A 243,793-nucleotide genomic window follows, 5' to 3' on the forward strand; every position below is an offset into this window, starting at 1 on the left:
TCCTGTAAAAAATAACATCAGTTAGCTCTAGTATTTCTTTGTTTAGTGTTTGTCTGGATGACTGTCCATTGGCAAGAGTTGGGTAGTAAAGTCTCCCACTATCACTGTGTGAGGGTCAATATGTGATTTAAGATGCAATAGTGTAGGGGCTGGAGAGATGGCTCAGCCATTAAGAGCATTGCGTGTTCTTCCAAAGGCCCCGAGTTCGATTCCAGCAACCACATGGTGGCTCACAACCAAATGTAATGAGGTCTGGTGTCGTCTTCTAGCCTGCAGGCATATACGTAAACAGAATATTGTATATATAATAAATAAATATCTCAAAAAAAAGATGCAATAGTGTTTCTTTTACAAACGTGGTGCCTTTTTGTTTGAGGTATAGTAGAGATGTTAAGAATTGCAATGTCATGTTGTTAGATTTTTCTTTTGATGAGAATGTAGTGTCCTTCCCAGTCTCTTCTAATTAATTTTGTACTGAAGTTGATTTTGTCAGATTTTAGAATGATTACTCCAGTTTTTTTCCTAGGTTCATTTGCTTGGTATATCTTTTTCCAACCTTTTACTCTGAGGTAATGTCTATTCTTGATTTTGAGGTGTGTTTCTTGGATACAACAGAAGGATGGATCCTGTTTCCACATCCATTCTGTTAGTCTGTGTCTTTTGTGGTGGGGGGGAATTGGATGTTTTGCAGGGTAAAGTAGTCTGTGGTCTCTTAGAGTCTGCAGCACATCTGTCCAGGCCCTCCTGGCTTTTGGATTCTCCATTGAGAAGTTGGATGTAATTCTAATAGGTCTGCTGTTATATGTGTCTTGCTCTTTTCCCTTTGCCATTTGCAATAATCTTTATTTGTTCTGAATGTTTTGTGTTTCAGTTATTATGTGGCAAGGGGACTTTCTTTTCTGATCCAATCTATTTTGTGTTATTTAGGTTTCTTGTAGATTTTATAGGCATCTCCTTCTTTAGGTTAGGAAAAACTTCTTGTATGGTTTTGTTGAAAATATTTTCTGGGCCTTTGAGCTGGGATTCTTCTCCTTCCTCTGTTTCTGTTATTCTTAGATTTTGTCTTTTCATAGTGTCCCAGATTTCCTGGATGTTTTGTGTCAGGAAGTTTTTAGATATAACACTTTCTTTGACTGATGTATTCATTTCTTCTATCTTATCTTCAATGCCTGAGATTCTCTCTTCTATCTCTTGTATTCTGTTGGTGGAGCTTACCCTTGCAGTTCCTGCTCGGATGCTTATGTATTTCATTTCCAGGATTTCATCAGTTTGTGTTTTCTTTATTGCTTCTGCTCCTATTTTCAAGTTTTGAACAGTTTTATTCGTTTCCTTCAACTGTTTGCTCTTCTTTTTTCTCTTTTCCTCCAATTACTTGTTTGTGTTTTCCTAGATTTCTTTAAAGGATTTATTTAGTTCTTCTTTAAGGACCTCTAACATCTTCACACAGTTGGTTTTATATCTTTTACTGTGCTTCAACTATGCTGGCCTATTCAAGACCTGCTGGGGTAGGATAGCTGAGCTCTGGTGGAGACAAAATTCCCCCGGCTGTTGTTAACTGTGTTCTTATGCTGACATCTGTGTTTGGGGTGATTATAGGTCTAGGTGCTGATTTCTGGGTTAGTTTCTGTTGGGTGGTGCTTTGTTTCCTGGCTTCTGTTTCCTCTCTGGATTTTCAGAGTGTGGTGGTCGTGTGTTCCCTGTTTTATTGGCCGGCTCACTGCTGTTCACAGGGAATACCTGCTTTTGTTGGAGACGGGGATACAGTGAAAGGCGTGTGGGGGACGATCTGTGGGTTCCACGGGAGGAGTGCTGGGGAGGCTGAAGCTGCTGATCTGTGACAGTGCTGAGGACAAGGCTGAGGGATTGGGTCTAGGGAAAGAGAGGGAGGGGAGAAGGTCTAGGGCAGCCTAAGGCTTGACCTGTGCTAATAACTTTTTTTAAAAAAAAAAAGAATTATTGATCTATCAGATGGGTTTCATGGGTAAACATGCTTTCCTCCAAGGCTGATAACCTGTGCTAAGCCTGATAACCTGTGCTAAGTCCCTAGGTCCCCACATGGTGGAAGGAGAGAAGAGACTTCTGTAAGTTGTCCTTTGACCTACAAACACACACACACATACCAAATAAATAAACAAATATAATACAGTGTGTAATAAAAAACTTAGCAAGAATTCTTATGACCTAAGGGGCAAATACAGTCAGTCTTTCCAAAGACTGCCATGGTGTGCACATCCTGTGGGTTTTCTACAAGAAGACCTTGTCCTGTCATAACCCAGACATGGAGTGTAATTCTCTATCTGAGTCTTTGTCTCCTTTGGCCAGTAAGAATCAAGGCTGTAACTTCTCAGTTTATGTAACAAGGACAATGTAACTTCTGCCTTGACAGCCAGAACTCACACTTGGAGCTCTGAGCGGCTGCACAAGAAGTCTGAGTACTTTGAGGCGACCATACTGGAGGACCCACACATGCTGCTGGTGACTTCCACTCAAGCAAGTATGGTGTCTGTAGTTGTTTCTAGTCCGGACTCTCCCTCGACCTAATGTCTTCCAAGCAGAGGCTTCAGCCTAGTTCAGCAGTTCTCAACCTTCCTAACGCTGCCCCCCTTTAATACCGTTCCTCAAGATATGCTGATCCCAACAATAAAATTCTCTCACTGCTACTTCATAAACTGTAATTTTGCTACTGTTTTGAATTGTTACATACACACCTGATAGGCAACCCCAAAGGGATTGGGACCCACAGGTTGAGAACTGCAGTTCTAGAGCAAGGGGCAGCCAGCCTCACCATGCTCTGTTTGAACCCACCTCCTGCAGCCCTGCCCCTACTGAACAGCTGCCATTCTAAGTCACTACCTCTCAGGGAGTCGCTATGCACCCCCTGGAAGTGGGCCGGGAGCTGGGAGGAGGGGCAGGGAGATAGACAAGCCCCTGTGTGGTGAAACCCTTGCGGCTGTTTTGCTTGCATGGCTGGGTGGGAGTTTGCTCCATGCTCCCTTCAGCTTTTCTGCACACTTGAGCGTGTCTACGGTGAGAGAAAGACGGGAACACTAGCTAGTACCAGTTAGTATTTACTGTGTATTGCAGCCCTCTGGGATCTATGTCAAGCACCCTTTGTAGCTAATCCTCCGAAGACCTGCACAGGTTGCTGGTGTATTCGTCTCAGGTTTACAGGTGAGGCAAACCAAGACCAAAGAGAGGTCCAGTCAGTGCAGTAACAATCCTAATGCAGAGTAGGGGGACGGTTCCCAGTCAGCTCTGGGGACCCTGGAACAGATGCTGCCTGAGCCTAGCACTCAGGCTTCCAGGGCACCTCTCTCCATTGCTGTGATAAAAAAGGTCAAAACAACGAAGGGTTTGTGACGACTTCTTTGTCTCTATAGTTCTTTAATACTGGGTTATACTTTCCTGGAGTGAGTCCCAAAGTTCTTGTTTTTCCTCCTAGGATGGCATTCTTGCCTTCTCAGTGTTGCTGGTCACTTTCTATTATCAGGTGGTAAGAAAATCTCCTTTGAGGGTGGGAACATGGCTCAGTGGTAGAGCCTCAACCTAGAATCCCCCAGTGAGGGACTGGGGGTGTGGCTCAGTGGTGGAGCCTCTGCCTAGAATCCCCCAGTGAGGGGCTGGGGTGTGGCTCAGTGGTGGAGCCTCCACCTAGAATCCCCCAGTGAGGGACTGGGGTGTGGCTCAGTGGTAGAGCCCCTGCCTAGAATCCCCCAGTGAGGGACTGGGGTGTGACCCAGTGGTACAGCCCCTGCCTAGAATCCCCCAGTGAGGGGTTGGGGTGTGACTCAGTGGTAGAACCCCTGCCTAGAATCCCCCAGGGAGGGGCTGGGACACGGCTCAGTGGTGGATCGTTTGTCTAAAATCTCTCAGTGAGTCTGTAAAAAAAAAAAAGTGAGACCTTCTTTTGCTATTCTGAAAATAGGGCAACCTCTTTTTATACGTGAGAATAATGTGAGGACATTGTATTACTTTATATAAGTTGTCCAAGTCCAAACAGTATCAAGGAAAAGGGCATAGTCCCCACATAGGTCACCCGGGTCTTCTGAGGCCATGTCCGGTATATCTTATAACGTTTCTATTAACTGGTCCCTAGACTTGAGATGGAGGAGCACGTGCTCACGGGTGCCTGTGACTTTCACAGGGTATTCCCACCAGAGCTTTCAGGAAGAGAGTAACCTGGGCTTCTTCCTGGAGAGGGGATGTTTTCTTTCCCGGTTTTAGCTATCACCACTGGGCTGTGAGACACAGGCCAGATTCCTGGCAGCTCACCGGGGTGTTCAGCGTTCGTCTTCCCCAACAGCAGTGGCTTACAACTTTGTGCCCTGGATCTGGTGCCTGCTATAGGTTGGCAGAGCTGCAAGCAGCCTGGCCTAGTCTGTCTTCTAAGTGCCTGGTTTTCTCCAGGAGGTGGCTGCCTAGCCGGCCCAGCCACTAACCTCTGATGCTGGAACTGGTTATTACAACTGGCAGACACACATTCCAGAGCTGGCTGACCCCTAACTTGACCTGATCGACTTCGTCTGAGACCCGACACCATCCAGCACTAGGATCTCATTCCAAGTTCCCTTCGGATGGCCGTCACGTGTGAAGAAGCTTGGGCGGGGGTGGGGGGTTGCCCAGCTGCACAGCCATCTCGATTCTGATCTGGGACTCAAGCTGGAGAATCACCCGTCCGCCTTGCCTGAGGTCTAGCAGCCCAAGGAGCTCGTCGCCTGAGGTCTCCCGAGCACTCTGGTTCCAGAAGGTTTGGCTGGGCAAGCTAGAGGCTGCGGGGAGGCAGCTGTGAGCAGGCTGCTTCTGGCTGCTTGAGGCCAGAGCCCAAGGCCTGGGTCGTGTTGCTTAGCAACGGGACCTCGTCTGGGCTCGGTCCTCCGGGTTCCTGTCCCCTTCCCCCACTGAGGCTCAGTCCAGCCTGAGCACCAGAGCCAAGGGAGTGTCCCAGGGGAAACTGGAGCCGCTCAGGTGTAGAAGCGCTGACCAAGAGCTGCCTTATCTGCACGTGACTTAGGGAACAGGAGAGCCCCAGGCGGAGAAGACAAGTCGGCTTCCGCCCTGGCTCTGCCAGCTCCAGTTCAAACGAGTCTTTCCGGTGGGGCTGCCCAGCCAGAGCTGCCCCGCCCCAGCCTCTCGGACCGGCCGGGAGACGTGCTGCACCCCGCCCAGGCCGAAGGCGAGCTCTGAGGTCAGGCACGAAGCTGGACTCGCGGGGCGGGTAATGGGGTGGGACGTGCTTTTCCCGCTCCTCTCTCCTCCCCATTCCCGTCCTGTAGCTCCGTAGGGTCACCCTACCTAGAAAAGCTTCCCCAGTGATGTGAGAAAAAGACCTCAAGTCCAATTTCATGATTTCATAGTTGGGGAAACTGAGTCACCACGACCTGTCCCAAAGTCATTCCTTGAGCTAGTAAACAACAAAGCCCTCAAGGAGAGCCCTAACAGAGGTGTTCTGGAGTCGACCACAGGGGTCAAGGACATAGAAAAGTCTGGCTGTTTCTCCATCTTCTCGAAAATTAATAAGGAAGACAAGGTCCCTTTCTTTCCTCAACTGAGCCGATTCCGCCTAAGTTCAGAGGTCTGCAGGGCAGGGCCTCCCTCCCCCCAGCCTGGCTCTCACGTGGCCCAGAAAGCATAGTAAAGGAAGCCGGGATTGGGAGCCCGGTTTTTCTATTCTCAGCAGGAAGGTCTCTGATCACCCAAGCCTGCTCTTTCAAAATCACAGGGAACAAAGGCCCCAAAGGAAGGTACCCCGGAGCCTGCCTAACCTTGACTCCAGCTCGCGGTGGACGTTTGATCAAGAAAGTTGGTCAGTTTCTCGAAATGCAAAATCGATGGTGTTTCTTTGGGGTATTCTCTTTGCTGGGAACGAGAGGGGATGAGCCAGTTTCTTAAATTCTGTCTTGATAGCATCCCTCCTTCCACTCACGATTTCCCTGCAGCCAGAAAGACCTCAGCAGCTTCGGTTTTATGACTTTTAGAAAATATAATTTTGATGAATTTTATCTATGCCTCAAATTAGACGATTCCTTGATTACAGGAGAAGACATTCACAAAGAGAAAGTCCAGACTTTCTGAGTAAGCCCTGGGGCAAGGCCTCCTTCAGCAAATCTCAGGGCAGGCTGGCCGTTCTCCTCACTGGGGGCCAAAAATGAAGCTAAAAGGTCTTCTTCTAGCAGCTCCAGGCCCAGCCCTGACAGTTAATTTGTGGTTAGAAAAGAAGAGCTCAACCCAGTAACCCAGGCCTGTAGCACTAGTACTTGAGAGACTGAGACAGGAGAGTGGAGAGTTTGAGGCTAGCCTGAACTGTGTAGCAAGTTCAAGTCCAGCCTGGGCTACATAGTGAGACTTGGTCTCAAAAAAGAAAGAAAGAAAATTGAAAAAAAAAGAAAGCATACATGAAGGTCTGCTGAAAGTGGCCCATCTTTCAAGAAGATTCTAACTGGAGAGGAAGCAACTGCCTTGGATAAGTTCTTTTTAAACTGTACTTCAGTGGTCAAATGATATCCAGGGTGAGTTCTCCTAAAAGAATTCTAGTTGTTATATGTGGAAGGCACAACAGGCAGAGTAGCACTGTCTGGCATGCCTAATGCGTCAATGGGTCCAGGAGTGATCTGTAACTGATCAGTCGCTAGAGAGAGCTAGCTTCTCTCTCTCTCTCTCTCTCTCTCTCTCTCTCTCTCTCTCTCTCTCTGTGTGTGTGTGTGTGTGTGTGTGTGTGTGTGTGTGTGTGTGTGTACATACTGGAGAAGCCAGAGGAGGATATAGGGTGCCCTGCTGTATCACTCTGTCTTATTCTCAAACTCTTTTTTTTTTTTTGTTGGTCGTGGTTCTTATTTATTATTTCAAAGCTTTACTTAAATTTTTTCACAGATTTATTTATGTTATGTGCATGACTATTTTGCTTGCATGTATTTCTATGTACCATGTGTGTGCCTGGTCCCCCTGGAACTGTAGTTATGATGGTTGTGAGCCACCTTGTGGGTTCTGGGAACTGAACCTGGGTTCTCTGAAAGAACAAGTGCTCTTAACCACTAAGCCATCTCTCCAGACTGTATTGTCTCTTGAAACAGGGTCTCTCACTGATTCAGGAGCAGGCTGACAGCCAGGAAGCCTCGGGGATCTTCCTGTTGGTGTCTCTCACAGTGCTGGGGTGACATGCAGGCACATCAACCTGTGGCAGGTTTGTTTTTTCCACGTGTGTGTTGGGATTTGAACTCAGGGCCTCACGCTTTCATAGCAGGTGTCTTTACCTGTTCTGTTTCCCCAGCCCTCTCTGCCATTATCACCGTCTTTTCCTCCTTCATCATTTAATTGTTTTGTTTTTTCAAGACAAGATTTCTTTGTGTAGTTCTGGCTGTCCTGGAACTCACTGTGTAGACCAGGTTGGCCTTGAACTCGCAGAGATCTTCCTGTCTTTGCCTCCTGAGTGCTGGAATTAAAGGTGTGCGCCACTGCTGTCAGGATAGCACTATGCCTTCTAATACAAAAGTAAACACAAACTTTGATACCCATCCTTCCCTTCTGAACCCCAGATAATCTCAATCTCCCTCTCCCCTCTCCTCTTCTTTCTCTCTCTCTGAACCCAGATGTTCTACCACTAACCTGCATCTTAAACCTGATTCTGACCTAGGTTTATCTAAATCCATTATCACACTTACAGGAAATGCAAACTAAGCAGAACATGTTAAATGCCACATAGATCAAAGCAATTCATTGCTTAAATGACTTTCTCAACAATGGTTTACAAGAAAAATCATCAAGATCGAATACGTGGTAAAAAGATAGGGGTGACATTTTTAGGTCACATGTAAATTTGAATATTGATGAGATATCCAACGTTAAAAGATACATTGTTAGGTTTTTGTTTTGTTTTGTTTTTTAAATAGCAGAAGTATTATGGTTATATTTTCCAGTCATCATTCATGCTAAAATGTTTACAGACAAAATGAGTCAAAAGTATAGCAGAAATGAGGCTGGAGCTTGGATATTAGTGATCAGTATATGATGATTTGTCCTGTTAGCTTCCATATTATTATGTTTTTGTTTCTTTCTCAAGATACTTTGGGTAGTTGATTGGGTTTTTTAAAGATTTATTTTATTTTTAATTACATGTACGTGTGCGTGTGCACACAGGTATGTGCATATGTGAGTGCAGGTGCCCTTGGAAGCCAGTAGAGGGCATCAGATTCCCCTGGAGCAAGAGCTAGAGGCTATGAGCCATGTGATGTGGGTGTAGAAACTGAACTCCTGTCCTCTTCTGTAAGCACAGTGTGTGCTCTTAACCTCTGGGCTATCTCTCCAGCCCTGCTTGGTTGCTTCTGAGACAAGGGTTTCACTGTGTTGCCCATGCTGGCCTCAAACTCTCAAGCCTTTTGTCCCCACCCCAACTCCAGGGCTGGGATTATAGATTTGTAGTATCACTCCTAGGCTTTTCAGGTTTCAATCTGTAAACCCGTGTTGGAGCCCATACCTGGGTCCTGAGACACCTGGGCCTCTCCGCCATCTGGACACATTCCACATCACCTGTAAACCCGTGTTGGTGCCCATACCTGGGTCCTGAGACACCTGGGCCTCTCCACCATCTGGACACATTCCACATCACCTGTAAACCCGTGTTGGCTCCCATACCTGGGTCCTGAGACACCTGGGCCTCTCCGCCATCTGGACACATTCCACATCACCTGTAAACCCGTGTTGGCGCCCATACCTGGGTCCTGAGACACCTGGGCCTCTGCACCATCTGGACACATTCCACATCACTTGTCTGTTCATCAGATGCCACTGGGACTCTCTTGCTTGACCACCTGACATCATGGACCTCATTAGGAAATCAGATCAGAAAATGACAGAGGAGGAAGCATTGCCCGTGCTGCAGAACCATTGTTTGCCATGAGCGTTGACATGTAGAAAGATCACCTGCACAGTTCCAACTCATGTTCTGTGAGATGAGGTGGTTAGGCTCATCTACAGGAAGGACATACCCAGTCCTAATACTCTTTGACAACAGCCTGCTGGAGAGCAACCTCTCCACGGACTTGCAAGACTCCTAGATGTCCTGCTATCAACCCTTCCTTTGTTAGAGAAATCACCCTGGCTTGAGCTGTTAATCTGAATCTCTTGGTTACAGTTGGAGACCAAGACATTATCATGCATGCCACTGCAGCCTTCATGGGAAGTGATGTCTTTGGGTTCAGTTTTTTTTTTTCTTTCTGTCCACGCAGTTTCCCCAGCTACTTTGCTAAGTGACTTTAGCTGTACTGGTCATCGTGCCCAGCCTCGGTAATTGACCATACTTGTGTCTCAGAGTGTGCGTGCCTGCAGTCAATGCCCTCAACTATCCTCGTCTTTGTTCCCTTTTGCTAATGCACACAAGGTCACATGTGTAACCAGGCCTTCAGGCTCACCAGATGACTTGGAAAGTTTTGCCATAACAGGCCCAACTCTGCTCTGATGGCCCTTTTGCTCTTATGCGTGACACACCTGTCAAGGAAGAGGCTGAAACAGAGGCAGGTGTTGAGTGAGTTGCTGGCTGTCTCACTTCTCCACTCGGTTGAGCAAACACTTTTGTGTATTCTACTTATTCTTCACATCTTTTCCATTTCTACGGATGCTCGCACTTTAGAGATTTATATGCTTTTATTTTCTGTAGATGAGTGTTCTGCATGTGTGTGTGTCCCACGAGCATGAAGTACCTTTGTAGGACAAAAGAGGGCATCAAAGCCCTTTGAACTGGAGTCCCAGAGCCCCCACGTGAATGCTGACAACTTAACCCTGGTCCTCTGCAAGCAAGAGCAGCAAACATGTTTAGTGACCGAGCCATCTCTCCAGCCCTGGATGCTGGCATTTTAAAGAATGATTTATGAGACTTTTAAAATGAATGTGTTAGTCAGACTTTGTGTTGCTATGACAACGTACCCGACAGACACAAATCGTGAAAGGAAATGTTTGTTTTGGCCCAGAGTGGCAGAGGATTTAGTCCATGGTCACTTGGTCAGATGTGGAGGAGAGGGGAGAACATATGGCCACAGGATCATATGAAGGGAGACTGTTTACCTTATGGTGGACAGGAAACAGGAAAGGGGAGGAGGAGGAGGGAGAGGAGCAGAGAAACATGATACAGCCCTCTTGGCCTGCTGTGGTGGCACTTGCCTTTCATCTGAGTACTCTGGAGGCAGGGGCAGGTGGATCTCTGTGAGTTCAAGGCCAACCTGGGTTACATAGATAATTCTAGGTCAGTGACATAGTGGGAATAGGGGGACTCATTTCAAAAAAAAAAAAAAAAGAAGGAAGGAAGGAAAGAGAGAGAGAGAGAGGAGGAGGAGGAGCAAGGGAAAAGAAAGGAAGAAAAAAAGAAAAAGTGAGCCTCACAGACATGCCTCCAGTAACCCACTTCCTCCAACTAGGTTCTAGCCTCTAAAGTTCCAGAACTTTCCAACATAGTGCAACTAACTGGTAACCAAACATTAAATACACGAGCCTGTGGAGGGCATTTCAGATTCCAACCATAACAATAAATAAAATGGAAATCTCTAATGCTGGTTTCTGTGTGTTTGCTGATAGATTTTCCAAGTGCTGTGTGGCTCAGCCAAATACTTTGTCTTCTCAGGAGCCTGGCAAGTGTTTGTTCTGCAAGTGATTCAGAGCCTGGCGGAGAGCTGGGAGAGCCCGTTGTTCTTGTTGTTATGAACCGAAGACGTATTTTTACTGTGGGAAAAGGTACTAGAAAGCTCTCTCTGTTGTAGTGTGTGTTTCCAAGGCCTGCTCAAAAGTTCCTTATGCTAATTTAATTAGAATAATTTACTCGAACAGAAAACTATAATTTTGTACTTTTTCCAACCAGTGTAACCAACTTAGATTCTTTTTGACCTACCCAGATGGAATTTATTACTCCAAAGCCAATAGTCTAAACTTTAATTTGTGCGCTAACCATCATTATAGGTGAAGAATTATGCTAAAGAAATATTTGGGAAATCTGCTCTTGTCTCTGGAACACCAGCCTGGATCAAACAAAGCCTCCCACCTCGAGCAGTGAGGATGGCTAGATAATTTTTAAAACAATTCTAGGGGGCTGGAGAGATGGCTCAGTGGTTAAGAGCATTGCCTGCTCTTCCAAAGGTCCTGAGTTCAATTCCCAGCAACCACATGGTGGCTCACAACCATCTGTAAAGATGTCTGGCGCCCTCAACTGGCCTTCAGGCATACAGACAGAATATTGTATACATAATAAATAAATAAATATTTAAAAAATAAATAAATAAAACAATTCTAAAATACCAGAGAGCTTCTCAGACAATAAGAACATGAGGGGGCAAATTCCTGGAGAGAAGACAATCGAGGAAGATGAACCTTCTGTTTAGCTGCATTCTCTCCCTCCCAGTGTTTGGCCCTAGGAACGAGGCTTCAAGGCTAAGAAGCTGAGCCCAGCTTTGACTGTCTCAGAATGACCCTGACAATGTCCTGGGCTCTTGGATAGGGTCTCTGAAAAGATATAAGGGTAAAACCAACCAATCAGCCTCTGTGTTAGTTACTTTTCGATTGCCATGATCAAAGTATGTGACAGAGCAGCTTAAGGGGTGGAGGACTTATTTTGGCTCATAGTTTCAAAGGGTTTCATTCTCTCACAATGCAGAAGGCACAGCAACAGAGTGGTTCTGTTGGCGGCAATGAAGCACAAGGCAGCCGTTCTCATTATGGTAGACCAGGCAAAAAGCATGGGGACAGAGACTGAGGGGGTCTGTAACCTTTGAAGACCCATGCTTAGTGTCCTACATCTGCCAGGCATGTACCATCTCCTAAGGCTGTACAGCTTTACAAACAACTCTACAGTCTGGATTGAGTATTCTGAATAGGAGCCTGTGAGAGGCATTTTAGATTGAAACCATAACAAAGACCAGCTCTCATGAAGATGGAGTTTAGATGTAAAGCAGATTAAGAAAGTCTAGCTCCCAGGCTAGAGAGATGGCTCAGCGGTTAAGAGCACTGACAGCTCTTCCAGAGGTCCTGAGTTCAATTCCCAGCAACCACATGGTGGCTCACAACCATCTGTAATGAGATCTGGTGCCCTCTACTGGTATGCAGGCATACATGTAGGCAGAACACTGTATACATAATACATAAATAAATCTTAAAAAAGAAAAAACCAGTCTAGCTCCACAGCAACTGACAAAGGCAGAAAAAAAATCTAGGAGAAAAGTTATTTTACACCATCACATTGATTCTATGAATCTCCATGTAAAAACAGCATTTACTAAACATACTAAGTGACAAGACTGAAAAACAAGAGAAGAAACAGGCAAAAGAAACAGACCCGCGGAGCCCCAGTGGCCAGAGTTATCGGATGCAAAGCACAGACTTCATAACAACAGATGACTGATATGTTTAAGGAAAGAAAGGGGAACATGGAGAATTTCAATAAAATTCTGCTCAGGTTGGTAAAATAAAACACCACACTCTTAAAAGTAGAGGTGGGGACGGGAGAGGTGGCTCTGTGGTTAAGAGCACAGACTCTTCCAGAAGACCCAGGCTCAATTCCCAGCACCATATGGTGGCTCACAACTGTCTGCAACTCCAGTTTGAGGGGATCAGACTGCCTCTTCTTGTCCCCTCAGACTCCAGTCATGCACGTGGTGCACAGACACACATGTAGGAGAAACATTCATACACATAAAATAAAAATGAAAAGCTTAAAAACAGAGGTATTTGCTGGGCATGGGACATACACCTTTAATACCAGCATTTAGGAGGCAGAGGCAGAGGCAGGTAGATCTCTTTGTGAGTTCAATTCCAGCCTGTTTTATGTAACAAGTTTTGGGACAGGCAAGGCTACACAATGAGATTCTGTCTTACAAAATAAATAATAATAAATAAATAAATAAATAATAAAAATCAAAATAAATAGTGACATTAGGGTCTGATAATGGCTGTATTTTGACTTAAAGACAGCCATCTTCTTGCTTTGTCTTTACATCACAGGGGAGAGAAGGAGGCAGGAAGACTGAGCTCCTCTCTCTCACTCTCTTTCTCTCTCAATATATATATGGCGAGTCACTGGGTCACTGGGTATCAAATCCTAAGTGCTACAGCCCTGAGATACAGCACCAGCTCTTGTTTACTTTTAATTTTAGGACAGGGTCTAAGTTGCCCAGACTAGCCTTAAACTTGTGGTCCCCCTGATTTTGTCTCCTGACTAGTGACATTTCTGACAAATGCATTCGCTGATCCTATAGGATCAAGACCCTACCCTTATGACCTTCATTAGCCTGTCTTAATTCTATGATAAGCTCCCTATTTCAAATGCAGTCACACTTTGGATTGGAATTTCAACCTTTGCATTTTGAGGACCATGGTTCAGTCTGTAACATGATCTCTAGAGCATAAATACTAAAAGAATGGTATACATACACACATGTGAAGAAGTAGACTAAGATTTTCTTCCAACGGAAGGTCAAGGAGAAGCAAAGGAACATAAAACAAGTGACACGGGACGGTTCACAACCACCTGTAACCTAAATCCAGAGGACACAACTCCCCATCTGGCCCCTACAAACATGGAGCATGTAAACTCATACAGGTGCACACACATACACTAAAATAGCAAAGTGTATAAATCCTGAGACTGGAGAGATGGCTCAGAGGTTCAGAGCACTGGCTGCTCTTCCAGAAGACCAGGGTTTGGTTCCCAGCACCCACATGGCAGCTCACAACTCATTGTAACTCCAGTTCTTGGAGATCTGACACCCTCTCCTGGCCTCTGAGGAGACTAAACACACACAGTACACACACGTGTATTCAAGCAAAGCATATGTTTTAAATAAATAAATCTCTAAAAATGAAATAAATGACACAAAAATATAGATTTGACCTCAAATATAGAAGTAATTATACTAAATATAAATTGATTAAATATTACAATCAAACTACAAAGATATTTCAGAGAAGGCGAATCATTAAACCCAACTACACATTGAGATGCACCTTAGAGATAAAGTAGAGACCAGAGGTGGTGATGCATACTTGCCATCTCAGAACTCAGAAGATAGAGGCAGGAGGATTGCGTATTTGAAGGAAGCCTGAATATAATGTGAGATCATGTCTCAAGGAAAGAAGAGGAGAAGGACGCGGTGGGGAGGGCCTTAGTCCCCAGCCATCCATCTTCACTGCTCCTCAGAGGGACAGATGTGCAGAAATGAACTGAAAGTCATTGAGCGTGCAATACTACAAAGGCACAGTATTCTGACAAGGGAGACACCTGTTCTTCCTGTAGACTACGTTTGTCCCTCCCTTGAGCATTGCTAACACACCTACTGAACACCCAATTTAGGCTGGCTACAGTGGTGTCCGTGCCAAAGAAGAAGTCATGGGTTTCTGGTGCTAAAGAAGGCACCTCAGAGGATATGCCATTTCAGCCAACCTTAACCAGATGGAGAGGTACATAGAAGAGCCAGGTATTCTGGCAGAGGCCACAGCTAGGCATGCAGGGTGAGTGTGAGCATCACTAGTCAGTGGGGCTGGGAGTTGGTACTTAGGCATGGACAGGTGTCAGGGCTAACAATCTCTGTGATAGGAGAATCTGTTAAGGGAAGGAGCAGGGTCTCCTCCTCTCTCACTGTCTCCTCAGTAGCTCTCCTCACCTTTATGACTGCCAAGGATTCCCATACGAGACCCTGAGTGTCATGGCCCAGTCCCAGTCTCCTGTTTCTGAGATGTACCTAGAAAAATCACCTGTGGTACTTGAACAGTGTCCAAACACAGTTCCACAGCCCATCTGCCTTAAATCACGGAACAAAGGATGCTTGGGGATTGAAATCTCTTTGCATGGCCCTTCGTGCCCAGTTTTGGTTTGCTCATCTCTTTTGAGACAATCTCTGGGCTACTTTCAAACTTGAGATCCTCCTCCCTCAGCCTCCCTAGTGCTAGGATGTAGGCATGAACCACCACACCTGTCTCTGTCAGTACTCTTGAATCCTGGCTCGCTCTTCTTGAGGCAAGAGTCTTAGGGAAGGGTCTGTCTTATTTTCTTCTCCATGGGAAAACTATCAGAAACTCGGCGAGGATCTGAGAGGAAAGCCAGTATAGTACCTTATAGTAGTCAGACAGGAACTTCTTGTCCAGAGCAATGTTTTTGGTTTTGAAGTTCTGCTTACAATGGGGAATATTCTTATTCTTGTTAATGGAGTAAGCACCCTGAGAAAGCACACTGAGAAACAGGTGATCCTGCTAAAATTGTGCAATAGGTGTCTTCCTACTTAAAGTTCCCAAGATGGCAAATTTCTTGTTCCCAGATGAAAAACATGGTTCTTGCCGAATTGTAAGGCAGTTGTTTATCACTCTGTAACTGCAGAATGGAAACTTCTTAGTAAAAGAACTGCTTAATTGTTGAAAACAATGAAATCTCGTAAGTGACCAAGTGTGACATTCACTGGTGTAATAGTGGTATGACTGTTACCGCAGTAACCAACCATTGAGACAGAATTTCACCACGTAACAGAAATCCTGCCTGATTTGAGCTCTCTATGGAGACCAGGCTGGCCTTGAACTCACTCCCAAGCCCTGGAACTAAAATTGTGAGCCACCATACCTGGCTCCCAACTACTCTCTGATTAGATCTGAGGCCTGCTCCACAGGAGGGGAATCGCTGCTTGGCACTGGAGACCTGGTAAAGAGCCCATGCCTAGGGAAGCCATAGGCCCTAAGGGGAACCTACTACTGTTGTTTTGCTAAATGGACATGTTGTCGAACAGCTATCTTTAGAACATATGGACGTATGTTTATGTCCATAGATCAGTGGTGCTCTCAACTTTGGTCAGAGAAGTTTCTTTTTGCATTGGATGGTGATAAATGCACCTGGTCAGAGTATTGAGAATAAATGCCTATTGAGTGTTCAACCCGAAAGGAGACATCTATACCACTCCTCAAAGCTCAGGAAATATCGTGGAAGAGCAGGTTGAAGACTAATAAGAGTTGGAGGAAGGGGAGGGGTGCTTCTAAAGAATGTCTTCTGAGATAATATGAACTTTGTGCTCATGAACTCGGCAGCTGCAATTGTCTATGCAAGGCATGCAGAAGACTGGGTTTATCAAGATTCCATCAGGGATGGAGGAAAGTCTCAGGAGGCTCTACCTCTCCCTGAGGGATTATTGGCAATCAGTGGTTGCTGTGGGGGAGGAGTGACCTGGTGTCATTTTCTTCAGTGGTGTAGCCAGTGCTAAGTCACCGGAGCTAACAATCTCACTTCATGTTCATGCAAACAATTCTAAACTTGGTGGGTTTCTCTTGCTCTTTGTCTCTCTCTTTCATACACACACACACACACACACACACACACACACACATGCACTCCACACACACACACACACTCAGAACACACAAACATGTGCAAACTGGTAGCATCCAAGTAGGAGGGGGTTTGTTGAGAAGAGGGACTTTGATGGGAGGAGGAAGAAGATAATGGGGAGAATGTGAAAATGACCAAAGTTCATTATAGACATGTTTAAAACTGTCAAAAAATTACATATAAATACATACGGTTAGAACGGTCTGGCTGTTCAATGGTAGAGTACTTTCTAGAATCTCCCAGTGGGCTGGGGATGTGGCCGGTAGAGCTCTTGCCAACTGTGAATGAGGGCCTAGGTTCCATTCCCCAGAACCAGGGGGAAAGAAGGGAGAAAGGTACTTAGCATCATCGCTCTGTGTTCTCAGAGGATCACAAGGAGGCTTCACTGCCTCGCGAGTCAGGCAGGGATGAAAGCTGAGGAGCGGGCTGGTGACTGTAAGAGCCTCTGCAGTGGCTGGAATGCCCACCTGTGTTTGTTTTCTCCCTCTGACTTAGGACATATCGGACAGCTGCATGGGTCGATTCTTCTTCCTCCCTCACCTAAGACCCACATAAAAATACTGTGCTAGCTTAAAAAAAAAAAAAGTGAGTTGGACAGATTTTCATCAGTGCATGGGAAAAGCATACAAAATTAAGAGCCAAACCGCAGATACTGATACCCGATCAGTCCCTGTTATCTGCTCAGTCCCCTTAATAACCCAGTGGGGGAGGCATTGGCATACTCCAGGAGTAGGAATCAAGGTACAGAGGCCAGGCCTGGTGAACAGAGCCATTTCCTGGCCCTCTAGAGCTACCATCACCCCTTCCTCACATCCCCCTGACTTTGTGCACACATCTCCCTTAACACCCTGGAGCAACTATCCTGGGCCTTTCTAGAACCTACTTTTTATCCCGCTGCCCTGTGGAGGTGTCTCCCTGATCACACCCGCCAGGGGGCTTATGAGGTTAGCAGCCATGCCTGGACAGAACGCCTCAGCAGAGCAGCACTGCTCACAGAATTGCTCGGTTTCGCATAAAAGCTAAACTTTTGGACAGCTGCTCTATATAATGCATGTGGGCCCCAGGCCCCCACAGCAGGCTTGGGGGTCAGGGATGGGCTCAATCTGAGATGAAGCGCTCACATACAGGAAGCCGGTACTTCAGGGTGGGTACAGTGGCACCCAGGTAGCTAAGTCAAACTTGTAATCACGCCAAGAGAAGCATGCTGCTCTCTTTCTGAAAGTCGAGAGTTCCAGGGGTTGGAGCTCTCCGGCTGGCCTGTGTCACCTCTGCTGTCCTCATATATGTTGTGTGCAGGCTCAAATGGTGGGCAGAGGGGTGACACACACACGTGTGTGTGTGTGTGTGTGTGTGTGTACCAGTATAACTATATATATCATGTATACATACATACACACATATCACATACTAGGCAAATACTCTATCACTGAACTTCATCCCATCTCTTGACCTGTTTTTGTTTGTGTTTTTTGACAGGATCTTGTTACCTAGTCCAGGCTGACCTTGAACTCCAGCTCCCCCCAGCTCCAGCCTTCCAAGTGCCAGGATTACTGGTCTGCACTCCAACTCCAGTGCCATGTAGTGACAATGGAAACAGATCATGTCTTATCTTCTTTGAAATAAGCTGTCACTCAGTAGCTCTGCCAGTGTGACAGTTGTCAAATGCAGAATGCACAGGACAAGGAGCCCTGGAGGGCTGAGGAGCTAACAAAGCTGAGTAGCTGTGGCGCTCACCATGCCTGGGTGCCCACAGCTGGGGGGCGATGGCTCTCACTGGGCCTGGGTGCCCACAGCTGGGGGGCAGTGGCTCTCACCAGGCCTGGGTGCTCACAGCTGGGGGTGATGGCTCTCACTGGGCCTGGATGCCCACAGCTGGGGGGTGATGGCTCTCACTGGGCCTGGGTGCCCACAGCTGCGGGGAGATGGCTCTCACTGGGCCTGGGTGCCCACAGCTGGGGGGTGATGGCTCTCACTGGGCCTGGGTGCCCACAGCTGGGGGGCAGTGGCTCTCACTGGGCCTGGGTGCTCACAGCTGGGGGTGATGGCTCTCACTGGGCCTGGGTGCCCACAGCTGGGGGGTGATGGTTCTCACCGGGCCTGGGCGCCCACAGCTGGGGGGCAGTGGCTCTCTCACCAGGCCTGGGTGCTCACAGCTGGGGGGCAGTGGCTCTCACCGGGCCTGGGTGCTCACAGCTGGGGGGTGATGGCTCTCACTGGGCCTGGGTGCCCACAGCTGGGGGGCGATGGCTCTCACTGGGCCTGGGTGCCCACAGTTGGGGGGCAGTGGCTCTCACTGGGCCTGGGTGCTCACAGTTGGGGGTGATGGCTCTCACCGGGCCTGGGTGCCCACAGCTGGGGGGCAGTGGCTCTCACCAGGCCTGGGTGCTCACAGCTGGGGGGTGATGGCTCTCACTGGGCCTGGGTGCCCACAGCTGGGGGGCGATGGCTCTCACTGGGCCTGGGTGCCCACAGTTGGGGGGCAGTGGCTCTCACTGGGCCTGGGTGCTCACAGCTGGGGGTGATGGCTCTCACCGGGCCTGGGTGCCCACAGCTGGGGGGCAGTGGCTCTCACCAGGCCTGGGTGCTCACAGCTGGGGGGTGATGGCTCTCACTGGGCCTGGGTGCCCACAGCTGCGGGGAGATGGTTCTCACCGGGCCTGGGTGCCCACAGCTGGGGGGCAGTGGCTCTCACCAGGCCTGAATTCTGACAGCTGCCTGTTTTCCCCTCCCCTCCACCATGGAGATTCCACTTCATGCCCATAATAGCCTCTTGTACAGACCTAGAGAGCTGGAGAGTAACCCTTCATACCTGATAAAATAATCATGCCAAGGAACACACTTGCTCCAAGCATCATCGGCGAAGGCCCAGGGCCTCCTGCTGAAGCGGAAACCCCTGGTTTCAGAATACTCCAAAACCCTGGTGGGTAAGGTGTGGTACACACCTGTGCTTCTAGTGCTCTGGAGACAGAGACAGGAGGAGCATGGATTTAAGGCCAGCCTGGACTACACAGTGAAACCTAGTTTCAAAAATAAACACAGCTGGGGATGGTGGTGCCCAGCACTTGGGAGGTAGAGGCAGGCGGATCTCTGTGAATTCAAGGCCAGCCTGGTCTACAGAGCAGAGTGTGTTCAAAGACAGCCAGGGCTACACAGAGAAACCCTGCCTCAGGAAAACCAACCCAACCCAAACAAACAAACAAAAAGAAATCTCCACCCTCCATTTCTGACCCCAATGACGCCCCTTTGTATGGCTACACAATGCCCTAAACCTTGGGTCTTCTGCTTGCTGGCCGCACATCTAGCCAGTCTCTCTAGTTTCCTGCCTGCTCTGGCTCCAGGCCAGAGGCCAGGTTGTCTGACAGAGGCCAGCCTGTTAAGGCCATAGGGCCAGAGATAGTGGCCACAGTTGATTGAAGCCCCTGTCTCCCTCACGCGGAAGCAGCGTAATTAATCAGGAAGTAATTAATTCAGACGCCAGCGGCACATCACCCCGAGAGACAGGCTATCTCATAGGACTGGGCCGGCAGCACGTCACCTCGACCCAGGCTGTCTTACAGGGCTGGGATTCAGAGGAAAGAATCGGGTCACCAGCATTTTCAGTATCAGATTGAATGTTACATGAAAGTTATGAACATTTGCCCCAAATCACATCTGCTGACTCTCGGGACCCTCAGTCCTCTTAGTGCTCCTTGAGCTTTCAGCTAGTGGTGCCTTGATGCTCAGGGATGATGTGCGTATGGGTCAGTTACCCATCATCCTCTGAGGTTCGAGGGGCTGGGGACCATGGGCAAAGTGTGGGTAGCTGTGCCTGCCGAGTCTTCTGAGGCCTGGTCCACAGGAAACTGCCCTTGATTTGGGCAAGACATTTGCTGAAAGCCTCCAGCAGAGCAAGCCCACCCCCTCACACCTACAGACCGCCTACGCATCAGGAACCCTCAACTGCAGGCTCACTGTGTGGATCCTATGGCAGCCTCAGGACTCAACACCCCCACACGCAGGTGGGGGAGAGCTGAGCAGGAGGTGCCTGATGTGAAGGCTAATTACACCAAGGCTCCCTGGTGCGGGGACCTTGGGCTCCAGTTAACCTCACGTTCTATCCTTTACCTGTGGCCAGCATGTGTGACTTTTGCAACCTTAGATTTGGTTCCTGTGTTCCTGGAGCCAGTACAGAATGACACACCTGACAGAGCCCTCAGCTCCATGTGTGGGGCTTGGAAAGTCTCAGGGATGGTGGTAATAACATATCCTCCAGTGCCCAGTTTGGTTTCACACTCGCTACTTGGCCAGGGATGAAGACCTTGAACTCCTGACCTTCCTGCCTCCACTTCCCAAGTGCCAGGATTGCAGGCATGTGCCACCATGCCCAGCTCCTCCAGCTCTTTCAAGGTCTTAACAGAACAGCAAACTATTGCACAATGCAAATGTGGTGTCTGAGTGTGATTAAACAGAATGATTTGCCTTTTGTGTAATGAGCAAGGAAAGTTCTTCTTTAGTTCGGTGACTCTCTCAGCTGATTTATTTGTTTGTTTGTTCTTTTTTGAAACAGGGTCTGGCTACATTGCCCAGGATGGCCTCACACACGCCACCCTTGTGCTTAGCCTATGTGAATGTCACAGGTGTGCGCCACCACACCCAGCTTTCCCCGGGCATCTGAAAGCTGGAACTTTACTATCAATGATTTCAGAAATCCAAGTGAGAGGATGGAGTTTAAGGAGGGAACAATGATCTTGGCTTAAAACAGGTCAGCAAAGCGTTCTCATCCACTCCTCTGATAGAGTCTGCAGTGGGCCCCCCCATGAGTCTGCAGGCTCATCCCGGCTGGACTTGAGCCCTAGCATACAACCCTACAGCAAGAGCAGGACCAGGGAGAAGTGAGAGAAATACTGGTTGGGGGAGCAGCCTTTAAAGAAGTGCCCTCAAACCAGCAATCAACTAAATCATTTTTAATGTGACATTAAAAAAATAACTGGGCAGTGGTGGCACACGTCTTTAATCCCAGCACTTGGGAGGGAGTGGCAGGCGGATCTCTGCGACTTTGAGGCCAGCCTGGTCTTACAGAGAGAGCTCCAGTACCAGAGACACCCTAAAAAGAGTCTAAATAAATAAATAAATAAATAAAACAAAAGATTACATACACACCCAAATCTAAGATATGCAAAGCATCACCAGCAACACCTCATGCTTGCGACGAGTGCCCACCTGTCTGAGGTTTTCTACCTCCTGATATTCTCCTTCCATAGGTCTAGGCGAAGCAAGGAGGCCCTGTGGACCTGCTTTCGACCAGCATGCGAGGATCAAGAAAGCCTTTCTGCACACCACTGTGTGTGTGTGTGTGTGTGTGTGTGTATGTGTGTGTGTGTGTAAGAAGAGGGGGACAGGCAGAGACACAGAATGCTGGCCTCTGTGTGTGTGTGTGTTTGTGTGTGTGTGTTTGTGTATGTGTGTATTTGTGTGTGCATGTGTAAGGAGAGGGAGACAGGCAGAGACACAGAATGCTGGCCTCTGTGTGTGTGTTTGTGTGTGTGCGTGTGTGTGTGTGTTTGCTCTCTGTCGCTGTGATGAGCACCATACCCAAAAGCAACTTGGGGACGAGGGGTTTATTCCAGCATACATTCCATAATCCGTCACTAAGGAAAGTCAGGGCAAGAACTCAAGGCAGGAACCTGGAGGCAGGAATTGAAGCAAAGGCCATGGAGGAACACTGCTTACTGGTCTGCTCCCCCTGGCCAGAGCAGCTTAATTTTTTATACCATCCAAGACTATTTGCCCAGGGGTGGCACCACTCGGGTGAGCTGGACCCTCCCACATAAATCATTAATCAAGAAAATGTTCACAGACTTCCCTACTGGCAATTTGATGGAGGTATTTTCCCAGCTGAAGCTCCTCTTCCCAGATGTTCTCGCCTGTGTCAAGTTGGAAGGAAACACACAGTGAGGACGGTGTGTGTGTTTATTTGTGTGCTTTAGTAGTTTTTACTCCTTGATAGCTCCGTTGAGGTGATGTGAGATTTGAACCCACTTTAAAACCATGGAAGCCAGAGGAAGGAATGGGAACAGAAGAGTGAGTGGATCTGCAAGGCATTCTGGGAGCGCCTTCTCTCTATGGCGAGGTCAATCTGAAGGTCCCCCGGGGTCTGCATTTTCACTTGAAGCACCCTTAGTCTCCTGCATAGTCTACACAGCTGCTGCTTAGATGCCAGCTCGTCCACACAGTGCCTCCCCAGAAGCCGAGTGACTCAGGAACTCGGCTTGGAAGCTTAGTTGATTAGGGCTTGGGCACCAAGTGTTCAGACATATGAGACCATGGGGGATGTTCCACATCCAAACCATAACAATATTTAAATCCAACACGGTGAATGATGATGTAGTTATAGACATTTATCCAACCGTTTGTCTCATCAGCACTTTTTTTTTCTATAGAGATCTTACCACATAGCTCAGACTGTCATTAAATTTGCAGTCCTCCTGTCTCAACCTTCTCAAGCTGGGATTACAGGTGTGCCTCACCATAACCAGCTCTTAGTATGAGTGTGTGTGCACGTGTGTGCACATGCGCGTGCGTAGGCATATGGAGGCCAAAGGACAACCTCAGCTCTCAATCCTTGGGAGTCCACCTTATTGATACAGGATCTGTCATTGGCCTGGCACTGACCAATTAGGCTAAGCGAGTGGCCAGGGAGCCCCAGCAGTCGGCCTGTCCCAGCCCTCCACCAATTACATTACAAGCGCAAGCTTTCATACCTGCCATTTTTTACATGGGAGTCAAATTGAGGTCCTTACGTTTGTGTGGCAAGCACTTGACTGGCTGAGACCCCTCACCAGCCCCTCTTCTTCAGATAAAAAAAAATAAAACTGAACATAGTTAGAACTATGATAAGCAACTGTAGCCAGCCATTGTGCTGTGTGTGAACACACTACTGTGGGTCCTGGTTCTACCAGGAAAGATAGTGGGGGGTGGGGCTGGGGACAAACAGAGGACAGAGCCCCATTTCCAAATGAAATCACATTGGGGACCGGAAGTCAAGTTTTGTGTCAAGTTTTCATACAAAGGACACTTTGAAAAATGGATTATGTAATTTATTATCTTTAATAACATTCTTTATTACTAAAAATGCCACCCAGCTGCACAATAGCATAGAAATCCTTTCTACCCCTGGACTTATTTTAGAAGGCTTGTTTTTCAGCACCTTGGTTTCTGTTGTTTTTGCCCAAAATAGTAACTTTTCTGCTCAATGGTATATTAATGCAGAATAGAAATAAAGATGCTTGAAAAAAATTCTTCCAAGCACAAAGGGAGATGGTTTTCAACAGATAATTTTCCGTATTTACATATTTTACCTTAAGCATTTTGTGGTCTGTGCCTACTGGTGAATGGCTCACATTCTCTTTTTGCACGCCTTCAAAATGAACCAGTTTGGCTTCTAAGCCGTTGCAAGAACGGAAATGAATTCGAACTTTTTTTTTTCCACTTCATTTTCGCATCTTCACGTTTCCTTATTTCACATGGTTTAAAATAAAATGCCCCCGGCATTATTTTTCCTTTCTCAAGAGCAAAGTGAACGTGACTTTTCGGAAGGGTCACGGGATGCCCGGGGGCTGCGGGTGTTACTGGACCGCGGCTGCTTTCAGCTTGACTGAAGGGCTTGTCAGAGTTTTCATCTCCCAAGGAGCCCCTGGCGCTGGCCAGAAGCGGGAGAAGGCTGCAGAGGGAGTCCCATGCTGCCGCTTTCCTACTGACATCAAATCCTGGGGGTTGAAAATTAATCCCACACAAAGACAGCCCTCCATTGTGGAGCCTGTTTGAAATGAGACAGCGGTAATAACCTTTCCGAGATGTCTCCGTGTTGCTGTAGCTCCCCTGCAGCAACTCAAAGGTTGCCAGAGGAGGTACCCCTCCCCCAGCGACTCCTCAAGGTGACTGCCTGGCCTGGCTGGAGAATGCTAGTGGACAGTGCCACGTGGCCTCCAGCATCAAGGGCTGCAGTCTCTCTGTTCACCACCCCTGTGGATTCCTGGTTCGGAGCCACTGACTGTTGCTGGCTCAGAAAGGCTCTTCCCCACTCTGCTTGAGGATTTTATTTTATATAATTTTGTAATTTTATGTGTGTTAGGTCTCAGGACATGGGGTTAGCTAAGGTGCTTATTAACATACCGAAGCTGACACTGACCTAACCATGTGTCTGAGTGTTTGTCTGCATGGATGTGTGTGCACCATGTGCCAGCAGAATCCAGAAGGGGTACTTGGATCTCCTGGAGCCGAAGTTAGAGACAGGTGAACAGCCAGCCTCTCATGGTTGCGGGGAATTTAGGTCCTCTGCAAATGTGTGTACCCTTAACCTCTGAGCCACCTACTCCAGCCCCATGCCCTCCTAGTACTTACCAGTATTGCTTTCCGAGAAACTGGAGCCTCGTCCTGAGAGTTAACAAAGAAAACAGAAACAGTGCCCCTTCTACAGAGGCTGGGAAGCCCTGAGACACCATATGGGAACCAGAAACCAGGAGAGCCACCTTCTGCAGCCACCCACTCCAGTTCTGTGGCCTCGATAGCAAACTTCCCGCCCTGGACCATGTCTGGAAGCTGGTGCAATAAAGTGGGCTAGCCTAGGTTCTGAAACCTGACCATTCTTTCCCGTGGGGAAACGTGGTAGCTTCCCCACCAGGCAATGGATACCCATCTGTGGTCTCTGACATCAAAGGATGGCCCGTAGTGACCAAGGAATATTATAAGTTTAATAGTTCGAATGTGACTTTACTAGACTAGACTAGAATAACAATTTAGTTATTTTCAATGCTTCCAAGTTAGCAGATAAGGCCATCGTCTCCGATGGCTCTATCTGAAGTTCCAATACCGTGACAGTGACCACTGAACCTCAGAAACAAAAACGTGCAAGTTGGGTGGGGGTAGAGCATGTGTTTGGAGGGGAGGGTGTTGTTCACACTTATAATTCCAGCACTTAGGAGCCAGTGGCAGGAGGATGGAGAATTCTAGACCAGTCTGGAGTTCAAGGGCAGCCTGGGCTACAGCAGATTTTTTTTTTTATCTTGATAAGGAGAAAGAAGCCTTTGGTCCCAGCATTGGGAGGTAGAAGCAGGGGAAACTTTGTGAGTTTCGAGGCCAATCTGGCCTTCATAGCGAATTCTAGGACAGCCAGAGTTCTGTAGTGAGATCCTATCTCAAAAAAAATTAATAAATTTAAAAGAGAGAGAGAGAGAGGAGGGAAGGAGGGAGGGGGAAGGAGGGAGGGGGGAAGGAGGGAGGGGGGAAGGAGGGAGGGGGGAAGGAGGGAGAGAGAGAGGAGGGAAAAGGGGGAGAGAGAGAGAGAGAGAGAGAGAGGAGGTAAGGAGGGAGAGAGGAGGGAAGGAAGGAGAGAGAGAGAGAGGAGGGAAGGAGGGAGAGAGAGAGGAGGTAAGGAGGGAGAGAGGAGGGAAGGAGGGAGAGAGAGGAGGGAAGGAGGGAGAGAGACTGAAAACTGCTGCGGCATTTCCTCGTGTTCTTTTTTGGGGAGGATTTTGTGGGTTAGGGTTTTGAGATTCCAAGGCTAGAATCCTCCACAACTGTTTTTATTTCATTTAACTTGCTTCTTTTAATCCTTAGCAATGGTTTTGAAGAGAGGAGGCCGGAGAAGACGTCGAGGATTTTGTCAACAGAGCGTCTTTTAACAGCCCGACGACCTCTGTCGAGCACCTTTCTCTCTTCTGGGGGTTTTGGAGAATGTGCGAGGTCTGGTCCTTGCATCTGGAAACTTACAACGATGCCTCCTTCCCTGTTTTAATGTCTTTCACCTCGCCGAGGCAGACGGATCAGAAGCTCACAAGGAAAACCGATGCCCTTTCCCGCAGCTAAATTAACCGGCATCACGTGGAAAACAATCCGAGCCTTGTAGGAACGGGGAGCCATTAAAATGTGCCCTGAGCTATGGACTGCACCCAATCTTGCATCCTGGCTCTCTCTCGCTCGGCAGCAGCAGACAAGAGGCTGCTGCTCCCTGGGATGGAGAGAGAGCCTTGTTGGAGTGCCACAATTAAAATCAGCTCCTCTGCCAAAAAATAAAAGGGAGGAGGGAGAAGGAGAACATCAAAGACAGATTGAAATGTGTAGTTAGTATTAAGAGTGGTCTCCTCTTGAACCACAGCCTGCAGCGATTCACGGCCCCCTTGTTAATGAGAAATGTTGACCTCTGGTTTGCGAGTTAAACTTGTAATCCCAGCTAATGAAGTAAATCACTTCCAACTTGGGTCTGTTGTTCCTGTCTTTTCTGCACACTGGGTCTGTGAGTGAGTGCCCAGGTCCACATGCAAATTGGGGGAAAAAAAGAAGGATTCTGGGACTACGTGGCTTTTTGCATGCAGTGGGCACGCTGTGGGCAGTTCTTTCTTCTTTACCTTCTTTTTCTGGTACTGGAGCTTGAGCCCAGGCCTTACAGATGCCAGGCAAGCATTCTACTGCTGAGCTGCAATCCCTCCTAGCCCTGTTCTATTTTTATTTTAAGACATGGTCTCAGTATGTGGCCCAAACTGGCTTTACACTCCAGATAGTCCTGTCTCAGCCTCCCGAGAAGCTGGAATCACAGGCATGGGCCACCACCTCTGGGCTTGCTCTTGGTCATACTGTGGGCTTAAAAAAATCACTTTTGTAACTCGAATATTGATAAAGGAGAGGAAGGGAAGAAGGGAGACAGAGAGTAAGAGGGAGAGAGGGAGAGCCCCTATTAGATGCTGTGATGAATGACATTCTATAGGGGCATAAGCAGGGGGCCCTAGGTGCTATACTTCTTATTTCATTTATTTTATTTTATTTTATTTGTGTGAGCCCAGATAGCTCATAGTCGAACATGAGACTGTGTGTGTCTGTGTCTGTGTGTGTGGTCCATATGTGCACACAGCAGACAGAAAAAAACCACTGACCATCCTGCTCTATAACTCTGTGCGTGTGTGTGTATGTGTGTGTGTGTGTATGTGTGTGTGTGTGTGTGATCCATATGTGCACACAGCAGACAGAAGAAGCCACTGACTGGCCTGCTCTATAACTCTGTGTGTGTGTGTGCGCGCGCGCGTGTGTGCGTGCGTGTGTGTGTGCATGCGTGTATATGCACATGTGTGTGTGCGTGTGCGTGTGATCCATATGTGCACACAGCAGAGAGAAGAAGCCACTGACTGGCCTGCTCTATAACTCTGTGTGTGTGTGCACCTGTGTGTGCGTGCATGCGTGTGTGTGTGGGTGCGTGTGTATGCACGTGATGATGGCGTGTGAGCCATATGTGCACACAGCAGACAGAAAAAAAACACTGACTGGCCTGCTCTATAACTCTGTGTGTGTGTGTGTGTGTGTGTGTGTGTGTGCGTGTGTGTGTGTGTGTGTGGTCCATATGTGCACACAACAGACAGAAGAAGCCACTGACCGTCCTGCTCCATAACTCTCTACCTTCAGACAGGGTTTTTCATTGAACTTGGAATCTGCTGGGTTGTTCTTTTGTTTGTTTTTCAGCTGGGCTCATGGCCCCAGCCATCTTCCCTCAGCACTGGGACTACAAAGGACTTCCTGCTGTGCCCAGCTTTTAGGTGGGGGCTGGGGATGCAAACCCGGGTCCCTAGGCTTGCATAGCTGGTGCTCTTACCCCGTAATTTATCTCCCCAGTCTTCCTTCATTTCTTTAGCAAACAGAAGTACATCTTGTCGGCTCCATGTGAACAATGAATTATCTAGTCCAGAGCTGGCATGCGCTGGGAGTCAGTGGGTACTGGTCTAACAAGTGGTGCCAGTAGGAGGCTGGAGAGATGGCTCAGCGGCTGAGAGTGTTTACTGTGCTAGGCTTGGTGACACCGCCTTTAATCCCAGCACTGAGGAGGTACAGGCAGGAGGATCTCTGTGAGTTTGAGGCCAGGCTGTTCTATAGAGCGAGTTCCAGGACAGCCAGGGCTATGTAGAGAAACCTACCTAAAACACACACACACATACACAATTATCCCCATCTGTGATCTTCTGGATCTTAAAGGGGCTGGTCTTGCAGACCCAAAGCTGCAGGATTTCCACAACACAGGCTACCTGCAGGATTTCCAAGAGGAGCCCCAGTGAGGGCCCAGTATCGATAGCGTGGCAGAAACCAGAGGCCTTGAGCCAGACCAATGACTCTGCAATGAACACTTACAAGTAAAGATATATGGATAAAAAGATTTACTGTATGACTCCCTATGTCACACTGCAGCTTCCATGATGAGATTTTTCTTTTTCTTTTTTTTTCTTTTCTCTTAAATTATATTTTATTTTATTAGGGGTGGCGTTAAGGGCAGAGGGCAGAAACGAAGGGACAGGGAGATGAATGCGATGGAGAAACAAGATGTGAACGACACAAAGAATAAATAAAAAGAAAGTTAAAAAAACAATGCTCCCTGCTCTGACAGAGGACTGGGGTTTGGTTGCCAGCACCCACTATAGGTGATTCAACCCTGCTAGAACTCCAGGCCCAAGGGATCTGACACCCTTTTCTGGCCCCCTCAGGAGGCACCCGCAAGCACACACACATACACAGACCCACATATAAAAAAATAATAGCTCTAAGAAAGAAAGAGAGATGCTACAGAGTGAAGAAAAGAGCACTAAGAGGTGTGGGCCTTGTTGGGAAGATGACAGCGAAAAACAGCAAACAAGCCAACAAAACAACTCAAGTCCAGGTTTGGAGCTCATGGTCTCTGCACTTGGTCAGCCTGCACAATACAACCAAACCCTGTCCTAAGAAGAAAAAGGAAATGAGAGAGAAAGAGAGAGACGAAGGGAGGAAGAATTTGGGTCTAAGAATTTGGGTCTGAGGGATCTGTAGGCTGACAGTCTCCTGCCTTTATTGAGAATTAAGAAGGAAAAAGAAAATCTGTAGTAAGAAACTAGATACAGCTGGGATGCCTCGGGCTTTCTTCTTGCTGTGACAGACTGTAGCTTCGAGACACGGTCTTAAAAAAAAAGATCCCATCTTTCAGTCATGTGAGGGCAGGAGGAAGGTATCCAGCTATTGTTTTGTCTAAAAGAATTTCATCCAGAGAGCCATGGATGGCCTGTTTAACGCTTACGGAGACCTAGTTTTTTTGGCTCAATGACAGGTCATATTGTCTTTCTTCTGGCTCGTCTAAATACTCTCAATATTTTCTAGATTACAGTGTGATTTTCTTCACTTCTGCCTGGGCAACAACATGACTTCAATTGTAGGGGGCCATGCAGTGTGGCCTTTGAGAGGCATTGCCTTTCCCCACCCTGGGAGATTATTATTATTATTATTATTATTATTATTATTATTATTATTATTATTTTGAGGTCAAGGAACCACTCTGCACCTATGCTGGCTTTCCAGGTGGGCGCTCATCAAACCTGGGGGCATTATATGGATTTAGTGGGGGGAAGGGTGGAGCTGCCCACCTCACCTGTAATGTAAGTCTCTGGGACACTCTTCTCCACCACGGCAAATGACTTACTCTGAAAGCAGGTCAGACCAGATGATGCAGGCATCTTGGGGAGGCTGAGGCAGGAAAAGTCACAAGTTCCAGGCTCAGCTGCAGAGTGAATTCAAAGCTAACATGATCAATTTAGTGAGACCCTGCTGTAAAAAAAGTAAAGCTAGGAAAAGATGGGGGTTAGATCAAGGGTAGCGTCGCTTGCCTAGCATATCAGAATTCAATCTCCAATACAGAAAGTATGACAGTGAAGGGAGATTGCTCTCCCCCCAATATCTGACGTCTTTATTTCTCTCATAATCTTGCTGAGAAAGCCTTAAAAGGCTTTTGAAACTTTCTTCAAGCTCTCTGGACAGAAGAGATGGGTTTGGTGGCAGGGCTGTTTTTAAATCATTGGTCCTTGTTATTTTTGTGTAAGGGCACCCAGCATAGCCTCCTTGTGTCTCTCTGATTTTTCGTTAGACAAAGCGAAGCGATCCGGCATTTGTGTGACCCTGAAGAGAGCTCTGGGGTGGCACCCCCAGGGGCTGGAAAAGTCACTGACCAATGTCTGAAATCGGAGGATGAGGACGTCTGGGGCCCGAGGCCAGCGACTCACATCTACTATAGACAAGAGGGCACGTTACATATAAAGTGATCTGAACCGGCTCATTTTTTTCTCCATAAAAACTCAAGCATGAGTAAAATGTAAATTTCTCTAACAAGTGGAGTACATGGCCCCAGCAAATGAGCTTTGGTATGTCAGTACCTGGTACCCGGACTCCACCATCCGAACGCGGTCCGGGCTTACTAGCTGCGCGGCTTTTCCCCCCTTTGTTTTTATTCATTTAATTCAAAGTGAAACACAGCTCAGCATGCAAAACTACAATTAGCCAGGGAGGGGAGAAAGGTGTATGTGAATAAATAGGCCGATCCATTAGAGTCGAGGGTTATCGGGTCCCTTGCCACTCCTTGGACAGGGCTTATTAAAACTGGTAATGTCCGCCACCAGCCATGCCCCCAGCAAAGAAAGAAGGCCGAGGCAGGCCTATTTCACATGCATCAGACACAAGAATTAAATAGCCCGATATTCCCTAAAAGACTGAAGTACATCTCTTTCTGACATTCATCTCGGGCAAAAATCCATTGATCTCCGCATGTCCCTTGGCAATTATAAAATATTAAAGACAAGTCACACTTTCCTCGTTGGCTTAATTTTTTTTCTCTTTTCAGGGCTTTCTATTTGATCAGTTTTAACAAGTTAGGAATAGCATATAGTGATAGTACTAGCGATAACAACAACAACAATAATAATACAGGTTTTAAAGCTTGTTCTTCTGGCTTCTTTTTTATTCTGTTGTGGGCTTGTGTTCCATAAAAAGACTCAAGGTCTGTCTATTTCAACACATCGGAAGAAAGCAAGAAGCCAGGGATTCTTTTTCGAGAATGATATTCATTAGCAGAGATCAGCCTAATTTTCAGGGTTTTCCTGTTTAGCACTAGCCAGGCTGTCTCGGAGCCGCTGCATGTTTTAATCCAGGCATGTGTGGTATGGCTGGAGGTCTGTGTGGGCTCCATTGAGAGTCTAAAAAAACATGTGCATCCCTCTTTCTGTTTTTATGCATTTATAATTTTTTTAGCATTTGATGTTTGCACATTCAGAATAAAACATAAATGCGAACATAGACCTACATAATAAAAATGCAGAATTTTGGGGAGCCTGTTTTTCTTGGAATAGCAATTTGGGAGTCTTCAGGGGAAGACACCACCCAATGCTAGCTTTTCTCTCTGCTCTCCTTGACATAAATTATCACAACACTACCCCCCAACTTTAGAATTCCGTTTTGTTTTATCCTTTTGATAATTTTATTCGATTTTTAATTATATATACATGTATGTGTCTGTGTGCATGGGTGCAGTGCCCATAGAGGCCAGAAGGGGGCATTAGATTCCTTGGAACTGGAACCATAAGTAGATGGGTGCCTCCTCAGTATGGGTGCTGGGAACCAAACTCCTCCTTCACAAGATTAGCAAGTACCCTTAGGCACCAGCCATCATTCCAGCCCCCCTAGAAAGCCATTTTATAACTGAAAATCATTTTATATGAAATAATGTATCTTTTTGTACTTGCGGTAGTGGGGATTAACCCTAGGGCCCTGGGTCTATTAGGCACAAGTTCTCCTAAATCACTCCCTCAACCCACGAAATAAATGTTTCTGAAGAACAATAAAGTCTGCATTATTTTTTCCTCCTTACATTTAGATTTTCCTATGAAAAATAATATTTAATTAATTATTTGATTAAATGCTTTATTTATATTCCTTTGAATGCTTCCCACAGACCCATAGGATCATAACTTTGTCTTGGGTCTCCAGATTAAGAATACCAGGGACCCCAAAGCATCAGCAACTGCTCTTCCTGGCATGGCCAGATCAGAAAAGAAAGGGGAGGGACACAGAGTTGAGAGGGAGGGAGGGAGCTGGGCGTGGTATTGTTGGCCTGGTTCTCGGGAGCTAAGGAAGTAAACTGACGCAGGTTAATGAGTTTGAAACCAGCCTCAGTTGTACCAGCAAGGTCCATGTCAGCCCAGGTTACATAGTGAGACTTTCTCAATACTACACAATGAAGGCGGGGCCCAGAGAAGAGTCCTGTCAATCACGGGAAAGACCAGGTCCCTATAACATCCAGACAAGGACCTGGTCAGCCAGGGCAGGGTTAAGGAGCAATGTTTTCATCTCTGTCTCTCCTGCATGCTCCAAGATGTTAGGGTTGGGAGTTATTTTCAGACCGACGAGCCATGTTCATCCGTGATCCGCCCTGAGACAGGACCCTGTGTGTGATGACTTTATAAGCACCATGGTTATTCTGAGTGGCCAATTATAAACACTTCAAAGAGAATTCAGAATACAGTTTGGAAGACTCTAAGCCCAGTGGCTTCTGGGCTCCTAATAGGGCTTACCTGGGTTTGCATAGGAGCCTCGGGTACAGCATTTTCTCTCTGGCTGCCATTGTCACTCTTTTCTTGTTCTGATTCTTTGAGGTCCATGTGTCCTCTTGGGTCACACCTCACAACGATCATGAGTTGCACACTCCCTTCTGAGAGGGAAGAAAGTGACCTCTTAAGGAGATAGGTGGTGATTTGGGGACCCAAACTGCCTTCAGTCATGTATCCCAGGCTTCTGGAACCCCAAGGTCAAGGCCAGGAGCTGGGTGGTAATTCACCTGCGGTGGACTCAGCCATCTCTGGGCCTCCCACACTGGTGTTCCTTTTCAGAGCCACCAGCCTGCGGGGGTATTGTCGCTTTGGCACCTGGAATGGGACTGCGGGAAAGATCTGCTGACAGGGCGAGTGTGTGTGTGTATGTGTGTGTGTATGTGTGTGTGTGTTAGACTTTTGGAAAGAAAGAAGTGTAGGTGGGTGGAGAGACGGGAAGAAAGAAGGATGGATAGAAATTGAGGTAGACGGACAGAGGGGTCAGCTGGTGGGTTGATAGAAGGAAGGATGGGTGGGTAGGTGAATGAGCAGAGAGACAGACAGTCTGAAAGACAGATAGGTGGGTGGCAGCCAACTCTCATAGCCCATATGAGTGCAGCCCCCTAAGGAGCACAGCATTTCTGGAAGACCTAATAAGGAAGCTTTACACAAAGAAATATAACCCCAAATTAGGATCGTCAAGGTGTGCTCTTCCGTCTACCCGGTTTGAGAATCACCCCAATGTCCCATTCATTTGAGCCTTGGGTTCCACCCAGGCACACGGTCTGAAATGGACTCTTTTTGAGAGGCAGCCCTGGAAGCTTCACGTGCATCTGAGTGTTTGAGTGTGCAGCTCTCTGAAGAGCCGGGCAGGCTGGTCTGCTGTAGGTAAGGCACCCTTAGCGAGTCGTAGTGACTGTTTCTGCTCTCCGCAGCAGCCACGGCGGCCCTCACAACTAGCTGAGCTCTCGACAGGAGGAGACCACCTGGCACAAGCACATGGATGCACACACACTCACACACATGCACGCGCGCGTACACACACACACACACACACACACACAGCTCTCAGCAGAAGGCTAACTCTTTGTCTTGGAAGTGGGGCATACCTTTGGGCTTTGTTTTGGCCCTATGCTGCCCAAATCCAGCTGTATAGTCCCTAGGGACCCTTGAGAATAAAGGTCCAGTTCTCCTCCTCTCCCCTCCCCCTGGCCTGCAGCTTAGGCATGAGATTTAAGTCAAAACATCCAGTTCTTTCACGGAGGCCTTTGTCCCCACAGTTCTTCCTGGAAACAGCTCCTGCGCCATAAGGGTTTACAATGTTGTTTCTTCTTGGAAGCCTCGCTTGTTCCATCTCTAAAGTGGGGGTGAGATGGATACATGGCTGGTTCGTCTCTCTGTGTAGATGCCTTGTGATGGAGAGAGATCTCTACAAGTCCTCAAAGTGCAAGCCTGACGCTTCTACGTCCGTTAGCTTTGGTGCTAGGGGTTAAATTTAGGGCCCTGAGCTTGCTAGGCAAGTTCTCTCTCACTGAGCTAATGAACTCCATCCCCAGCCTATTTTATCTGGAAGTAGTATCTCAGTTGCCAGTTAACCTTGACTTCACTTTTCCATCCTCTTGCCTCAACCCCCTAAGTAACTGGAATGACAAACCTACACAGCCAGGCCGGGCTCACCCGTGCTCATTTTAATCTTGAGCCCCAAACTCTCCACTTCTGGCCATTTCCTTCATTTGTTGGGAGGGAACCAGTGATGCTCATTTTCCAAAAGCTGAACCAGTATCAAATCTGGAAGACAAAAGGGATGGGGGTGGGACCTCTTGGCGTTTAGGGCACCCGTGAAATTTGAAAGATCTGAAAGTTGGAGTCTCCACTTTTTCGTTGCCAAGTTTCATTTATTTATTTATTTTTAATTTCGCATATGTATGTTTGTGGAGGGGAATGTGCACATGTGTGTAGGAGGGGTGTGTACACATGAGTACATGTGTTCGTGGATGCCAGGGGTGTCAGATTCCTGAAGATGGAGTTACAGGCATTGTGAGCCATCTGACATGGGTGCTGGGAATCGAACTCACGTCTTCTGGAAGAGCAAGCAGTGCATGCTCTTAACCACTGAGCCACCTCTTCAGCCCTCACTGCCAAGTTTCAAATGTTCAATTTTCTTATTAGGAATTTGTTTAGCTTTGTGATCATTGAACCCAGAGGTCTGTAAAATCCAATAGTTACTAATGTCTATGAGTGTGTGTGTGTGTGTGTGTGTGTGTGTGTGTGAGAGAGAGAGAGAGAGAGAGAGAGAGAGAGAGAGAGAGATATGGGGGGGGGAGGTGAATATTCAAGGCAGCCAAAACCAGTTCACATATCCCCAGCCCATGTCAAACATGCTGTTCTTTCCTGAACTTAACATGTTCTTGGAAATCCCCAATTCCCTCACTCTGGAATGCAATGGTATTGTATTTTAAATGGTACTGTGTAAAAACAAAGACAAAAACGGGAAAACTTTGGTGACCCTTATTTCCACATACGGACATCCTCCTTTGAAAGGTCCTGGTGTGGGACTTTATGGGTGATGACCTAAGACTCACCCTTCTCTGCTTACCGTATTTCTGATCCGAGGTGTGCGCGCTCCAAAATGCTCTCTCCCTGAGTTTCGGCAGCTAAATAAGTTGCAGGCCCTTCAGCTATACTCATAAAAATTTGCTTCCAGACAACATGGTCTGTTTATTGTGTAATAATCGAAATGGCACTAAATCGCCGTGATTGCCGAACACTTAGGAATCGTATTAACCTCTTCAGTGCTAAGTGGTTTTCTGTCATCCCTGGCTCTTCAAACACGTTTCTGTCCCCGGTCCTCCCTCAGCCAGTGTCACAGGGGAAATGAAACCCTCGGGCCTGAGGCTGCAGCAGGAGGATTATAACTCTAAGGTCAATCTGGAATACATAGGGAATTGGAGGCTAGCCTGGTCAGCTTAGCAAGACCCTGTCTCCAAAAATTGGAGATTTACCCAATGGTAGAGAACCTGCCTACAATCGCCCAGTGAGGGGTTGAGGGTCTGGCTCAGTCATTGAGCGTAGGTGTAGAATCCTCCCCCACCCAGAGAGGGACTGGGGATGTGGTGTGGTCGAAGAGCAACTGTCTAGTATGACCAAGGCCCAGGTTCAATCCTCAAGACTCCCCAGACAAATACACAAAAGCAAAAGCTTCCTGCTTGAGATGTGTCCCGGTAGCAGGCTAGACCCTCCTTGCTTGTTGCTATGATCCAGAAGAGTTTCACCTGAATGCGAGAAAGAACAGAGACAACAGCTGCCCTCTGTTGAATGCCCCACCCCCCCCGAAATCGGATTGCTCATCCTTAGCCCCCAAATTTCCACTTCTGTCCCCTGACTTCAACGCGTGTGTGTTTTGATGACAGTGGCTTTGGAGAATAGATTCTCTGAGAGAGAATTCTGCCTGTTCTGCTGAAGCTGCCAGCATTGAGAAGTTGCTGGGTCCTAGGAGCGGTAGCCCCTGCCGCCCCGCAGGAGGCCTGGCTGCAGTGGCCTTGGTATCCCTGGGCCTTGTTCCTGTAAGCGCCAGGCAGGCCTGGGAAGGAAGAGTTAACCAGAAATGGAGCGGCGCTGCTCGGGGGCAGGCAGGCTCGCTGCAGAACAGAGCAGCATTCGTGCGAAGGCAAGTCATTTCCCGAAACACTGCAGACACACGGCCTCGGGCAGCCTAAAACCTTTGGAGACCAAAATGGCTCGCAGGGGTTGGAAGTAATAAGGTGTTTTTCCCTTCTTTCTCCTTCACTGAGATTCTGTGAGGTTGCTTTGCATGGCTGGGGAACAATGGTGCAGTGTTTTCTTGTATTTTCAACGGGTATTAAGATCCATTACGTTGTGACATTTTTAAGATTGGTTATCCTGTAGTTTGGTGTTAAATTGAAGTTGTTTGTTTTGAATTTAATTCTTTCATTTTTCAAATAGCAAATGTGGAGTTGCTGTGGCCCGGCGTGGGGTTGCCTTACTGAAGTATGTTTGGGTAAGGCGCTCAGGCCATCCCCAGACCTTGGCAGAATTTGCCAGGGTGGAACTTAACCTACTTCCCCGTGGGATAGTCCGTGAGGCTCCTGGGAGGCGCTTTCAAAACCAGGAGGTAGTTTTAATAGAATGTTCTACAGCCAATCTGTTATGGCTAATACAGCCTGCATATAATTATTTTCTACTCTGTGTCTACGACAGCAGTCGAATCGGCTTCCATCCAACAAATGACCCAGCAGCAGCAGGCCAGCCGCCACTGAAAATGACATCTGTTAACTCTTTGTCACATGCCCCATCCTTCCCTCTGTCTCCTCCAACGGCTCCGCAGTTAATTGGGCACTGAGCATCTGACACAGGCTCTCGAGTGGAAAGACTTGCTTAGGGGCAGGGAAAAGTCTAGCTCCAAGTAAATTCTCCCCTTTCTCTCCCTTAAAAATAAAATACAATAAAGAACCATAGCAAATTGCTATAAAATAAACATTCATTCGGAGCGCCAGAATAGGTTGTAGGACCATGTTTTGATTAAGCCCCAAGATTACAGGGTTACTGTACAACGTGGTGTCTTGAGACCCAGGATTTTGTGAGAGGAAGGGGGAAAAAAGTCACATCAAATTCTTGTTAAACCCTAAGAAATTTTCCATCAGAGGAAAAGAGGCACACATCTGTCCGGCCATTACCAACCTGGTTAATGGTGGGCAGTCTCATCGTAATTGGTTGCTGGAACTTGAGGTGACCAATCTGATAAACCCAGATTTAGGACCAGCCCCAACGGAGGACACACTGCTTTTGCATTGGACCAGACTTCCTTGCTGGAATCTGTGTGTAGCAGCTAATATCCACCACTGGCCTGGCTGCCACATTGATGGGGGAGGGGGGTGATACTTCCTTCTCCCTGCCTCCCATCCCTGCCTCAGCTGCAGAGTTCCAATCATGCTGGAATCCATAGGTCAGGGCTGAACATCTGTGATCTGGTGTTTCAGGACTCACTCGGTTCTCAGGCTGTTTGCTCAGCCTGGGTTCAAACCAAGTGTCTCAGCTATGTGATTGCCTGCTGCGATTCCCCAAAGCTTTGGCAATGTAGCTAACTTATTCCCACAGAACTAGAGCCCCACCCTCACCCCACCCCCAAAACCCACCTGGATGCTTGACCTTGCAAGAGCAAGCACGGCTTCCCTACCTTGGCCCATCTGGAGGGAGAGGACCTAGAGAGACATGTGACATGCCCCAGGAGAGCCTTCCAGGCCATTGCTAGCCTGGAGGAAAATCCAGGTAGCTACATCCTGGCTATAAAGTTGAGCCAGCATAGTTCCTGGCCTCCTGGGAGACTCCAAAGCCTTCCTTTGCCCTTGATGGAGCAAGCTGAAGGATGCTGCCATATCACAGATGTGCGCGAGGAGAGCTTTTTGATTCTGGCAGCAAATGGAGACCTATTGCACTCCAGCATTCTCTACAGTGTTTTCATTTCCTTCACCAGTCTTTCCTTCTTTCCTTCTTCCTCTCTCCCTCCCCTCCTCCCTCTCTCCCTCCCTTCCGCCTCTCTCCCTCCCCCCTCCCTCTCTTCCTCCCTTCCTTCCTCTTTCTCTCCCTCCTTCCCTCCCTTCCTCCTTCCCTCCCTTCCTCCCTCCCTCCCTTCCTTCCTTCCTTCTCAGTGCAAGGGAGCAAGCCCTGGACCTTGTACGTCCTAGGCAAGTTCTGTAGCACTAACATTCACAGTTCTCCTTTGCCAGGTTGGATAGAATTCTGTTTTAGTACCATTTCAAACCCCTATCATCTGGGCCAGCTGAGATGGCCCAGGGGTTAAAGAGACTGGTGCTGCTGCTGCAGAGAACTGGACTTCAGTTCCCAGTACCCACGTCAGGCACCAGAAACCCCAGCACCCAGGGGAGCTGACGCCCTCTTCTGCCTCTTCAGGTACTGCATGCATATAGCATACACACACACACACAGACACACAGAGACACACATGCACACAGACACGCACACATGCACACACAAAAGCACACAGACACATGTGTGCGCCCAGACACACACACAGAGACGCACACTCACAGAGACACACACTCACAAAACACACACAGAGACACACGTACTCACAGAACACACACACACAGACACACATACACACAGACACACATGCACACAGACACACACACATACGCACACAAAAGCACACAGACACATGCGTGTACACACAGACACACACTCACAGAGACACACACTCACAGAGACACACACAGACACACACACACAAACACATGCAAAGACACACGCACTCACTTCAAAAATAAAATCTTAAAAAACAAACTGAAAAACCTGGTTCTGGAGAGCTGACTCAGTGGTTAGGAACACACATTCCAAAGGCTCCGAGTTCGATACTCAGCAGGCAGAGCAGATGGCTCACAAGCACCTGTCGCTTCAGCTCCAGGGGATCCGGTGCCTCTGGCCTCCTTAGGCACCCGCACACATGTGATACATGCTACACAGATACAATATACTTTTTAGTTTTATAAGTCTTTTTAATTTTTTTATAAAATATATGTTGACCATGTTTCCCCTTCCCCAGCTCCTCCTGACCCCTCCCCACCTCCCTCCCCACCCAACTTTATGATCTCTCTTTATCTGTCTCTTTGTCTCTCTCCACTCACGATATTTTTAAAAACAAACAAACAAGCCCAAACCCCTAAAATCTGCTAGGCACAGTGGTGAGCATGGAGACTCCCACCTGTAACCCCAGCATTCGGGAGCTACAGACAAGAGGAACTGAAACTTAAGGTCATCCTTGGCTTCATAGCAAGCTGGAGGTTATCCTGGGCTACAAAAGACCTTGTCTCAAAAACAGCAACATAAAAATGAACTTCACAATTGCCCCAAATTTTACCCCTAAAGCATCCTTTGAACCCACCTATGCCGGGTCTGATAGCCATTCTCTGGTCCTCACTAGCTGAAAGATGTGTGGGCTCAACTCCTGGATGCCACGAGGGACAACGGGTCCTGGAGGGTCCTGGGTGTAAGCTACAGGTGTGAGCCCTCCTAGGGCCCAGATATCAATCGCTCAATTTACTGGAAGTTTAATATGTGTTTGCGTGAGAATGTAGTCCAGGCCAGGTGGACGGTAACTCTAGGTGTGACAAACCTGAGGATGGAGGATGGTTTCTGTGTGGGCTCCCTTGCCAGGATTAGGGTTCTAACCCATTAAAAGGGTCTTGGATCTTGAATCAAAAATACACTCTTTGGGGCTGGAGAGATGGCTCAGAGGTTAAGAGCATTGCCTGCTCTTCCAAAGGTCCTGAGTTCAATTCCCAGCAATCACATTGTGGCTCACATCCATCTGTAATGGGGTCTGGTGCCCTCTTCTGGCCTGCAGGCATACACACAGACAAAATATTGTATACATAATAAATAAATATTTAAAAAAAATACACTCTTTGATTCTGTCAGTCAGGGTTTGTCCTGAATAACCAATACACCAATGAGGTGGGCCTTTGCAGTTTTTTCACACACCAAACAATTTATTCCTATAATACAGTTTTATTCAAAATAAATTATTACAGAGGCAAAAATTGAAACCAATCTATTTCATTCTTTTTCATTTTATGAATATGGGTGTTTTGCCTGCATGTGTGTTTGTGCACCACACGTGTGCAGTGCTCACAGGGGCCAGAAGGGGGCGTCGGATCCCCTGGAACTGGAATTACAGATGGATTTGAGCAGCCCTGTGTAAGCTGGGAAGCAAACTTGGGTCCTCTGAAAAAGAAGCCGATGCTCCTAGCTGCTGAGCCATCTTTCCAGCCCTTGTTTTTTTATTTTCAACTGGGTACATTTGTGTGTGGGTGTGTGCATGTGGGTATAGATGTCTTCAGAGGCAAGAAGAGGGTATTGTATCCTCTGGAGCTGGTGTTACAGGCGATTGTGAGCAACCTAACACTAGGAACTGAACTTGGGTCCTCTGGAAGAGCAGCATGTGCTCTTAACTGCTGGGTCATCTCTCCAGCCCTAAAAACAATCTTGGGACAAGCACACTGTCGTTCTATGTCACGTTTGGATCAGTGGGATGTGGTCACAGTTCCCTAACCTCATTCCATGCATGGCCAAGCGTCAGGGTGAGATTGGATGGGACCTGATATTGGGTCACCTGCGCCTCAGCTGTGTAGACAGAAGCACCCACCCCCACGCAAGACTCAGAGTGGAGACTTTGAGCAATAGAATAAACTGAGCTGATTAGAAGATGAGCCACAGGGAGGACTCCGCCCCATATCCTCCTTTATTCCTGTCCTGGCAGTGAGCAGGTGTTGGGGATTGTCCACAGATGCCAATAGGCATATCCACTTTGCGGTCTACATGCCCTAACCCAAAGCCAGGGCACTGATTCCAAGAAAGGGCCTTGAAAGGTGTTCGGGTCACCCCTGAGGCCAGAGTCCTTTTCTGTCCACCAGTCCCAGACCCTAGAGTCTGGAGCTCAGGTCCTGACATTTCCGTTTAGACTCTGTCCAGGGCATGCGCATCTGGCTTACATTAGAGCAATATGTTTTTCTAACAGCATCTTGGCTGAAAAGCCAAGCAGATAAATGAAAACAAACCCAGCTTTATGTGAATGAAAGGTGGCTGGTGGGAGGGCAGCTTCTGCCTAAAGGGCTGCTCTGGTGAGGCTTCTCTCCGGCTCTCCCCACCCCCTCTCCCTCCACCTGCCTCTCACGGCTTCTCCTGATAGGCCTCCTGTGCCTCCTAGCTGGTTGTGGCACATAGTACCATACATGTGCCCAGGCCTGGTGAAGAACACGTATCCTAGAGTCACAACACGCCTATCACTCCGCTATTTCCACCCCCAACTCATCACCCATTGAGTAGGGACGCCATTGGGAGGCTACCTCGGGGGACTCAGCCCAGCACTGTGTATGACCTGTCACAGACATAGGATGCTTCTAGACTGACTTGTACCTTCTCCTTATCGTTGTTATTATTATCCCTTATGACCCCTCCAAGTTCCACCTGGCCTGGGGGCTCCATGCTGTCACGTCTCATCCAAGACTCTATGCTCCTCCCACCTAGCCTGTAAGGGTGCAGTGACGGCGTCCACGGAGTCAGAACCAGCAGGTGGTTGGCGGATGATTGCCAGCAGACTGGCAGAGATGCCGCTCTGTCGGGGTATGTCAGTTCATTTGGAGGAAGGGGCTGGGTACGTAGGCCAGGCTGGCTTCAAACTCAGCACCCACTGTCTCTGCTGTCTGAAAGCTGAGTTCACAGCTGTGCACTAGAATGCCTGAAACTGTTGCTGTTTTAATAGAAGCAAGGCAAGCCCTCTCCCCCCCCAACAATGGCAGCCTGTGTTCATCACTCCTGAGCTGCAAGACCAAATGGCACTGCTAAGAAAATGCTGGAAGTGGGCTCCTGGGGTCATAGAACACTATCCATGTTGACCCCCTAGAAGTAATTCCCAGATGTATCAAGATATCATTGACAGATTAAAATTGTATATAGTTGTGTTATAATGTAGCGCAATACTTGTTCTATACTTATGCGCTACCAAGGTTTGCTAGTCAGGCAAGGGCCTGGAGATTGAAACAAACAGAGAGAGGGGGGCGAGGAGAGGCAAGGGTAACCCCAAGAATGCCCTCTTTATTATGTTCCAGGGCAGCTTATATAGGGTCTCCTTGACTAATAGCCATGCCCTAACTCAGCTGCAATCCCACCAGAAACCACTCCCCTGCCATCAGGAACTCCTGAGGGTCTCTTGTTTGCTCAGAGAAGCTGCAAGCATAGGAAAACAAGTTGTTTACTCCGGCAGGCAGGGAGTCACAGGAAATTCAGGGTCTGGGGGTCCACAGTCCCCAACAATATAAGAGAAAAATCCTGGGTTTGAAAGATGGTTCAGCTGCTCTTCCAAAGGTCTTGAGTTTAGTTCCCTGCACCCACATCAGGTAGCTCACAGCTGACTGTGTAACACCAGCTCCCAGGGATTAGACATGCTTTCCTGGCCTCCATGGGCACTTGCATTCACACACACACACACACACACACACACACACACACACACACACACAGAGAGAGAGAGAGAGAGAGAGAGAGAGAGAGAGAGAGATCTTAAAAAGATAATAATCTTTTTTAAAAAAGGAAAAGAAAAATCACTTTTTAAAAGATGAAAAGCACTGCTTGGGCTACTCTCTGTGTTGACCTGCTCCCACGGTCCCCTGGGAAAATAAAGACAGCTGTTCTGGGGCTCCCATAGCTGAGAACTTCCTAGTACTTACTGCGCATTCTTGGTCAGAAACCAATTAGTCATTAGATGGCTCAAGATTATACCACTTTGTTTTGCAAATACTTTTCTGGACTCTGTTAAATGTGTGAGAAGAGTCTCACTGGAATCCATCTCTTCCAGAACCTTCCCTCATTTGCCAGCGTGCAGTGGTTGCTTCCTCCCTGCAAAACCCTTCAACAGCTTGACCACAACCTCCTCCAAGAGATTAGACACTCTGAAGGGAGGAGGCCTTGTCCCAGAACATGTGCTGGCCTCAACCTCCAGTGCATAATCTGGACCTCGTGCGAACAGGTGCTCTCTTTGGGGTGTCTTGTCTTATTAGGGAAGGCAGATTTGTTCTCCACTTTTCATCCCTTCTTCTCTTTGTGCAGAGGAAGCCCGAGCGGCCACCTTTCAAATGCTCCAGTGTCTGAAGCTGTCCTCTCGCAGCCGTGGACTTGAAGATCCCCTCAAAGGCAGAGTCTCTTTCCTCACCCACCTGGACCCAGAGCACAGCAGCCTGCTGCATAGGCAGATGCTGGGAATGAATCCGTAAAGCAAGCAAGAAGCTGGAGATTGCTAAGAAAATGGCAACATGGGTTCGTTTTCCTTGTAGGCTATTGTCATAGGAAACTGGTCATGTGAGCACAAAGGAAAGAAGGGCAAACCGGCTGGGGTGGCAGACACTTTTAATCCCAGAACTTGGGAGGCAGAGAGGTAGGTGGATCTCTGTGAGTTCAAGGCCAGTGTGGTCTACGGAGTGAGTTCCAGGACACCCAGGGCTACACAGAGAATCCCTGTCTTGAAAAACAAAACCAACCAAACAAACAAAAAAACAGCTCACTACTGCTTCGATGAAACACTAGAACCAAAAGCAAGTTGGGGAGGAAAGGGTTTGTTTGGCTTATACTTCCACATCACTGAAGGCAGTCAGGACAGGAACTCAAACAGGGCAGGATCCTGGAAGCCCGAGCTGATACAGAGGCCAGGGAGGATGCTGCTTACTGGCTTGCTCAACCTGATTTCTTATAGAACCCAGAACCTCCAGCTGAGGGATGGCACCACCCACGATGGGCTGGGCCCTCCTCTCTTTATCACTAATTAAGAAAATGCCTTACAAATTGATCTTACAGAGGTGTTTTCTCGGCAGAGGCTCCTCCTTTCAGATAACTCCAGTTTGTGTCAAATTGACATAACTGAACTAGCACAGGGATCTTACTTTATCTGTTCTTCCTTAGTCCTGGTTACTGGGTATCTGAGTGTACCTTAAAGGACTCCCCCACCCAATCCTAGGAGTCTGCTAACTGTGCTTTCTCTTTATCATTTTACTTTTTCATATTAATATCTTTTAAAAAGTATTATTTTACATTAGTTTATATATTTGCAGGGGGTATTCGTGCACATATTTATATATTTGTGGGGGTATCCATGCATGTATTTATATATTGGGGGGGGTATCTCTGCATGTACACGTGTGCATGCCACAGCACATGTGTGCAGATCAGAAAACAACTTACAGGAGCTGGCTCTCTCCTTCCACCACCTTCTCCAGCTTCCTTTATCCACTGAGGCTTCTCCCCTCCCTTCTTGTTATTTTTAATTCGTAAACAAAGTAGCAGTCATCAGGGCTCAGTGGTTAAGTGTAGACAAACTTTCTCTTCAGGGCCATCAGTTCCCTAATAATAACATGGAGATTTACTATTAATTATGAATGCTTGGTCTTAGTCTAGGCTTAACTAGTTTCTTATAAGAACTAGTTGTTCCTAACTAGTTCTTATAGCTTAAATTAACCCATATTTCTTTTTTAAAAATATTTATTTATTATGTATAATTTATTTATTTATTATGTATACAATATTCTGTCTGTATGCCTGAAGGCCAGAAGAGGGTGCCAGACCTCTTTACAGATGGTTGTGAGCCACCATGTGGTTGCTGGGAATTGAACTCAGGACCTTTGGAAGAGCAGGCAATGCTCTTAACCACTGAGCCATCTCTCCAGCCCCCTAACCCATATTTCTTCATCTATGTTGTGGCGCATGGCTTGTTACCTCATCTCCATTCTGCCCATCCCGCTTCCTCTATGTCTGACTTGCAACTCTCCCTTTCTTCTTCCCGGAGCTCTCTCTGTCTACAAGTCCAATCTATACCTCCTGCCTAGCTATTGTTTAGCTTTTTTACTAAACTAATCACAGTAACATCTTTGCACAGTGTAATCAAATATCTTACAACATTTGTCCAAATAAAAATGAAAGTTTTTTTTTTAACTCTAACATGATATACAATAAGAACAATTATCAGGTAAGACTTACATTTATAATGTCAAGTCCATTTGTATTTAGCACTTTTTTTTTTTTGATTTTTCGAGACAGGGTTTCTCCATAGCTTTTAGGTTCCTGTCCTGGAACTAGCTCTTGTAGACCAGGCTGGCCTCGAACTCACAGAGATCTGCCTGCCTCTGCCTCCCGAGTGCTGGGATTAAAGGTGTGTGCCACCACCGCCTGGCTATATTTAGCACTTTCAGAGAAAATGTTTCCTATCTTGATGAGTCCAAAGTTTTATATCTAAACCATTTTTATCATAACTTGTATCATTACCAACCCAAAACTATCTTTTTAGACCTCAAAACATTTTCTAAGCTAAACAATTTAAGCTTTTATGTCTCTCAACCTTATACACTTTGTATCGCTTTTGTGAATTTCTTTTCTGAATTTGGTAACAAGGAAAACTATAACTATAACTATCTCATCTTCAACTCAATCATATACCAGAGAAGGATATAAATTTATCTGAATAAATAGGAAGCATAGAATGAACAACTTCTAAAACTATAGAAAAGATAGAAACATCTGGCTGCCTGGACAATTAACCAAGGGTCCTCTGCAATGTTGGAGCATCCATGTTTAACCTACAGGCCTAGAATATCTGACAGACTTTTCTATAAAGCAGCAATTTTGAAGGACTATCCTACTTTGTCTTGGCAAAGTTCAGCAATCATTTTCTTTTGCGTCCTGCTTATCCAATTTAGACAGCATACTGTCAGTAGTCATGGCAAGGGCAGTTTCTTAACCCAAATGACTAACTTTGTCACAATAAAAACAAACCCCATATGGAAGTTCTTCGATACTCCTTGTCCTTTTTTTAAAAAAATGTTTATTTATTTATTATGTATACAATATTGTGTCTGTGTGTGTGTGTGTGTGTGCAGGCCAGAAGAGGGCACCAGACCTCATTACAGATGGTTGTGAGCCACCATGTGGTTGCCGGGAATTGAACTCAGGACCTTTGGAAGAGCAGGCAATGCTCTTAACCACTGAGCCATCTCTCCAGCCCCCTCATTGTCCTTTTTTGAAGTAAATTGGTACTGCCAGAAGCAGATGTGTCTCACTGTCATAAAAAACCTATGTTACTAACATTTTAAATGTCATATTCTGTAGGTCTTTGAAGTGTTTGAAGACCATCTATTTAGTTAGAATATATCTTTTTGACCTTGAAAATATAGCTTACATGACTATAAGTTTAATTGTTATAAATGACTAACTACTAATCTGTCTTTCTTTATTATCCTAAATAGCTTTCAAGAACTAACACTTTATATTACATTTTAAAATTAACTACATAGGTACAATATCTCAAACAAAATTAGAAACATATATACAGTATAACAAAATAACCTTAAATTTGTATCAATATATAAAAATCCATACCAATGTAAAATATTTGAGACTAGTAGTTGTTTTTTTGTTTGAAAGTAGATTCAATAATCTACCTTGTATCTTATCATTTCTATAGCCCCCATTTTCTTTTCAGAATGCGATTCCTGAATCTAATCTCCTTTGCTCAGCTTTTTTTCTGACTATGACCAGTAACAACTTGTAACCAAATCCCTAAACTATGACAAACATGCATTATCCACAGAATCACCAAAGACCACTTATCCCACCTCTTGGGAATGTTGATGTTGTGTTTTCTAGACTGTTTCCTGTTGTCTGGCAGTAATGGCAACTCCAGGGGGCCCTGAGAAAATTTAGATAATGGTCAAGTCCCGAAAGAGCTACTCTAACATTTGTTGTCCTGTCCTCTGAGCAATGGGAAAGTGTAGGGTTTATCTGAAGTCCTAGCTGGAGTAGTCTGTGAGGCTGGACCATTTCAGCTAGCAGCTTTGAAGTTGTTTTGACTGTAGAATTTTGAAGAAACTGTACAGAGGCATTCTGAGAAGCTGGATCACCTGGGCCTTGTTGTCTTCGTTGATGTCTGATCCTTTTTTTCTGAAAACATACAAACTTTTAAAGGTAACATAGATATCTGCACTAGCTCAAGTATGGAATGTCAGGTGTGCACAGGTCAGCTAAAGATGATTATTTGTTTATGTCTGAGCAGGTAAAATGTATCTGTCAACTTTATAAGTTTGTTTGGAGTGCATAACCAAACCTCTATCCATGTCATATGAAAGGATGACATGTAATCATATGTCATGACTCATCCAGTCTCAGAGCTGTTCACAAAGGATCAGCTTAGACATCCCATGTTCTGTAGTTTTTCTTTTGTTCCTTTGTTTTATGTTTATAGTCCAGATCCTCAGGATGTCTCTTCTGGTCAAATCTGATCTTTATTAACTTTGAGGAATCTGTAGCTTTTTGTTTCCTCTCTCCTAAGGCAACACATTTTTTGAATTCCATTCTGAAACCACGACACCTTTAAACCACCCAGGCTGGTTTAATTCAGCAGTCCTTTCCATAATCCAATGTCGCTCAGCAGCTGTCATTTCCTCACCAACATTCAAAAAATTCCAAGTTAATAAAAAGCCAAACAGGATCCAGATACACTGTGTATTTCCCATCTTTGTGTGGCTTGTTTTTTTAATAGTACTTTACTTCTCTCTTTAAAGACTTGACTTTATCATTTTTAAACTAATTATTCATTTTTCTATGACTGTCTATAGCCATTCTTTTTCTTTTTTCAGCATTTAAGCACATTTTCAAACATACTGTACCTTTTTAGAGGGTCTCTATGTCTGGACATGGCTTTACTAAGCGCCTGTGGGAGACAAATCTTAAACTATTGTGTCAGTCACTGTGCCTGAGAGACTGCAGCACTAGGAAGCCATGGTCAGCTCCTCATCCAGAACCTTTAATAGCTTTCTCAGGCCCTAGGTTTGGATATTTGAGCCTCCACATTGGATGCCATATGTAGTCAAATTTTCTTTGGGCCACCAGCTCCCAAATAATGACATGGAGAATTTTTATTATTTATGAATGCTTGGCCTTAGCTTAGGCTTGTTCCTAAGTAGTTCTTATAACTTAAATTAACCCATATTTTTAAATCTACATTCCGGCATGTGGGTCATTACCTCATCTCCAAACTGCCCCTCCTGCTTCCTCCACATCTGAATGGTAACTCCCCCTTTCTTCTTCCCATAGCTCTCTCTGTCTCAAAGTCTTGCCTATATCTCCTGCTTAGCTATTGGCTGTTTAGCTTTTTATTAAACCATTCACAGAGACATCTATACACAGTGTAATCAAATATCTCACAACAGTAGAGTGCACTTGTTTCTCTTGCTGAGGACCAGGATTTGCTTCCCAGCACCTACATGGTTGCTCCCAACCATCTCTAACTCAAGTTCCAGGGGGTCTTCTGAGTGCTGAACCACCAGTGTACACCTCCACAACTCATCTCAACTGAGGCTTTTCAACTTCCGCTCAGGAGACGAGCAAAGGCCACCAAGAGGTGACTGGTCAGTGGCCACCTTCAAATCTGCATGTCTCTATCCTACAACCCAGTCTGAGAGGGGCATCAGAAGGCAGGAGTGTAACGCCACAGTTGGTCGCATCCCTGACCTGGTCTGTAATGACAGGTTAGATAGACTGCGCAGAAATGGAGAAGCCGGCTTCATTTTTCTCAGGAAGAAAAAGTGTCCGTCTATAAACCACCTGCACAAGTGGAGAGCTAGACAGTCGGATTATTTGGTTGGGATTATTTGTTTATATTGGGATTTGCTGCTGCTGTTTTGTATTTTAAAATGTGACATTGACTAACCTCTAAGGCAGTACGTGGAGCCCAAGTAAGCAAGATGGCTGGCAGGAAGAAAACTGCAGGAGGTCCCGGAGGCTCCTTCATTCTGCCTTCCACAATTCTCAGGTGTGTCCGAGTGTAGGGCTTCTTCCTAGTTTATTTCCACAGGTGAAGCACTGACCGCCTGCAACCCATACAGTCCAAAGAGCTGTCTGACTGATGGAGAGCTGGAGAGGGGGTGTCTGTGGGGACGCCCTAGGGCTGAGAAACCTCGTCTCCGCAGGGAGTTCTTAGCAGACCCCCTTCTCCAGTGCTGCACGCTTGAGCTTCCAGGATCTGCAGTGGGCGAAACCTCTCCTTGGGTACTGTGCCACGCTTTCCTTTTTGAACCTTAAATACACATTTTAGAACTCCCTTCCCCTTCTCTCCATCCCAGTACCTCCTCCTCTCTTCCCTTCATCCTTCCCTCTCCTCTCCCTCCTCCTCTTTCTTCCCGCCCACATACAAGTAGTAGTCTTACAGTATCTACAGGGGATTGGTTCCAGAACCCCTGTGGATGCTGAAATCTGAGGATGCGCAAGTCTTTCATATGCAATGGCATAATATTTGCATGTAAAGCATCCATGCGTTCCCAGATGCTTTGAACCATCTCTAAATAATTTGTGTCTCTAACACTATGCCTTGCTCATAACTGGTCCGTTGGACTGATTAGGGGAAAAAGATAAAAGTAAGTATAGTGCTTTACAAATACTTTCAGTAAGGAGTAGGTTGAAGGAATGTATACGTAGTGAATACGGAAAATCAACTGTGTATGTATTACATATGCGTGTAAACGTATGCAGGAATGAGTATGAATGGAATCTCGCATTATCCCTCACAAGTTCTTGTTTGGAACTCCTGGTCTCCAGCTAGTTTGTGCTGGTTTTGAAGGTTGAGGAGTCTTTGTAAGGGATGGGAGTGGGAGCTGGCTGGCGAAAGTAGGTCACTGGGAGTGGGCCTTTGAATGCTCCCTGAGGCCCTGGTTCCTGCTTCTCCCTCTACTTCCTGGTTTGTCTCCGTGCAACCCTATGGCCAGGGAGCACTACTGTGCGAGATCTTGCCTGTCACAGGAAGCTGAGGCAGGGCGACCGAGTTTCTTTGATAGAAACTACACAGGAGAAAGGAATCCATGCTGTAGGCTGTCATGGACTCGCCTTGATCCCTCTACCGTGTCTTTCTTTCTTGTTTCTTTTTCCACCATTTCTCAAGGTGAAGAACACCCCATAGTTCTATACCCAGCAACGGTAACCTTGTTTTCCTTTGGACAGAGCTTAAACATTGTGTTTTTCTTCTTGTTAATTTTTTTTAGTGTGTGCACACGTGTGTGTACGTGTGTGTGTGTGTGTTTGCACATGTACTGGGGAGTTGGAGGATGGTAGATCCCCTGGAGTTGGAGTTACAGCTGGCTGTGAGCCACCCAATGGGGTGTTGACTCTCAAACGTGGGTTTCCCACCAGAGCTACACTCTCAACTACTGAATGCTCTCTCCAGCCCCCACTCTTCTTGATTACATTATCCATGGCAAGTCGGCATTAACTCTTGTCCCTATAATCCCTGTTACACAATGTGCCTTTAAAATACGGTTGGTTATAGTGTTTAGGTGGTGACATGCTATAAGTCCTTTTCTGAGGACTTACCTGTTCAGTGATTTAGAAAAGATGGACTGATTTGTTGGGGACACATGTTAGTGGCAGAGCACTTGCCTAGCAAGTAAGAGGTCCTGGGTTCCATCTTTAGTGGGATATAAATAAAAACAATAACCAGAATAGTTTAAAGATTTGTTTTATTTTAGTTATGTATATGTGCATATGTGTGTGTGTACATGACTGAAGGTCCTGGCATTGACCAGAAGACAGCACCAGATCCCCTGAAGCTGGAGTTACAGGTGGTTGTGAGCCAACCAATGTGGGTGCTGAGAATCAAACTTAGGTCCTCCATCAGGGCAGCTATGTTCTTAACCACTGAGCCGTCACCCTAACCTCATCAACTGGTTATATTAAGATGCATATGAAAATTAAAATGGGACTGGAGATGATGGCTCAGTGGTTAAGAGCCCTGCCAGCTTTTCCAGAGGACTTGGGTTCAATTCCCAGCACTCACATAGCAGCTCATAATTGTCTATAACTCTGGTTCCAGGGGATATGACACCTCATGCAGACATACATGCAGGTAAAACACCAATGCACAGAAAATAAAAATAAATAAATAATTTGAAAAGGAAAAGGAAGCCAGGCATGATGGCACATACCTTTTTTGTTTGTTTGTTTTTGTTTTTGTTTTTTTGAGACAGGGTTTCTCTGTAGCTTTGGAGCCTGACCTGGAACTAGCTCTTTTAGACCAGGCTGGTCTCAAATTTACAGAGATTTGCCTGCCTCTGCCTCCTGAGGGCTGGGATTAGATGCGTGTGCCACCATTGCCTGGCAGTGGCACCATACCTTTAATCCCAGCATTCAAGAGGCAGAAGCAGGTGGATCTATGAGTTCAAGCTCAGCCTGGTCTACATAGTGAGTTCCAGGATGACCAGGGCTATAAGGGCTACACAGAGAAACCTTGTCTGGAAAAATAAAGTAAAATGATAAAAGATTTGAGACACATTAGGTTATGTTATTTAGACAATAAACTCACTTGCATATTAACCTCAATTTTAACATATTAGAATCTTCCAGCCATCTATCTCATCAAAGACTCTTGGTGTTTCTTGTTTTTTGTTGTTGTTGTTGTTTGGTTGGTTGGTTTTGACTCTTGATGTTTGTTCTGCTCTCAGATTGCTAAGAGTCTTTGGACTGTGAGTGGAAATTTGCCATCAGCTCAGGGAAGATCTGAATTGATATTTCTTGAGAAAAATATCCCTCCCTTGCTTTTTTTCTGTATCCCCTGGACTCAAGCTATTCTCCTGCCTCAGTCTCCCAATACCTGGGACAACAGGCATATGCTACCATCTCTGTCTTCTTGTGAAAGCCCCTGGAAGCATGGGGGTGGCCAGAAAGCTGCCCTCCTGGGGATAGTGTCCTCCTCGTGGCACTGCAGTGATGCTAAGGACTCTGAACAGCCCTTGCCTCCCAGGACCGCCTGCCTGACCTCACCCTTCCCCATCAAACTCGCTGTGCATTTGTTTCAGCCTCACCTGACCTCCACATTGCTAGTACTGTAGCTCTCTGATCCTAAGCCCTCCCTCCACGTACTGGAGGTGTGGGGGTGTTGTTGGTAGTGGTAGTGCTGGGGCTCGAACCCAGCACTGTATACATCTTAGGCAGAAGCTGTACTGCTGAGCCAACTCTTTTCCCTCACTAGGGGATTCTAGGCAGGGGCTCTACCACTGAGCCACACCCCAGCCCCTCACTGGGGGATTCTAGGCAGGGGCTCTACCACTGAGTCACACCCCCACTCCCTTACTGAGGGATTTGAGGCAGGGGCTCTAGTGGTAACCTATATTACTGGCCTTCTTTATGCTTTTGATTTTGAGATAAGGACTCACTCTGTTGCTCAGGCTGCTCTTGAATTAACTCTGTAGTCCAGGCAGTCCAGGACTTGAGTTCCTCCTACTTCAGTGTCCCAAGTAGATGGATGATAAGCCAGGTCCAACTTATGCTTGCTGTCTTCTCAGGGTTCTTACTCTCCCTCCTGAACATGTCAGGGCAGGCTTGGTTATGGTGCTGAGGGTGGAGCAGCACAGGGTTGGTTCAGAGTAGAGCTTGCACTCTAAGAAGATGGAGCACAGGGTAGGGGAGACTAGACCAGGGTGGCAAAGGAGGGAGGGGGAGCTAGTACCCAGGGTGCTGACTGAGTCTGTATCAGAGCCCAGAGGGTGAGGGAGGTGCCTAAGGCTCTTAGAGAAGGGGGCTGCGCAGCTATTTTGAGGACTCAGGAGTTGTGTTTCTCACAGGCTGCAGAGACACAACTAGGAAGGAAGGACAGTGGACTGGGCCGCAAGATGTCAGATTAGAATCGGAAGCACCATTAGAGTTCTGTCATTTTCTGTAAAGGTCAAAATGCAGCATGATGTTAATCCCAGCCCTCGGGAGGCAGAGGCAGGCAGATCTCTGAGTTCTAGGCCAGCCTGGTCTACAGAGCGAGGTCCAGGTCAGTCAGGGCTACACAAAGAAACCCTGTCTTAAAAAGTCAAAAACAAAAACAAAACCTACCAAAACCAACATCAACAAAACCAGCAAAAAATCCGTTCAAAATCACAGCATATGTGTGAGACTGGTCAAGACAATATAAACTGAGATACAAATGGTGCATGCCAGGAAGCAGGGAGGTGGTCACAATGGGGAACGGGGCTGGAGAGGAGGCTCTGTCCACAGTTTAAGGGCACATGCTGCTACAGATGACCCAAGTTTGGTTCCCAGCCCACACATCAGGTAGCTCACAACCATCTCTAACTCCAGCTCCAGGGAATTCAGTACCCTCTCTGACAATGGTAGGGATGAGCATATGCATTTACAGACATACAAATAAAAAAATTAAATTAAATCCTTTTTAAAAAACAGAGTGGAGGCATGCCCAAAGGATGCCAGGTGTGATAACTACAGGGTTGGGGGATGCAGGATCAGACGCTTAAAGTCATCTTCATCTACGGAGTGAGTTCAAGGCTAGCCTAAGGTGCTTAAGACCTCTTCTTTAAAAAATGTTTTTAATCAAAAGAGGCAATAATGGGGCAAGAGAAGCCTCAAAATAAACCATGAAAGAAGCAGATTATCCCCTATTGGAGTGAATGGACATTAATGAGTAGTAAAAGAAAATAACTGAATGGAAGAACAGAATATCAACAATAAATGAACAGATGGGAAATTTGAGGAGTGGGGTCTTGATTTAGTTCCTGCGTAGCCACCTACCGTGTTCTTAGGACTCACAGAGAGGAAGGGAGTCGCTTCTCGGAGGACTAGCCCAGCACACAGCATCTCGGTCTTGTCATCAAATCAGACACAGTGACTGCGTTAGTCGGCTCTCTGTGACAGAAGACCTGGCACGGGCCACTCCTGAAGACAACAGGGTTTGCTTAGATTGTCTCTCGGAATGCACCAGATGGCGCAGTGTGTGCTGTGTCATCTTGTGGCACAGGTAATGTTCCTTTTGTCGCCGCCCTCTCCTGACTCCAGGATCTCATGATCGGTACCTAAACCCCTCCCAGAACACGTCATCAGTGATCCCAGGGTCACTCACTAGTGACCGTGTCTCTTTTTCTCCATCTTTGTGTGCATTGGTGTTTTGGTGTTCTGCCTGCATATATGTCTGTGTGAGGGAGTTGGATCCCCTGGAAACGGAGTTATAGACAGGTGTGAGCTGCCATGTGAACTCAGGACCTCTGGAAGAGCAGCCAGTACTCTTAACTGCTGAGCCATCTCCCTAAACCCCTAGTCACCATCTCTTAAAGAGTCCATCCACCTCAGGACTGCAGCCCAGTGAGCCCTTGGGAGGGATCACAGTTAGACAACATCCAGCAGGAGACATCAGTTACAAGACACAGCTGGATATGGTGGCTTATACGAGAAATACTAGAAAGCTGAGGCAGGAGAATAGACACACGTTCAAGGCCGGTCTTGGTTGTGTAGTGAGTGCTCAGTCTGCTTTTGACTACAGAGTGAGATCTGGTTGTTTCAAAACACCACCACCAACAACAACAACAGAAGGGCAGCCTGGGGTACATAGCAGGGGCCTATCCTGGGGTACATAGCAGGGGCCTAGCTCCAAGCCAAACAAAACAAACAAAAACCCAAACAAAAAAATAACCCAAACCAGCTGGGCAGTGGCATACACCTTTAATCCCAGCACTTGGGAGGCAGAGGCAAGCAGATCTCTGAGTTCAAGGCCAACCTACTCTACAGAGTGAGCTCCAGGACAGCCAGGGACACACAGAGAAACCCTGTCTCAAAAAACCAGAAAACCCAAGCCAGGGCCTGGAGAGATGACTCAGTGGGTAAAGCACTCATGACTGAATTCAGTTCCCAGAACCCAGCTGAAAACCCAGATGCAGCGGCTGCCTCTGAAACCCAGCCCTCCCATGGAGAGACAGGACAGTCAGTTGGAAGTCTGTGGGCCAGCCTACAGCATGTAGAACAACAGAAACATCAACTATCTCAAAACAAAACGAGGGGGAAGGGTCGTCCCCTGACCTCCGCAGCTGTACCGCGGTTCATGCCCACCTGCCTTCACACACACACGAAACATACGAACAAAAATGAGTTCAAAATCACTCCTCACTAATTTGTATAACTTTTTTATGTTTTATGTTCCTATTAAAATGAAAATTAAAAATTTGTTAGAATAGTTCATCAGATTATTTGCCGTCAATGTGGGCCATGTTTGTTTCCAGTCCTTTCCTGTCCTGTCTACTTGTTCCCCGCCTCACTGATGGTTCCTTCAGGGACATTTTCATTGGTCCTTCTAGGCTCCCCTAACATTTATTTGTTATTTATTTATTGCTGGGACATCTCCCTGGAGCCCAGGCTGTCTGTGAACTCACTGTGTAGCAGAGGATGGTCTTGAACTTCTGATTTTACCTCCTGAGTTCTGGGGTCACAAATTTGTATCACTATATCTAGTTTTATAGGATGCTTGGGACAGAACCCAGAGCTTCATGCCTGCTACTCAAGCATTTTACCAACTGGACACCTTCCCCAACCCTTGCTTCCCTGACATCTCAGTACCGAGTGCCCAGAGTGCCTCCCTTCCCCTTCCCTCCCTTCCCCTCCCTTCCCCTCTCCTCTCCTCTTCTCCTCCTCCCTACCCTACCCCTCCCCCCACCCCCAGCACTCATTCCTTTGATAACTTCATCAGTCTTGGCTTGAAATGTCACTGATTTGCTAAAGAAGTTCCATCTTGTCTCCTGGCATCCTCCCTGGGTGTACACCGCTCCCAGTTTTTTCACTCTTGTGTCTAACAGGCATTTCAAAACAACATTCCCCAACTGAGCCCCAAGCCCACCCCATCTTGCTCTTCCTCCACAGTCCTCTCAGCCCAGGCAAAGGCAACTCCATCCTTGCTTTGCTCCAGCTAAAATCTTGAAGTCACCATAGCCACCTCTGTGGTCCTCACATCTGGACATGCTGGCTTCTTTTTCTGGAGTATATATCCAGACAGAAACCTCCTCTCACCAGCTCTCCAGCCTCTACTCTCCTCCAAGCCGCCTTCAGCTCTTCTCCAGGCCCACATAGCAGCAGTCAGCTGTGCCCCGTCTCTCCCCTTGTCCTGTCTGTCATTCCCCTGTCTGTCACTCAGCAGCAGCTCAAAGTGGTATCACAGATTGGGAATCTGCAGGAGCCAAAGGCCAGAGCTTAGCCAAGCCCTTAGATGCAAGCAGTTCATTTGAGATGTTTCCTAGGTACATGCTGTGAAATACAAACCAGGGGAGCCAACACAAGGCATTTTTAAGTGAGGTCACTGGAACTTGAGTTCCCCACTGGGGCTGATTGGGAGATGCTGAGAACATGCCTCCCACTGTCAGATGCAAAAGGCAAGGTGATGTCTAGACCTTTCTACCCTACCCTGACTCCACATTGGTTGAGGATGAATTGGTTGAGTACGAGTTCCAGGGACTTTAAGTCCCTCCCCTGGCCCAAGTTCAGGTCTATCCTTCCGCAGTGATATTCTGCCTAAACACACAGGGCTGAGTGACCACAGACCAAATTCCTCCACCGCCCCCCAAAACCACAAAACTCCAAAATCTTCTCTTCTTCAAGTCGTCCTCTCAAGTATTTCAGTCACAGAAACACAAGGTGTAACCAATGCAGCAGCCTCAGGTTCTTTGGATCTTTGTTTAGATGTTACCATTTCAGTAAGGCCTTCTTGGTAAAAGGAACCTGACTCCTTCCAGTAAGGACATTCTAAAGACACTTTAGTAAGGTCCTATTTGCAGGCTGGGGAGATGGCTTAGCGGGTAAAGGGCTTGCGATGCAAGCATGAAGTTTTGAGTTCGAATCCCCAGGACCTACACAAAGTTTAGCGTGGTAGCATGTGTCTGCATCCTGAGTGTCCTTATAGCAAGATGAAAGGTGGAGATGGGAGACTCCCTTGAGGCTAGAGACCGACTGGCCTGAGAATAAAGCAGTGAACAATAAGGAGACCACGTCTCATACAAGATGCAAAGACCAGTACACGAGGCTGTCTGTTGACCTCTGCGTACATGCCAGCACTTGCACACATGAACATAAACACGTATATATCACCACATGTACACCATATACACATACAAGATAAAAATGCTTTTTTAAGGATATAGGAGTATTTGCAAAGGCACGGGCAGCCAGAGAGGTGTGTACAGTCAGCCATAGTTCCCACCTTCAGCCCCTAAGAGTGGAAGAAAGAGATGTGCTCTCAGCCCCAGCCCCACGGAAAAGCCTCCTGCTGGAGCTGAGGCCTTTGGAGTAGGGATGAGAGATGCTGACCTCATTGTCTTCTGCCCTCCAGTCTCCCAAGTGTGCTGCTCAACAGCCACAGCCAACGAGCAGCCAGAAGGCAAGGAAGCAAGAAGCCAGAGGGTAAGGAAGCCCCTTTACCCTGTTTGTCCTGTCAGCCTCCAGGCACAAGGCAGGAAGCGAGAGCCAGTGATGGATGTTCCCCCCGACACACACAAAAATAGTAATACACACACACACACACACACACACACACACACACACACACTCCTATCCACCTTCCTGCTTCATCTTTACCCCGTAGCACTTAGCATGATGGAGCCTACGGTTCACTTGACTTCTTTTGTTTAATTCCCATCTGGACTCACAAGGTGTAAATGCTGCAAGGTTGGGGATATTTTTGTTTGTTTGTCTTGTTTTCATTCACTATTGTATCCTAGGAGACCTAAATGAGGACTCTGAACTCAGCATATGCACAACTAAGATTTTGTTCTTTTTTTTAAATATTTATTTATTTTAAAATTGACGCCCATGCCTGCAGGCCTATGGCATCTATGTGCACCACATCCGTGTGGGTGCCCAGAGAAGCCAGAAGAGGATATTAGAGCCTATGGAATTAAAGTTACAGGTGGTTGTAGCTGATATGTGGGTACTGGGAACCGAACTCTGGTCCTTTCCAAGAGTGGTGGGTGCTCTTTCCTGCTGAGCCTTCCCTCTAGCCCCTTAATGTTATGGAATACTAGGTGAAGATGTGCTACATTCATGCTGTGGAATATTTGCTTAGTGGTGCAAAGATGTGTCGCATTCTCTTTGCTGCATTTGTTTAACTCTGTAAAGCTGTGTTACTTTGCCTGTCTAAACCACCTGATTGGTGTAATAGAGAGCCGGAAGGCAGGAGAGAGAAACAGGCAGGGCTGCTAGGCAGAGAGAATAAATAGGAGAAGAAAGAATCTAGGATCAAGAGTGAGGGGGGAGGAGGAAGAAAAGGAGAGGAGGATGCCAGGGGCCAGCCAGCCAGCCACAGCAGTGTAAGAAGGAAAGAAAGACATTTAGAATAAAGAAAGGTTAAAAAGCCCAGAGGCAAAATGTAGTTAAAGAGAAACAGGATAATATGTTAGAAAAGCTGGCTAGAAACAAGGCAAGCTAAGCCCAGGCATTCCTAAGTAAGAATATCTCTCTGTGTGTTTATTTGGGAGCTGGGTGGTGGGCCCCCAAAGAGTTTTTTAAAAAAAGGCAACTACACCTTAACATTTCCACTGGGGGATGGAAGAATAATTCAGTGGTTAAGGGTGCACAATAAATAATCTGAGTTTGGTTACCAGCACCCATGTCAGTGGGCTCACAACTGCCTGTAACTCCAGCTCTGGGGCAGCCAATGCTATCTTCTGACCTCTGTGGGAACCGCATGCATGTGACATACACAGACACACATAAAAATAAATCTCAAAAAGGTTTTCTTGGGGGCTGGAGAGGTGGCTCAGTGGTTGAGAGCATTGCCTGCTCTTCCAAAGGTCCTGAGTTCAATTCCCAGCAACCACATGGTGGCTCACAACCATCTGTAATGAGGTCTGGTGCCCTCTTCTGGCCTGCAGGGATACACACAGACAGAACATTGTATACATAATGAATAAATAAATAAATGAATAAATAAATATTTTTAAAAAAAGGTTTTCTTGCCTTGCTTTCTTTTTCTTTTCAGTACTGGGGATGGAACCTAGGAGCTTTCATGTAGCAGCCAAATCCTCTACCACTGAGCCAAAATCCCAGCTACCACCACCACCATCATCATTGTCATCACCACCACCATCACCATCACCACCATCATCACCACCACCACCACCATCATCACCACCATCATCACCATCATCACCACCACCACCACCATCATCACCACCATCATCACCATCATCATCACCATCATCACCACCATCACCACCACCACCACCATCATCACCACCACCACCACCATCATCATCACCATCATCACCACCATCACCACCACCACCATCATCATCACCACCATCGCCATCATCACCACCACCATCATCACCATCATCATCACCACCATCACCACCACCACCACCACCATCACCATCATCACCACCATCACCACCACCACCACCACCATCATCATCACCACGACCACCACCACCATCACCACCATCACCAACACCAACACCATCACCACCATCACCACCAACACCACCACCATCACCACCAACACCACCAACACCACCACCACCATGACCATCATCACCACCACCATCATCACCACCATCACCATCATCACCACCACCATGACCATCATCACCACCACCATCATCACCACCATCACCACCAACACCATCACCACCATCACCAACACCACCACCATCACCACCATCACCACCAACACCACCACCAACACCATCATCACCATCACCACCACCACGACCACCACCACCATCACCACCATCACCAACACCAACACCATCACCACCATCACCACCAACACCACCACCAACACCATCATCACCATCACCACCAACACCATCATCACCACCATCACCACCAACACCACCACCAACATCATCACCACCAACACCACCACCAACACCATCATCACCATCACCACCATCACCATCATCACCACCATCATCATCACCACCATCACCATCATTACCATCACCGTCACTATTTTGTGATCCTGGGAAGGTACCTAGGACCTTGCATGTATAAGCACTCAAACGCTGAGCTACAAGCCCACAACTGAGAGATCTCATGAGTAAAGTTACTACCCAGTTGTGATAAGCACAGGAATCCTCCTAAATATCCAAAGGCCCTCCACGGGTATCTGCATACAGGTAAGGCTATTTGGTACAGAACAATCAAGTTTCCAAATGGAATCAAGGTTGATCTGTTGACCTTAGAGTAGGGATGTTAGCTTAGATTATCTGTACATCCAGTGTTATTACGGGAGTTCAGAGAAAGAGAGAACCAGAGAGATTGAAGGATACTAGGCTGTGACGTTGAGACTGGAGCAGGAAACCACAAGCCAAGGACTGCAGGCTGCCTCCAGGAGCTAGAAATAAGGGCTTCTGCCCTCGGGTCACTAGAGAGCTCAGTTCACAATCCCGAGTCCCATTTCACACTTTGGCCTCTATAAAAAGACAAAAAATATATCATCTCGAGTTTACCACTGTTTTGTGCCACAGGGTCTGTGGCAGTCTGTCACAGGTGACACAGGAAAGCGATGTACTTGGCTTTTGCAAAATCAGGCTCTGGAGCTTGGTGCAGCCATTTGAAAAATAACAATTATTTTGTGTGGGGTGCGTAGGTGGGTGAGTTTGTACAGGTGTCATGGCATACATAGAGAAGTCAGAGGACAAGTTGCAGGAGTTGGTTCTCTTCTCCTGCTGGATAGATGCTGGGGACTGAACTCGGGTTGTCAGAGTTAGCTGCAAGCACCTTTACCTACTGAGCCATCCCACAGGCCCCTATTACACTGTTCCATATCCATCTTTCCTGAGTAAATGGGACTTTTTTTTTTCTGGCTTTGCTTTTGTTGTTTGATTTTGAGACAGAGTCATACTGTGTAGCTCAGACTGTTCTCGAACTCCCTCTGTAGTCTAGGCTAGCCTCAGACTCCCTCTGTAGCCCAGGCTAGCCTTAAACTTGTCCTCCTCCTACCCAGCCTCATCCTTTTGAGTTCTGAGATACAGGTGTGCCCCACCATGCCCAGCCAAATGAAGCTATTAAACGCTCTTTCCGCAAGGGTGGGGAGAGGCTGGGTAGGTGTATAGACTGAATAAGCCAGCCATTCGTATCATCCAGATGGCTCAGATCCTAGCCTCCAGCAGGGTCTCTTCTAGGCCACTGGCCATGTGCCTGCCTGGCTGATGCAGACACTAAATATACCTGAAGAATGAACATTCCCCGGGCAGCTACGAATTCATAATGTTTTGTCTCTCCTGTTTATAGGACATCAGGGACTCCCGCCCCTATTTTTGACTTTTATAAATAAAACTGAGAATTTCTTTATGTACAAATGGATTTCTTTTTTAAAAAACAATTAGTCCTCTGCATCACAAACCCCACACCTAAGGCTCAAAGAAAATCGAAGAGAAAGGGAAGGCCTGACTGTAAGAGCCAGAGGCCTGATAGGCCTGCTGCAAGACAGCGTCTTCTGGACACGACAGGGAAGCTGCACCCACAGGGTCTCAACAATAATATGGCTGCCCAAACAAGACCTGTGTCATGGCAGCCACTCCACAGGCTGATGGTGAAGAGGGAAATGTCACAGACCCCACTTCTAGAGGAGGAGCTACAGGAGAGGAAAGGCTTCCGAGAGAGGAAGAATCCATTTCCTCTAAGGATGAGCCGCCGTAGGTTATGAAGCCCCAAGTGGCGAGCCCCAAACCCTTGTAGGAACGGACTCGGTGGGCTGTGTGTATATAAGTAACAGTAATGATTAAAGAAGAGGTTATGAGAGTTGGAGAGATGGCTCAGTGGTCAAGAGCACAGCTGCTCTTCCAGAGGACCTAGGTTCGATTCCCAGCACTCACATTTTGGCTCACAACTGTCTGTAATTCCAGTCCCACAGGGGTTCACCATTTTTTCTGGCTTCCATGAACCCTGCACACACGTGACACACATCCATGCAGGCAGAACATGATTGCACATAAAATAAAATAAGATTTAAAAAACGAGGTAATGATTTTGAGTGTGGGGGAGAGACATGGAATAAGTTGGAGAGGGAGATGGAGGGTAGAAATGATGTAAATACCAAGTATAAAATCCTAAGAAAATAATAATAGTAATAGTAGTAATAATAATAATAATAATAAGAAGAAGAAGAAGAAGAAGAAGAAGAGTCTTATAAGTCTTCAAAACAGACTAGGCAGGCTTCAAGGCCCTGGCAGCTTCTCAATGCAGAGGTGGTCAGCTCACCACAGTTGGGCACCACCCCGTGGACGCGAACCTCCCACATAACTGGAAGGGGAGGGGCCGCTGGAAGGTGAGAGTGGAGGCAACTTAGGCCTTAACCGAAAGAGAGGCTGTGTCTGGAGGTGGCTTAATGAATTCCTCTCTGGGGCCTGACTTTCCACATGGTCCCTCAACCAGGGCATGAGAACTAGGGGAGGCTCACGGGAGGTGGGGAAGGGGGGGGGGGGTGGCGGCAGGAGAGTGAGGTGTCGCTCGAAACTTCTCCCTGATGTAAGATTAGTACCAAGGCCAGTTCAGTGGCTCGGGGTGGTGCCCATCAGGATGAGCTATCCAAAACCACCCTCCTCCTGGTCCCCACCCAGGAGCCCTGCACCCCAGCAAGCTGCACACCCACAACCTGAGCATGGAGGTGGGGGCTTTCCCGAGTGTCTGGGGCGGTGGGAGAGCCAAAGTGACAGAGGGAATAGGCCAGCTTTCTGCAAACCCGACTCACTCTGGAGGTGCCTGCCTGTGCCCGCTCTACCCTGATCACAGCTGGTACCACTGAAACACCGCAGGACTAAAGCTTCCAAGGCCGAGCAGAGAGAGGGGTTGTGAAGGGAAGCCAGCAAGAGAACAAAGGAGGCTTTGCCTGAGAAGAGAGGGAGGCACCTTCCACTGAGGCCTCAGGGCCTGGGGAAGTGAGTCACTGGGCCTCCGGGTTGGACCCACCTCTGGGGGCTCCGTGGGACTGAAAATGCAGCCCAGCTGGCCAGGCACAGACCCTGGGGTGCGGCAGGGGTTGTCTTTGGAGTTTGTTGGGTGGGGTTTTCCCCAGCTCTCCCCGCCACCCCCAGGACCTGGTGTGCGTCCAGCCTGGGGGCCTTGGCGACGGTTTTGTGCCTCATTAGGCACAGCCAGGCGGGGCCCCGATGCCACTACTGAAGCTGCAGCTCCCTGGAGGCTGTGGGCGTGGTCCCCTCCACCAACCCTCAGCAGGGACCAGAGTTCTATAGCCCTCTGCAGAGCCACACTGCACCCCTGCTAGAGCGAGGCATCCGTGCCACCCAAAGGTGGCGCCCTCCTCTGTTCCAAACTGCCCCCTTCCTGTCCTGTCCACCCCCCCACACCCCATCCTGGGGATGGGAACTTGGAGATCTCGCTGCACGCCCCAGCTTCTTGCACAATCTTCTCCCAATTATTCTCTGTATAGTGTGTGGTAACAGGGCGAGCATTCCAGGACCTTGTACTTACTCGTACAAATCTGCCTCCTGTTTGTCTGCAGGGCCAGGCGTGTCTCCTTGGGCCCGGGGAAATGGGGGTGTGTTCGCGTCCAAGAGGGCGTGGCCCGCGTCCGCCGCGGGGGCAGCGCCCAGCTCAGCCTATTCCGTCCCAAACCACAGCCACTTCGGGAGCCCTGGACCCCATCCAGGACCCAGAGGAGGAAGCACTAGTGACATCTTAGACACAGGCTTCAACATACATGGCCTGTGTCCCCCTGTGGGCAGGATCGGCATCCTCAGGAGCCTCATCCTGGCGTGCAGGTCTTTGCCCGTGCAGGCTCTGACTCTGTCCTGAAGTTTTTGTCCTGGTTTGTGATTTTTGTTTTGTTTTGGCATGCTTTCTTTAGTGGAACTGGGGAGGGGGGTTCGTCTCACTCTGTAGCCTGAAATTCACTATGTTGTCCAGGCTGGGCTCAAACTCATGGCCACCCCGCCTCACCTTTCCACGTGCGAGGACCGCAGGTGTGAGCTGCCACTCCAGCCTGGTCTGCAATTTTTGTTTAAGGTGGATCCTAGGAGGGTGGGCAACTATTATTCTTCAGCCATGGCTTTGGGTCAAGAAACGTTGCCTCCACAACCCCATGGATCACAAAGGGTGGTCGTCACATCTGGCTGTTCTGATGGAAATAAAGACAAAATTCCAAAATGAAGCCCGTCTGGAGTCCCTCTTCTTGTGCGTTACACCCCAGCCCAGCCTGTGAGATTGTTCATTCTACACACACACACACACACACACACACACACACACGTAATCTGGGATTATCTGTGTTTGGTGATGTGACGAACTTAGAAACTACAATATGGTTTCTCTTCTGCATAGCTTGACAGCACCTCTGATGAATGCTGGAAAGTAAATAATTCATGTGGATAAACAGGTGTCTTCCCTTAGCCTCATGGTGAGGCATCATCGTGATGGAGCAGAGAGAGGGGGCAAGGCAGAGTCCAGGGGCAAGATACAACCTTCAAAGTCATGTCTACAGGGACCCATTTCCCCTAAGCCCTGCCTATCCATCTAGGAACCCATCAGTGGGCTGACCTGTTGACATTTTCCGAGTACAGTGCTATCAGACTTTGACACATGAACCTTTTGAGGGAACTTCATATCTGACCCATAACAGAAGTTAAGGGGGGTGGGTATTGGAGCAGAGCTCCCTCTGCTAACTAATGTCCAACACTGGCATTTCAAGTTATGCTTGAATGGCTAACTCTCAAACAGCATAAACCTAGCAGTCCTTACTCTGGGGGAGGGGCTGGGATAGGCAGACAGGAGACCTCTGTTTTCAGTGGATAAACAGTGACTGATGGACAGCCAGGCCTGGACTCACATCCCCAGAGCAGTCCTTTCCCAGCAGGGAGGTTTGGTGGGCTCACCGTGGATCAGACAGGTGATACACATGCTAAGCTTTGGGGTTTGTCAGAAAAGAGCCTCTATCCACATCTTCCGAATCTAGGGGTTAGTTTGTAGCCGGGGTAGGGGTGGGGGTCGTCGCTGTGACCTAAAAAGGAGAAAGGTCCCTATCATAGCAAGAACGGCATGGCAGCAAGAGTGGGCGTGGCGTGGCTGCTTCTCACATGTAGGTGCATCAGGAAGCAGAGAGTGTGCCTCTAACCACCAAGTCCCATCACTCCCTCTCCAGTGACCTCTTCTTCCACCCCCTGCCTCCTGAAAGTTTCACAACCTCCCCAAATGTCATCACCAAGTGTTCAAATGCATGAGACTGTGAGAGCCATTCCACATCCAAATGCTGTAACAGGGAACACACGGGCGTGCTGGGGTTGAGCCTCACTTTTGCCTAAAGGTCACAGGGTCATGAGGGTGATGATGGAGCCAACAGACTCTAAGATCTGAGAGACAGAGAGATGAAATGCTCAGTCAGCTCTCGTTCGCCTGAAACCCTTGGGGTTTGTGTTCCTTTCGGGCCACCGTTGCAAACACTGGTTCTTCCTAGAGAACAGCTGTGCCAGCCTTGCTCCTGGCAGGAAGCTACCCCGAGATGTCAACACCACCTTTGTCTTTGTCTTGTTCCACACAGGGCATCTTCTGAGTCCTCCAGAGAACACCCCGGTCACCACAGTGCATCATCAGGACGTCCTTCTAGCAGAAAGGGATTCTGGCGGGAGCAGCTCTCTAGGCCTCTCTGCCCCAGCCGGTGAGCTTAACGATTTTAATCTAAATGCAGCCGATACCGTATAGCTTTCTGTGAGTAGGTGCCCTTGACTCCCTTCCTCAGATCCAGGTGAAGTTATGAAATGTAGCAGGGAAATTGTCTTGGGTTTCCCACTGGACTCCAAGGCTTTATCTTTGAAGGTTTCCTTGGATACTAACAACAAGCCTCCGCTGGCTAGTGAGAAACCTTGCCTCTATAAAGGGAAGAACTACCTTTGATGAAGAAACATTAAAACCATTCCTTACCAGAAGTGGTGGCACACACCTATAATCCCAACACCTAGGAGCTAAGGAGAGAAGATGCTAAAGAGTTTGAGGCTAACCAGGCTACTGAGAGAGACCCTGTCTCAAAGGGAAAATCTTTTATTTTTTAATTTATTTTTATTTTTTTTAATGTAGACCAGGCTGGCTTCGAACTCAGAGATCTGCTTGTCTTTCCCTCTGAAGACTGAGATTAAGGACACCGAGTTCATCCCTCTGTTGCTAGCAGTTGTTACAGTTCCTCCCCACCCCCTCACCATGTCTCTCCAAGCAAGTCTTTCTATAGGTCCCCGGCCAGCCTAGAACTTGATATGTAGACCAGACTGGCCAGGGACTCATAAAGATCCGCCTGCCTCTGCCTCTGCCTCTGCCTCTGCCTCTGCCTCTGCCTCTGCCTCTGCCTCTGCCTCTGCCTCTGCCTCTGCCTCTGCGACAAAAGGCGTGAGCCACCATACCCAGCCCTATTACAGTTATTTTTAAGAACCTCCATTTGCAGGTAGCTCGTGGCAGGGGACAGTCTCAGCTTTGCCCCTGTGCAGTAACCCAGATTGTTCAGTGTCACTGAACCTCTGCCTATCTTCAGAGGAGCTTGGGGGGTGCAAGCCCTCTCTCTACTAGGAATCATTTGCTTTGCAGGTTGAGGGACAGAAAGAAAGGTTGTCATGTCCTCATCGCACAAGACTGGTGTGATTGTCATTTGAATTGTCAACTTGACACAGGCCAGAATCACGCGGGAAGGGACTCTCGATGAGGACTATTCTAGGCTGCGTTGTCCTGCGGGCGTGATGGTGAAGGACTTTCTTAATTAGGCTAACTGAAGTGGGGAGACCCAGCTTCTGTGTGTGTAGTGGGGGAGGCATTACTTCTAAAGCCAGGCCCTGGTCTGAAGGGAAGAGTAAGCTGAGAGTGGCCATGCACACATTCACAGATATCTTTGTGATTATGGATTTGATTTAACTAGCGCCCCCCCCACACACACACCTAAGTTCTGGCTGCCTTGGCTTCCCCACCACACTGCATTGTAACCTTGAACTGTGAGCCAACTAAATGGCTTCTCTCTTAAGTTGCGTTCGTCAGGAGTAACAAGAAAGCACAGCAGACAACTGATATCATGGGGCTGCTGGAGCTTGGGAGCCAAACAGCTTTGCCCATCTACTTGAACATCAGCTCAGTGTGTGAACACCACACTGTGCTCAGCACCTGTGCCAGCCCTCATGGCACACTCCAGACCCACAGCTGTCCTCTCTGGCCATCAGCTGGACCTCTGGCTCTGTCCAGAGCCTGGTAGTACTTGGTTTCCAGTGTCCTGATGATGCCTGTCTGTATGTCCCACCTTGTCGTTTAATGGATCAAAGTAAAATAAAAGGAGAACGTGACTACTTCTAAAGCACAGCGGGGATTCTTAATGTAGAGATAGGGAGAAAGCAGGCAGAGGGAACATGGCTGGCAGACAAAACCAGACCACGAGAGGAGGGAGAGGAAGAGAGGAGCCACTGACCAAGAGACTGCTGTAGCCAAAATGGCTGCCTTATACAGGGATCAAGGGGAAGAGAAAGCCCCTGGGAAGGAGAGGTTTAGGGTAGGGGGAGGGGCGAGAAGTGCTGGGAGGAGCCACAGACATCCTGTGTGGCCTGGAGTATCCTTCTGGATCACTGTTTACCGGTCTCCAGAGTCAGGAGGGACAGAGTGTGATGAGTTGGGACTATCTGGGCAGACATCCCCAAAGATACACAGGGCAAGGATGGAGGCCAAGTTGATTGAGGGTTTAGTGGGGTCTGGATCCCTGGTTCTCAAAGGCTTGTTCTGTCCCTTTTTGGCTTAGCTCACACATGCCTCATCACCGTGACCTGACAGAAGCAACTTCAAGGATGAAGGACTTGTTTGGGCTCCCAGTGGGTACAGTTTATCATGGCCAGAACAGGACGGCAGCTGGGGCAGCGGGAGTCTACACGGTGGCTAGTCACCGTGTCCTTAAAATTCCGCTGGCCTTCTAAAGCTGCAACCAGTTGGGTGGGATCAAGCATTCAATTTTGTTTGTGGGAGACCCTTCACACTTCATTCCTCACCATAACAGGCATAAAAATTCTCACCAGTCCCAGTGCCCTGAGAGCAGGCCCAGGATCTGGGAAAGGTCCCAGAGACTCACGTTCATTCAGTGACATCTGCCAGCAGGACACACACGGGGTGTTGGCAGCCTACAAAGCTCACCAGGAGCCGGGCGATGGTGGCACACGCCTTTAATCCCAGCACTCGGGAGGCAGAGGCAGGCGGCTTTCTGTGAGTTCGAGACCAGTCGAGACCAGCCTGGTCTACAGAGCTAGTTCCAGGACAGGATCCAAAGCCACAGAGAAACCCTGTCTCAAAAAACAAAACAAACAAACAAAAAAAAAGCTCACCAGGAACCTCAGGTCAGGAGTCCTGGCATTTGAACATGGAATCCATATTCAAGGTTCTGTAGAACCCAAGCCTTCTAGCGGCTGTCTCAGAGCACTGAAAACACACTAGAGTTGTCACTCATGAAATAACCCTTTACTGTTTCTGGAGAACACAATCAAGTAAGAGCTTTTAAAAAAAAAAATCCCAGTTTCCAAAAGAATTACTAACATTGTGAACTGGCTTTGAGTTCGTGAATGGGATGGTGTGGGGCCCACCTGCTACAGCTTTCCCTAGCACCAGACCGGCAGAGGTTTGGGAGATAGCGTTGTCCCAGCTCTCTCTGTCCAGTTGCTTATAAAGAATGATTAGTAATAAGGTTTCCAGAGAGGTAGAAAAGTGCTGGTATTTCATGGAAATGATATGATATTCACTCTCTGTGCTTTAAGGAAAGGGTGCATATTAATCATTAGGAAGATGATTTTTTTTTCTTTTTTTGGTTCTATAGAACAGTCCCGACTGCTTGAACTTCCTCTGTAGACCAGGGATTTAAGGTGTGTGCCACCACTGCCTGGCCCTCTTTTACCTTTTAAGACAGGGTCTCACAAGTTGCCTAGGTTGGCCTTGAACTTGTAATCCTCCTGTCCCAGTCTCCCAAGCAGTTAGAGTTACAGGACTGTGTAAAATTACATTTCTTGACTAGGTGGCAGAGGATGGTCTTGAACTCCTGATCTTCCAGCCTCCACCTCCCAAATGCTAGGATTTCAGGAAGCCTACCATGCCTGGCTGTGGCTTCCAGCACAAAAAAAAAAAAAAAAAAGATGGCTTGAAAGTACTAGAGGATCTCCACGACAGCTATTATGCTGGAAAAAAATCCACAAATGCAAACAGTATTAGGTGTTTCCACATGACTTCCTTGCAAGAAATACCCTTTTCCTCCTCAGATGCCTGCCTGATGCCAAAATGCAGATGTGCCAGCTGCAGGCACGCTGCTCAGCAGAGAAGTCTAACAAGTTTGTCCAGCAAATTAGATCGTATGCTGGGATGGCGTCTCTGTGGCCTCAGACTGAAGGTGCTGGCCTGTATTCCCAAGCTCCGAGGCAGATGGAGGCTGGTGGCCCCGGGCAGGCATATAAAATGGGTCCTTGTGGGCTTCAGCACATAGGGCTTTGAGTAAAAACTTTTAAAAGCTCATTAAAATTAGAGGCCTATATGACATGTTCAGACACTTTCCCTGGAAAGGGACATAATGGGACCCAGTTTGCATGCTGGCTGCGTAGCCTCTGTCCCTTGGCTGGTCCAAGACCATTCTGCGTCACCTTCTCACACCATTGTGTGTTGGGGTTTAAAGAGAACAAATTAGACGTAGCAAAAAAGCTGCAGTCCCAGGATCTGGGACTCTCAGGCTGGTCTGGAGTACACAGTGAGTTCCAAGTCAGAAAAAAAGAAGGGAGGAGGAAGAACATCAACCCAGCTCCAGCTAAAATACCATGAGAAAAATCCCAAACATTTAAGCGTGGTCTCACCCCTTAGAAACCTGCCTACCTGTTTTGCATCTGGTTGGAGGATAAGAATCAGAAAGCAGAAATCTGTGCGGCCCAGAGGGGACCCACAGAAGTCACTAAAACACCCAGATGCAGTGAACAACAGCAAGCTTGTAACCATGCGCCTCCCACTGACCACCACTCCTTACTCAATTTGAACCCAGGAAGGAAATGCCCTCCTTGCCCCCTGCAATCCTCACTGCCAAAGCCAAGTGAGTCAAATGTGGGACTTGAGCTGCGGCCTTTGCACAGGATTGGAGGCTCAGTCTTTTTACTTTACAGCGCCCTTTATGGCATGAACCAGGAACGCAACGTGTTTACACAAACACAAAACAATTGTACATCAGCATCTTTACAATATTAAAGGAGTCATATACAAGTCTACAGGCATTATACACAAGGGGGTGCCTGCCAGGGCACCCCCTCCATCAGTTCTCTGCAGTCCCTCCACGTGGGAGGAGCTAGGGAAGATGTGACAAGGCCAGGGTGTCCATCTTTTGGGCCTATCGTCTGGGAGACAGTGGGTCTGTGAGAACCTCTCAGAACCAGTCCTTGTTGGGATTTGGGGTTAAGAGCACTGGGTAAGTTTGGGTCTGTGCCTTACTGACAGGCTAGTTCAGTACATTTAGTTAAAACTCAGTGTGTGTGAGTATGGGAAAATTGGAGCTGGGGCCAACAGTGGCTTCCTGAGCAGGGGACCCAGAGATGGATGGTGACAGATGGGTCCCTGGGTAGACGGGCCCATTCCTGAGATAAGCCATGGCCCCACGCTGACTGGATGCGTGGAGACTTCTCCGGGAACCCAGACGTGAGTAGTCAGTTGGGACTGGAAGCTCCTGGGCATTAGAGGGTCAGGTGTGCACCAAGGATGGCCTGGGACACAGGTGGCAGCAGAGTGTCTCAGATAACAGTCACGGAGTCACTTAGCCCCCCACAGCCCTGCCTCTAGGGGGTCCCATGCCATCTCTGGCAGCACCATCACCTGCCACATCTGTCCCCACTGCCCCAGCTCAGCAGGCACCTGGCCCGAGTGCCAGCAGCCCATCCTTTGCTAGGCTTGCTGAACAATGGACTGAGAACTAAGCACCTGGTAAAAGCAGCGATGGTCTTGTTGGCCTTGCCACCGTGTGTGGCGACAGTTAGTTGTCTTTTAAATATTGTAGAAAAATAAGCCATCTCCAATGCGAGGAGGCCTGCCGACGTCCACCAAGCGAGGAGGAGGATACACAGCTGCTCTCGAGTGTCTGGCCCAGCAGAGGACGCTGAACCAGGCTGAGGAGCAGAAGGGCTGGCAGCTGGCAGCGTCGCTGCTGCCACAACATCTCTGGGTCACATGGACAGTCCTTCCACGCGCATGCCTCCGGCGTCCCTCGTTCTGTTGCCATGACACTTAGCACTCCCATGGATGTGCTCAGTCTTGTGCCCACTGTGAAGCACAAACAGGCAGGACTCCTCAGCACTATTTCCATGTCTCTGGGTTGTCTCAGGACTGAGGGGGTCTCAGGTGGGCCCCGGCACAGGGCCTAGTCCAGGGGTTCTTGCTTTATCCGGACGGCAGTTGGGGTAGGCTGCGGCCGCCTCTCCTCCCGGCAAAGCACATACTCACTGAACTGGGAGGAGTCCACACCACCCCCACAGGATGCAGCCACGCTGAACCCCCTCTGAAACAGCCTTTCTAGGACCTGCAGGAGAAGAAAAAGGGGTCAGGAGTGCCCAGCTTCCAGAATTTACCTGGCCTGGTGGACAGCTGGGTACCAGGCAAAGCAAGCTACCTTCTGATGGGCCTGAGGAGGGAGGGGTGCAGTCAGGCCTGGGGGCCCCTCAACTTAGCCAACCAGGGTACGCCTCTGCTATTCCACCCAGGCTATTCCAATTCTCAGGGGCGCCCATCTAGGAACTAGGAAAGCAAAAGGGGCTTTTGGGTCCCTTCCCTGTTATCCAGGGTGTGGCCTAACCCATCCCTACATACACATGGCCCTAGGCACCCCCTCTCTCAATCTCCTGCTCCAATAATGGAAAGCCCCTGCTCCCTAGCCTCAGGGCAGCCACCTGCTTCCTGGAGCTGAGTCCCAGATGGTTTGAGGCCTGAGGGCTCATCAGCTCAAAGAGTTCTAGTTGGAGGGAAGAGGGGGAGTCCTTTCGGTGGGTCTTTGTAGGCCTACATGGCCTCCTGGGTTTATGTCTCTGGGAAGGTGAGGGCTGGTCTGACATCCGTGTCCAGCAAGTAGTAGCCTCTTACTCAAGAGCCTACAGGATGTGTGTGTGGGGGGGGGCTTCGCCACAAAGGGTCCTTTCTGTCCTAACCCCAAAATAGAAGTGTCTCTGAGTCAGGAAAAAGCTTCCAGAAACAGGGAGCCGAGGCAAGAAGAGCTGAAGTTTGCATCTGGCCTGGGTTACACATAAGATCCTGTCTCAGAAAGAAGAGCTCCAGGCAGCTGCTGCCTGCCAGTGGCCTCAGGGCCGGCCTCACGGGAAGGCTCCCTGCCTTTCCTGGTGCCTGGGTTTAATTTGAATCCGAAGTCAGCCTCTGCATGTTAAATGAAGCATGTTCCGTCAAAAATACTCTGGGCCAATTTTTTTTTTTTTTTAAGAACATCCTTTTAGGGGAGAAAGAAAAGTACAGATCAATTTTTTTAAGTCCATCCCCCAGGCACCATCATTTAATTATGAGCGAGGCATAAATTATGCATTGGCACATTGTTGCCTTTTCTGCGTGGGTCTCGTCCATCCCATTCCGGGACTGCGTCCCCCTTCCCTCCCTCTCTGCATCCTGGGGCTTCTGGGGAGGCACCCAAGGCCCTCACCTGTACAGAGTTGAGTCGACAGTAGCCATTGAGGGGGAAACGAATGACGTGCGTGGGGTCCTGGTTCCAGCCAGCGTTGACAGAGTTGCACATGACATCCCCGGTCTCAGGGAAGACCTCCTCGATGAGGGCTTTCTCGCCACTGAGTGCGATGCGTTCACCCAAGTCGGGGGTGACTCGTACCACCAAGCAGTCACAGGCCCGGCTACGACGTCGCTGCTCTTGTTCTTGCTGCCAGCGTTCCAGCTCCCGAACCATGGGCTGCAGCTGGTAGTATCGCGCCTCCTCATACAGCAGGTTAAAGTCCTGTGGACAAACACACAGTGTCAGGGAAGCAGTAGGCAGTCCCATCTGGGCCGCTCATCCTATCCGCAGTGCGTCCCCTTTCCCTTTTCACAGATGTCTTAACTCCCAGGACACAATGTGGACTAGGATGGTCATTTCCATTGTAGAGATGAGCGAAGAGTCCAATAAGTGTGCCCTGGATGTAAAGAAACTAAGAGCAGGCTGGTACGCTTCTGTTGAGATTCTCTTCCTGGTCCTTCAGCTGGATGGCAAACAGAAGTGTCATAGAAAGAGCTGGAAGCTACTGGTGGCACACACCTTTAATCCCAGCACTTGGGAGGCAGAGGCGGGCGGATCTACAAGTTTGAGGCCAACCTGGTCTACAGAGTGAGTTTTAGGACAGCCAGGACCACACAGAGAAACCGTCAAGGAAGGAGGAAAAGAGGGAAGAAGAGAAGGAAAGATGGAAGGACGGAAGGAAGGAAGGACGGACAGAAGGAAGGAAGGAAGGAAGGAAGGAAGGAAGGAAAGAAGGAAGGACGGACAGAAGGAAGGACAGAAGGAAGGAAGGAAGGGCAAGTGAGCTAGGAGCTAAACCAGAGGAGTAGGAGCTGGGTGTATACTGCCTTCCTGGAAATCCACCCAGAAGACAATCACACAGGATCTAGGGCACTGCGCCCTTGCCCAGCTCCCATGCAGACCTTCATGGAAAGCATTTTAGCCTGGTCACCCATCAGCCACAAGGCTACAGATCTGATGCTGACCTTCCCTGATGCAGCTTCCCCTCTTTACAATGAGTATCAACACTGGGCCCTGAGAGACATGACGATCAAAGGACAGATCTGCCGAGTGCCTGTCCCCGCCCAAGCAGGGAGAGAATATGACAAGGTCCTCATCGAACAGCTCATTCACAAAAACTGTCCCCACAGACCCTGACACTAGCCGTGTGTCCACCAATTCTTGAGTGGCCTATGCCCACTGACTCATGCCACTCAGCAGGGCTCGGGGCATAGCAAGGGAGATCAACTCTCACGACACAGTTCATCCTGAATGCCTAGCGTGCTTCTGCTGGCCCCAAAGGCCCATCATCTGGATTCACCTCGAGCTGCGACCCTGCCTGCTTTCCATAACAGACTCCTTGGAGCCCCATCCCATGTCTGTTCTCCCAGCTCTCACCACTCCCTGGAGTTTTATATGATACCTCTATGCCAACTTTCTCCCCAAGCCCAGAACGTTCCATGCCTAGACTTTCGTTCACTGACTCAGGGCTGAAGCTATGAACTGGGCATGCCCTCCAGAACCTCCTGACCCAATAACCCACACTCACAGCCTTCACACCCTTCCCCTCAATGTCACCCTCTCCCTACTCCCAGCACGCACAGAACACAGTGACATAAGTAACTAGCCTGTCCCCACTCCCGTTCCCTGCATCTCTCACAGCAGAGCCCGAGTGAGAGTTGCAGACCGGACCCCTCTCAGCTGTGCCAACTGCTGAGCCACCCACCAAGATCCAGCTATCACCAGCAGCCTCCCCCTCCCTTCCCAGTTCACATCGCCCCAGACTGTCTCTCCAGTGCTCTCCACACCCCCAGCACGGCCCTCCCACCCGACTGCTCTGCTCTTCCCTCACCACCTAACTCAACACTTTCAAACCCACCCAGGCCAGGTTTCTTCATCATCTGGCTAGTACTCTTATTTTGTTTATTTGGTTTTGTTTCTTTGTTTTGAGACATGGTCTCACTATATAGCCCTGGCTAGCCTGGAACTCCCTCTATAGACCACGCTGGCCTCCAATTCACAAAGACTAGCCAGACTTTACCTCCTAAGTGCTGGGACTAAAGGAATATGCCATGATTCCTGCTGACTTTTTTCTTTTTCTTTCTTTTTTTTTTCTTTAAAGATAGTGTCTTATTTTGTAGGCCAGGCTAGCCTAGAACACTCAGCAATCCTCCTGCCTCAATCCTGGAAGGCCTGGGATGAAGTGCCTGTCTCGTGGGATTCGCCATACCACTGACGATTTCTGAAGCACTGGCTCCATGCAATTGAGACCTAACCTCTACTTTCTAGATTGGGAAGGGCAAAGCCTCCAGCTTCCTCCCACAGCTCTATTTTCAGACCAAATCCAGTTGCTGCCATTTTGTAACTAGGTTGGATGAAAAAGGGCCCCAGGGCAGCTGGCGCAGTGGTCGCTGCAGGAAGCCTCAAAGCAAGGAAACACAAAGACAGAAAGACATTTGCCAGCTAGAGCCAGGCCCTAGCTTCCCTCCTCCCACGATTCCCCAGGACTTCAGAGGGGCTTGGCGCTGAGGCAGGACCACAGGGAACCAGACCAGCCATCTAAGACAAGCTCATCCCAAGTGCTGGGAGTAATGTTGGTTTAAAGGGGGACCACCTAGCTCTTAGGGATTTTCCCCACTGCAAACTGACACCAAGGGACAGACACACAGACCTCCGACTCCTCTATTCCAGCGCACGGCGGTCCTTAAACACAACTAGCACCAACCTGGGGTGAGCGCCAACGCTTCACTGTTGCCACGCCCTGATAAATACGCGGAGGGGGTGAGAAAGCAGAATGAGTTTAGGAAAACTGATCTAGCCCTCGGCTTCGTCAGCTAACTTTTCGTGGTTGCCATGACAACCGCGGGTCCATTTATTAAGCCACAGCGTCCCCTGTGTAATGCCATGACACTGGCAGCGCAGGGGGTGCCGCTGGCTGCGAACTTACCTTGAAGTCATCCGGAAGCAGCAGTTTTGACGTCCGCAGGAAACTCAGGATGTAGCGGAAAATCTCCCCATCCCGGTCGATGAAATAGTGCTGCTTGAGACTGTCCAGGACAATGGGCTCTGTGCCGTTGAAGAGGCGGCTTATTCTGGGAGAGACGGGAAAGATGGGATATAGGTAGGGTGGGGCTGCATTCACCCGCCTCATCCCCCCCACTTCTTAGAGGTCATTCAGCTGGAGGCAAGAGGTCAGTCACCCTTAGAGATTTTGAAGTGTGACCTAGAGACCTTGACAATCTTGACTGCACACACGTGAGGCAGACAGACTGCCTACACACACACACACACACACACACACACACACACACACACACACGACACTAGGGCAGCCACGTCACACTCTCCAACCACAGCCACCAGCTAGAGCCATCCAAGGGACATACCCAGCTATGGCGGATGGCCCACTGACACACATTACAGGCCTGGAAAACCACGGCAAGGCACAGGCAGCCACATAAACTGTCCGGCCCAGATTAAATACACACCCATGCCAGAAAGGCGTGCCCAGAAAACGTGAGTTGAGCACCCAGCACTCTGGTTCCCAGTCACGCACCTGATAAATGTATGTCAACCAGCCCAGTCTCTGGGGACACACACTCTCTCACCCAAGACACTTGAACCAACATCAGGTAATAGCACACATTCCCTCAGCCAATAGGCACAGGATCGCAGCCTCAGGTAGTGATGCTCACCAGCTAACACAGGAAGTCACAAGTTCCCCACAGCTGCTCACTGAAGGAGCCACAGGGGAGAGCCAGGCAAGAGGGAGCGTGTGCTTGCATGTGGGCTCCAGCCAGCACACCCCCCCAAAGCATGCGACAGTGAGGACCAACCCTGGATAGGTACTCATACACACCACAGCATGTGCCAGTCTGGTGCAAGGCTGGGGTTGGAAAGGACTCTAGTGCCTAAAAAGACAATGCTAAGGCACAGGGCCCGAGGGAGGCAAGCCTCGGGGGAGCCCTGATACCTCTCCCTGTCCAATTCATGGCAGAAACACCCGGCGTTAGGGCCTCCCTAATGCACACAGTGGCAGGGTCGGGTTTGGCTAACTGCTCTGCAGATCTCAAAGGCTAAGTGAGATAATCAGGAACCCCAGAGTGGGTTGAAGGGCGCTAAGAACTTCGCATGGGAGCAGAAGGGAGGTGAGCAGTGTCCTTCAGTGGTCAGTTGACTGAGTCTGGGAGAACTGTTCCTAGGAAAGTCTTGGAGGCTGGGCAGTGGTGGCACATGCCTTTAATCTCAGCACTTGGGGCAGGGGCGGGGTGCAGGGTGGAGATGGACAAAGGCAGGTGGGTCTATGTGAGTTCAAAGCCAGCCTGGTCTACAACAGCCAGGGCTGTCAACCCCACCAAATAGCCTTGTAGAACCAGGGAATTAGGGGATAAGGACTCATTGGTCTGGCCTGTACAAGCTAGGGCCCAAGGCCCTTCACTGCCTGAACCAACCACCCTGCCCCTTCCAAGAATCCTCTCTCTGTCCTGTTCCCACATCCACCCACTCTCTGCACAGTCCAAGTCAGCCACGCCCAATCACAGCCATGTGTACCCAGAGCATGCCAGCTGCCAGAGCTGAGAGCTCAAAGCCCCCAGTGCCCTTCTCAAGTACTCCCAATCCACGCAGTCCATGTCCCATGTCATTGTGGGGACGGAACACGGCCCGGCCTGTCCCATGGGGGCAGTATAAAGGGCAAGGTTGCCTGGCAGGTGGGAGTGAGCAGGTCAGAACCTGTGGGTTAGGGGTGTGGAGGCCCGAGCCTGAAGAACCAGAGCTACCACTGACAAATATAAATCCTTAGGGCTACACAGGCTGCCAGTGACAATGTCCTCCCCAGGACACAGGGAAGGGCAGACACCCCGGGACCACTGTGTGTTTGCTCTCTCTGTCTCTCTGGAGAGGGCTCCTGACAGGGGTTCTACTGTATATGGGCCACCCTGACCGGTCAGTGAGAACTCAGGATTTCACTGCCTGGTGACCCCGCTGGAAACCCTTGTGAGTTCCATAGCTCATTTGAGACCTGGCCCTGCAAAAGTTGAACATTTTGTTGTAGGGGTATGGGGGACACCCAGAAACCCTGGACAGAGATGTAGCTAAGCCACGGTATCACATGCCAGGGCAGACAACTAAGGGTCTACACCATGCTCTGGCAAGGAAGAGGGCAGAACCACGTGCACAGGTGAGTCAGCAGATTCGACACATCAGCTTTCCTGGGAACTCTTTCCAGCCTCCCCCGGTGGAGCTGTGTAGCAAGCAAAATGCTGGCTCTGGCTGGGTTCCAAGCTGCTCTGACGTCGGAGTTGGCGGAGGCTCCCGAGCGGCCTGTAGGTCTAGAGGATTCCCAGTCCACCCACAGTCCGGGGCTGGCAGGGTTCTTGGCTGTCTACTGAGCCAGGACAAGCAGGATCTAGATCTTTCCATGGTTCGGTGTCTGTTCCGGGACTAATGACAGCAGGGTACCTCCTCTTAGGACAGAGGCCCTTCATGGCCCCAGCAAACAAGGTTTACACCGGATGTGGGGCAGGCCAGAGGGAAATTTTGGACAGTTACCACAAGGAAACCCTTAGCATTTCACAGGGTCTCATGAGCAAGCTCCCACGTGACCTCCTGAGTTCTGTTGGTGGCTTCTTATGTCTGGGGTAGGAACCATCCCTAGACTAGCCCTCTGAGGGTGGTGAATTTGCTCTGGCAGCTGGGACTTGCGCTATCTAACCACTAGCCCTGACTATACAGGGTGCCATCGCATGGCCATCATCTTCCTTCCTTTTAGCGTGCTGACCCTGACTTCCTGGAAGGTTTAGTACACCTGGCCACGTTCATGTGCCGCTCCTGTGTCAGCTGCAGCAATGCGACACCCAGTGGGTATGACACAGAGAGGCAGACCATGAGTCCACTCTCGGCCTCAGGCCATATGCTCGGGGTGAACCAGAGGAGGCACCCATCACCAGGTCCACAGGGTCTAGGTCACCCTGATCAACCAACAGCCAGAGATTGGGGTACAATGCTATGAGCTCAGAAGCAGGGTCAAGGGTGGGACACTGTTGGCATCAGGAGCGGTCTCCAAGGGCAATTTCCGCACTCTTAATTCTCCCTCTCCACCTGCCCATCAGTGACACACATCTTTTCCGGGATTGCAATAATCCACTTTAGAAAAGCAAGGGAACGTGAAGGGCTTCTTCCACACATAATAGCTCTGTGGCTCCCCATGACCCCTTGCCTCTACTGTCTCATAGGTCATACGAGCCCTTGCTCTAGGCCTCAGCTTCAGGCCCAGCAAATAGCTCTGCTGGACCAGAACCATCTGGGCAGAACAGCGATTCACCCTGAGCCCAGCTCTGGTAAAGACCACAGACTGAGAGCCCCTCTGGGCATGCTCGGGCAGTGGAGGGTCCCACATGGCCACAGCATAGGTCCAAGCCCTCAGCTCCCCAGAGAAAGAGCACAGCCCACTGCACAGCAAGTCGATAAGCAAGGGTAAGCTACACTGTGGAACAGGGAGGGAAAATGTTCTCAGTCCCCAAAAGCCACCAGGGGCAAACGTGTGAAGGGAGGGCCCTCTCCCCGCCCACCCAGCCTGGGTGCTGAGGACTGTCAGATCTCAGGAAACACTCTTCCAAGACAGTGGTGGGCGAAGATTTTTACGAATCTCACTCACAAACACCATCAGCCGATTAAGGGTTGATCTATCTCACACAACTCCGGCACGCCGCAGAAGGCAAAACTGAAATTAAATGAATAGAATCCATCTCCTAGCCTAGACAAGGCTCTGCAAGCGAGCATGCCACCACGGCGGTACACAGCCTCAATACTCCCGCCCTGCCAATGCTCCGCGTTCATGAGGACCCCGTGCCTCATTTCTGTGTGGCCACTGTCTGCAACAGACGCACAACCTACTTCCAGCATCCCCTTCTCGGGGGGCAGTCCTGTAAAGACGAGGGCTCTGCCAGATACTTCTGCACACCGAAGTCCTCTAGGCTCTGAGCCTCCACCCTGGTGATGAGCCCTCGGTGTCTAGGGGATTAATTAATTTCTCTTCTTATTTTAAATGTATAAAAGAGAGGTGATGTCTGACAGGCCTGCCCTCCTGCTGGCTAACGCTGCTTGCTGTTCTGCCATGCCAGGAGCAAGCTGCATGCAGTGTCACCTGTAGGAGGTGTTCAGAGACATAGCCCACCCCCAGTAGTCTTGCCACCAGCTGCCAGGCCAAGGTGTGTCCTTGGGAAGTAGATCCAGAAGCAAGCTGGCTTGGCAGCACTCAGCACCATGCTAAGGGTCCCTCCTGGGACAAGTCTGAAAGTTCCCTGTCAGGGTCCTGGTCATAGATAGTCCCATACATTACAAGGCATCAAACTCATGCTCAGCCACTGTCAAAAATGTCCCCAGCTGTCCTCTAATTGCTGGCTCGCTCTACACCCTCCACCTCCAAAGGAAAGCTCGTTCTTAGCATTTTGGGTCAAACGGTGGCCACCTAAACAAAGGAGGGGACAACGGCAGCTGGCAGTCCATGCCTTTTCCCAAGGGTAAGGATAGGAAACAGCATTGACCATGTCCACCACACCTGACTCCCGAGTGTCACTCTGTGAGAGTCCCCAGCCAGCTGCTGGTCAGGCTCACAGGGGACTGGATCTCTTAAGGTCAGGAACTCCGTGCCATACCACAATGGCTACTAGTGCCGGGTCAAAAGCCCCAGTCTGAAGTGGTCTTCGACAAGCAAGCCATCTCTCGCACCCTCAGGGAGCCCTCGCCTGACACCGGGAGCAGAGCGCTTACCTGGAGTCGGGGTACTTGGTGAGCGTGGCCAGGCTGCTGGTGTACATGTGACCGCCCACATCGATGTGCACAGGTGCGTTGGCTTTGGTGAGCTGAGCTGGCAGGGGGATCCCCTGGGCAGCCAGGGGAGACACAGGCGACCGGGTGAGTGACAGCCGGGACATATTTCCTCCCTCCTAGAGACAGAAATAAATTGAAAAACAAGGGTTCCTAAATCTCCCTTTATTTCGAATGTGATCACAGATTTAATCAGATCATTTCTGCTTTGTGCCTGATCACATATTCAGCTGACAAATTACGGCCACCACTGTAATTAAGTGTATTTGCATCATTTTCTTCAAAGTACTGGGGGTGGGGAGAAGGATGCTTATTAGCAATAAGAAATCAAGAAAAAAAATTTTTTTTCAAGGTGTCAGCCTCCAGGGGCATAAAACAAACTGCAAAATTCTAATTAAAGGTCGCGGGCTTATGTGTTAGATGTGAAACATCCCCTGACAAACGAATCACCAATTTGTGAATTGGGATTCAGGGGTTTTTTGCAAGTTTGTCTCAGTAACGAGACACCTCTAAATTAGTGACTTCCTCAGCACCTAAGGCGCCGGAGCTTTATACATGTAGTAAATTTCACATCAAATTAAGAGCATTTTTGTTTAAAAAAATGTACATAATCATATAGTCAGTCGATATCTATCTCCTAAGTGCTGGGTCCCGAAAGACCTGCAGCTCGTAAGCAGGTTCCTCAAAAGAGCAGAGGGGCCAAGGGGCCGACCCAGCCCACCCTGCAAGCTCACCGCGGTGGTGCTGCCGCTGCTGCCGTGTGCGTTAAGCGAGGACCCGCTCGGCCGCTCCTTGCGGTGAGGCATCTAGGCTTCCATCCCTGCCCAGAGTATCTGTGGGAAGCAGTGACAGGGGGCTCATTCCTCAGTAGCCATGGGCACTCATCTTCCCCGGGGTCAATGATTTTTACAAAGATGCTGTCTGGGATACCATACACACCAGGAAGCCCTCCCAGATTCCACCCAACACCCCAAAGCACACCTCCAGGCCATAGCATCCACCGCACCCCCCCCTCACACACACACACACACACACACACACACACACACACACACACACGTTTTCTAAGCAGCTCCATGTCTGCTAATTCGGCTAATGACAGCCTAAAACATATGCTCGCCATTATTGCCCTGCAATGTTTCAGAACAAATCTGATTTCTTTGGTATTTTGAGTTAGAGCCGTGTTACCAAGCGTGTCTCCTCTTGCATCAGTGGAGAGAACCTTGGGGAAGTGCAGCTCCCCTCAACTGACTGGGGATCTCAAGACCTCTCACAACCCAGTTAAGAGACAGTTTGTATAGGACACCTCTCTCCTAAGAAGCCTGGGCACAGAGATGAAGAAGTGTCACTGGGGAAGGCACCAATCACCCAGACTCCCAAAGCAGACAAAACCTGTCTTTGTTTGCCTACTCTGCACCTCCCTGCTTCTCCACAGACCCCTAAAATGGTGCTGCCGGAGCCTAATGTATTCCAGACCCCCTCAGGATCATAGGCCCTTGAGGCACTGAGAGCTGGCCAGACAGCAATCAGCAAATGGGCTTTCTCCCCTCCTCCCCAGAGCAACTCAGGGACTTTCCTATGTGCCACAGACACCTGAAATAAAATTGTGCCTCAGAGCTCCAGAAAGCTCCCCTGGGGGGGGGGGGACACTTTTACTGAACTCAAAAGGGTGGGCTTCTGGCTACCACTTCTACTGGCTTGGGACTGTCTCAAAGGGAGATAGAAGGGACACGGACACACACACACACACACACACACACACACACACACACGGTGGTGGTGGGGATTCCACATAACCTGGACTTCTCTGACATACGTGTAATCCTTATGGGTCAACTACACAATATCCTGGTGCCCACATGAAGCTTTTTCCTACTAAACTCTCTCCTCTAGATCTACGCCTTAAAATTCAGCATTCAATCATAAAATGCAATCCCTCAAATACAAGAAAGGTTCCTCCCCTATGATGTTATGTACCCCCCCCCCCCGGGCTCTGGAAAGTTCTTTGAGCTGAACTGTTTGGGGTGAAGGGATGGTGTTTTACCCCCATGGGGGGGGAGGTTGTCCAGTTCCCTGTTTTGGACATTCCAGGTCATTCAAGGAAGTTTTGAGAAACCAAAACAGAGCGGATGGATTACCCAGCCCTGGGAGGGGGTGGGGATGAGGGAGTCGGAAGATAAGATCTACCAAGGGTCAGCAGAGCTAGAAAGAATTCCTTCCCAAATTCTACCAAAGCACCATGCCCCCCCTCCAGGGCCCAACTCAGAAGTGACAAGTAGCATCGCATCAAGCACCCATCTCCCAAGCTGGCCGAGTGTGTTTCTCACAGCACAAACCAGAAACTCACCATTGGAAGCCCCAGGCCTTACGCCTTGACCTGAATCTCCACTGCTCCCTCCAACAAACGCATCTGTGGTGGACCACAACCCTTCTCCCGAGACCACTGCTAAGATCACAAGCATAAAAGTGCATTTGATAAGAGACACAAGTTCACTGCACCAAACACCACAGCCCAGAAGCGGCTGAGGCTTGGCCAAGCCGCCTGTTGCAGGGACCTCAGCGGGTTTGCAAACTGGCCCAGCACTGACCCGCTTCTCCAAGCTGTGGTGGGAGACCCAGGTCCTGCGCCCACCCGCAGCCGAGCCCCGCCCGCCTGAGCAGAGGGAAGTGAGCAGAATGCCACGCTCATTTACACACAAAATGATTTTGTGTCCCATTGTGCTCGCAGTTGTTCAGCTCTCTGGGGGTGATTAAACTGGCTGAGCTGCGGCAGCTTGAGACCATTTCACTAAATCGCTTCTTCGTGAAGTCGCTTCTTTGCTAAGCTGTTATTTTAACCATAAAAGGTAAACAGAAGGCGCCTCTGAGTTCCCTTCAGCTCTACGCCCTGGGCTCCTGCCCGGAGCGACAGTGCCAGGGGCCTGCAGGACTGTCCAGGGGGTGGACTGGGAGGGACGCGGCGGGCCACCTGGTGCGCTACAGCCCAGCCATAGAGCCCGCCAGCCCGTGTGAACTTCGGGGCTCCAGGAGCCGGCTGGGCCGAACCTCCGGCCCCGCGGGGCGGGGTGGCCAAGGTACCCTAAGGGCCCAGCGAGGAAGGGGTGGGAGTGCGGTGGGGGCGGAGACAAAGTTAAATCAAGAGGCAGACACTTCAAGACCACAGATGGGAAGCTCGCCTAATTAAGGACGTAAAAGCGCTTTTGTTCTCAAAGTTTATTGTTGCCGGGATTTAAAAAAATTAATTGAAACTAATGCTGTTATTCACTCGTGCAGTTAAATTCCTTCATGCACATTTGAGATACGGAGTGAAAACTTCAAGGTTTTATCTTTCTGCAGTCGGAGGTTTCTTGAGGGAGGGCAGAGAGGCGCTAAGGTGGCGCGGAGTGGGATAACGAGGGTGTCCGCATCCAGGTCAAGGGGTGCGTGTGGGCAGCGGAGATATGGAGACCGAGGTCCGGTCTTGGGACCACCACCAGTGCGTCTAGCATGTGACTCGTGGGGGTGGGCGTCAGAGGACGCACATCTGTCCCGTTAGAGACTTTTCCCCCTTTTCTCTGATTTGGGCGCCAACCCGGTTTTGGGGTGCGCTCCGAAACCCCAGCTGCAAGGAACCGGTTTCATAAAGTCACCGGCTAGGCAGGGCACTCGAGCCGGTACTGGAACCAGAGTGCCGAGGACCTGGACGCATACACCGCGCGGCAGGAAGATCAGAGCCGGGCCGAGCGGGGAGGGTCCACCCGCGGCCAGGACCAGCCCACGTGGGCACCCCCCGCCCCGTGCGCGCCAGGCCTTTGTGCTGGGCGCCCCCACGCCGCCAGCCCCAGAGCTCAGCAAAGGGACAAAGCAGCCCCCCCCCCCCCCAACTCCTAGCCCAGGTCCCGGCCCCGGGCCGAGTGACTTTCTCGGCATTGCCGCCACTTTGGGAAGCAGGGGTGTGCGGCGCTGAGCGGTGGCCGCCCGCGCTGAGCTTACCTCGGAGCTGGAGCGGCGGATCGGGCTCCGGCGCAGCCCCCGCCCCCTGCAGCCGCCGGTGTCGGGCGCCCGGCGCAGCCTCGTCGCCTAGTGCTCGATGCGCGCGGGTCGCTCCGGTCTCGTCCTGGAGTTACTTTCTCTCTCGCCCCCAACCCTCCCCCCACCCACCCCTCCCGCCCCGGCCCCCGCTCCGCGCGGCCCCTCGCGGCGCGCCGCGCCGGGGCCTCCCCTCCCCGCCCTCCCCTCGCCTCCTCCCTCCTCGCCGCGGCCGCCGCCGCCGCCTCCTCTTCGCGCCGCTCTTCGGCTGCTCTCCCGCCGCTCCCACCTCCTCTCCTCCCTCTCTCCAACGGCCTCCTCCCCCGATGGCTGGGGGAAAAGAAAAAAAAGAAAAAACAGCCCCCCAAACCCAGCCGGCAGCCTGTGCGCCTCGCTGCGGCCCAGCCCGGATTGCAAAGGGCAGCGATCCGGTTCCAAATTACCCCGGCGCGGCGAGCGCGAGCGGGCGCGCGCGGGCGACTCCTGGCTCGGGGCTCAGCTGCGCCTCGGGGCAGAGGATTAGAGTCGCAATTAGCTCCGCGCGCCCGCGCCTGCCGCGCTCGGCGACAAAAATGCACCGTTCCCCCCACCACCACCACTTCCTTTCCACCTCACGATCCCCACCCTTGGTTCCTGGAGCCCGGTGCCTGGGTGCCGGGGGGCTCGGCCAGGACCCTTCCGGGAGCACTGCGCCCGGGCCCCGCGCCCTCTGCGCCCCAGCCCCCCGCCGTCCGGCCACGCGGCGCCCGGGCCTCCTCCGGGCTCGGGGAGGGGGCGGGGGAGAGGCTGATTTTAATCATTGTCATTTCATCTGATGTAATATTTCCCCGGGCGCTTTCAGCTGGGCATAAATTTTCGACTCCCAAATAAGTAACACAGGGCACGTTTCTCACATTTCTCGACTCCTCGGTTACAAAGAGGAGAGAAGCAGCCGCCGCCGCGGCGCCCCAGGGCTGAGGGCGGGACTTGGTGTGGGGAGGGGAGAGAAGCTGCCAGGCGGCTTACCTCCCTCTCTCCCCCCCCTCTTTCCCGGGGTCTCGGCCCCGGCTGCCCCTCTTCTGGGGAGCAGCGCCGCCCGTGACGTCTGCGGACACGCGGTGACTACCACGGGGGAGGGACGTGGGGGGCACCCAGCCGATCGCCCGGGGCCACTCGCGCCATTTCCTGAACGAACGCGGCGCGCTGGAGACGGCGGCTGCCAAAAGTCCCTACAGCGCGATGCCTGCGCCCAGGACGCCCCTAGCTGCTCCCCGCTACCCCTTCCTCCTTCCCTTGCGCCCCGCCCTTCCCTCCTTTCTCGACCCTTTCCCGGCTCCTAAGAAACGGGTCGTGGCCGGTGCGCTTTGCCCATACTGCGCCCCCGCCTGGTTCCCGGGACACCAGGGCCACAGCCAGGCTTTCGGCTAGAAAGGCGGGTGCGCTCCGAGTGGGAGCGGCGCCCCGGTCCCCTTCCCTGCCACCGACCGGGCCTGGGCGCCCTCTACCGGCCAAACTCCTGAGGGTGCTCTCGGGGCCAGAGCCGCGCACTTGTAGAAAGATGATGGGGAGCATGGGGGGAATCTCCCCTGATTCAGGGGACCTCTAGTGCCAACAAAGCATCCCAGCCGCGCGTCTGTAACTTCACGCGGGAATAAGAAACTTTCCTCCTGAGGGATTTATTTATTTATTTATTTATTATCTCAAACTCCTGGAGAAGGGGGAAATTTTCTCATTAAAGTTACATCCCTGCAGTTAGTTCAATTACTTGATATATGCAGAAGATGTTGTAAATTTATAGATTTAAATAGCTTACAAAGATGCCGCAGGCCCCATCAGTTAATTTCCTTAATTTATGGATTTTAAGCGGCTCCAAGAACAGAAAGGGGCCCGGGAAGTAGGTCAAGGGATTTGAGCTGTGGGGGCCATGGGTGCCCACGTTTGCTTCCCACGTTCCGGAACCCCCTGGGCTTCTAGCTTCCCAACGTGGCTTAAACGGTGCTCCTCTTCTGGCTAGCGTCAGGTCAGATCCCCAGCTGGATAGTCAACTCAGTTCTGTGGCTGGCTTCCCCAGTCTGGACAGTCTACCTTAGTGGAACCTAGAAACAGTCGAGTCCCTTAGTATTGAAGTAGCTGACCCTCAGAACAAAGGGAAAACAGCTTTGCAAGGACTGAATTCCTCCCTGACTGACAATGGTGCCCTCAGCTTCAGGAGTACAACTTTCCCAACTTGAAAAGGGGAGGGCGAGGGAAGTATGCTAGATTCACTTGAGGACCAGGGACCCTCTGAAAACTACTTGTCATGGCCCTAGTGGCCCCCAGCACCCCTCACGTCTCCTCACCTGAGTGACTGTTGGTGAGTCTTTGTTTTGTGTTCAGTGCGGGTGAATACATACATACAAATTCAAACTTGAAAGATTGGCCTGAACCTCAGCGGTTTTAGGAAGCCACATGGCAGTGTGATCGGGACTGGTATTCATGATTTAATGTTTCTTTTCCCTCTAGATGAAGTTCCTGAGATTCACAAGGCACATGTCAAGGACGGGTGTATAAATGGATTTTTATTTATTCACAACTCCACGACTAATTGCTTCCCTTTGCCTCAAGGCCACGAGATTGGTTTTAATATGGCACTTCAAAAGTGTTCACAGAACTCCAGAGATAGCAAGTGTCATTGTTTCGGAGACAAATCTCACCGCGGTACTGCTGACCCTGAAAAATAGCAGGTTTCTCTTTACTTTAAATCCCCACAGGTCTTTTTTTTTTTTTTTAGTTTCACTTGATACCAACTATATTAAAAATGCACAATTTAATCAGAGCAAGGGCTGACCATTTTGAAGGACCCTTATTTCCTCGATGCAACCGATCTTGGTGTCCGTGTTCTCCAGTCCTTTTATTGAAATGCTGAACTCTGGGTGTGTGTCATTCAGAAGCAGTAACTTAGGTCTTAGTTTTTTCCTGGGTGTTTTGAAGTTCCTGGGTGACGCGGCTGGAGGAGAGACGACTCTGCAGCGTGTCCATAGGCCGTCCGCGTAGAGGACAGGAGTTCAGCTCTCAGCGCCCACATGGCAGCTTACAACTGCTTGTGACTCCAGCTCCAGGGGATCCCGTACCCTTCTTCTGGCACCTGCCCTCACCTGCACTTTACATACATAATTTAAAATCAAATAAACAAATTTAATTTAGTTGCTAGCTAAATGTCAACCTCCTCTTACACCGAGAGATGCCGGCATAGCCATGACAGCTGTTTAGCGATCTGTGGTGTTTAGTCCAGTAGGGATACATTTGCAAACTGAACATGTATAATTAGGACTGGAAACACACTGGACCATCTTATGGTCTCTATATTTCATTACTACAGTCCGAGAGATGAAGCTGGATGAATCCAGACAGAACTTGTGTCGTTTAGATTTGACTAGCGCCGAAGTCTTTATAGTCTGCAAAGCAAGCCAGATCTGGGCTCCCTTCAGATTGCCCCATTTAACTTTCCGCAGGAAGCACAGGCCAGGGCAGTCCTGTTAGCAGTGCTGCTAGTGAAGGGTGGTGCTGCAGGCCTGGAATCCTAGCCCTGGGGGGTGGGGGACTGAGAGAAGTGGAGCCTGAGCTCCAGGCCAGACCGAGACCCTTGGAGAACAACAGCCCTCAACAGGCCCTTAATTAGAGAGAGGAAATGAACCTTAAATTAGGTGCCTTAGCCTACTTCAACATTCTTAGGACTGGACCAACAGGCGGAGCGAGGGTCCTTCATCTTGGGGGAAGGAGGAATATGTGTGCAGGGGACCTAGGTAGAGATGTCCAGATGTCTTTTTTCCCAACTGGAGGCTTCCTGGGGTCAAAGCCAGACCTACCTACATCTGTGTCCACCTCAAGACTAAGAGAGGGCGCCTCTTCATGCTAGGATGAAGCCAGGCTGGCCCAGAGCTTACAGATTGAGCTTCACTTGGCCCTGCCTCCACCACCTTATAGACCCCCGCCCCCTGAAGTTTTTAAACTTTTTTTTTCCAGACAGGGTTTTTCTCTGCAGCCCTGGTTGTCCTGGAACTCACTATATAGACCAGGGCTGCCCTTAAACTTAGAGATCCACCTGTCTCTGCTTCCTGAGTGCTGGGATTAAAAGTGTGTGCCACTACCACCTGGCTTGAATTTTCCTTAGATGATTCTAGAGAACTTGGAGACCAACATGAGCAATGAAAATGGAGACTGAGATAATGATCTGCTAGCCCATGTCTATAACCCTAGCACTGGGGAAGTAGAGGCAGAAGGAACAAAAAGTTAAGGCTAACCTGGGCTACAGAGTGTCACCCTGTCTCCAGTATGCTAAGGTGTAATGACCCAATGTTCATAATTTCAGCACTTCAGAGGGAGAGGTAGGATGATCAAGGCCAGCCTTGGCTACATCGTGGATTTAAGGCTAGCCTGGGCTACATGAGACCTGATCTCAAAAACAACAAAGCAAAATATCAATATAAAAAAAGCTTACACCTACTTAGATACCCTTAGACAAAAGGGAAATTATCCCAATGAATCCCACAGCCTTCCCCACCACACCCGACTGCCCCAAACTGGGTTTCATGCCAACAAATTTTGAACAATCAGACTTACCTCCTGCCTTGGAGTCCCTTCCTTGGGAGTGAAATGAATATTGGGCAAAATTGGGCTCTGCCTCGGGAAATGGGTTTTGCTCTCAGGCTTAGAACACATAAGAGTTTGCGAGGTGTTTCCTAGGACTCTTGCCAACACCGAGCACAGTGGCACATGCCTGAACTACCAGGACTCTGAGAGGTCAAAGCCAGCTTAGGCTGCATAAGTATTTAAAACTCTAGGGCTGGAGGGAAGGCTCGGGAGTTTGACTCCTAGTACCCAAGGAAATCGATACCTTCTTCTGGACTCTTTGAGCCACTGGCACTCAAATGTATGTTCTGGTCCCACATACACATATACACATAATTTAAAAATACTAAAAGTAAGTCAGGGGCTGGAGAGATGACTCAGCAGTTAAGAGCATTGGCTACTCTTCCAGAGGACCCAGGTTCAAGTCCCAGCACCCCCATGGCAGTTCACAACTGTCTGTAACTCCAGTTCCATGGGATCCACTCTCACACAGATATGCGTGCAGGCAAACAAATGCGCAGGAAACAAAAACTTAAAGTAAGTTGGATGTGTGTCTATACCTATAATTTGAAAATCTTTGTGTGTGTGTGTGTGGTGGGGTGGTGGACAGGGTCTCTTAATGTAGCTCTGACAGGCCTGGAACTCCCTTAGTAGACCAAGCTACAGAGATTCACCTGCCTCTGCCTCCTGTGTGCTGGGGTTAAGGGCATGAGCCACCACACCCAGCATAATATTTAATCTTAAAGAAGTTCCTCGAGTCCAAGACAGAGATGGTTTGATCTGCCTTTCACCTACACCCTCAGGAGACAACGCTCCGAGGTGGGGGTGGACAAGCAGAATGTGGCTACTTCCAGGCAACCAAACCAGGCCACTGGCCCCAGGCTCTCCACCTGGGTTCCTCTCAAGGCTCATTCCATTCTAGGGAGCTGCTTCAGCGGACCCTTGAGTAGCTCCCAGCAATCCCTCCAGGCATGGGGGATGGGGCTGCTCTCTGTTAACTGGGAAAATAGGCTAGTGGATTTCCACTTATACTCAGGACTGGAAACCCAGGTGCCAGCTCCGGAGTCAAGCACATTCTGTCCAGCAAAGAGTGTGCGTGTGCGTGTGCGTGTGTGTGTTTGTGTGTGTGTGTGTGTGTAGTGAGGCTCTTTCTGGGGTCCTCCTGTTAGGAGAACATAGGCCCAACACTTGGATCTTGTTGCTAAGTGACTTTGTATGGCTTCAGGTGACTATCTGGTCTCATAAGACAAAGGGCTCCATAGACGCTTTTGCAAGAGTCCCAGGGAATTTTTTTCCCAGAAATAATTATAGTCCATGAGGAAAGTGACCTTTGGTCTCTCAGTCCAGTCCTGGGGCTCTTTTTCCAGGACAAAAGCCTCCCAGGATGGTCCTCTGTCCCTTCTCAGGCAATCCCTTCTCCTTGGGGTTGTTTTGGAGCCTGCATGGGGACTGCGTGTCTACCTGAGTAGCCTTGGGCATGCCATCTCCTGTCTGCCTTCAGTTGTGATGTGGGAGCGGAGAAAGACTTTAGCTGATGGGAATGCTGAGAAAATGAAAGGTAAGGACAGATGGCAAAGAACTTGGCCAGGCCCAGGTTAAATGCTTAGAGTGTGTGGTTCTTAAAGTGGGTGGTGTGCTGGGATGTGTGGCTCGTGGTGGAGCGCTTACCCAGCATGGGCAAAGCTCAAAAGAGGTGATGACGACGACGTGGTTGCAAAGGTGGCTGCAACCCTTTCCAAACGACCTTTGTACCCTCACCCCTCCTGACCACCCGTAGGAGACACAGTGGATCATGGGAAGGCTGGGCGGCTATCTCTAGAGCAGCCCCTGGATTCTAGAGTTGGGGCTTAAAGCCCCCATAACTGTGTAATTAAGAGAAATGTATACACCTTGGGGGTAGGGGGTGAGGCTGTCAAATTTGCCTGAGGATTAAAGATAAAATACAGGACTTCAGAAAAATGTCCTATTTGCTTTGAGGCAAGATTAAGAAGTGTCCCGGGGTTTTCTGTCCTCAGGGCCCAGGAGACAAAGGGCAGCCTAGCCCAGGGAGCAATCCCTAAGGCGTGAGGGTCTTCTGGGAAGTTCTCCTTCAAACCCGGAAATACTTTCTGTCTTTAAAAATATTGGAAGGGGTGAGGGCGGGTAGCAGGAGGGTTTGACCACTACGTGGTGGGCACAGGTGCTGAAGTTTCACTGGGAATTCCATTGTACAGGTCTTAGATTTAACAAAATTGGTTGGTTTTTTTTTTTGTGTGTGTGTGTTTTGTTTTATGTTGTTTTGTTTTTCCAGACAGGGTTTCTCCGTGTAGCCCTGGCTATCCTGGAACTCTCTCTGAAGATTAAGCTGGCCTCAAATTCACTGAGATCTACTACCTACCTCTGCCTTCTAAGTTCTGGAATTAAAGGTGTGCACCACTACCACCAGCTTAGCAAAAGCCTTTTTTATAGATTATTATTATAAACAAATACAATAAACCTCAACAAAATGCACAGAAAGGAAACACGGCCTGGTTCCTCTTCCTACAGGGATGGTGCCAACACGTCAGTTTGTCTACCCAACCGCTTCCTATTCACATACACACCACGTGCTCCTGGACACGCTATCGCTCAGACTCACATAGATACACACACATGAATACATGTGCTCAAAGGCGCAGAGAATTAAGACTCTAGGCACAGTGCCACGGACAGACACGGATATAAACAGCAGTGAACACAGAATGGCATATGTGACTCCAGCTGTCCATGTACGTATAGACACCCAGGTGTTCCCACGTGGCACAAACGTTTGTGAGCGTGTACCATGCACACACAGAGAGACACACACTTATGATTTTCAAATATGGAATTGAAGGCAGGAGGCATGGCTCAGTGGCAGAACGAACTAGCACTTGTGAGGCTTGTGAGGCGCTGGGTTGGAAGCCCAGCCTGCAAAAAAAAAAAAAAAAAAAAAAAAATCAGATAAGGGATTAACCTATTTGTCTACCCGCAGACTACTTTTCCGCCCCACTGCGTATTGTTTTCTCGTCGTTCCTTGCAGTGTTGAGCATGCAACTCAGCGCCCTTGGATCTGCTCCTGAGCTAGACCCCCGTGTCCCCCATCTTGTATGTTTCAAACTATAGAAAATGATGTCACAGATAGGCAGACAGCCCCCACTGAAATGTAACCGATAGTCGACAAAACAAAGGAAATAATACAATCAGTTAAAGCCCATCCCTTCTGCGCAATTTAAGTTGGATTCCTCTGCGGGTAGCAAGATTCAGGAGCAAGGGCTAGCTGCTTGTTTTAGATTTTATCGAAATGGTGTGGAAATGTGCCTCCTCTGGCATCGTGTGTGTGTGTGTGTGTGTGTGTGTGTGTGTGTGTGTGAGAGAGAGAGAGAGAGAGAGAGAGAGAGAGAGAGAGAGCTTTGCTCACATAGTTGGTCATGGCAGGCCCCTCCCTTGTCCTTTCCGTGATCCACAGGGATTCTGTAGCTTCTGCCTTGAGCCCCCTCCCTCAAATGGTGCCTTCGCCTCCCAGCAGGTTCTCTCTCTCTCTCTCTCTCTCTCTCTCTCTCTCTCTCTCTCTCCCCTTCTTCTTTACCTGTAGGGCATTCAAGCCTCAGGCAGAAAACCTGGAAGGTCACCCAAGGAAGTATAAACAGAAAAGGCGTCTGGACACACCTCACCGCGTTATTGCTGGCTACATTTTCCTAAGCCTTTGTTTTTACATTTAAGGTTCTCATCCTTTTTAGAATTAACTTTTGCCTATGGTTTGAGGCCTTGAGCTAAAAAAAAAAAAAAAAAAAAGGAATTTTCAAAACAGCTAGCCAGTCTTGTAGACAGACTAACTGATAAAAGATGTTACACACACACACACACACACACACACACACACACACACACACACGAGGTGTTTGCCTGAACTGGGGGAATGGAAACTCTTTGGGTTTTGCTTTATTACGGAAGGAGCTGGAGTGTTCGGATACGTTGTAAAAAATTAAAACATCGATTCCTTTAGTAATTAGAACTAATTACAAATGAATCCCCCACACCCTGGCAATCTCATTTTCTTCTTTGTAGGGAAGCTGGGTTCAGATGCGTAAGAGGTTAAATATTGATTCCCATGTCCCCTGCCCTGTAGTACCTAGCGCTGTCTGTGGCCGCGGCCATGCCATTGGCTTGATGGTGGGCAGAAAGGACTTCAGACCCAGTAACCAGTGTCACCCAAGTGCAGTCTACAGGACTGGGCGCCAACAGAGCCTGGAAATGGGGGATGTGTCATCCTGCTGCAGGGCTTGTTCCTGGTGCTTCGCAGCTAACAGACAAGAATGCTGCAGGCGGCAGCTGCAGGCCAAGCCCAGGAATGAACTGTCTAGGGTGGGGCTGGGCACACCATCGGCACCCGCAAGAGAAATGAAGGCAATTTTGTTTATCATGTGTCACCAGTGGAGGACTCTAAACTTCATCCTGTGTGTGTGTGTGTTTGTGCATACTCACAAACGTATACATATTCCATGAGAATAGTATACATTCTAGTCTATAATTGATAATTATATAATGTGCTGAATATAATTAATTATACACACCATAATATTATGTAAAATTATGAGTGCTGATTCATGTCTTGGCTCTACCCAAACTTTTTAAATTTGTTGAGTTAATTAATTTGTTTTTTATTTTTTGTTTTAGAGATGGGTTCTCAGTATGTTTCTCTGGCTGTCCTGGAGCTAGCTCTGTAGACCAGGCTGACCTCAAACTCACAGAGATCCGCCTGCCTCTGTCTCCCGAGTACTGGGATTAAAGGCGTGCATCACTACGTTTGACTTTTTTTTTTTTTAATGTGTGCCAGGGTACATGTGTAAAGAAAGGTCAGAGGACAACTTCTGAGAGCCAGTTCTCTCCTTCCACCACCATGTGGGGCCTGGGACTGCACTTAGATGTTCAGGCCGGGTGGCAAGTCCCCTTACAGCAGAGCCATCTGGTCCAGGCCAGACTGAGAGGGTAAAGGGTGGCTTCTTCTTTTCCTTTTCCTTTACCTTTCCTTCCTTTCCCTTCTTCTTCTTCTTCTTCTTCTTCTTCTTCTTCTTCTTCTTCTTCTTCTCCTCCTCCTCCTCCTCCTCCTCCTCCACCTCCTCCTCCTCCACCTCCTCCTCCTCCTTCTCCTCCTCCTTGTCTGGGACAGGATTTCTCTGGGTAGCCCTGGCTATCATGGAACTCATTCACTAGACCAGGCTGGCCTGGAACTCATAGAAATCTGCCTGTCTCTGCCTCTTGAGTGCTGAGACCAAAGGCATGCACCACCACCTCCGAGCTTTAAGCTTTTATTGTAATTGTTTAGTTCTGTTATTCAGATGCCTGTCTCTGTAGCCTAGGCAGGCCTTGAACTTGTGACCCTCCTACTTCATCCTCCCCAGTGCTAGGTTATATGAGTGCACCACCAGATTCTAATTATTTAAAAGTTATGAACAGAGCTAAGCACAAACATCCTGTCACCTGGACATAATGACCAGGAACATCCAGTTCACTCCGGAATTCTCCATTCCAGGTCCTGTATGCCTGACTGTGATGACCTAGGATCGGCTAGCTGTTTCTGGCCAGCCCCTCTCTGTCACTACACCTGGCTCCATCAGCCCCCGTGGAGATGCATGTGGGGAGAGTCGGTCTTGTGTACACACATGCCCAGCCTGTTTGCCCAGTCTGGGTCTGTCTGTCCCTCACACAGGGTCATGCACGGTCCCTTTGCCCACTCTGGGTCTGTCTGTCCCCCGCACAGGGTCATGCTTCTTCCCAGGCTTCGTCTGGGATATCCAAAATTCCTTAGACTCGAGACCCCGATACAGACTCAGAACCCAGTCTAGCTGTACACTCCTAACCTGGTCCCCACCACATCTCACCTGTTACTCAGCTCTGGAAGCTGGAGGTCATTTGAAAGTCTGCTTTTTGACCCTCATCTCCTCCCCAGTCCGTCACTAAGATCAGATAAGCACTCCTCAAACCCATGCGTGACTCCATCAATACCTCACGTTGGGCCAGGTGCCACCACCCCTCACCCGGGTACCCGCAATGGTGAGGTAATCTTTCTGTGTTCGTTGCCTCAGTTTCCCTCTTTAGATGCCCTCCGTGAAACCAGCGGGCAAGAGGTCTGGGGAAGTGCTTGCTTAAAGCCCTGCAAAGGCATTTCTTGTTCTGGGTGGAAGGTTGGTTACATTCTCCTGAACAGGTTGTGTGGTTCAGAAGTTCCCCATTATTAACTGGGATCTGCCTGGCTTTTGAAGGTGCAAACCAGTCAATTCAATGAAGATATAAATCAAGTTGTCTGCCTGGGTTCTTTGGGTCTGAAAGGCTGGTGCCAATATTTGCCATCGCCCGCTGTTTCTGATCCTTTCAGAGACTAGCGCACACAAAGCTCAGTTTGGTCTCCTGCTGGTAACCTCTGTAGGACTGATTTCTAGATCTGGACCATCTGGGCTCATGAGTCTCTCTAAGGCTCGGACAAAGAATGATGGTAAGACCACCTCTTCCCTGAGCGGAAGGCCCAGAGCCCAGCTCCCGCTGCTACTCTGTGGAAATAGTAGAGGAAGTAGCTCCACAAAGGGAGAGAGACACAAAACAGCCCTCAGACAGACAGAGGGGCCTCCTGGAGACAGAGCCCCTGGTATGCAAGGTCCCAGACCCTGGGTTCCAGACCTCATCTGAGCCCTTGGGCAGGTCATTTTCATGTGAAGTTGGTGGCCTTAAGCGCCTATTGTTCGCTACTGAATGGTGCCGGCTGGAACGCTGTCTAATTCTCACCACTGTTATCTAAAGACAGGACTATCATTTCCATCGAGGTGTGTGCACATATTGTAAGTCTGTGGTCTGTGAGGACTCTGAATAGTGACATTGTCTCCGTAGGAGGTCAAGTTCTGTGTGTGTGTGAGCGTGAACGCGCTCGCTCACGTGGGCACACATGCTCGCTCAATGCACTCGCAGAGGTTTGAATGCTGGTCTTGGCCGTGAGACAGACTGGGTCTCTCTCTGATTCTATCCAGCCCCCTGCAGGGGTTGCCCTCAGGGGGTGAATATGCCTGAAGGCTGCATCCTGGGGCCAAACAAGGTGTGCAGAGCCCCAGAGGCTGGTGGGCACAGCAGGCTAGCCCCGCTAGGGTAGGGTAGGGTGTAAATTGCAGAAAAGGAGTGGGAGTCATGGCTTCAGGGTCTGCACAGTCGCCTGGATGTGAGGCTGAGGCAGCAGTGTCTTAGCTACGTTCCAATTGCTGTGAAGATGCATCACGACCAAGGCTACTTTTAGAAGTTTGTTGGGGGTTTGCTTACAGTTTCAGAAGCTAGGGTCCACCGTTGTGGTAGCGAACATGGCAACAGGCAGGCGCGGCACTGGAGCAGTAGCCGAGAGCTTTCATCTGACCACAGGCAGTAGGCAGAGGGGGTGCTGGCTGGGAATGGTCTGGACTTTGAAACCTCGAAGCCACTCCCTGCAACATACCTCCTCCAACAAGGTCATGCCTCCTAATCCTTCCTAATCAGTTCCACCAATGGGCACCAACCAGTCCAGCAAATTCAACAAATAAGCCTGTGGGGGCTGTTTCCTTTCAAACCACCACAGGCAGGCAGCAGATCCATGTTCTAAAGGGAAGTCTCCAGTGGCCATGTGGGCGACCAAGGGCCATGTGAGTGATCTCTATGCCTCAGTGTGATCTGGATGCCCTGGGTCCCAACCTGGATGCTGTCACCTCGTGAGTGCAATGCTTAGCACAGTGACCATTTTGTAAGTAGATATTATGGGCTGAATACTAGCCCCCCCCCCAGCTATGTTAAAAGCCTTACTCCCATGATGAGGCCTCTGAGGGGGCCGAGGTCATGAGGGTCATGAGGGTAGAGCTCTCACAGATGGCATGGCTATCCATATGACAGTCTCCCAAGGCTGCTCTCCTGCTGCTAGCATTCTGTGAAGATGCACCAGGGAGACGACTCTGTGTAAACCAGGAAGCGCACTCCTGGCAGACTCCAGCTATTGCCATCTTGATCTTGGATTCTAGAACCTTGAGATTCTGCAGATGGAGTCCAGAGTATGTTAACATTCCAGGCACGTCCGTCTGCCCCTAAAGACAGGGTCTCTTATTTTGCTCAGGCAGGCGTTTCAAGTCCCTGGGGTAGCTGGACGCTAAGCCTGCATTACCAGGCCAGGCTCAGGTTCCCTTATGACCCTCCGGAATACAGAAGCTGGCCCGTGGCACTCCGCAAAACTCTTTACCGCCTCCCAGTGGCAGCACAGACTCTAATCTCCTTATTGAGACCTAACAGTCACTGTGGAGCTGGTATCAGCCCTCACAGGCAGCCTCCCTCCTTCCCTATATACACTGTACCATTGCCAGCAAGGGAGCCCATAGCGATTGTGCTTGTTCCCATGGGCCCAAAGCCACCCACACAGGGTTGTCCTGAGCCGTGTGTGTGTGTGTGTGTGTGTGTGTGTAAGTGTTGCAGGTACAAGTGCTCATATATGTATGGAGGTTAGAGTTGACGTCTAGGGTCTTCCTCTCCAGTCTTCTCTCCTCTCACGGAGAGACTGCACCTAGGCTGGCTGCTGGCTGGCCAGCTCTAGGCGTCTGCTTATCTCCACTTCCCCAGTGCGGGGATGACAGACACCCTTCCCTGTGCCTGGCTTTGCACATGGAGCTGGGGGTCTGAACTCAGGTCCTTGGGCTTACTCAGCAAGCCTTTTACTGACTGACTTTATCCCTAGCCCCTTGGTGCTTGGTTTTGAACAGGGCACTATGATGTCACATAACTTGTCCATCTTTGGGGGGCAGTAACCCTAATCAGTAGCTTCCCCAGATCATCCCAAGCCCTGTTCCTCAGTCACTTCCCAGTGATCCTGTTCATTTTATGCCCATTCCCTAAGGCTAGCCAACCTGGCTGCCAATCATGGAGAGCTAACCTCTGAAAAATGATGGTGAGCCCTTGTCCCTGTGTCATTAATTCTCCTGCAACTGAGGTTTTCCCCCTGGGTGGGTGCGGGGCCAGGTGACTGATCGCACCTGCTTGGCCTCTTGAGGACTTTGACCAGTGGGAGGCATCAGTAGAATTTTCCCGGGTGAAATGCTGCGTGGAGATTAATGGCCCTGAGCTGTGTGAAGCTTTGGGTGTGCTAGGCTTGAGTGCGGCGGCCCCAGGTGCCCGAGACCCTTGGATCTGCCCACCGCCCTGCTCCTCCCGATCCCTTCCTGGATCAGAGCTGCACGCCCCGTCTTTGCCTTTGCTTGGATCTCAGAGTCCCCCAGAAATGGTAGTCTCGGCATCTTGCCTGAAACCTCCAACACAAATAATTTTCAATTTGCCTGGGAGTTTCAATCGTACAATCCGATGTTAAATAATAGATTAGATGCCTCGGGGAGAGAAACAGGATTTAAGAAGAAATAAATAAAAGGCAAAGTAAAAATCTGAGCATGGGTTTAGAGAGTAACTCTCATCTCTCAGTTTCTGTTCCTTCTGCTCTTGGCCTGGATTTGAGCACCCCGTTCCTTCCCAAGGCGGTGGGACAAGCAGGTCTTTGGGGCAGTGGGTGCTACCCACACACATCCCTGGAAGCAGCTGGGGCTCTCTTCCAGATACCAGATGAACTCGATCCATCCCCTGTACCCCTTTTTGGGGGGCTCTGCACCCCAAGGAGAAGACTTAATTTGTACCTTTTAGCTACTGTCTGGCCAGGGTGCAAGGCTGGGCAGATGCTTGGACAGACACACAGACATTCCTGGGCAGCCTTAAGCCGTGGGTGACAGGAAGTTGCAGGCTGGTGGGTGATGGATGGGCAGTAGACTGGGTCTCATGGAATTGTGTGAGATGCCCCAGAGGGGAGATTTATGGGATGGGACCTACCCACTGCCCCTGAATTGTGGTCATTTCTGCTCACCCTGTGTCGCCCTTCCCTATCAATCCAATAGAAGGTTCCAGATTCTCAGCGTCCATCCATTTCTCTCTACTCCTCTGCCCTCCCTCCTAGACCAGGCTGGTTAGGGTTGATCTCTTCTCCTTCTCTTCTTCCTCCTTTTGCTTTTCCTCTTCCTCCCCCTCCCCTTCCTCCTCCTGTTCTTGTGGCTCCTGCTCCCACTCCCTTACTTTTTGAGGCAGGGTCTCTCATAGAGCCACGCTGGCTCAGAACTTGCTGTGTAGCCAAGGAAGGCTATGGGCTCTTGGTGGGTCATCCTGCCTCAGCTTCCAGATTACTCAGATTCCAGGCACGCTCTAGCCCACTCAGGATCTGTCCCCTTCTTTCCCGTCACACTTGCTGGGTGGGTGAGTTCTTGTTTCCCCATGCTACCTTCCAGCAATAGTTGGGGAGGCAGGCCGTTCATCAGAGATCCCGGCAGCTACTCCCCAGTGTCTGGAATCTCTGTTCCCAGCAGATCTTGTCTTTCCCTTGCTCCGGAGACCGCTGGATTCCTAATTTGCTCTCACAAACCATCCCCCACGAGAGCAGCGAAGTATTCAAGTAGGTGAGGACTGGACAGCAGACCCAACTGCCTGGCGCTGAGAATGCCTCGTGTAGCTATGTGGCCTCAGGCAAATTGTTTAACCTTTCTGTGTCTCAAGGTCCTTATCTCTAAAAATCTGGGGAGGATGTAATTGCACTGTGTCTATCTTACAGGGTGGTAATAGCAAGTAAATAAGATAATATATTCATTAAATATGCAGAGAGGTATGGGGTAAGCATGATTTCGTGCATCTTCTGTGGCTTGAACCTACGGCCTCAGCATGTTGACAAACGCTTTAACAGGCACCCACATCCCCAGCCTCTCACTGGGGAGTCTAAGTAGGAAATAGACCAAAGCACGACCAATATCCCAGTTCTCTCCTTTTTAATCTATTACAGTTATTTGTTTGTTTTGTGTGTGTGTGGAGATCAGAAGAGAACTTCTAACAGTCGGCTCTCTCCTTCCACCATGTGGGTCCTGGGTATTGAACTTAAACTGTCAGAGTTAGTGGCAAGCGCCGCTACCTCTTGAGCCATTTTGCCAGCCCCATTGCTATTTTCTGAGACAGCACTTCACTCTGTTGCCCTGGCTGGTCTTTAACTCACTTCGTAGGCCAGGCTGAGGCAAGACCTCACATGTGAACCAACACACCTGGCCATCCTTTTTACTACTTCAAGAGCCCTGGCTGGAAAGGACAATGGCGTGGTGTAGATTACAGCTCCAAGCAGGGAAAAGAACTTGGCTAGCCCATGAGGGTGCACAATTCTGATTCCAGCACTGCAGAGGCGGCGGCAGGAGGGTGGTGAGCATGGCCAGCCTGGGCTACTAAGTGCATCCAGAGCCAGCTTAGCCTAGGGTAGCAAGGTGCTACCGTAACAGGAAGAAGAAAGCAAAGAAAAAAGACAGAAGGGAGAAAGGTAATGGCATCCAGATTCCCTTAGGAGGCAGGGTCCTGAGAGTGGAGGCACTGGGATGGAGGAGGTGAGGCTTGGGTGGGGCAGGGGATCTGAGACAACCTCTCTGTGTGCTGATGCAGACGTGGGGCAGGCAGTTAGCCAGGGCGGGTGGAGAGCCGCTGGAGGTCAGGGGGTGATATAACTGGGAACACAGTATAGGGGAAGTGCGGAGCTCTATTCTGGGGGTGGGGCGTGGCGTGCAGTGAGTGACTGCTGAACTCAGAATACTGGAGGCAGCTGAAGAAACCGAATCATTCATCGAGAAAGAGGTGGGAGTGGGGTGATAGTAGGGTGGAGGTGGGAGGGTGTTTCCAGAGAAAGAGCAGGTAGAGGAGGGGAGTCAGAGTTTTGTTGGGAAGATAGAGCAGGGTTGAGCCAAGCCCTGGAGGAAGATTTGTTTTTTTTTTTTAATTTATTTTGATTTTTTTGAGACAAGGTTTCTCTGTGTAGCCCTGGGTGTCCTGGAACTCGCTCTGTAGACCAGACTGGCCTCGAACTCACAGAGATCCTCCTGCCTTTGACTCTTAGGGATTAAAGGCCTGAGCCACCACTGCCCAGTTTATTTCTTTATTTTTGAGATGAGGTCGCACTGTGCAGCCCTGGCTGGTCTCACACGACCAAGCTTGTCCCAGCCTCGGCCTCTTGGGCGCTGGGATTGCCTGGTGTGCACCACTATGCCTCGAGGTTTCTGGTTTTGATGGAGTGACTGGTTTTGTGCTCTGCGCATGGGAAAGCATAAGGACTGTGCTTGGGTCCTTATGTTTTGGAGGAGGAGGCAGAGAGATGGGGCGAATGGGAGAGAACACTGGGAGCTGGGAGGAGAACAGGACCCAGCAGAAAGGACGCCTATGCTTGGCGAGATGGAGGGGCTATCCGAGCTTTCCCATGTATTTAAATACAGGGAGAGGTGAAGCTCATGAGTGTGTGTGTGTGTGTGTGTGTGTGTGTCCGTCCGTGTGTCTATTCTGGCTGTGTTTGAGAGGACAGGTGCGTGTCAATGTGAGAGGAGGTAGCACTTGAGTGTGTGCGCGTGCGTGTGTGATTAATCCATGCTGCCAGTGAGGTCAGAGAATTATACCTCGTACCTCCTGGATGGATGGAAACGATCGCCTGCCCGGTGTTGGTGACCCTGATCTTGGGCCGGTATGAGGGGTGGGAGAAGTCGAGGTGCTGGGGAGCGTGGTATCGGGAGAGATAGGGTCTTTTGGAACTGGTGTGTTTGAAAGTTGCCTCCGGGGTCTTTCCAGGGGCTCTGCGGAGGCTGAAATTTCACTGTAGAGAGTCTGGGGTTGCAATTCTTTCAGTCTGTACCCGTCACCCACCTGACTCTGGAATGTTGCTGCCACCTGGTGGCCCAGCTTGGGAGGCACAGGCGTCTGTTTAGGAGTAAGGACTTAGCCCCTCCTGCTGGTCAAGAGTGGTACTGTACTTATGAAGTCCCTGTGTTGGCCCCAGTCAAACCACTTGGGAGAGACAAGTGGCTTGTCCTACCTGCTTGGCTCACTGGGTCTACCTGTTTGGATTTTTGAAGGCCTTAGATGGATTCTACTTTCAGAACCCAGGAGCAACCCTGGGCTCTGCAATTCTGGTTGTTGATTCTATCCAGACAATGATAGATTGTGTGGTGTGTGTGTGTGTTTCCTAGTGACATTGTTGATTTCTATATCCAGGGAAGCTCAGCCACTCAAAGACCTGGTGGGTATCGTGTGTATGCATGTGCATGTACTTGTACGTGTGTGTGTTCCTAGTGTGACAGATTACACTCGAGGAGGACACCTGAGACTGGGCAGTTAGTCTCCAAACTTGATAAACTTTCTTGACACCCATGACCCTTCCTAGTCTCTGATCATGTGGTCCCCTTTCAGGGAACATGGTGGGCACATGGGACAGGACTGAGTAGTGAACACAAGATGCTGCCAGAGAGAAGAGGGGGGCAGGATTGTCCATGATCCCACCCACACAGGCACCCAGGCATAGGGAGTCATACAGAAGGACATATAGACAGACAGACAGACAGACAACACACATGCACGCACGCAATTCTTTCCTATGTTACACAGTCTGCCCCAAGCCCATGAAGCTGGAGGCTGGAGATACCACTATGAATTCTGGGTAGGGCCTCAGGGCTGGACCTGTGGCCTTCAGTTGGTGGCCATGCTGGGGGCCATCAAGGTGATGATTATGATTATTGGAGACCTGTGTCCTGCTCCCCCTCCCTTATAATATAACCCATCATAGATACATAGATACATTGCATGTAGGCATGCCCAGCTCAGGCCTGGGTGCCTCTGAAAAATGTGACGTGTCCTATCTTTAACCTGTCCCTGACTCTCTCTCTCTCTCTCTCTCTCCCCTACTCTTGTGCAGTAGCAGACCAAGTCACAGTGCAGGCTGCTCAGCTGGGCCTTCAGGTGTCCTTTTGCTGAGTAGTAGATACTTGACTCCCTGCCCCAGGCTCTGCCAAATGCCCCCACGACAAGGGACACTTTCTGCATTGTGAATCTAGTTCCCCTCTGTGAGTGCTGGAGCCCGGGGCCTGCTGTTTCTGGGCACAGTGAGCCAGGCCCCTCTTGCCATCTCTTACTTGGATCTGGAGCCGGTTCTGGCTCAGGTAGAAGAATGGCCTTCTCGGCTTTCTGGGCCTTTGGACATCTGCCTTAAATGAATCTCAAGTCCCTCCGGCTGTGATTTTAGCTGCTTCCCTGTCCGTCTGGGTCCCTCGCCATCAGATGGTCACCTCCAGCTGGAACCAGAGGACAGTCTCACACTTGCTCAAGGCTCCTGGATAGAATGTGGCCTCCGCTACTTGTTCCAATCAATGGAAGATTCCAGAGTCCACAGTGGAGGCAAAATGGAGATGGACTAGCTCCAGCCAGTGTGGAAGGCCAACTGGATTCGCAGCATCTACTGTCCCGGGGACTCAGTGTTGTCTCTTCTTAGGGACCCAACAGCAGCTCCCTTATCAGTGGGAACAACTTTGGGAGTGGTCTCCCAGGAGGACCGGTGAATCCCAGCAGTCCTGAGGAGACAGGCAAAAACATCTGCCCCCAATACAAAGTGCACCCACTTCTCTACAGACGGTCCACACAGCCCCCATCACACCCACAAGCTAAGCACCAACATTACCCACACTGGGACCTTTCTGGTGTCACTCTGGTTGGTGACAGTTACAGAATCAGTTCTGGCACAGAACTATACACTTTGGGAGTGGTTTCACCTGCAGCTTTGCCTTCCCCTCCCTCAAAGGATGGGTAACCGCCAGTCTTGAAGTGTTCGGTCAGGTGAATAGATAGGGCTGGGTTATGGCCAGGGTCAAGGCTGTGCAGATTATAGCTTTAGTCAGCTTAGGTCAGATGTCCAGGAAGCGGAGGACATCACTCCCTATTGAGAAAACCACAGGAACTGACCGTTGTTCTCAGTGCCAAATGGGCCCCAGTAGCAACCCTAGTAAGCAGCTGGCAGAGTGTGCGCCCCTGTCCTGCAGTCCTCAGAGGGCCTCCTGTAAGGTGTGACACACCTCCCTCAGTGGGAACAGATCTGTCTCTTCCACAGGGACTTCCCTCTAGGAGGGCCTGCAGGTGGTTTGGCTGAAACCCCACCCCCAGCCCCCAAACCAGAGCTACACAGAAAGATCCTGTTTTCACAGAACAGGTAGTGGGATCGTGGCTCAGCGGCCAAGAGCTCATGCTGCTCTCCCAGTTCAGACTAGAGTTTGGTTACCAGCACCTTCAGGGGCTCACAACTGCCTGTAACTCTGGCTTTGGGGGAATCTGATGCCTCCGGCCTCCACAGACACCTGCACAGACATCTATGTGAATATGTGGACATATTCACATAGACTCAAAAGTAAATCAAATCTGAAAAATAAAATTCTGAAACTCCCCAGAGTGTAGGACCTCACGGCGTGACATGAGTAGACACCACTGCTCTGAAAACCATGTGCTTTATTCCGGCCTCCCCCTGGGTCATAGAAAAGCAGCAAACCACGTGGTTTGGTACAAGGCAAAGGCTAAGGGAAGGCAGGACATCCTTACCACTGGGGCCCTCGCGTTTCCCTGGTCAGCATCTTGGCTGAGCTCTTGGAGCATCCATGTTATCACGCTCAGTCAACTCAATAAGGAAATGGGTGTGGGACAAGAGTCAAGGTCCAATGTCTGGGCCTCTGTCTCCCCACCTAGGGCCGGTCACCATACCTCACATCCTCTGAGACCCACAGTCTAGCTCAGCTCCTAGAGACTAGGGCGTGCCTACACACGGGTGAGTGGGAAGGCAAAGCCCTCCCCTGACCAGCAGGCCTCACCCTTCAGTACAGGTCCGAGAAAGGCTTGGAGTAGTTGAACATCAGGTAATCCATGTAGTAGAAGTCGTAGGTGCGCTGTCGCTGCAGGGAGGAGAGCTGAGCGAAGTACTGATGGGTGATTCTCGCCGTGGTCCGAGCCTCCTGAGAGTGCCTATCCTTGAACCTCGGGAAGGTCAGGTTTCCAGGCGCCTGAATGAGATGTAGGAAGAAGTTGGCATCGTCCTCCATGCTCTCAAACTTGCCCACGAAGTCATAGTCAATGAGGCAGGGGCTGCACAGCCGGCTAACGTGGTCCCAGTGGATGTCCATGCCCACGGGCCGGTGGACATCCAGCAGGTACTGGATGAACTCCGGGAACTGCACGCCGGAGCCAGTCCGCAGTGCCTCCCGCGAGGCATTGGCCCGATATCGGGCCAGGATAGCCTTGCCAAAGACAGGGTGATAGTAGCTGTTGGGATGCTCAAACTTGTCTCGAAAGGCAGAGACCAGCCTCTCAAAGGGTTCCCGGACAAAGAGCATCTTGGTGTAGGTACTGAGACGGTGTATGATGCCCTGACGGTCGAAAGTATCCAGGCGCTTGAGGGCGCTGCCATAGTGAACAGTGTTGTGTTGTATATCGGCGGTGGATGAGGCCAACCCTGCAAGAACCATAAGCACTCGCTTCCAGTTGGAGCATCCTGCCTTGGGCACCTCGCAGTACAGCACGCGGTGGCGGTCCTCCACGAAGATGCGGGACACGTGGCGCGGAGTGACTGCTCTGCGGCTGCTGCTGGCCCTGTACTTGGCACAGGCTTCTCGCATCACACGTTTGCGCTCCTGCTGGCTCTGGTGCAGGCTGATCCAGCGACTGTCCATGGTGAGGGGTCTTGGCTGGACAAAGGTCTCAGACAAGTTGTTGCCTCGGATGGTCCCTGCAACTGGCATCTTTTTGATGAGCAGTCTCCGCCTGCGCTGCCGGAGTCGCGAAGGAGACCCCGCTGCCTTCGCCTTCCGGTGAGGTCGAGGCTGGTCGGGCACCTGCAGTTGGAGGCCTCTTGGGGATCCGCTAGGTAAATTGTGGGTGACACTTTCTGTGGGTATCCTCAAGTGGCCATCCTGGGACAAGGAGAGAAGTGGTTACGGATGTTTAGGACACCTGGGCATGGAGGGTCACATACCCTGGCCCTTCACGTGGCAGGGGCTTCTAACCACTCTGGCTTAAATTTCTCTCCAGGAAAGGGAAGTGAGGACAGGCTGGTGTTGCTGGTGTGAGCCTCTCTGGTCTAAGACCTGCCAGCCACACAAAATTGCGAAAATGTGGGACCTGAATGGCAAATATAATTTCTACCACAAGGTGGTGCAGTCCCTCCAAAAACCTCGGCTTGGCTAGGGTGGGCGGAGGGAGATGGTGGCCTGCAGGAGGCTTGCTCGGATTGACTGTGTCTGTTAGCTCAGTCCAAAGAAGGGAAATTCATGGACCCAAAGCCCCAGGTTTTGTTCCCGAGGCTCCTGGAAAGGACCCAGCACATTCTTCTTCCTATGAATGGATTTGCCGTAAGCTCTGAACTGTCTTTCCCGTCCTCTCCTACTTTCCCCCAGGCACCTGCGATTTATGGGGTTCTCGGAACTTACATGCTGGGGCCTGATGCTGAACTTCATGCCTGGAAAGCAAAGGAGGAGAGAGACGTCACACCATGGAAGTTAAGTGTGGAAGTACCACATACCTGTGCACCCCAACATGCAGGACCCCTTAAAGCCACCCTCCATCCCACCCTGTCATCAAGTCTCAGAGTTCTTAATACAAGGCTCTGTCCAGTCTCTCTCCATGCCTGTCACCACAGCCTACTCCATACCGGGAGGTTCCCTTGCCTTGACATTCCCTTCTTAGCTCTGGCCTTCTTGGTACACTCAGGGGTATGATGTCCATGTCTGACTTATCCTGGTGTCCCCTAAAGGTGTGAGCAGAGCCGAGGCATGAGCAATGCTGATTGGTGATGGGAAGATGGAGAGAGATCTGCATGTCGCTGACTGTGTTTGTTACTGTTCTGGTTGCTATAACAAAATGCCTGGTATATACCAATTAAAAGGGGAAATATGTTCTCCCAAAGGACCTGGGTTCAATTCCCAGCACTACAGCTCCATAGACTCTAGCGCCCTCTTATGGCCTCTGTGGGTACTGCACATATGTGGTACATATACATACAGCATATACCCCTACACAGACAATTTAAATAAATCTTTTTTTTTCTTAAAAAGGTAAGATTTAATCACGACCACTGTTTTAGAGGGACCAGTCCATGGTTGCTTGGCTTCATGGGCTTGGCAGAGTGTCCTGGGGGTAGAGGAGAGTCAGTCATCTCACAGCTGACCATGAAACAGCGAGACCAACACAGGAAAGGGCCTGGGACAAGATCCCTTCAAAGACCTACTTCCAGTGACCCACTCTGTCAAGCTAGGTCTCACCATCCATAGTTCTCAGAACTTCCTAAATAGGAACAAGAGCTGAGGGCCAAGCCTCTAACACACGAACCTGGTAATAACACTTTTGTTGTTACTGACACAAACCACAGGAGGATTTAGTTTTGACTCACAAATGCATGGTGGGTGAGGCACTGCTACTTGTCTTCTCTGTGTGCTTGAGAAGAAATCTGTTCTCTCTCAGCTGACCAGAAACCAGAGACTGCAGGTCCAAACTGAGGCTGGGTATAACCCTCTAGCCAGCCCCTGTACTCCTGTATCTGCCATCTGGGTCATACATCCCCAAGGTTTCACAGCCTCAAACAGCGCCACCAGGTGGCCAAGTGTTCAACAACCCAAGCCTGTGAAGGACCTTTCACATTCAAGCCAAAACAAGCCTATTGGGGAGGACACTTCACATCCAAACCATGACATTGGTCAAGCTCTGGTAATGCTCCCTCTGCCCACCAGAGAGGTCCCATTGGGTTGGGCAGGGGTCACCCAGGGCAAAGTGTTCTCAGAAAGTGAGTCTTTGGGCAGGACGTGGAATTCTGCTTCTAATCATTCGGTGTGCCAGGGGGCAATCCGCGGTTGAGAAGGCAGATCTTCTGTTGAGGGATCTCCTACTTCACTGAGATGTCACGGTCTCTGGTCCTGGGTCCTGAAGTGGACATTTGTGCCCTGAAACTTTGCTGCAACCTGGTCACAACCAGAGAAACAGCTGCCTCTCACACAAGCAAAGAGTCGGAGCGAGGGCTAGCATTTGGAGGACTGTGCTCAGCCACACCTGACTGGTTCCCGGCAGGGAAGGAGTAGGTGTGAGAGGCCAGCACTCTCCCTGATGTCTCTGTGTATTGGGCAGAGGACAGTGGCTATAGTAAGCGGACAGGGGGACACCCAAGTCATCGCTGACCCTGACTCTCTGAATTTCTCTGTGGGATCCAGTTTCTTGGCTTCAGTGCTGTGACCCTGATCTTGTGGTGTCCAGTCTGAGGCTTTGCTCCACATCTCCTTCACTCACTAGCAAGCAAGGAGGCCAACCAACGTTCCTTCTTGGGATGGAAAGCCTAAATGCCCTGAAGTTTTGGAACCATCACTGTGTGTGGCCACGTATGTATAGTCAACACATTTGGTGTTTTCCTCAACTATTCTCTACCTTACTTTGTCATGTGTATGTGAGTGCACTTATGTGTATCTGTGTGTGTGTGTGTGTATCTGTGTGTGTGTGCGTTCGTGCATGTGAGGGCATAGTCTTCATCACTGACCACCTTATTCATGGCATCTCTCACTGACCCTGGTGCTCATTACTTCAGCTAGATTTACTGGCCATTGGGCCCTGGGGATCCTACATCCCAGCACCGCCAGGCCTGGCTTTCTTTCTTTGATGCTTGTGAGCCGAACCCCAGTTCTGATGCTGGCACGACAAATATTGAGCTAACTAAGCCAGTTCCCCAGATGCCAGAACCTTCTTTTCCAAGATAGGGTCTCACTTTTACACCAAGTTGGCCTCCCATTCACAAACCGCCTGCTTTTATCTCCTTGCTAGGCCCATAGGTGTGGGCTACCATACATATCTTCTAGAACCTTCTTCAGCTCCTAAGTGAGGGAATGTATTGGGAACCTTCTCACTGCTGTGACTGAAGTCAGAGGGAGGTTTTATCTTGGTGCACAGCCTCAGAGATTTTAGTCCACCACGGCGGGGGGAGGCAGTGTGGTAGTCATGGTAATAGCAGCATCAGGCAGACTCCTCCCACAGTGGTGGACTCAGCAAAACGAGATGTGGGTATAAACTTCAAATTCTACCGTTAGTGGACCACTTCTCCCTGCTGGACCCCATCACCTAAAGCACCATGGCCTTCAAAACCGTACAACAAGCTGGTACCCAAGTGTTCAAAATATAAGCCCGTGGGGGGGGGGGGGCGTTTCATACCCAAACCTTAACCGAGGGAAGCAGAGGCAGACCTTGGACTCTCTCACTTTCTTCTGCTGGGTTGGTACAAGTGATGCCCTTTTGGAACAAAGGAGGGCATGCCTGCTTTTCTGGGTATCCCCAAATCTATGTGTGTGTGAGCACATGCATATACACATGGGAAAGCTTCCGAACAATCCTCCTGCCGAACTATCCTCCTGGTGGGGGGAGCTCTGTGCAGAAGTGGGGTGAGCAGCGGGTGCTGGCTTAGAGGTGAAGCCCTCGCCCAGTGTCCCTTCACAATAGTTGAGTTTATTCCATCTTCACGGGCCTCCTCCCTCATCCCATCGCTTGTCTTCAGCACGAGCTTCCAGAGCTCATTTCTCCTTGGCGAGCGGGGTTCTCTCCTGCTGCCAAAGATGACAGATCCCTTCAGCAGAAGGGACCCGCTGCAGCCGCTCCGTCTCCCTCTCCACCACGGTGTTCCGTAATTATTTTCTTCTGGTGACGGCAGCGGGTTCTGCTAAATCACCTCTCCCCCTCGGAGTCTCGGATACGGGGATTTACTCTGGTTGTCACTCCTGTCAACCTGTCAAGGTGTGATGGTACTTATTTATATTCCTTTTCTGGAGCCAATGAGTCATGCTAAACCTGGCCAGGAGTGGGGCTGACGAGCCGCTTGCTGAGGCTTTCCCATCACTCAGCAAAGCGAGGCTGTTAGCCGCTAGGGCTGGGGGCCCTGTCCCTTTTCACCTGTGCAGAGGGGACAGGAAGACCCTGTCTTATGCATGGTGCCTCCCAATCACCAGGACACAACCCCAAACACATTTGCCCACCAAGTCAAGTTGGCTGAAATGGGCCCCCTAGGAAAAGAAATTTTACCTTGGGGTTAATAACAGATAAAAGGAAGGAGCTCACATGGGGCTGTGAGTGGGCCTGAGGCTGCCCAATCCCAACCCTGAAACTCAGGGCAGCTTGTTAGGTGACTGATTTGATTCTCACACAGCTACTTCTGAATAAACAGAACTGTAATGTAAGGCTGGAGCATGAAGTGCATGCCCCAAACACTGTACTTCAGAACCACTGACAACTCTACGGAGTACCCAAGAAAGGTCAGTTAACCATCACTTCTGACTGTCCTCAGGACTGGTATCAGTAGCAAGGGACTCTGAAGAAGAGAGAGGCTACGGTTTCAATATAGCCACCTTCAGTCCCCGCCTCCTAGGCTCTAAATAAACAGCATCTAGACAAAAACAGAACTTAGCAGGGCACAGTGAGACGTGGTAATCCTAGCAATCAAGAGGCTGAGGAAGTAGGAGCGCTAGTCCAAGGTTGGCCTGAGCAATGAACAAGTCCAAGCTCAGCCTGAATCAGCTTAGAAAAACCAGTGGCTGGGGATGTGGCTCAATGAGTAGAGAGCTTGCTTACAACTAACCAGTGAGAGACTGGGGTGTGGCTCAGCAGTAGAGCCCCTGCCTGGAATCCCCCAGTGAGGGGCTGGGGTGTGGCTCAGCGGTAGAGCACCTGCCTAGAATTCCCCAGTGAGGGGCTGGGGTGTGGCTCAGCGGTAGAGCCCCTGCCTAGAATCCCCCAGTGAGGGGCTGGAGTGTGGCTCAGCGGTAGAGCCCCTGCCTAGAATCCCCCAGTGAGGAGCTAGGGTGTGGTTCAGTGGTAGAGCCCCTGCCTAGAATCCCCCAGTGAGGGGCTGGGGTGTGGCTCAGTGGTAGAGCACCTGCCTAGAATCTCCCAGTGAGGAGCTAGGGTGTGGTTCAGTGGTAGAGCCCCTGCCTAGAATCCCCCAGTGAGGGGTTGGGAGTGTGGCTCAGTGGTAGAGCCCCTGCCTAGAATCCCCCAGTGAGGGGCTGGGGTTGTGACTCAGTGGTAGAGCCCCTACCTAGAATCCCCCAGTGAGGGGTTGGGGGTGTGGCTCATTGGTAGAGCCCCTGCCTAGAATCCCCCAGTGAGGGGCTGGGGTGTGGCTAAGTGGGTAGAGCCCCTGCCTAGAATCCCCCAGTGAGGGGCTGGGGTTGTGACTCAGTGGTAGAGCCCAAGCCTAGAATCCCCCAGTGAGGGGCTGGGGTGTGGCTCAGTGGTAGGGTGCCTGTCCTAGATTTCACTCCCAGAGAAGCAATGAAGTGAGCCTGCTGGGAACATCAGCTATGATCCCCAGCACCCCCTTTCTTCCAGTGATGTGGATGTCACCCACCCTCACCCAGGAGACCTTCCCTCAAGATCAGCCACACCCTCTCTCTGCTCTTGGTGTCTGGGTCGCCTACTTGCTACTCTTGGCACAAGGTTAAAATCTGCAAGGGCACTACAACCCTCTGCACAGCAGGAAATAAACTGTTTCCCTCCTTCTGGACAGATGACATTCAAAGAAACACACACAACGTGAGAAGAGTGAGCATCAGTGAGAAAAAACAAGGCGTGAGTTATGGGGACTGCCAAATGAGCTCCGTGCTCCCAACTCTTCATTGCCTGAAATTTTTTCTCCTCAGTATTTTGGCTGAGAACCTTTCTGGTTACTTGCTAAGGGGAAGCAAAGGCTCATTCATCTTTTATCTTTTTTCTTCCGTTCTCTCTTTCTCTCTGGATGGAACTCAGGAATTCATGTATAAGTGTTCTACTAATAAACCCCTCACTGGGAATTCTAGGCAGGGCTCCACCACTGAGCCACACCCCAGCCCCTCACTGGGGGATTCTAGGCAGGGGCTCTACCACTGAGCCACAACCCCAGCCCCACAAAGTCAGGTTTCTTTTCTCTTCTTTCCTCCACCTTTTCCTCTTTTCCATCCTCTATTTTATTTTTGAGACAGTCTCACTAAACAACCCGGGCTGACCTCAAACCTGCAATCTTTCTGTCTTGGCCTCCCAAATTCTGGGATTAGAGGTGTGTGCCGGCATATTTGGCACACGCAGCTAACAATCAGGAGGGACAGTCTGAGTCTGTGACCAGGTCAGAAAGTGGCTTCACTAGCATGTGGGGTTTCCGGGTAAAGGGATCTTATGTGTAGCCCTCTGCAGAGATATAAGGAGATCAATTGGGGTCCATACTGAAAGCCCAATCTCTAATGGTCAGCAAAAACTGGGGGAGGCAACTGGGCCTAGCCCTGTGTTGAGACTGTGTAGACATTGCCACTAACAGGGTGGGAAAGGAACAGAGTACCTAGAAAGGGCTGAAAATGCCTCATGTTCCCAGGGATGGCACACTTGAGGTGACAGCCATGTGGACTACCCAGGTCACGGTCCTGGGGGGGGGCAGTGACGAGATAGTCCTGCCACTCTGGACTTGGGGGTCCACAGAGGAAGAGCCACGGTGAAGGAGTCAGAACTAGAAGGGTGGGGGCGGGAGAAGTCTAGGGCCAGGAGAGGCAGAGGGTGTGTTCCACATTCAAGTCCACCACTGATTCTTTGATCTTCTGGAATTCCCTTTTCCACCTCCTGGAATCTCTAGCTGAAGACGCCTCATAGTGGGGCTTCCCAGGTGACTCCCCTTGGTTCTGTCTGGGTCCTGGGAGCCTCGCTACACACACTGAGCCTAAACTCACCACCCCTCACATCCCCCCAGGACTAGCAAAGCCACCTGTGTCCTGGGCAACTCAGGTTTCAGAGTCTGCACCACGGCTTCCACTTCTTGATGAGAAGGCCACGCCCGACAGAGGCTCTGGACAGGATCCAGTGCCACAGGGCAGCCCTGTACGTGACCAGTGCTGAGCGAGCAGTATCCTGAGTGAGAGGTTGCTCTCTGGGAGTCTGAGGAAAAAAACACACCCAGCAAGATGTACATACATGGAAAAGAAGGAACAAGAAAGGGAAGGAGGAAGGAAAGAGAGGGCAGAGAGAGCGTGCGCGAGAGAGGATGGGGAGAAGAGAAACAGGTGAGGGGAAAGGAGAGAGCGGTTTTAAGGAGTTCATCATGGTTGACAGCTTACACAGACAATCTGACAGGCAGAGAAGGTCAAGTCAAAGGGCTATTTGAAGGCAGAATTCCTTCTTCGAGAACGTGAATCTTTCTTTTCAAGGACTTCAACTGACTGGGTAAGGCCCGCCCACACTGCTAGGAAGGTCCTTGGTATTCTTACCATCTAACCTTCTCTATGCTAACTGCACCTAGTGTATGTATTCACAGCAACAGGAAGATGCAGGCTGCTGTCCCTGGCTGGTTGGCTTCCTTTCCTCTGTGGCCACTGCCGCTAAGTATCTACACACTGGGCTGAGGAGAGTAACAAAAGCAATCCCGTCCCTTTGGAAGGATGAAAGTCGGGGAGAGAAGGGGTTGGGGGCTGGAGAGCTGGCTCAGTGGTGAAGAGCACTTGCTGTTCTTGCAGAGGTCCCAGCATACATATGGCAGTTCTGTTACTTTAGTTCTACGGAATCTCTGAGGTCACTGGGCACTCATGTAGTACACATACATACACGCAGGCAAACCATTCAATATCCATAAAATAAATTAAGGAAATAAGGTTGTTGCCAGGGCCTCCCCACCCCACAAAGCCCGTGGAGAGGAGCCTTCTGTCTCTGCCAGCCTCTGACACTTCTGGGGTGTTCCTTGGCTTTGGGCAATGTAAGTTCAGTTTCAGACTACTTTCTTTCCATGGCTGTCTTCCCCCCCAAATTGCCTTCACTTGGTATGTATGCAGAGAGCCTGTGTGGTCACAGTTATGGGTACTGGGGGTGAAGACATTAGCATCAGGGGGAGGGTATGCAATTCAATCTGAATCAGGAGAAATGTTTTATGGGTCTGTAGAGTGTCCTAAGGACAGGGCGGGAGCAGACTAGATCTTGGCTGCAGAGGTGGAGCGGGGCGGGGTGGGTGGGGATCTTTGGGTTTTTGAAGGACTGTGTTGGAATTTGATGTCCATAGGGGAGGGGCTTTGTCTTGTTTGCCTTTGTTAGACTGGAGCAATGCCTTGTATAGGGGCTCAATAAATACCTGTGGTAAGGCTGATGCTCACAGACTGTGTTGGTACCAGATATGGGATGGGAGCTGGGCCTCTCCTTGCAGAGACGGCGGCTGGGGTTCTGGCCAGAGTCACCAACTCTTCCCAAGTGTTTCTCTAGCGCAGTTCCGTGGCCTGGGAGCACCCACACGTCAGACTGGCAGGTGCCAGCTGGGTGGTCAGGTGGATGGGGCAGCCCAAGCAGAAGGATCTGCTGCCATTCACGGCTGGATGGCGACGAAGCCCTGACTCCCCTTGACACAGACACCCCTGGCTGGCTGTATCCTGCAGCATCTGTGGCACATCAGGCTGGGGTCCTGCTGCTGTGGACACTCTTCCTGTGGCTCTCTTCCCAAGGGCCCAGGTCACTCCGACCTTGAGGTCTCTGCCGGCCCAGGGCTGAGGGTTGAGCTGCTCCGAGGGACCTCTGCCTGACTCCTAGTGAACAAGCACCTCTGCATGGGGAGACTGTTAATGTATGCAGATTAGATGCAAAATGAAAGACCCAAGTGCTCGGCAATTAGAGCGCAGCCTGGGCTTTAGGCACCAAATTTGGATGAAAGAAACCTCACAGAAAGGCTTTAAATCCTCACGTGTGTTCACAGGAAAATTCAATTTACTAAATTGCTAGATTACAGGGCATTGCCTGATTGCCTGAACTGGGCGCGGGGCATGCCTACATGGCTGCACAAGGCGTGTGTGTGTGTGTGTGTGTGTGCACGTGTGTGTGTGTGTGCACGTGTGTGTGTGTGTGTGCACGTGTGTGTGTGTGTGCGTGCACGTGTGTGTGTGTGTGTGTTTGTGGGGGGTGTTCCGGCCAGTGGCGCTGTTCCCGATACAGATGTCAGCTGTCCTTGGACCCTGGCTCTGTGGTTGGCACGAACACCTTGTGGGAGGTGGGATTCGGAACAGTCCGTCATTCCCAGGAGGCACAGCAGCAACATCTATGCGGTGGCCTCTGTCCTCCAACCCGGAGCCTTGGCTTCTCTGGGTTGATGTCGTCCAGGTGTCCTGACTCTAAGTGAATTCAGTCAGATGAGGGTTTGCATTTGGTTCATTTTCTGAATTACCAGACTCGGTAACAGATAAAACACAGTTCAGTTGGCTCACGGTCCTAATGGCCGCCAGCCGGAGAGCATGGCCAGCACCTGGGGCCGAGCATGGCAGAGGACAGCTCATGCGGGAGGGCACAAGCTTACAAGCTCAGGTTGCTTTCCCCTCTTCTTAACTCCTTCTCCTCTTCGTTTTGCAGTTCTAGGGACTGAACCCTGGGGCTTGTCCCACACCACCGGGCACTCTGCTACTGAGCCACGCCCACGGTCTCTTGCTGGTGGTTTCCATTCAAGTGTTCTCCCCATGAGCTGTCTAATTCATTCCTTCTGTTTTCACTAAGGCCCCAATCCTATCTAGGGATGGAGCTAGCCTTGAGACCTCACCAACTCTAATTCCCTCCCAAGTATCATCATCGTGTGACTCTGTTGAGTGGATTAAGTTGGCGAACACATGAATTTGGGGAATCTGTGAATCCGTGAATCCGTGGCAGAGGATACCATGATCTCTAAGTTTGGAATCATTCCAGGACACGGCTTAGAAAAGTTGTCTGGAGAGTTTGTTCTTCGTTATCGGAGTCAGGATCTCACCGTGTAGCCCAGGCTGGCCCTAATGATCTTCCCGCTTCAGCCTCCTGAGTGGTGGGATAACAGGTATGTGACATCAGGCCTGGGTGTCTGAGTATGAGTCACATCATTTGATGAGGGCGAGGGACTATAAGGTGGGTGGGAGACAGACAGACAGACAGACAGACAGTGCTGTGCGACCTTGAACTCATTGAACTCAGGCCTCACCATTTCTGTGTTCTCATCTATACAATGAGCTAAAAGCACTCATGGTGTAAGTCTACAAAGGCGCAGGTGGCATGGGACAGTTGGAGCTGCCAGCTCCCGGTGCTGGGATGTCCTGGTCCCTTTCCCAGCAGCCGTGTTCCCAGGCACAACTGGTGCAGCGGTGCAGGGGCTCTGGAAGGACCAGGAGAGGAAGGAAGTAGGAATCTCCCCATCTCTGAATGGTGGGCACTGGCCCAGTGGATCTAGCTGCTTCTTGTTTTGTTTAATAATTCCGCTCTCTGCCTCTGTGATTAGGATTCTCGATTCAACTGGGTAGTTCCCTGTCAGCTCAGCCTGAGTTGTGAATTCCCTGGAAACTGTCAAAGACCGGCCTGTAAAAGCTGTCTGTCAGTCAACCAGCGAGCCGCTTGGCTAGCCTACGAAGCCAGCAGCTGCCCCGCCGGACCCACCACCAGCCACCTGCCCGTCACTTGGTGGGGGAAGGAAGCCCTAAACATGTCAGTCCTCCAGATGCCCTGCCCATCTGCAGGGAGAGAGCTGTAGAGGAACTCCAGCTGAAGCTGTGTATGGTCTGGGGTAGGTGAGGCGTCACACACATGATCACTGTACTTCAGCGTGTGTACTGCTGGGATTTGATTGACATGTCTTATAATCCAATACAGCACACATGGCAAAGAGAGTTGTCACGGCGTACACATATTCTCCACCCCAGTGAGCTTTCTGCCATGTGATGTGGCATGCGCAGGGTAGGGGGCACTTGAGTTGGCATCCCTGCTAGTCTCGGGGACTCCATATAGGACTTAGCAAAAGATGTGCCTGATGTTCCTTCAGGGGCTCTTAAATGTGAACCTGGAAGGACAGGTGGGAGCTAGTGAGCGGTGTAGAAAGCAAACAGGAACAAAGTTCATGACGCCCACGGGCGACACCCTGTGGCCCCCGGAGCTCCTATTTCTACTTCTTGCACTGGCAGCACCTCAGGCAGCTGGCCTGCTGTGCACGACATCAGAATGCTGTGCTATTCTCCACCATGTGCTCGCCCCCAACCCACTCAACAGGGGGCGAGTACCTAGACGGGCCAGGCTGTGTGCTGCCATTGGGGACAGTGTCTCAGCCAGGAAAGGGACAGTTTAGTCCCAAACTCATGGAGTTCTCAGTCCAGTTAGGAGGAAAGGCAGGACTTTTAAGTGACTCTCCATGTGCTTGTAGGATTGGGGGCTGCAGCAGGTAGGGCCAGTCAGTCAAGAAATAAGGTGACAGCTGTTGGCACCTGAAGGAAATCAATTCCAGGCAGAGCTCAGCTGTTTTGCCTCATGAGAGCCAGGCTCACGGGGTGAAGGGAGCCAGGCCCAGGGCATGAAGGGAGACAGGCTGAGGGGTGAAGGGAAACAGGCTCACAGGGTGAAGGGAGCCAGGCTCACAGGGTGAAGGGAGCTAGGCTCACAGGGTGAAGGGAGCCAGGCTCACAGGGTGAAGGGAGCCAGGCTCACAGGGTGAAGGGAGCTAGGCTCGTGGAGTGAAGGCAGAGATGCAGAGACTGAAAAGACTGGAAGGGTCCAGCCAGCAGGGGGCTTTATGATCTTAAAGGCACCAGACTTTACCCCGGAGGGTGCAAGACCTCAGCTCTGGGCTTGTGAACTCAAGCACCACTGTGTGGTGAGGAGGTGAAGATAGAATGGCAAAATCCATCGGGCAAAGTTGCCCTGACCAGCGAGAGGCCCCCGAGACCTGGCCTAGACGCTAGTAAACGGAACTGGAAAAGGACAAGACCTAACACTTCAGTTTAGTGGAGAGGGGGTGAGCGTTCCACAGCTTCCTCCCTGAGAAGCTGGGTAGGGAGGAGTCTGACCTTCTGAGCTGACTACCAAGGTGTAAATATTCCCACCTCAGTGGATTTCACACGGCTGCTGTGAACTTTGAGCAAGACCCTCCTGGACTCATAGAAAGGCAGCTCCAAATCACATGGGTACCAGCAGGACCTGGGGGCTGGCTGGGAGTGGAGAGAGGCAGCTTCCCGTTTCTAGCTTGGGTGTTAAATGGGACTCTGGTGTGTTTTTGTTGAAATTCGGAAACAAGTCCCAGTAGAGTTTGGGGTGCTTAGGGGCTCCCCAAGTGTAAAGGCAGGAGGAGAAAGAGGGGATGAGCTGAGGCTGGATAGACATACACATCCAGGAGCCCATTTCTCACTGGTGCTGTGTGTGTGTGTGTGTGTGTGTGTGTGTGTGTCAGAGTGACAGGAGGGCCAGGAAACAGGATGGAGGCACTGGGCCTGGGATTCACAGCTGGGCGGGGCTGTGCCCAGTGGATCAAATGGGATGGATGGAGCTGGGTTCACATGCCTATCATCCTAGCACTTGAGAAATGGGGACAGGGGCAATGCTGTGGAACAGTCCCTTTCTACACTATGAATATATATTACTCTCAGTGGTTAATAAAAGGCTGGCAGGCCGGTGGCTGAGCAGGAAGTCAGGCGGGAAAACCAAACTGAGAATGAAGGGGTGAGGGAGGGCCGAGTCAAGAGTCACTAGGCAGAGGCGAGGGAACAGGAGATGAACGTGCCATGTTCATAAAGGTACTGCCACCTGGTGAAGCGTAAATAAGGAATACGGGTTAAAATAACTTAAAATGTAACTGCTAGTTAGTGATAAGCCTGAGCTATTGGCTGGGCATTTGTAATTAATATTAAGCCGCTGAGTAATTATCTGAGAGAGGCTGCCAGGACAGGAAAACTCTACCTACAGGGCAACAGAACAATCTCAACTACAGCATACCTCGTGGGTGACGCCTTCTTATCACCTCAGAAAGAAGGGGGTAAATTCGGTTTAAATAACAGTGAACTCTAGAGTCCCAGGGAATAAAAACAAGGGAATCGCTTAGGAACTGGAGCTGGAGGGGGCTCCACAGAGAGGCAGCCCTGTGCTGGCCACTCCAAGGACGGATGTGTTCACTGTCTCCCTTACTGGCCTGCAGAGGCTGTCAGTGGGGAAGGCTCATTACTGTAGTGGCCTGACCTAAAGATAATGATCGCTCCAGCTCCGCCTGGCCTCGGACGCCTTGTCCATCTGGGGCAGCAGTGTCAATTACTGAGCTGGCCTGTGGCTGTCAGACTTGTCACCGCCGCTGGCTGTGATACCCTGTAGAGCCACAGAGCAAATCCATCTTATTGGATGCTTCTCTAAAGTGGGCCTCTTCCCTTACATGCCACCTTTGTCCTGAGGGAGACACCCCACCCAACGCCACTCGCAGAATGGCCTAAGGCCTACCCAGGGGCTTAGGGGTGGGTGCTCTGATCCTTGGTGGCTGTGCACTGGTGGCCAACGCTGACCACTGGTTGCACCCAGAGGCATCCCCTCGTCTCCCAGTCCTGACTACACTAACAGGGTCCTCTCATCCATCCAGCGTTTGAACACTGGAGCCTCTGTCTCCCAGGGGTCATTCTGTGTGCCCAGCGACAGACTGGGTTTCAGAGGCGAGGCTGAGAACTCCCTGGCCCACTCACTCCAGGAAGAAGAGGGAGGCAGGGAGAGGCCAGCATACCTGTTCTCTGATAATAGTTACAGTTCACTTTTGTAAGGGAAAGGCCTTCTTGGAGTCAGGTGCAGCCAAGGACGGGACATGAGGCACCCTGGAGGCCTCTGGGCTGAATGTGTAGAAAAGCCATAAGATCCCAGAATACAGATATGAACAATGGACCTGCCAGTGGCTGCCTGTGGAGATGCCAACTTCCCTGTGTGTCTGGTTTTGTGAGAGCCAGTCTTTTGCTCTGCCCAGCCCAGCTCACGGTACGAAGTTCCCTGGAGTCCTCTCCCTAAGAGACCTCGTCTGGCCTGTGAGAAGAAGAGGACCAAGCATACTAGCCCCAGACCATCCCAGGCAGGGAACAGCCACCTTCCCCACAGGGCTGAGTGTTCTACACACAATACACTCACGTTTAGCCCCACAGGCCCCGTGCACTGTCGGACCTGGGCCAAGACAGCTGATGGTTCCTAGGACCCAGACTACAAGGCTGAGAAAGCGAGGGATGAGTTTCTAAGGGTTACTTTCTCCAAGGTCATTCCTGGGGCACCTCAGAAACAGCCAGAAGTGAGTGAGGGAAGGAGATGGGGAAATGGATTAGGATCGACGCCATAGTGTGGATGGGAAATGACAGGTCAGGAACTCAGGAGAGGAGTTGGGGAGGGGTGATTTCGTTGACTAATGGAGTCAGGGCAAGCATGAGTAGGTGGAGGGGAGCCTCCGACAAACAGTCCGATCCTTCACAGAGCGAATTCTGTCAGGGACGAAGGAACCTGTAGGCCTGAAGACTGATGTTGGGTTATCCCAAACCTGAAGGCAGACGCTATTATAAACAGTAGAAACTAGGTGCAAATAGTGCCCATTAGCCAGTGTATGGCTGTACACCCTGGCTTGATTTCATTCTTCCTTCCTTCCTTCCATCCATCCATCCATCCACCCACCCGTCTATCTATCTATCTATCTATCTATCTATCTATCTATCTATCTAATCTGTCCGTCCATCTATCTATCTATCTATCTATCTATCTATCTATCTATCTATCTAGTCTGTCCATCCATCCATCCATCCATCCATCCATCTATCTACTTTGGGTAGGGGCAGGCAGACTCTCACTCTGTAGTCCAGGCTAGCTTCAAACTTACGGATCAGCCTCCTGAGTGCTGGGATGACAGACGTGAGCCACCATGCCCACCTCCCACCTCAGCTTTGGAGGCGGCAGAGAAACCACACAGTCCAGTCCCATGACAACACCATTGCCACATGTGACACCACCCTTGTTAGCACTGACCCAGCACATGCATATCAGACTGTCACCCAGAAAGCTCACACTTAGAATCTGGCAGTCTTCTCAGGAACTCCCTCAAGGAAGACGCTCCCAGCTGTACCCCCAGTTGCATCTGGGAGAGACAAGGTGGGCAGGGACTTTGATCCCAGTATTTAGCTGGGTTGGGGTGGAGGAGCAATGGAGTATTCTTCCCAAGGCTCAGCCTTTCTATGCCTTGAGTGCACTGAGGCTGGACGTCAACACCTGTTTTGCCTCTGCAGACAGAACTTGGCCCTCACGTAATGAGCACCCAGCGGGTGGCTGGGGTCACCATGAAAAGACAAAGATATTCTGAGCTGTTCTCTGCCTCCTTTGAAATCCAACCATCACAGCTGTCCTGAGGCTGAAGGTGGTCACTCCTGGCTGTGCATGTTTCTGAAGAAAGGAAGACACCCCCCAGAGGAGGGTTCACCAAACAGATATTGGGGTCCTTCTTTGGGTCGTGACACATGCCACTCAAAGAAACAAAAGCAGTCTGTGTCTTTGGCCTCCCACGCCTGTGTGATGAGGGTTGAGGAGTGGGCGGGTGGGCAGGCCATCCTCTCAAGAATTAATGACTTTTGAGCTGCTCTGCCCATCGAGGTACCTTCTGCAGGATTAAATGTCATTCCTTCTAATGACTTGATTTATATCCATACGTTTACTGCTCCAAACAAAATATTGGAACGATGGCAATAAATCATGCCAAGGATGCTTTCCATCTGTGACTAGCATGTTTACTGTTTGTTTGGGAGCAGACTGGGGTACCAAGGGTGGGAGTGGGAGCTGCTGGGTAGCAATATACACACGGGGTGCAGGGTGAGCACAGGACACAGTTGGTATCAGGTAGCCGCGAGTTTGCTGGGCCACCAGAGGGCTTCTGATGCCTGAGTCTTCAGGGAGAAAGGATTTTAGAGAAGGATTCAGAGAAGCCAGAAATCCCCTGAGTGAGAGAAGTAGCTTATGGTGATGGATGGTCCTGATGACGGCATCCCGAGCTTTCAGCCATATGCCCTCCTGTATCCCTGAGTGAGAGATGCAGAGCTGGGTCAGGCTAGATGGCTCTGCAGGGCTGAGCTCCCTGGAAGAAAGACAGGCTGCAGACAGAGTGGCCCTGGGCTGGCTTCTGTCTCAAATGATGGGCAGAGAGCGCTCTTTGGAAAGCAGGCCCTTGCCCTGCTGAGAGAGAGAGAGAGAGCTCAGAGGAACCGAGGTCAACTTCAAGGCTCACTTCGTGACAGATCTGCATAGAACCCAGCCGCCTCTGGCCAGAAGTCTGGGAGAGCGTGTACCTCCTCGTAGGCAGAACTAACTAATCCTCATCCTGGCACCAAAATAGAAGGAAAGTAGGAGGGAAAATTGGGGTCCAGTTGCAGGCCAAAACTGACTCATGCATGCACAGCAGATTGCTGGGATTCATCCTCGGGAGACTCCCATGACCTGGAATAGCAAAGCAAGGGCAGGTTGCCCATAAGAGGCCACAGTCCAGGATGACCGGGGGTGTTGGCACTGGGGAGAGAGTGTGCTGTGCTGTGAATCTGAAATGTCTCTTCCAGGCTCGTGTTTGTGGTACTTGTTCCTTAGTAGATAATGCTATATTTTTCAGGATTTAGGGAGGAGGTCATGGCTGGTGGATGCAGGTTTTGGATGCTACACCCGCCCCAGTTCTGACCTGCTTTCTCTGTTTCCTGGTCTCTCATGATGTGAACGGTCACTGCCTCACACGCCTGCTGCCACGGACAGGGTTGCTGTGATTTGCTTTGCCTTCTCCACTCTCCTGCAACTGTGAACTGAAGGCAATCTTTCTGCTTTTGTTCCTGCTGCAAACTATAAGGTGCTGGCCCTGGATCAGAGCTCACTTAGCTGGGAGGTGCTGAGGAGCTCAGATCACCCATGTCAGACTCAGGGAAGCATGGATGATGGGGAGAAGCCCATGACGGCATGTTAATGGCAGGTGGGTGATGGGAGGGTGGTGCATGGGGTCCATGGAGCGTGTGTGTGTGTGGTAGTATGTGGATGGTATGTTGATGGCAGGTGGGCGATGGTGAGGATGGTGCATGGAGATCCATGGAGCGTGTGTGTGTGTGTGTGTGTGTGTGTGTGTGTGTGTGTGTGTGGTAGTATGTGGATGGTATGTTGATGGCAGGTGGGCGATGGTGAGGATGGTGCATGGAGATCCATGGAGCGTGTGTGTGTGTGTGTGTGTGTGTGTATGTGTGTGTGTGTGTGAGAGATAGTATGTGGATGGTATGTTGATGGCAGTGGTGAGGGATAGAGATGGATGGTGGTGAGTGGTGTTCAAAGTTTTAAGAAAAATATTTAAGATGGAGTTCCAGCAAGGGCGGGTAGCAGAAGGCCAGACAGCAAGGGCAGCATGTATAGTTGTCATACAGTCACAGGCAGGCTTTGGCTTCCTTCTACTGGCTGAAGGTACTGCCTCTGACTGTGATGTCACCATAGAATTAAATACAAGAAGAACCGCCCCCTACCTCCTTTTCACCCTCCAGGACGCTCAGGGTTGGCACAAGGGACTTTGGCAGCAGCGGTGCCTCTGAGAGGAGAGTGTGGGTTCACCACTGACCTGTGTAAGCTCTCAGGACAGAACTGGCTCCTGGGAAGGACACCGCTGTCCTTTCCCGTCTGCAAACAACCACCAGTGTCAGAACAACGCTTCCGTCCATCTTTGATTAAAACAGGTGGAAAAAGGAGAAAGACTGTTTGCTTTACAAAGTCTGGCAAATTTTGATAATGAAACCTTCCAAACATCAAGTTCGGGAAAACCTTCCTAATTCCAGGCAGATAAGGGATAATGGTAACGTATTTCAACTTCAAAAGCAAAAAATAACCTTTTATCACCGAATTTAACAATGTTGCCAGGGAAATATGTTAGGAGAATGTAAAATGCTATTTAAGTGATAAAACGCGCTGTCTTGAACGGCGAGGATTTTAATTGCCACAATCAGAGTCCAAACACACTTCCTCGCCGGCCCTGACAGACGCAGCTAATGACAGGGTGTCCGTAAGGAGTGACAGTGGAGGGAAGGGTCATTCGTGGCTTCTGTGCTCTCCCTTGGGAACCATCAGCTCGACAGCTGTCTGGGCTTGGTCGCGCTCATCAACATCGGTGCTTGTGAAGTATGGATCGCCTCTGATATTAATATTAATCAGCCACCACATTAATATTAATCAGTTAATATATATTTCCCATGACAACAAGAGATGAAGGAATCTTATTATGTGGCTGATCAGGGAACACAGAATCCCCAAGTGGATTTCCTTGGGACGCACAGTAGAAAGAGCGCTAAACCTCTTAGACCTGTGATCTCTGCGGAGCTGAAAGCTGGGGCTCAAGCGTGGGCAACACAACACACATGCAGAGTCCCAGTGGAAGCGGGTTCCTTTCCACACAGCCAGCAGTGGGCCGGTTGCAGGGACTGGGGTTAGCCTGGGACTCACGTTGCCTGTAGTGTATCCCACCCAAGTAGGAGAAAGGGTGAGCAGGCACAAACTAGCTAGGCGGGAACCCTTCACTGCCCACAGTAAAGAAGGATGCTCCTGCTTCCACTCACCATCCTCAGTCATAGTGGAGGGCAACAACAATTCTGTAATTACTGTTTTGGGACCGCATGTGTGCCAAGCTCTGAGACAGAGAGACATGGGGTAGGGAAAAGCATGGTGTTCTCTAGATTTGTTAATGATTTGCTTTTACAGTCCCCATTTGGAGGGTGCTGGATGTCTTACTATTATCCACATTGCTGGCCTGGTGGGTTGCAGAGCTGAGGACCACACCTGACTTGGTGTTTTGGGTTTAGCCATTTAGCCACCAGTATCTCTCAGTGTCCTGGGAAGAGTGGCCACCAAGAGGGTTGAACGGGAGTTTAGGGACAAGAGAGGGCCACTGTAGGTCTCTCAACATTACCCCAAAGTCACGCTGTCAGAATGAGTTCAGGGTCCTGCCCTGGGCAGCCCACTCTGGGATCCCTGGGGGAGGCCGGTTTGCTTGGGTGGGGGCAGGGTACAGGGGGACACCTACCTGCCTGCTGGCTTGCAGATCGCTTCCGCAGGCATATGCACATCTGAGCACAATTAACATTTTGAGCACTAATTATTTTACTTGGGCGTCGAAGTCTGAGGATCCTTCAATTTCAGTTTAATTGGAGAAAAATGGTCATCAGTTATTACACAGCAGGAGGGAGGCTCCATGCTTCCTCAGCAGAGAGGGGCAGAGCTGCATCGGAGTGGGAGCAGATGGGCCCGGCTACAGCAGCTGGCTCTGGGGAGGGTGTGGTGGGTGGGGAGGGAGGGCCTTGGGCACCCTGCCCCATCGCTGTCCCTAACATCTGCTGGGGGAGGCTTGCTGGCCGAGGTAATGACTTGCTGTTTTGTCCTTTCTTCCATTTTCAGTAACGCGTCTGTTATACAAAGACCAACAGCGAGAGGAAATGGGATTCCTTATTAAGGGAGAGCTCATAACTTCATCGCATCCCCTTGAACTTGATAGTAATCTGAGCTCCTAATGAAATCCTCAGACACTCCCCGCCTGGCTGGCGGAGTACGCAGGTGCCAGTCTGGAGGAGGGGGGCTCTGTCTAAGGGGCATCTGACATCCTGATGCTCTAGCCAATTCCCTCCGGTGTCTCTCCTGAGTCTTGATTCATGGCGTCTCCTGGGAGACCCCTGAGGTTTCGGTGAACACAATTATGGGACATTTTGACTTCTGCCAAATTTGGGCCCGTTTAGAGAGAGACTGAAGCTGACCCACTGGCAAGGATGATAAGGTGGCCCCAGGGGCTTGGCTGCTGCTGGCTGTGGGATATAGGTAGCTCTGTTTTGGTAGCCCTCGGGATGAGCCTGGACTGCAGCCTGAGGGTGGGCAGTGCCTGGGACACTGGGAAGGGCTCACTTGTGTGGATCCTCCTTGGGTCTGGGCCTCGTGGTCCTGGGAAAGAACTTGACCCGATGAGGGATGAGTAGAAAAACTTACAGTCCATCTCAGTGAGCAGTGTTGCTGCGAAAGGGAAGTTTGAGCCCCAGAGAAACTGAACTCAGCTATAAACCTATTAGGGCAAGAGGTAGGCCGTGCCCAAGAACACACCTTCCCATTCCTAGTGGTTCTCCCCCATACTCAGTGACCCCTGGGGCCCCCATTCTCCTACCCTCCCCAACTCTTTCAAGTTCCAGAATGTCCCTGGTTGGAGAGAGTCCCTGCTTTCTCAGGGCCCTCTCAGACCCAAGGCCCACCTTTGAGCATCTCAGTCCCCAACCATACCACTTCCTGAACTGGCTCTCTCATTGTCCCCGTCTTTACAGAGGGCTTTGTCCCTTGCAGAACTCAGGTCCTGCAATTCACGGACAGGTTAAAGGGCTTTTCCATTTCCTTCCCGTTTTCTGCAGCAGAGTCTGTTGCGAGGCAACGGCATGCAAGAGGAAAAGGGATGCTTCCACAGCCTGCAGCAAAATCCGACCCGAGCGTGCTGTGAAAGCAGCTTCAAAGCTCCCAAGACTCCCTCAGAAGGTTTTTCAACAAGAAATATTTCATTTATGCGAGAAAAAAACATGTAACATATAATACTGACACTATGAGGAATAAGAGCCGGGTGAGGATGCAGCCAGGGATCGAGTCCCTGTCTAGCATGCATGAAGCCTTGCAGGCCCAGCACTGCAAATAATGAAATAACCACAATGGCACCAACACCCAGGGATTCACCACCCAGAAGAAGATGCCAAAATCTACTAATGTTTCTGAAGTCCCTCCTGTGTCCTCCTGGAGGGACACCTACCTCTCCTGAACCTGCCAGCACCACTTCCCTTTCATTTTCCTCAAGACATAGCCTGGCTGCCTTCAAACTTGCTGTGTGGCTGAGGATGACCTTGAACTTCTAATCCTCCAGTCTCCACCTCCTGAGGGCTGGGATTACAGGGTATGCCAACATGCCAGGTTTGTGGGGTGAACCCAGGGTTTTGTACATGCCAGGCAAGCACACCACCAGGCCCCATTTCTTGCTTTCTTTCTAAGCTTTTTTTTTTTTTTTTTTTTCACTTCTGAGCAGGTAAAAAAGAATTTTTTTTTAAACATGGAAACTTAGAATTGGATTCAGGAGAAATATTCACACCACAGAAATTGGCAAACACTACAAAAGCAGCCTTCATTTCTCCACTCCCACCCCACAGAAGGGGTATGAATAGTGTCAGGCCATTTCCAGGGGGAAGTGTCACCTTTCAAAAGAAGAGGCTGCTGTCCAAGGAGGTCAAGTCTGGGATTAAGGATACAGCTGGGTACCCCTCCTCTAGCCATACTCCTAGTGGTGGGGGAGGGGCGCAGACCCCTGCTAAAATCGATCTGGGTGAAGCTTCTGAAGTGCCTGCTAGAATAAGTTATAGCCAGGTCCAGATTGGAAGGGCCCCCCACAAATCTGCCCGCCCCCTCATTTTTATTCGATGGCTTGCAGTATTTACAGACCATTCCTTGGAGTCAAACACATGCTTACCAGAACTCTTCCTAGCCTGAAATTATTTATGACTTGGCATTCAGGGTGGAAAAGCAATTTTCTCAGAATGTCTGATGTCATGATATATAGTCCGTCTGACATGCATGTGCCCAAACAGATTGCCATGTGGGCCTGTCTCTCGGCGACCAGGACCCCAAATTAAAAAGGGGGAATGAATGTAGCTCGGTGGATGCAGCCAAAGAAACAGCTCGAAGCATTTAAGGAAGAAACCGCGCAACGCACCGGTCATTGGGTGGGATTGTTTTCTTGGAGTTTCTTGGGAGCTATGCGACGCTGGGGTAGTGTGAAGCTCGCCGTCCTGGTTCATGGCACCCACTTACACTTCCTGCCTGAGCCTCACTGGTCCAACACAGTCTGGGTCCCTGTATGCAGTGCAGATAAGTTGACAGAGGAACACCCACGGGTGTGTGGATACAGGACCAAGGGCACATCCGTACGACGACTCCTTACCTGTGAGAGTAAAAGGCCAAGATGTAGGCCAGATGGAAGCTCTCTCTGGCCAAACATTAAAGGAGCCCAGCACAAAAGAGAACACGGTCAAAGATCTTACTGACATGAAATTCCACAAGAGGCCAAAGTAATTTCAGGTGGTGGGATCAGATCGGCGGCTGCCCTGGGGGTAGAGGTGGGTTCTGAGTGACCAGAGACATGGGGGAATATTCTGGAGTGAGGGCCATACCGTGTGTCTCCACTAAGATGATGGTCCCTCTTTGTCAGAGCTCGCTTACAGTGAATGTGTTTTCTTGTTTACATATTATATCTTAATTAAATCGACAGAAAATGGTATGAACATATTTTAGAGTGTTAAAGTGCCAGGTTGTCTTATTTTTTTTTAATGCTATTTTGGTTTTGCAGAAATCTTGCTTGTATCTCAGAACCAAATGGCAGCCCTTGGAAAGCTTTCATGAATCGGCAAGGGGAAGTGTTTCCAATAATGTCAGCTACCGTTCACTTTCAACCATCTTTGAATAAGCCAGGCAATATGGAAACACTGGGAGTTTGCTTTCCTGAAAAGTAATCGCCAGGCAGTTTTTGTTCTCTGCCTGGAAAGTCTGAATTGGGGCCGGCATTGGAACCGGGAGCTGGGGATGGGGCGAGGGGACATGGGGAGCTTGCGGGGTCGGGGGAGAGGCTGAGCCCAGACAAGACTGGCAGCCCAGCCAGGCCACTCAAAGCTGAGTCTCCCTACAGAGACTTCCTCTCAGCTACAGAAAGTAACCTAGCCCAAGGTCACACCTCCCTCCCTGGGGCTGCCTGCATCCAGAGTTGATTCAAGTGGAGTTTGTGGGTCCTGCTTCTTTCCCAGCAATGTGGGCTCCAGAGCTCCTTGTGGGCTTGGCTGACTAAATCACAGCCCGAATTGTGCCTCCTTCAATTCTTACTGCCTTCTCTACCACAGAGGTGTGTGCTCCAAGGTCACTCTTCCTACTCTGCCTGCCTGGCACAGTTTCTGATGTCCTCGAGGTCTTCCCTCAGCAGTCTGAGAGTGCACATGCCAAGATGAAAGGTAAGAGGACAACAGCAACCAGCCAGAATGGGCGGGTAAGCACAAGCAGCCCGCTGCCAGTGTAAGAAGACACAGCAACGTGGCTGTTAAAATGTGCACTTTTGGTGAATGAAGCTCACACACCAGTGGAGGAAATACTCTGGTGTGTACAAAAGTGCATCTGGAAGTTACAGAGTGTGGGTCCAATGGTAACTTGGGGACATTGAGTTGACTACCAACTGCCTCTTTGGTAGCCTATAAAGAAATTCTCCACTGGGTTCAGTGGTAGAGCCCCTGCCTAGAATCCCCCAGTGAGGGGCTGGTAATAAAACTCAGCAGCAGAGCACTCATGGCCTAATACTTAGGAGAGGAAGAGGGAGAGAAAGAGAAACAGAAAGAAGTAGACACAGAGGGGAGGGAGGGAAGGAGGGAGAGAGGATAGAGAGAAAGGGAAAGAGGGAAATGGAGACGGGGAGGGGGAGAAAGAGAAAATTAGAATGTTTCCCCAAACTTACTCTAGGTCTGGCACCTGAATGAGACCTGAAAAAACGAACTGGGACATCAGGACTGAGACTTGGACAAGTTCCCAGACATCCCAGAGTCCTCTGGGTCTCCCGGCCTCCTGCAGTATAAACTGGTCAAGAACACATGTCCTCCTTAAGATCTGCCTGCACACCCCCACAGAACCAGCGGCTGCACCCTTGCCGGAAAATTGCTGGGTTTGCTGAAGGAAGTTAGGGGGACATCCCAGGAGAGAGAAGAGAGAGATCCAGGAAACAGACAGCGTCAGGACCCAGGAGAGTAGGACTTACTGCTGAGGGTGCTCAGTGAGAGGACAGACTGTGAAGCTGGCTATGGAAGAACGGGAAAACCATTCAGAGAGGAGCGCTCCCCTGGGAGACGGGCGGGCATCAAGCATGTGGAATGGATCCCGGGAAAGATGCTGCTAGGGTGACTGTAAAAAGCCGGGAGGGAGCAAGCCAGCAGCGATGACACTACTGCTGGTACAGATGCCAGACGAGAAGCACAGGTTGCCAGAGATGACCCTTCCACATCGGGGCCACTGGTGAAAGACTCTGCTGGGTGTGTTCGTGGGAGACCTGGCAGCACCCCCCTTTTATGTTTTTTTTTTTTTTGGTTTTTCGAGACAGGGTTTCTCTGTGGTTTTGGAGCCTGTCCTGGAACTAGCTCTTGTAGACCAGGCTGGTCTCCAACTCACAGAGATCCACCTGCCTCTGCCTCCCGAGTGCTGGGATTAAAGGCATGTGCCACCACCGCCCAGCAGCACCCCCCTTTTAGTGAAGTGCTAACATCTAAGAGAGCTTCAAGGCTGAATGTGAAAGACGCCATCAGCGACTCGGACTCCCTGATGGATGCAGGACAGGATCTTGGAACAATCAAAGCCAAATTGCGATGCCTGGCCATGATAACCAATGTGCACACTCTTCCCAGTGTCAGTCCCAGAGGCTCACCTACAGACAGTCATAGAACACAGCATCTCCAAGGATGAGAGAGACGGGCACCAGCAGGGAGGGTACTGCCAATATACACACCAGAAAGAAATCAAGGAGGCATGCTGGGAGGCAGAGGGCAGGCTTCCCAGTAAAAAGACACAAGCCACATTGCAGATCCAGAACTCAACAGTCAGAGTGATGGCAGTTCCCCGTTAGGAAGCACTCCATGGTGTCACGGGAAACAGGTAGAGCAATGCTCCCCAGTTCCTCCCTGGGAACCCACTGTCACAGCTGGGATACCTAGACACTGGGGAAAAGGGAGCACACAACCATCCCTAGACTTTTGGTCCAAATTGGGATTTATACCTGGTTATTTGGCCCCTGGGAGCCCTTGGCTGAGCAGGTGACAAGTGGTCCCTGTGTGGCTCAAGCTGGGCTCATGGTGGTCACTTCTCCTCTGTCCCTGGAAGTGGACAATGGATGTCTGGGATAACTGGCAGGGCCTCCATGCCCTTGGCCTGTGGACGAAAACAATCATAGTAGGGCATGTCTAACGAAAGCTTAGAAATGTCCCTTTGTGCCGGGCGGTGGTGGCGCACGCCTTTAATCCCGGCACGTGGGAGGCAGAGGCAGGCGGATCTCTGGGAGTTCGAAGCCAGCCTGGTCTACAAGAGCTAGTTCCGGAACGGGCACCAAAGCTACAGAGAACCCTGTCTCGAAAAACCAAAAAAAAAAAAAAAAAAAAAAAAAGAAATGTCCCTTTGTGTTTTATCTTTTTTTTTTTTACATTTATTTATTTATTTGGTGGGACTAGCCAGAAAACCTTTATATTTTGCCCTAGAGTTACTTTACCGGTTTTGGTGTTTTGAGGCAGGATCTGTCCAGTTAGGTCAGACTTGCCTTGAACCCTTAATCCTCCTTTCTTAGGTTTGTGCTGGTAGCCTACAGGCATGGGCTACCATACCTGCTCAATTGCTAAGGTTACTGCTTTAGTAAGCCTCCCCCTTTGATATGGGGTCTTCTATAGCCCATACTGGTGTCAGACTTACTATGCAGCTGAGGATGCCCTTGAACTCTTAATCCTCCTTCCTCCACCTACTGACTGTTGGATTTCAGGTATACACCATCCAGTTTATGTGGTACTGGGGATCGAAACCGGGGCATAGTGCATAAGAGGCAAGCCTTCTGCACACTGACCCACATCTGCAGTCTCTAACCGTCTCCTTAGTGAACATTCTCGGCTGCAGTCTACTATAAAGCCTGACACGCCACACACACAGGTGGAATGATCACCACGCCTAGTGCAGGAGCTGGGGTTGGAAGCAGAAATGACTGAGGATCATGATTGGCAGCACAAGGGAACAATCTGGCAGAGGTCAGAAGTAGAGTAAACGACAACGAGGCAGTCCAACCCAGGCTTCGGCGGGCACCACAGATCCCAGCATCACAGCTCAGCTACTGGAAGGAGGAGGCTGTTTTCAGGACCACAGACAGCTACTCACGTATGGCCCTTCAGGGTCTAACTGACCCCAGGTCCTTAGCTCTGGCATAGCAAGCCTATGGAAGTGGAAGATGCGAAGTCTGTCCTGCCTTTCACCGTTAGTAACTAATGGGCCTACGACTGCCTCGACAGTGTGGGCAGTTCCTTGTGGTCCTATCTATTCAGAAGCCAAGATATATCATACATCATGCTGTGCAGTGCCAGTTCTGGGGGCTGATGTAAAAATAATTTGTCTCTAGGGATCTTCAGTCTCTAGTGAGGAAGACAGATGGATGGGCAAGGGACAGACTCCAGGGGCCCTAGACTTATGGTGAGAGAGAGAGAGAGAGAGAGAGAGAACAAACAACAGACACACACACACACACACACACACACACACACAGAGACTTCATGTTACAGTTGGCTGACCTCTGATTTGAGACTCCTTGCTGGGCTCTAGTTCCAGGTCTATCAGTCAATTGTGTACAGCTGTGATGAAATACCCGCAAAAACAATTTAAACGGGGGATTCATTTCAGCTCGTGGTTTCGGACTACTCAGCCCGTGGTGACTTGGCTCTCCACCTCTGAGCTGGTGCTGAGGCAGAGTTGGCAATGGAGGGAGTGTGGGCAGTGCAAGTGGAGACTGAGGAAGAGACTAGACAAAGACCCAACCTCAGGAACTGACTTCTTCCATCAAGGCCCCACTTTCTAAGGTTTCTAGAATCTTTCAATATAATGCCACTAGTTAGGAACCATGTGTTGAACGCATGAGTTTGGGATGGATGCTTCATATTTAAGAAATAACACCAGGAGCCTGCCAGTTAGGGTCTGAAGAAGTCTTCTCGCCTGTAGGGATTGGGAATTTCTGCTAGGGAATCTCACGGCCCACAGTGAGGGCAGAGATGTGTGAGATTTGCCTGTCATGAGGTTTTCTACTTCAATCTCTTAAGGGTTTCTGGAAGGTCCCAGCCCAGGCTCATGTTCCCATCTAATCCCAGGGTAAATTACAGCCACCACAGCAAACTGACTTCGAAATGATTTAATGTGTGTCCTTGTGTGTGCAAATTCATGTGGCGGTCAGAGGTCAACCTTGTGTGTAGTTTGTCAGGAAGTCTGTCCTCCTTGATGCCTTTATTTCTCCCCCGCCCTGCCCCCCTCCCCCGCCTCTTTCTTTCAAGACAGTGTGTCTCATTGACTTGAAGCTCACTGAATAGGTTAGGCTGGCTGGCCAAAGAGCCATGGAAACTTGTCTGTCTCCACCTTCCCCAGGTTGAGGTTACAAGTCCATGCCATTATGATCAATGCTTTTCAGCGTGAGATCTGGAGACCAAACTCACATTCTATGCTTGTGTGGCAGGCATTTTGCCAGCTAAGCTAACTCTCCACTCTAAAATAACTTATTTTACATGTTTATTTGATTACTGTGTGTGTGGAGGCACACATGTGTGCAAGCACATGCATGTGTTGCAGCACCCAGTGGCAGCCAAAGGGATAACCTACAGACTCAGGTCTCTCCTGCAGTGTGGTTCCTGGAGACAGAGTGGGGCTTGTCTGATTCTTTATGATGCCCTTGTTTGCCAGCCGAGACCCCACCAGAGCCTTTGGTTATCTCTTTTGAGAGACACCCTGGACTAGACATCACAGAGGCGACTTGATTCCGTGTCAGGGGATGTCAGAAGAACCAAGGTGATGTTTAAAAGTCGGTGAGCACGTGTGAACTGGAGGGAATGTCCTGGGTGCATGAATAAATCTGAATCCCATGCAACACAAGAACAGATCCATAGTTACACACCCAAGCACTCCTAGCCTGAGCACCACTCAGGCCTCCCGCTGTGACTGGACCCGCAAAGTAAACAAATGAATTGTTGAATAGTTATTCACTAACTCCAAGCACACAGGATAAAACTGGTGCGGTAGGGGTGAAGGAACTGCAAACAGTGGGTATTGGGGCTGATCGGATTGTCTGAAAGGCAAGATAAACAGCTACTCAGCCATGATGGGAGGAAAAGAGGGAGGGAGGGAAGGAGGGAGGGAGGGAGGGAGGGATGAAGGGAGGGAGGGAGGGACAAGATTCTTGGTTCTGTAACTTCCAGGGGATGAGTGGAGTCCAGGAGGGACTACAGAGTCATGGTAAAGTGTCTCACTGGTAAACACTCCATTCTCTGGGAGCAGGGAGAGTCATCCGGGGCCAGAAGCGGTCATGACTGAGTGCGGAAAGAGGCAGAGGTGGAGTGGTTTGAACTAAAAGCTAAAATGAGTCTCTAAATCTCCACGAACGTACATTTTTCTTGCTCACTCTACCTCCCTCTGCAGATGAGAAGGAAGTGATGTGTGAAGGCAAGCCCACAGCTTCTCACGGTCAATGAGTTTCTGAAGGAGGGATACTGCCTCCCTGGATACTGCCTGATTTCCGTAGACACGGTCGCCACTAGGAAGCCCTTCCAGAAGGCCAAGGAAATGGGACCCCAGAGCCTTAAGGAGTCGGGGTGATTTCTCCACCTCCCCATCCTCTCTCTCCTCCTCTAGGAAACAATCTGCTCACTTGTTAAAGAACTCAGGCATCGACTCTGCAGATGTCGGAGGAGAACTAATACCTATAGCAGAATAACAGCGCGAGGGCTCCTCGCTGGGTCTGCTTCATTGAGAGTCAATTCCTCATTGCCTCTAAGAGGACCGTGGCTTTGAAGCGATATGAGAACGTACTTAATCCTGCCCAACCTGGGGCAATCTGTTTAGTGGCATCTTGCCAAAATCCCTGGGAAGGGGGCCCTAAGTGACAGATGATTCCTGAATCCTTATCTCTCTGCATCTCTTCCATCTTCCTAATCAATGCAGAGACCAAACGCTGTGAAAAATTTCCAGGCAAACACTGGCAGGGGCGCCTAACCCGATCGGTGTAAAATCCTACACCCCCACGGTGCGTGGGCCGTCATGGAATCCCTAAATCAGCCCTAGGAAGTTCGAAGCAGCCAGAGTCGTGGTGTATTTATCTAGCATGGAGGCCTAGCTTCATGTCACTTCCTCATCAAGAATGGGGAAAAGGGTAATTGGATTTAAATGTCAAGATGTTCCAAGTGTAGGGTGGAAGACACATATCTATTTTCTTGGCTACATTTTTTTTTTGGTTTTATGATAATGAAAATCGCAGCCACTTGTTGAGGGAAGATGGGAGCGCATTCGTTCGGACTTGAAGAAAAATGCTGAAGTAACAGCCAGAGGGCAGGTGAATGACTATCAGATGGGGGGGGGGGGGTAACAAGGGACAAAAGGAAGAATGAGAAGACTTGGCAAGACTCAGCTGGGCAGAGGACATTCTGGAGAGGGCCCAGGGAGAGCCCAAAGGAAGAGTTGGCTAGGACATCAACCCTGGAAAGATGGCCACACTTCAGAAAGGAGTACATCAAGCTGTATGGGCCACAAGAACAATTCTTTTCTGGAAACTCTGTCTTGTGGCTTTTTTTTATTTTTAAAGATTGTCTTGTATTTTAAAATCACGGGTATATGTGTCTGGGTGTAGAGTTGCACATATTCATGCAGGTGCCCACAGAGGCCAGAAGGGGGCATCAGATCCCCTGGAGCTGGAGTTAAAGGCTGTTCTGAGCCACTTGACATGAATGCTGGCAACTGAACTCTGGTCCTCTGCAAGAGCAACCCACCCTCTAAACCTCTGAGTCACCATCTCTCCAGCCATTTTTGCAAACAAGATTTTGAAAACGCTATTAGGGCAGTGAAATGCTCCTGTATTTAAACACTCATTCTCTAGTAGATAAGGCTGTTTTGGATGGTTGTGGAATCTTTGGGATTTGGGGGATGTAGTTGCTGGAAGTGTGTGTGAGGGGGGTATCACCAATGACTAGCTCCACTTCCTGTCTCATTTTCTCTTCTTCCTGTTCTACTAAGATGTGCAAGGTGACACTGCCATGGACACAGACATTCTAGCTCTCATGCCTCCCTTACCATGATGAATTTACGTCCCCTGAACCCTGAGCCAAAATAAACTTGTCCTCCTTCCAGTTGCTTCTTCCTCATTTTCTGGTCACCGACAGGATGAAAAGTTAACATAAGGAGCTAACAGCATGGGAGGCGACCCGTGTCACCTTTGTTTCGGCTGTAACCATGTCCCCTTCCAGTCCAGGGCACTCAACTTCTGAGGACAGTTGTAAATGTAAAACTCAGTGTTTCCATTCCTGGCTGTGACCCACGCATTATTTCATGGGCTACATTCTACATGACCACAGACCCCCAATTTTCAAAGTCTGGGGTAGGGACATGAGGGAAGTAGCCAGGTTGCTACTTTCTGCAAGGATGGGACAAAGGTCTGGACTGGCCCTTCCCAGCTGTCCCGGGGCAGACGACCACAGTGGGCAATCACTCCATGTGACCTGGCAGTTGTGCACAGCACCTAAGTGCCTTAGGAGGATCCTATCTCAGTGAAAGCGAGGCCATCATCCCACAGGAGGGCAGAACAGTGAGGAATAAGTCATAGACTGTTAGCGGAACCAAGCAGGAGCCTTTCTGAACAGCTACTGAAGTATCATCACTCAACACTCTGCCACCATTCTGATTGGATGAGAGTGGGGACGCTGTATGACCCTGACACACAGCCATGGTGACCCTGGTGTGGTGGTCTGAAAGAGAATGACCCCCATAGGCTCAGACATTTGAGTGCTTGGTCTGCAGTTGGTGGAACTATTTAGGAAGGATTAGGAGGTGTGACCTTGTTGGAGGAGGTGGGTCACAGGGAATGGGCTTTGAAGGGTCAAAAGCTCACACCATTGTCAGGGGGCTCTCTCTGTCTCCTGCTTGTGGATCAGATGTGAGTTCTCAGTTACTGCTCCAGTGCCCTGCCTGCCTGTCTGCTGTCATGCTCCCCTCCATGATGGTCATGGACTCTCACCATCTGGAATGGTGAACCCCAAATAATTTTTTTTGTAAGTTGCCTTGCTCATGGTGGGTTTTTTTTCCACAGCAAAAGAAAAGTAATTAACACATCTGGTTAGACTCAGGCTTGCCCATTACCCATCAATATTCATAGTTGACTAAGTGAGGTGAAGGTGCTCAGGAGTTGGGGTGCAATGGGAACTATGCAGACCCAGCAGCAGGTCTGGCATGACCGACCCCTGGTTGGTTCTCCACTGCTGACTTCCTAAACCACACCTGACCATGAAGTCCTCTCCAGTCCCCTTGCCCTCCAATGATCTACATCTCAGCTCAGAAAACATGGCCAACACAGACAAAGAAAACAAGTTGCTCAGCCTGGTAGTGGACTTTGGGGTACGGTCCAATCGCAGTGGATTCCAGACACTGTCTCCATTGGGGTGTTCTCTAAGGACAGGGGGTATCCATCTGGATGGTCTCTAGGCTTAGCATCCACGGCAGGGGGGGCGATGCAAAATGCGCTTGCAATAGAGAATTAGCGATGGGCTCCCAGCCCGCCTCTGGGTGTCTGTCTCAGTCACCACAAATTGTTGGCTTTGTTGGATGGTGGTCACCTATGGCCTCTCTCAGCAGGGAGCAGTCAAGGACACTGCCCTGTGGATGAATGGGTATTGCAGAAAATAAGCATCCTTAATTAGAGACACATGTAAGAGACTCTGCACTCCACTACAGGCAGTGGTTAGGGGACTGTGATTTTCTGGATGGGTCTGAGAATGAAGTGTTGTGGTGTGTGTATGTGTGTGTGTGTGCGCGCGCGCGCACGTGTGTGTGTGTGCTCTGTGTGCAGCGTGGTGGGATGTCTTGGCTGGTGGTCTGTACTCTGCCTCCTCCCTCACCCATCCACACGGGGGGCCATTTGCTCCTTTGCCCCTTTGCTCTGCCTCCCTTCCAGTTCAGTTGCTCTGACAGTGAGGTGTTCGAAGCCCTGTCTTCTGGATATGTCTTTAATTTTCTACTGTGAGCTAGGTCAGGCCTCCATGGTGAGAAGGCTCTAGGCAGGGGACAGGGGGACCTGTAGCTGCCCTGTCCCTTTCTCTTCCACCCCCTCACAGCCAAGCTGCTGGCAGGAATAGTTTGGCAGCTAGGATTTTCTGATCCAAAGCCAGGCCTGGCACTGCGGCTTGCCAGAAAGCACATGCCTTTAAGAGAATATCTTTTCTCTTCTGGGCTGGGGACTTCCCTGCCTGGGGAGCTGTAATGGGCAGGAGGGGTTGGGGACAGCCCTAAGAATGCTAAAGCATGACAGCAGACAGCTGTTGATACCCTCTGCTCAGCACCAAACGCCTTCCCATCAACCACACGGAGGAACATTCCCCTGGGAGTCACAAGCCTGGCCTGTAGCCACCCTCACGCCCTCATCTCCGTTCCACTTGAGGTACAGCGCTGTGTTGTGCTCTGTGAGTCCAAGCCACCATCTTCTCACGCTGATAGGAGCCTGGGCTTGGAGAGTCCATTTGATTAGCGACCGAGGCTCACAAATGTCTGCCTCTTGGGAGGCTAGAGCGACATGAGGGTCCTGGACGGGGCTCCCAAACATAAACTGGGATAATCAGAGGGTGTTTGGGCTCTTTGTATCGTGTTCCTTCGGCTCTGAAGCTATGGCCACTTTGTGCATAAGTCTGGTACGGCTGCACTTGTCTGTGGTCCCGGCACCCAGGAACATGGAGGAGGGGGTGGAAGTGTAAGAGCTGGAGCACGGGAGGAACGCTGTGAGACTGTCTTCTCTACACGACATGGCTGTCGCACTCATGAATGCACTGTGACTGTTGGGCCCTTCAATATTTCATCAGGGGCGTGAGAGGGCCCCACAGGGTCCACCTCTCCCTGAGAAGCTCCTGGTAGTTAGTGGTTGCTAGGAGGGGAAGAGTCGCTTCTACAGTGGCGTATCTGTCCACTGTGTGTGCCTGTGTGCACGCTAGTAAATAGCTCTCTTCGCAAAAAAAATTCTAATTCAACTCAGTGGGACCCCACACACACATACTTGCACACACCCACACACTCACACACATACACACACACACTCACACATATTCATGCACACATACTTACACACCTACTCACTCACACACACAACCCCCCATTCACATACTCCCCCACACTTACACACTCACGCATACTCACAGTCCCCACATTCACACATGCACAACCCCTTACCCTCACATGCTCACTCACAGCACTCACACACACAACCCTCACATTCACACACACACACACACACTGACACACACAAGAATTCAGGGAAGGGACTTGACGGGAAGAAGAGGTTCATTGTGGGTGGCGGGGGGTGAGGGATGAATAAGATTAAAATACATAATAAACATGTACGGAACTGTCAGACAATAAATAAAAATTGATTGTAGAAAGAGGAGGGCGAGGAGGGAAGCCTGAAGCATAAATTACGTGTGGGATTCACAGAAGGAAGAAACACAGGAGCCATGGAGGTGAATCTGGGGTCAGTGGAAGCTGCAGTTCCCAACTTCGGAGCAGCCATTTAGACAATGGTTCCCTGAAGGCCGGGTATTAGGGACTCAGCCTCCAGCACAGGACGCTACTGGGAAGCTATGGGACTTTTAAAAGGTTGTGCCTAGTAGGAGAAAGCTAGGTTCTCTAGGGACTCACCTCCATGAGGCTCTGCTGGACCCAGGCTTCCTGGTGAGCAATGTGTCCAAGCACACACTGCTACTCAGCCTTACCATAGGCACAGAAGCCATGGTTCCACAAACAACCCTGGTCTGAAACCTTTTCTCATTATTAGCAGATTGTCTCTGATATTTTGTTACCATCATGGAGAGCTGACTAACATACTTGGTAATGGGCTGTAGTATAATTAAGAACTTCTCTGGACTTTGCCCCCGGGTTCCTGAGCTATAGATGTAAAAACTCCCATAATTTCCCGCCTGATGAGATAGCTCATTATGTAATGAGGTCACCAACTGTAGAGAACTCTTAGAGAGCCCCAAGATGGAGGCCAGTCATCGGAAATATCAACCACTTGAAATGGAGGGTGCCTGATGTCTGAGGAGAGGATGGTGGTGCCTGGGGACTAAGGCCAATCATGCAGCCAATAAATCCAGACTATTCATAATCAAACAAAACCCACTTAAAACTCTGGAAAATGGAGAGATGGGTCAGTGGTTAAGAGCACTGACTGCTCTTCCAGAGGACCCAATGGTGACTCACATCTGCCTGTAACTCCAAGACCAAGGGATCCGACGCCCCCTTCTGGCTCCTGTGAGCACTGCACACATGTGATGCATATAGACACATGCAGGCAAAATACCCACAAGCATAAAATAATAATTAAAAAGTGAAATTCCAGACAAAGTTCAGAGGACCTTCCGGTGAACAGGCTGAGGTGCTGGGAGGGTCATGAGTCTAGATTCCACGGGAAAAGAGGGCAGCTTCTGTTTAGGACTCCGCTAGCCTCTGTCTCTGGAGGGTCCTTTCTACAGACTGTCACTGTCAGCACAAAATTCTTTGGATCTTTCTAACAAACCCTTGAACATGAAGTAGTCATGCTAACTCCCCGGCCTGGGCCAGCAGCTGGTAGCCTGGAGACCTTTCATGAAGCTGAGGTGTAAAGAAAAGCCCATCTCATGGAAGACTCTGTCCTTAACTTGTGGGGTTTGATGTTAACTCAGGGTGGCCAATGTCATGGTTTTATTGCAGCCCAGACCAGCTGGGGGTGGCCCAGAACAGGAGCTCAGCAGGAGCAGCAAGCTTCCAATGGAGAACAATGATTCCTGATACAAGGACTAGACAACAGGGCCTCAGAGTGAAGAACAACTGTCCTGGACCTCATCCTTACAGCAAAGACAGCTGTGAGCAGCTGCGGGGAGGGTGTGTGTGGGGGGTGCTGGTTTCCAGGGAGGGTGTGTGAGTGGGGGGGCTGGTTTCCAGGGAGGGTGTGTGTGTGGGGGGGACTAATTTCCAGGGAGGGTGTGCGGGGGCTGGTTTCCAGGGATGGTGTTGGGGGGGGGCTAGTTTCCAGGAAGGGTGTGGGGGGTTGGTTTCCAGGGAGGGTGTGTGGGCGGGGGGTGCTGGTTTGCAGGGAGGGTGTGTGGGTGGGGGGGCTGATTTCCAGGGAGGATGTTGGGGGGCTGGTTTCCAGAGATGGTGTGTGCGTGGGGGGAGCTGATTTCCAGGGAGGGTGGCGGGGGCTGATTTCCAGGGAGGGTATGGGGGGGCTGGTTTCCAGGGAGGGTATGGGGGGCTGGTTTCCAGGCTTTGCAAAGAAAGATTCCATTAGAGTGGATCCCAGTCCAGAGACTAACTCACATGCAAACTGCACGTAGTGGCAGAAACCTGGCTGGGTAAAGGAGACACCCAGCTGCGGAGAGCCCCTCATTCCCACACTTCAGTCTCAACGCCCCTAAGGCTGTGGCAACCTCCCATGCCAGGTCTGTGCCAGTTGCGGGGATGTATCAATACTTGTCACTTAGCTGTGACGGGACACCTGACATTGGGAAGGTTTTGTCTGGGCTCACAGTTTTGACTCAGTACAGCGAGGAAGGTGTGGGGGAGGTCACGGCAGCAGAAGCCTGTGTCAGAGGTTGTTCCCAGCATTCTGGACTAGAAAACGGGAAGCCAGACCAGAATTTTAGGTGGGCTACAGCCATCCAAAGGCTCGCCCCCATGACAGACCTCTGTCATTCATTTCTCAAAACCATGCTGACGTTGGTAACCAAGTGTTCAAATACAAAAGCTAGTGAAGATGTTTTTCACTTAAACCATAACACAGCGAACTAGAGAATCCAGCCCTAGCCCCACCGTGAGTGCCTTGTGGAGAACTTGAACCTTGTCTGGAAGCACCACACTCCAGAGACTAACCTGGGGCCCGGACGGAATGGAAGAAAGACCAAGCATTTGCTTGGCCACGCACTGACTGAGGTTTCCACATTCTCTCCTCAAATACCCGCTTTTAACTCAAAACATTTATTCTTTATTCTTAACAATATGAATGCATATGTGTCTGTGTGTATGCACACAGGAGTGCAGGACCCATAGAGGCCAGAAGAGGGCATCACACCTCTGGAACTGGAATTACAGGAGGCTGTGAGCTGCCTGATGTGAGTGTTAGGAGCCAAAATGCAAGTTGTCTGCAAGAGCAAGGCGTGCTCTTAACTGCTGAGCCATCTCTGCAGCCCCCTTTTCAACTTTATGAAGGAGAGAAAGCAATATGTATTCTATAAAGTTTGAATTACTTGTGCTGGGCAATGGTAGCAATCTACAGATTTGGCCACATGGTCATTTAGGGGACATAAGTGGCCATCAATGGTGGGCTGTGCTCCTAAGACAGCGTGCTTGGTAGGCTGCGTACACTGAACACAATTGTAACTTAAGATCACTTCATATACACATGGGATTTCATTTAGCCATAAAAAAATATCATGTAGTTTAAAAAAAAAACTGGATAGAACTGGAGGCAGTTTTGTTAATACAAGTTAACTTCAGACAAGAATCATGTTTTCTCTCATATGCAGAATCAAGGCACAAATATCTTAAAATTTCCAAAAGCTAGAGATGAAAGAGATATATTAGATGTAGCCAATAAGTCTCTCTCTCTATATATATATACACACACACACAAAACAACAACAACAACAACAACAACAAAAAACAAACCGAAGAAGAGCCAGAGATAGTTTGGTGGTTAAAAACACTGGCTGCTCTTCCAGAGGATCTAGATTTGATTCCCAGTACCTACCCAGAGGCCATCAACTCCAGTCCCAGTGGATCTGACTCCCTCTTCTGGTCTCTGCAGGTACTGCATGCAAATGGCGCACAGCCATGCAGTTAAAACACCAATACCCAAAATACAAGTAAATAATCTCTTAAAAGATTAAAGGATTCTGATAGCATCGGATCTTTCAACAGCAACACTGAGTTCCCTCCAGTGGATGTTTCTGGGGGCGATCATCTTCTCGGATCCCAGCCCTTGAAGCCTGATTTCTTCCCCCACCATCTGTGCCTGCTAACTTTCAAGCAGACAGCAGACAGACTTGGTCTAGGAGCATTGTGTGGCAGCAAGTCCTAATCTGGATGGGGGAAATGAAACCCACATGCTCTGTCCTGGACCTGCAAAGGCAGGTGACTTCAGATTCTTTCCATTGGTGGTGTATTCAGTGTGACACTTGTCATTGTAAGGTGAGGAAGATCGGGGTTACCCCTACGCCCCTTCCCTAGGCACTGTTTTCAGAAAACTTCTCTCAAGTGCTCTCTCAACATTGTCCTTGCTAAAACTCCCTGTTTCTCTGCACAGCAGCCAGGGTCACCTCATCTGTTTGAGAGGCCACCAAGTAGAAGTTTTTTTTTATTTCTCCCGTGATGCCCCAATACAAAAAGGAAAAAGAGGCCCAGCCTTTTAGAGGGCCATCCATCATCCACTCAAAGGACCAGTCCTCTAGACTGCAAGCCTGGGGACACACGGGAGCCAAGGTCCAAGTCTCTAGATCACAAGCTGGGGATACAAGGGAGCCAAGGACCAAGCCTCTAGATCGCAAGCCAGGGACACACAGGAGCCAAGGACCAAGTCTCTAGATCACAAGCCGGGGAAACATGGGAGCCAAGGACCAAGTCTTTAGATTGCAAGCTGGGGACACACGGGAGCCAAGGACCAAGCCTCTGGATTGTGAACCGGGGACACATGGGAGCCATATCCAAACCACAGCAGATGTGGCCATAGGAAAAAAAACCCAGCCATTCCCCAGGAGGCTAAAAGATGCCTCCTCTAAGCTATTGGTGCCATTCTGAAACAGCATCCGTACCAGCTAAGGACAAGGGGAAGCTGAACTAGACAAGACTGTGCATCATCCAGAATTTGCCAAGACATCTTGAGTTGGTTGTGCTTACCTGAAAGAGCAGATCAATAGTCTGAAATGAGGCAGGTTGGGGTCTGGAGCTAAAAATGTAAAATCTGTATTAGAAATAAAGAGTGCTCCATCTGCCATACCAGAACCCACGTGAGTTGCCACGAGTGTGGTTGTGAGTGTACCACGAGCTCAAGGCACTTGCTGGGGTCTCCAGGCTCCATTTATAACAACCCCATGTTGGTGTTCTGATTGTCCACAGCCTGCCCGTGGCTCAGCCATCCCATCTGGCTGGGCTGGAGGAGAGTACCAAGCAGGCAGAGGCATGGCCTCTCTCTCCATCCCCAAAGAGTGCAGTCTGATTGAGTCTGGGGCTTGGCAAAGTAGCAGAGTCTAGGAAAAATGGTCACCAGGAGGAAGGCACACAGGTTACACAAACAATACAGCTGGAAGGCAGCCACCAGCCTGCTCCTGCAGGAGGCTCCCCTGGGAGCAGATCCACTTGGCACCTGGTCATGGTAATTACTGCTGAACTTTAAAACCGAACGCAGCAAACCACAAATATTTAACGTGTGCTTCTCCTCCCCAGGGGCCTCCCCGAGGAAATGGGAGCAAATGGCCAGATTCACAACATGAACTCCCAAGTCTGTTCCAGTGGGAGCCACGGTGCTTCAGGAAGCTTCAAGGCCCAGCCCTCAGTGTCCTCTGGTTTCTGTGGAAGCCCACTCTGGGTCTCTATGGCGCAAACATTTGCCGACACTCACGTTACTCACAGTCTGGGAAAGGCCAGAAACGTACATTCTGAACATAAACATGGGCTGTCGTCCCTGTTCCCTGATGGGCATGGCTTGGCAGAGGGCACCATGGGAACCTGGGCTAGCCTATCATGTTGGCACTAGCTGGTTTGGGACCCAGCAGATGGACAACTTCTCAAAGGGAATGTTTGGGGTACCTAGTTTTTCCCACATCAGGAACATAAAGTCAGCCTACAGGCGGTGGTTTGAAGAAAATGAAGTATTGGGAGAAGATCCCAACAGCAGGATGCATCCAGGCACCAGAAGTGGCTCCCTGTGACTGCAGAGGAAGTAAAGGAAGGGACCGGGACAGGTTAGACCCAGCTCCATCCTGCTTCCTACCTAGAAAGACTCTCCGGGGTCCAAAGGCTTGCTCTACCTTGAGGCTAATGCTTCACACTGAAAAGGCTCAGTGCCAGAGCCATGTGATCATGACTCAGGGCAGAACAAGGCCAACTTAGATCTCTACTTCCCACCAATAAAGCAAGAAAGGGCCAGCTAAGCAAGTGGCCTTCATGTTCCATCCGGGCTGCTTCCCACTGGGCCAGAAGAGAAAGGACCACCTGTCCAGGGTGTCACAGAGTTCCCTGTGCTCAAACTGACTTTGCCTGGGCATCGTTACTCCCCATGCACAGATCCTGGACCAGCTGCTCTGACCCGAGCCTTCCCAAAGCATCAGTCATAATCAGACAAGAGGGGCCAGGGAATAGCGGGACAGAGATGAAGCTGAACACTGCAGCCCCATTCTCCCGGTCCACCTCTTGTCACCTCGGAGTTGAGCTCCCTAGAGTTCTGGTTTGGGAGACTCCTAGAGGGGGTGCTGGGGAGTCAAGGGAGAACTAAAATCATCATCTTACTGACATCTGGAAGAGACGACAGGCAGACAGGGGCTCCCTAGGCTAGTGGTATAGCACTGGGCAGAAACTCCAGGGGTACTGTTCCTCAGCCCCAATGACACAGCAGGGACCCTGGGCCACACCAGTGACCAAGATACACACACACACATGCACGTCACATGACAGAGAGACAGAGATAGGGAAAGGAAGTGACGCGGAGACGGAGGGGGGTGGGGATTTGGAGACAAGGCCTCACTGTGTGGCCCAGGCTAGCCCCCACCTTCCAAGTGCTGGGATTACAGGCATGGGTCACCACATTGCATACATAACCACCGTATTTCAGTTTTTGTTTTTGCAAATTTAATTACTGAAAATTTCATATTTGAAGGATTAGAACTTTTGACTCAGTCCATATCAAAAGAGCTCTCAACAGTTGTATGTGGGCAGACTCAGGTACAGGGTACCCCAGAAGCTGAGTGTGTGTGTGTGGGGGGGGATGTCAGTCAGGAACCAAAGGGAAACAGAGGCCATTCCCTGATCAGCTTCAAAGACTTGGGTTCCACCGTCACACACAGCCACACAGCTCTTACGCCTCCCCTTTCCCACATACTCACACCACATGCACACACCTTCATGACAATACCCTAGCTGTAACCAGAGCCTAGAGGGTCACCTGATGGGAGCTGTGCCCTGCAGATGCTCTCCTGGAGTACTGGAAACCACCACCTCCTGTAGAGAGCTGGAGGGCTGCAGGAACCCCTGCTTCTCTGCACCTGGCCTCTAACTGGGCCAAAAGGCCGGCTCCCCAGCCCCGCCTCTGCCCCTATCCCCTCAAAGCAGGTCTCTTGGGAGCCTTTCACCTGCTACCTGTGGCAGGTCTTCCTGGCTGAGCCTATCCTGCTGCAGATGCTCTTGGGACAGGGAGAGAAAAGTGAGACGGGGAAGAAGAAAGAACAGGAGTCAGGGCTCAGCTGATCCGTCTGAATCTGACCTCTGCCTGGCTTTGGAGCTGCCCCTGGCAGGGTGGAGCCCACCCACTGGCAGCAGCCAGACTTGCAGCGGCACACCATGGGGGAAGGGCATCCTGGAAGCTGCGGCTGCACATTTTAAGGTGTCTTCAATTATTCATGGAGATTTGGAAGAGCTGTCTGCCTGCCTGGAGCAACCCTGCAGCCACACTTTGCAGGATGGAAGCTCGCTTCTCCTCTGTCTGTTCCCCATGGGGGACACTGGTGTCCTCTAGGAATAAAGGAGCCGCTGGGAAAACAAGGTACCCCTCCCATGCTCTACCTGACCCCAGTGGGGAGTGAGGGTGGGGAACTGGATGTCTCCTGTCTCTTAGTATCTTCCCTTTCTTCTGAGAACTGTGCAGAGGACTAAGGAACTGGGCGGTGGTGGTGCACGCCTTTAATCCCAGCACTCGGGAGGCAGAGGCAGGCGGATCTTTGTGAGTTCGAGACAAGCCTGGTCTACAAGAGCTAGTTCCAGGACAGGCTCAAAGAGAAACCCTGTCTCAAAAAACCAAAATAAATTTAAAAATAAATAAAAAGAGGAACAGGGCACAGCTACACCCCAGGGCAGTGGCTGTCAGGAAGAGGCATGACCAACACGGAGTAGGTGGACTGGATTTGGCCAGAGAGTCTAGGAAGGGTCTGATTCCTAGAGCTAGTGGGCAAAGCCCAGCCAAGAAGGAGGCGGCCTGAGGCAAGAGTGGTTCGCCTCACCCACACAAGGCTGCTGCCAGCATCCATGCAGAGTTGGGAGCACCCAGCTCCAGGCACAGTGCCCAGTAAACCAAGCACAACCCCAGGGAGGGAGGTGCCCACCTCCTGCTTCTGTTCCTGGCTTGCCCACCTCCATGCACAGCAGCATTTACTTCCCCAAGACTCCTACCATCTGAACCAGGTGGCACCACACACTAAGAGGGTCATGGGATGCAGGGACCAGCTGGACAACTTGCTCAGTCTGTGTCCGAAGATTTAGATCAAACATGCTCCTATGGGTGAGAACTGGAGAAGCCTTGGAAATTCCAGGGCCACTGTTAGGGAAAGGACATTTGAGTTTGAAGCAGTCCAGTTCCGGTGACACTGAGATGGCCCCTGAATGTGGCTCTCCTGATGCCGTCCTGTGTAAAGAAATGCTCCCACCCAGCCCAGGTCCCTGCCCCTCAGACCACCTACTTTCTCCAGCAGGAAGGACAGCAGGTGCAGGACCACCCATCCCAAGTGTGTACCCAGGTGAGAGCAACAGGGGAATGTTCCAGATTGGGGCAGTCTATAAGGCATGCCATCTCCTAGAGAGATGACTCAGGGTCCCCCAGGGCTGTGGCAGTGTCTGACATACAGTCACACACATGACAAACCCAGGTCCCCTATGTGCACACGCACACACGTGTAGGGGAGGCCCAGCCCAATGGGGGGCGTGTTCGCCTCGGGCTAATGTTTACGTATAAATCTGACGGGCATGAGCCCCACCGGTCCTTTTAATATTTCCTGCCCATCGCTGGATCCCTGATGTTGTAAGCTATCCCTTCATTAAAAGTTGCTGTTTCATATTACACCGCATACACACATGCAAAGTGAACAGACACGTGCTTTTCCAAGCTTGCACGTGTGCCATTCTCAAGGAAACATTCAGACGACCACACAGGAACACTTCTAGAAGGGATCATGGATCATGGCATGCGCCAAAGGCCAGGCATTCAGCTTCCAGAAGTGTGTGTGCACACACACAGAGACACAGAGAGAGTCAGAGAGACACACAGAGAGATCTGTTCACACCTGCAGACTCTGAGTCCCCATAGTCACGTGAGGTTCATGTTTAGGAGATGTGAGCCTGCTCAGCAGCCTGGGCTTGGCAGGGGAGGGTGGCTGAGGAAACTTTGCTGGTGCCTTCTGGGAGAAGAGCCATGCTGGTATTAGGCAGGGCGAACACCAGGTGAAAAATGATTAGCTGTCACTCAGGGCTTGATGGATGCAGCCCGCCCTCTTCCTCTTGCTCTCGGCAAAAGGCTGACGCATTATTGATCTACTTAGCGTATTCAGATCGGCAGTCACATAAAGGCTGAACCATGATTAGCTAAAGAACATGGAAGCAGGGGTGGGGTGAAGACTGCAGGGGTGCTTCCTCAGGTCACCCCAGATCCCTGTAGGCCTGGTTGAGTTACTTATGCTAGGATACCCGGTACTTATTTCTTCTAGAAACTTTGTGTCCCATTAGATCCCTTCTGGGATCATGGTACCAAACACGAATCCTCAGGCCCAGCTGAAGAGGGAGGGGTAACATGGGGGAATAAGATGAGCAGGACAGAAGCAAAGGCAAGCTGAAGACAGGACCCAGGAGCACTGGGGAAGAGACACAGGAAACCATCAGATCTGGAAATGCTAAGCTCCTCACACTGCTTCCCAGCTTAATAAATCTTTGCAGAACTTCCCTTCATTTATTCTTTATACTACTTACACTCATTCATCCACCCATCCATCCACCCAGCCAACCAGCCAGCCAGCCACCCATCCATCCATCCACCCATCCATCTACCCATCCATCCATCCATCCATCCATCCACCCAGCCACCCATCCATCTGCCCATCCATCCATCCACCCATCCATCTGCCCATCCATCCATCTATCCACCCACCCATCTATCTGCTCACTTACCGATTCTCCCACTCATTCATCCACACTACATCCATCTATCCATCCATTCATCCATCCATCCACTAATTTACCCATCATGCATCTCTCCATCCACCCCTCAATCCATCCTTCTGCACACTCCACAAGCATTTATCAATCACCAGTCATATGCTAGGCCCTGCACTCGGTGTGGTGATAGGGACGGGATGGAAGCTTGGAGTGAAATGACAGAAGAGACCTTTGATCCTGTCCCAGGAAGTGTCCAAAGTCAGAGGATAGGGCAACAAAAACGTTATGAGCTGGGTCAGGGCGCCCTCTGCTGGTATTAAGGCACACACACACACACACACACACACACACACACACACACACACCACTGACTTTAACCTCAACCTCAGAAAGGGTGTCAGAAACTGGCAGCCTTTCCATTGAGCCCTGTCATTTCCCTCAAAGGTTCAAGGATCAACTTGCCTTGAACCTGGAGATGGCTACAAGCGTGGTGTCTCTGATCAGACCATGACCATTCAGGGTGGTGGAGTCAGGGCGCTAGTCCTCAATGGGCCCCAAATGTGTTGTGTAGTATATGTGTATTTGTGGAAAGAATGGTGTGTGGTGTGTATATACATGTAATGCATATATATATATACATACACACACATATCTATATGTGAGTTTGTTCATTGTGTGTAGATGGTGTGTGTGTGGTGTATATGTATTTGTGTGATATGTAATATACAGTGCATTGTGCGATGTATGTGTTATTTGTGGACTGCGTGTATATGGGTAGTATGTATACATGTACTAGGTATGTCTGCAGTGTATAAATGTATGTCATGAGTTTGTATGCACACGAATGGGCAGCATGTGCATGATCAGGTCCAGACAGTCCTTCTAGTTCCTTCCCTGGGCACTAGAAACTTCCTGTCCCCTCCTGCTTTTCTGAAGGACAGGGGGTTCTCCAGGTAGGGTCTGGCTGTGGAGTTTCAGGGGTCCACAGGAGTGACTTCCATGCTTTCCACAGAGCCAACTACTACAGTGATAGCAGAACCATCTGTGATAAGAATGACCGTCATGCTCACATGGGCGTTAAGCCAGGGGTCTCCTCCATGGCCTGAACACCAACCCCCATTTCCATATGGCAACTGATGGAATGACGTGTGGCCATCATGGTGGCACAGTCACAAGACAGGACATTTAGCTTCTCGGACTGAAGCAGCACACAGGGGACAGTGGCCATCAAATGAAGCCCTCCATTGGAATGGGAAGCCTAGGCTCATTTGGCACAAGTCGCTCCAGACCCGTCCTGCCGTATGAGGTAATCCACTCTTGCCTATTCTGCTACCGGGTTCATCCACTCTTGACCTCCCCCCACAGTGCTAGGCAGTTCTGCAGGCTTGACCCGTCTGGGGCTGGGCACTTCCATCCTCCTCGGTCACCACTGGCAGGTCACCCCCACAGTCCTGCCACATTCCTGGACCCATCACACAGCACAAAGAATAGCTAGCTCATTGAGCCTTATAAAAATTCCATGTTCTCTGAGTTGGAGGCATTGTACCCCATCTTTTTCCACCTCTCTCTGTGACGCCCGTGCGTGCACACACACACATACACACACACACACACACGCATGCATGCACACTCTTTCACTTTTCTGGGACAGCCCAGGCTGACTTTGAACTTGTTAATGTAGCTTAGGCTGGCTTCCCCATCCTCCACCCTCAGCCTCGAGTACTGGAATGACAGGCACGTGTCACCATGCCTGGCTGTAATGCTCTCTCCAAAGCTCTCCTCTCCCACTCTTTCCTGAGAGAACAATTGCCAGGGAGCTCCAGCCACTGAAGCAGGAGCCTCAAGTGGGGGTGGATCCTTAGACATAATGCACCCTTCCCTAGCAAGGGCACCAAGGCCTTGGAAGAGAGAGACAGAGGGAAGCCTGAATGAGTATCAACACACATTATCTTGCCTTAGCCACGCAGCCCCTTCCTGTCATGTCGCCGGTGCCCTGTTCCTTATGGACAGGTGACTAGATGGACAAGACTCATCCCCACCTGGGCATCCTCTTTTGGCCTGGGGAAAATCCTGTGATATGACTCCGCAGAATCAGGAGTTCCCTATCTGACAAAAGGAATTCATCTTACATCAGGAGAAGTGTAAATGGCTTTTTAAAAAATGTATCATTGTCAGCCATAGTTGGGAAAACACATTCATTTGGGAGGTGTCAGATACTGCCTGGTCTGTAGAAAACCACACCTATGACATCACTGGTGGAAATGGGGAGAGGAGACTGGGTTTGTCTTAGGAACTTGAGGCTGAGGAGTGGGGGGGAAGGGGCGAGCTATAGAGTCCTGGGTAAATAGGCACCCAAATAAGTTCAGAAGAGCTCGCACCTGCAAAGCAAGAACTGAGGGCAGGTAGCATCTGGGATTCAGGAGACAGAGAGTGGTACCCAGGCCCTGACCAGCTCCTGCCTCTCTCCACTAAGCCTCCCAGGCCTCACTGACTCAAGAATTGGTGGCTGGGCTGGGTGGGGTGGCTTCCTCGCCCTCCTCTGCAGCCTGCAGCTTTACCTCTTCTCGAGAAGGCTTCCGGGTAAACACAGAGGACTGAACACACACATTTATCTCAGCTTCCCTCCAAGATCACAGCATAACGACAGCAAAGAATAAAACAGATAGCAGCCCACGGTGACAAACAGCACTGGTGGGGGACGGCAGCAGATGACAGATTCCAACACATTTCTGGAAAGCAGAATGAGGATCAAGGGTGGTAACAGCTTCCACGGGTGAAGGGGACACACTGGCCCAGCCTATGGGCTGCGTGTGAATGCAGGATTAAACCCACAGTGTACAGGGAGGCAGACGTGGTAGTAGCAGGGTAGGGAGCTAACTGGAAGAAAGGCGGGGTTTGAAGCTCCAGGCAGTTTTGCCCTCTAGCCAGATCTGCCTCAGAAGGACCTACAGAAGGCAAAAGCAGACTTCAGGTTGGGATTGGGGGTACACTGAAATCAGAGCATTAACTAGAAGCCTTTAGACAGAACAGTCAGAACCCCAGGCTCCCTCCCCAGCATGCACACATGGAGTGGGGGGGTCTTTCCCAAGGTTGGGGATTGTAAGCCTGCTACAAACTCAGTTGTGTGCCCCCCAACTCACTGTGTCCTAATCCTACCCCCAGACTTGACACTACAACTATATTTGAAGATAGAACCTTTAAAGAGATTGGTTAAGATGGAGCCATATGGGTCTCATATGACTGAGAAGAGAAAGATATGAAAAGAGAAAGATAGGGTTTAAACATATAATAAAGACCGTATAAGACATTGGGAGGGGCTGGAAAGATGACTCAGGGATTAAGAGCAGGCATTGCTCCTTCAAAGGACTCCAGTTTGATCCCAGCACCCACACTGGTAGCTCACAACCATACACAACTCCAGTTCTAGGTATCTGACACCTCTGGATCTGGGGGCACCTGCACTCAAGTACACATGCACACAGACATACACACAGACAGACAGACAGACACACACACACAAAGAAAGAAAGAGAGACAGACAGATAGACAGAAAGGCACAAGAAGATAGTATCTATAAGCCGAAGGGAGACCTCAGAAGAAAACAGCCCAGCTAACCCCTTGATCTGGGATTTCTGGAACCCAGGACCGTTGTTTAAGCCACCTGGTCCATGGTGCTTTTGTTACAGCATCTGTAGCTAACTAATACACCTTCTTCAGCATCAATACCTTGAGTGAAGGACTTGTGTCTCCCTATGTTACATCAGGCATTTGGTGTCCTACTCGTGACTACGAAAGTGTCACTAAGGGTCACGAAACATCTGGAAAGCCTCCATCATAACAGTAATCAAAAGGGGCAAACAGAATAAGATGACTGGAAGGAAATAGAAATAATTCATGCAGTAGGTCAAAACAAAAAACACACACCTAGAACAACTTAATATAAATCATTAAGGTGGAAGCTGGAGAATTACAGGTTCAAAGCCAGACCAGGCTATATACTGGGACTCCATAGGACAAAACAAAACCAAAGGTACGCAGTTACAATACACCACATAAGTTTGGAAGGCAATAACCATCTACATATGCTGATTAGAAAGAGGTCTGCTGTGTAGTGCACTGACAGAAAACTAAAAACTAAGGACAGTTTACGGAGTGTGATTTGTTTATGTGAGTGATAGCCACGTAAGAAAAGCCTTGGGGCTGGGGAGGTGGCTCAGCAGTTAAGATCACTTGCTGATCCTGTAGAGGACCTGAGTTTAGTTCCCAGCACCCACACAATGCCACTCACAATCGCCTGTAACTCTAACTCCGGGGATCTGAAACCTCTGGCCTTTACAGGCTCCTTATGCACATGTACATACCTACAACCAGACACAAAATGAAAGCTAAATAGAATAATATAAATTAATAATTAAACCTTAAAAAGAAGAATCTGCAGAGAGAAAGTCTATACAATTACAATGCTTGCAGGTAAAGATTATTTTCTAAATGAATCCACTCATGTGCCAAATAAAGGCTCTATGGATTTCCTGGGTCCTATGATTTCCCAGGTGCCTCTGGACCCACATAGAGTTATTCCCAGTGGGTCTTCAGGGCCAGGAACTTACACATTTGCTACAGAAGGCGGAAGGAGGCAAGGCACACAGCAGGTGTTCAATGACATGGATGGATGGATGGACGGACGAATGGGAAGAAGATGGACATATATATATTAGGATGGATGAAAGATGGATGGGTGGATGGGTGGTGGATTGGGGTGGGGGTTGATGGATGGATGGTGGGGGGATGAGGGGACCCATAACAGATGGGTGGCAAGACAGAGCCAGCTAAACCAAGTGAAGGTCACCCTGAGTGCTGTTGTCTGCCTGCTGATTTGCACATTTCACGGCTCCTATCACCTTCTGCCTGAGCAGTCATTGATGCCCCAGAAGAAGTTTAACCTGTTGAGTTGCCAAGGCAACGAGAAGCATGCTAGAATGCAGAGCTGACAGTCCCAGGGAAGTCTTGTCTTCTATTTGCTAAATTATAGTCCATCAACACTCCCCCGAGGCCTGATCCTATCATTTCAAAAGCTGGTCACAAGTCAGTGCATTCTTTCCTGACCCCGTCTCTGGGAGGAAACTGCTGCAGCCTTGCCAAGAGCTCCGTGCTACCCACACGTAGTTCCCAATGCCAGCAGTGGCTGAGATCACGCTGGAGACAGCAGGATGAGTCAGGTGACACCATAGCCAGAGAGTGTATTAGGGGAGCACAAGGCACTCCACAATGACCTTGACCAAACGGCAGTCTCAGAAGGGAAGTGTGAAAGTGATTTGTTTATGTCCAGAAGGGGGACAGCTCAGAGGGCCACAAGGAAGACCCTGATGGATGGATGTATACATGTATGTATGCATAATAGATGGATAGGTGGATGGATGGATAGGGGGTGAATGGATGATGGATGATGGATGGATGGATGGATGGATGGATGGTAGATGGAGGGATGAATGGGTGGATAGATGGATATGGATGGATTGATTCCTGCATGCATGGGTAACAGATAGGAAGATGCTGAATAGATGACTGGATGATAGATGGGTAGAAGGATGATGGATGGGTGGATGGACAGTTAATTGCAGGGCCAGTGTCCTGGAAAAGTCACCTAGAAAGGAAGTGAAGGAAGAAAAGGTAACCATGGCCCAAATCAGATTTCTGGAGGAAAAGGGGGGGCTGAGACAACAGGCTAGCTACATTCAGAAAGATGAAGTCAGGGGCCAGGAAGACGGCTCACTGGGTAAAGGCGTTGCTGTCAAGGCTGAGGAGCAGAGTTTGATGCCTGAAATCCATATGGTGGAAGAAGAGAACTGACTCCTGCAAATTACCATCTGACCTCTATACATGTGCTGTAGAGTGTGTATGTGTGCATGAGTGTGCGCGTGTGTGCATGTGTGCGTATGTGTGTGCATGTGTGCGCGTGTGTGCATGTGTGCATATGTGTGTGTATGAGTGCATGTGGGTGTGGGTGTGTGCGCATATGTATGTGCGCACACACACTAACTAAGTAGATGTAATTTAAAAAGAAAAAGATGAAGTCAGGCCATTTGTTCATATGAAACACACACGTACACACACAGATAATTTGAAACAGATCACAAAGATACACAAGAAAACTCATAAAAGTTTTGGAAGAAAATATAAGTGAATATTTTTGATCATAGGCTAGGCAAAGATGTCATAGACATAGCACCACAAACTCGATCTGCAAAAGAATCACACCTCTTCAAATAAAAAAAAAAATGGATCTCAAAAGATGCCACAAAGAAACCACAAAGATGGGGTTGAAGAAATGGCTCAGTGTTAAGGGCACTGGCTGCTCTTCTGGAGGTCCTGAGTTCAATTCCCAGCAACCACGTGGTGGCTCACAACCATCTGTAATGAGATCTAGTGCCCTCTTCTGGTGTGCATGAAGACAGAGCACTCATATATATATATAATTTTTTTTTTTTAAAAAGAAACCACAAGGATGAGCTGCAGTTGGGAGGCCACTTGCAGACCTAATGATACAGGCCTGTAGAAAGAAAGAACTACAACTTAGTAAAAAGACAATCCATTTTTCGCACGGGTGTAAGACTGTACAGACAGTTAACTAACAGAGACATTCAGATGACAATAAACACAAGCGAATCTGTGCAATATCATTAGTCATTGCAGAAATGCAAATTAAGACTGAAATGCCTCCTTACTTCACACTGACTGACATGCTGTGATTAAAAAGGCGGACAATATCAAATGCTGATGGAAATGGAGACACTGGGCCACGCCCATCGTTTGTGGATGCAGCTGGTTGAGTCTGGTTGCTGATTTCTTTGAAAGTCAACAGACTTTTACTATACAAACCAGCAATTCTACTCCTAAGCACCTCCCCGGAAGAAATGAAAACACATTCACACAAGGGCGTGTGTGGAAAGATACCCAATAGCACCACACATAAGAGACAAAAGGGCACGGATCATCTAAATGGTCATCAACTTGTGGGTGAGTGAGCCAAAATGCTACAGAATGCAATAATAATTGATATTCAGAGAAAACAGCATGCTCGTCCTGGGCAGTTCTATGTTGACTTGACACCAGCTAGAGTCATTTGTAGGCAAGCGTATAGTGTACTTTCTTGATTGATTAATGATTAATATGAGAGGGTCCAGCCCACTGACCGGATGCCATGTAGGATAAGTGGTCCTGACTTCTATATGAAAACTGACTGTGCAAGTCATGTGGCACAAGCCAATACGTAGCACCCCTCCCTGGTCTTTGCATCAGCTCCTGCCTCCAGGTTCCTGCTTTGAGTTTCTGCCGACTTCCATCAGCGATTGGCTATGAACTGAGCGTTGTAAGCTAACATAAACTCCTTCCTCCCCAAGCTGCTTTTGGTCATGGTGTTTTATCACAGCAACAGAAACTGTAACTAAGACAGTGCTGATATGGGCTGTGAAGAGTTAAGCTAAAGGTATGGGGACCTAGCTTAGCGGCAAAGCAGCTGCACAACACACATAAGATCCTGGATTAAATGCCCAGAATTGCAAACAAACAAAAGAACATGATGCTCAGTGGCTAAGAATTCGTACTGCTCTTCTCAAGGACCCAGGTTCAGTTCCCAGCATCCAGATGGGGCAGCTTACAACTGCCCTGTAACTCAAGCTTTGGACGTCGATGCCTTCTTCTAGTTCTGTGGGCACTTGCATATACATGTGTGTATGCATACACACATGCACACACAAACTCACACACATACATATATACCCATAAACATACACACACATGCACACACACACAAAGAGAGAGAGGTGGGGTGTAGAATAAGAACACATCTTTAAAAAAAAAGTCATGCAATAGAGAAAGAAGCCAGATGGGAAAGGCCAGACCCGACATGATCACACTGCAAGGAAGTGTCTTGAAGATGGGAACTGCAAAGAATGACTGTGGACTTGTGGTTACGTGGGCTGGGATGGAAATGGGGGTGGGATGGGGGGAGGTGGGTAGTGACTCAGAAGGGGCACAAGGGATTTGGGGAGAGCATTGGAAATACCCTAAAATCGGATTGAAGTAATGGTTGTGCAGCTCTGTAAATTTACTAAAAATCAGTGAAGTGTGCGTGTGAAATAGGTGAGTTTTATGGTATGTAGATTATACAGTTGGCTCTCGATAGCTGCGAGTTCCACAATCTCTGATTCAATGAACCGTGGACTGAAAATATTTGGGGGAGATTACATTTGTGCTGAACACGTACGATTTTTTCTTGTCATTATCCCCTAAACAATTCAGTGCAAATGACTATTTACATAGCGTTTATATTGTGTTATACCATAAATAAGCCAGACTTGACAAAAAAAAATACACGGGGTATACATAAGTTGTAGATGCAAATGCTGCATCATTTTATATACTACAGAACTTGGGTATCTAGGGAAGGATGTTCTGGAACCAACCACAAAAGATATGTACCTGAAAAAAGCATGGGTCAGTGGTAGAACCCCTGCCTAGAATCCCCCAGTGAGGGGCTAGGGTGTGGCTCAGTGGTAGAGCCCCTGCCTAGAATCCCCCAGTGAGGGGTTTGGGGTGTGGCTCAGTGGTAGAGCCCCTGCCTAGAATCCCTAGTGAGGGGCTGGGGTGTGGCTCAGTGGTAGAGCCCCTGCCTAGAATCCCCCAGTGAGGGGCTGGGGTGTGGCTCAGTGGTAGAGCCTCTGCCTAGAATCCCCCAGTGAGGGATTGAAGGTGTGGCTCACTTGTTTGAAATATACAAAACCCTGGGTTCTATTCCCACTCCCTACCTCCCCTACTTTAAGCATTTAGATTGCATATGTGAACAAAAACAAGTAATCTTTGTCTTTTCTGAGATTGAATTGTTTTCCACATAATGTAATATCCTGACTTCCATCCATTTTCTTGCAAATGACATAATTTTTTCTTCTTATTGGAAGAATGCTATACATATATATTTGTGAAATATATGTATATATACATATATAAAACATTTTTTTATCTGTTGACGGACAACCAGGCTGATTCCATAACTGGCTCTTATGAAAAGCTCTGGATTGATACACGCTGAAAGGTCCCTGCTCTGGTGGAGTTCACTGTGGATAAGGAGAGAGAATTCCTGGCCCCTGCTTCTCCCCAAGCAGACATCTCAGCAGTGGCCCAGTGGTAAGAACCAGCATTGCCTCTTCCTACTTACAACCTAGGACCTCTACTGTGCTGTGACACCCCCACGGAGCAGGGACAAAGAAAGGAAGGGCCACTAGCAAAGTGTGGCTCCCACCTATCAGGTCTGCTTTCTGTTGCTGTAAAACTAAGCAAGACCAGGTCACTTACAAAGAGAAGAAATTTAATGGTCACTGTTCTGGAGGCTGGGACATCCAAGAGCGTGGCACGGTGCCTGGCAAGGGTCCTCTTGCAATGTCAAAGAATGACTGTGTGCATGGCAGTATCACATGACAAGACAGAGCAAGCGTAAGCTGCCTGTATTTCAAACCCACCAGTATTGCTATGGAGTCCCAAACCACTCTCCCCAGAGTGCCACTCTACATAAGATAGACAGAACTAACGAAGGAATTACATTTCCAACTAGTTTGGGGAACACATTGAGAGTGAAGCAGTGCCCATCTGATCAGCCTACCCCAGCCCCTCACTGGGGGATTCTAAGCAGGGGCTCTACCACTGAGCCAAACCCCAGCCCCTCACTGGGTAATCCTAGGAAGAGGCTCTACCATGGGATAGGGAAAGAAACTACCAGGTGGGGGAAACAGAAGGTGGTGTTATTAACATAAAGTAACTGAAATATATATATATATATATATATATATATATATATATGAGCATCATAATGTAATCTATCACCTTACACAATGAATACATAGTATAAAATAATCCCCAAAGTAGGCTAGCCTGAGCTACCCAGTGAGTTCAAGGCCAACCTGGTTTGCATGATAGGTTTGAGAAGAGCCTGGGCTACATAACGAGTCCCTGCCGGAAGTGAATGAGTGAAACGAGGATAGCTCCCGGCAGCTGCGGTCTGGCTGTTCTTTCAGGTTGCCCACCCTTTGCTGAGGGAAGGGGCTGAAACCCACACCAGCCCAGCTGCAAGTCAAGTCCTCTGCCGTGGGCACTGATTTGAGCCCGGCCAACCCTTTAATTGCTGCTGCCGCTTCTGGCTCTTTGAAAGGACTAGTTCAAGCAGCGGTCACTCGACCTGAGATTTTATGAATGTAATTTCATTATCTAGTCTGTCTGGGGTGTGAGCAGGGGTTAGTCCCCACTTTTGCTGACGTCCCTCTGCAGTGAGAATTCTCCATTCGCTTCCGTGGCTGAGGCTGTCCAAAGGATTCGTGTTCCAAGCTGCCGGCCTCTGCTTGGCTATGACGGTGTTGCTTTCCGCCTGCCTGTGGCAGGAGGAAATTTTAGGATACACAGAGAGCGTCCAGCCCCGAGTTCAGGTGCGAACTGTTTCCTGCAGGAGTCGCAGGCTGAGGCAGGAGTGCATCCTACGGCGGTGTTGTGTCGGGGCATAGACACACTTGGACCTAGACTGGATTGAAGATGAGAAGTCGCAAGGATCGGAGAGAGTCTGCAAAGTCCAGAAACAAAGCAGATTCCAAAGGACAGGACTTCGGGGCTAGCCCTCCAAAGCCATGCATCTTACAGAGGACTGTCCACAGCCCCTAGTCTGCCAAGAGTCACAGGTAAGAACTCACAAATTTTCATGGCTCTGGAAACTAGGGCTGTGTGACTTTGGCCCAGGGACTCTGTCTCTCTGAGATGGAGAGGGGACAGGGGGACCCACTGAAGAATATAAAGCCCAGTTTCTGGTATACAGAAAGCACTCAATACTTGCTCTGTCACCATCACACTCACGTCACACTCGCTCACACCACGTTCCCAGGGGCCACCTCCCTAATGGCCGTCAGGACTGTTGGTTCACTCACAGTCCTGGTGATGCTGCTGACGGGAAAGCATCATGGGAGAACGCTATTGGAGCAGGCTCGGCTCCTTCCAGGAGGTCCTTGTTAGGTAGAACCACTACAGGGAAGGGAAGGGGATGAGGCTATCTCTGCGGCAAGGACCACTGAGGAAAACATGCAAGCAGAAATCCTTCTTGTATCTAATCCTGCTGCATCCTCCAGGCACCCATAATTCTATTCTACAGCCGTGTCTTAGAGAGTCACTCTAGTTTGTGGGTTGGGGTGAGGGGGTAGAGGTGTCACTGCTTGGGATTGAGTTCGGGGCCTCGTACATGATGAATAGGAAACTTACTGCCAAGCCAGACTACGGTCTCCTTCACTGGTGTACTCTAGGCAAGTGTTCTACTGATGAGCCACGTCCCTAGCCCCTCAGTGGCAGATTCTTTGCAAGGGCTGGACCACTGAACCACACCACCAAGCTCATTACTGGTACACAAGCACTGTAACACTGATTTATCCTTCCAAGCCTTCATTAGAATAACCTAGACAGTTGTTCTACCATTGAGCTACGCTCCAAGCCCCTCACTAGGGGATTCTAGGCAGGCGCTCTACCACTGAACTACACCCCCAACCCCTCACTGGGGGATTCTAGGCAGGGGCTCTACCACTGAGCCACACCCCAGCCCCTCACTGGGGGAATTCTAGGCAGGGGCTCTACCACTGTCCAATATCCCTAGCCCTAGGGAACCCACTCTTTCTAGGTGCCCTACCCTATCTCTCTTGTCCTCTCAGGGGTACAGTGAAAAATAGCTATTAAGTCTAGTAGGATGAGAGGGGTCGGCTCAGCACATAGGTTGTCAAGGCCATAGTCCCCAGCAGTCAACAGGAGATATCAAACGCACAGATTCATGGGGCTTTGCCAAACACCTCCTAGCTATGGTTGAGACCTTGGGAATCCAGGTAAATGTGTTACAGTCTTAGCTGTAAATATCCTGTAAAATACAGTCAGGTCCAGGTATGGTGGGACATACCTGTAATCCCAGCACTTGGGCAGCTGAGTCAAATTTGAGGCCTTTCTAGGTTACAAGGAGAGCTGCAGAACAGCCCCGGCTACATGGTGAAACTTCGTCTCAAAGAAGAAGAGGAGGAGGTGGAGAGAGAAGCAGAGGCAGAGAGGAGGGGAAGAAGGGAGAGGAAAAGAGAAAAAGCAGTAAGGCACACAGATCATTCATCCAGGTAGAGAACCACTGGCAGGGACCCGGACTCGCCAGCCATGCGGACAACCAAGCAGAGCTCGGTGGGCAGCCTGGACAAGGCCAAACCACTCTAACAATGAGCCTCAGGCCTTTCAGGATGCCTGAGAAATTCCTCAAGCAGGCCTGAGAGCAAGAGGAAAGGCAGCCCCAACTTCCCTCTGAGACCTGGAATCCTAGGGGTCTTGGGCGCCCTCTCTCAGAAACCAGTGGTTGTTTGGAGCTTCCCGGACTGCTCCTGTTGGGGACCACAGAACGGGTGCAAACACGCTCCCCTATTTGCCCATATAAATAAAAAATTTAAATGAGAGAATCTTCCGCAGAACTCTACGGTGATTTGAGTTAAAAAAGCCGAGCCCCGAATCCGGGAAGTAAGCTCCCTAATGAGGACATCAGCAGGCATGTAACAGTGGGTTTTGGGCCTAAACGAGGTCCTCCTAGAGGCCCCAGGCATTCTGCAAACAGTGTCAGGGAGAGAGATCTGCATGGACCCTGAGCTTAGGAATGGGGTTCCCAGGAATGCGAGGGGCTGGTGCATAACCCTCCCACAGGCAGCTGGCCCAGTAGAGCCTTACCCACACCCAGGCCCTTTCCCATGTTGGATGTGCCTCACATCTCCCTCAGTTTTCGATAACCAGGGCTGGCCCAGGGGTTGACAGAATGGTTGCAACAATCTTGTCTTTGGATCCCTGGTCGGCTCAGAACCAGTTCCCTAGTTTATATTGTAGCGGCATTTCACTGGGAGGCTGGAGCTGTCACAACCCCACTGGGCCACTTCCACTAGAAATGGGTGTCTTGTTCTGTTTGTTGTGTGTTCAAAGGGCTCACTGTTTGGGGCCTGAGAACTGAGGACAGGTAAGTTGAGGACAGGGGACAGATAAGGAAGACAAACATGGGGGTATCCCCTTTGCCTCTCTTGGAACCTCATGTCACTTTGAGATTGGAGTCTCAGCTGCCAGGTGATGTTCATGAAGGTGCCCGGTCAGCAGGTGAGTGAGGACAGGCATAGGTGTGGGGTCCAGGAGGTGAGGCAGGACATTCACCCCGCCTTCTGTCTTTATGGGGCTCCTCACCAGGCCTTGGTGCAGACATGGCATTTCTACTAGATGTCATTTTGGGGCATCTCACACACAGTCCTAGCCTCTGCTTCCTCCCCCAACTCTCTAATTCATTCTGTCCCAGGAAGAGTGGAAAAGAGGGCACCCCACACCCAAGAACCCCCTCTGGACATGTGACTGGTGTCATATGAGAACAGTCTGATTCATCCTTGCATAGGAGGGGACAATGAGGCACTGTGAGAGAAAGAATCTAAAACCAGGCCACCTGGGGACAGGGCGGGCATCGGAACCATCAGCCCCGATGGGTCTGTGCCCGGGCCGGCACACAATGGGGACCAGAGTCCTGGATGAACTGTAATTTCAGAAGGTGTCTTTGGCCTGGGTCTCATTACCAGAGCAGTGGGTCCTGCAATTAGGAAGTTGAGATGCTGCCAAAATCTGTAGGGTTCTGTCAAGAAAGGTCCTTGGGGAAAAAATAGATTACCATAAAAAAATAGAAGACCCAGACCCTAACATTAAGGCAACAGGCAGGGACAGAATGGGCCATGCCCAGATTTGAGTCAGAATCCAGGCCTGTCAATTCCTATGTTATGTAGCTACTTAAAAAAGCCTACGTTGGCAGGGCGGTGGTGGCGCACGCCTTTAATTCCAGCACTCGGGAGGCAGAGGCAGGCGGATCTCTGGGAGTTCGAGGCCAGCCTGGTCTACAAGAGCTAGTTCCGGGACAGGCACCAAAGCTACAGAGAAACCCTGTCTCGAAAAACCGAAAAAAAAAAAAAAAGCCTACGTGGAGGTTAGCAACTCACAGAGTGAAGGCACATAGGGCAAGGGTGCCCAAGTCAGAGCCTGGCACCCCCAAAACAAGACTGTCACACATCCTGAGGCTTAATTACACCGAATTGTTTTTATGAATTATCATCCTGTACCTATGTGTAGCTGTGCGGTTTCTCAAAGCCAGTTCTGTCCATTAGTTCATGAGACCCACACAATGACCCGGCTTCTATTTTTAGCGTTTTGCCGTAGCTCCCTGCAAACATAAGTCACACGTCTATCAGCCACGACTGCCCCACTTGTCTCTTCTGCTTTCTCTTCTAATTTCCCCACCCGAGGAACCTTTAGCATAACAATGCTGGGACCGTTTTCTATTAATATCAATTTTCAGATTACAGTAATATGATGTCTGTTTCCTAATTTAATTAGGTGATTCCTGTTATTAGATCCTACACGCTCATTATTTTTCATTTAGCATATTCCAAGGCACCGAAGGAAAGTGAGGCGCTGGCTGAAGACCCGGGGGTGTCTTCTGCAGGATGACTCGAACATTCCCATCTGCAGGGGGATGGGGGACCCAGGACATGGGGACCACATGAAGGAAGGAGGTGTTGGGAAGCCAAAGCTGTTACAGGAATGGTCTAGGCTCAGGGGAGAGAGTATGGGACAGAATGACTAGCTGTAGACACAGTGGGTCCCCCAAAGTCAGGGCCTCCCAGGAAGTATAAGAAGGCAGGCCCACCAGGATTTCCATGGATACACAGGAGAATTCAAGGATGGGGTGCAATGGCTAGTTACTTTTAAAGATTTATTTCTGCTAATGTGTGTGGATGCAGGTGCCCCTGGAGGCCAGATGAGGGTGTCAGATCTCCGGAAACTGGTGTTACAGGTGGTTGTGACCCACCAGACCTAGGTACTGGGAACTGAACTGAGGTTAAGAGAGCAGAATCACTCTTAACCACTGAGCCTTCTCCACAGTTGATTTGTTAAAACAGATTTTTTCCCACCTTGGTATTGAGGATTGAACCTAGAGCTTCATGCCTTCGTGTATGCTAGACAAGGGTTCTACCACTAAGCTACAGCCCAGCTACCCTTGACTTTGAATTGACATCTCATTAAATTGTCCAAGATAGCCTTGAACTCACTCTGTAATCCAGGCCTTGCAATTTGCCTGCTTCAGCCTTTCTAGTAGTTAGAATTATAAACCCATGGTGTAGGAGGTCCTTCTGTCTATGTGTTGCTTTCTTTGGTTAATAAAGGAACTGCTTTGGGCCTATAGCAGAGCTATAGGGGAACAGAGCTAGGTGGGAAAAACTAAACAAAATGCTGTGAAGAAGGCCGAGGAAGAAGCCATGGACCCTCTGTCTGAGACAGATGCCAGTTAGAATCTTTGCCAGGGACTGGAGAGACGACTCAGCGGTTAAGAGCACTGCCTGCTCTTCCAAAGGTCCTGAGTTCAATACCCAGAAACCACATGGTGACTCACAACCATCTGTAATAAGGTCTGTTGCCCTCTTCTGGCCTGCAGGCATACATGTAGAGAGAATATTGTATACATAATAAATAAATAAATAAATAAATAATTTTTTAATTGATCTTTTTATTTTTTTATTTTTAATTACTTCTTTTTTTTATTTAATTATTTATTAAGGATTTCTGCCTCCTCCCCGCAACCGCTTCCCATTTCCCTCCCCCTCCCCCAATCAAGTCCCCCTCCCTCATCTGCTCGAAGAGCAATCAGGGTTCCCTGACCTGTGGGAAGCCCAAGGACCGCCCACCTCTATCCAGGTCTCCTAAGGTGAGTATCCAAACTGCCTAGGCTCCCCCAAAGCCAGTACGTGCAGTAGGATCAAAAACCAACTGCGATTGTTCTTGAGTTCTCAGTATTCCTCATTGTCCGCATATTTTTTAAAAAAAGAATCTTTGCAGGTAAGCCACTGTTACATGGCGATACAGATTAACAGAAATGGGTTAAATTAAGATGTAAGAGTTAGCCAATAAGATGTTAGAGCTAATGGACTAAGCAGTGATTTAATTAATACAATTTCTGTGTGGTTATTTCAGTTCTGGGCGGCCAGGACAAATAAATGGCCTCCTTGCAACAAACCTATGCCAGCAGGCCCAGTTACAATGGTATATATAGTTAACATAATCTATAATACAAACATATTAATACATATGCATATATAAAGTGTGTATCCCTGGGTAATTTTATGTGTACTGTGTGTGCCCAGGTACCCCCAGAGGCCAGAGGCAGTTGCGAACTGCTCTGCAGGCACTGGAAACTGAGCCCAGATCCTCTGCAAGAGCCCTAAGCACTGTTAGCCATCTCTAGCCCCTGATGGTTGATTTTGATTGACAGGCTGATTGAATGGACCAAGGAGGGAATCCCCATTCTGCACAGGGAAGCCCACCTCATAAGCAGGAGATTCGGGTACAACAAGAGCATGTACCAGCTAATCCAGGCTCTCTCCTCCCTCCCAGCCTCCATAAGGCAAGCAGTCCTGCCCACACCTTTCCACCTTGATGTGTTAAAATCTCTGAAAACTTGTCCACATAAATCCTTCCTCTTCTGTTTTACTGGGCATTTTGGTCACAGTGACAAATAACGGACTAATGTAGGTGTGGTTGTGCACGCCTTTAATCCCAGCACTCGGGAGGGAGGCAGAGGCAGGCAGATCTCTGCCAGCTCGAGGTCAGCCAGGTCTACAGAGTGAGTTCCAGGACAGCTAGGGCTACACAGAGAGACCCTGTCTTGAAAAACAAAAAACAAACAAAACAACCCGACTAACACAGGCTCCAACATCAGCACCATGGAAAGCCCCCAACTCTGCCAGCCTGGAAGACTTGAAGACTGTCGTCTCTTTCTAGCACTAACTGATGGCCACAGAGGGCTCTGTGTCCACATCGCCTTCACTTCTGGCCTCTGCCCAGCTGTAGGGTTGCCCTTCACACCACAGTCTAAATTAGCATTGAACACAGCGTGAATGGAGCCTGCCTTGTGCAAAGGACTGGTGTTTCTAGTCTCGCCCAAGTACGTGCCACCAGCTGTGGACAACGAGCCTTCCTTCCTTCCTTCCTTCTTCCTTCCTTCCTTCCTTCCTTCCTTCCTTCCTTCCTTTTCCTTCCGCTGAACAGTGAGGACTGAGCTGGCCCAGGAAGAATCTATACAAGGATTCCTTGAGTCTAAGGGTCGGGAATGGTAAGGCCTCATGAACCTAGAAGGAACAGCTGGCCTGGTTTCCCCTCCCACAGCCCTGGCTAGGAGAGCCTGGCTGCATTATTTTTATACGATGCATGGGGATGTCCCGGGAGAACTGAAGACCAAGTGTGTAAATTGCCCCAGAGTGAAAATGCTTCTCTGAGGTCCCAGAAAGGTGAGACAAGGGAGGGCGAGGTGTGCCTGCTGAGCTGTGGGCGGTGCTCGGTGAGTCTGAAGATGGTACAGGTCTATTGTTTAGAAACACTGGGATCTGAGAGTCCCAGCCCGGCTGATTTTGCAATGATATATTGCCAGCTACTTAACAGGATGGATCACTGCAATTACATGTCACTTCTGATATTCACAGTCACAACAAGGATGTGTCAGCCTCACAAGGTTTAGAGGAAATATATACGATGTTCCGCAATGCCGTTAGAAAACGGCTTCAGGGAAACAGACTCCGGAGGATTCCAGTAAAATCCACCTGTTTGAGGAGAGCAGCAGCTCCATGGAAACAGGAGGGGGCTGGCTCCTCAGTCCTGGGAGGATTGTGGATTTCTATTGAAATCCCTAGCTCTGAGAGGACAGGGTTCACAGGGCTCAGTGCTGGGGCACAGGTGTGGGGGGGAGGGGGTCACTGCACTTTGATGGACTGGCTGAGAGTTTCCGGGGTGCTACCACTGTGGCTCACTTGGGGGTCTGTGAATTTGGAGCTCCCAGGGTTCACAACTGGACAAGGGTAGTCTCTGTAGAGACCGGATGAACCTGGCATTGCCGAATGCCATGCTCCTGGTACTGTGGGACCCAGAACAAGGGTTACACATGTTTTAGCCAGCACAGTTTTGTCACTGGAGGATAAACGGGAGCCTTAGAATCAGACAGACCCACAGATACTGCGACTTTGGCTTTGTAGGTTTGGAGCTGAGAAACCATGGGTAAGGCAGCATGTACTCTGGAGAAAGGCTTCCAGCTCCATGGAGCGCCCCCAATCCTACCTGGATGCCCGCACTGAGGGCAGTAAGTACCACAGGCTGCTGGAAAAGTTAGATGGACATCCCATAACAGGTTGACTCTAGGAAACCCTTCTGACTCCTCCTCCTTTGAGGGCCGAGACTCACAGCCACCTTTGTCCTCTGAGTGACACCAGTTTATTTCTCTACTAGCCCCCTCTGGGACAGGGTCATGCTTCTCCCACATGCCCTAGGGGCCCTCTAGGGAAATGCTCAAGGCACGTTTCCTTGTATCCCTCACCCTCCTCAGAATGTTGGACCTTGTGGGGTCCCTGTACAGACAGCCACACATGGGTCTCTTTCCCCAGCTGCCGAGCCCGGCAACCCAGATGGGGTGATTGTGTCCCAGGACAGAATAGAAGCCTAATCCTAACCTTGGCAACAAGGAATATGGGCAGCGTCCAGTACAGGCCTGTGTCTACAGAGACAGCAGCTCATCTTCCAGGGCAGGGCTCCCCGATAGCCCGGTACACCCTCACTGGCCCCAGGACCCCAACCTCGAGCGATAAAGAGGGTATGGAGGCAGAAGGAACCCCAAACAGCCTGTGGGTGTTCAGGCCCTTGTCAGAGAGGTTACAGGACACCTCATACGCTGCCCCAATGTTATGGACTATTCCTGTACACTGTGTGAGGTAGTCACTGTGATTAGCTTAATAAAAAGCTAACCAGCCAATAGCTAGGCAGGATTTTCAGGGCCAAGCTCATGCCAGGAAGAAGAAGAGCAGGGTCGAGAGGAGACACCAGGCGCTTTAGAGGAAGTACCAGAATAAAGGTAACCGAGCAACGTAAAAGAATGTAGATTGAAAGAAATGGGTTAATTTAAGTTGTAAGTTAGTAACAAGCCTAAGTTATGGCCAAGCTTTTAAAATTAATAAGTCTCTGTGTTATTACCTGGGAGCCTGTGGTCCCAACAAAAACATTCAACTATACCCAGAATCTCAGATTCCCTAAGCCTGCAACAGAAGCCATGGCCCCTGCCCTTTCCTGTTGGAGTTACCCTGGAAAACGGTACCCTCCATATGCATCCACCACGGCTGGAAATCCCAGACACCGCTCTCCACATTCCCCTCATCCTCCCGCACATCAGGCCACCAGCTCTGCACATGCACAACAACTGGGAACTGTATCCGGTCTCTGTTACAGTTTAACCTGAAAAGCCCTCCGCTGCTGGCTCATGTTTTGAACACACTATCCCCAGTTAGCAGCACTGTTTTGAAGGCTGTCGAGCTTTTAAGCAGTGGGTCTGGGTTTGGATGCAGGTCCTGAGGGGAGAGCTTTCGAGGAAACACGCTTCTCTCTTACTCCTGGTCTACTATGAGGTGAGTAGTTACTGCTTGGATGTCCCACTGCTACATTCTAGTGCTCTGCCCTCAATCATGATTTGAAACTCACTGAGACCATGAGCCCAAACAAGCCCTCCCTCCTTAAATTGTATCTGCCAGGCATTTGCAGCAGCAACACAGGCATGACTAATACAGGGATTGGAGAGATGTCTCAGTTTGAGGGCGCTGGCTGCTGGGCAGCTCACAACCAGCTGCAACTCCAGTGCTAAAGGATCTGGCTCTCTCCTCTGGCAACTGTGAGCATCTGCACGCACTTGGTGTGTGTACAGATGACCAGGTGTGTGCGTGCGCACGCGCACACACACACACATACATTAAAAATATTTTAAAAACTAGCTTTTCTCAAGGCAGACATGGTGGCACATGTCTTTAATGCTAGCACTCAGTAGCAGGCTGATCTCTGTGAGTTCAAAGTCAGCCTGGTCTACAGAGTCAGTTCCAGGACAGCCAGAGCTACATAGTAAGACCCTGTGTCTCAAAAAATAAAAACACAAAACAAAACAAAAATCAGCCTTTGTTTCCTGTTTCACCCAACACTGGTAAAAACCACCATCCTGGACTAAGTAAGGCTCAACAATGACACAAGAAACTATTTTGTACCCCTGAATCTCTTCTTCTCCCATTGCCTTCCCCAGGCCTGTGGTCTCCCATCTGCTGAATCTGCCATCCTCAGCTGTCCTGCGTAAGTATGCCTTGTCACCCCCATACTCCCGATCTCACGAAGCCACTAGAATGAGCTTTTTTTTAAAAGTAAAAGACCTATTTGTATTTGTGTGTGTGTGTGTGTGTGTGTGTGTGTGAGAGAGAGAGAGAGAGAGAGAGAGAGAGAGAGAGAGAGAGAGAGAGCACACACGCACACATACACAAAGGTCTCCCCAGAGGCTGGATCCCCTGGATCCCTGGAGCAGGCATTACAGTCAGGTGCAAGTGGCCTGACATGGATACTGGGAACTGAACTCGGGTCCTCTGCAAGAGCAACAGGCACCCTTAACCACTGAGTCATCTGTGCAATCCTAGAGTGAATTTTTGAATGTTCCACACTTTGTTCCAGAGTCTCCAGTTTCCCATACCCTGAGGCAAAGGCTGGCTCCTCCCCATTGTGTCCCAAGGGGGTTGCTGGGGCGGGATGATTCTTCAGCCATAGGTGATGTTCTCCCTTGCCCGCCAGCCACGTGCCACACTCTCTCTGGCCTCCAATTCTTTATCAACACTGGGCAGTGCTATGGGCCTGGTCCTGACGCCCGTGGCCTGCGTGTGAGGAAGAGGGGTCAAGGGGATTGGGAAAGGGATGTGGGGGGCAGATGCTTAGAAGCACAGGCCAGCTGAGGCCTGGAGACTGTGTGGCCTTGGGCATGGTTCTTCACCTCTCTGACCTCACTGGTCTCACCAAGGGTTTCTATAGAGTCATAGGCATCTAAGACGCCTGTGATAGTGTCCGCCACATGGCCAGAGCCTGGCAGTGTTTGGTCATCGTTCCTGTGTCTGAGCTACTTAGCAAGCATTCAGCGCACGGCAACAGAAACCATGGTTATAAGAACCATACTGTGGTGTGGCGGTGGATACCTAAAATCTCAGCACTTGGGAGACTGAGGCAGCAGGATCTAGTTCAAGGCCAGCCTGGGTTATTAGCAAGCTCTAGAACAACTAGCCTTGGCTACACAGAGAGACCTATTCTCAAAACAAAACTAAGTATTTGCTTAGCATGATACTTTGCACATGGTGAATGCCCTGTCGATGCTGGCAATTTTTGCTCTAAAATGCTTTTTCTCAGTACCGCGGTCTAAGGGTATCACACAGACCGAGAATCCATCAGTGGCTGTCCCTTTGTCTAAACCAGGGATCCTGGGAAAAAGAACAGGGCTATCACTATGCTACCTCAATCACGGCTACTCCACTCTGGAAAAGAGCAGAGAGCCCTGAAATGTAGGGAGAGCCTACTTTAGGAAAAGCCACTGTGCAGAAGTCAAATAGTAAAGAACATGGGCTGGCAAGATGGCTCAGTGGGTAAAGGTGACTGCTGCTAAGTCTAATGACCCGAGTTCAATCCCCGGAACCTACATGGTGGAAGGAGAGAAGTGACTCCTGAAGGTTGTCCTCAAACCTCTAGAGGGACCCCATGTCATAATGTCCCCACAAGTAGATAGATAGATAGATAGATAGATAGATAGATAGATGATAGGTAGATAGATGTAGTTTAAAAGATTTTTAAAGATATGATAAAGTATATAAACAGACTCTGTCTGAGAAGATCAGTCTCCCCACTCTCCCTTCTTTTTTGAGACAAGGTCTTGTTCTGTACCTTAGGCTGGTCTTGAACTCAGAACTCTCTATTCTCTTGCCTCAGTCTCCCTAGTGCTGGGATGTCAGCCATGCACTGCCAAGTCTAACACTATTTGCTTTTTTATTACATCAATCAAGCCATCGATCCAACATTCAGTTCAGCTTCATGGGTGGCCGTCAACAACTCACCTGGTCCCATGAAGACGGTCTCCACCCCATATAAGCGAGGGAGAAGGAATGACGGGATGAGGGTGAGAGGTCCCGGTGTGACCCCTGAATAAGGGGCAGATGGAGGCATGACCACTGGCATGGACATCACAAGAGAGCCGGAGGACGTGAGCTCCCTGACAGATCGCCAAGCCACGTGTGAATTCCTGTCTTTTTTGATAAAAAGCAAAGCGGGGCCAGACTGAATCTACATGTGCTCGCTGCACAAGGTTTTCCTAACTGTGTGCAGAGTACAAGGAATAACGGAGAAATAGGTGCAATCAATTGAAATGGGTACATTCTCTACGACCCATGACCCAGCATCCTGAAAAAAATAGGAAAAGAGAGAAACTTAGATGTGGAGAGAGATTTAAAGTGTTCATAAGGCAATTGTGACGTGTGACTGCAGCTGGATATTGGATGAGACACTAGAGATGCACATGTCTATATTTATGAGACAACTAAGTCTCAACACTGACTAGACATACAAGTCCTTGTTTGTTTTGATGCAGGGACATAGCCCAGGCTCACCCCAAACTTTGGATTTTCCAGTCTCAGATTCTCATGGATTGCCTACTTAGCTGTGGGACAATTTTAAGGAAATCTAAGATGGTTGGAAGTAATGTTAAAAACATCAATTTCTTATCATTTGAACTGAGAAACACTGAAATATTTATGTGTGAATTGGTTCAATATCTGGTGTGGATTTTAAAAGTCAGGCCTGGGGAGAGAAGCCTGGAGGGAGGGATAGGGCCAAGCTGGTCAGGCTGGAGTGCTGGGGTGGGGGAGGCTCCCGGGGCCATTCTACCGTTCTAATCTCCATTCCCTATAACACTCAATTCACAGAGAAAGGCAGCTACTGAAATTGTCTGCCCAAGTGAATGCAGATGCTGCCTTCTGAAGACCCCAGAGCCCCTGTGCTGAGTCTATTATCCCCAGTTCTGGCCTTTTATGAAGAGAAAGGTTGGTCCTCTGTCAAGAAGTGAGTTTCTGAGCAGGTTGTATGGCTCAGTGGTAGAGCGCTTGCCTAGCATGCTTTAGGTCCTGGGTTCGAACCCTAGCACTGCAATAATAACAATAATAATAATAATGAGGAGAAGAAGAAGAAGAAGAAGAAGAAGAAGAAGAAGAAGAAGAAGAAGAAGAAGAAGAAGAAGAAGTAGTAGTTGTTATAACCCTCCCTGGCTGGGTAATTTCGGCAAGCATAGGAGAAGTTACAGAAGGGGTTGTGAATGTAAGGCCAGCCATGGCAAACATAATCACAAAAATAAAGGAAGCCAAACAGCAGCAATAAACCCCACAGAAGTGAGCATACGGGGGGCAGAAGCTCTGGCCTCAGGACTGGCAATTTTGCAGACTGGATAATAATTATAATTAGATAGGTAGAATTCTCCAGTAAACAAGAAAATCTAATCTTAGACTGCAGGTTGGCTAGTGGGTACCTATCTATTATAGTTTGGATCTACGATGTTACCCACAGGCGCATCTTGAATGCTGGGTCCCCAGGTTATGGTCCATTTTGAAGGTCTTGAGGGCTGTAGACGGTGTGGCTGGCTAGAGGAAGTGTGTCACCGGGGATGGAATTTTAGCACGAACACCCCCGTCCAGTTTCAGTCCCTGTTCTCAGCTTCCTGTCTCTCAGTATATGAAGGGTCTCTGCCTTGAGCTTTGGCTGCAACGTTTTCCCACCCCACCCGTGATAGACTGAAAACAGGAGCTGAAGCAGTTGTTTCTGTCATGTATTTAGTTCTGCTTCAAAGGGGCTAACGTAAAACAGAACACTCTTAAAAAAAGAAAACACCTTAACAAAAGCTGGTAATTCTGTAAGATTCTTTTAAACTGTATCTGTCAACTTGATACAAACCTAGTCACCTGGCAAGAGAGAACCCTACCTGAAGACACTTTCCACCAGATTAGCCTGTGATCATGGTCTGTAAGGTGTTTTCTTAAATGTTAATCGATGTAGGCAGGTCCAGCCCACTATGGGCGGCGCCATCTCTGGGCAGGGGGCCATAGAAAAGTCAGCTAAAGTAAGAGGGAGAGAGTGCCAGCAAGCAGCATTCCTCCGTGGTTTCTGCCTTGAAATTCTTGCTTACCTTCCCTCAGAGACAGATGTGACCTGGGAGCTATAAGATGAAATCAACCCTTTGCACCCCAACATTGCTCCCTTTGCACCCTGACATTGTGCTCATCACAGCAACAGAAAGCAACCCACAACAACATGCTTTTAACATCTAGTAACTGTGCTCATGATATCAGATCTGTGTCGGACCCCAGGAACCACACACACATAAGAACTCCACTTCCCTTTCTCAAGATGGGTTCCTGATGCTTGAATCCACAGAACTCACGCCTTAAGTCTCAGCGAAGCTTCTGCCACGCTGCGGAACTGTGTTCTAGTCCCTCTGGTGTTCCTGCCGACAGGATAGCCTGCTAGCCTGCAGTGCCTTCAGACGGAAACTCCCAGGCTGGGTCAGGGGCCCCTGGGGGCCACCCGCCACGTGACTGGGCGCATACACGTGGTAAGCACTGGTTTCCAACAGATAAATGTAATCAAGGTTTATATGCTCAGAGACGCCAACAGGATGGGGTTGTTTCACTTGAAGGATCAGAAGAAAATTGTAACTAATGTTGTGGAAAATTACTTTGATATTGCTTTCTTGGTACCGAATCACAATTAGGCTGCTGTGAGAAGTACAGGGAAGGAATAAATGAATAGTAACAAATCAACACAAACAGCTCGTGTCAGGACCACTTCGCTCAGGGAAAGTAACGTAAGCATTACTTAAAGTTTTATGACTGCGCTTGGTGTGATTTCCGCAGACCGTCAGGGCTGCCCAGCACATAGCACATCGTGAGGGCAGCCAGCCTGCATCTGCCAATAGGAAGGATGTCACAGTGAAGACCCGCCCATGCTCCTCACCTGGCTCTGTACACCACAGCAGATGCGCATCCCGAGCGTCACATGACCCTTCACAACCTGCCGGTGTGAGGCTCAAGCGCCCTTCCACCGTGCCATGCCGTTCTGTCCCAGAGCTCCCAGCTGTACTGTGGTTCCCACCCACCTGTAATCCACACATCTGTGCACTGTTTCAGAGCAAAGCAAGCTGGAAGGAGGGGCGGGAATCCAGTGCCTGTGAAATTAAGGGTTCCGCTCTGCCACCTGATTATTGGCATGGCAGGGCATACCCTAGGACCAGCAAAGCAGACGTTCACCTGGCGAGAGATCACCTGTCCCAGGAAAGAACTGCAGAGGGACCCATACCCTGGCCCAGATAGAGACCATACATACACTTCCACCTTTCCTCTTTGGTCCTTCCCACACAGTGCAGACACCAGATACCTGAACATCCTGCCTGTATGTGCACTGTAAGCACACACAAAGGCATTCCCCAGAAGCCTATAGCATCATTCGTCCAAGAGTCTTCAAGCTCCCTGGTTTCCTTTCGCAAAGAACTGCAAACAGTCGCAGGGACCAATTTCCTGCTCTGCGATGGCACTGTCCTGCGGGACCCAGCTGTGCTCACTCAGTGTCACTTGCTATCCTAAGGCTCCTGAGAGGCTACAAAGTCCCAGAGGAGCCAGCTCAGTCACGCACACTTGCTTCCTCAAGCTGGGGAGCAGCCAGACCCACTTTTTGACAGCCGCCAGCTGGAGGGGTTGACCCAGGCAAGCGTCAGCACAGTGGCTTGCCCGCTGTTTCCAGGGCCTGCAACTGAACCTGTTTCTCGCTCCCCGCCTGTGATGAAAGGCATAATTGATGAGCCTCCCCCACGCAGGGCTTCTGGCAGCCGCTGCCAGGTCCAGATCGGCTCTGGCCTCTAAGTGTGTTTCTTCCTTCCATCTTGACGCCCCGCCCCTAGCCTTCAATGTGGGCTCAAGGCCACTGTATAGTGTGGTTCAAGGCTCCAGTTTACAGAAGCAAAACAATGAGGTGGTACAAAGAAAGGGGGCCAGAGCTGGGGAGAGCAGAGGGGAGAGCTCCAGGCTGGAGAGCAGGCATGCATCCGCCCTGTGTGAGGCTGCAGGCTGGAGGGTCACAGGAAGCCATCTGCTGAAACCTCTGACCTCTGCATCTCTTTATCCTGTCCCTGCAAGTAGTGTGTCCCGGGGGAAAAAAACACATCTCTGGGAGTCTTCACAAGGGACCTCTGCTAGTGCTGTGGTCTGGAAGCCCAGGCTTCCTTTTCCTTCAAAGCAGATTAACCTCCCCCCTCAGCCCCACGCCTGTGACTGCCAGCTCCGTCATATCTAGCACCAGGAGCCCCGGAGACCTCCTCTTCCCATGTTCCGTCTGCCCTAAGTGTTCTGCTCCACACCTTGCTCTCAGTGTACCCCACCACCCCCAGCAGACAGACAGTGACTGCTCTAATGGGTCACAGGGCACAGAGAGATGGGGGTGTGGTAGGAACGGGTCTCAGACTCACAAAGCCAGGATGCCCTTGAGTTTCTGTCCCAAGCCAGAGGGGTCAGATTCAAAGGGGATCCCAGGGCTAGATAGGGAAACTGAGTCACACTCTGGATTTGTGAGTTCAAGAAGATGACAATGGCTGGGGATGGCTGGGGATGGCTGGGAAGACGGGTGGCTCAGCCGGACAGGTATTTGCCCCCAAGCTTGAGTTCAATCCCCAGAAACTACATGAAGGAAGGAAAGAATCAGCTCCTAAAGGTTGTCTGTCCTCAGACCTCCACAGCATGCCCGTGGCCCAATAAACAAATTAATTCATTGATGTAACTTTTTTTTTTTGCCATGGAAACTTTACTACATAGCCCTAGCTGACCTGGAACTTGCTATATAGACCAAGCTGACTCAGACTCAACAGAGATCTACCTGCCTCTGCCTCTCAAGAGCTGGGACCAAAGGTGTGCTCCAACACGCCCTGCTACAATAAAATTTTCAAAAGAAGACTGGTGGTACAGACCCATAAGCCTAGCTACTCAAGAGGATGACGGAGGTTCACAAGTTCGAGGCCAGATTTTGTCTCAAAATAAAAACAATACAAAATGATCAGGCACAAGGCCCTGGGTTCAATTCCCAGGAACATCTTTGAAAATTAGATATTTATCCCCTGATGTCCCGAGCAATGTGTTAGATGCCCCAAGAGTTGGCAGAATTTTCTGTGCATCAGAGATTCACTGAAGACCGCAAACCAGATGGGCAGCCTCTCCACTCCCCGACTGCAGCTCAACAGCTAAGGAAGCCATAACCTTGAAACTGGTGGTCAGCCTTCAGAAAGCCACTCCCACATGGACACCAACACCATTAGGGGAAATACAGGGCCCCTTCTCTGTTTACCAGGACCATTGTCCCCCAGTGCCAACACATCAGGGCCACCATGAAGGTCTGTACGAGGCCTGGACCGTATAGCCAGCAACCTCAGGGCTTACCTGGAACCTGCTGCGGGGTGAGCTCTACAGGGTCCTGTAGGCTGATGAAGAGGAGGAGGCCCGCAGCTCCAAACAGCAGGATGGATGAGAACATGCAGGCTAGCCGCATTGTTCCAGGTCGTGGAGTCATCCAGGGCACGCTCCAGGGTCACCTCTTGGGTGTAAAAGGCACGTTCTTTCCTCATTATCTGCACCAGACATCCATCAGGCTGGGGTCTACGAGATGGAAGGGAAGAAGTCTGTTTCAGTGGAGGATACCTGGGCAGGTTGCGGCCCCTATCACTGTAGCGACAATAGGGCAGCCGCTGGATTCTCCAACCTGCCCTGGAGCTCTCTGTCTCCTTCCCTCTCTCCCTCCCTTTGGACAGGGACATATTATGCAGCCCAGAGTGGTCCCAGACTAATAATCCCCTCCCCCCAATCTCCTGGGTGTTGGGATTACAGACATGCACCACCATGCCTGCCCACCTCTTGAAGCCCCCAGAGGCTGAATGGGGTCCTGCCCCCTCCAAGGGTCTCCTGTCTGAACCTGCCATAGAGCCACAGAGACACACACAATCTCTCGTTGCTGCCTGGGGACATCTAAGGGTGGTGAGAACTTTGACAGTCACAGGTGGTAACCAGTGACAACCACCTGCCCTGCCCAGCTGTGAGCTCCTCAGGAAATACCTGTTCCCATCAGAGGTGGCTCACAGCCCTCCATCCCTGCTTGCTCCTCTGGCATCTGCAGACTCAGGGTAAGCACAAGTGAGTTGTTCACCTTGGGTCTACCAGAAGAGCAGAAGGAAGGCCCTCCACTGAGTACAAGTAAATGGCCCTGAATTGGACCAGATTGCGGATCAAGACAGGCACACCCCAGGGCTGGAGAGATGGCTCAGTGTTTAAGAACATTGGCTGTTTTCCCAGAGGACCCGAGTTCAGTTCCCAGTATCCGCATGGCAGCTCCCAACCATCCATTCCAGGAGTTATGATGCCCTCTTCTGGTATATACAGGCATTGCATGCACATGATACGCAGACATACACAAAAGCTAAACATTCATACCCATAAAATAATAAAACAATTTTGGGGTTTATTTTTTCTTTTCCTTTCTTTTTTTTTATTTTTTGAGACAGGATTTCTCTATGTACCCTTGCTGTCCTGGGACTCACTTTTTAGACCAGGCTGGCCTCGAACTCACAGAGATCCACCTGCCTCTGCTTCCCAAGTGCTGGGATTAAAGGTGCACACCACCACCACCCAACACAACATTTTCTTTAACAGACAGGTACACCTCACCATGGTTTGAGTCTGAGATGTCCCCAACAGATTCATGCCTTTGAACACCTACTCCCTATTTCAGAAGGTTGTGGAGCCTAAGCCAAGACTGTGTGGGCCAGGCGGAAGTAAGAAGAGGGGAAGTTCCCAAGACACCTGCTGCAGGCGTAAGCAGGTAGATCTCTGACACACACAATATTCTACCCACATCCACACAACTGCAGGGACTCATATCCCACCAGGTATTTGGACAAATGGCCTCAGAGTGCTAATCACTTTTCCCATTGCTGTGATAAAATACTTCAGAGAAGCAAACTCAAAAGAGAAGAGCTTGGGGCTGGAGAGATGGCTCAGTGGTTAAGAGCACTGGCTGCTCTTTCAGAGAACCTGGGTTTGAGCCCAGAACCCACGTGGCAGTTCACAACCATCTTTAACTCCATTTCCAAGGGACCTGGTGCCCTCTTCTGGCCTCTATAGGTACTGCATGCACATGGTGCACAGACACACGCAGGCAAAACACCCACACACATAAGAGGTAATTAGAAGGACAGAGGACATAGGGAGGAAGTTTTATGTTGGCTCTTCATTTCAGAGGGTTTGATAGAGCACTATAAGGAAGGTGTGGTGGACCTTCCCTACGGGTCTATTAGGGTATGGCAAGATGCTGGCCTCATACATTGGCCAGGCCAGAAAGCCTGAAACAGAGCTAGGTTATATTAATGGCCTGTCCACAAACCAAAGGATATCCTTTATTTCCACCTAAGGAGTCTGCAAAGATCTTCCCACCCCAGCACAGGGCAGTACCAAAGGAAGCTGATGCCACCCAAGGCCACAGGACCCAGCACACACCGCTGTCTCTCTGTGTACAGCCTACAGACCCTTAAGCGGAAAGCGAAACTTATAAAGTCCGTCTCTGCCATTCTCTGTGCCCAGAAAAGAATTCCCAAGGACTAGATTGATTTTCAGAAAAGCTTAGGAACCGAGGAGTATAAATTCCAGGCTCGGGTTTCTCCACTCTGTGGTCTCTGTAATTATTTTTTCACTCAGTTAACTTTAATTAACCTGCCGCAGGCCTCTCCGTGCCTGGCGCCGGGCTCCCTGCACTGTGCGGAGCAGGTGGTTCCCACGACCTCCCAGCTTTTATGTTTAGGAAGCAGAAACGAGCAGGGCTTAGTTTATCGGTAGAGCCTGCTCTGGGGTTTTTGAGCAGGCCCCGACCTCTGTGCAACAACCTTGCCCTAAAAAAAAGGACTTCTGCTGCCTATCATCTCTGAGATGTGGCATAAGGAATCCTGCCTTGCTCACAGTATGCCCAGATGGAGAATCATAGATCCCCAAGCCTCAGACCTGGCTACAGCTGGGGCTCCCTGTAGTAGAACTGTCCTGAGTGTCTAATCAGTGTCTTACAGAGCCAGAGACGCATCTTTTAAATTTCACAACTTCCTAAAAGATGAAGTCACCTTCCACATAGACGCCTAGAGCGTGCCCTGGTTTCCTTTCTCTAAGAAGGGCCCGAAGAGCCAGGCTCATCGCTGTCGGTCTCCGGATGCAGGGAGAGTGTAAGAGACCCAGAATGGATGGGTGGGGCTATTCCCTCTCATAGGGATGCTTGTATCCTGTCTTCATCTTTGTATCCTTGGGCACTACCCCCCCCCCCCAGGAGCAGCAGTTGCCACAGCCCCTGATGAAACCAAATGGTCCTAGAAAATAGCTGGTTGGGTAGAAATGACTTTCTGCAGCAGCACAGCAGAGGACGGACTCCCGCAGGGGAGGTAGAGGAGGCAGTTGACACCCTCACCCGACCTGCAGACTGGAGCAGGTGCCCTAAGGAGGCATACATGCCCTCACTCCTGGTATCTACATCAATGGCTCACTGTCTATGATGTCGGCATGCTTCCTACGATCACGCCAGCCTCCCGAGGAGGACACCTGAGGACAACCAGAAGGAAAGTTGGTGGTCTCTGACAGGAAAATAATTCTTACAGAGGATAAGGTCCCCAAAGGCTCAAGTCTTTGGACTTGGTCCCTGGTGGTGGGGCATTGTAGACACATTAGAAGAGGAGACCTAGCTGAAGGAAGTGGGGAGTGGGCCTTTAGGAATGCCTGGTCCTTGGCTGCCACCTCCTTTTCCCTTCCTCCTTTCTTTCTATCCCCTTCCTGTTTGTCAACAGGTCAAGACCCTCGTCCACCACTGCGCTCATTGCCATGATGTCTATCCCAGCTCACAGGACAAAGCCACTAGAGACTGAACTCTCTGAAACAGCAGACAAGACAAACTTGTCCACCTTTACAGTCTGTTGGGCATTGTCAGGTGACAACAACAACCTAACCAATACAGAGGAAGAAAAGAAGAAGAGAGAAAGGACAAATTACGCTCAGTGCACCGAGACGCCTGCGAAGACGGCTAATAAGGTCCCACGGGGTCACCGCCAAGGCTATCTGATAGACAAAGAAGGGGATTCGGAATCCCCTGTGATCGCTGCCTTGCTTGTTTCCAGTCCGTCGCTATTAGATGTCACTCCAGAAAGCGGCTTTATCCCCTCTCTTCCCCCATCTATCACATGGCCACCATTACAGCCACTGCAAGCTTCTGTCAACAACTAAAGGGGTTCTGCCATTGTACCCCGAATCTGTTCACACAAAATCTACTCATGGAGACAGGATGTGGCTGCTCATGGCCTTGGGACCAGGAGAGGAGGCAGGAGACTCAGCTGTACATTTGCCATTTCAAAGACCCTGGAGAGCACACAAGCACCTACCAGCATCACGTGGCTTCCCACCCAGCTTCTGAGACCCATCCCCAGCCTTTCCTCCTGGGATCCTGTTCTCCATGTTTGCCCTCACTAGGGACTATAGGGTCAGCCAACTCCTGGCTCCAGCAAATGAGAATCAGAAGCCAGCTGCCTAGCTTCCTGAGGAAGTGGCTTGCAATCTGACTAGATCAGTAATGTCCTAGGAATCTACAAGGCCCCTCTTCCCACAGAGCCCCAAGAATGCATGCTCCAGAGGACACATCTCTGAGCCCTCCCCCATAGACCCCCCCCCAGGGTTCTTTAGTCACACTTATTTTCAAGACAACGGGGAGATGCTGGCCCAGAGGTCATTTGTCTCCCCCTTCTTTGAGTCCAGCTGTTGCCTTGGGCCTCCATATAACAATGTGTCACAGGCCATGGCCTGGCTGCCCTGGGCCATGAAAATACATTTGCAAGACCTCGGCTGCCACCTGGGACTGTCCTGTCCTCACCACATACATCACACTCTGCCTTGGTGACAAGTGCAAGGGTCCCTCATCTCCCTGCATCCCTTTCCAAAACCAACAGACATGAAGAAAATTCAGATTATTGGCAATGAAGAAGAGGTTGCAGGGGGCTTGGTTAAGGCATGAAAAATACACAGCCTGGTTGAGTATTTGGCCCTGCTCAAAATTACAAAGCCTTCTAGTGATTTCTTTCCCCAAGGCCTGAATGGCGTCACCGACTTTTACTTTAAGAAAGAAAAGATCCAATTAATGTTACACCTCCCGGGATCCAGGGCAAGGCTGAAGATTTCTCCCATCTCCTTATTTATTTGATTTTTTTTTTAAAAAAAAAATGTCTCTTTGGGGAAATTGACTTCAGGGTATAAGCAAGAACTTGAGAATTCAGCCAAAACACACGCACCTCCAGTGGCGACAGCTGGACACATGGAAGACTCCAAGGACACGCCTGGCTGTGGCTGTTCCGCGGCCGGGATGCTGTTCTCAGCCACTCAGAGGACCCCCCTCTCGCTGTTGGGTCCTCTGGCTGTTGAGACCCACCCGTACATCTCACTCCAGACAGCTTGGGGACACCCACGTGGTCAGCGGGCCCCAGGCCCAGGAAAGTTCTCTGTCCCAGTGTGTCCTTCTCACACGGGCAGGAGCGAACAATGCGGTCCCTCCCAGCTGAGGGCTACGGGAGATGCTGATCGTCGGGAGACAGGCTGCTATGGCAACTTGAGGAGAATGGAGCCAGGCACTGCCGTCACCTTGAATCCGGCACCGTGCCTTCTGCGGCAGTGGCACAGCGGACCTGGTACCTGGCTCTTCCCACTCCTGCAGCTGGGCACAGGTAGCTGCCCCTCGGTTACCCTCCTTGGCCTCCTGGCCTTGGATGCTCATATGCTCCTCCTCCTCGATCGGAGGGAGCCCACGGCCCAGTCCCCTGAGAGCACCACCTCCGTTTGTTTTTTGTCTGACTAGTTCTTCCTTGTGTGCGTGGCTCCCGCTTACTTCTGAGATGGGGCTCTTCCTTGATTTCAGCTCATTAAAATCCGGCAGCTAATTAAAACCTGCTCTAACAGCGGCAGAAGCGGCGGCAGCGGCTGCAAACTCTGGGACTCGTCCCTCCAGTTCTATGAGTAGGCATAAAGTTGCAGCACTCGGTGAAGAAGACGGGATGGCTTGAAGAAGACTCTGAGGCAGGACTGCAGGCTCCAAAATGCTCCAGCCCTCCTCCACCAACTGGGCCTCAGGGGTGTTGGATGCAGTCCTGAAATTCCCAAGGCCAAGCTGCGTGGAACCCAGCAAAGCTCATCTGCACCACGGTTGGATAGGTGGGGAGGTTTCGAATTGCCCACCGTCCTAGGTCTGTTATAAGGTCAGGTTCCCTCCGATCTACCCCATGCAGAAGCTTCTGCAGGTCAGAGAAATGGCTCCCTATTGTGGAGGTTACAGTGTAAATCGGGTTTGTAGATCCCCGAACTTTGTCTCTGAAGCCCCTGTGAGCACCGCAGTCCAGACTCACCACCCCCTCCCAGGATAAACACAGAGTCTCCCTGAAGGCTGAAGGATTTCGGAAAACTCATGACTGCCATGGACCTGGTCAAAGAAGCAGCAGTCACAAGGTACACCACTGGTACACGTTCCGCCTAGTACTTCTCACCTGCTCTGGGAAATCCACAGCCATTGGGCAGAGAGCAGGAATTCTAAAGATAGAGTAACCGAGTCCCTCCTTACCCCAACCCTGGCAGATCCCAGCACCCCCAAACCCTGAAGCTCTGATTCTGTTGTAGCCCACTGGGCTCCATGGAGCCATGGGTGCTGGGTGGGACGCTCCTCCCCACTATCCATCTTTGCATTCCCAGGGCTGAGCACCGAGCCTGGCACCAGAGAAGTGATCAATAGCAGCAGCGCAAGCGGAATGCGCATGAGTTAATAAATGGAAGTGTTGGGGGCCGTCGGGAGAGAGGCACACCACGAACCTGGAATTTTAAAAAGGTCATTTCAGGGAGCTATGGGTTTGTTTTGAGTGAGTCTGGGCTGGAATCAAGTCCAGCGAAGGCAGCAGAAAAGTCTGGAAGTGAGGACGCCACCAACGAACCCCGTGGAGTTGGTTACCTCAAAAAACGCCTAAGGCTCACTGCCCATCAGGATATCACCTGGAATTCTTTCATCCATTCAAGATGGCACAACATGGGGCTTGAAGACATCGGGTTTTCAAAGGTAAATGTAGGACCTCTCTCTTGTCGTTATGCAAATGTACATGAAAACATTTACATAAAGAGACATCATAAAATGGATGGCCTCCAACTCCTTTGTATTAGTTACTGTTCTCATTGTTATGACAAAGGACCTGACAGGAGCGATGTGGAGAAGGAAGGGTTTTGTCTCGCAGTGGAAGGTGAACACGGGAGAGCCATGGAGGAGCGTGAAGCAGCTGGCTGCAGTACCTTGGCAGTCGGGTAGCCAAGAGCCTCGGTGTCGATGCTCAGTCGGCTTCCCTCCCTTTTTGTTCAATCTGGAACCTTAGCCGAGGGACGGACGGTGCTGCCCACATTCAGGGTGGATCTGTTGCTCTGCTCAGCTCAGCCTCTAAATTCTTTCTTTAGCACTCCCAGAGGTGTGTTTTCATGCTGATGAAGCCAAATCACCGTACATCCCAACTGTAAGATAAAGTTAGAAAACCCCTGGACAGACAGACGTAGAGCTCATGTATGTCAATCAAATGTCTCTAAAGGGGCTGGTGAGATGGCTTAGTGGGTGGAGACCCAAGCAAGACTCCAGGAGTTTGAGCCCTAGGACCCAAGCAATCGAAGAAAAGGAGGAACTCCTCAAAGTTGTCCTCTGACCTCCTTTACATGCTTGTGTGGGCGTGTGAGCACACACCAAATACACATACAATTGAAATCAACACCAGGGGATCTCTGAAGATGTATGTAAAGTGAGCTAGACCAGTCACAAAATACTGAATTGTCAATTCAGGGAGAGCAGGTGAGACAGAGATTGCATGGGTCCGGGAGGAGACAGTGGGTACAGAGCTCCAGTCTGCGAAGACGAAAAGGTTGGGAGGGAGATGATGGCGATGGCAGCAAACCAGTGTGAATTTAGTTAACGCCACTGATCTGCACACTTGAAAATGGCAACAATAGGAACGGGACGATGGTTCAGCAGAGTGCGTGCCGCTCCTGCAGAAGGACCCGGGTCCCAGCACTCATGTAGGAAGACTCACAACAGCCTGTGACTCCAGTTCCAGGGGATCTAACACCCTTCTCTGGACTCCCTGGGCACCAGGCACACACGTGATGCACACACACACATGTAGACTATGGTAGCTTGAATAAGAACAGCGCCCCCACCCAGGCTCTTATGCTTGAATGCTTGGTGCCCAGTTGGTGGAACTATTTGGGAAGGATTAGGAGGTGTGGCCTTGTTGGTGGAGGTGTGTCACAGGGCAGTCTTTGAGACTTCAAAAGCCCCAGGATATCCCCAGCCCACTCTGTTTCCTGCTTGCAGTTTGAGATGTGAGCTCCAAACTGTTCCTGCTGCCATCATGGACTCTGACCCTCTGGAGTTGCCTTGGTCAGGTGCTTCATGACAGGAGCAGGAAAGTCATGAAGACAAGGGAAACACATACACAGAAAATAAAGCTTTCAAAAAACGGTAAAAGCCGGGCGGTGGTGGGGCACGCCTTTAATCCCAGCACTCGGGAGGCAGAGGCAGGCAGATCTCTGTGAGTTCGAGACCAGCCTGGTCTACAGAGCTAGTTCCAGGACAGGTTCCAAAGCCACAGAGAAACCCTGTCTCGGAAAAAAAAAAAAAAAACCGGTTAAAGCCGTCCGTTTTATGGATGCGTGTTTTATATATTTATTTTTTATTGAGCTCAGATAGGGAGTTCACGTTCTGGGCCTGGCTTCCCCTCCAACCAGCTGTAAGACCCTCAAGATTCAAATTTCCTCATCTCACAATCTGTCGTCAGACAAACCATCAACTGTGGATGAGTACCCAACTCCCTAGCAGCTCTGCGGGTGAGACAAATGCCTGGGAACACAGAAAGGCATCTTGTGACTTCCACGCCCACACTGCCATTTTCGGGTGGATGAGCGGCCATCTGGAGAGGGTGTCCATCACCCATGTCTGAGGCCTGTCCTTCACCATGATTCTCAGCCACTTCCATACAAAACCTCCTGCAAGGCTGCTAGGGTTGCGCCCTAAAGTTCAACATTACTAAAAAGCACTGTTGCAGAGGCAGCGGGGTCCCCGTGGACCGAGTAAGTCCTGCCAAGCTATCTGCCTTCATGACGGCTCGGTCTTTGACACAGGTGTCCGTGACAACCGCTGTAGTATCAAGCCGTGGTGTTAAGCTGTGCACTATATTCTTGGATTCTGCAAAACCAGATTTTTCTACCAGAGGGCTCTCTGGCTGCCACGAGGCCACCTGGGTCTGCTGTGTACCAGGGGACCATTGTTTTATGCGTGCACTACATGGAGCCCAGGCAGGGCTGTGCTCTGTTAACTAGAAATCTCTGGGACCTGGACAATGAGCCCGGGATTCACACTGTAGCTCAGTCTGGTCTAGAACGTGCGATGGAATCCAGGATGGTTTGGGAGCTGAGATCTTCCTCTGCCCCCTTCCATGTGCACGGCCACACGGTTCCTGATGGAAATCGCGTTAAAGCCGACATTTAAACCGGGCTAATGGCTGGATCATAATGTAGCTACGGCCAGCTTTTTCATTTAAAAATCTTTAATTTTTAAAGAACTTTAAAGGGCAACCTGGGACTGCATTCGGTGATGAAGCGAACTCTATTTTGCCGTCTCGTCATGGATATCCTGGCGGTGACGCTGTACTGTCATACAACACAACTGTGTATAGTGCTAATGGGAGGAGAAACAGAGGGGGCACACACGGGACTTGGGGAGGTTGTTCTGGGCAACTGCACAAATGTATAATATCCTAAAAATGTTTTTTTTTAATTAAGAAATCATGAACTTAAAATTAAAAGTCCTTGGGGCCAGAGAGATGGCTCCATGGTTAAGAACACAGGCCACTCTTGCAGAGGACCTGGGTTCGATTCTTAGCGCCTACATGGTGGCTCACAACCATCTCTAACTCCAGTTCTAGAGGATCCAATGCCCTCTTCTGGCCTCTGTGGGCACTGTAAGTGCCTCTACACGTGCAGGCAGACACTCATGCACATAAAATAAATCCTAAAAATTTCTGGCCTTTCAGTTCATGTCTAGTGGAAATGAACTGTAACACTGCGCCCATAAATAACAGAAAGCTCTTGTCATGGGCCAGCGTCAGCCCTCATTGTGTATATGAAACATCTTAAAGTTAGGAGACTATTCCTTTAATAGGAAAATTTGATGTGTTAGCAGCTACCGGCCGATCTCTGTGTGTTTTTTCAATTGCAAATTGCGCTTTAAACATGCAAACAATTATTAATATTGATTTGGACTAAAACAATATTGAATTTCAATATATCTCCAACTCCTTTATGAATTACCCTGTGGACACACGGCGATTATGACAGAAGAGCATCGGCACGCTCAATCTCTTTTCAGTGAGGATCCTTGAGAAGGGCTGATGGGATGCACAGATAGTGAACTTCACAGATATGAGACTAGCACCAGCGTCCTTGGCTATAATCACACATCCCCCCCCCCAGCACAGGCCTCTGAGTGAGCCCAGGGCTACTTGTCTCACTGGACGTTTCCCCAGCCCATCTTACAAAGCACAGGTTAGGAACACATGCTCGAATCCCAGAATAGACTTGCGTGGTTTTTCAGAGGAAGGAAAGAAAAACGGAACAGATATTTATCTTGCTTTGGTAATGTTTCAGAGACTACTCAGGACACTATAGAAGTAGCCCACTTAGCTTGCTTCACAATCACTTCTTGAAGTGAAAATCATTACCCTTATTTGTCACAGATCTGGTTCTCCGTGAGAAGGAGCTGAGACACCGTTCAGAGGTGTAAGTGTTTATTAAGGACCAACACCTGTGAAGGGAAGAGGCCAGAAACTGAAGTGAGCAGGACACCTTTGCAGCAGGCACAGCTTGCAGGAGCACCCTGTAGTAGACACAGCTTGCAGGAACACCCTGTAGTAGACACAGCCTGTGGGAGCACCCTGTAGTAGACACAGCCTGTGGGAGCACCCTGCAGCGGATACAGCCTGTGAGTGCACCCTGAAGTGGGTACAGCCTGCAGGAGCACCCTGCAGCGGATACAGCCTGTGGGTGCACCCTGAAGTGGGTACAGCCTGCAGGAGCACCCTGCAGCAGGCACAGCTTGCAGGGAGCACCCTGTAGTAGACACAGCCTGTGGGAGCACCCTGCAGCAGGCACAGCCTGTGGGAGCACCCTGCAGCAGGCACAGCCTGTGGGAGCACACTGCAGCAGGCACAGTTTGTGGATGCATCCTGCAATACCAGGCAGCAATAGCTGACTTTTCTACATCCAGCATTCTCTGTGACTGGGTGTGGGTCACCCAGGGAAGGGTGTGCCCTCAGGTGAGGCGGCCTGCTGCAGCTGAGGCAGATCCCGAAGGAACTGGCAGCTGAGTCCGAGTGTTGACTGCTTGTTCAGTGTGAGGTCAGCGAGCCCTCCTTGGAAAGATAGGTGTACATCTCTCAGTCTGCCTCTCTATTTCCCAGTGGACAAAACAAAGGCTCAGGGAGACCAAACATGTCAAGGTTACACCATAAATTACAGCCATCTCAGATCCGTCTGATTCTAAACCTGTCTCACTCCCTGCCAGCCCCAGTTTTTCTCCAACAAAGCTTACATCACAGACTGTCCTGACCTTCAGCCATGGAGACAGGAAGGTTTGGAAGCCTCCAGAGGAAAATGCAGAAAGTTTGGCTGTGTAAGCAAATACTCTCCCCTCACTAACATCTGTGCTACATGTACGCATGCGTCCTCCCCCTCCCCTCATTGCTTTGCTAATAGAAGGGGAAGACATGGGTTATTCCAGTGAAGCGCTCCCCTGACTTATAGCTTAGAGACCATTTTTTCCTAGTAGATCCACTGGGTCTTGCCAAGAGCAGCCAAGAATGCACAGCGCTGCACGGCCAACTTCCTTTTACTTTTAGCAAGCACTAAGCCATTCACATTTCCCAGCTGCTCCGACATCCACAGCAGGGAAAATTACAGGGAAGGGAAAAAATTGCATATTTACTTCTCCAAATTGAAAGTTGGGGTATGATATGGGCAGGAAGGAGCACGTGTGTACAACTGGAGCGCCCTGGCCCCTGGCAGGGCGCAGCTGCCTCCAAGCTGCCAAAGGCAATCCAGAGGCTCTGGAGGAGGAGAGACGGGCTGGGGGGCTTGGCTTCCTCTTAGGGAATCCCCCTCCCTGTGGCTGGCACAGGGCAGCCTCCATGGACTTGCTTTTAGGCACTCGGCCGCCAGTACTGACTGGGAGAGAGTCGGTGGGTGCTTGGGCACTGTGTGGTAAGCAGAGCATCCTTCTGCGAGGAGGAGAGGGCGAAGGTACTCACACGCTAGAGCAACGGGTTCTTTCTGCTAAAGTCATGTGGCTGAGGCAAGTAGATGCAGCAGGTGGATGCAGAGCGATTGCCCCTTTCTTCTTTCTTTTTTTTTCTTATTTCTTTTTTAAAGATATGTTTTTCAGTAAGTTTTAGTGTGTGTGTGTGTGTGTGTGTGTGTGTGTGTACATGTGCATGTGAGGTACAGGTGCTTAAGAAAACCAGAAAGGTCAGACCCCCTGGAACTGGAGTTAAAAGTAGTTTAGAGCCCCCTAATATGGGTGTTGAGGATAAACTCAGGACCTCTGTGAGTTAAGGGCTCTTAACCCCGAGCCGTCTCTCCAGCTCAACCGTTCCTTTCCTGACTAGTCACAAGTTACTCTTCTCAGCACCGCCACCAAGTGCTGGCAGGAACAACTCAAAGGATACGGCTTTTATTTGGCCCACGGGTGGATGGATTTCAGACCATCGTGGTGCAGAAGGTATACATGAACAAAGCAGCTCCCATCGTGGCGGGAGGCAGAGAGAGGGAATGGCGATCCTCTTGATCAAGGTTCTCTCTTGACCCCTTTCTTCTAGGATTTGCAACCCAGGTGACGGTGCTGCCTACATTCAGGAGAGACCTTCCTGTGAGTTATCCTCTCTGGGGTCATCCCCACAGCCACAGCCACAGGTGAGCCTCCCCTATCTCCTAGGTCATTCTAAATCCAGTCAGGCTGAAGGGGGACTGAGCAGCACACTCCCCATTATGGAGCTAACTGCTGAGCAGGCTGGTCTCCTACAGTCTAAGGTCTCTAGGACTGGCAGCAGGGCGAAACAGTCAAGTGTCCTGGCCCCCTCCTTCTGTCCCATGAGTAGGCTAGCATGAAGGAGTCCGGGTTTCAGTGACCTGGAAGTTCTAATGCATGAGTCAGGGGCCCAACTCCTCATGAGTTCTGCCCCACATGTTCATCTTACTAACATGTCTGTTCTGAATCTCCTCCGTTTCATTGATCTCTTGATGGCTCCTTCTTTCCCCCTACAGGATTTTGGAAAGCCAGAATTTATATCCACTCCCCCCAAACCTCTTCCTCCCTTCTACCACACTAAGCTGCAGACCAAGCCCTCTGAGCATCTTGTCCTGTCTGTTGGTGCTAAGCCGATTCAGCACCCGGGGTCCTGGACAGCTCCCGGTCTCCAAACAACTGTACTGTTTTCAGTCACTAAGTCCCTGTCCAAAAAGCACCCAAGGCTCAGAACTGCAAAGTTCTGTTGCAGAACACTAGTTGAAAATGTGTTACATTTGTTTATGCTGTGGAACATTTATTTAATGATGCAAAGATGTGTTGCATTCTTTTCTGTTGCATTTGTTGAACTCTGTAAAGCTGTGTTATTCTGCCTGCCTACACCTGATTGGTCTCATAAAGAGCTGAATGGACAATAGCTAGGCAGGAGAAAGCAATAGGCAGAGAAAATAAATAGGAGAAGAAATCTGAGGAAGAACTAGAAGAAGGAGGAACAAGAAAAGGAGGAGGGGAGGCCAGCCACACAGCCATACAACCAATCACAGAGTAAGAAAGGAAGAAAGACATAGAGAAGAAATAAAGGAAAAAAGTCCAGAGACGAAACATAAAAGAAGAGAAATGGGATAATTTGATTTAAGTTAGAAAAACTGGCTAGAAACAAGCCAAGCTAAACCGGGCATTCATAAGTAAGAATAAGTTTGCATTTGGGAGCTGGGTGGTGGGCCCCCAAAGAGTGGGGAAAAAAACCCTATACAACTCACATCCATACATCTCAATGTGACCCACGAACTTGGAAGAGCCCGTCTCTAGTAACACTCAAGCCCCACCCTCCTCCTTCATCATTCCCAGATGATGCCTATGGAAGCCTGCTATTCTTTACCATGTCCTAAGTCCCCAGGTCATTTCTCCAACACAGGAACCAGGAGAGAGCAAGTGTTCCAAGTGTCAGACGTCTAGCACAGTGTTTCTCATTGGGTGGCAACACCATGTCATATTTCCTGTGCAGTAAGGAGGTCCCTCATGGACCCCATCCCACAGGGTTACTTATGGAGATTCCTGCTGTGATGGGCTGATGTCTGGGGTGAAGGACCCAGTCCTCTCTCCACAGTGCATGTACCTCACAGATCATCCCCCTCTCTTTTTAAAAAAATGTACACGTATTGAGTGTTTTGCCTACATAGATGTATGTGAACCATAGGTATACCTGCTGCCTGTGGAGGTCAGAAACAGGGGTTAGATTCCCTGAAACTGGAGTTATAGATGGTTGTGAGCCACCATGTGGATGATAGAATCTAACCTGAGTCCTCTGCAAGAGCAACAAGTGCTCTTAACTGCTGAGCCTCCTCTCCAGTCCCATGGTCCCATTCTTTGCAATGGCTTGGCTGACTGTGTTTATGTTAAACAACATGCAGAGATGTCTGTTTTCTCTCCTGCTGAGCCCACAGCCTCTTTCTTACTATCTCAAATCCTACAGTCTCACTACTCAGCCTCAATGACGCAAGAAGAAGAGAAAACCTTGATGCTCCCAAGACATGGTGGTGCTCCAAGGCATTTGGGTCAGATGGAGTGGGTCGCAGCTATAGAAAACCATTAGCCAACTGGTACCATTTCAAAGTGGAATGGCATCCGCAAGGTCCCACCCTTGTGCCTGTAAATGTCTCTGTCAGCTGAACACAGTGGAGTTTATTAAGCCCCAACTTCTTATAGGGTGCTGAAGAGAAAAAGGAAGACAGGAAGAAACAAGCATCTTACGAAGGGACCCAAAGTGGCCAATCATTGGTCTTTAGTGAGTCCCTGTCAGAAGCAGCTCATTTCCAGTAATAATTATGCATTCCTTTGTATAATGAAAGTTGTTCTTTGAGTGATGTAGCCAATGCCCCCCAGGAGCAGATCCCAGCCCTCAGATCTGCCAATCTGGAGGCCTGGATTTCTACCATCAAGTCTTCCAATTCTCAAATCGGCAAGCAATGAAGTTTTTCAAGACTACTCAACAGGCTGGGGTGCACCTTGGCGGTACAGCACACTGTGATAGTGGGATCCCAGGTTCAAGCACCAGGAAGTGAGGGGAGGAATGGAAGGACTAGGTATGATAGCACACGCACTTAAACCCAGCACTCAGAGGAAGAGGCAGGTGGAGCTCTGTGAGTTCAAGGCCAACCAGGTCTACATAGTGAGGCCTTGTCTCAAGAAACAAACAAAAACATAAAGGCCCTATGTCTAAAGCCACTCAGCCCCGGGGTCCACTCCGTCATGAAAAGCTCAGCCTCAGGTGTAAGGAGGCACAAGATCCCTGGATAGAAGAGATGCCTAATGTTGCAGAGACTCACATAAAATCAGCTGAGTGAGCAGGGAAAAGGCTCGAGTCATTGGTGTGCCAATCTGCCATGGTCTCCCTGGTTAGGAGCTGGCTCTGCTGCTCTGGAACCTGATGGGCTTTCAGCATGAGGCTTCTGCTTCTGTCTGGAGGATGGTCAGTGTGGTGAGGCAGGACAGGATATATGGTATGCCACCCTCAGCCCCATCCTCTCCTTCTCTGCCCCATTGATGCTATACACACCACCACCACCGCCGCCACCACCACCACCACCACCACCACTTTACAGTTTGGATGATATTCTTCTTCAATTTATAATCTCACATCCTAACCCCGGCACTCAGAATGTGACTTTATCTGGGATTAGGATTATTGCAGACTAATCAATCAGGATGAGGCCATGATAAAATAGCAGGTGCCCTGGCCATAAAAGATGGTCCACATAAGTGAGTTCATGACCAACCAAAGCTACATAGTGAGAGCTTTCTCTAAAGAAAGAAAGGACTAGTGTGTCCTTAGAGAAGGGGACCAACAGACACAGACTCATGCCCTAGGAAACCCTTTATCCGTGTGAACATGTCTGTGACTTGCACATGTGAAAATACGGCTCCACGGCTCTGTGTACTGTGCGCTAATGAGCATGTGCCAAGTGCACACATGTATGTTTCCAAACTCCTCATTCTGTTGTTAGCTGCCACTAGCTAACAGTCTAGTTGCGACCAGGCCACCTCCTGCTCTGGACCTCCAGGGGGAATGATCCCCAAGTAATGCTTGCCCCTGTTCCTTCCGTTCTTCACAAGGGTGGGAGAATCAACTCTCTCCTGGTAGAGGCCAGCAAAGCTCTGTCTCATCTCTGGGCCTGGAGGAAGGACAGTAGGAGGGTGGCCTGGGCTAGCAGAGTGGGGGGAGCTTAGGAGCGGCAGCCTAGCAGGGCCATCTGCCATCTGCGATACTGCTCTGTTGTCCTCTCCGTCCCCTCTCCGCCTCAGGGTGCATCGCTCCGGTGACCCCTGGGAACTGGAAGCTAATTTTCCACCATCATTAGTGATGGGAAGACCTCAGGTTCTGCCTTTAATTAAAGTCAAACGTGGGGCTTAGGAGAAGCGCCGCACGCAGACGTCCCTGTCTCGCTTGTAAAAGCCATATGCAAATAATTAAGCAAGGCATGGAAGCCATAATTAAAAATTTCACAAACCCCTCATTAGCTGAGCAGGCTGCACGGAGAAGCTGGACTGAGGGCCTCCCCCACACCCGTGGCAGTTCCTGCAGATGCTTAATTGGGGTGGGGGAGGGAGTGGCGGGCCACACCTAGGGGACAATGCACCTGCAATGTCCCTGCAGGGCTCCTAGGACATTTTCTAGGACAAAGCAGACAGACAGCTTGGTCCCTCTGTCTCTCAGGATATAACAGGGGCCCCAGTCCCAAATTTCACTACCTCGCCTGGATGCAGTCCCGACATGTATATAGCTAGGACTCACTGGCAGAATGGGAAAGAAGGGTCCCATTGGAGATTAAAGACCCCCCTCCATCTGGACAAGGCTGAAGAACTCATTCTTCTCGATTTCCTAGAGTCTTTCAATCCCTTCCAGGCAAGCATACTCTCTGGACCTTGTAACCACTGTGTTGTGATCCACATCAACACAAAGGCCTTGGGCGGGGTACCCAAAACCCAGAGAGCGCTCACCCAGTCCTGGCTTTGATCAGCATCTCTGGTAATGGGGAGGGTGGGGTGCCAGGAGGGTGTGTCTGACATTACTATTCCAGGCTCCCTTTGGTTTCTCTCCCCCCATCACACTGGGGGACCCTGGCTCCAGCTCTCAGCATCCACAGACACCTGGGTCACCTCATGATGGGGATTGATCTTGCCAGGCGAGTCACCACAGGCCTAATCTTTACTTGCTCATTGACATTTCCAAATGAATATTCACTTGGCCCAATTGTGGCCACTTGTTTTCTGTCTCCTCTGATCAATGGTATTCCTCGGAAGGCACTGTGCTCACTGGAGACATTGATTGATGGTCAGGAAGCTGCCCGGAATACAACAGGACCAGATGCGGTCTCCCAGCTAAAAGACTAGGATGCTGGCTTGCTTGTCTCGCCTGCAGGCTGTCCTGTCCTGGACTGGACCAAAGCTTCCAAACAGCCCACAGTCGAGAGTCACCCCTCTTGCTGGAAGTGAGTGCAATCAGCCCAGAAAGCAGACCTGCAGGTCTTTGTACGTAGCCCAGTCTGAACTCACTGTGCAGCCCAACTTGAAATGAGGACCCATCTGCCTCAGCTTCCCAGATGCTGAGATTCCGGGTCCACACATCACACTCAGCTGCAGAAGCAGATCTTAGGTGCTTTAGGACCTCAGAACTGAGAGTGTCCTGCTTGGCCACCTCTTTACCTAGAAGATCTCTCTATCTTTATCCACATTTCTGGACTAAGCCTTTTATAATTCAGACATTGCTTTCCTGGTGGCTCAAAAAAAAAAATCATTTCTCTTTCTCTTCTTTCACATAGAGAGGGTGCAGGCTACTCAGCCAAAGGTGACCAGACACCGTGCCAGGAGTCTCAGAAACATCCAGAGCTAGATGGTGAGCCAAGCTGTAAATTCCAGCACTTGGAAGGCTGAGGCAGAAAAATTATGAGTTCAAGGTAAGCCTAGACTATATAGCAAGACCCTGTCTCAGAAGAGAAAAATAAAACAATAATTGTCTCAGTCACTGTTCTAGTGCTATGATGATTCACCAGGACTTAGGTAACTTCTGAAAGGAAACATTTAACTGGGGGCTTATAGTTTCCGAGAGTTACTCCATGACCATCAGGGCAGGAAGCGTGGCAGCGGGCAGGCTGGCCTGATCTTGGAGCAGTAGCTAAGAACTCACATCTGATCCACAGGCAGCAGGCAGGCAGGCCAGGTTCTGGAGCAATAGCTAAGGACCCACATCTGATCCACAGGCAGCGGGCAGAGAACAAGACTGGGCCTGGAGTGTGCTTTGAAAGCCCTAGTAACACACCTCCTCCAGCAAGGCCACACCTCCTAATCCTTCCTAAACAATTCACCAACTGGAAAGCAAACATTCCAATATAAGAGTTTATGGGGCCGTTCTCATTCAAACCACAGCAGTAATCCAGCCTAGGGCAGTGGTGGACAGCCATCTGTGCTGTGTGTTTCCTTCTCCTGCACCTCTTCTTCGTTCCTCTTGTCCTTCATTTACAAAGCTTCCCTGCAGGTCAGATGCCTGCCTCCTCTTCCTGCCCCATGCATCTTCTGCATCACAAAAACATCTGACTGTAGGCCAAGCACCCCTAACGTCCAAATTCAAAACACTTCAGAAACCTAAAACTTCCCCGCTGCTGCTGATGTGATCCACAGATAGGAAACTCCACCCTCGGAAACATGATTTTTCCATACAAAATATCGATATTGTATAAAATCACCTTCAGGCTTCAGGCATCACATGCATAGGAAGCATCCACGAATTTTGTGCTTAGACTTGGGTCTCACCCTTTAAGATACTGTATCATTATACACAAATGTTCCCAAACCTGAACAGTGCAGGAACACAGGAGGGCTCTGGACTCAAGCAGTTTGTATGAGGAAGGATCCACTTGGGGTGCACGCTTGGGTGGAGAAATGGACCATCCTATTTATACAAACTACCAAAACATTACTGTTGTTCCTTTGCGGAACTACAGCTCCCAGCGTTCCTCTGGACCACGGACACATTTCCCAGAAGCCTTTGCATTCCTCGTTAAAAAGCGAGGGTTCTACGACCCCGGCCCCTTTTTCCCTCTTTCCCCACCTCTCCTGTCATGTCAGCACACCTGTACCTGCCCGTTGTTACCCCTCCCCCATTAAAAGTGCATCCATGTGGGACCTCAGTGTGTCTGTGTTTTCTTCCTGCGTAACGTCTTTACCCTCTAACCCGCAGACAAGAAAGCCAGCCAGAAATTAGGAACAACAATTACAAATTCTCTTTCTCTCTGTCTCTGTTTCTCTCTCTCTCTCTCTGTGTGTGTGTGTGTGTGTGTGTGTGTGTGTGTGAGAGAGAGAGAGAGAGAGAGAGAGAGAGAGAAACACATGCAGGCTACCTTCATGCTATTTAGCCACACCCTCAGCCCCTCACTGCTGTATTCTGGGCAAGTGCTCTACCACTGAGCCACACTGCCAGCCTCTCTGACTCAGTTTAATTTTAAAAATTATTTATGCGCCCACACAAAGAGTAGTGATTTGGGTTCCCCTTGAATCTCACCTATTGTTTCCCCCATTTTCCCCTTAGAGGTAACTCATCCATGTGGTAAATATTTAATAAGCATATATTGCAGGCCTGGAACTATTCTAGACAACTGACACCCATTAGTCATCAGAACAAAAAAACAGAATGATATAATGAACATAGTAAATTATATGGAACATTGGAAGATGCTCAATACAATGAAGGCAGAAGAAAAACAAAACGAGTAAGGGGAAGGAACCATGGAGCGCTTGAGCCTGGAAATTGGTCTCAGCCCCTCAGTATCAGTACATGGAAGATGTCTTCACAGGGAAGGTGCCTTGGAGCCACGGAGACTACGGGGTGGCTTGTGCAAATGCCCCGGAGTGAGGATTTTTCTGAAGTGTGTCCGAAGAAAGATGTATACCCAGAAGGAAGAAAGGAGGTGAGATCAGAGAGGTGGCTTGATTTGATTGGGACTCAGCAGAGCTCTCCTAGGCTGCAGAGAGCAATGGCAGAGACCAGGGAAGAAGCCACTGTTAGGAGCCAGGTGAGAGAGGTCATAACCCTGGTGTGCTCTTGTAACCGAGAACTGGTGCAGAAGCCGGCTGTGCTTAGATGGTGGTGGTCGCCTGCATTGTTAATGTGAGGGCCAGCCATAATAATCGATCACCCAAAGGAAGTTCTTTACTTCCAGCCATTATCACCTGGGACTCTGGCCATTGATAAATTTAAATAAGAGGCCTGAGTCCCAGTACTTTACCCTGAAGCAATACCTGGTAGCAGAAAAGAACCACAAGCTGAGATAACCCGACCCCCACCCAAGGGCAGACCATTCAAAGGAAATGCCTGACATTCCAACCTCCGTAGATAAGGTCGCCTGCCAGCACACCTCACCAGGACACCCCTAGACAAATGTCAGCCAATCAGGGGTCCTGAACCTCAGAGACCCCTCACCCCCACCTTTACTACTATAAAAACCAAATTCTAATTGAGCTCAGGGCTCTCCAGTTAGTCTAATAAGTTGGACATGCGGAGAGACCGAGTTTGCAAACTTGATTAAAATCAAGGCTCTTTGCTTTTACATATGAGACTTGGTCTCCTTGTTGGCTTTTGTGGGGACCCCACAGGTTTGGGCATACATCTGTGATACAGATGAAGGTCATGGGTATTGTGGATCTTAGAAACAAACTGTTCATGTCTCTTCTCGGCCCTGGTCCTTCCTACCCTGTCCAATGGGGATGCTTAGGAGCCAAGAAGGCGCCTGTGTCCAGAGCCAGACCAGAGCTATGGGACATGCAGCGATGACATGGAGGAGGGCCCTGGAACAACAGCCAGCTGCCTGCAGAGTACTCTGGCTTCCCTTCTGCGACAGTCAGTCTCGATGTAGAAGCATCTAGAAGACTGGTCGTGCACATTTTGGGAGTGTCCATTATGGCGTTTCCAGAGCGGAACAGCTAAGGATGTGGGGGGCGCCACCTCGCGGACTGTGTCCCTGGAGAAGGGAAGGAGGAGGCTAAGGAGAATTCAGGCATGCTCTCAGCCACGCCCACTACACCATGGCCATCTGAAACTCTACAAGCTGGCATAAATCCATCCTCAGGTAATTGCCAGAGCAATGAAAAGCTTAGGCAACTGCTTGCTGGCTGTGCCACCGGGGGCAAGTTACTTAACCTCTCTTCGGTCTTGTTTTCCAATTTAAAATGAGGCTACCGTACTGGGTTAATATAAGCACTAGATAGGCAATCAGGGCGATTTTGTTGAAACGGTACCTGGCATTTAAGGAACCCCTCATTCAAGTTAGCTGCTAGTTTAGAAAGATAGACGAAGCCCCTCCTGCCCACCCATGCTCCTCTCTGAGGCAAGTCCATCATCCTACAGCTAGCAAGATCTGAATGCCTGCAAGAAATGAGAGCTGTAGAAGCTTCCAACAAGGTCCCCAGGAAGCGTCTCCCGAGCACAGAGAAATGTGTGTTCCTGGAAAGGGCTTCCAGGAAACTGCCTGTGAGCACTTTATCAAGAAGAAGAGTGAAGCCGCATTCTTGGCCAGATATCTGCAGCCAGTGCTGGCCTTGGGCTACCTCCACTGGCTGGTGTCCCGAAGAGCAGCAGGGATGGTATTCATCTGTACAGTTTGTGTTCGAAGTGCTTTCTGAACCGTGGCTGCTGGAGATGCCAAGCTCCGTGCAGAACATCTATTTGCAGGGTGCGAGGTGGTTGGGTCTCTTCCCTGATAGCTAAGTGTAAGGTATCACTGTTGTTCCTTTGCAGAACTACAGCTCCCAGCATTTTCCTGGACTATGGACATATTCCCAGAAGCCTTTGCATTCCCCGTTAAAAAGCGAGGGCCGCCACAAGCTTGCTCTCTTTCTCTTCTTCCCCGCCTCCTCTGTTGTGTTCGCACACCTTTTACCTGCCTGTTACCCCTCCCCCATTAAAAGTGCACCCACGTGGGACCTCCGCGTGTCTGTGTTTTCTTCCCCATGTAACGTCATTACCCTCTAACCCTGCAGATGAGAAAGCCAGTCAGAAATTAGGAACAACATTGGTGCCGCTGTCGACTTGGTAACCTTTCCGTCCCGGTGCCTGAGGCCTCTGGGCTTCACCGGCACAAGGTCTGAACCGACCCCCTGCAACCACCTCCACCTGTTTACCACGGCCATCTAACACCGACTGATTCGTGAGTTAACCAAAGTTGGCTTCCTTCCTCCGGGCGCTCAGGGACTGTCCGGCCGGCTTTCTTTGGCGCATCCTGAGTAAGGTTGCCAACTCCCCTCCCCCTTCCCCCGGCTTTCCGCCCTCGGCTAGAACCTGCCTCCGTCCGTGCCTGGAAGCTCGGTGCTTCCAGCTTCTCCCTCTCTTTTTCTAAACTTTCTCTGTCTTCTTTACGGCCCGCCACAGAGCAGTTGCCCTCCGGGCTGTGCGGTCAGCCCCCAAAAGCTTAATTGTTTCCTCCCAGCCGGGGCTTCCCCGTCGGTAGCTGGGCTCAGGCCAATTGAGCAATAGCACACACCCCCTGGGTGCACGGACGCCTGTACTCAGGGCTGCCATGTTCGTGGTACCCAGGTACCTTCTGCGGACAGGCTTATGTTTCTAGTCATGGGCTCCAAGCCGTCTAAAACAATTCCCCCATCCCCTCCTCTCAGACAGATTCTGGAAGCTCTCAAACCTCACACCCTGATTCTCTCCATAAAACTATCAATGCCATCCCTCCAGGGACCCTCTGCTCCCGCCATGGATCCTGTGGACAAACCTCGAGCGACAGCAACGGCTCACCCATTCCTCTTTCCTCCAAGGTTTCTTCTATGAACAGGAAGGACTCGCCTGCACCTTTCCCCCATGTCGCCTCTAAACGTTTCATTCCTAGGTCTCCAGGAGTCCCGCATAAATATTCTTCTGGGTCACCTACCCGCTCCCTCTCCGAACCAGGCTCACCCCACTTCTCCCGCAACAGGTCGCGCAAACAGCTGAAAATTTCTTCCCGCCATAGGTCACTCAGACAATTGGAAGCGTCTTCAGATTCTTCCCCGTCTCCTCTCTGCCACAGGTCACACAGGCGGCTTAAAGCATCTCCTCCCTGTCCTACGCCTCCCCCTCGATCTTCCAAAGCCCCTCTAGGCTCCCGCCATCACTAACCACCACTCTCCAGTTGTTATTCACTTAAAACGCCCACACCTAAGGATATTAGGTTCCTAAAAGCTACAGCAGCCTCCTGCCAGATCTGCCAAAAGATAACGGCCCAGAGTTTTGAAGGAACTCCTCATTGGATTCACCTGTCACATCTTAAACCGTTCATCTCCACGGCTCAAGATAATCCTTCATACATGGTAACTCAGACGGGACCTTGTTCTCTTAAGTTCCAAAGGACACCGGGTTCAGCCCCCTCTACTCCAGTCTAAGGAAAACAGTGGTCCCATCCGTCGCTGTGTTAACACTCCCTCCCTTCTTTAAATTCATAAATAACCATTCAGCTGTCGTTACAGATACCATCATCAAATACGGAGTCAAGGGCTCAGGTGGTAAGCAGATTCTCAACAAAGCTCTTTAACATAACAGGTTAGCCGCTGACTGCAGCAGTGGCCCCTGAAATGTTAAGGAATATACGGTTAAAATCTATTTCTTTTAAGACACTTTCTTTAAGCTCCAGGATGCCAGCCCGACCCACCTAAACAAATCAAACACAAGCGGATCATTAACGGAATAAGTATCATTTAATTTTTTATCATTCTTAACCCCAGCCATCCTAAGACTCCCTCACCCCAGATCTCTTCTCCCCCCCCTCCTTTTTAATTTTTTTCTTTCTACTAATGCAACTTTTGCCTTCCAGCATCTTAATGATGACCCAGTTACTCAGGAAAAGCCAGACAGATTTCTTCAATCAGCCACCTCAGACGCCACCCCAAGACTTCAAATGCCAGCGGACATCGGCCACCCCAAGACTTCAAACACCAGCGGACATCAGCCACCCCAGACACCAGCGATCCCAAGGACACCAGCGGCCTCAAACGCCAGTGGGACATCGCCAGAATAATCGGACATTCCCTGGATCCCTTGACGCCCAAAGCCAGCAGGAAGCAGCCATGAGAGACCGGACTACGCCCCCATTCCCTACCCTTTAAGGTCCCCCAATTTTTTTTTAATCAAACCAAAAGGGTGAAATGTTGTTCCTTTGCGGAACTACAGCTCCCAGCATTCTCCTGGGCTATGGACATATTCCCAGAAGCCTTTGCATTCCCCGTTAAAAAGCGAGGGCCGCCACGAGCTCGCTCTCTTTCTCTTCTTCCCTGCCTCCCCTGTCATGTTGGCACACCTTTTACCTGCCTGTTACCCCTCCCCCATTAAAAGTGCACCCACGTGGGACCGCCGCGTGTCTGTGTCTTCTTCCTCACGTAATGTCTTTACCCTCTAATCCGCAGACAAGAAAGCCAGCCAGAAATTAAGAACAACAATCACACCTCTGATGACTTCAAATCGGCTCAGAAGGATCCAGTGCACAAATTAGATTTCAACACACAGATTGGCATGGCTCTGAAACCCCGATTCTCCTGGCTCACAAGGGTCTGTCTTCACAGGCGTGTGCCACCACGCCCAGTGGACCATTAGAAATGACCCACGGTAAATTCCACGGGATTGTGGAAACAGGGTGGCATTTAATTCGTCCTGTTGAGTTGGGTTTTGTTGCCTTGTGGAGTGTTTCTCCCCCTCTTTTTACATAATTAATTACTTTGCTTGTAAGGTTGAAGTCTCCTAAAAATTCTGGCAAAATGCTAAAAGTTGATGCTTGGCAGAGAATGATAGAGTGTGTTTTCAAAATATTTGTAGGTTTTCTTCTACACACACACACACACACACAGACACACACCAGCCTAGTCTGGAACTTGGCATTGTTGCAATACCCATAATGGAAACCTGATATTGTTTTCCAATCCAACTTGAAGAAATTTGACTCCAGTTCATACACAAAAAGGGAATCTCTAAGACCTAAGAAAACAAACTTTTCTTCTGTTAAAGATTTGATTTTGTTGGGCAGTGGTGGCACACAGTTCCAATGTAAGCCCTCCAGAGGCAGAGGTGTGAGAGCATTCCCACTGCGCTACCCGTAGCCTGCTCCGGAGTACCAGCACCTAGCCCTAATCCATCCATTGCTTTGCAGATCTTGCCTGAGTTTCCCAAGAATACAAAGTCTATGCAAAACTTGGTTGGAGGGAAACCCGAAAACCTTGACATTCCCTTTATGGAGAATTTGCACTTGGCATTGAACCTTGGGAAGCTTAGACAGGTTGTTTTGAGGATATGGAAATCAACTGACTAAGGTGTAAACTGGAGGACAATAAAGCCCTGGGCAAAGGGAAATTGGTTCAGTCTTTAGGATGGATCCACTGAGAAAGGCTAAGTTCATTCTCCCCCCACCCCCAACCCCAGAGAGGGTTTCTCTGTGTAATAGCCCTGGCTGTCCTGAAACTCACTCCATAGCCCAGGCTGGCCTCGAACTCACAGAGAACTGCCTGCCTCTGCCTCCTGAGTGCTGGGATTTAAGGCATGCACCACCTCTGCCCAGTGCTGATTTCATTCTTTTTTTTTAAAAAAAAAATTATTTATTTATTTATTATGTATACAATAACATACAATATATAAGAAGGTGCCCTCTTCTGGCCTGTGTGTATGCAGGCCAGAGGAGGGCACCAAAACCCATTACAGATGGTTGTGAGCCACCATGTGGTTGCTAGAAATTGAACTCAGGACCTTTGGAAGAGCAGGCAATGCTCTTAACCTCTGAGCCATCTCTCCAGCCCCTGCTGATTTCATTCTTATGGTACCGGTACCTCTGTGGGTCTTATGTCCATGTACCCGTATGAACCCAGCACCCTCACCGCAACACAGAGGCAGGAAGATCCCTGTGTTCGAGGCCAGCCTGGTCTACAAAGTGAATTCCAGGACAACCAGGGCTACACAGAGAAACCCTGTCTTGAAAAAAAGATTTTTTTTATGAGTGTGTGTGCATGTGAGCGTGCGCAGATGTGCTCTCATGCAAACGGGTATGCATGTGAGTATATGTGTGTGTGCCTACGCACGCATGTGGAGGCTAAAGGATAAACTCAGGTGGCACCCTCAGGTACAGTGTCCATCTTCACTGAAACAGGTTCTCCCATTGGTTTGGAGCTCTTAACTGAGGCTAGCCCAGCCGGCTAGTAAGCCCCAGAGATCCGCCTGCCCAGCAATGTGCTTACAAGCACACGTCACTCACCCAGCAGTTTTTACACGAGTGGGGGTCAAACTCAGGTCCTCACGATTGCAGGGCCAGCGCTTCACTAACTGAGTCTTCCCTCCAGCGCCTGTTCCTTTGTGGTTCTGAATTGACTCGTAGTCCTTGTACACGTTTACGGGGGTCCAGTGTGACATTTAAATGCATGTACACACTGTGTAATGATCAAACCAGGGCAATTACTATATCCATCACCTCATGTTTTTGTTGCTTGTGCTGGGAATACTCAAACTCCTGTCTACTAGAGGCTTTGAGGACATAGCTTAATTGCTGTCCTGAACAATCCAATGGTCATTCCTCTACCTGAGAGTTCGCCCCTCAACCTTCCTAGTAGGTGCCATCTTTAACGATGCGCCACACCACCAGGAGCTTGTGTGTGCTTTATCGTCTCATCCAGCCATCCCAATTAATAGCCAAGAAATAGCTCTGACCTTTTAAAAAACTCAAAACCAGCCACTTCCATTAAAGTGGTAGCTGGGCACAAAAAATAAAAAGGCCTCTGAGTGTGGTACCATTTTTCTTTTTCTTTTTTCATTTATTTATCTATCTATCTCTTTATTTTTGATTATGTAGCTCTATGTAATTCACTATGTGTGTAGATCAGGCTGGCCTTGAACTCAGAGATCTGCCTGCTTCTGCCTCCTGAGTGCTGGTAGTAAAGGCGTGCACCATACCCAGCTCATCAGGTACCATGTTTCCCTGATGTTATGAGTTCAGCGTGGCAGGACCCACATGGGAGAAGGATAAAACCGACAAGTTGTCCTCTGACCTCCACATACACAATGGCACACAATCCCTTTCAAAAACCTAAATGTAATTACAAGGTGAATCTCATTGGTCTTAATAATAAAAACCCAGAGTCAGATATTAGGGAGTGAAAGCTGACAGATCAGAGAAGCAGAGCAGCCAGTTCTTACCTCTATGAAATCCTCAGACTGAATGGAGTATCCCGTCTCTACAAGTCCTCAGACTAAAGAGCTCCTGTCTTCTCCCGCCTTATATTCCTCTCTCCGCCCAGCCATATCACTTCCTGTCTCCACCTCCCTAGTGCTGGGATTAAAGTGTGCACCACCACAGCTTGGCTTTGTTTCTCTTTCAGACTGATTCAATCTTGTGTAGCCCCAGGTGGCCTTGAACTCTCAGAGACGTCTGCCTCTGTCTCCTGAGTGCTGGGATTAAAGGTGTGAGCCACCACCGCCTGGCCTCTATGGCTATCTGATGTGGCTAGCTTCGCACTCTGATCTTCAGGCAAGCTTTATTTGTTAAAACACAAACAAAATATGATCACATGTAATAATAATAATAGTAGTAGTAGAGTAGTAATAATGATCTTGAAGTCCGCTGGGCTATCTTTTCTATTTTTTTTTTTTATGAAGTCAAGGATTTGTAAGTTCTTGGTGTGGGTTTCATGGGATTCTCCCCTCCCCGAAGGTGAGGATCTGTGTCTCTAAGGGTTGCAAGGACTTTGTCCTGCCCTTCTGAAGAGGAGCCTCCTGCATTGTCTTCAGGTACTCCCAAAAGGGACAAAGAATCAAACGACAAGAGAGCTGATGCTCATGTGTGATTTGAAGATACCACTGGAGACCTCGGTGGAGAGCCAGAGGGGCCTGCGGCAGGCCACGTGTTTATCTATATTGGGTTCCAAACAGCCGAATGTGTCTGTGGGTTTGTCTGGCATGCTGTCAACAGGGTGTGCACGGCTGCCCGTGCAGCCTCAGGGGCCCTTGGCATCCCCAGTTGTAACCTCAGACCACCTTAAGGTCATGGAAGGGATCCACCGGAGATGTCACACAAACAAGTTTCCCAAACTTGTCCTCTGCTGTCAAACCAAAGCACCAAACTTTTCCTCAAAGCATGTCTTCATGTAGAAGAATAAAACACCTTTGTGACACGGGGCACGGACCATGACATATACGGCAACAGGAATGCATGGTGACAGCTATAACATGAGCAAAGCCTCCAGATCCCCAAATCAGAGTCTTACACACATGGGAGCTGATGAGAAGCTTTGTCCTACCATCATTTCCCTACAAAAACTATAATTTTATATGCTGAATCCCTGCAACAAAATCTCCCCCGCTTATTGAATTTCTTCCTCAGCTACTCCCCATTCCCCAGTAATCCTGATACACTGTCCCATGGGGTCCTCTGATCTGGCCCTCATCTCTTCCATTTCCCCGCAAAACTGTGCAACACCCCACATGAATTATGGTGCGATAATTCAGCTTGGTTTTCCAAAGTCTACTTGCACCAAAGCTTTCCTTCCAGCCTCGTGAAGCCCCTTACCTTGCCTCCTCCTGTTTCAGACAACGGTGGACCAAGCCCCAACATCCAGCATGGTGGAGCCTAACTTGAGCCGTGAAGGTCAAGGTAGGCCCCCACAAAAGGAAGGCAAGGTTTGGAACAGCATGCACAGTATGGAAAATCCAGGATTCCCAAGCGGAAGCCTCTGTCCCCTGGCAACAATCACCACAATGCAGTCTAGTTAATTCTCTTCCACACCATCGAAGCATGTGCAGCAGCTTTTGCAAAGGCAGTGTCAGAAGAGGCAAAGTCACGGGGATGAGGGCACGTTAGGGTTCTCGAAGACACACGCGCGCGCGCGCGAACACACACACACACACACACACACACATACGACTTACTCTTTGACATACATAAAGTAAGGTTGCGGTGTCATTCTCATCCATCCCTCAGCAGACCCTGTTGTTTTAGGATATGAAGTGATGCTAAAAATGGCCAACATCTCGCGCCTGACACAGGGGCATAAATCAGCCCATCTTCGGCGCTTTAGTTGTGGTATCGATTTCTTTCTGAGAATGGAGGCAGATGGCTCCGGTACAGCATCATCTACTATCCCACCCCCACCCCCACTTGATTTATAGATCTCTTTGTACATTACCTGAACACAAATGAGCCTAGCATCATTCCTTGCACACTTGTCAAATTAAGGTAAGATATTCTTGTTGACCTTTAAACCTTAAAAAAAATAAATAAATTAAAAAATAAACCAACGTGTCGGAGACATTTTGCAGTGAGAACTATAAATGAGCCGGGCTCTTGGATGCCAATTAAGAGGATGTAATTATGAAGGGGATTGTCGTGTGTGCTGCGGGTAATGATTTAATTTTAGCTTTAATGCGTTCACTCAATGGAGGAAAAGAAAATAAGCTGGTTACGAATCATCTCGCGAAAGAGCCGAGAACAACTTGGCACCATTTGTTCCCTAATTTACCAAAACGGGAAGGAGCTGGGGGTGCTTGGCACCAGAGCCTTCCAGAAGGAAAGAACACTTTGGAAAAGGTGCAGAAAGTAGACGCACTGGCAGGAACCAAAATAGAGACAAGGTGGCCGTTCGTTGCGATGTTACCAAACACAGCCGGAGCCAGCCCGTTCTTGTGGGGCTGGGCGAGGGTGTGAATTGGATCCGATTTCCTGCAGGGGAGGAATCTTGCTCAGGGGAGGCATTAAGCCTTTCTCCTCTGCTGCTCTTCCCAGCATCCTTTCTATAACAGTCAGCCTTGGATCCAGGAACGGAGTCCCTGGGTATTAGGGTTCGAGTGGAGAACGTCCCCCAGACCCTCGAGTGTTGGAACCGTTTCCAGCTGGTGGCAACTGGACTAGAGGTAGGAGCTTTGGACACAGGGTCACAGTGCTTCTAATTAATTAGCCAAGCCAGAGCTCCCTTCTCCCTGGCAGACACAGTGTAAACAACAGCCTCCCAGGGCTGCTAGTCCAGCCATGAGCATGTTCCCCAACACGATGTACGACATCCTCGCCAACCACGAACCCGAAACAAACCCTTCCTCCTTCGAGTTGCTTCTCCCAGGTGTGTTTTTGTTTGTTTATCATGAACAAGAAAAGTAATGAAAGCACTGGGCGGTGACAGGTGACATCTTGGGACCCGACCATTGGTCTGCTGGGGAACAAAGGCATACACCTCTCTTCCCACCTCAATCCACAAACACCACTATTCAAGACCACATGGTGCTTGCTGTATCGATCTGTGCCGGTCTCGGTGTGCCCAAACACAGGTTCACACTGCCCACACCCATAGCCAAGAACACCTAAGATCTGGCCTAGCAGGCTGGCTCTTGGCGGCTTCCGTGAGAATTTGCATAACAATATCACATAACAACTGACTTCTAATTAAGTCTGTCTTTAAACCTCACTAAGTGTGGAGCCCTCACTTTCTCCCTGTCTTGACTGTTAACTTCCTTTCCTCACCTGGCCCATGACCCCTGCTGTGCACAGCTTGCAGCTTCCCCCCTCAGCCCCTCCCACTTTCTAGAGACCCCACTTCTCTCTGCTGAGGTGATCCTGCTCTTCCCCATCCCCTTCCTCCTAGGCAGATAGGATTGTGTCTGGGACAATGGGGTTAGATGCTGGAGTCCTCTGTGTTGGCTCACTGTTAAGGGTTCAAATATGAAACATCTCCACCAGGCTCATGTTTTGAAAGCCGGTCCCCTTGTGGAAGGTTGCAGAGCCTTGCAAGATGGGTACTACCTGGAGGAAGTAGGTCCTTGGGGACACATTATTGCTGGCCACTCTTGGCACCCCGAGCCACATAATGTCAACTGAGTTGCTCTGCCAGGCTTTCCTGTTGTGACAGACTGAACTCTGAATTGTGAACCTGAATAAAATCTCTCCTGCAAATCGTCTCCTCCGTCGAGAGTTTTGGTCACCACAGTGAGATGCTAACCATATGTTCACACATCTGCAGGCGCACACTCGTGCACGTTCAAACACAGCCAGGTGGGCTTCGTTGGGCATGGAGGAAGGAACTCCCTGAGTTTGCTAGTCATAGGTTATGGAAAGTTCTCCATCCCAGACAAGCATGGCCTATCTACAGTCACGTGACTAATCAACATGGCCTACACAGCCCCACACTAATAGACTCTTCCTGCCCGCACCCCCCACCCCGCCCACTTCCTGTCAGTGCTCTGAGCCACCAGCTCATGCTTGAGCCTCAGGAAAAATGAAAGAAGCAGAGCAGTTCCTAGTGCCACCAAGGAGGCCAGGGCTGCCTTTTAGCACCCAGCGTGGGATGCCACAGGTTTTGTCTGCTCTATCCTGACTTATGGGCTTTCCCTTGGGCTCTGCGAGTCACTCAAGGAGAGCCTTGTTCATCTCTCTGATTGTGTCCTGAGTGTCAGCCAGTCCCCTTGCCCAGAATCGAGAGTTGCTAAGCTACCTTCCAGAGACCCCTCCCACAAGAGTCACAGAGGAATCGGTCCCACTCCTGACCTCTGGAAGCCCTGGCCCCAGTGGAAGAGACTACAGGACTATGCTTCAGTCAAGCATCTCTGGCAGCAGGAGAGATGGCTCAGGGGTTAAAAGCACATATACTGCTCTTAGAGAGGACCTGAGTTCAATTCCTGGCACCCACACCTGATGGCTCACAACTGCCCAGAACTTTAGCTCCAGGGATTCCGACACCTCTGGTCTCTATGGGTGCCTGTACTCACACATGCACAGACCTGGAGAGATGGCCCAGTGATGACCAACAGACATGGTCCAATGGTTAAGAGAGCTGGCCGTTCTTCCAGAGGACTTGGGTTCAGTTCCCAGCACCTATACGGCTCACAACCATCTGGAACTTCAATTCAAGGGGATCCCAAGCCCTCTTCCAGCCTCTGAGGGAACCAGGCACACATGCGATACAGATACACAAGAAGGCATAACACTCATACATATAAAATAAGTAAATCTAATAACAATACATAATAAGGATCTAATAAATAATGATATTCTGGCTGGGCGGTGGTGGTGCACGCCTTTAATCCCAGCACTCGGGAGGCAGAGGCAGGTAGATGTCTGTGAGTTTGAGTCCAGCCTGGTCTACAAAGCTACAGCAAAACCCTGTCTCAAACAAAAACCAAAAAGAAAAAAAAAATGTTCTAAAAATAAAGTTCTCCAGTTCTTCAGCATAACTGTTCTGTTTAGAACCCTACCCTGCCCCTCTGGCTTCATAGCCTTCTGTGCACACATCAGTCAAGAATGCACAAATGATGGCCCAGGGACCAAACAGGCCTGCCACCTGTTTCCTTAATAAAGCTTTACATCTTTTTTTTAATTTAATTTTTTTTTCTTTCTGCATGGGCTTCGGAGTGAACCTAGGACCTTGTATATATGCTAGACAAGTGCTCTACCATGGAGCCACATCCCCAGCCTCGCAAATAAACTTTTACTGGAACACAGCCACACCCATTTTTTTCCACTTCGTCTGTGGCTGTTATCCCTTGCGGTATCACAGCTAAGTATATTCAGCCCAAAGACCGAAACATCCGCTACTTTCCCGAGAAAACTTTCTGACCTACAGCCTAAACTATACATACAGTTCCTTCATAAATTACCTGCCAATTAACTTTTAGGGTTGTCCATTAAACTTCGGGCTAGCCATTCAACACCTTCACTCAAAGAAAGAAAAGTGAAGATGCCGGAAGCTAAGGATAAGCCATATTGATTCTCGATTCTAAATCCATACATGAGCACACAGGAAAACAGTCTCACAAGGAGAACTTTCAAGCAATGCGATTAAAGCAAAGATTCCTCTGAAGGTTGCACCCACTTCAGGTCACACCACACAGGGGCCACTGGCAGAATCCTTCCCGAACTTGCTCTTGATGGATACTTACAGAGGGAAACAGAGGCCATACAGCTGCAGCCTTTAGCACATGGCGGCTTTAGCTACAAATTATACATACACGGGGCTCAAGAGACAGCTCAGAGGGGAAGTGCTCGCTGCTCTTCCAGGGGATCAGTTTGGTTCTCAGCACCTCATCAGGTTGAATTCCAGGGCCAGGAGATGTGATGCCCTCTTCTGGTCTCTGTAAGCAACTGCACTCATATGTGCACATACCACCAACACACACACACACACACACACACACACATAAATCTTGGGGATGGAGAGATGGCTCAGTGGTTAAGAACACTATTCTTGCAGAGGTCTTAGGTTCAGTTTCCAGCATCACATCAGGTGACTCACAACTGTCCTTCACTACAGCTCCAAGGACACGTGCGGTGCACAGACATACATTGCAAGCAAAACACTCAGACACATAAAAAAATAATTTTTAAAAATACATTTCTTTTTAAAGAATGGCTTTGAATATCTTAACCAGGTAGCATAAACAGACTTACTGTATGCTTCCTAGCCGGCTGGAATTTTCCAAGGTGTGGGTACAGAATCCAATTCCCTGCACAAACACCAGAATCAGTCACTATGCTTAGCATACATAGCCCCCCCTTTCCCCAAATAGCACCCACTTTGCTTATGATCTCCATGAGAAAACACCTAACGGCAGCAGCTCAAGGGAAGAGAGATTTGTTTGTTCAGTTTCTGAGAGTTACCGGTGGGAAAAGCACACTGGAGTTCAGGTATGAGCAGTTCAGACCCCAGGAGTCTTGGCAGGCTGGGGAGCACACCTCGGCAGGGAACCAGAGCTCCCCCAACCCCCATGACTCAGCCCTGCCTCCTGAAGGTTCCACAGGAACCGCAACAACTCCACCAGCTGGGGGACCAAGAGTTCAAATATATGACCCTGTTGGGGACATGTTGCACCCTAAACACAGGAAAGTGGCCCACAGGTCATTTTAGAAATTGACCCCTCAGTAGATGGACTGAAGGTCCCTGCGGCAGAGCTCATCTCCTTGAGATTGTCCCCTCCATCCACCTATTCCAGGAATCCTGTCAAGATTCTGCGTGCCCCGCGGCCTCTGCTGGTTCAGCCCCTATGATCCACAACTCCAAACACCCCATTCAAAGACGCTATTTGAAAGGAGAATCACTGTGAATATAAATGACTTTCTCAGAAGCTTGACTTTTAAAAAAGGAAGACGGATCTGGCCCTTGCAAATAAAAAACAGATTGAGAAGCTGAGCTTCGTGGAGTGACTTAAGCAGGCATTCAGAGTTGGCACCCGCTGGGAACAGTGCGGCAAACTCGGGAGCTGGAACAGCCGAGCTGAGCCTGGGGCCTGGCTCACCAGCAGCCTTTCCTCCCCACTTCGCATGGCCGCCTCCTCCATTCTCTCCCTCCCACCTCTGCACCTTCAGATCATCTCTGTTTCAGAAACCCTTAGTGAGCACCTACTGTGCGCTGGTCAGTGTGCCTGGACCTGGCGGGCCCTACAGAGTTCCCAGGGATGCTACGGAGCAAGGGACCCCAGCGAGCCACCTCGCCTGATGCAAAGGGAGGCCTGCAGAGGAGGCAGGGCAGGGAAAGGGGCCGCGGTGAGGCGCGTTCCTCACGTCGGTCTGTGGGGCAGCCTGTAACCGGGAGAGGGATATTGGACATTTTCCTTTCCAAGACCAGCTCTGCCGCAGGTGGAGAACAGAGTCATGAGGGTCAGCTCTCTCTCACCTATTCTCCGTGTGCTCCGGGTGGGGGTGGGCAGATAAAATAGCGGGGAGGGGGGGCTCAGACAGCTGGAGCAGAGGCTGTGGGTGCTGTCAGAAAGAACCAGGCCTGGCACAGGCACGTCTGGATGGTCCTGCTGTGCAACTCTCTTTGGGGGAAAGACGAGGACCCCTGTGGGGGCGGGACTGCACTCTTGGAGGTGGGGGCGGGACTGCACTCCTGGAGGTGGGGGCGGGACTGCACTCCTGGAGGTGGGGGCGGGAATGCTCTCCTGGAGCTGGGGGCGGGAATGCACTCCTGGAGCTGGGGGCGGGAATGCTCTCCTGGAGGGGACCTTATGAGCACAGACGTGAACTATAGTCCCACTGTGCTGAGGACCACACGCACGGTACTAATCTTGGGATTCGCCTCATTGACTGTTCCTGGGAGAGGGGGTCAGAGGCCGGGAGTCCACAGTGAGAACTTCATGAGGTAACAGCAATTAATGCACTCCAGTCAGTGGGTTTGCTGTGCCGATGGATGGGCGCATGATAGCATCCAGTCAGCAAAAGAGCCCTTCCCATTTGCCCAGTGATAAGAGGGAAGCACAGTGCCCTCTGCTCCCCCCCCCAACACACACACTCCCTGTTCTGCAGCTCTACTTGCCATGGTTTCTGCTAGTCATGACCAAATAACACCCAGAACATTGTACAGTTCTGCAAACAATTCTTAGGTTTCAAGTGATTTATAGTATAGTATAATGTGACAGTAGTCACTATTAGTTATTAATCTCTTACTGTGGCCAATTTATAGCTTACGCTTTATTATAGGTATGTATGTGTAGGAATAAGCATTACATATATAGCGTTGGGGAGCATCCAAAGTGTCCAGTGTCCCCAGACTACAAATGCAGTCAGAGCTGCTTAATGCCACAGATGGCTTGCTAAATTCCTCTTCTTTCCAAATTCCCACCAAAAAGGTCAAAGAAACACAAAAATCAGAGAAAAGGTAGGCCTGTATCGCTGGACAAGAGCTGGCATGTTAGGTTCATTTTGCTGTCACAAAATGCCTGATGCAATCAACTTAAAAAGTAGAAAGGTTCATTTTGGCTCACAGTCATAGCAGTGCCAGTCCATGATCATTCGGCACAATTGCTTCGGTCCATGGAGTGTGGTACAACCGAAGCCTGCGGTAGAGTGACCTGTTTGCCCTTGGCATCCAGGAAGAAGCGGGAACAAAAGATGGGGACTGACATCCCAATATCCCTTTTCATGCACACCCTCAATAATCTACTTCCTTTAGCCGTGTTGTGGTGGCGCACGCCTCTAACCCCAGCATTCGGGAGGCAGAGGCAGGCGGAACTCTGTGAGTTTGAGGCTGGCCTAGTCTAAGAGCAAGTTCCAGGACAACCTCAGAACTACAGAGAAACCCTGTCTCGAAAAACAAACAAACAAACAAACAAACCCCAAAAAACAAAAAACAACAACAAAAAAATCTACTTCCTTCTATCGGGTATCACCTTCCAGAGACTCCACTACCTCTCAGTAGCACCAAGGGCTGGGTACCAAGCACTTAAGTCATAAGCTTTTAGGAGACACGTATTCAAATCATAGCGGCTGATCACGGTCAGAAAGGTGGGGGCAGGGGGGTGTCCCTGAAAGCCACAGAACAGAGATCTGGTCAGATGCACAGAGGTTAGGAGCCTGGGCCAAGTATAAAAGCCCAACTCTGAGAGAGAAGACAGCTTTGAGAGGAGCCCAGGGGTCACCCCCACAGAGGGCACCTGCATTTCACAGCACAGCACCGGTCTATAGAGCGAAGGTCAAGCACCACAAACCGCTACTGCTTAAGGTTTTTAACACTTCTTGATTTGTTTAGGGTTTAAGAAAATTATTCATTTACTTAATTTGTTTTATGTGTATGTGTATCTCACCTACATGTGTGTGCATGCCTGGTATCCATTGAGGCCAGATGGGGCATCAGATCCCCTGGGACTTGAGTTAAGGACAATTGCGGGTCAATGTGTGGGTTCTGGGCATGGAACCCTAGGTCCTCTGAAAGAGCAGCCAGTGTTCTTAACTGCTGAGTCATCTCTCCAGTCCCCTGTTTTTGTTTTTGTTGTTGTTTATTTGAGACACGGTCTAACTCTGTATCCGTGGCTGTCCTGGACCTTGTTATATAGACCAGGCTGGCCTCAAACTCACAGAGATCCACCTGCCTGTGTCTCCCAAGTGCTGGGATTAAAGGTGCACATCATATTTTAAATGAGAAAATTATTAAATTTAATTAGTATTTAATTTTAAATTAATTTTAAATTAAGTGAGGACAAGCTAGGAAGTGACTGCTTATGACTGTAATCCCAGCACTGAAGAGGCTAACGTAGGAAGGAATTTAAGGCTAACCTGAGCTAGGGTGAGATCTTTTCTCATAAAACCAAATCAAAATAAAATTAAGTGAAGAACACTAAGGGTTAGGACCAGGAGAGGTGGCTCAGAGAGTAAAAGTGAGCATTGTCCTTGCATGGAATTCACAGCATTCACGCCAGGTCATACAGCTCACAACCCTGTGTAACTCCAGCTCCAGGTTATCTGACGTCCTCTTCTGGCCTCCATGGACACTGCACTCACATGCACTGACCCACACACAGACACATGTACATACACAACTAAAAATAAAATAAAAATCTTTTTTTAAAGGGCTACGAAGAATCTAACTAATAAAATCTGGCTTTCCAACACACTTTTGTGTTCAGCAGGCAGAATACAGTTTTCTTTAGTCAATCAAAGATTATTCAGAAAAGTTGGCTTATGTTAGACTACAGAAAAAGGAATCTACACAGAAGTCATTATCTAGCCAAAATGCAATAAAATAGAATATTAAAAAAAAGGAAGGAAACATACTGACTACAAAATTGTTTTTGACGGAAGAAAATAGAAAATCTATACTTGACCTTTTCTGGGGAAGGGAAGTTCCTGTTTCAAAGGCTTGAGGAGGGGGTTAAGGGCCAGGAGCCAGGGATGAAAGCCACAATATCACAATCACAGGCAAAATTAACATACCATCAGCGGAGCAGAACATTTCAACAGGTCTCATTCAAACTCAGAATGATCATGGGGCTTAAGGATAACAACAGGATATAGAAGACTTGAGACACACAGTCCACACTTGTTTTTACATGTGTGTGTAAGTTTGTTCCCACATGTGTAGAAATACATATGTATGCATATGTATATGATGTATATGTATGTATTCACTGGCGAGATGGCTCACTGGCTTCTAAAAGCTGACTGCTTTTCTAAAGGACCTGGGTTCGGTTCCCAGCACCCACACAGGAGCTCCCAACCACACGGAACTCCAGCTCCAGGGGATCTGGCGCCCTCTTCTGGACTCTGTGGGCACCACATACACATGGTGCACAGACCTGCAGGCAAAACACGGAAAATATTTTTTTGAGTGGTGGCAGACTACATGCCCTGCTACAGTATGTTGTGAAGAAATGTACTTTAGAACACATCTCTCATCGTGATGCACGTTTAAGGTGGGTTTTTTTTTTTATCTCTTTTGATATCAGCTCTGAAACAAGGATGCTTCTAAGAACTGATGAGATGTTAGAGCCTTTCCACTGGTACCAAAAATAATGGTGTGCATTATAACCGGCAGCATCTTAGATTTCGTGAGAGCGTGGCAATTCTTCAGAAATGGATAGTATGTATTACTATTGAGCCTGAAATTAATAATAAAAGAAAAAGTAGATGCTCTCAAGTATTCTCCTGAACACTTCTCTCACATCAAGGAGGAAATAAAAACAGCAATTTTAGACGATGAAAAATTATGATAATAGCAACTTGTGCCAATCAAAACTTATGGAAGGCAGCCAGAACGGTGCTTGGAGGACACTGCTGGTTTGAGTGCTACATTCCTTTCTTAAAAAGATAATAAATGACCTGGACATCCAACTTTTAGAAACGGAGAAAGGAGTAAGAAAGTCCAGACGGTATTTAAGATAGGGAGAGAAAGAGGTGCTGTTCAGAGGACGAAGGAATCCAGCAGCTCTTTGTCACGAAGACAAATGGAACAGATCCATCTCTAGGAAAGTTCAAACCGAGAAAGCAGAGATCCCTGGCACTGGGATGGATGGCTATGAGGCTGTATAGTTCAGTGGTGGCACACCAGCCTATAAACCCCCAGTGAGGGGCTGGGGTGTGGCTCAGTGGCGGAGCCCCTGCCTAGAATCCCCCAGTGAGGGGCTGGGGTGTGGCTCAGTGGTAGAGCCCCAGCCTATAAACCCCCAGTGAGGGGCTGGGGTGTGGCTCAGTGGCGGAGCCCCTGCCTAGAATCCCCCAGTGAGGGGCTGGGGTGTGGCTCAGTGGCGGAGCCCCTGCCTAGAATCCCCCAGTGAGGGGCTGGGGTGTGGCTCAGTGGTAGAGCCCCTGCCTAGAATCCCCCAGTGAGGGGCTGGGGTGTGGCTCAGTGGTAGAGCCCCTGCCTAGAATCCCCCAGTGAGGGGCTGGGGTGTGGCTCAGTGGCGGAGCCCCTGCCTAGAATCCCCCAGTGAGGGGCTGGGGTGTGGCTCAGTGGTAGAGCCCCTGCCTAGAATCCCCCAGTGAGGGGCTGGGGTGTGGCTCAGTGGTAGAGCCCCTGCCTAGAATCCCCCAGTGAGGGGCTGGGGTGTGGCTCAGTGGCGGAGCCCCTGCCTAGAATCCCCCAGTGAGGGGCTGGGGTGTGGCTCAGTGGTAGAGCCCCTGCCTAGAATCCCCCAGTGAGGGGCTGGGGTGTGGCTCAGTGGCGCAGCCCCTGCCTAGAATCCCCCAGTGAGGGGCTGGGGTGTGGCTCAGTGGTAGAGCCCCTGCCTAGAATCCCCCAGTGAGGGACTAGGGTGTGGCTCAGCAGAGAAGCCAGTACCTAACATGCTTAAGTCCCCAGGTTTCATGCTCAGCAATGAAAAAAGTGTGTGGGGGAGTAGAGGAAAGAGCACTAATGAGGAAGAGAGAGTAGCATTTGTGCAAAAAACATTGTTACAATACAACAGTACTACAAAGAATTCTATTTTAACTTTTTGATAGAATGTATGGTAGTCTTACCAGGCAAAAGTCATACAAACTGATTAAAAATGTGGGGAATCTGGATAGAAAATAAATGTGTGAAACTTGCATCCCCACCCCGGAGAGCATTGTCCTCCACTAGTTGCAACCTTCGAGGAAAAGACGTTTTCTCTCCCCTTTAAAATGTTCCAGAGGATAAAGAAAGCAGGAAAACTTCCTAATTAATTTTATGAATAACGCATAACCCTGCTACTAAAACCTGCCAAATATGAAAGAAAAATAAAATCACAGACTAATCTTGCTTGTTACTATAGATGCAGAAAGTCTAAATAAAAGATCACGGCAGACATACACAGCCTCCTCGGCACCAGCCCCCAGCACAAATGCACAGGACTGCTGGAGAAAACAACATAAAACAATTAAATACATACTTCCAAGATCCCTTTACTATGGAGAGGGGGAGAGAGGAAGGGGGAAAGGCTAAGTATGAGGAGAAGGAGGAGAAAGAAGGGAGGGGAAGAAGAGGAGGAGGAAGAGAAGGAGGGGGAAGAGGAGGTGGGGAAAGAGGAGGATGGGGAAGAGGAGGAGGAGAAAAGGAAGAGGGAGGAGGAGATGTGGAAATGATACTAATGTTTCCACGAGTCCCAAAGGATGGACGAAAGTCCCCAGAGGTCAGGGTCTGGGGCCTTGGTGCTCACACACAGAGTCAATACAGCCTGGACCCCTGTATGACAAGGAACTGAGCTGGACTTTCAGGGGCTGCCATCTCAGTGTAGTGAAACCTAGCCTCAAACTCAAACTAGGCGTCATGTCTCAAGACCTGAAATCCCAGCTCCGAGAAAGCAGAATCACGGAGACCAGGTCTTCAGCTACAACGCCTGGAACCCACATGAGAGAAGGAGAGAACTGACATCCAAAAGTTATCCTCCTCTGACTTGTACACATGTGCTGTGGAACACACACACACACACACACACACACACGCACGCACGCACGCGCATGCACACACACACACTATTACAATAAATGCAATTAAAAGGCAAAACAAAACTTTTTAAAATTCCTGTACAAAGGGGAAATGCTTTCTGGGGAAAGGAAGTCAGCACACACCCAACTCTGTGGCTGTGGAATCCACGCTTCTATTACCTATGTGATCCTGGACTCCCCACCCTCACTACAGAAATAAAAGGACAAATAGGTCCCGGGTTTGTGCATGCATGCAAGCTCCCAGCAGAGATAATTCCCGATTTTGACAACTCAAGAAGCACAGGGATAGCATTAAAAAAAAATCCCTACCAACCTTAAATTAGTCTGGATAATTTTTGCTTCTGTCGAATATTCCATAGAAGCCATAATCCACACACGGAAATGACTCATGGTGTAGTCGGGGGATGAGGAAACAGATCAGAACCTAAGCTGAGGGAAGAATCCAATTTGCATGAATTTACTTATTGTTTATGTGAACATTTCCATTTTAAACCACTGAAGGGACAGATAGGATCAAGCTAGGGAAGGTGGCTCGTGTCTGTAAAGCCGAGGCAGGAGAATAGCTGTGAATTTGAAGCCAGCCTGAGCTACATAGCAAATTCAAGACCCGTCTGGGTTGCACAGTGAGACACTGTCTCAAAAGAATGTTTGTTTTTTTTTTTTAAAGAATCCAAGCAATAAAGAAAAAAAAAAACAGGAAACCATAAAAGTCAGGCATGTAGATTTTCAATATCTCCTTAGAGTTTCAAGAAATGAAAACTATAGCGATTGGAATTTCAAAAGGACGTTTCCAGGGATTAAGAACAGACTCATTATCGAAGTAGAAAATGCTGGCATCCTGATGAATCCGACATAAACACGCAGGTAACATATATGGGAAACATGAGACCGTGAAGTATTAAGAGACTGGAATAAGAAAAGTCCCAAACAGCGCCATTAATTACAGGGACTCTGACAGCAATGCCAACCTGGGGACCCAAAGAAAGTTTAGTGCCTTCCGGATGATTTGCCGTAATGGGCTTGAGGCAAGCAAGCCAGTGTCAGCACAGGGTCTCTGCTGAGCTGCACAGCACACCGAGAACCAAGGCTGACCAGAGGCTTTCTTCAGCACTCTGCATCTTTACACTTATCCCATCCTCACGATGACCAAAGAGTTTGTTAATACGACTGTCCGCATTCTGCAGATGGCTAAGCAGAGGGACTGAGAAAAAGTCTGGAGAAAAAGTCAGATCTAAGCGGCCCTCTGCAGGATTCAGGTTTATGCTCGACTCTGTCCATGTGACTGGCAGTCCAAAGGCTGACATTCAGAATAGGGGTGTAATGGTTAACCCCGATTGCAAACTTGATAGGAACTGGAATTACCTAGGAGACAGAACTTATTCGTGTCTGTTCCAGAAACGTTCAGCTGTGGAGGGGGAGGCCCACATGGACATGTTGGGAAGGAAGGACACTGCTCTTTGGTCTGGGGCCCCGGACTGAATACAAAGAGGAAGCTGGAGGATCATAAGCATGCATCTCTCTCTCTTCCAGCTTGTAGGCACAATGCGTCCAGCTGCCTCACGCTCCTGCCCTCAGGGCTGGAGCCTGCTGTCACTGATTTGCACACCCCTCTGTGACAGGCTGTACCCTCCAACCAGAAGCCAAATAAACCCTTTCTTGCCGAGGTTGCTTTTGCAGATTGTCACAGCAAACAGAAAAGTGACTGACACACAAGGAAAGAAACTATTGAAGAGATGGTGAACGGAATTGCAGTTAGGAAAGGGCCTCGCCCTGCTGTGCACACCTATAATGCTAGTACCCAGGAAGAGTGCCGGAGGACCTGGAGCTGGAGGCTAGCCTGGGCTGTAATGAGACTCTATGGAAGGAAGGGCAGAAGAGAGGAAGAAATGGAAGAATGGAGGGAGAGGGGGGAAGGGAGGAAGGAAGAAGTGTGGTGGTTTGAATAGATATGGCCCCCACAGACTCATGTGTTTGGGTGCTTAGCTCATAGGGAGTGGCACTATTCGGAGGTGTGGCCTTGTTAAAGGAAGTGTGTCACTACAGAAGCAGGCTTTGAGGTCTCAGATTTGCTCAAACTACACCCAGTGTGAATCAGTTGTTTCTGCTGCCCAAGGATAAACACTAGAAGAATAAAACAAAACAAAACAGAAGATGCAGGTGTCAAGCCAAAGAGTGAGAAAAGGGAAACAAGAGGGAAGAAGGTGCAGTTGGTCCTTTGAAACCAGGATGAAAATCCAATCTATGTGGAACAAAATAAAGCTTTAAGAAAGAATACAGAAGGGCAGGAGAGGTGATTTCATGCTTAAGATCAAATACTGCTCTTGCAGAGGACCAGAGTTCAGTTCCCAGCACCCACATGACTGCTCACAACCTCTTCTAACCCAGCTCCAGGGGATCCAGTGTCCTCTTCTGGATACTGCTCTCTCTCTCTCTCTCTCTCTCTCTCTCTCTCTCTCTCTCTCTCTCTCTCTCACACACACACACACACGTACTTAAAAATGAGTCTATAAATTTTCTTCTTCTAAAAGAATAGAATACATTAGTAAACATGAAAACAGATTAAAGTGCAATGAAACTTTCAAAGCATGATTCTGAAATGTTAAAAGTAAAGAGATGGTAAACTATACGCGCGTGTGCGTACACACATACACACACACACACCAGACAAATAACCAAGGCAAAGTTATTTTTACAGTATAACTATTAAGTCAAGCTACAGTTTATTTGATCAAAAGAATATCGGTAGGGATTTAAAGAGTTATTACATCAAGAATATGGCAAGTCTCTAGGAAAATATAATAATCTTGAACTTGTATGTAGCTAATCATATTTACAAAAACAGAGTCAAAGTTTATGAAATTGTAAAGTAGAATCAACAAATTCATAACCACTTAGGGAGATTTTTAATGAATCACACGCTGGCGTAGATAAATAAAAATAGGCCAAAAAAATTAAAGTTGTAGAAGATACTATAAGAAGATGACCATAACATGACCAAGTTAGAGAATGTATATGGATGGGTACACATGGAATTCTGCGCTTGATAATTAAAGGTACAAACTGTTTCAAGCATAAGAAACAACAATGACCACACCCCAGCCAAAACACAAAGCAATTCTCAACTAAAATTAAATAATCAATATCAAACAAGCCGCAACCTCTCAGTACAGCACAACAAAACTGGGAATTGATTTTTTTAAAAAGCAGAAAAGGGAAAATGTCCTTGAAATGTTTAAGATTCTAAATAATTCATAAGAGAAGGAATCACAAGGAGATTATAAACCTTATGGTTATTGAACAGGAAATACAGCACAGCAGTGATGTACACCAGCCAATTACAATTTAATTCAGAAGTGCATTGCAGAATGGTTCAATATTAAAATAGCTATTAATACAATTTATTGCACCAATAGATCAAAAGAGAAGATCATGTTGATTTCTACAGAGAGACTAAAGACATATGTGTAGGGGGTGTCCTTGGTTATCTATAAAACTAGTAATATAAATTATTATTTTAAGTTTAAAAATATCATCCCACATAGACTAACTTACAATCCAATCTCGTCACTCTTGAGTATTTACCCAAAGGCCTTTAATCAATGTAATCACAGACAGGCTTGCATATCCGTGTCATAGCTGAGATCTTCACAATAGCCAGGAAGAGGAACCAGCCTGGATGCCAATCAACAGAAACTACGGCATATACACACAATGGAATTTTATGAAAATTTGGAAAACCAAAATCCTGACATTCACAGAAAGCTGGATGGGACCTGGAAATCGTGTTAAGTGAAATAAATAAGCCACATTCACTTGGTAAGACAAATACTGCAAACTCTCTCTTATATGCAGAACCTAGATGTAGAACTAACGGAGCGACTTCTATCCAAGACATAGAAAAGCCTCAGCCCCTCTTCCCGCTGCTGCCACTGCATTCCTTCACTTCGCTTTCTAAATAGCTCGAGTTACATGAGCTTTGGCTTCTCTCCCCTCATGCCCTCCTGGAGCCATTCAATTAGACACTTCTTCCCACCACCCCACCAAGCTCACACTTGCTTAGAGCACATTGATGAATCCGTTGGTCAATTTTTGGTCCTCATCTTTTAACTATGTGTGTGTGTGTGTGTGTGTGTGTGTGTGTGTGTGCGCGCGAGCACCTGTGTGCTCCCACAAACTCACACCCGAGGGCAGTCCCATAAAGGCCACAAGAGGGTTCTGGATCCTCTGGAGCTGGAGTTACAGGGCATTGTAAGTCACCCATGTGGGATGATGGGAACCAAACTCAGGTCCTCTGGAAGAGCAGCCAGGGCTCTTCACCACTGTGTCTCCAGCCCATTGGCCTTCATCTTACTCTTCCTGCCACTAGCCTTTGACATAGGGAGCCATCACAATGAACTTCCTTCCCCGGGGTTCCAGGACACGCCACTCTTCTGGTTTCTTCTTGCTTAGCAGGTCTCTTCTTACCTCTCTGCTTCAGTTCCTCCTCGCTGCTCGGACTGCTTCATGCAGAAGCATTCTGGTTCTGTTACCAACCTCTTCTGTCTACATTCCGCCCTTGGCTGACCTTCATCAGTCCGGGGCTTTATCAACCACCTTTGAGTGAATGGTGCCTGAGCTTTCTGTCTCCAGCTTTACCTTCTCTCTGTAATTCCAGGTTCATCAAGTCACCCAGATCTATAGTTGGAGATGAGCTGGACCTCTCAAAGAGTAGACACGGTTGCCCAAACTTCTTGTCCAAAGCCCTCTCTTGGCTGTTCCCTTTGCTGGCCTCCCTATCCAAAGTGTAGGCAATTCTATCCTTTGAGACACTCAGACCCTAAACTTTCCATTCCTCAGTTTCCGTTAGGAAATGCCCACTCTGCCACCATCTCCTATTGCGACAACACTCATGGCTCCTCATCACGGCAGCTGTCAACGAACGGACCCATCAGACTAAGTCTCAATAACAGTCCTCCATTTAAATCCCCGAAGACGCTTTCTACGTCCCTGAGGGAGAGTCAGGTTCCTTCCTATTGTGGCTTAAATATGAAATGTCACCAGCAGGTTCATGCTTTGAGTGCTTGATCCCTAAGGGGAGGAGATTTGGAGTCTCTGTGAGATGTTGAGGAAGTTGAGCTTAGCTAGAAATCATGGAAGGCAAGTCCTCTGGGACCCATCAGGGCTGGTAACTTCCCATCTCACTGATGACTTCCTTGTGGGCCACCAGTAAGTTACATAGTGTGGGAAAATGGTAGTGGCTTTGAACAGCCATGTAGGATAAAGGAGAGGGGAGAAGGTGGATCAAAGACCTAAGCGGGGCTGTGTTATCCTTTGGATAAAGTTTTAGTACTTACCCCCAAAGTTTGTCATGTGTTAGAAGCTTGAACCCTAGTATGCCAAATGAGATGTGACAGAAGCTCTGAGGAAGCTTTAAAAGGTGGGTTTAAGCTGGGTAGTGGTAGTGCACACCTTTAATCCTAGGATCTGGAAGGCAGAAGCAGGTGGGGCTCTGAGTTCAAGGCCAGCCTGGTTTGCAGAGCTAGTTCCGGAAAGGCCAAAGCTACACAGAGAGACTCTGTCTCAAAAAACCAAGATGATGATAATAATAATAATAATAATAATAATAATAATAAATGAGGTTTGTTTAGTTGGAAGTGGTTAGTCTGAGGAGCAAAGTACTCAGGGGGGATTAACATTCTCCTGCGACTTGTCTAAATTCTTGTTCTCCTGCCAGACTATGGTCCCCAGAGACTGAGATGTCCCTGAGATTTATTTTCTGATATGTGTGCCCTTGTTGCCTAGGACAGCAACACACACATTGATTCCCAATAAATATCTGTTGAATACCCGGATAGATCAGAAAACTCAACATGGTAAGTCTATTTGGAGGCCTGTATGTTTGTAAATTCATCCTTTGTTCATCTAAAAATAAAACACAACTCACCATAAATCTCTGTTGGATATTAAATGAAACTGGAATGCATATTTCCAAAATACTTTGAAAATCAAATGCGCCATCCCATAAAGAACAAGATAAAACTTGCCTCCAAGATTTTAAGAAAGTATTCTTAAGACACAATAACTAAAACAGTGGATTTGGGGGTGGAGAGGGGGCTCAGAGGTTAAGAGCACTTTCTGCTCTTCCAGAGGACCTGAGTTTGGTCCCCAGTGCCTGCATTGAGTGGCTCAGAACAGCTGTAACTCCGATCCAGGAGATACACTGCCCTCTTCTGTCTTCCAAAGGTACTACACACATGTGGTGCCCATATACATGCAGGCAAACTTTCACACATATAAAATTAAAATAAAATTTAATATGAAAATTTGTTTCCCTTTTCCATTTTCATGTATGTACTCTTTCTTCCTTCCTTCCTTCCTTCCTTCCTTCCTTCCTTCCTTCCTGTCTGTGTATTTGGAGGTGCACACGCCTGATGATGACGTCCAGAATCAGCCTTCATCACTCTTCTACCTTATTCATCGAGGCAGTGTCCCTTGTGAACCCCAGGGTTTGCACACGTGGTAGCCTTGCTAGCCAGCTTGCCCCAGGGATCCCCAGCCTCCACCTACTGAGACTGGAATTGCAGGCAGGCCTCCATGCCCACCTGGCATTTCCTGCGTTCTAGGGATCTGAACTCAGGTCCTCACAATTGTGTGGCAAGTGCTTTAACCACTGAGCCATCTCCCTGACCCCAAAAGTTATGCTTTTAAAAAGCAATAATTATGGCCCTCTTTAACCTATCAAATTGACAAGGATTTTAGAAAAGCAAAGATTCCCTGGGCTGGTGCAATTACGAGAACAAATAGGCACACTCACGCACCGCTGGGTCTTTCTGGAAAGCAATCTGCCGGGAACTGTTACAAGTCTTAAAACCACGCCCACCCTTCCAGGAGGCGCCCCTCCATCACCAGAAATCTATTCTGTAACGACACCAAGGTATATGGCAAAGAACGCTCACTTCAACGTTCTCTAAAATTGAAAAACAAAAATGAAAACCACCAAAATGTCCAACGGGGAACTGGGTATATAAATTATGATAAATTCATGCAAAGGAACGCGGTGCAGATGTCAAAAACGGAAGAGAAACAGATCCATTACCAGAGAAAGGTGTTGGTGATATATAAAGTGATTAACCAGGTTATGTGCGGCAGGCATAAAGATTATTGCATTTTTATAAAATGAATGTGACTTATGCATTTATAAATATAAAGTGATGGAGGAGACCCTCTCTCCGTTACAATATATGAGAACACAGGCGCTGGGTGCAAAGACTTTAATTGTCTCTCTCTAGCTCTCCGCGGGTGCCAAAGCCCATCCGCCAGTCTCACTAGAAGCAACCTTTTCACTCCTGTGAAGGTGGGGACGGGGTGCAGACTGGGGCTCCTACGAAGTGGGCTAGAGTGTTTTGACATACCCTTCTGCTCCACACTCATCCAGAGCCCAGGGAGGAAGGGTCCTCCTGGAAAGCTGGGGTTGTCAAGGCTGGAGCCCAACTAGCAGCCCACCTGCCCAAACGCCTGGACACTGAGACTTCATCAGCCTCTGGGGCAGAGGCCAGAGGTGTTGGGCTGAGCAGCTCTGGGCCATCGCATGGAGTCTTAGCCACCATTCAGGTCCCTTTCTGCTGTTCCGTCCAGACATGAGATGTCAGGCCCTTGACTTTGGGTGGGGAGTTATCTCCCTCGACAAACTCAGTGGTTATCCATCTCCAGACCCATCTTCTCACAGACAGGAAATGCACAGAAATCTCATTCTAGTCTGATGGTGGTGGCACACCTGTAATCCCAGCACTTGGGAGATGGAGGCAGGAGGATCACACATTTGAGACGAGCCTGCGATGGATGACAAAACGCCTCCTCAAAAGCAAACAAAATGAGAGGCTGAGAGTTTGGCTCAGTGGGTCAAGTGCTGGCTACAAACATGGGAGGACTTGAGTGCGGTCCTCAACACCCATGTAAAAAACAAAACAAAACAGGCAAAGTGGAGGTTCAATCAATGTCACATCAATGGGGAGACAAAGACAGGAGGATCCTGGGGGGCTCATTGATCAGACTGTCTATCTGAATCAGGGTTCAGCCAGACACCCTGTCTCAAAAGGTGAGAGCACTGGAAGACAGCTAGTGTCAGTCTCTGGCCTTCACACACATGCACACACATGCACACACAGGCACACACATGTACACACATGCACACACATGTACACACATGTACATACATGCACACGTGTACACACATGCACATACATGCACACACATAGGCACACATGCACACACATGTACACACATGCACACACATGTACACACATGTACACACATAGGCACACACAGGCACCCACACACAGGCACCCACACACAGGCACACACACACACATGCACACACACAGGCACCCACACACATGCACACACACAGGCACCCACACACAGGCACCCACACACAGGCACACACACACACAGGCACCCACACACATGCACACACACAGGCACACACACACAGGCACACACACAGGCACACACACAGGCACCCACACACAGGCACACACACACAGGTACCCACACACAGGTACCCACACACATGCTCACACACAGGCACCCACACACAGGCACACACACACACAGGCACCCACACACAGGCACACACACACACACAGGCACCCACACACAGGCACCCACACACAGGCACACACACACAGGCACACACTCACAGGCACACACACAGGCACACACACAGGCACCCACACACAGGCACACACACACAGGCACCCACACACATGCACACACACACAGGCACCCACACACAGGTACCCACACACAGGTACCCACACACATGCTCACACACAGGCACCCACACACAGGCACACACACACACATGCACACACACAGGCACCCACACACATGCACACACACAGGCACCCACACACAGGCACCCACACACAGGCACACACACACAGGCACCCACACACATGCACACACACAGGCACACACACACAGGCACACACACAGGCACACACACAGGCACCCACACACAGGCACACACACACAGGTACCCACACACAGGTACCCACACACATGCTCACACACAGGCACCCACACACAGGCACACACACACACAGGCACCCACACACAGGCACACACACACACACAGGCACCCACACACAGGCACCCACACACAGGCACACACACACAGGCACACACTCACAGGCACACACACAGGCACACACACAGGCACACACACACAGGCACACACACACAGGCACCCACACACATGCACACACACACAGGCACCCACACACATGCACACACACACAGGCACCCACACACAGGCACACACACACACAGGCACACACACAGGCACACACACACAGGCACACACACATGCACACACACAGGCACCCACACACATGCACACACACAGGCACACACACACAGGCACCCACACACATGCACACACACAGGCACACACACACAGGCACCCACACACAGGCACACACACACAGGCACACACACACAGGCACACACACACAGGCACCCACACACATGCACACACACACAGGCACCCACACACAGGCACACACACACACAAAAACTACATGTTCTTTTATTGTTTTATTGTAGGTAGTCCTTGGGGTTGAATCCAGAGCCGCTGGCCCACTAGGCAAGAGATCTACCACTGAGCTTCACCCCACCCATTCTGTATATTAAGTGTTTGAATACCTGTCTACCCTGGTTCCGCATCCCTTTTGATTGGCAGCTGAACTGCCCCTGTGCTAACCACGCCCACCCTGGGCTGAGTATTCTACTAGAAATGTCCCAGCTTCTGAGTGCCTGAGCTGCCCATGCTCCTTCTCCCCACCTTGCCAGGAGCCTCCCTCCATCCCCTCCCCCTCAGCTGTGGGAAACAGAGCCCGAATCACACCACCGCCAACCCCTCAGACCTTCCCCTCTGCAGGAAAATCCCTTCCTCTTTTTCCTTTCTCAGATCCAGGGGCCTGACCCACTCCCAGCTGTGTTGTGGCATCTTAGACATGTGGGAGCTCTGCGGCCCTGCCATTACTCAAGTCCTGTGCAGGAGGAACCTGAACTGAGCCCCAGAGCCTGTCAGTTCCTTAACACCAGAACTGAGCTAAAGAGGGGACCCAGAGCAGAACAACATCCTGGACCAATAGCTCATCTTAACGGCTGACTCGACCACGTTAAAAAACATCTACACCAAAAATAAAACAGAATAAAAAATAAATTAAAAAAAAGTACATAGCCAATTAGCAAAGCCCATCTTTGAATTGTCTGCAATGGCATTTTCAGAGACAATAGATAATGAGGGTGCTGACCTAATCAATGGATAGTCTCATATTGGGTTTATAATATGATGGCATTATTGAGAGGGTGATGAAAGGGAGAAGATGGGACGCAGCTGTAACAAACAGGTCACTGGAGTGTATCTGTGTGTGTGTGTGTGTGTGTGTGTGTGTGTGTGTGTGTAGGAGAGAGAGAGAGAGAGAGAGAGAACCTATGTGTAGGGGTATGCTCACCCATTCATGTGTATGGAGGCCCGAAGCTGACCCTGGATGTCTTACTTTATTGCCCATCATCTATTTTAGCTACTTTCCTGTTGCTATGATACAATGCCACGACCAAAAGCAACTTAGAGAAGAAAGGGTTTGCTTTGGCTTATGATTCCAGAGGGATGAGAGTCCGTTGTGGCGGGGCATCGTGGCTGAATCCACAGGCATAGCAGCAGAAGCAGGAAGCTGAGCAAACCAACTGGAAGTAGGTGAGGCTTTCTACTCTCAAATCCTGCCTCCCTGGTGGACTTCCTCCCTTACCCTTCCCAAACGGCACCACCAACTGAGGACCAAGGGTTCAAACGCCCAACACTATAGGAGGCATTTCTCATTCAAACCACCGCTACTCATTCAAACACACTACTTGTGTGTGTGGGGGGGGTGTGTGAGCGCGCGCGTGCGTGTGTGTGTGTGTACACACGTGTGCACATGCATATTTGGGGGCTCATACATGTGGGTATGTGTGTAGTGACCTAAACTTAGCATCCAGTGTCTTCCTCAATCACTCTTTCCCTTACCTTATATACTGATGCAATCTCTCACGGAACCCAGGGCTCACAGATGGGGGCCAGTCTAGTTATCCAGCTTACCCCATGAATCTTCTGTCTCTACCTCATGAGTGCTGGGATCACAGGCGGCCACTGTGTGAGTCTGGGTTTTACGTGGGTTCTGGACTCTGAATTCCAGTCCTCACATTGACAGAGGAGGTGTTTTATCCACTGTGACATTTCCCGATCTCTCCACCTTATTTTTTGAGCCAAGGTCTCTGGCTTAACCGAGAGACCACCAAGTCAGTTAGACTGGCTCCCCAGCAAGTCCCTTTGGCCTACCTGTTTCCCATCCCCTACTGACAGTGGGGTCATAGGTCAGCTTTTACCTAGATGCTAGGATTTGAACTCAGGTCCTTAGGCCTGAACAAAAACTTGACCCATTGAGCCATCTCCCAGGACTCCTGGAGTATAGACTTAGGGGCTATATCTTGCCCTGACCCCTTCCTGTATTCTCCCTGCCCCACTTCTGCTCCATGAAGCATCCTCACTACTGGGATGGTGTTCTGTCTAACTCATTGGGTCAGGTGAGCATGGACTGCATCCTGAGACAAACATTTTCCCTCTCTGTCCATGTCAGGTGACTCATCATGGTGACACCACAGTCACTGACAGGTCCTTGGGGATGCTGACCTCAGCCAAGGAGGACTAGGGAAAGAGAAACCCCAACATGCCCAGGGTGAAGGTTGGGTTCCCTGGAAACTTTGAGATATAGCTCAAAGACCGTTGAGGGCCTTGAGGAGAGGGCTCCAGACAGAAGAGAGCCGATTCAAGACTTTACGACTGGTGGCTGGAAGGGTCGTCTCAATGGAGAGCATCTGCCTTCAAAGCCAGTCACTGCATATAGGTGAGGCTTTGACCCAAGGCCCAGGACAATTCTCCCTACGGATGCCATTGGGAACCTCACTAGCAGCTATTCCCAGCAGCCCCTGGTACCTAATGACCTAAACAGAATATAAGATGGTCCCAACCACTGGATGGGCAGGGAATTCCGTAGGGAACCGAGAGAGGGCCACCCCTCTGGGAGGAGGACAGAGGTGGCTTCCTAGGCGAGGCCATGTAGGATGGGCTATGGAGGACTGCACTGGAAACCCAGTCACATCCCAGCATTTATTTGAAACAGAACATTAATTCTGACTGTCATTAGAGTCCATTTCAATTTTGTAATAACATAAAAAGTTAAGAGTCTAATTTATTCATACAAATCTTGTTAGCATCCAATTTCCACATAATATAACATATCTCTTAAAAAGCTGACAAAGCAGGAGGAATTAAAAACAGTTTTAGAAAAGATATTCAAGGGGTTCTCGCACTGCCTTGGAGGCAAAGGTGAAGAGGGAGACAGTGGTCAGAGCAGTTTGGAGAAAGCTAGATGCTTGGAGACCAGAGGAGCGGACTAATTCCTTATATACCCCAGACTGCCCCCTCCTGCTGCCTCCACGTAGTCCCCATGCTGTGCCGTGTGTGTGCGCGCCAGGACACCACCCATGCACACCTCAGGCAGGCCCCCAGCACTCCCCCCAGCAAGCGGATCCTGGGGAGCCTGTAACTCCTCTTAATTACACGGTTGCAGTGTTTGCATTAGATAGCTGTCGCCCTGTAATTTACCCATACACGGGTTTTAATTGTACATTAATCTTTCTTACACGCCACTCCCATGCTAGATTCTGTACTGGCAGCAGTCCGGGGTCACTTTGTTTATTCCTCAACCAAAAATAGCCGCTGAGTGTACTTGCCCACCGCCCCTCCCCCGCGGCTTGCTCTTCCAGGATTACCTGCGGGCTGCTGGGGCTAGGAGAGAGACTCCTGTCACCTGCAAGCCACCTTTTGGCGCCACATTTGACTGTTTCACAGCTGACATCAATTTTAGCAGAAAGGTCAGCAGCCACAAACAATCTTCCCATCACCAGCCACAAGCTTTCGGGAGTGTCTTGTTATCCTTCCTCTGAACTCCCACAGGATGGGTGGGCCTGGGAGGGCTCACTTAGGTGTGGGGTGGCAAGCACCCCCCTAGTACCGTGTCATGTGTCCCCCGTTGTGCGCCTCCCCCCCAGCTCCCTACCCCTCGTGAACCTAAGAAATCTAGCAGCACAGAGGTTCCAAGGTCACTCGGAGAACCAGGAAGGAGAAGTATAAATTACAAAGCCCTGGACGGCTGCCAGGGCCCCAGGAAGCTACATTTAGCGTGTCATTCTCCCAGCGGCAGGATGAAGCCTTAACTCTCTTCCCGAGGAATTTGAATGGAATTTGTTACAGGGATGTTGTGATTGAAATATCACCAATTGGCTTTTCACGACAACTCAGCAATAGATTGCAATGGCGATGGGGAACTCTCTCTCTCTCTCTCTCTCTCTCTCTCTCTCGTGTGTGTATGTGTGTGTGTTAGCGTGCTTGTGTGTGTGTATGCACGTGCATGCGTGCATGCGTGTGTATGCACACATGCTGTGTGTGTGCGTACGTGTGTGTGTGGTGTGTAGAAAGAGGGGGGATGTTGTTGTGTTCTCAGGCTCACCAAGGTGGCAATGAGAGCGTCCCATACAATATTTATGAAACCCAGATGAAGTCCTATGCCCACAATGAGCTGATGCCATAACACAGATTTCAAAAAGACACCCTGACATTTGCCCAAGATCAGATTTTCCCTGCCAGAGGCCCAGGAGGCTTTGCGCTGACGGAGGTCTGTATGTTGTCCATCCTCCAGCAATCTTCATTTAAGCGAAGGGCAGTTAGCACTGGGGCCAGCAGACACTCCTGAAGGTGTGTGTGGGATGAGGGAAGAAAGATTAAGTGTCCACGGCCACATATTTGTGGGAAATCTTAGCAGTGGTTTTTACCGGTAAAACATGGGTCTGTTCTGTTTTGTTTTGTTGGTCAATTGAGATTTTTGGTAAGACAGGTCTCTCCACATATCTTTGACTGGTCTGGAACTTGCGATGTAGACCAGGCTGGCCCAAACATTCACAGAGATCCACCTACCTGTCTCTGGAGTCGGATATTAAAGAACGGCAGTTTTGATCATTTTTACTGTTGAAGACTTTTCTGGTGTGATGTGCAGAACTCCAGAGAGCTTCTGTGGTGAGGCTCAAGCAGTTGCAAAGAGAGGGGTGCAACCATAATCTATCACAGGGAAGCCCAGCAAATAAAAATAAAAGCAAAAATGTATGTCCTTGGGGCCAAAGGTTTATTTCAGGTGCAGCCTCTGCGCTGTCTCTCTCTCTCTCTCTCTCTCTCTCTCTCTCTCTCTCTCCCTCCCTCCCTTTCTTTTCTTCAATTAAAAAAAAAAAACAGTGTCTCACAAGGTAGCCCAGGCTAGCATCAGACTAGCAATCCTCCTGCCTCAGCATATCAAATGCGAGGATTTCAGGCTTGTGCCACCACACCTGGTAACCTTTGACTTCTTCCAGGGAACCTTTGGAGATAGGGAGCTGTTTAAGCAGGGGACATTTCAGCCCCCTGAGAGGGGCCGCGCTGAGGGCCCTGAGCGTATGCGTGGTCATGGGTGGTTATGCGCAGGACTGTTTCCAAAGCCATCCTTCAGAACCTCGGACTCCCTCTCCCCTGGAATTTGTCATGTGTCTGGAGGTGACTTTTGGAGACAAAGGCTCCCGGCACACACATACCAGAATCTGGAGTGGGGAGACATGAAATACTGAATGAAGTATGAGGCTCAAGTCCCCAGGTTGTTTACGAGTCCAAAGCAGGGTCGATTTAGGTGGTTTTTGATAAACACTTCATACTCTACATCCTAAGAGAGGCAGAATACTTGTCAAGCACACATCTTTATGAGCTGTCCGCCTATAAAACTCGCACGGAAAGTCCGTGCTTAATGCTGGTCTGGCAGTAAATTGGCGCGTCGCACGGGTCGGCAGAATCAAATTAGCATCGACCCGTAAAAATGTTACTGAATGATTCCTCAAATCTGCCAAGTCTTCAAATCAATTTTGCAAAAAACGTCAGGCTTTTTTTTAAACATTGATAAACCTTTCATATTAGTTATCACAAAGACCGTAAACCTCCCTAATCTGCCATCGTACCAGAGGGGGAAAAAAAGGTGTTGTTTTCGCAAACCACTTTCAGCTCTTTCATCTTCACACACCCGCCTACACATCACACAAACAATGTGTGTGTCACGGAGTCATTTGTTGTCCTATTTTAAAGTGACTTGTATTTGGTTCACATAGACCATGTGTCCTGTGATCCCAAACCTTGGAGGTAAGCAGTTTCAAGCTGGCTTCTTCCAGAAAGCCGTCTAGAATCCTCTATTTAATCTAATGCATTTGCGTCTCTTGGGCACCCAGTGTCTTTGCCCTGTGAGCTTCTCATTGCTGATACTGGGGATACAGGGGTTGCTCACACTGATTCATTGGGGAGGTGTGGGCCCTCTATCTTTAGGGTCAGTCCAGCTGCCCCAGTTAGAATCTTTTACCCACTCTGTCAAACCTTAGACACCCCATCACTCTGTGCTTGTCACACCCCAGTTGAAGGTGGGTCCACTCCCTTCCCAAAGGATAACAGGAACATAAAGAACGGCTCATTCATTCCAAGGACTCTGACTGGGGTTCTCATTGTCCAACCACATAGCTTTCCACAGACTTCTGTTTGATTGGAAGGAAATGGACCAGACGCAGCCAAAGGCAGAAGGTATTGTTATGGTCAAGCGATGGCAGGATCCGTTGAGATGGTTTTATTAGTTCTGCTTCCACTCTGATGGAAAGCAGGACAGCTACAGAAAGCTAGCGTTAAAAGCCAAGGAGCCTATGACACACAAAAGAAACAGTGCTTTTGATGGGGCAGGGGGACTTCCAGATGCCTGCAAAGGGATCCAACAGCAGGGACACCCATGGAAGATGGAGAGGAAGGCACCTAAGGAATGGAACCTAACACATGCTAGACAAGTGCTCTACCACTGAGTCCCTCACTGCTAGATTCTAGGCAAGGGAAATTACCTCCTGCCTCTACCACTGGGCTATATTCCCAGACCTTCCCCAAGCTGGCGTTGAACTCACTCTGTAGCCCAAGTAGGATATGAATTTGTGATCCTCCTGCCTCAGCTTCTGGAATGGCTGGGATTACAGAACCATACACCAGGCTCAGCTAAGGAATGATGCTCTTTAACGGCGGGTGCTTTTAGCCCTGGGTAAGCATGTCTGCTGCTCCCTCATAGCTGCGTGTCTGCCGCTCCACCATAGCTGCATGTCTGCTGCTCCACCATAGCTGCATGTCTGTTGTTCCACCATAGCTGCGTGTCTGCTGCTCCACCATAGCTGCATGTCTGTTGCTCCACCATAGCTGCGTGTTTGCCGCTCCACCATAGCTGCATGTCTGCCGCTCCACCATAGCTGCATGTCTGTTGCTCCACCATAGCTGCGTGTCTGATGCTCCACCATAGCTGCATGTCTGCCGCTCCGTCATAGCTGACTTTGGAGAAGCAAGGCCACTAGAGGGAACAGATTCCCAGTACAGAATGGCCTTTAGGGACTGAGAACCCAACTTCTAGAGCCCTTACCAGGGCAGCTCAGTATACTGACAAAGCCCTGTTGGGTCACGTAGGTGGAAGGGGCTAAGAGGACCAATGAGCTGCTCTTTATCACGTGGGCTTTCAATCATTGGACTTTCACAGTGCCTTGCTTTGTACTTGGATAGTCTTGGACACTGAGACAGCAGTGAATGTGATTTCCACAGGGCAGACTCAAAGTTCATAGTGACAGCTGCGGTTCCCACCCTCACACGGAAGTGCCAGACTACTCCATCTCCTGCCTTCTCCTTACCCCGGAAAGGAACTATACACACCTATAGAGACATTTCAGAATCCTGTCATCTGGGGGTGGAAGTGAATTTTAAGATATTGAAGAATGTTTTCAGGTTCAAAATATCCTGAGCAGAAAAGAAACTCTATTAGTCATCTGAGAAATCAAATTAAAAGCACAGTGTAATAGCTCTACAGAGTCACAGGATGGCTAAAATGACAAAAGCCAACCACACAGAGTTGGAAAGAACGTGGAATGACGAGAACCCTTACACATAACTGTTGAGGAGACCAAGGCGGTGCAATCCCACCCCCACCCCAACACACACACATGCATACATCCATATACGCACACAGGATCTCGATAGGAAGCTTGGGCTGGTCTTGAGTTCGGCTTCCCACATATGGGAATTACAGGTGGACACCTCCGTGCATAAATCTGTTTGCAGCTCCCATAAAAGTTACGTCCCCCTAACCTAGAGACTCTAAGTTCTTGCTTCTCAGAAATGTTCATATGAACCCAAGAAACACATGCAGAAACATACACAACATGGTTTGTCATGGTCAAAACCTCGGAGCAACCTAAATGTCAACCCACAGGAGGATGGGTAAATAGGTTAGAGTGTGCACACAAGGGAAGGGTACCAGTCAGCTCCTTGTTGCCATAGCGAAACAGATGAGGCAACTGCTTTGTAAAAAGAAAAAGGGGGTTTAGCTCATGGGCCTAGAGTTTCCAGTACATGATTAGGAGGTCACAAATGCTTTGGGGTTCTGATGACAGTGCCAAATGACAACGATGGGGCACCTCATGAAGTCAAGAAGCAACAAGAAAAAAGAAAGACCATTGTATGATGCCATAATCCCCTTTCAGGCACACACTGAATGATGACCTAAAGATCTCCCAAAATACCGCACCTCTTAACAGTTTGCAATACTTCCCAATTAGTACCACCTTAGGGACAAAGCCTTCCAAACATGGGCTTCTGGTGGACACGCATGCAAACTGCATGGGAGCCCTGGAGAATAATCAGAACAGAAAACCAACAGTGACACACAGGGCAGATGCATCCCTCAAACACGATGCTGACCCAGTGATGCGGGCACGTAGGCTGTAATTCCGTATCTCTCAGGTTCAAGAGCAAGGAAAACAAACCTATGGCATTAGTTACATGAAGGGGGAGGGGGGATGGCTGGAACAGGAAAAGGGATCTCTGGGGGGTGTGTGTTAGCCGTATTCTGATGCCTGCTCTGGTGCTGGGAAACACGGGCCTGAGCGGCTCTCAGACAGTCGCTACATGGCTCACACACACCCCACTCACTTTTGTGTATGCTTTGCTGTAAGTGGAATAAAAGCTTTACAAGTGCACTTGTGAAGCATATCACTATATTATACTTTATCATCGGGAAACCGTTTTCAGAGGATTTGGGCATGGGGAGAACTGGGCAGTTGAGAGTGCTGGCTGCTCGTGCAGAAGACCCAGATTCAGTTCCGAGCACCCACACAGGCAGCTCACAACTGCCTGCAACAACAGCTCCAAGGAATCCCATGCCCTTTTAGTTTCCTTGGGCATCTGCACACACATTAGGGACACTTCACACACACACACACACACACACACACACACACACACACATCCTTTCAAACAAAGACTTGAGGTGGCCTTGGCAGAGGAGCCGCTTGCCCCGCCCCAAACCTCACTTTGTCAGTTTAGATCCCTGACCAACTGTTAAGCTAAGAGACCAAAGGAAAGACAGTAACAACAGCAGCTGTAGACTCACCTCGAGGAGGCGCGGGCTCTCATTATTCCCATTTTATAGATGAAGAAACCAAGTCCCAAGCCCACACAATGACTAAGGGGCAAAGCTAAGTTGAACCAGTTTGACTCTGTGCACCAGCTTCAGTTACAACCTGGAGGTGGCCCCCTGGGGCGGAGTGAGGGGTGTATGTGGTCGCCATGGTTGTCTGTTGACATTTTAATTAATGGAAAAGAAGATGGAGACGAGCTAAATGACAGGCAGAGTGCGCTTTCACAGGATGAACGGTCGTGAAATTAGATTTGCTGATGAAGCCAAACCTCATGAGACCCCAAATCTCAGCAGAAAACAGCGAGTCGGACCCAAGCAGAGGAAACTCAATTTACTACGCACACCAAGGCAGTAATCCACACGAAATGACTTTCCAGAGATGAAGACATGTGAGTGGCTGCCATGAAGGATGGCAGAGGTGGCACTGACCACGGACAGCCAGCAGCCTCTGCTGAAAGGACGTACGGACATGGGAAGGCCATGGGAACTGTCGCTAGGGAACGGGACCCACATTGGACACAGGTATTTGTTGGAGGCAAGGTAGGGAGGTATCCTTATGAAGGAGAGAGCCACCTAGGAGTGGGCAGGTGTTCCCAGAGAAACCCAGAACACTGGCCCTAGCAAGCCTGAGGCCGGCCATGTGCCCCACTGCCTTAACAGTATAGCAGTCCGCCTGGATCTCATGTTGACCTCAACCAGAGTAGCCAGTGCTCTGAACACTGACTCAAACAGCGGTACAGACAGACTTCACTGCGAGCTGGGTTTCACCACTGTAAAACAGGCAGTGTACCATAACGGAAGCTCAACCGGGTAGACAGAGCACCTGCCAAGCATCCTGGCTCAACCCGTGTGAAAGACTACCTGCCTCACCTGCTGGTTTCCAACAGTGTAGACAGACGCCGGCGCTGCACACTGGGTTTAACCACCTGAGCCCTGGAAGACAAAGGCTGCTGACAAGTCAGGCTGGGGCCTGAAGGGATGCCTGGGCCTGGGCAGAGCCTAGTCACCAAGAAAGCTGTCTGAGCTCTCTGAGCTGTGTTCAAAGGCCCTGGAGAGTGGGGCAGACACAGACTAAATGGTGGGTTCCAGTGCTAACTTCCAAGATTCAACCAGCGTACGCCTCCCACATGTACTACACGCCAGCTCCACAGGACAGACAGACTGCACTAAACCCTAATTCAAGGAGCGTCAAGAGACTGCCTGCATTAGGCACTGGCTCAGCTGGTGTAGACATACTATGTCACACGACTCCACCAGTATAGACAGACTGAAAGTTTAGGTCCCCAGGCCTGCCAGTCAGCAGAGCCGCGCGTGCCTCCTCCAGACCAAACTCTTCATGGCTGACACAGCGGGAAAGAACAACATTCGTACAAGCTCTGTGGCCCTGTGGCTTGAGTAGGTTAGCCCAGGTTCCCCCAAGGCTAGGTATGGGGACCTTGGAGGCTGAGATGCTCCCATCAGACACTGCCTCCTTCCCTTACCCCACCCTGCCCACCAACAAGGCTAGAGGAGGGTCTCAGTGTTCACAAGACTGGGCAGATGAATCTTGTCCAGACAGATGAGTCAGCCCCCCGAAAAGAGATGGCTTCCAAGATGGGTATGACTTGTCTGTTAAGCATGAGTCAGCCTGAGCCTAGGGTATAGAATGCTGGCAGAGGGGCATTGCTGTATCGCCTCCCCATGGGTGGGCATGCCCAATGACCCACCGATAGCTAGCAGTCACAGCAGAAGAGGGCCGGGCCAGCCTGAACAGAAAGCCTTGAGCAAGCGGCAGACAGCCACAGGGGACTCCACCGGAGAGCGGAGAGCACAGGGAGAACAGCCTACCCTCAGGCAAAGAGCCTCAGATAGGCCCAGGGTCACAAAGCAGAAAACCGTACCACCTAAAACTTCTCCTTCCCTGCCTTTGCTCTCATCCCCAAGTCTGACCCAGCTGGGAAGCAGCTGGCTCTGGCCCAGGCACAGTGAGGACAAGGTGACAGCGACCTGGGCTGTTGCCTGCAGCTCGGCAGCCACTCAGCTCAGGGCCTGCAGCCAGCAGCATGGGCACACACCAGGAAGTCGGGTGACTCACAGGCCTGCTTTCCCCCACCCCAGCTCTGGAAGACGAAGGAGCCTGGGGGAAAGGGACGCTCTCTGTATGGAAGCCAGGGCCCTGAGCCACAGACAGCCTGGGAAGATGTAGACTTCAGAGGGAGTAGGGGAGCTCTCAACTCCGGGCAGTGCCCCTCAAAGGCACAGTAGGAGGGAGGGAACGGAGGGACGCGCGAAGGAGTTCTTTCTGAGCAGATGCCAGCCAACTGCCAGGGTAGATTCACTACATGGCAAGTGAAGAAACTATGGGGGGGGGGGGGAGACCAGGAAGCTAAATAAATACAGCACAACAGGAGTAGCAGGCAACCAGCTCCAGAGGAAGATGGGCAGCAGAGCCCTGCAAGGGGCCAGCGGACGAGCAGGTGGCTATGCCTTGCTCCACTCCCCTGGGGGAAGGCGGGTCCTGGGTGAGGCTAGTTCAAAGAGGTGTCCACTGTGTTCATTAGCTTTGCTTTGCTTTGGTTTTTTGGAGGCATCTGGAAAGAGGGAACCTTAATTAAGAGGATGCCTTCATCAGATTGGCCCGTGGGCTTGTTTTTTAAGGGCATTCTCTTGATTAATGATTGATGAGGGGCTGGAGAGATGGCTCAGTGGTTAAGAGCACTGCCTGCTCTCCCAGAGTACCTGGGTTCAAGTCTCAGCAACTTGATATAGATGGTGGCTCACAACCATCTATCATGGGAACAGATGCCCTCTTCTGTCATGCTGGCATACATGCAGATAGAGCACTCATATGCATAAATAAATATGTAAGGTTGTTGTGGAAGAGTCCAGCTCACTGTGGGTGGGGCCACCCTGTGCAGAAGTAGCTGACCTTGAGACAAGAGGGCGAGTCAGTAAGTAGGGGTCTTCATTTCAGTTCCTGCCTGCAGATTCCTGCTTGAGTTCCTGTCCGGACTTCCCCCCCTAACGAACTGTGCTGTGAAGGTGTAAGACAAACCCTGTCCTCTCCACGTGACTTGGTGCTTTCTCACAGCAGCAGACAAGTTTGGTGCAGCGGAGATGGGCTGGGGAGTACTACAGAGACTTGGCTGCACGGCCAGCCATTGAACCACTTAGTCTTGGAACTGACAGGAGCTCAGGACTCCAGGAGGACCTCTATCTCAAGGAACCACGAGTTCTCACCAGTGTCCCACAAGCCTCATCTCAACTACCTCACCATGTCCCCTCCCAAACCAGTTCCTTTGGAACTGTGGTTCTGAATTTTATTGTCTCTGCAGCTCCCTTCTCATGGGTCTCCCTACCCCACAGCAGCTAGCTGAATAAGCACCTGGTCTCGAATGCAGCCGCCTCTAGCCCTCTCTTGCATCTGTCAGCAGCACACAAACGTGGTCCATTCCTTCCTGAGGCCACCCTTCCCCCCCAATCACCTGTTACGTACCAGCCACTCCTTTAGATATTAGCTGAGAATCATCTCAGTTCTCCCACCCCAGGCCCTAAGTCTAAGCCACCATGAACTCAGGACCTCTGGAAAAGCAGCCAGTGCTCTTAACTTCTGAGCCATCTTTCCAGCCCCCCCCCCCCCCCGAGTCTAAGTCAGCTCGGTAGCTTGCTTGTTGGGCTCCTAACAACCTAACTATTCTTGTTGGGGTCACAACCTAGCACTTGCTTGGCACACATGGGTCCAAACATCCCCTCCGTACCTTTCTCAAGCCTAGACCGCCATGGGCATTGGTTATTTCTAATAATGCCTTTGCCTAGCATATAATGGTGCAATGGATGGATGAGTGACAGCCGTCTCTGTCCCGCAAGGGCAGGGACTGCACCGCCTTTGCTCACCTTGGATCCAGGGTCTGACACAGCAACAGACATCAAATACACATACTCAATAAACACTCACTGATGGCAGAATGAAGGAGAGTGACGGGAGGGCTGGCCCTGGGAGTGTGACACGGGAGTCATTCGACTCCAAGTTTCAACGCTGACAATCATAGTTTAGTCCAAATAAATGTCACTCACCAAAGCCAGCTGGGTTTGACAGGAAAAGGATACCATACCCTCACTCTCACCAGACGTCCCCCCACCAAAGCCACAGTGCCCCAGAGGTAGGGTCTTCCCGGTGGGAAATGAGGATGCAAATCCCAGCCTGCCAACCTGGGGAGGCAGCTACACCTGACATCCCCAGCCTTAGATTTGGGTACTCTGAGAACAGGATCTGGGTTGCCACTGGCTGTTGGCCCACGGGGACACAGCCTTCCCGGCTTCTTCCAGAGGGCATTAACCACTCCTCTGATTCCCTAACCACCCACGATCAAGTCCCGGCGAGCCTGTCTGCAACAGCAGATGACAAATGACAGGTAGTTTTCCAGAGGGTAGAAGTCACAGTTTCTTTACACTAGCGATGTGTCAGTCACATCCTCTGCCACAGTGATTTACTGACCGGAGGGTCACTTATCCTTAAGCCAATAAGAAGTGAGCCCACGGCTCCCTATCCTCTGCACCTGAGCTCAGGAAGCTGTCCCCAGGTCACCGGAGCCAGTGAGTCTTCTCTCTTTGGGGGCCGCTTTTTCTGGGGAGGGAAGGACTTAGCTGTTCTGAAGTCAGACAAATCTAGCGAGGGACTCCAAGGACAAAGCACCCAGGAGCCTCTGGTCACTAGAGGGTCACACGAAGGCTACCCACCTCCAGCAAGCGTCCTGCTGCTGACACTGACCCCACATACGCACGCACGCAGCGTCTTTACTCATCTAGTTTATTTTTGGCTGTCCCTCTGCAGTGCCGTCTTGACCTCCCCAGGCCAGCATTATATAAACCTCCTTTTAGAAGACTCATTACCTTCTGATTAACATAGGGGCTTGGCAATTGTCTACTGTAATTTGTTCCATTGCAGCTGTTGTACATGGACAAATTGGAGTGGTGGGGACCTGGGTGTGCTAAAACGGGGGGTCAGACTCCAGGTCGGTGCAGGCAAGAGGAGGGCAAGTGAGCAGGTGATCATACCTTCTCCGTCTGTCCCCCTCAGCACTCCAGGGGCCCCAGCAGCTTTCTCTGATTCCACACACCAGCCAAGCAGTCATCCCAGCTCTGAGCACCAACCTCTCCTCCATCAGCAGAGCCACAAAAAGCAGCGGCTAGCACGAACTCCGAGCAAAGTGCAGGGAAGCAGCCAGCACCATATTTCCAATCAGAGAAATCTGACTTTCCCCGTTGTAAATGAATGAAGGATAAATTCTGAGATGGGCCTGCCAAGCATACTTGCCCAACAACCATGGTGGGGGAGGGCGGGGGGTAGTTAACTGAACTTTCCCAGGCTTATTAGCTTACATAAACAGAGATTTGAATAAATGTTTAAAAAATCAAATTCCCTTGATACGCTGTAATCAGTAAATGTTCATTACGGAAACACAGCAAATATGCATAAAATTTCCCAAGTGATATTCCAGCTACAAGACGGAAAAGGCATCTCCAACAGCAGGCTGAGTTACACAGCGTCCTCCGTCGAACAAGCCAGCTCTCCTTTCCCGGCTGGAGCCAGAGAAAAATAGATTTCATTTTGCCCACTCAGGGAATTTATAAATGAGTACACCCCCCTCCCCGGCTGATTGATGTTTCTCTATAAATAATTAATCCTTGACCTTGCTTTGAGACAGCTTTGACTTTTTAAATTTGGGGTCTTTAAAAAAAAACAAGAAAAGCAAAAAATCAATATCCCAGGAACATAATTCACTCCCACAAAGTTGGATTCCGGGTAAATGAATAAATAAGTTGGCCATTCATGTATCCCATGGTGACTCTACCAAATGATGGGAGGGGGTCAGGCTTTGAGGTTTTCTGTGTTCAAACGCTAAGGGATTATTGATCACCCCCATTTTGACTCAGTCTTTTCGGGGCTGAATAACAAGGAACATGGTTCCACTCTCAAGAGGCCCTGGACCCTGTCTGCCTGCAAGAGGTGGGGTGGTTTGATTAAAAGAAAAGGTCCTGTAGGGTATAATGGCCCACACTGGTAATCCCCGCACTCAGCAGGTTGAAGCCATGAGTTCCAAACCAGCTTGGGCTACACGGTGAGACCCTGCCTAAAAAAAAAGAGAGAGAGGGACTTCTAAGAGAACCACCGTTCCTCCCTCATTGACTTTACAACAGTGCTTCAGGGTCAGGAGACACTGTGGTGATGGGAAATTTATTAAAAAGAGTTCTGCGTGTGAAAGGTTGCACTAGGGCGGAACTTAAGACAAGGCCCCCTCTCCACCAGTAAAAGGTCAGTGTGAACCTTCAAAAAAGTGACTTGGTGGAGGAAGTTCAGGCCTGTGATTGTGGAGGGAGGTAGGGGAAAGAGTTAGTGTGCCTTTACCCTTTCCTCCTACCACCTGGAGCTATGTCCTTGCCCACCAACCGAGTCTCCCACTTGGCCTGCAGCCTGGCTACTCCGTAGAAACAGAGAGCCCCAGAAGCCTATTCCCCTTATAGCCAATCACGCTTAGGGTCCTGGTGGGAGGCGGCTCAGAGACGCTACAAGGGTGATGCCGAGTCGCTGAAATGGCTGCCGGACAGTGTTCCAAGATTGGACCTGTATGCCTGTAGCCCAGGACTCAGTCCCCCGACTGTTCCAGCTCCAGGCGAGGGCCGCAGGGCACGGAGACAAAATGTACAAGTAAAGTTAGGGTTTGGAGTCCTGCGCGGGAAATAGAGAGAGGTCACTGCATGCCCAAGCGCCACCTCTGGCCCTGCCCAAACCCGGGAACGCACCTTCGCCTGGTCAGGCCGGCCTTCCGCGAAGCCAGAGCTGCAGTTGGCAAAGCAGCCCTACTCAGCAGCCGGAGTTGCTGCCACCGCTAGACTGGGCTCAGTCCCGCCACAAAGAGGATCATCTCACCCCCTGCTACCCCCATCCGCCGTAGGCTCCAACTCCCGCACTCCGGGACACACGCATGCACACACCTCCCTGCGATCACTGACGCATGCACATTAGCCCGAAGCACAAAACAGGCCGGGGCCCTAGAGAGTTGCGAGGAGGAGACGCGCAATGGAGTGCTCAGATACCTTACGCCTCCCGGTGGGAAGCCAAGGTCGCCAACAACTTCCCCTTTCGCTGCCAGCCCCAACTGATCCCTAAGTCCCAGCTCCAAGCCCACGTCAAAGCCTCAGCGCCCTGGATGCCCCAGCCCGACCCTGGGGCGCTCGCCGCTCAGAGCCCAAAGCTGCCTCCAAGCACCCAGCATCCAGGTCTAGGAGCAGGAAAGAAGGGTCCTCGGGGCGAGCCCTAAGAAAGAGAAAGGCAGTTCCCAGGCGCGGAGAAAACCAAGGATCGAAAGTCTAATTAAAGTTCCCGCTCATGGGGGCTGGTCCCCAAAGTACAGCCAGACCCAAGCACCGCACGCCCCACTAGCACCTGCAGCTTGAGATTCCGATCCATGTCGAGCGTCGAGATTTGCGCTCAGGGCGGTCCCGGGTTCATTCAAGGGTTCCCGAGGGCATCCTTTAGGGTAAGCAGCCGGCAGAAGGAGAAAACAGGATGATGTGGGGCGCAGGCACTTACCTGGCGCGGCCGGTGCTTTCCAGGCCACGGGTTTCGCCTGTCCTGCGAGGTTTTTGACGGCAGGGAGAATCCTCCTCTCGGCGCTTGGGAAGCAAGGAGGATCTCCGCCCGGGTCGGGCTGCGTCTCTTTCTTCTTGTAGTCCTAGGTGCCGGGAGTGGGCGATTGGCGTAGAGTCGGCGGCCGGAGCGCGCGGGAGAGGTTGCGGCGGCGTGCTCCTATTGGGTCCCCCGCACTGGTTGCGTCCCCTGTCTCTGCCACCGCCCGGTCCTGTCTCCTCCTCACGGTGCCACCAGACCCTGCTCCAGAGCCAGCACCAGGAAGGCTCCCAGCGAAGTGCGAGCGAAGCCTCCGGCGAGGCTGGAAATAGCGCCGCGCCCGCCCGGCGCCCCGCCCCCAGTTCGGGCCCCGCCCCACGGTGGAAAGCGGCTACCGCGGTGGCGGGGCAAAGAAGGGGGAAATTTTATCCCGGATCTCTCAATCCTCCCGGGAGCTCACGGGCGCCACACCCACGCTCGCTCTGCGGCTCCCGCGGCCCCAGTGGCCGCGCGCTCCGAAGGAGATGCCGCTGGGCGCGGTCGGGCGGCTGCGGGGGGTGGGGTGGTATTGGAGCGGGCAGCGCCGGGCTCGGGGATCCCCATTGCTGGACTCTAGTCTGCCGCTTGGCTCCACTCCGCAGCTTCTTAGCTGCCACTGCCCCGGTGG

The 243,793-nt window shown here is 49.7% G+C and overlaps 2 protein-coding genes across 8 annotated transcripts; both read right to left on the bottom strand.

Moving 5' to 3' along the window:
• Positions 1 to 70,189: 70,189 nt before the first annotated feature.
• Kctd15 (potassium channel tetramerization domain containing 15) lies at positions 70,190 to 84,705 on the bottom strand. Of its 2 annotated transcripts, none has more exons than XM_041653974.1 (7): positions 84,569 to 84,705; positions 82,944 to 83,042; positions 81,331 to 81,429; positions 80,540 to 80,715; positions 75,717 to 75,861; positions 72,707 to 73,012; positions 70,190 to 71,584 (listed from the first exon to the last, which is right to left on the bottom strand). In XM_041653974.1, the coding sequence occupies exons 3-7, from the start codon at positions 81,400 to 81,402 to the stop codon at positions 71,426 to 71,428; spliced, it is 858 nt and encodes a 285-aa protein (XP_041509908.1). In that variant the 5' UTR covers positions 81,403 to 81,429; positions 82,944 to 83,042; positions 84,569 to 84,705; the 3' UTR covers positions 70,190 to 71,425. The 2 variants fall into 2 exon arrangements, with proteins under 2 accessions (XP_041509908.1, XP_041509909.1); XM_041653975.1 differs by having other exon boundaries at positions 82,944 to 83,039; positions 84,569 to 84,704.
• Positions 84,706 to 104,534: 19,829 nt separating this feature from the next.
• Positions 104,535 to 243,531, bottom strand: Chst8 (carbohydrate sulfotransferase 8). 6 transcript variants are annotated; one of them, XM_041653986.1, is made up of 4 exons: positions 243,091 to 243,531; positions 176,245 to 176,460; positions 106,513 to 106,541; positions 104,535 to 105,996 (listed from the first exon to the last, which is right to left on the bottom strand). In XM_041653986.1, the coding sequence occupies exons 2-4, from the start codon at positions 176,372 to 176,374 to the stop codon at positions 104,905 to 104,907; spliced, it is 1,251 nt and encodes a 416-aa protein (XP_041509920.1). In that variant the 5' UTR covers positions 176,375 to 176,460; positions 243,091 to 243,531; the 3' UTR covers positions 104,535 to 104,904. The 6 variants fall into 6 exon arrangements, with proteins under 6 accessions (XP_041509920.1, XP_041509921.1, XP_041509924.1 ...); XM_041653987.1 differs by lacking the exon at positions 243,091 to 243,531 and adding an exon at positions 240,555 to 240,601; XM_041653990.1 differs by lacking the exons at positions 176,245 to 176,460; positions 243,091 to 243,531 and adding an exon at positions 143,567 to 143,602.
• Between the last annotated feature and the right edge of the window lie 262 nt (positions 243,532 to 243,793).

The sequence above is a fragment of the Microtus oregoni genome, unplaced genomic scaffold (genome assembly GCF_018167655.1).
Source record: "Microtus oregoni isolate MIOR12 unplaced genomic scaffold, Mior012 000006F_ref0000085, whole genome shotgun sequence".
In the NCBI taxonomy this organism is placed as follows: Eukaryota; Metazoa; Chordata; class Mammalia; order Rodentia; family Cricetidae; genus Microtus; species Microtus oregoni.

Excerpts from the sequence above, each read along its gene's own strand:
- Kctd15 (XM_041653974.1), bottom strand. The coding sequence starts at position 81,402 with ATGCCTCACCGCAAGGAGCGGCCGAGCGGGTCCTCGCTTAACGCACAC. Across the intron at positions 75,862-80,539 it reads ACCAAGTACCCCGACTCCAG|AATAAGCCGCCTCTTCAACG; the intron begins GTAAGCGCTCTG and ends CGTCTCTCCCAG. Across the intron at positions 71,585-72,706 it reads GTCGACTCAACTCTGTACAG|GTCCTAGAAAGGCTGTTTCA; the intron begins GTGAGGGCCTTG and ends CTTCTCCTGCAG.
- Chst8 (XM_041653986.1), bottom strand. The coding sequence starts at position 176,374 with ATGACTCCACGACCTGGAACAATGCGGCTAGCCTGCATGTTCTCATCC. Across the intron at positions 106,542-176,244 it reads CACCCCGCAGCAGGTTCCAG|GCATGAAGTTCAGCATCAGG; the intron begins GTAAGCCCTGAG and ends TTTGCTTTCCAG. Across the intron at positions 105,997-106,512 it reads TCAGCATCAGGCCCCAGCAT|GATGGCCACTTGAGGATACC; the intron begins GTAAGTTCCGAG and ends TCCTTGTCCCAG.